Raw genomic sequence first — 243793 nt, forward strand, 5'->3', positions numbered from 1 at the left:
GTATCACTATGACACTACCAGTGAAAAGTTGGAACTCAGCTACTCTGTGGCAGCTATGGAAATTTAAGATGGAGGCCATTCTGAAAAATACAATGCATGGAACATATTTGGAATTTTTTGTTGCAGAAGTCGCCTCTTTTTACCATCATGGCGGCTTTGTTCACTTTTGATGTCATCAGCAAAATGAGATGCTCATTAACATGAGGGAATGATAAGAAAGTGTTTAGCACTTCAGGACTGTTGAAAACCATGCATGATGTCTAACTTAAGAGTGTGAAATGCTACCCTCAAAGCAAAAGCTCCCTGCTTTGGAGAGCTTAAAGTTTTGCCTTATGTGCTATTTTTGTTAATTACATAACCTCATGTGTGATAGTCCTGGCTACTTTTTTTTGTTCTATGATGTAAAAAAATGCAAGACCCACCTCTGCCATAGAGATTAATCTTGAGGGTAAATCCCATCATAACAGGAATAAATGTGTGGAAGTGGCTGGGCAGGCTTGATCTGAAACATACAGGCAGGAGCAGACAGACGTGGTGGGCTGAAGGCGTCTGCGGTGAACCTCCTCTGACATCCATCTGCACTCGTCTGGTCCGTGTCACATTTCCTACTGAGAGTCACGGCCTGCCATATAATGGCAGTCTTCTCAGACTCCATTTACAAATATTTTTTGGTAAATAACATATCATGTTTTAACACAGCGCCCCCCTCGGGGCGGTGGAGGACCCTCCAGGGAGGGATAGGGGTGGCTCTTCAGGCTCTGGGGTGATGCCATATCGAGCTTTACGCATCTGGAGATGAGGGGTGGTGGTAGGGGGAGAACTTCTGAGGGAGAGGGGGGGTATCTGACCCAAAACATTGGAACAGCCCCTAGTGCTGATGGTCCCATGGGATGCCTCCGTCTGTTGCCATCAATGATAACTCGCCCCTCCATCCCCTACACCCCTACCCCTCCCCTTCCCCTTGTTACTCCATAATGGACGACGCATGTCACTGAGACCAAAGGGACTTCCCCAAGGACCCGTCCAGGACTGACCCCTGACTGCCTGTTCCCCTTGACTTCTGGCTCTTAAAACACACTAAATAATCTTTCATTTGACAGTGCATGAATGGAAGTGGGATTTATAACGGGCTCACTTAAGAGCCATAATAGAGTGTTAGTCAATGAAGATGGGACATTTCTGATTTACTCTTTAAGAGTCGCACAGGCCCAACTGAAGTCTGCAGAATTCGAACGTTTCCAATTGGTCCTAAATGTCTTCTATAAATAAAGAAATACAGTGTACAGTATTTGTTGCTGGCTGGCTAAGTGAAACTTATAATGGCAAATTGGTATATCTGGGTGTTTTAATGGACCTAGTGTGCTCTCTGATCTTTTGCCAAAAATATTAGCATTCAATTTTGTCAAAATTATCTGATGTAATGCCTTTCTTCAATTAAGCACTGGACAACTGTGTGAGTGTGAGTGTGTAAGTGTGTGTGTACAATTTGGTCAGCTGCCACCTTGGAGAGAAACCCCAGCATATTTACTTCATCTGCAAAGTCAATTAATCGCCTCACCCTGAAATAAACAAAACAGACATTTCAACCAGTGCCCATATTAAGACCAGCAAGGCAGCTTTTAGTCCCAGCATTTACATGCAATTATCTTCTTATATAATTAAGCGCATTCAGTTAACAAGCTCCTTGCAAACAGACGGGCGTTGCTTACCCAAACGAGCCTGCCCAGAACACTGAGAGAGTAATTAGCCGTCGGCATACCCCCGATAATGGAAGTGATCTAAAAAATTCATCTGCATTTTTGGACGGAGTGGAGAGAAAGGGAGGGAGGGAGGGGGGCAGGAAGAACAGAATGAAAAAAAAGGAATGTAGGAATCGAGGTGTGCTCCATTTTGTGCATAAATACACAATCACAGAGACTGCATATCATACTTAAAGATTCCATAAAGCAGTGTTCATTTTAATATTTTTAACATGTTGTTGTGTTTAATGGGAAAAAAAATTATGTCATGTAAACGACACCTTCAATCTCCAAAATACCGTACAGGACTCCTTTCTCTATGCATAACACTGTAGTGGAACAGCTTTTGTGTTTGACTAAAGGTCAGAACACATCACATTATAACAGTGTGAACTAGTACATATATGCATTTCTTCTGACTCACTACAAATGGATGGACATGCACAGAAAAGATATTTCATATTTTACATAATATTGGGTAAAAACTACAATACACATACAACATTAGTGTAATGTTGAGCAAAATTATGCTTACGGTAATTTTTAAGTACAGTACCCCTTATCATATTTTAGTTGAATTGTACAGGATATAGGTGAATGTGAATGACTTTTGTGATCACAAAAGCTTGGCTTATTAAAAGTACCCTTCCTAAATGCATTGTAGCACTATGTAATATAAAGTTTTTATCAATGTCAATATTACAAAATGGGCTGTTCTGCTAGTTGTATTATTCAGCTCTGTCACTTCCACAACCTAGGTGTGATTATGCTACCTTATGGCTTTTGATAGTGAGGACTTTTGTGGTGTGTGTGTGTGTGTGTGTGTGTGTGTGTGTGTGTGTGTTTATACACACACACATACACACACCTTTGAGGATAGTATATAAATCAAAGTTCTTCTAAACTGTCAGGGTTACCCTCTCCTCCACTTTAACTCATAAGCAAATTGTGTGAAATCAAGACACATACACCACCATGTCTGCCAGAGGGCAGGTTCCCACACTTAGACCTGAAGGCAGTGTGAAGATGAGCTACATGCAAAGGTCAGGGGAAGTCGCAGCCCAAGTTATACCCCCATGTAAATCAGTATCTCGTTTTGCTCTTTGTTCCAACGTGTCATTGTGGTATTTCGGGAGCATTAATCTAATCACATACCTTCCGGGCATCTGGAGAGTGAGCCACACCCTTATATTACACTACTAGATCACTTACGCACCTGTCTGCAGCATTGCAGAAGTCCTCGGTGGTTTACATAAGTTTTGCAAACAGTCTTGGGTAATCAGAAGTGTGTCCAGATATCCCATATCTGAGCTATTTCAGAGATTGGAAATGAATCCTGGTGGAATAGTTCAGGCTTCAGTTACCAGGTGTGTTGCTACTATCCATGCTGAAAAACACAACATCATACATCTTGGCTTATTAAGATGCTGGGAAAGCTAGTTTGACTACATTAAGGTTATTTTCAAATTTGTATTTAGTAATAAACTAGACCAAGTTGAAGCTCTTCTGAAGCCTCAGCTCCCAGCATTAGGCCTTTGTTTTCATCAGGGAGTGGTAATAGGACTTTATTCATATTGTCCTTCACGTGTGCATGTTCTTCATACACATTAGGTTCCCTCTGTTTCTACTTTGCAGAAATTGCTGTCCTTAATACCAACAAACGCATTTACAAATCTGGTTATTATATTTCAGTGAATATTTAGCAGCTGCAGTCAGGAATGGTTGGCTCAGGTGCGGTGTCTCCATTCAACCTGCCTCTAGCCATATCATCAGGCCTTCAATGGCCTACACCCGCACTTGCCATGTAGCGCGTCATGTTGTCACACATCAGGTCTGCCCTGTCCCACTCCCAGACCAAATCCGCCTCTCTTCACCAGCTCTACCCAACAGCATTGTTCCGCTGGTATGGGTCCTTCACTAGACCCCAGGTGTAAAATATAATACAACTGGGGCAAGTAGGTTCAAAGGCTTGACTGTTTGAATGGTTGCCAGATCTCTATCATAGCAGTTGCCATGGCTTGCAGCCTGCTGAAAATGTGATACAAGCTACGCACATCGGTAAGAATATCTGCTATCTTTGTTCCATTGAGTTTGACAAACACTTCACCAACTCTCCAAGGGACTTAGCTTAAGGGGTGACAAAACTTTGTCCCCTGAACATGACACCATCAGCGAACAAAGCCCAACCACCATGTCCTCTGAAGACTAATTGGTGTTTTTCACCTTTAGATTACTCAGAGCCGGGGCAGTCAGAAACAAATGTGCATTTGCCTTGCTTTTGATGGTTGGAAATCTGAGTAACCGGACCACAAAGGGTAGAGGGGGGAAATGGTCTCTTGATGTCTACATCAGAGCAGAATCATTTGCTTATCAATGAATGAGAGTGTAATCTGACTCACAGTAGGGTTTAGTGTACAATCAGCTGAGTCTGTTAATCCATCAACGCTCTTATTCTTTATTGCTCTCTTTATTGCATATTTTACCTTATTGCAAAGTCCAAAAAGAATAGTTATAAAGGAGTATGTGTAAGAAACTAAAAGAGAAAATTCTATTAGCAAACATTGCTAGTGGAATGAATGGACCACACTGAGAACCCTGAGAACTTGGCTACAGTGTCACCTGCTGGTCAATGGAGTTGATGTAAGACTGGATGTGAGCAGTGCTGCCTACACGAACAGCTGGAACTGTTACTATCTGCTGATATGGCCAGATAACAGACTTCCTGTCCTCCAATGCTGATTACTGGCCTTTTAGGCTGCCATTGAATTCAGTATAAAACATCAAACTGCTTGTATTGTCTTTGAAACTGTCAGTAGCTTGATTAAGAATTATGCCTGGACAGTGGCACAAGTCAGTTTACTATATTTAACTATATTTAATGATTGCATTTGATATAAAATGCCAGGTAGAAAATTTACAAAATGCATGGATGACAGCATTCATCAATTGTTTCATTGTCTTAAAAAAATTGTCATTTTGTAATCTAGCATTAGCATTGATTGTGCATCCTTTTTTGGTGTTTCACAGAGAAATGCTTTGGGTTATCCAAGTTTCCAATGAAATGTGAATAAAATATATACACACATTATTTATTTTATGACATTTTAATGGATACTGATACTAAATTAATCTATACCTAAAATTACTATTAGCATATATGATATTATATGACTTGTTTTACTTGTCATGACATAATTTTACATGCTCATTTGTTATGTTGATTATACTAACTGCTTTTAAAAGGCAGTGGGCCTAATAGCGTGATGAAATGCAATATGATAGATACAGCCGCCCATGCCACAGATCAGATGAAACTAGCTTGCACAGAAAACAAAGGCTTAAAACATTCCCCCCCGTCTTTTCATATTTGGTTTCCATCCCCCTTTCCACTATTACCCACAGGGAGGGAAACACTCCAAGGTCTTTCATTTGTTCTTTTATTATTCCCCCCTCACTATATCTGGCTCATTTTTCACCTCCGTTGCATTAAGTATTGATATTGATTTCTTGTAAATGGTGGCAAAATGGATGGCCCGCACTTTTTTGTTATTGTTCTGTGGTACTTGTAGGTAATTTATTTTGGCTGCACTGAGGCCTGCCCTTCAGTGCCAGGTGCCCTGATTAACCGTGCCAACCTCGCCAGTTATACACTCACCTGCACACACACACACACACACACACACATTCACATTCGCTCGCAAACAAATACACGCTTGAGCGCACACACGCCTACACACACTCGGCTTCTTCTCAAATGTCTCTCCCTCCCTCTGCCTGCCATAAAACAGAAATTACACAATGATAAACAATAAGGACAACACCGGCAGAAATGGACTTTCTCTGTCGTTTACGGACTTGTTTTACGGTGATTTTGATTTATTCCCGTCACATTCGTCCTCGGTCCAAGAGCCAGGCCAAACAGAATAAAAGTTTACTCTGATTTATTAACGCTGTGAACTGGCTCCCATACCATTATCTGACAGATTTATCCTATTTCATGCATTCTTATGTAAATAAGATGTGTTATACTGCAAGCTGGGACAAATGCCCATTTTCCAACAAAAGTGATGCAAAATTGCAACGTCTTTGTCTGAGAATAAAAGAACACAAATCAGGAACAGTCAGTGCTGCCACGTTTTGCCAGTAATTTAGCCTCCCGAGGTGTGCATCCACTTTCTGCTCCCTTAATGCACGTAGCCGTGGAGTTCTCTCATCCCTTATGTGTGGTCGCCGGTTACCATAGCTACATGACAGCCCAAGGCAATGCGGGACAGCGTCCCCAATCTTTTCAACCCGGCGCCCGGGATTGGTGCTATGGCTTGGGGTTTAGGGCGCTCCCAATCATTCTTTCTGCCAGTCGTGGCCTTTGATTAGGGGTAAAACCGCTCCACACACCGTCAGATGATTGGGTCGCCTACGTGAGCTGTTTATTCTTTGCTGCCGGATGATACAAAAGAGCTTTTGTCTCTTGCAGAGCATATTTTAGCCTGCATACTTCCTGCTTCCTGAAGTGGTTACTTAAACAGGTGCAACGACTGGTACAACACACCCATCCTGACAGGAAGTTAATTAGTTTTCAACAAAATACATGGGCACAAAGTTAACAAAAGGGGTTTCAGATGTGTCTGGAGTGAGCAATGTTGTGTAAATGATGGCACTTGGAGACTTTCAAATGAGTGCTTGCCTTCAGAATGGGTCGTCCTACTCATGTGGCATGTTGTGCCACGTGCTCTCTGTAGGGTTGCACTTTAAAGTTCTATCCGCGACTCTCACTTCATTTATTTTCGTGGCGTTAATGCTTGTCGGGTCTCTTAGCTTCTAGTGAGCTTGTGTAACCCTGTTGACTATCCAGTCCTCTCCAGCTGACTATGGCAGACTGGATCACACTTCTTGTGACACTTGCTTTTGATGGAGCATATTAGCTTTGTCTGTGACACAGCAGCACTAAGATCTTCCTCTCCAAACCATGTCCTCCCCATCTCCAATTCGTTCCGGCCTCTACCAGAAATTTAGCTTCCGCTCACTAAACAATTAATCTGGGCCCGGGTGTCGCAGCATAAACCCGCCTGGCAGCTGTGTTTGGGCCACTTGTTTTTCCTCGGCTGCCCATAATTACAGCAATCGAGCTGAAGAGCAGCAGTGTGGAGGGTTTGATGAAGCGCAAGCTTCTGCTGTCTCCGTATAGGATCATGTTGCTCTGCAACCCTCGCACGGGCTAATTTAGATCAATCAAAAAAATCTGGGTGGGGGTGGGGGGTGGGGGGGTTTGACGACGAGCTCCGTGCCTCCAATTGCGCTTGCCAAGTTTAAGTCAATGCGGATCGAGTGTGGAGAGAGCAGAGAAATGTATCTCCCTGACGCAAGCTTCATCACACGTGGGACTTGATTTAATTTGCTCAGGTGGGAGAGTGGCGCTCGTACTTTTGGTATGAACATGACTGTTAAACGGCACTACAACGTAAAAGGGCTGTTCAGCTGAGGTGGCCCTGATGATGATGATCTGGTGAAAGACATTCATCATGGAAATGGCGCTGGACCTGGTTCAGGGGGTTGGTGACAAAAGAGGCACCATGTGCGGGTGGGTGGTGGGCGCAAACAACTTCATGCGTACTTATTGGAGGCAGAAAGGTCCAGTTAAATAATGCTACGTTTCCAGAGACGGAAGGCGCATGAGCAGGACTCTTGGGTATGGAGAAGAAGCAGGCGAGTGATGGACAGAAGAACACAGCTCCTTGGGGGGGATGCCTGGTGGCCATGCTGGCCGGGCTCATGGATTGAAGCAGTTCGTGTGACTGCTCTGCAGGAGTGGGAGTTACACACGGTGACTGTGGAATGCTCGTGGCACAAGGGCACAGGCTGAAGAACAGTCAGAAGGCACGGGTTGGCAGCATCAATGGTGGACGTAGGGCGAAGCAGAAGAAGAAACCAACATCGGGTTCAGATTAAAAAGCAGGCAAGGATAGACAGTTGGAAGAAGGCAGTTGGCATGAGGTATGGTCGATCAGAAACAAAGGCTCAGCAGAAATGTTACATTTACATTTACATTTACAGCATTTATCGGACGCCTTATCCAGAGCGACTTACAATCAGTGGTGACAGGGACAGTCTCCCTGGAGCAACTCAGGGTTAAGTGTCTTGCTCAGGGACACAATGGTAGTAAGTGGGATTCGAACCCGGGTCTTCTGGTTCATAGGCGAGTGTGTTACCCACTAGGCTACAACCACCCAGTTAAGATGGCTGCCGGGTCTTTATACTGGACGCCGACCTCGTCTATTTTTGGGTCACCATGCCTGTGGGGGGAAAACATTTCTCACATTTTTGTTTTGTTTTTTTATCAATTACAGACAAAAAAAACTTTCACTAATAAATCATTACTCACTTTAGTATGGCAGTGTTGTTATGATGCTTGACAAATGCTGTTATTTATTCACTGTCCTCTTTTTTGTGCTCTTGGGACCAAAGTTAATATGCAGTATAGTTTCTGTATTATTCTCTGCAGAAAAAAAAGACACACGAATCTTCAAATCACATTTACGCAAACACACCATCCCTCTCACAGAGCTCCTGTGGTATCTCTGACAGGGGCCCTATTCAGTCCCTTTAATGTTTCTGTGTCGTGCTAATGATTGTATTACATAACACATTCGCACCAAATGGCTGGTGAGAACGGCCTATCACGTTCTCTTCAAGCACTTCCCTTCGGCTTGTTCCAAACCTCCCCAAGCTTCCAGAAGCCCCATTTCCGTTCTGAGCTCCTCTACATTTCCTTCACTTGGTCACATTAAACACAGTGGCAAACATGCCCAAGTGAAGACAAAACTTAAGAGTCTCAAAAGTCACAATTCAAAGGCAAAAAATGAAACCAGTTCTTTTGAACTGAACAAACTACGCTCTGCACCCTCACACGCACACACAACATTCAGTAACATTACCCATCAAGAAACAAGGGAGTACAGCAAAAATGTCATTTTGACTTCTTCTTAAGTCCTTTCACACTTACAGCAAAAGAGGAACGATTTCAAGGCCCTTAGAGTTCCTCCATGAGCTGCAAAAAACTGATTAAAAATGCATGAGGTGCTCAGTAAACAACGCCCAGTGGTCTTATTCCTCTTAAATAAAACTATTTCCATGCGATATAAGAGGACTTTAATATTGCCTTAAATATTAAAAGAGAGAACTGGGAGCCTCATCTATTTTTCATTTATAGGGTACAAATCTAAGGAGTCATCAATCTAAAATAAATTACCGACATTTTCATTTCAAATAAAAAAAAAAGGGTACACTTTATCCAGTGGCAAAAAGGATTGCCTTTCTAAGGCTGTACACGGTCAAAGGCAGCTGGGATATTTGGAGAGATTGCAGTCCCCCAGCCCGTCCCTCGTCTTTTTTTTTTTTAAATGAAAACAGGTTATTGTTATTAACCATTTCATTTTCAAGTACAGCGCGATTCCGACGTGCCATTCAGAATGAGCGATCTGGGTGGAAATATCGCGTCAGCTGCGGTGGAGCCCAGCCACGCCGCGTTGTAATCTCATACTTAATGATTTCCTCTAATGGCGCCAAAAAAGGCCAAACATAAAAGTGGACTCTGTTTCATAAATAATCGCTGAAAATAATGGACGTGGTGGGGAATTCATAGTCGTAATTATGCCGCGCTTGAATCGTATATATTTTTCAAAAGGTGACATCGGTCACTGTGTGCCTTTAGGCACCAAGTTTGTAATTACAGTGTGATATACAAATGGTTTCGGTAATGGGGAAACAGAGGAAGCCCCAAAGCCCAAAATGACCCCACTGTAGGATTATCATGGTGGGGTGGGGGCGTTGGTGGAATTGGGGAGGGGTGGCCTGGCACCCCCTTCCCTTCTGTCCCCTTGACGTGGCATCAAAAAAAACAAAACTCACTTTGGGCTCCCTCTCTGGTGGGATCACCACAGTGAATTATTAATTTGCAGATGCCGCTGATATACATCATCGGGGTGGTGCGTACGTAGTGTGCAAAATGAATGTTGCGGTCGGAGCAGGATTTCTAACAAAAGCTTGACATGCGCTGCTAATTCACCTTGACAGAGCTGTCAGGCCCTGCCACATGCATAATTTATACATGCGGCGGGGAAAGGGGGTCGGCCGAAAGTTCAGCTGCAGTTCCTGTCGCGGCCGGCTCCGTGCCGCCTGCCCGCTATAATGGATGAATATTTGTTTACCATTTTCAGCAAGCGGCCTCGTGGCAGCTCCTGCTCCCATAATCCCTCATGTTTCATTTGCATGGGAATATGGAGGCGGAGAGGGCAGCGCACGGTTGGAAGGCTGGGGTTCAGGACTGGTGGAGGGGGGGGCTGATGACTGATCACCTTTTTTTGGGCACTGCACTTCTGTAAATGTTTGATTAGTTTTGAATGGATTACTGTTAGATTATCTGGTTCAGGGTTTTAATATGGGCACCTCGCTGGCCCTGCCCCGGGATTCCCCTTCAAGCTTAACGGGAGCTGTGTGTGAGTGGCGCTTCAGAACGTATGAGTGATTTATGTGGATTAAAAGACTTTCCTTCGTGGAGATTTGGGGTAATTGCAATTCCACTTTTCTCAATACAAAATCATTTCGAGGAATGGCCAGAGGACTTTTTGGGGACTTTGAGGAAATATTTTCTGCACATTCTGGGGACATTTTGGAGGGATTTTAAGGATAAAGGATAATTTAAGGATAATGTTAGACATACTTGTATGACTAGTACTTCTACTAACAATAATGTTTGATACATTTTTGACTAAATGTTATTATTCATGCAAGGCATCAAGAGAAGGGGGAATAATCATAGTGCCTTAAAGTTTTTTGTTTTTTTTAAGGCAGACCACAATAATTTGAGGAGCTACAGATTCACCTGCATGGGTTAAAAGCCCCCAAAACAAATCAACTAATGAAACGCTTTGTATGACTGTGTAACAAATGCACAAACACATTTTGCATCAGGTCATTCCATAAGGCATATAGGGTCTTGATGAACATTATAACTTTATGGTCAGACAAAAATGGGACAAACTAAAGGGTTATCTGGGACCTAATTTAAAGGTGAATGCCATGTTTTGCTCAAATATGTTTAGTTGGGTCCATAGAATTGCATATGATTTCATTTTGTGTCCATGGGATTTAAGCATCATCATTGCAGAAGATGGCAATTGAACAGAAAGGTCCAATCAAACAATCAATATGATCAGCCACAATAAATTTGTGTTCTGTTGCAGTTTTCTCTTTAATTTTAAATACAGCGTCTTACTCACTTTTCCCATAATTAATGGATGGTTTTACTATCAAGCTGAACAGCTCAGAAGCACTTTATGTGCTGAAGGTATGTCTAAAGGGGCAGTGACAGTGACAGCTCTGTTAGCGCCTTGTAAAACTTCATCCCCTCCCACCCCAACCCTTTCCAAACAACAGCCCTTCGATCCTGCCACATTCGCCCCAATCTGTTTGGCTCCCTGTTGTGACCTTTCATACAGTAAAATATATTAGAGTGGTGCAGTCTCATTAGAACAGTGCATTAACCAAAGACTGTTCAGGCTAGTGACAGCCAGAGGAACTGCACTAATGGCCACGGGCGCTCCGAAAACTTAAATCATCAATCAGCACTCCTAATGCTAATACTGCACCCCACCATGCCTTCAGCCATGTGGGTGAATGACAATATGTACCTTTCCCTCTCTGGCTTGTTAGATCCCTCTCTACATCGCTCTCTATGACACAGTGTGAACCCCCTCACCTTCCCTCTCCTTTCCAGTCATTTCCAGATTGTGCCCAGTGTTTATACCCTCTCTGACCATATTATTCCAAAAAGAACAAAAAACGAAAGTATTTAAGTTTCTCTAATATTACATTTGCTCTATTCCCGACTGTCTGTTCCTATGTTCTGCAAAAGGCAAGCGACAGAGTAACAGAGGATGGAGAGAGAGAAGAGGGCAGAAGCTCATTACTTTGGCCCTGATTGGAGAAAATGAGTGAGCAGGGCGATAATAAAACTTGAATTTTTCAATACGGTTAAAAATGGAGTCATGACAGCTCTGCTCCCGACCAGCGGACAGCACAGACGACGCACAGAGAGCCACCGAATTAGCAATACCATACATCATAAAATCTAATTAAATCAAGGAGCAGAATGAAATTAGTTTTCTGTGACTTGGGCGGCTCTATTAAATGAGCTGAAGAGGGGATTAAATTATTCACAGTGAGGGATTTTGCATTTATACAAAAATTGTGCACTTAATTGTCCATGCTATATTACAGATTTGGCCTTATGTTAACAATGAGCCCTAAGCACACTTAGTGGGGCGTATCGCAAGCATATTAAACCTTATGTGTCCAACACGGTTTGAGCTGCAGAGCCATATTAAGTGCTACACAGTTATTACTGCATTGCATAAAAATGGACAAAGAAATGGTTTAAGACCAGATAAATATAACATAAACAAATATTTTTTTTTACATTTATGAATAAATTGTAGCATTCTAAAATAAAAAAAATCTAAAATGTATTTAAATCTAGAAAGTAATTTTTGTTTTTTAGCAACATAGTTTAACCACTATTTAAATTATGTGCCAATGCGTTCTGCTGCCATTCACTTCAATAAAGTCTGGAAGACTAGGTGGACACCACCAGGGGGTGATATCAAATCTTTGGGCCTGTTTATGAAGATGCCTTGCTCACTTGAAACCTATTTGCACATGCAGGCTCCATCCAGTCATTTGCAGGAGACTTTGTCAGTGGCAAATCCATACCACTTGCCCGATAGGTACGGCACATGTGCACACGTGCGCAACGGTTAGGGGTAGGGGCAGGGGTAGAGTTAGGTTTAGGTCACTACCATTCTGGCTTTCGCACGCATGCACGGAACCGATTTGGGCGAGTGGTACGGATTGGGTACTGACATCCGTTGTTGACCGGCTAGCTAGCTAGTCACTTTAGTTGTGGAGAGGCCACTTCCTCATTCAAACAAATTTTGTAGTTAAGCACATGAGTGCGTGAAGGCATAATTAGGTTTTCACCTCATGCACTTGAAGGCCAAGTTAGATGTACTGATGCTCGGCAATGCATATATATTGATAACTGTTAGGGGATTTTTTTTTAAAGACAGCTTCTCCCAGACAGCATGTTCATGTAATTGTCGTTTTCTGTCCAAATAGCAGCAAATCAGATAAAATGTTTTACTGAAACTTGATACACCATTTTCACTGTATAGTGGTTGAAATGTAATGATGTATTAGGCTAATGTGCATGAATTGTTTTCTTCGTAAATATAGATTATATAGCATGAAAGCCTCAGCGTACATGTGTAGGCCTCAGCCCTACTGAGCAGTTGTGCAGCATGTGACTTCCATCCCCAGGCATCAGGACAAAACGTAGCGGGCGTCTCATCCATCACCGCAAATTTTTGTCTTTTTTGTGCTGTAGCATTTTTCAATCAGTAGACTATCCGGTCTGAACACTGCCCCATCTTAGATATTGTTTTTTTACTCCCCTTCACCGCCTCTGTTCCCCGCCTGGCTTCAAAAGAACACAACTTTATTATACCCGCTGTCAATGCAGTCATAATAAACAAACGGGGCGGCCCGAGACTGGCGTATTACACTTTTAACGAGAATACGGCAGATGCACATCCAGTGAATATTGAGTTTTAAAACTCGTCCGTGGCATGATTTGTGGTCTTGTCGGGCTAAATATTTGTCACTGTCAGAGCGGCAGGCCTGCGCTGTCACTTGGACAGTCACTCGAGAGACTAGTAGGCTAAATACACTGATCTGCCATTATGGCCGGCCCAGGCGGCGCGCGTCAGCACCGTGATAGATCGCTGTTTACCGGTGCTGTAATTCAGCTTGGGGACATTATTATAAAACACATGGTTATTTTGTCAGATTTCAATCATGCGGCCGAACATTTGTCACGCTCTCACACTGTCGGACCTGTCGCCACCATGATGTATGGGTGCAACATGGCCTCCTGTGGAGAGAGCCCGCTGTTTTTCTTTCATCTACAGTTTTTCTTTTCTTTTTTCGCCTCCGAGCTTCACTGTCATCATCGGGTTGAGGACGTTCACATTTCCTTTCTACGTGGCTCTTTAATTGGGGGATAGAAAGTGTAGTGCGATTGATGTCTCATTGCGGTGGCTTGCTTTCTGCCATGTGTCACTCCATTTTAGAGCCGTCTCTTATAATCAGAGGTTGGCTCTTTGTCTCTGTCTTTTCTGAGTATCTCTCAGGATATAATTGAAAAACCTCAAATAATCTGTTAATCTGTAAATGTCCCCTGAAATCCTTGTGTGGTGGTGTTAAGAGTGTGTGCAAAGGCAGGCAGTGTCTGATGGTCAAGTACCTCTCCACAACACACACTACAGGGGTGTGGGGTTTAACTCAGTTCAATAAAAAGCATCCAGAGGAGGCCTTTATTCTCAGACCTAAAGATTTGCCTGTATTTGAAGGACATTAATGGTTTGCAAGTTGGTGTGCAATTTCCTTGTTCATTTATTTTCTTCCTGAAATCGTGCTTTATTAGAATTGAAGATGCAACCCTGCAGTGGGATGAAAGTCCTGTTGACCCGTGACCTGGACACACATGGCTTGGACCAGGTAACACATGATGTGGAGCTCAAGAGGATCTTGTTACTCTTTAAATTGGCTTTTCAATTTTATCCAGCAATTGGAAGACCTGACCTTTATACTGGATTAAATAATATCTAATCATTTAAAAAAACAACATTAAACATTTAAAACTAACTTTTAAATGTAATTTCAGTTTTTATTGTTAATAAAGTCTTTCGTCAACTTCACCAATGAAATGGAATAATAATGAGAAAAAAATCAACTGTGTTTCATGGAAAGGTTTGAAGCATTTGAGCATTTGACCATTAAAATAAAAAAAAACATATACTATACCTGCTTACTATGCATAGTACATACTATGCCAGCTTTTATCAGAAAGTAAGAAAATAAGTAATGCAAATAATTAGTCACTGAAAGAGATATGTAGATATTAATCCCTGATTTTTATCTAAAAAAGATCTAATTAGATTCACAACATATGATTAATATAATTAATGATTAATGCAACCCACACATAGGGTAAGCAGTGATCTCCCAGTTATTTATAATTATGAGACATGACACCTCCTCATAATAACGAGATGCAAATTTGATTAAGTGTTCTATTCTCATGTTTCCAGGAGAGCATTGATTTTGGTCATGCATATTTAAAAGATGTGACAGCCTTCTAATAGGACAAACTGCATGTCTCAGGCCAATGATACTGATTTCCCAATGATTTCCCGGCCATCCCCTTAACCCCATATGCAGAAAGAGATCCCCAAGATCATCAAGTTGAACAGGTTACATCCCAGACCACACACTCACAGTTACAGGTCCTTCATTAATCACACATAAGTCTGTATATCTTATCTTGACGTAACGTTTAGGACATGATGACCTCATATTGCATTGTTAACATTGCGGCCAGAGTATCTGCTTTCATTATGCTTAATATCTTTTTTTTTAGGCTTGTCTCAACCTAGTTCACATAATATACACTTTAAAAAACTGCACAATTATTGCAGCCATTATTTGTATGTGGGTAGATAAGTTGTATAGTGTATCTGTTGTTAAAATCTGCTGTTTAAATGGATGGAAAATTGTGAAAGTCATGCATTTCAACACAGCGTTTCATGTTACTGAGGCTTCATTATCGACGTAAGGCCAGGCAGGGAACATTTGGATCAACTGTTATTAATATGAGATTTCATATCTGGAACGTCCTTGTTCTGACAGATCATGAAGATAATGAGACAATTCAGAGGATTTCTTTGAGTGCAAGAAATTCCCCGGGAATTCATTTTTTGTGGGCCTCATTGCCTCAGTGCATTTCAGTGTGTCAAAAAGGCAGTGTGTGCAGATTTATAAATATGGAAGTAGAGATTCTGTTCCCCATACCTGTGCATACCTGTGGTGCAGTGTTGTATTCTCTGCAGTCTAACACTGAGGACTGGTGTGCAATAGGCACCTAGCAATAAAGTAATATAATGCCACTAGGGCTGGTTAGCGTGCATGCATAAAAAGCATTACATTTTTATAGATCGTGAACCTTAATCTATTTCAATGCATGCATGGTTTGCTGTTTTACCGACATTTATATTTGATTAGCATGTAAAATTGGCATCACATGTAATGGCATGCAATCTGTGACAAGATTAATTCAATATGATAAAAGATCTTGTTGTCCACATAATTGATATGGCTAGAGTATTACACCGGATGCCCTTCCTGACATTACCCTCCCTATTTTCATGGGGACTGGCGCAAAGAAATACACTGGACCTTCATGCCAAGTGGCTGGGTTCAATATGGAAACATACAATTATAAAATAAAATAATAAAAAATTTACCTATTTTACTTATTTGCATTGTTGCTTTCCTGTAGCTAGGAAGTCAAAAAAGGGCCTTATTATGAATCACCTGACATTTGAACACACTCACCATTATTTCGTTATACACATTTTTTAGGATTTGCATAAAAAATGTGTCCCTAAAACTGGCTGAATAGGTGACAAGTCCCAAGTGACCTTGTAAACGCCTTTGTCCATAATCGCTGTAAAGTAATCAGGATAACAGGCTTTTATCCATGTTTAGCAGCTAGCTAATGCTTCACATCCCAGTCTGAGCAGTGTCAAAAGTACTGGCATTAATATTCATATGCACCTGTGTTTGAATGACTGTATCCATGCCCCACGGTCTCAGGTTTTCAGAGAGCGGCCATTACTGCCTGCTCCTGCTGCCACAGATCGGGCAGAGAAAATTCACATGGATTCGACAGACGGACAGAGCAGGCAATTGAGTCCTGGTAAAGGTCAAACCCGGACGAGAGATTCTCATGTCCACTCCTGCTAGGTTACATAAAATCATTTCTACATGTAATTTTTTTCCATACAAAAAAACCAACATGAATGTTCTCGTGGTCCATGTGGTAATGTAGTAAATCAAATCAGGCATGTTTTTATGATAATAGGCATTGGAAAATGGTATGTGTAATTTTTGAGAATTAAGGTTGTATGGCTAAAGCTCTCAGCAGGGTTTAATTTGTTTAACAGGTTTAAATGAAGACTCTAAGTTACTGGCACAACTCTTCTTATGGCCTACACTGTTCAATAACCACTCACTTATTTAACATAATCGCTTTGTCCTATTGAGGGTCTTGGAGCCCATCCTGGGACAGGATGCACAGGGTGGGGACTCGCCCAGGACAGTGTGCCAACCCACCACGGGGCACAAATAGACACAAAACCACACGCACCATTCACACACACACACACACACACACACACTCGTGGAGATCACTTTCTCACTTTCCTCCCTTGAGATCCTGGAGGAAACCCATGTCAACACAGGGAGACACATACAAAGTCCAAATCAGGATTCAAGTTCACAACCTTGGAGGTGTGAGGCCACATTACTGACTGCTGTGCAACCGTGCTACCTCTGTGTCACACTACCGCCGCTAATGGAAGGTTTGTATTGTTCGATCAGGAGAGAAATGATCAAAATACTACAGGGTCTTTATAATAACAGGATCTGCTTTTCATGATCATGTAAATATGGATTACAAGCACACCAAAAAATGACTCTTGATGTCTAGCCTATTGCTTATGTTTATAGTGTGAGGGGATAGTCTTGCTAAAATACTGTATTTTAGGGGTTAACCCTGCCAAGAGTGCATGTGCATGCATAGCTGAGGCAATTCTTCAGAATAGCATTTTAGAATATATTAGTATAAATTAATAGTGACTGACTCGTCTAGTTCACATGTGAGTTTGCAACAGATTGGAATTGTTACTTGCCATAGACACTTTGGTATTTTATCTCCAGATTTCATTCTTTTCACCTTTATATTATGCCTAAGCTGTGTTTGAGATCCTGGCCTATTGAATTTATGAATACAACATTGGCCTATGATTTAACCACATTTCTGTGATCAGAAAGCTCAAGGTTTCCATTCCCACGGCAAAAAGATAAAGATCAATGGCAGTTAAATGCCTAAATGAAAGGTTTGAAAGAAACGTAAAAGAAACGTACTAAATTAAAGAAATGTCCTCGGACATTAATTCATCACACTAAGAAGTGGCCGTATCTTTCAAAGAAAGACATTACCCAGAATGTTTATGAGTTGAACAAGATCTTGTGTCAAATAAGCTTTAATAGAGGAAGTGTTACCAATATTTTACATCTAATTTGGGAGAAAAGATGTACCTTTCCCTGACACCTCTCCAGAAATCTGTGATTTGTGTGGCCGCCCTGGCATCAGCCCTCCTGCTCAGGAGATAAAATGTCGCTTAGGATAATGTGATTGCCCTTAAGGTAGAAGTAGGTGAATTATATTCCATGATTTATAATCCGGGAATTAAAGACTCACTCATTTTCTAATTTAATTCCATCTCCAATGGAAAAATGTTCACTCTGAGCTAAATTGGCGAGTAATGTTGCTAATTCAAATGCAGATGAAATTTCAATTCAGGAGCCACTTGGCCTTTGATTGACGAGTCCCGGGTGGATCGTTACCACTCCCCATCTCCCGTCCATCCAATTCCGCACCAGTTGTCATAATAACTGGGGAAATGAAGGGTGGTTATGTATTCCCACTTTTTAATGTGTCATTTAATAGTGTTTTTGTCCTTTCCACCGTCACACTGTGCCGCTGTGTGCAAATAGTGAACACCTCGAAATGGGCCCGGGATCGCAAAAGTTGTATTTACTGGTAGCAGTCAAAAGCTGTGAATCATTTTTGCACAGCGGAGACACTTATTACCATGCATAATTACTGCCGCCCTGCTGCAATACCAAAAGTCAGAGAGATAAATCTGCTGTTAGGGAGTTGATTTAATGTAGGGTAAATGTCAAGGTAATTACAGAGCGTCACAGGTTAAAAGCAACGTTAAATTCTCCTGCAGCACAGTGACATTCACACAATGGAGAGAGCGACAGAGAGAGACTTAATACAGTTTATAAATGTTTCCACCAGAATGTTTCCATGAATCTCATTTCCCGTAATACCCTTGAATTTGAGGGGATGAACTTTTGAGAGGATACGGCCTATGACTACGTACATCAGATTTTTATTTTTTTTTATCACTGATCCCTCCACTGACTCCTGCCACTGACTTAAATACACAAAATGCATACTTTGTGTTTTTTGATCTCATGTGTATATATATATATAAATACACACACACACACACACACACACACAAATATACACACACACATATACACAGACACAGAGTTTCAGTTACTACATAATATTGGATTATGCTCACTGGTACAGATGTTTATGACAGTGTGCAGACACATAAAATGTAATATAATAGGATGTATGGGACGCCGTAATCTAGGCCTAACTGCTCCTGGCTCTGGTTCTTTGTTCAAAATTGAATAAATGAAATGTGCAATCCACAATATCAGTCTGAATGGCATCTTTAAAAAGCAGTATGGTGATGTAAAGCCCAGGGAACTGGTAATCGTAAATCCATCTAATGAAAAAGCACTTGAGGTCTTCGCTCCCCCCCCATACCATTCCTCATCCCTGCCCGATCACTGTATCGTTTACAGCGCCATCTGAAAGCATTCAGTCCGGAGGTATTGTCCATGCTGGTTGGGCGCTGTTGCCCCTTATAATGGGATTAGGGTTGAGTGGATTGAAGGAGGGGTGTTATGTTGGCCTTAATGTCAACACCCCCAACCACACACCTCCTTTAGTACCTAATAATCCATGCGGCCTAATAGTCCCCCGCACACCCAGCCACTCAAGTTCCTTTTTACTCCTTATATACCCAATACTTAAGCAAACCAGGCTTGAAAAAGAGACCTTTACCCACTTTTTTGTTTGGTCCGCTTTCTTTGTGGAGCCTTAACTTAATGTGACAAAAGGCCAATAGTGAGCGTATAGGGGGCCGGGTTAAGACAACAATATGGGAAAGTCCATCAGGTAGTGTGCAACAGTGTACATGTGTGTCTGTCTGTCTCTGCAAAACAGTAGTAATAAGTACATATTAGCTTATCGCTGACATAAATAAGGCATGCTATGCCACAGATCAATTTGCAAATTAAATTTAGTATAATGGAATTATATTAAACAGTAATACAAATTCTTATAATTCTACAAAACTGCATGCGCTGCATACAACCTTGTACATCAATGCATGCTTCTTGTGGTCTTTAATTTGTCTATTTGCTTTGATTAAACTTAACATAACGTAATTATACTACACAAAATTACAACCGACACATTTTATGGACTTTAATGTGTCTATTTGTTTAGATTAAACTTAACATGATAGAATTTTATTATATAATAATGCAAAATCTGATAATTCTGCTAATACAATCTTGTGCATCAATGCATGCGTCTTATGGACTTTACTGTGTCTATTTGCTTAGATTAACCATAACATGATAGAATTGTATTATATAATAATGCAAAATCTGATAATTCTGCTAAATTGCATGCGCTGCATACAATCTTGTGCATCAATGCATGCGTCTTATGGACTTTACTGTGTCTATTTGCTTAGATTTGTTCATGTTCAGGATGTGGTTTTTAAAAGACTGTGGCGCCCGGGAACGAATGGCGGCTCTGGCGCGACAATCTGTGCTTAAGCGAGCCAGAAATGCCACACTTCCCGGTGCTTTGTTTTTAGCCCGACGCGCCCATTTACTACACGTCCGCGGAAATGAATGCGGGACAAACTACGCGGTAACCGAGCCGACTAATTTTTTTGCTCATTCGGTGTGAATTATTAATGCCCGAGAAATATACCATATGCTCCCAGCCGAGCCACACGCATCCATTCCGCGGCGGAATCGCTCCGGTTTGGTGAAAAGCAGGAGCAGCTTTTAACCGGCTCTCCGAGGACATGACTTATACCGGCGCGGTAATCAGGCATAAATCAGAGAAATGTAATTACGCTCACAGCTGCTGCCCGGGACCCCGAGCCGGGCGTCGTGGGCCGAGGCGCCGCTAACCGGAGAGCGGCACTTTTCCCGCCACATATTAACATGAGCGAGAGAGAGAGAGAGAGAGAGAGAGAGAGACGTTGTCATTCTGGAAGATTCAAATTACAGTACAGCACAAAATTCTATGTGTTTTCTTTATTTCCACGACCATTTAGGTCTTGAAGGCATCAAAACTATCAATGAACACACGTGGAGTTATGTACTTAACAAAAAAAGGTGAAATAACTGAAAACATGTTTTATATTCTAGTTTTTTTGCTCTGATTACTGCTTTGTACACTCTTGGCATTCTTTCGATGAGCTTCAAGAGGTCGTCACCTGAAATGCTTTTCCAACAGTCTTGAAGGAGTTCCCAGAGGCGTTTAGTACTTGTTGGCTCCTTTGACTTCACTCTGCGGTCCAGCTCACCCCAAACCATCTCGACTGGGTTCAGGTCCGGTGACTGTGGAGGTCAGGTCTCCACTTTTTGTTAAGTACATAACTCCACATGTGTTCATTCATAGTTTTGATGCCTTCAGTGAGAATCTACCAACGTAAATGGTCATGAAAATAAAGAAAACACACTGAATGAGAAGGTGTGTCCAAACTTTTGGCCTGTACTGTACAGGTACGGGTATTACACACGTTCCACAGGCATTTTGTCACCTGTGTTATAAAGGCCTAATATCTTCCCATCAGATATGGAATGTCTGCCTTGTGTGTGTCACAATTTGTCACCAAAAGGAGGTTGAGCTTCTTCATTGAACATATTAAACACAGCTCAAACTTTTACAACGTTTATTTTTGATTGTGCTGTCACATTTTTTTCTGTAATGCTGTGACATTAATCCTAGTTTTGGTTTCTTGCCTGTGTAATTCTACATGGTTTTGTATGATCTTGTATGATCAATGACTTCATTTTTTTGGAAGTGACATCAATTGTGAATGCAATTATATAGATGAGTATATATAAACATATATATATATATATATATATATGACTTCATTCTCCAGAAGAGGTGGGGCACCACCTAGTGTACAGTCACTGCTCAATGCTTGCCATTTCCAACCCCCGGCCATCGGCCATGAATCTCAATCTGTGTTTCCCTCCAAATGTGGTCGTTTTAACTAAACCTACACAGGGTAAAAAAAAAAAAAAAAATGACAGAACATCACACCCTTCGCTGTCTGTGATTGCTGGACCCATTAGGCCCATGCAGGCAACACAGACTGTGCAGGCAATCACTCGGGTCGCTGACACTACAGTCGCGCTAAAGCATTATGAAAACGCTGTCCTATATATAAACAGCATGGAAATGAGCTGCTTCGCCTCTTGACCACATTCAAAACCGCCGAACTCGCGAAACAATCCTGGATTTGTCCAAACTAAAACAAGTGTCCCTTTTAGCTCTAAAATGCCATTAAGGGGAAAGATTAGTCACGTTTTGAAGGGAAGGGATAGCATGTGCCTTCCTGCTCCCTAGAAACAAGCTTTGCATACATAACTGCATTTGTTTAGTAGGGTCGGGTCTAATGCAAAGCAACACACGGATGTGGGCGATAACATTTAGGTGGAGTGTGACAGTGCTGAATGGCTTTTCATTTCGCTTACTAAGAACTTCTGAAGATCTGATAAGCAGCCGACGGGTATTGATATTGTCGTTTGTCAATGACACCTTGAAAGTATGTTGGTTGTCATTTTGGAGTTTTAAACGGTAGGATGCAACACTTTAAACGCATAAAAGTCACAAATTGCATCAGAGGTTTGTCATAATGTGATCAGGAGTCGAATCACATCATAAATCGGTCATTTAATCATCAACATCAGTGTAGGCCCAACGTTTAGCATATCTGCTAGCTCATGAAAGTTTACCCAAGGTCAATTAAAAAGCATACAGAATACAGAAATGCCTCATTATTACGTTCAGTACTTGGCTGAAGGGTTGAATTTTTGAATTTAATTACAAAACCAAATGACCTTTTCCTTTCTTGTGGTGCTAGTTACGATTCTCTGGTGGCTCTGCGGAGAACACTGCATTAACGGCTGCTGAATTACAGGAAGGGGCGAGAGGCCACTCGTTTTAGCTGCATTTTAATTGGCACATCAAGCCAGCAGCTTTTAATTGACGTGGGTCGTACACTGTTGTGGAGAGGCCCCGCCTTCCGGTGACCCTCTTTGTCTTGTTTGATGAACAGGTCAAACCCTTACAGTAACACAACCATGCCGGCTCCTTTACAACAAGCTGAGCAAAACACACCTGCTGCTTTCAGCGCTGAATTGAGACTCAAATGTGGTCACCATGCAGCTTCGTTGGAACAGTGCTCATGGGGGTTCGAGGGGAGCACAAGGTCAACACACACCGTTGCAGTTCAGTTTGATGTATCATGGGAAGGTTTATTGCAATAATCATCTTAATAATAATCTTTAGACCAGAGTCACACTGCACACATGCACACCCCTACACACACACACACACACACACAAGCGCAGTCGCCACCCCACAGCGTGTTGTAATGCTAATTTACGATAAGCGTTATGGGACGGTGGTGTAATTGTACAAAACTCCTCCCACAGGCCCTCACAAGTAGCATGTTCACACCTAAATCCGAACATTGTGAGGGAAATTATGGATCTGTTCTTTCAATCCATTCATGCATTATTAGAAAAGTATAGTCTTTCAGTTTTGGAAGAAGGAAATGAATTCTTTTTGAATATTTTGTCCCCCCTCTTGTGCCATTGTGATCCAGACCTACCCCAAAAATAATTCAAACATGATAGTGACGTTGAGGGACCATGGTACCAATACCGTCCATCTCTGGAGCAGCTCTTCACCATCACACTGGGCCCCTATTTAGCCACTCTGTGCTTGGCGTAATTTGTGGCGTGGTTTTGTTGTGACTGGAGAGGTAATTACGCTGCTAAAGTTTAATTGTTCAATTACTATTAGGGGTTTGTAAAGGAGCGGCATTGCCCCATTCCTCTCTCTCTCTCTATCGCTCCTCTTCCTTTCTCTTTTTCTGCAGCACATGGACCATATTTGTAATGGTTAGCAATTAGAGGAAGGGCCCTTTCGCTAAGTTGTTCATGGTGCAGGCTGCTCGGCCTTAATGAAAAGCTTTTATTACCAAACCCCATGCAGCAGTTAGCGGGTAAATTATGGGTCATTTCGGGTCTGTGGAGGGGCCAGACTGGCAGGGATACATTTAGATAAATGACTCCTATCAGGCCATGCCAAACACAAGCCAGGGGACGCATCCATCTTTTTCATTTAATAGACAAACCTAAAAACAAAAGCAAAAAAAAAAAGTATATAATAAAATATGAGGTTTTATTTATTTATCATTGTTTTGCTGGATAGATGTAGGTGGCCAGGCAAGATCTTTCAGATTTGCTTTTGCTGAGTGACCGAAGTCAATGAACAGCAACGAGCCCGGCTTTCAGGCTAGATGTGCTCATTTAACTTAAATTTTTTTTTTTTTTTTTTATCTTTCTTTATTATGGAAACGCAGATATTTTTTTTTAACCCCCAAAGCAACAGTGTCAGCTTCCTGTCAGTCAGGTGCTTTTTCTTCTGTGAATCTGTTGTTTTACACATTTTTTCTTTGCTTGTGATGATTTTTTTTCTGTTAATATGACAAAACAAAAAAATTGAAATAAAAACTGTAATGATAGTTTTGCTCACAGTCCCAACGCATTCGAATTGTCACAAATTTTTCGTGAACTTCAGCCGTGGTGTGATTTGCATGCATTGAAAGTGGGGAAAAATGAGAGGAATGTGGTGGGTCAGGTTGTTCCCTCTGGATCCGCTCTCAGATGAGAGCAACAACACTGGATCACAGCACACCATGCGCCTTCATGCAGAAATGATGTCAAGGCAAGGTGAACTTTAAATTCTCCAGAAAAGCACATTGAAAGTATTCAATGAAATGAATGCAAAACAAATCAATAACAAAAAACGACCTAAACTGAATCAGATCTCCACATTTAACAAAAATATGTATGTTGAGGTTTTTCTTATTAAATCTGTATGTCTTAATCATTTGTTTAATTGTATGTGGACCAAATTGTCTGTGTGTGTTAACATTGGGGGCAGTGGTGGCCTAGATTGTAAAGAAGTGGACTTTTAATTGGAAAGTTTGCAGGTTCGATTCCCGAACCAAGGTGCCACTGAGTAATGTACCGTCCCCACACACTGCTGACATACTATACCCCACATACTATAAAATGAATTTAAAAAAAAGCTCCATGCATTTGAAACATTTTAATGTAAGTGACCCATGTGATCATTAACTACAGTGCCCAGCACAAACCAGTTAAAACTACTGTTTATCTAGGCTATTTGGTTAATGTAACAAATACAATATTGCTCTCCATCTGTAGACTTTTGTTTGTAGGAGATCATTCATTTGTTTGCCGAGTTGGGTGAAACGAACCCCCAGTTCTTGAAGCACGTCTTAAGATATAAATTTTTTTACTCGAATCAAATTTAGTCCCTTACTGAACAATTCCACAATTACTGCTCAGAAGATGCAAAACGTTGGACAGTACTGTACTATCTGTACCTTACTTAGGTTGATGGACCGATTAGTCTACTCAGAAGCTGTATTTTGTTTGTACAGAAAATATATTTATACTCGAAAGGACTTTTCTGAAACAGGAGGCCACCAGTGGCACAGGTCATTATGACATTAGTGCCATACAGCAGCCTGGAGCCTGGCTGCTTCTTTAATTAACTCCTGCTGCCATCTGACTGAGCGCAGCACAGCGACGGACCGAGGTGCGGAATGCTTCAACTTCACGGCCTTAAAAAAGAAGAGAACAGAAATGCACACAAAAGGCGAACGGCGATCCTGCCTTCATTACCGCCACCGGTCTCAGGCCTGCCTCGCGGTTAACGGTGATGAGTGTTGTCCCCTCCTCGGATTCATCCGCAGAACAATCGCCCGGCATTTTTTGCTGCACATGAGCCATGGATAATGAGTGATGTTTTCATTCTGTTCTTTTTTTTTTTTTTTTGGTCCGGAAATTCCGGAGGTCACATGGCCGGCGCCAGATTCAGCTTTCTGAGACAAAAGATGAGCGCTTCTTTCACTGGTTTTAGGTGTCAATTAAGAAATACCTGTCATTTCTCCTCCTTTTGTAGGCTTGACATTGCTTGAAATTGTGGAAAAAAAGCTGTGTGCCTTTTATATGATTATTCATTCATTATTTACGTGTCTGTCTTTTCAACACGACAGTTCCACGCCGTTTGGGCCATGAATACAGCTGCCTGCATCATTTGCGTGAGGTGCGTAGGCCTTACGTGGCCCGGACACAGTCGAAGGTTCCAATTTTACTAACTATCTGCTCCTGCGCCGAACACACAGCTGCCTTTCCCTATCGCAACGGGCTTGGGAGATTACGTCCACCACTTGAAGATAAGCAGCAGATACATTGCAAGGGAGGGGACATGGGGATCACGAGAACAATCCCTCACTCACTTGTTTAAATAAGATAACCCTCAACACTGGTGAAAGATTGACAAACTATTGTCACCATTGGAGCTCATGTTCTTATTTACAGTCAAATTTACATTTATTCATGTACCAGACAATGTCATCCAGACTTTTATTCAGGGCACCACAGGGCTGAGTCTTTAGATATACAACACATGTACATACGCACATATATACACACATATATTAGGGGCAGTGGTGGCCTAGCGGTTAAGGAAGCGTCCCTGTAATCAGAAGGTTGTCGGTTCGCATCCCGAGTCACCAAGTTGCCACTGAGGTGCCACCGAGCAAAGCACCGTCCCCACATGCTGCTCCACGGGCGCCGATCACTCACTCAAGGTGATGGGTTACAAGCAGAGGACACTTTTCGTTGTGCCACAGTGTGCTGTGCTGTGTATCACAATGACAATCACTTCACTTTCATATTTGAACCGAAATACATATACACTAGGTATGGAAAGTATTTAGACCCAGTGGAGGATTAATGTATGACCTGATGTATCACGTGTTATTTGACCACAACCTTTGGTCATGAAACAATCAGAAGACAACTGTGTATCTTATGTCTGACCTTGTTGACGCAAAAGCTGAACAAAAGCTGTGCGTCACCCACAGAGGTATAAATGTGCTTGTGTACTTACTAACGGGTGCGAGTTCTTCTTGTGAGTTCCCCCCATGGCCATGTTAAATAAACTTGCTGGGTGGTAGTAGCCTAGTGGGTAACACACTCGCCTATGAACCAGAAGACCCAGGTTCGAATCCCACTTACTACCATTGTGTCTCTGAGCAAGACACCTAACCCTGAGTTGCTCCAGGGGGGGACTGTCCCTGTAACTACTGATTGTAAGTCGCTCTGGATAAGGGCGTCTGATAAATGCTGCAAATGTAAATGTAAACTTAATCAATTCAATTGACTTTCTGCATTTTGCAGCTCCCCAGATGGGAAATTTCCCACCACAACCCCTTTACATTTTTTGCTCTTTGTTACAATGCAGCCATTTGCTAAAATCATTTAAGTATATACCCCATACTGACAGAGAAACACAAAAAATGTTTACATATTTTGCAAATATATTAACAAAGGTAAACTGACTCTTTACTCAGTGTTTAGTAGAAACATCCTTTTGATCTAATATATCCATGGGTCGTTTTGTGAAAGATGCAATGCAAGTTTTTCACACCTGCATTTGGGGATCCTCTGCCATTCCTCCCTGCAGATCCTCTCCAGTTCTGGCAGGTTGGATGGTAAACGTTAGTGGACAGCCATTTTTAGGTCTCTCCAGAGATGCTCAATTGGGTTAAGGTCAGGGCTCTGGTTGGGCCATTCAAGAATAGTCACAGAGTTGTTGTGAAGCCACTCCTTCATTATTTTAGCTGTGTACTTAGGGTCATGGTCTTGTTGGAAGGTAAACCTTTAGCCCAGTCTGAGGTACTGAGCTCTCTGGAGAAGGTTTTTGTCCAGGATATCCTGTCCCTGCAGCTGCAAAACACCCCCTCCCATACTTCATTGTTGGGACTGTATTGGACAGGTTATGTGGAGTGTCTGGTTTTCTCAACACCTACTACTTAGAACAAAGGCCAAAAAGTTCTATCTTGATCTCATCAGAGTCCTTCAGGAGTTTTTTTTTAGCAAACTCCATGCGGGCTTTCATGTGTCTTGCACTGAGGAGAGGCTTCCGTCTGGCCACTCTGCCAAAAAGCCCCAACTCTTTGGCAGCCCCATCTCTTGACGGCATCTCTGGAGCCACAGTGATCTTTGGGTTCTTCTTTACCTCTCTCACCAAGGCTCTTCTCCCCCGACAGCTCAGTTTGGCTGGACGGCCGGCTCTAGGAAAGGTTCTGGCCCAAAAGTCAGTAACCATGGCCAGATCTGTGCTTTGCCACAATTCTGTCTCTAAGCTCAATAGACATTTCCATTGACCTCATGATTCTCATTTGGTGTGACATGCATTGTGAGCTGTAAGGTCTTACATAAACAGGGGTGTGACTTTCCTGATCAAGTCCAATCGGTATAGTCAAACACAGCTGGACTCAAATGAAGGTGTAGAACCATCTCAAGGATGATCAGAAGAAATGTACAGTATCTGAGTTAAATATATGAGTGTCACAGCAAAGGTACTGAATACTTAGGACCTTGTGATATTTCAGTTTTCCTTTGTTAATAAATCTTCAAATTCTGTCAATAAGGCGTGCTGTATGTACATTAATGAGAAAAAAATGATGCAGGGAGTGATTTTTGTGAATCTCCTGCACCGTTTCCATGACAGACTCTTCATGTTGTCATGTTGTCTGGCTCTTAAAATATTATTACAAGAAGATGTAATAAATGTTTTTACTGTGTTCCTCTGGTTGGACATGATGGCCAGTAACATATTCAGGCACAAGCACAGAAATATGAGGAAACTGGAGCATTTGTCGCCATCTAGAGGTGATGGAACAAAACCTGTACACCGCTTGCAGCTGCAGAGGAGAAAACGACGCGTAGTGCAAAGTCCCTCCAAAATTGCACTAATCATATCTGCAAATCCTTGTCGAAATTTATTTTGATTAGAAGCATAGAAAAAATGCAAAAGACTGACTATGGCTGAGGCAATACGGTCAGGGTCACCTCGTGTAAATCAATCATGTATGTGTGTGCCTTCATAAAGGCAAATGGCATTGCAAGAGAATGCTTCCTGCAAAGTTCAGAATCCTCTTTTACTGAATATGACCATGCTGTAGAACTGTAATTTGTTTAACGGACGCTGCACTCGTCTATTGATGCACATGTATTGCATCTCTTCCAACGATGTGCTCATTGTTTTGGGGAGGTTAGGCAAATGTCAGGCAAATGCAGCTTGTTTTTCACTAATATAATTCCTCATATTGGAGTCAACATTAAGATTGTAAAAACACTCTTTTGCATGCATATCTGATGATGGGCAGGGAGGCGTTTCAGTTTAAATGTGTGCATCACATTCAGTAGTGGGGCCATTCAATCATCTAACTGGAGAGAGACTATGGGTCATATATAAAAAAAAACAACAAAGCATCCTTTACTGTTAGCCCTTCTGCAGCTTATTTGCATTTAAACAGTAAAATGATAGAGGATCTGTTATTTTAAAGTGCCTACAGTACACAGTCCAGTCCTCAAAAGCTTGGATGAGAATTGAAATTCAACATCTCATACAACCAGTGCACTGATCAGACAACGCAAATTTTCATGCATTTTATTATTTAAGTGAAAAGGGAAAGTAAAAGTGAAGTGATTGTCACACAACGAGATGTGCCCTCTGCTTTTAACCCATCGCCCTTGGTGAGCAGTGGGCAGCCATGAAAGACGCCCGGTGAGCAGTGTGTTGGCCTACTTCCCTCTTTTTTTGCTTTTTCGTAAAAGCCATTTTTCATTTGCACACAGATCAACTGCATTGTATGCTCCTTTTTCCTAAAAATGCTTTAAGGTTATAATGCATCTAGATATGGAAGTGTTTATGTAATTTATGCATAATGCATAAGTAATAATTGCTGTATGTGATTAGAAAATAAACCAGTTGCGTGAGTCAGTTTTTCTTTCAACTACTGCATGACACAACACTGAATGTCAAACTACGACCAGGCAGCACTACAGGCAGCATGAGAACAGTTAGAAGCCCTGATTGATGCACTCCCCTATTCCTTATACCCCCATGGTCCATCCAGTCACCCATTTCTACCAGCAAAACCCCGCCTCCAATCAAACTCTGACCTGTGTTGCTCCAAAATGCCTGGAAGATGCCGTGACCGCCAGACAAAAGGGCCCTGGCGGGGCCGAGAGGACTTCTCCATGGATCCCCGTTAGCTGCCTATTATGGAACCGTCTCCCAGGGCCTGTTAAATAAAGGACATGTGTTCAGGCAGACATTTATCACACAATTACAGTGTTAGGATCAGTATCTGATGCTGTGTGATGATTACAGATAATTACTGTGCATTTCACGCCTCTTGCCAAGCCCAGATGGGGTTCCAGGGGCCGTCAGACAAAAGGAAGGGGGCACTTTTTTTGTGTTCTTGCTCCATCATCCTTTATAGAAGTACTCATTACCTAAATGAATTGAACCATATGTGTCCAGCAGCTAATTAACTGCTATAGTAAGGAGGTGGCCCTATGGTAAATCCTGTGGGCCAGTGTCTGTCAACAGACGTCCCCTTTCTCATTTATATAATTACACAGGAAGGAATGTATGTGTTAAGTGAGCTAAGAGCTGAGGATAGACTATTTATCCCTGATATTGATTTAGCTCTTGCCAGCATTTCTTTCTCAGATGTTTGCATGCACTTTGACTTGCTAAATACTAAGCACCATTTTATGCAGCGGTCCAGTTTTCTAAATAACAAGGGAAAAGTGTCTTATCTGCAGGCTTCATCTGTGGCCTATGCAAATTAATTCGCAAATCTTTCTATCCATTCGCAGGATGTAATAAATAGCAAGGTGCAGACAAATTCAGATAGAAGTTATTAATATTATACAATAAATCATGGTGTGTGTGACAGGAGCTCATACCACAAAAAATAATCATACTACTCTTTACCTCCCTCACAACCTAAACTTTTTTTATCATATGAGCATTGCAGACTGCAGACAATGCTTTATTACAATGCTTTATGCATTATGTCAATGGGTTCTTAATGCATTACAAAGAAATACAGATTAAAGTTTTGAATTCCAAATTGAATCAAAAATGTAAAATGAGAAGAGCTTTAGAGTTATGTTTATGTTTAGGCTAGTTACATGTTACATGCAAGAGATTACACATGTGTAATACATGTTACATTAATATTAGCCTAGGTATGCATTGTGATTCAAAATAGTTAAACACAAGGAAAAAAATAGAATTGTGTGTGTGTGTGTGTATATAGGTCCTGGTGATTAGCTGTAGGATCAAAAAGCACCATCGTGACCCCTCTGTGAACTGGGGGAGACACAACACCCCGCAGCAGGTGCAGCTGTCCTAACAGACCCCCTCAGAGCCACATTCAGCCTCCCTCTCCCCACCAGTGGGATTGTGTTGTGTGCATGCTTTAAATCCAATACCCCTAAAGGTCTCCCCTCCACATTCTCACAATTACCTGGGCAGAAACACAGCAGGCTATTCGTCTTCTTCTCGTTTTACGGGGGGTCGATGGGAAGCCCCGGCTGGCCGGGGAGCTGAACTGACATGAAAGCCTCTGATGGGCAGAGAGGACAGGGCCGCAGCCAGGACAAAAGGGGTGGGGGACCCAGGACGGTCCTGTTTAATAGAAAACAAATTGCTCTCCACTTCCCAGTGACACAGATAGCGACCCATTTATGTCTGTCTCTCTTTGTTAGTAACAACAGAAAGGAAATGCTCTCATCCCAGGCGAGGGATACGTTCCGGGATCTCGGTTACAGCCCCTCCCCCCATCTCTCTCTGCATCACCTTACCGCCCCCTTTCCTCCTTCTGAACCATCGTTCCTCGCTGAACAAGCTCCTACGGTTAAGTAGTTCAGGTGCGGGCTAAATTTTGTGAGATTAGAGTGCCGTGGTTCTGGCCCAGTTTGATGGTAAGTCAGCCGTGGGGGAGGGGGTCGGCATGAATGGCCCATCTTGTTTGGGCTCAGCGAGCGAGACGTGGCCTCAATCTACACCAGCGACTGAAAGTGGAGAAAGCCAGGTAGGCTTGGCATCCACCCTCCCTCCATCTCTCCTCCCCTTCTCTCGCTCTTTCCCCCTCACTGAAAGCGGGAACATAGAGGTGTGTGTTGTTCCTTGGTTCGCGGGTGGGGGTTTAGGGTCTGATTGGGGGTGGGGTGGGGTGTAAGGGCCGTGTTTCAGCAGTTTGAATCTCAAAGGCATTTTTGACCACAGGAAACACGCAAGCCCTGTAGAACATGGCCCGGTGGGATACGGAGCACCGGGAGGCCGGGGCGTTCCGTGTGACTTTTGCGGAGCGCACACCTGTTACCCTCATCATCACCAGGGCCATTAGGAGCACAGCCCCAGTGCCACCTTACATTGGACGTGGGTCCCAGGCCCAGAAAAAAAATGTAGCCGATTCCAGATAATGCCTGGCACGGGACATTTAACTTTTTTAAAAACCACGTACGATTACTTCCTTACAACATAGACCCGTATCCCAATGTTTGCCCTGAGTCTGACCACTCACCCCTGCCATGAAATATGAACCATGCTGAAGTGAAACTGACAGCAACTGTTAGTATCCAGACAAACAATGAGACTGTCACTTGTCCGCTGCCACCCTGAGCGAGTGAGTGAAGGGAGGACGTGTCAATCCTTCCCGCATTCACAACTCTGACTGACCGTCCCTTCGACTCGACGCAGCCGACTGGCATCACCTCCTAGATGGGCCCTGCCACTTAACAGAGTCAGGGTCAAGTGCAAGGGTTAACCCGCGCTATGACAGATTTGCCAAACTTGCAAAAGTTGAACTGAACAAAGAGGTGTCGTTTAAATGCACGGTGATGTGCTGTGAAGTCTTTTAACAATTTCATTTGTGAAAATTGTTTTTACAAAGAGGTTTCCAGACGTTGTTTAAAAGTTATATGCAACTAATGAGATGTTCTAAAACATAATAATGAACATAAAATCCACAGCCATTGAGTAATTTCTTAAACGGCAGTTGGTGAATTGCACTGTTTTTACAAGTTTAAGTGGTCTGTTTTGCGCCAGGCCGGCAGTGGAGCGGGAGGCGTTCGGTAATCCACGTCTTAATCTCCCTCCGGGCTCTAGACCGGCTTAACGAAACGGATACCCCTGTGACTGCACCGCCAGTTGATTCTGTTACCTCTGCCTGCCTCCTTTACATTCCCTCTCAACCTACCCCTCACTCGGCCTCGCCTCCACTTTCCCTCTTTTCAATGCATCACATACCTTTGCTTTTTCCTCTCTCTCCCTCTCTTTGTCTTTCTTTTTTCTAGTGGAATGTACAGCCGTAGCCAACAGTATGTTGGTTCAGTAGGAGCAACATGACCAGTAGTGTTGTTTTCATCAAGGAAATTTATGATGAAATATCTTCGCCAACAAATCTTTTGACGTGACTGAAATGAGATAAGATGCAACATAAATGCTGGTCATGCAACTAGAATGAAATATATCATGTGGTATTGTTGTTGATGAATAAAAACAAGACTAAAGAACAAAACAAAAATGAAGTAAAAAAGAAGACAGAATATGTGGCTGAAAAACATGGAACAAAATGTATTTCATATCTGGAATGGATGTAGAGTATTATTGAGTCTAGATAACAATAATATAATAATAAGATAGTTATAAAATGGGTGTTACTAAAATATAAATGTTGATTTTCTCTATTGGACTAGGTACTAGTTTTTGTTGACTAAAACTAGACTAAAATAGTCATGGATAATTCTGTCTAAAATAATACTAAAAGGCTAAGTTAGGCTAAACTTTTAACTAGATTAAAATGAGCATGGACTTGACTAAGACTAATAATAACTGATAAATGAATAAATGACAGCTTGACGGCTTCTTTAGACTAAAACTAAAATTAAGACAGGCCACCAAAAACATATAACAAGCAAAGATGTCCATAAATGTAATAGTTTAAATCTTTTTATTTGTCATGATCTCTTAATAGCCCTTCTTAACTGAATCCAGGCCATGCCAAGCGAGAGAAGTGATAGAGAGAGCCAACCTCTAACGTGCTACCTCTAGTACCAGGCAGCTGTTTTGAATAGGGAAGATTGTGAATGATAAAAATTAATGAACACTGACAGCTCTGCAGTCTGGCAGATGGGGGCCATCGATAATAACCTGGCTTTCAAGGAAATAAAGCACCATCAAGTGCACTCAAATCCTCAGCAAGAAACACCTAAAGCTTTAATAGTGTTGTGCTGTATGATTTGTCAATTTTGTGGAATTTTATTCATGATGGAGTGCATTTCACCTTGCTATTGTAAGCAATTGGTAAAATAATAGGAAATCTGAAACATTTTGAAAAGCCAGCGGACATAAGCAGGCATTCCATATTACCTGATTATGTCCTCCGCTGCCGTGTCAGTAAGTTTGTGGTGTAAGCCAGACTCAAACGCAGAGCATTCATGCAAGGAGGCCTCTGGTCAGGGAGGCCAAAGGGGTCAATGGCAACAGGTGTCTAGAGTCATGGCTGAGAATGGAGGATCTCTGCATGGGCAAACAGCAGCCCAACAATGACGGAGGAAGAAGAAAGAAGCCTGTTCAGACCAGCCTGTGGGAGACTCTGACCAGGTGGAGAGTCTGTGATCCGATAAGACTAAAAACCACAACAAAAACCTTGCAATGTTTGTCAAAAGCAAAAAAAGATATTCTGCCTGATTTATTTTAATATTCATTTGAAATGTTACATATAAGGATAGTGAAAGACAATTCAACTCACATCTTAGTTCACCAGATATCTTCACATAATGCATGCTGAATATTTTGTACTGATTATACAGGTTGTGTTCTTACAAGAAATCTTTTATTGACACAAAGCCTTCAGTTATTGATATTGCACAAGAAATATCAGGTGTGTCTTCACATTTCACTTTGCATTTCCAATAATTGCTGGCCAAAAATCTGGCCTTTCAGAAGAGCTACTTCTATTCCCAGAAAGACACAAGAAGTTAATAATAAGTTTTATGTTCTATTTTGATTTTTGTTTATGTAATAAATCATTAAAAGTTTAGGTAATAAATTATCAGGGGTATAGAGTATGACCCTAGATGTTTTGGCTAAACTAAAACTAAATACTGCCACCTAGGCTACATTAAAGGAACTAGAGGAGCAAGAAATTCTGCAGTTACACGGGATTGTGATTTATAAGAGCAAATAAACACAAATGCACATTTTTTACATTATTCCTTCATGTCACCTATAAAATCATCCAAAACTCTAGATGTTGAATGAATTTGTGTTGAAGATCATGCACGGCCCGGCATGGCATGGTTCTGATTGTGTCCGTCTGTCACTCTTCACGCACGGAGGGCCAATTTTTCTGTCATGACTGCCGCTGTACAGCCTCGCTGCGCTCCAGCAGGGCCAATTAGACTGACAGAGGCTCTGCAAGCATCCAGGCCGGTCAGTCGCACAGTGAATGCCATCTCTGTTCCTGCCCCGAGTGGAGCAAGGTTATTTTGCAGTATGTTAATAAATGTATTCTTTATGAGAGCAGATGAGAGAAGAGCCAGTTTGCCATGGGTGCCAGTGTGTTTTTTGGCAGTTGCCAGACTGATAAGTGAACCTGGATTCACTCTCTGTAATTTACATTTTACATTTATGGCATTTATCAGAAGCCCTTGTCCAGAGCTTACCAACTAGGCTACTACCACGCTAATGTATGGAGTGGACTTTCCCTCCGAGTTTTTTTACAACTTGTTTAAACAGTGTTACATACTTGTCCCCACTTGCTGTCACATTTGTGAATGTCATGTTACTGACTGTTGTCTGACACACACACGTAGTGATACGTTTGGCTCCATTTTAGCACCAGCACTGCATCCCAAAGTGAAGTGATTGTCACATGTGATACACAGCAGCACAGCACACGATTCACACAGTGAAATTTGTCCTCTGCATTTAACCCATCACCCTGAGTGAGCAGTGGGCAGCCATGACAGGCGCCCGGGGAGCAGTGTGTGGGGACGGCGCTTTGCTCAGTGGCACCTCAGTGGCACCTTGGCGGATCGGGATTCGAACCGGCAACCTTCTGATTACAGGGCCGCTTCCTTAACCGCTAGGCCAGCACTGCCCCAAGGTGCTGATCTTTCATAGTATATAAAGAACAATAACTGCACTGCATTTAAACACACAGAAGCTGTGAGAAAAAGGTTCTACTGGAATTATCATTGGGTGGAGCAAGAGCAGTCTGAGCTGTTTCCAATGAGCAAAAACAAAGGACGTCTTAGACAGTGAAGACCAACACGTCCTTCTCACAGTGAACACACTTTAACAGATTACCTTGGATAATTAATTAACTCTATGAAGACTAGGGGAGATAGGAGTAATGACTTTAATTCTCTTTCATTAGCCACTTTTCCTCAAACATATGGACCTCAAAATAGACCAAACAATAAATCACGTTTGTCAGCTTTTTCCCCCGTCATTGCATGTACATGCAGGTTCAATTTCTTTCCAACCTTGCATGATGCATTCAAAGGATGTGCAGCACACATGTCCAAGCTGTTCTAACCTCAGTGGGGCTGAAATAATTGGTTCATACTCAATGCAAAAGGCCAATAGTGAAGCAGCTGAATGCAGTTGTAGGATTTTTCTTATACTTTGCCCCCTTTCTTGGGTTTTTCCCCCAAGAGAGAGATGAGAATAAGAAGTAAATACGAAGGGTGCTAATGTGTGTGTGTTTCTGTGTGTGCTGGACCATCTCAAGGTTCACGTTCTGAAACACCATGAAAAAAAAAAAATTCTCTCTTCTTCTCTGCCAAGTTATCTCCATAGCAACATACCTCCTCCAGTGAGGGCAAAAAGGAAATTGAGATTTCTTTTCTGGTTAAAAATTGAAATTTTGCTCCAAGACACAACGTCTTGGAGCCATCACAAAGACATCCATAATCGTCACCATGGGTCGACTGCACTGCACTTCCTTCCATGCACTGTGAAGCTGATTCTGCATTCAAGTCACAATAAAAACCAGGAGGATGTGCATTAAGCTCCTTACTATTACATGACACCCCCCTACCTCCCCCAAAACAACATTGTTGTGGTTTTATATGTGCCCCTCCGTCTGGATGCAACAAGTCCCTGTACAGCAGAACTGCAACTGATACCCCAACCACAAGTCCAACCTTTCTGTCCTGGCATGCGAAGACACTTTGCAGTCTGTGTTGTTTTACAAAGGGGGACTTCAAGTGGAATTCAACTCACAATTTCCTCCTTTCGCCCCCGAAGGAAAGATATCCGCTTGCCCCAGCCTCTGCCTGCCTCCACCTCGAGTGCACAAAAGCGCGCGGCGAGGAATTTCCGATAAGCAAGGCATTAAACTCAATTTCAGATCTAACCTCATGTCTTATCCCTTCCTCTGCCTTCTAATCTTCTTTAAGCGGACAATAATGCTTTATTTACCAGGAGGAAAGGGGTGGTCAAATTGTCCTTAAGCGAGATTCCATACTTCTTTACAGTGTACATTTCCTGGAGAAACTAATCCTGCCAAAAAGGAGACTGGCAGAGAGTGCAGGGAGGGGGCATGAGAAGGATCGTTGAAATAAAAGTACACCCAGTGAGGAATGCTAGGTTAATCTGCTTAGGTTTAATGGTTTTGAAATGCAGCGCAAGATTAGGTAAACAGTGCATTTGATTAATGGCAGAAGGAGTCAATTGGCCATAGAGCCTGCAGTTAAAGCCTCAGTCGCAACAAAAGGCCTTTTTTTATCAATAGCAGGAGATAGAACAGCCCCATGACTCCTCCAAAGCAGATTTGCACACCTTCACATTACATTTACCTTTCAGTGAATGGTTATTAATGAGGAAAGTCATTTTCAGGGGTATCTCGAGGGGGAATTTTGTATATATTGTAAAGCCTGTTTTGAAGAGACGACATGGGAACTTCTAGTTGGAATGCTAAGACTCTTAAATGCTAAAAGCAAGCAATTTCTAGATTGGGCTCCAATGTGTGACCTCCATTTGAACCTTGCTGTCCAGAGCAAGACACAGTTGAGTCTGCACTGACCCGCAGAAAACCACTCATTCAACCAGTCATCCATGCGGGGGAGATCATCCCCCCTTAAGACAGATTATCCAGGACATGGCCAAGATCAGATCAAGGCTGCAGAGTAACTTGGGCCTGGGCCTTTGGAGGCTGAAGACTTGCAATTGATTTTGCATGGATTACAGTGGTTCAAAGGCTATTAAACCAATACTAGCCATGCCATCCACCCAAAACCTATACTAAAACCTACACTAAATGTTTTTTGAGGACTCAAGCCTCGAATGTTCTGGCTGCATGACAGTGTGTAATGTAGTAACAGAATATTGCAATGCAGTGCAACATTACAACATGATGTGGCAATCATCACGTTGTACCACCATGATGAAAGATAACATTAATATTCTGCATTAACTGTATTTACGTTTAGTAACTCAGATAAAAAAATATGTTATTATGTCCATATGTCTTTGAAAGAGGGCAGCATTTTTTTCTGGAATGGACAATGTAAATTGACTTTCCATTAGTTATGGCTCAATAACAACATGTCAGTCAAAATAAAAGCCTTTCTAGAACATTTTCGTGTCATATTCATGTCACCGTGCGCTCACAGCGGACAGGATGCAGAAGAGTTGTCAGAGTCTAATCCTTCGTGTCGCTCCAGGCAGGTAGGCGCTCTCATCTCCTCTCTGCTATCACCTGCTTATTTACTCTTCTACTGATCCCTCATCCCATTCATCCGGCAGCCTCCCCTCCCCTCCTCCTCCAGCACTAATCCTCTTTAAGGACATTACCTGCTAATATATCTCATCATGGGGTAGAAAGCACGGGCGATCTCTTTACTCCCGACGGCAGGGATACTGAAGTGAATTGTATCATTTTGGGGGAAAACCTGAAGACATCAGTTCTTAACTGAACAGAAAAAAAAAAAAAAGTCAGGTGCGGGGCTGTCTCTAGTTTTTTTTTTCAGCATTATTTTGAGGGTTGTAAATTTTCAGGGCCACTGCCATGAGGTTACAGGAATATTTTTATGCCATGATGCCATTTATTATGCCCTTTATACATATAATTGCAAGATAATGCTAGATGCATTAACATAGGTTGATATTAATATGGTGATCCTCACCATTGCTGCCACTTACAGCTCTAATGTTGGGTCCAGCTAATAAAGACACTGGGCACCGGCTGACCTTAAACTTACACAGAGAACAAAAGGCCCCTCTCGGGTTCAGCGTGCAACAGCTTAATCCAGCGTCTGCCCTGCGGGGGCTGCCAGGGACCACTTGTCTCTGTGTCCTTAGGGGATCCACAGCACTAATATGGCCACTAATAATGAGCCACTGATGATGTTTTTATGAAAAGGTCTAATGCGTGCTGAGGGATTGGGTTACTGAACTTTGCCGAGAGACAGGCCTGTCCTGCACAGTGCAAAGGGCGCACTCTGGTGGTCAGATATGTTTTGCCGCATCAGGTTTCGCATTTGGTTTCCTTCTTTTGTCACTTACAGTGACGCATGGAATGGAGTTCCATTGAGCAAAATATTTATTTCTTTGTGTTTTCAATTGAAGTAAAAAGCACTTTGAATATCTGCATATCACTTGGATAGGGTTCAAGTTTCGCAACACTGTATTTGCTGTCCTCATCTTTGCAGTGAACATGTGTGCATATGTACTGGCACCACAGAGCTACATATCCCGGAACTTTGAGAATTCTTGTGATCAAAAGACAGAGACACAGAAAAATACAATTTTTTGGGAGAAGCAGAACATCCACGTGTTGTGTGACAGGTTGTGTTAAATACACTACAGGTCCCTCAGCACGGAGGGCATTGCTCCATTGGATTTTGTCTTTGTAGATGTCACATGCACAGAATAGCAAATCACCCCATAATTTAAGTTCCGATTCTCCTCTCTACTGCTCTGTTCACTCTGTTACCACTACGTGGTGCTACAGGTTAAGGACACAGCTGTCATCGAATTTTGGGTGGTGAAAACCAGCACAAACTTTATTCAATTTTTCAAGGACCTACTACATGGAGGCTATTTATAAAGTCTAATACAGGAAACATGTAACAGAAAAGTATGTTTCATGAATCAATTTCTTCAACACATCTTTACCTTCACGACCACTTTGCCAACTAAAGTCATAAGCTGCTTTATGCGATGATTATTAACATGAGCGAATAAAAGCGTTCAAGACAAGAACTCTTTAAGGGTATTAAAAAATATATATATTTTCTGTAATTGCAGCAAAAGATTGAATAAAATATGAATAAGAGTTCTTTGGTGTTAAGGTCAAATACGACATGGGTTTTATTCCAGAAGAACTGATTGGTTTCTTACTTCATGTCAGATTTAGAAGCATATTTCTTTGAAACCTGGCACTGAAACTACAGGCTTTTCACTTCCTGTTTTGAATACTTGATCATTGTAAACTCAATCAGTGTAAAGGACTCTATTGTAAATTGTGTCTTCCTCAGTAAACACAAGCAGGTTATTGCTGTTTTCCTGAATTTTGCATCCCTTATTATTCCATCACAGAACAAATGACAATGTTTGCAAAGTGCCATGTTCCCATGAAGATGAATTTTCATAACCAAAAGCTCCAAAGATGTGGCTGATCCAGTTTGTTTTATGTGCTGAGCATTTCTGAGATTCAACTTGTATGTCCCAGTTTAAAAATTGTTCCTTTAAAAGTGAAATGAGTGAAATGAGTCCAAAAGTGATGAGTCCAAAAATCACCCACAAGGTCCAGGGGCAGTGGTGGCCTAGCAGTTAAGGGAGCAGACCCGTAATCAGAAGGTTGCCGCTTGAATCCCGATAAAAGGTCTATTAGTTCAGTGGCTGTTGTTGTTTGAGTGTTCCTGTCCAGGAAAAAAAATTAAAAATGCATGGTGAGTGTTCAAGGTTGTTCTTAGGAGCTCTCACATACCATTCATTCTTCACTGCATGACGTACATGTATAAAGTGTGACAAATAAAACCTGAATATGAATCCGATATGCTTGGCATTCCGCTAGATGTCTAATAAAACACCCACTGCCAACTCAGTAAAGGCAAACAGGAGATTCTGCACTTAACCGAGATGTTTAAAGAAGCTTACAATACATACAATAGCTAGCCACCACACAAACCCCTTCACTTTCTAAACACCAATTTAATTGATAAAAATGTAATTTCTTAAGTGGTGCTGATTATTCTCACACTGCAATGTGTCCAAATTAACAGGTAGAAATGGAATGAAATGAAAAATGCTGTTTCAACAATGATTAGCACTACACACATTTATCCCAAATCAAAATTACTGTTCAAATTTTAAATCAATCAATAATTCAGTTGTGAAACTTTTTATTATTTCCCTGACATCCAACAGGACTCGATGCAGTTTAACAAATAACAAACCAAAAATATACATTCTAAAAATTGTGGTTTATTTGGTACCATTTTTAGGGGTGATTAATTTGATTAACTATTAGACCGCTGTAGACTATTTGATAGCCCGAGCCCTTCTGCTGCTACCTCTGTGAGATCTTCAAAGCAAATTTTAGCCTCCACACAAACTACATATCAGTACACAGCAGTCCAGCACACAGTGACATGATGTCCTTGGCACTGATGTAAAAAAACCATTAAAAAAGCCAAAAATTATAAATGTTATTACATCATAAGGAACAAATTGAGTTTAATTTTAGGTGAACTAGCTTATCACTTTTTCTGGTATTTTGATGCTGACATGATTAATATTGACTGTAAATCTTACAACCATTTAAGACTGTCTGCAGGTCCAGATTTCATTCGACATCATTTTCAGGGAGCTGTCTATGGTGCTGATCTTTGCATTTTTCATCTTTACATTTTAAGCTTAAATTATTCTAGTCTACCATCTCAACTCAACTAATCATGTCTAAGTGAGTGTTTGGACTATTTAAGCAATTTTTTATTCTACAGTTTTTAAATCTACAGTTCACCTTCACCCAGGCAAAAGCAGTACATCAATACAGGTAGAATTTGTATGATTTAACATGACAAGAAAGAAGTTTAAGTTACTATTCCAAACTTTTATTTCAGTTTCCATTTATCTGTGGACATTTCAACAGCTGCGTAACTTGAGTAACTAAAATCCCTACACCAGTAGCATTTTTTGCTCCATGTAGTTACTGCATTAGCAAAATGTAATTTTCTTCTAGAGTGAAGAGGATTTCTAGAGGTTTACAATGATCTGTGCATGTTTACTGCTTACTTAATGTCAGGATTGCCTGCAGCTGGGCTCCACACCGGAACCCAATCCTGACGCCCCATAAATGCCGGAAGTTTCCGCCCGTTCGGGGTCGCTGGCAATTTCGTGAACTCGCTGCACGAACTTGACCTAGTTTTGTTTTATGTGTTTTGAGTTCTGGCAATCGCCACACGCCTACGGGTTTGTTTCAGTTCGTGATTTATGTTAAACTGTTTTCGGCCACCGCGCCATTGTTTCTTTGAGTTTATTGTTTGTTTATAAATAAAACCCTTCCCAGTATGTCAGACCTCTGCGCTTCCTTCCCTCGTAAGTCCGTAGTCGTGACAGAATGCCAGAGACCCCCCCCCAAAAGCGCAGAGGTGGAAAGCAGAGGAGAAGAAACGCCGCGAAGGACGCAGCCCGGCGCGGCGAACGCGGACGCCAGGGGAGAGACGCGCCGCCCGTTCTGGTGGAGCGTTTTCTCCCCGAGAAGCCGTGGTACGCGGCGCCGCGTGATGACGTCATCCCCGGGAAACTCCGCGAAACCCGGAAGCGACAACGTCGGCGGGTGAGTGGGCGGAGCGAGGACGTTGGCGTCGGCAGCAGCGAGGAAGTGACGTGGGCAGCGAGCGCAGAAGATGCGACCCCCACGATCTTCGGCATGTCGAGCCAAGAACTCTGCGCTCTGCTGGCAAGGCTCCCCGTGGACTGGGACGACACGGACGACGACGAGAGCACGGGAGACGAGAGTTGGTCTCCGCCCATCGCGCCAGTCTGCGATCGTCGCAAGGTCCGTGGGGACCCACGTCACTTCCAGGGGGGTGAGAAGCGGCAACAACAACGGCGCCGTTCCTCCAGCGAGGAGGTGGGCAGCCTCCAGCCCGAATGGCCAGAGTACTGCCCATGGGAGCTTATCGCGCCATGGGTCCAGGATGTCCGCAGGGTGGACGACCCTCGGAGTCACCGGTGGGAGGACACGGATGACGAAAGCGATGATGACGTGGATTTTCGGTGGGCGGTCGGTGCCTGGATGGCTCCGTCCAGCGTGCGTGTCCGAGATCATCGCGGCGTCCGTGATGACCCATGTGACTTCCGGGGGTACGAGGTTGACACGGACGACGACCAGGATGATTCCGTTTGGGCAGTCGGTGCCGGGATGGCTCCGCCCATTGCGCCCATCCAGGATCGTCACGAGGTCCGTGGAGACCCACGTCCCTCCCAGCAGTGTGAGGAAAGCTGGTGGAAGAGGGCGACGGGAGGTCGCCAGCCAGCAACTGCGCTGCCGGGACTGCCTCGCAGGGAATCCTCCATTCCTGCTCCAGTCGCCGACCCGCTTTCCCTCTGCCCGGACGTTCCCCAGCGAAATGGCAGCGCAGCACCAGCGTCCACACCTGCTGGAGAAGACGTCCACCCCCCTCCACACCACACACCTACCACCATCTCCAGCGACGTGCCCAGCCCCGTGTGGGACAGCCCAATTGTCCCGGGACCCTTCAGTGGGGCAGCAGACACAGATGAGATCACTACCATCCTCACGTGTCTGACTGGATCAGCATGGGGCTGGAGCACAACCCTCTGGCAGCAGGGAGAGACAGACAGGAGTTTTCGGGACTTCCAACAGAGACTGAGGGCGGAGTTTGATCGGCCTGAGCCAGGGATCGAACTCTGCCCCTCCACCACATCCAGTGCCAGTCAGGATCCGGGGCAAGAAGACCCAGCACTGGTGGGCGACGAGAAGGTCGCTCCTCCCGAGATCCTGGCTGTGCCCCCTGAGGAGGTCCCGGAGAGCCCAGAGAGGGAGCCAGACGACCCTCTCTTCTGTCTGTCTCTGTCTGTGTGTGTCTGTGTGGCATATGTGTCCGTATGTCGCCCCCACTTCCCCTCTTTGTGTCCACCAGATGGCGACCCAGCCGCAGAGCCGAACCCCAGGGAGGAGGTTCCTGACCCGAATGTGCTGGTCCAAGGCGAGGTGGACAAGCCCCAAGGTACCCCTAAGTCCAGCCGGGGGGGGTGCTCCCCCAAAGAATTTTTTGGGGGGGTGCAGTTCGGGTTGGGGACTCCTCCTGAGGGGAGGGTAGGTGGGGAAGCGATGGAGCTGGGTCCTCCGGTAGCCAGTGAGGAGGGCGGGCCAGGCATGGGCCTGCGTCTGCCTCCAGAGGGGTGGAGCGCCATAGAGCCCCCGGGTAGGCATGAGGACCCAGCTGGGACAGGCAGGAAGAGGGCCTGCTTGTCCCAACGGACGCAGAAGGGGCTAGCCGGATGGTCTGGCAATGCCCCCCCCTTGGCACCAGGGCTGTGCAGCGAGAGGGGCTGCATAGTCCCAGAAGGCACCAGCCTGGGGTGCCTGGAACAGTCGCCGGAGGCTCTGGGACAATCTCCCTGCGCGGTGCAGGGGGTGACACAAGAAGTGTCAGAGGGGACGTGTGGAGACAGGGCCCACACATACCCAGATGGATCGGCCCTGATTATTGTGTGCAGGTACGAGAGTCCGGGGCCGCCATGCGGGACCCACGCCGGGGAGCCAGGCCGAGGGTCCGGGGCCGCCATGCGGGACCACGCGGGGAGCCAGGCCGAGGGTCCGGGGCCGCCAAGCGGGACCACGCCGGGGAGCCAGGCCGAGGGTCCGGGGCCGCCAAGCGGGACCACGCCGGGGAGCCAGGCCGAGGGTCCGGGGCCGCCAAGCGGGACCACGCCGGGGAGCCAGGCCGAGGGTCCGGGGCCGCCAAGCGGGACCACGCCGGGGAGCCAGGCCGAGGGTCCGGGGCCGCCAAGCGGGACCACGCCGGGGAGCCAGGCCGAGGGTCCGGGGCCGCAAGCGGGACCACGCCTGGGAGCCAGCCCGAGGGGGTCCGGGGCCGCCACGCCTGACCACGGCCGGGGAGCCAGCCCGAGGGACCGGGGGCCGCCACGCCTGACCACGCCGGGGAGCCAGCCCGAGGGACCGGGTCCTCCAAGGGGAGGATACAGCAGGGCAGGAGCCCTTGTGGTTGCCGCCGTCCGCCCCGCCGCCTCCACTGATGTTACTGTTTGGGCTCCGAGGACGTAGCCCTTGGAGGGGGGGCTCTGTCAGGATTGCCTGCAGCTGGGCTCCACACCGGAACCCAATCCTGACGCCCCATAAATGCCGGAAGTTTCCGCCCGTTCGGGGTCGCTGGCAATTTCGTGAACTCGCTGCACGAACTTGACCTAGTTTTGTTTTATGTGTTTTGAGTTCTGGCAATCGCCACACGCCTACGGGTTTGTTTCAGTTCGTGATTTATGTTAAACTGTTTTCGGCCACCGCGCCATTGTTTCTTTGAGTTTATTGTTTGTTTATAAATAAAACCCTTCCCAGTATGTCAGACCTCTGCGCTTCCTTCCCCCGTAAGTCCGTAGTCGTGACACTTAAACTGCCATATTTGAGTCTGCAGGGTTTGTGGTTAAGTGGAGATCTTTTAAGCATAATAATTTACTATCATGCTGAAATCTACAAAATCCAAAATTCAGACTACTTGTTCCTTGTTCCTTTCAAAGTTCTAAAATAAATCAGTTTCCTGCCAAAGTGCCTGTTACAAATGTCATTTCAAAGGGTGCAATCTTCCTTTGATGAACATTGACCGAAGGATTCTAAAAAATCAATTGTAATTAATGAGACGTCTTCAAGGTGTTCCAGTCCTATCTGGAAATCGTTTAATATTAATGCCTGTTCAAATGGGGTGATTAAAATTGCATTTTTCCCATTTAACCTATCCATTTGGTTGTGCTAATTAAAGTTTTCAATTGTACTGAAAACTTGCAAGGGCCTTGCACAATGGCATGCAGTCACATGATGTATGATCTTTGTTCCAGCCTCCTTAAATTAAAGCACAAAGAACAATTCCTCTTCTTGGCTTAATTAAAATTTTGGTTTCCATCCTCCATATGTAGTGTAGTAAAATACCATGCAGGTACAGGATGTGCACATTATTTCTGTCAAGTTCATATGATGTTTAAACATAGAGCTACAAGGAAAATAAAAGAACAAAATATTCTTCTCATCCTTTCCTACCCATTTTTACTTTAACTTGATGGAAAATGTACTGAGATCCAGGACAGATGTGTGCAATTGCAAAATGGGCTCCACAATTATGCAACTTTGAATGATATGGAGGTGTGCTTTAGTAACGGACTAATAAAAGCATATATTAAAGTTGTATGTCCACATGGACAATGTGGTGAAAATATGACTTCATTGCCATGAATTTTTTGCGAATGTTGAAAGGTATGTTTATGACCGGTCCCTGTTTTCCTGCTTTTCTCCTGCCATGGTATGTCCACTTAATGAAATGTCTGTAGATGTGGCAGCCAAGTAACAGTACCTGAATAACAGGACTAAGTGGTTAAACAGTGAATAAAACTGTCTGCAGTTTTAGGAAATGAGACTGAACCGTGAGGAAAAGATGATGCAGCAGGAGTAAATGTTTGTGACAGCCCCGTCACGGCGAAGGTCAGGGGAGGGTACTGTGGTGCCCAGCGGTCTCTGGGTGCTCACAGCCGGTGCCTCGGCACCTAATTAAAGAGTCCTGAGTAATCTCATCTGAAGCTAATTAGGCATGATGGCTCAGGACTCCATAAAAGCAGGTCGACAGCACCCAGTGGGGCTGTGACATTAACGTGGATACTGTGTGTTTGCGTAGTTCCTGTCATTATGGATAGTTTTCCTTTTGTGTCGATGATTTGTGTTTGTCCCGGTTTTCTGGCCCTGGTGTGTGTTTTTGTGTCCTTACCTGAGACAAGGTCCTGCTTCTGCATATCATTGTTTAATGTTTTTTTTTCTCTTTACAGTAATTCAAGTTGAGCTTTAATGTCATTTCAGCTACATACACCTTAGACAGTAGGAATTAGTTTTGTAGAAATTTCATGATTCCTATATTCACCAAAAGGTGCAAGTGTTAATTCCTGTGTGTTTGGGCTTCATTGACTTTGGCAATTATTTTGCATCCAATCAGCATTGAGCTCTTGGGTTTGTCATCAGAACAACATCACCAAGGTCCTGGTCTCATTGTGTCACACTGACCCTCCAACTCTGTCACCATAGTTAACAGAGTCCTGCGCCTCTCAGCAGATGTTGTAAAGCCCTATGGTAACAAAGAACACAATCCTGCACATGAAATAATATTTAAGATAATTAACACAATTTAGTTTATTTATAATTTTTTTGCAAGACTGCAGTAACTGATGAGATAAACATTTTTGTTCCTTATGAGGGTGGGAAGTTCATGTCAATTAATCATAATTTTCTATGTTATGTGTTTTGTGTCATTTAGCAGCAAGTTTATACGGTGAACCGAAACTGCAGTGGTCATGTGCTGAACTTCCCTTGGATGGCCAAGTGGTGGCACTGGTGGTCAGCATGATGGAGAACCCTGGGGAATGCTACCACCACAACTCTGAAGGTAACTCGTAAGGTTTTCTTCTTTCAGGTTTGTTGTTAGACACTTGGCCCATGGTTTCCAGAGTTTTTTTATTATACACAAGACAACATGGACACCTTGACTAGACTGCATTGTACCCAAGACTGTGTTCTGACCCTTTTCTGTGTGTTATGACCCCCCCACCCACCCACCACCACCAACATTGTGTCCCTGAGTGTCTGTAACTACTGAAAGTCGTTCTAGATACAGGCATCTGCTAAATGCCATAAATTTAAATATGTTAAATTGCCTTCTCATCTGTCAGTAGTCATAGTGTCACGGGTGGGCTGGACATGGCATGAAGGAGGACGCATTCGCACGATCACAGGACAGGGGTTTAATACAAACTTCACGAGACAAGGGAACATTAACACGCACAATGACCCGACGGCGAACAGACACGAACAGGATAGTTTTATACAATTATATAAATAGAGACCAGGTGAACACGATCAGGGAACATTGCACAAGACGAACATGAAACTCCGGTCCGGACTCCGGATCCGGAGTAACCCCTGCCGGTCCGGATCATGACACATAGTCTTATGATGTTTGTTTTTGTCATAAAATGGTATGATAAGGATGTTGAATGTTTCATCAGTTTTTACACAATTCGATTTTTTCTTTGTGTGTGCTACAGACATGCAGTGATGATAGAGCTCCAGAATCACTGCCTTGTGGCTGTAGTAAAGCTTGGTCGTGCCCTGTTTGCTGGTTGGTGGTCGGGTCAACGCACTGGTCACTGTGGCACATTGCAGGGATTTCTGATATCTGAGAAATAACTTTTCAGCAGTCTGTTGTCTTTGAACTGGTCTCATGACATGGTGAAGGCCATGTGGCATGACAAGAAGGTCCAGGCATATTTTGTTTATTATGGAAACACCTGTGAACTTCAGCTATCTAAAACCCATGAATCCCAGGCTGCTTAAAAACCCACTCCAGTCTATCCACTGCTGGTTGGCAGGTACTGTCGGTGTGTATGTATCATCAAGTGTGTGTCTGTGTGTGTGAAAAATGCAGAGCCCAAGCCTATAGTAGCATGCTGTGAGAAATTATTTTATTGTTGCATTTTATGTGCAATTCAGAAAATACAGAGGAAAACGCGGATGGGTTTAAATTATTTTGATAATCCAAGTTTTGATAATTCTTCACATGGAAAATCAGAATGTTCAGTTAATCAGACAAGGAGGAGTATTTAATCAGAAAGCCATTTCATGAGGCAGTTGCATATGTTAGTACTTGGTTTCAGTATTTTGTTAAGAAAATAAGCAAAAATATCTGACTTCAGTAATTGTGTATCATATATTTCTATGTGGCATAAATAATTTGGATATTGGCAGTTATTCAATTTAAGATTTTTCTGTTATGTAAAAATGGTACATAGTTATTTATTAACAGACTCAAGATCCCTTTATAGAGTTTAGCGAAGTGATTGTCATTGTGATACAAGCACAGCACACAGTGCACACAATGAAATGTGTCCTCTGCACTTAACCCATCACCCTTAATGAGTAAGTGGTAGTGGTAGTAGCCTAATGGGTAACACACTCGCCTATGAACCAGAAGACCCAGGTTTGAATCCCACTTACTACCACTGTGTCCCTGAGCAAGACACTTAACCCTAAAATTGCTCCAGGGAGACTGTCCCTGTAACTACTGATTGTATAAGGGCATCTGATAAATGCTGTAAATGTAAATGTAATGAAAGGCACCCGGGGAGCAGTGTGTGGGGATGGTGCTTTGCTCGGTGGCACCTTGGTGGCTTGGGATTTGAACCGGCAACCGGCCAATTACCGGCCTTACCCGCTAGGCCCCCACTGCCCCGGTAGAAATACTACTCTGGAATTGTTCGTTATAGCCTGAACACCTATTTTCTTGCATAGATGAGACCCAATTAAAACCGTATTTTATATTAACACATTGCCCAACACTGCACTTAATGTAAACCTACCTTCCATATTCACTCCCATAATCTGATGTGATCTATTAGCTGCAGTATTTAACCTGGACAGGAGGACTCCAGAGCTGCCTCCCAACCTGTCAGTCTTTTGTGTCATGTAGCAGCAAGTTCTCCAGTAAAACAGAAGCTGCAGTCCCTCAGTCGGCCAGGTGGAGGCACTGGTGGTCAGCATGATGGAGCACGCTGGGGAATTTTTTCGGTTGCCTCTACAACTCTGAAGGTAACTCAGAAGGTTTTCTTGTGGACTCCAGAGGTGCCCGCAACGAGTCTTTCAACCCTCACGTTGCCGAAGCCATCAGCCGCATTCTGTTTTACATCATGAACCTTGGCATTGACGAGCCTCACAAAGGGGTGAGTTTTTAAAAGGTTTCAAGTTGTAAAAACGGCACCCAGTCGCCACACAGGCCACCACCGCCTGGGGTGGCCTGCTGGGCGTTCTTCTCAGGAGTGTGTGTGTGTGTGTGTGTGTGTGTGTGTGTGCCCATGACCTTGCCACTTTACTGATCCCCTTATCCCATTTTCTCTCTAGTGCCAATCATGTGGTACAATCACAGCGTAATTTTGATATTGTCTCCAGGGGGATAACCATTGTTAAAATGAATCTCCAATGACCTGCTTTTATAAAATCAGTGATGGTGATATGTTAAAGAGGCAATTTATCAGTTCAGCAGGAGATCAGGAGCGCTCCTGGTTTTAAATGGCGTGTGCTGCGGCATGTCGGTACCAGCGCAGGTGATGGTTAAGAAAAGAATCCAGCTGCTTTAGTTGTGGCATTCCAGCCCCGGCCAGTAATTTCCCATCTGCAGCAGGATAATAACACACTACAGTCAAGAGTGACAGGTTGTTGTGTGTGTGTGGGTGTGTGTGTGTGTTATACACTGCATTCCTGCAGGCAGTATTTCACTATGAACAGCTGAGCTCAGATTCACACAAACCAACACCTGTGGTCAGTGACCCTTAGTGAAAGGTCATCAAACCCTGAATTTGGCAAAGAATTGATTGCGATTAATCATGATTAATCCCTACATGGCAGACTCACTGCTCACAAGCTTTGCTGTATCATAATGCACCGTTTTGAATACAAACTCCATCAAGGTATGGAGGTTTGTTGTTTAAAGTAATTTATTATGACGTTGGCCATAAAGATCCGGAAATATCCAGAAACTCTGTCCCTAGTGACCCGGTACTGTGCCACTGTGGTGAACACCAGCGACATGGACAGTGTTGTATACGCTGACTATGGAAACACGGAAGCAGGCGAGGTGCTCAGGCGTCACAGTAAAAATGCATTTTATTCATCCCCCTTCAGAAAAATACTTATCCGTCCTCAGTACTGTGTGTGTTTTACGACAGCGACAGTCTGCAGACAGAGGGATTAGAGGCCTGTAATTATACTTTCCCACTACTCTGAACATTCCTCTCTCCCCGGGCGCTGAAAGAAAGAAGAAGTTCCCCTCCTCGAGGTCCGACCACGGCCCGGGGTTTAGGCAGCTCCTCCAACCTGCTCAATTTGATGCCGGGGCATGAAGCAGGTGTCCCCTATCCTGCTGGCCAACCTGGAGACCCCCTCGGGAAGCTCAGGCTCTGGCCCCTGACAAAGACAGTCTGCAGCCCACTGCCGTGCTTCCTGATGGAACTCCCACTCGGCCTTCAGATGAAAACTCATCACATTTCCATTCTGGAAAATTCGGACTGTTTATTTCAACATTTCTAAAAACCATTTTAGAACATAATGACATAACAGACTGCTTTCAGTAAAGATTTTGTTGTGTGTTTTTATTATTATTATTATTATAATTATTTTTTTTTCATTATTGTCTTGGCCGGTCAAGCAGCTACATTGTGGTAATAAAGCAGTAAAGTCTGCGTGGGGGGATTTCTCCTCTCCCCTGTGATCTCAGTATAAACACCTCAGCAACATGTTAACAGCTGCTTTATGAGCCATTCATACACTTTATACGCAATGTAGAAATGCGCTCGTGTTTTTTTTTTTTTTGTTTTTTTTTTCCACGTTGGCTCCCGACAACCCAGCAATTTGCGCGATTAGTAATGAGTATTCCTCTACCTGCGCTCGCCTCCGTGTCGCTGGAATTCGGCCGATCCTGAGCTGGTGGGAGGGGTGGAGATGCGGAGGGAGACGGAAGTCTGGAGAAGCGGGACTCCCGCTCCGCCGGGCTACGGGACGGACTCGGTCTCGACGGATAATAATAGGATCCCGAATCTGCTACAGGTACGTCTCTGCGTGGCTTTCGTCTTGTGTAATAATTGGACTGTTTCGTATTGTTCATAACGCACAAAAGTATTCTTAACTGCTCACATTTTTTTTTAACTTTTGTAAGCTGGCAGTGTTTACAGCAGTACTGTCATTTTTTGATACACTTATCATGGCACCATTATAAGTGATCGATTTAATAAAGGTGATATAATAACAGCCACCACGTTGTCAGACTTCTGTCTTCTTAATTCTACTGTAAGAGCTCGCAGTTGTAAACCACTGCAAATTCAAATTTAGGAAGTTTATGATGTGTTCCTCACCTCCATCCCGGTACAACGGCACCTGTTCACTGCCAGAGCACACCTGGCGGGCCTGTAGTATCCGGCATTTTCCTCCAGAATACCGCCATCCATGCTTCTTCAATGCTTTTCTTCTATTGGTGACTTGAGAATGCATCATGGTGCACAAAGGGCAAAGCTCAAATAAATGTATCACAGAATCTCTTATATGCCTATCGTTTTCTCTTTTTCGGGCATCTCTTTACTTTATAAATGCAGACACTGACTAGTAAAAGCTGTCACCTGTAACTTTACTTTATATTGGCAGATACAAACTTCCAGCCAGGGCTGCCCAACCTGTTTTACTGAAAATCTTTTTTTCAAGTTGACTGTGTGCACAGATCTAGCAGTTCAAAAAAAGAATTATTACTCTTTAGATACTACTCTATTATTACTCTAGATATTGCCTTTCTAAATATTTAACATGTACACAGCTGTGTTTTCTTTATTTTCATGACCATTTACGTTGGTAGATTCTCACTGAAGGCATCAAAACTATGAATGAACACGTGTGGAGTTATGTACTTAACAAAAAAAGGTGGAATAACTGAAAACATGTTTTATATTCTAGTTTCTTTGCTCTTATTACTGCTTTGAACACTCTTGGCATTCTCTCGATGAGCTTCAAGAGGTCGTCACCTGAAATGGTTTTCCAACAGTCTTGAAGGAGTTCCCAGAGGTGTTTAGCACTTGTTGGCCCCTTTGACTTCACTCTGCGGTCCAGCTCACCCCAAACCATCTCGACTGGGTTCAGGTCCGGTGACTGTGGAGGCCAGGTCTCCACTTTTTGTTAAGTACATAACTCCACATTTGTTCTTTCATAGTTTTGATGCCTTGAGTGAGAATCTACCAATGTAAATGGTCATGAAAATAAGAAAACACACTGAATGAGAAGATGTGTCCAAACTTTCGGCCTGTACTGTATATCTCTACTGGGAATGCAGCTGGTTTCTCATAGTCAGGGCAGTATAGGTGCTTCTTGCAAATCTTAGACAGGACACTAAATGCTCATCGTCATTGTAGATCTGTATTTTGGCTTGATTGTGTTGACCCAAAAAGTGCTGTCAAGTTCAAGGCACACTTTCTGAGGTTGGGACTTTTATTTCAGCAGTATGTGGCAGAACTTGGATTCATGCCGGGTGTTACCCTGGATTTCATTTCAATGTCATTTTGCAGTGTGACAATCTCTGTCAGGATTGACTGCAGCTGGGCTCAACACTGGTGGCCAATCCTGACGGTGCATAAAACCCCTAGATTTCCGCCACTTCGAAAGGGATGACATTTTCATGGACTTCAGTTTTCTGTGTTGTGTTTTAAGTTCTGGCAATTGCCACACGCCTGCAGGCTTGTTTGAGTTCTCCTCTTTATTTCCCGTTCTTGGCCACGGCGCCTTTGCTTATTTGTAATTGTTTATTTTATAATAAAACCCCGTTCCCAGCATGTCAGACCTCTGCGCTTCCTTCCCCCGTAAGTCCGTAGACGTGACAATCTCATTCTGAACAGCAGAGCTATACACATAGAATGGTGCTACTACTGTGCAACTGATGTGCAATCCACATCAATATTGGCACCAAATGGAAAACACAAGTTGTTGGCAGTAGGTTTGATAGATGCAAAGTCAGTAAATTGCTTGTTAAATTCTGACAATATGCAGAACTTGCTGCTCATAACGTGAACAGTAAAGCTGAACGTGAAGAGTCTTTGCCCTGATGCTGTAGTTCTTCCTGCATGTGAGGAAAGATCTGCAGGTCACAGTGTTGCAGCCTATTAAACGAATAGAGTCTGGCTGCAGATCCACTGAGATGCAAGAAGTTATAATCCAAGACTTTTCAAGTCATTAATGCTCTAATTTACATGCTTGAAAATCTCTGCTGTTGCTCTGCATTTAAACACTTTAAAATTTCCAGTCTTGCTCTGCGTTTACACTCTTTAAGATCACCGGCATTGCTATGCATTGAAATTTTTTAATCTCCATCATTGGTCAAGATTTACACACTTTAAAATCTCCAGCGTTGTTCTGTATTTACATGCCTTAAAATATTCAAGGTTTTCTCTACATTTACACTCTTTAAAATTACCGGCATTGCTCTACATTTAAACCCTTTAACGTATCTTAAAATCTCTGGTGTCTACTTACTTCTGCTCCTGGGTGGCATGCACATGCAGTGGGTTTGTCCTCGAGTCCTGTGCCCTGATGCAGAATGTTTCTTCATCAGGGCACAGTAGAGGTCAATTCTAGACGACCACAAACTGCTGTTGTCCCTCAGTCTGTCTGCACCAGATTGTCCACAATCACCAATTTAGGAATATTCTTTAGACCAGAATTGGATCTGAACACAGAAATTTACAAAAGATTCACTTTTCAAACCTCAGATCTTCAGAGGGCAAGATGACCAAACTCCCCTGAGATGAAAGAAGGGCTTTTTAATGAACGATCTCCCCTGCCCTGCATGGAGGCTTGCAAGAGCTGATCTGCTGTCACAGATAAAACGGAGGGGATTATTTTTAACAGGCCTTGTCTGTCATTTTCTTTGTTGTTCTTGGTTTTTTCCAGAAGGTGGTTGAATGGAAGGGGTCTGTACGGGTTCTGTGATGGGTATCGTGAGACTTGTTAGAGGCAGAGGCTTCAGATGTCTATCGCACACAAAGGAAAAGCGACTCCTGCATGTCTGAAACCCCAGGTTTCCCCCTTTTGCATTTCTTCAGAAGTATGAGTGTGTGTGCGAAACCTTCCAGATCCTCTTCACAAATCTGCCGGCCGTAACATCATCACAAACGCTGCACTCTACACATGGAGCACAGCCAATCAGATACCTCTGACCAGACATAACACACACACACACACACACACAGAAGAGTGGTAAATAAACCATTCTCAGTCTCCAGCACATATTAAACCAACTGCAACGCACATGCCGACACGCTGTGGCACCTGAGGTGTTGCTCTTGGTTCTTTTGATAGACCCGGGGGGTCTTGATTGTGTTTGTAACTGTGTGGTTGGTGTTTTATCTGCTCTCCTGGTCTCTCGGCTGGTTTTTGTACGGAGGCGTGGGAATCACCGCTGGGTTGATGTGTAGCGCTCAGCCGTGACAGGCGGCGCAAATTCCAGCCCTCTGAGTCGGTGGCAGGTTGTTTGTCAGCATGCTGTTAATTTTAATTCAGAAGCTGAGGCCTTGAAGGTGTGACCTTTGACCTGGTGCTTTGACAATGTGCACACACAAACACACACACACACACACACACACTGAACAATGTCATAAACATCAAGCTTACTCTAAGCCTACTTTAACTTTCTTCAATTAACAGCCAGATAAAGTACATTCAAACATGTATTAATGATATGAAGATATTCATGGAATAAAGTTGATTTATTTGAAAATCTGTAGCTGATCATGTTTTCTTTAGATTACTGGATGCATGTCAGAAAATGAGAATAAATGAGAAAAAGCTTTTGATTTAATAATTTTATTTTTAGAAAAAATTTATAAATTAATTATTCAGTTCCAGGACCAGTTATTCTGATGGTCTCCTTTCTTCATGCAGACATTTGATTCACTATGAACGTTATGGAGGCCGTTCTAGCTCGGCTTCATTCCATGTGTAGTGGACATGGCACCGGCCCTATTTTCAGCCCGCCTGGACCCTCTTGAACAGGTAGTTGTCATTCCAACCAGCAGGGCCACCAACCAGATTGGCATTGTCCATTATGGCTCTGAAAGGTCCATGCGGTTTCAAACGGTCACATCCTCCTGCTCCATTTTTCCCACTGGAGCTACTTGTCCTTCAAAAAGCCTTGATAAAGTTCATAAAGAAATTTTTTTCCTGCCCATTCCAGCTCTTGAAGATGAAGTCCACACGTCAGCTTTCTCTGCTTTTTCTGCTGCCTCTGCTCCTTCAAGGTAAGGGACAGGTGGGAGATTCTTTCAAATGGTTAGTTCCAGCTATTCTGTTATATTATTCTGCTATGGCATTTTATACCATGGAGATAAATATGTTCTAGGCCAGTGAGAAATTAAGATCAAAACAAGACATGCTCTTCTGGGCAGATTTTTATTCTGCTGTAAGGTGAAGGTGCATCTACTGTTGGGTCAGTTTTAACTCGGTCCTGGAATGTGAATAAATTAACACAGGTCTGGGTTAAAGTCATGGTTTATGAACCTTAACATTGTAGACTCTGTGCTCCACTGGCAAGCACTTGGCTGGAGGTACAGAGGAGGTTCCCAGACAATCCTAAACAAAATTCCCCTGAGTTTCCCAGAGTATTTAACCTCCACGGATGCACCTACCAAATAATTTTAGCACCAAGGGAGATGCTCTGGTTTCTTTTCATGATGACTGTTTTAGCTGTATGCTCAGCATTTACAGTCTATCACCAAAACACTGAACTTCTTCACAATAAAGAAAATCACCGCAGCAACACATTTCACATCACATTTTTTGCTTGTGATCACTCGTGACCACAGGAATAAATTTTCAGTAGAACTATTCCACATTATTCACTCCCAAATTTATGTCACAGACAGACCTGTGGGGCAGTAAATATGTCAGAGGGTCTTGCCCCCCCTGCATTTAACAGCTGTGCTAATACTAGCCGATTCTCCACATGCTGTTAATCTGCAGTGAGCACGGGGAGGTGCAGGTCGCCTCTGAGAGCACAACACTGCATGACAGCAGCATGCCCAGGCTATTCCAGGTTTCAGCCATGACCATGCATGATGTTTCCACTAACCAGGACCAACGCCTTGGGCCACATTCATGGAGAGTTACGAGGCGGCGTCTCCAGGAATTGGTGTCAGAAAGATCTGTTAAGATCTTCCCCGTTTCCTCCAGTCCCTCTGTCACTTGTAGACACATTCATTATTCTGTTGAGGATAATCTGCCCTGAGTTTTAATATCATTTTTCATTTGTCATTTGTATATTCACATAAAACTTAAATTATGTGTATTTAAAATGTACCTTAAATCAGATTACAGCAGAAACCTGAAGCTCCACAGACAGCAGGTAACAGTTATTACCAGTGGGGGTCACACAGGGGTCAACATCAGACAAACGTCAAGCCCTTGTTCATGCTCTTAAGCAGTTTGTAAATGTTAAGCGGCAGCAGGACTGGTGTGAAGAGGTCAGAGCCATAATGAAAGGCCATCCTGCCTGAGCTTTATGAGGTGAAAGTTTAGGAGCTCGACTGGGCTGTTAGTTTGGGTTTACAGATGTCTCACTTACAGTGTGTGTGTGTGTGTGTGTGTGTGTGCATGTGTCACAAGAGGAAAGAACTGATGAACAAAAGATCAATAATTTGATTTAGACTTCAACTGTTGTGACTTTCATTCTGTATGAGCTAGCGTGCGTGTGTGTATTTTTTTTTATTTTGATAATAAATTAGCTTTTGCATGTTGAGGTTATGGATTGGTCAGGTATTTGAAAGGTATTTATAGATGTATTATAAGAAATGATATAAGAAACATTATTTCATCATGTCTGGAGTTGTGTGTTGGCATTAGGAGTACTGCATGTGATTGGTTCAGGTCTTATTGATTAATCTCAGTATTCCTCAACAGAGTCAGGTGTGGAGTGTCTAGGGGTTCTGTTTTAGGTCCCATTATATGTATATATATTTTTTTGCCACTAGGATAACAATTCAGGAAAAACAATATGTCCTTTCACTTTTTCCAGATGATATACAGATCTATTCAATTTGATAGCTCTTACTTAGTTCAAACACTGCAGAACTGTCTTAAAGTGATTCTTGGAGGGAGATCATTTTTTTCAACATAAACAAAAATAAATGATTGTATTTGGTAATGTGTCAGTCCTTAATGGCCGTGACCGTGCCATTGGCCCAATAGCTTCTTTTTGCCATCAAACAGCCATAACCCTGGGCTTCATCTTGATAGACCAGATCGGTGGTAGAGACAAGCTTTGTTTAACTGTCCGAGGTAAATGCTTACTTATACAAAGGGACTTTGGGGATTAGTCTTTGGTTCAGATGCTCACCTTCTAACCAGACCAAAAGAAATGTTACTCCAGTTCCAGCTTCCCTGTGCTGGCTTCCTGTCAATATTAGTATTGATTTTAAGGTTATTGGTTTATAAAAGTCTTAATGGAGAAGTACCAACATGTCTTGTAGATCTTTAATCTTTCACAGCCATCTAGGAAATTAAAGTTTTTAAAATTAAGTCAAGGCTGAAAAATTAAGGAAAAAATAGGGAGATATGGCAATACTATGATGGTTTTAAAACTGCTTAAAACCTATTTTTAAGTTCAGGATAATACACTGATTTTAATGTGTTTCTGCATATTGTTCATTAAATCATAAATTGTTGCTATGTTTATTGCTTATATATTTTTTATTTTTCTGTTCTTTTAACTTATGTCATGTATTATTCACTATAAGGTCATGTATTCACTAAGGTCACTTAAATATGCTCTACAAATACATTAAATCAATAGAAACAAGATATACAAGGAATTACAATCTTAATAAGCTGATCCAACCAGACCGGTTGACTGAAGGTCGAATTTTAAAATGTATTTATTTTTTAAAGCATGAGTCCAATTTATTCATTTTAGCTCAGTAGTCATTGTTACCCAGACCCAACTTCCCAACATGCCCCTCAAACTTCTGGAGGGTTTCTCTCTGGAGCGAGTCTCCATGAAGCTCAGGTGCGAGGTAGTCTGAACATGAACGTGTCCTGAACGTGTCCTGATGACTTGTTGGTTGTTACACAATGTCTTAGAGGAAGAATGGAAGCCGCGAAATTGTTTGACAGACAGTTAAAGTGTGTGTAGCGGGTGAGAGTCATGCTTCATTTTGATTCTGCCTCTGTTGTAGCAGCGGGTCTGGAAAATGTCTCTCAGGGGTGGTAGGGGCACACTGATGACCTTCTTGGCTGCTCTCACCATCAACTGTAGTGTATGAAACATTACAGTTTCAGTCTCCTCAGTGCAGAGTAGACGCTGACGAGCCTTCTTGACTATGGGGGTGGAGCTGAGGGACCAAGAGAGGTCCTCCGTGATGTGGAACCAGCCCACTCATCTTAGGGGACTGTCTCTGAGGGATGATGGTGTTAAAGGCTGAGCTCACATCGATGAACAGCATCCTCGATGAGTCACCTGTCTGTCATATTTACATTTACAGCATTTGGAAGATGGTCTTATCCAGAGCCACTTAAGTGCGACATATGTGTTTTAGTGCTTGACCACTTATGGTGCTCCATGAACAGAGACTCTCTCTCCCATCCTGTCTCTTACTCTCAGTGCGCCCCAGCCTGTTGGTGCAGGAGATCCTGGTCGACCACGATACCATCCTGAAAATCAAAGCTGCAGCAGAGAGTGAGTCCCTCCACGGCAAAGTGTGTGTGTGTGTGTGTGTGTGTGTCAAAGTTTAATAACCCCTAAAAACTGAGGCCAGGTTCTAACATGACAGCTACATGGATTATCATTTTCCTAGACGAGTGGAAACATGCTGCTGTTATTAGGGGTTAAATCTGCCTGAAGCAGAACCTCTGCACCTGCACTGACTCTAAATGTCTATAAATGTTTTCTGTGCGTGTGTTTAGTGATGCAGTGCTCTGCTGCTGTGGACGTTTTGTTCTTGCTGGATGGCTCCTACAGTGTGGGAAAGGGCAGCTTCGAAAGATCCAAGCACCTGACTCTTACACTGTGTGATGCGCTGGACATCCGACCTGATAAGGTTAGACACATCAAAAGATCTTAACTTATTCTCTCTCTCTCTCTCTCTCTCTCTCTCTCTGTCTCTCTCACACACACACAAATCATATTCTGTAGTCACTATATAGTATATACTGTGTTCCTTAATGCTTATCAAATGAATGGTGTGTGTGTGTGTTATGTGGTCAGGTGAGAGTGGGGGTCATTCAGTTCAGCTCCACAGTCAGAACGGAAATCTCTCTGAACTCGTACAGCTCTAGAGACAAACTGAAGAAACATCTGAAGAAAATAACCTACAGGTACACACTTTGTGTGTGTGTGTGTGTGTGTGTGTGTGTTATAATACATGCTCTAAAGATTGTGTTTGACTGCCACACACACACTTCTTAGTGGATGCTGCAGTTGTTGGTGAGGTTGGCATGTGCTGATTTCACAGCTGTTAGTGCTACAACTTCCAGCACAGCTGCAGGCCAGGAGTGTAAATCTACACACACACACACACACACACACACACACACACACACAGAACAGTTCCTCGTGGTCTACTCTGGAGTACGAATAAATTCTCTCTTTTTCAGGGGAGGCAGTACTCAGACAGGTCTGGCCCTGAAGTATGTTCTGAAGAAGGGATTTTCAGCTGACAGGAACTCCAGCATTCCACGCGTCCTCCTCCTCCTCTCTGATGGGAGATCCCAGGGGGCCGTGCAGCAGGCGGCCACTGAGCTCAAGCAGTCTGGGGTCACAGTGTACACCGTGGGCATCCGCTACCCACGGTAACATAGTTCATTCTTCTGCAGATCCTAAAGTGTTCTAAAGTGTTCCCACTGGTTGGGATTTCTGAAGCAGATCCGGTTCAATTGCATTTTAGTCTCAAGCATATCATGTCATAGCATATCATGGAAAAGCTAAGGCTTTCTCAATTAAATGGTAAACCTTACAATTAAGTTGAAGTAATCAGTTTTCGGTTCAGATTATGAATGAACCTTTATTCTTTTAATTCTGAAAGTAAATGACCTCTTTCATCAGATTCTGAGATGCACCGGCGGAGTGCTTTTATCTAAACATGCAAACCGAACTTCACCGCGGAATACTGAAATGGAGGTTAAAGCAACTCTTACTGTGATTGGCAGGTTCTTGTTTTGCCTGGTTGTAAGTGTAAGTGTGTAATGATGCATTAAAAGGATTAAAAAGGAAGGTTCCACATCTCAGTCATGGGAAGAGTGGGAATAGGTCAGGGTTCAGCGTGAATCCAGAAGCTGTGAATGGAGCGTCACACTCGGCCGCATAATAACTCAGTTTCAGTGTGTGAGTTATTGTCATGGTAGCGAGTTGATGCATATAGGCAGGTGCTGACGGAGTGTATGGAGCTCTTGGCAAGTGTAGAGATTGGATCTGATCTGTGCATGTTTATGGTTATTATGCATATGACTCACTAGGAGAGTCTGTGTGTATAGTTTATGGTTATTATGTGCTCTGCTGAGAGTTATGGTTCTGTTTATTGGCTGATCCTCAGGGTCAGTAGATCATATTTGGACACAGTTGTTCTGAATGGGAAGCTCTGGAACTCTGACTGCTTCTTGACTGTTTTATTCAGGTCACGCCTGTCCTGATTGCCATAATTTACGCAGAAGTGCATATTGGGATGAGACAGATGGCTACATTAGCCCGATCTCGAACAAATTTCATCTGCCTGTCTGCGCCTGTGTCTGTGTGTGTCTCTCAGGTGGGAGGAGCTCCACGCCTTGGCCAGCGCCCCTGTGGAGCAGCATGTATTTTTTGCGGAGCATTACTCCGATGCGGTGAATGGCCTCTGCACAGCTCTAAGCACATCTGCTGTGTGTAAAGCCGTGCCACCAGGTAACCACGTCATAACACAGACTACATATTTGCCTATTTAAATTGGGTTGATGTTTATCATATTCCTTCATATGGTGCACCTCTTATATCTTTCTTCATGTAACCTAATTTAACTGTTTCCATTCATTTAATCATGTATTGTTATTCAGAAGCCCTTGATATACTTTGTTCAGATACTGACCTGTAGTTCCAGACTGCCTATTTACCCTATATCTCATCATGTTCTGTACACATCAAGTCACTGTCTTCCGTCCCCTCGCAGGTTGTAAGGTCCAGTCCTTCTCCTGCGAGAGGAAGACACTGGAGACGGTGAAGGAGCTGCAGGGAAACTTTGTGTGTTGGAAGGGATCTAGAGGCTCCTCCCCCTACACCTCGCTCTGCCCCTTCTACAGGCAGGTGCTCTCCACCTCTCGGCCTTCATGTGAGCACGTGGCTCTCTCCATGTCTGCCCAGCGGTTCTACACATTGCACTGTCCTGTCGGTCTCATCATGCATGTTATCCTGGCAGAACTAGTATGTTTGTTGTTGTGTTACAGCTACAGCAAAAAGTACAAGATACACCCTGCTGCATGCCACAGGACTGTGTGTTACGGTAAGATGTTTCTCATGCTGTTCAGCATCTGCTTCAGCATGTGCACAGAGGTCACAGTAAAATTAAAACGTGTTCTGTTGGAGAAGCCACATTTCCACCCAGAATGAACTTTCTGTTGTCTGCAGATCCGTGTGATTCTCAGCCATGTCAGAATTTGGGGACGTGTGTGTCTGAGGGTCTGGAGAAATTCCACTGTGTGTGTCCACCTGGCTACGGCAGTGACCCCCACTGTGGTCAGTTCCACCAACCTTCCAAGAGCCCTTAGCTCTGACCCGTTTTCTTTTCTTTTTCTTTTTTTGCATGAACCGTTCAAGCTTAGAATTCCAGAACCTAGAACTCCTGGTCTAGATACTGATCTGTATCTGCTGAACAGTATCTACGTCTCTCTCTCATTGGTGGCCTTTTCCAGGCTTAAGTTGTCATGGTCAACATCTAGAGTCAGGTTACAGAGAGGTCAGATTTCATTCAGGGTTGTGGCCTACAGGGGAACCTCTCAGAATGTCTGCAGATAAAAAAAAAACAGTGTTGCTTAAAACTGACAGTAATTCTGTCAGGCTAGAAAAAGGAATTGGAAAAGCGCGAGGGACATGGACAATTAGACAGTGACCTCTGACCCCCTCTTGAGCAAGTCAATATTTGTGCATACCTGAGTGACGTAACATGGGTCTGGGTCTTTTTGTCCTGACCTCTGACATCCCCTGACCTCACCTCGCCATCGGCTCTGAGTGCTTTATAAACAGTTCAGAAGCAGAGTGATGAGGTGGAACAGCCAACAGGGCCACTCCCCTCCACTCCCCTGTTATAAGAGTTAATGGCATTTACCCACGGCCCTCATGGTTTATGTAGCCTAACCCTCACATCTGTACAACTAGCTGCCAAATTCAGCTGTTACGTCTGTAGAGGTAAAACGCGTCTCAGGTTGTTCGCTACATGGCCCTCTGTTCCAGCTCCGGCCCTGAATCTGGACTGCTCCGTGGATGTGCTTTTCTTGGTGGAGGGTTCCACAGCACTGTCCCTGGAAGGATTCATGCGTTTCAAGTCCTTCCTGAAGCGCTTCCTGCAGACAGTGGTGGGTGCTGACACTCCCACCAAGATCGGCCTGGCCCAGTATGGTGACGATGTGAAGCTGGAGGCAAAGGTTGGGAAACACCGTGATGTCACGGCCCTGTTGCGCATGGTGGATGCCCTCCAGCCCCGTGGAGGGAAGGCCATGACGGGCAAAGCTCTGCAGTACATCACACGCCATGGTTTCCAAAGCTCACCCATCTTCGCCGACGTCCACGATGACCTGCCACGAGTGGTGGTGCTTCTGACTGCCACGCCCTCAACTGACCATGTGGTGGAACCAGCCAAATACGCACGCGACCGCGAGGTGTTCATCATTGCTGTGGGACCTGAAGACCTCAAGGCTCAGCTGAACAACATCACAGGAAACCCCCAGCGCTCTCTAACCTACTCCTCACCAGACCGACTCGGCACCAAGATCCCAGAGCTTCGAGCCAAGATCTGCGCCGTGGACAACCAGGGTACCATCTTGACTGTTCTCACAATCATGTTCCGTTTTTCACTTAATCTTTTCAGGCGAAGATCATGATTTACATTGGTGCTCTGTTTTGTTTATCCTATATCTCAGGATGTCTTGGTCAGCCACTGGACCTCATCTTTGTTCTGGATGGTTCCAGTGGTGTGGGACGGGACAACTTCATCCAGCTGAAAGACTTTGTCCGCAGCGTCTCTGTGCAGTTTGACATTAATCGCGACGTGGCGCAGGTGGAACCACTTTCTACCCTTCAACCAAGTTTACTCAAATACACTGAGTCAGTAACTTCACAAAGCTGCATGTTCACTAGTTCACTCATCAGAGCGTTTGAATTAAAGTGCTGAGAATCTGCATGTTGGTGTTGGTAGTGGGCGTGGTCACGTTTGTGGCATCCACTGACATACCCTATTTTCAAGCGGTACGTGGATTGTAGAAAACGGAGGGAAATGGAGGAGATGGACACTGTGCTACACCTGGCCATGTGACAGGTTTAAATGAATTGGCCTCAGAAATAATTACACGCTGACAGAAAGGGCTGGGTGGGTAGTTAGTTCCTCCTCTCCAACATGCAGGTAACTGTCAGATGTATTCTGTGGAGTTGTAAAAGCATGATTTTCTTTATTTTCTTGCTCCACTAGATGGGGCTGGTGGTGTTTGGCAGGCGCCCTGTGACCGTCTTTGATCTGGATACTCACAACTCCGGCTCCGACATTCTCAAAGCTGTGGCCGAAGCCTCCTTCCTGGGCGGGGCTGCCTCAACAGGCTCCGCCCTGCTACATGTTCACACTTACAGCCTGACTGTGGGCAAAGGGGCTCGGCCTGGCGTGAACAAAGCCGTGGTGGTCCTGACGGACGGCACAGGGGCAGAAGATGCGGTGGTACCCGCCCAGAAGCTTCGTGACAACGGTGTGTTTGTGTTTGTAGTCGGCATCGGGGACCTGCAGCAGGAGAGCCTGCTACGGATTGCTGGACGAGCCGATCACATGATCACCGTGCCCTTCTATGAGGACCTGAAGTACTTTGATGATGTTTTGGTGCAGATGGTTTGTGTAGGTGAGAGAGGAGAGACTTTTCTCATGTTTTTTCTGTGATCCTAAGTTACAGACGGTGTCCGTCTCTCTCTTTCTCTGCAGAGGCGAAGAGGCCGGTGGACCTGTGTCGGCCGAACCCCTGCATGAATGATGGCATGTGTGTGCTGTGGGACAGCAGCTACCGCTGCCAGTGCCGTGGGTGGGAAGGGCCACACTGCGAGACACGTAAGCGCTGCCCCATACCTACCCCAACACAACCACAACTAAACAGTCCAGTTCATCTGTTTGTGTGTGTGTGTCACAGGCAGCACTAAGAACCCCTCCAGAGGAGACCTACCCCGGGTGGCGGCACCGAGGCGCACAGGCAGGAAGGGCCACAGAGACCTGAACCGCCGACACACAACGACGAAACACTGACGGAGACAAAACACACACAAACAGTCTCGACAGAATGATCACACACACACCAGTCATAGTGAGGATACACATATGATACACTCGTCATCACACATGATATCATGGACACAGAATGACACACAAAAACACACATTCACATCCAGCACTTGCTGTATGGAGACTTTGGAAACTGTCATGAAGAATCTAATGCAGGAACCATATTTAGTTTTTTTGATAAGGCTGGTTATGGACACGCTGAAGCTCCCAGGAACAGTGTAAAGTTCTTCACATGCTGGATGGAACACGGGCCGGAACGTGTGTTCTGCAGAAAAAGGGAAATGCTTAAAACTGAGATTAGCTACAGCTTAGTCCAGGAAGCTGCTGTAAATGCCACCTCCTCTCCCACTGATCACGCTGACAGATGCTCGATTAGACCAGGAGCCAAGCTCCTCTCCACCAGTGTGGTCCTCAGGAAACTCATGTGGTCCTACATACTTCATATGTTCTTTATTCCAGTTAAATATCTTTCATGCTAGTGCACCTAAAAAATAAAAAATCTATATGGTGGAAATTTGTTTATCTGTTTTCATATTTTAATAAATATTAACAGATTTTATTTTAAGAATCTTAATCCATTCAGTCCCATGTATTGAGTGAAGATCCTTTACAGAAGTTGGGCAGAAGTTCAGCCATAATCAACAAATGAATGCAGCATTTCTGAAGATTTAGCTGTATGAAATTATGAAAGCAAATAGCCCTTTTTCACAATATTCACATGTTTTTGAGATGCACTGCATCAACTTTTTTTTTCTGCTGCTCGCACATGTGACTGTGCAGTATTTATTATAGATTTTCTCTGGTGAATGTTCTATAAAAACATTAAATGTAGTGTTTTAGTTTTTAGGCCTTCACTGTAAATCTTACCAGAGGCCAACGTTTGTTTGATGGCTGCACATCGCCACCTAGTGGAAAAGAGAATTTCTCTCTCGGGAAAAAAAGTGCCCGCAACAATGTACTGTTAATAATGCACTAAGGTTTTTATTTGAATAAAAAGTGCATATTTTGTATAGAATAAAACATTTTTAAAAATCTGTAATATGTATTTCCATTCATTATTGTGCTTTTTGCAAAATTACAACATAAAAAATTGTAACTAAATTAAAAACCTCCCTTTTTCCATATGAAATGTCAAAAACTTAAATACATATTTTAAACATTTTTTGAGTCACTGTCCAGTGGCATTGGTCCTTGTGGGAGACTAACAGGATGTCTCAGGCTCTGCCTGCGCTGCTCAACACTGTCAGTGTCTCTGATTGGGCCTGTGGCCGTTGAGGGGGGTGTGTCCATAGGATATGAGTGGAAATAAAACATGTTGCGATCTTCCCGGGCCTCTTCGCATAGGCTGCTATTCATCCCCTTGCTAAGTGGTCGTCTTTTTCTCCCATTCCTGAAAAAGAAAGTCCTGCAATTTATTTCGGCCAAAAACATGAAACAAGAGAGCAGCACCGCACCAAACATTCCCATCTAGAAACATGACAAAGTCTACATGACTCCTCCCTCTGCAGGACGTGCAGTTGCCACCTCTCACCTTCGCCTTCTGAAGCACGTTGCCTTTGCTGGCCATGATGGACAAGGGCCTGTTCTTCAGGGCGGTTGCCGAGTTCACGGGGGAAGCGTCGCCGTTGCTAGTGGGAGGTGTGACTGATACATGCTTGGGCTGGAAAAATAAGCAGCAGACAGAAAGAAGGCATTAGCATTGTTCCATTTTACTCTGGTCTACAGATTGCATTCCAGGATCCAGTAGAATTGGACCCTTTGACTCAAGCAAGAAAAGCAGGCCATGGGACAGGGGAAACCATGAGGTGTCCCACTGTCTTACAGCATCAATCTCAAATTCAACATAAGGACCCTAGGCACGATCACCAGGGAAACCTCAGTAGTCAGCGAGAAAATGAAACGTTAGCTCTGTTACTATCCCCAGTAATGCATCATCTCCAGCTGGAAAGCGTGTCTGAAACATAGACCGCATTTCCAAAACCATCAGTGGACAGACAGATGACAGCTGGGCCTAGGATCACACTGTCCCCTCAGTGCAAATCCCTGGAGCTGCACCAAGAAAGGATATTCACAGCAATTCAGATTAGTGCCAACAGTGATTTGAAATTAAATGTACATTTTAACACAACATACAATGAGGGCAGCACGTTGGCAGAATGGTTAGCGATGTGACCTCACACCTCCAAGTGTATGGAACATGCAAGCATCGTGTGCCTAGTGTCCCAGGACGCCACGACCCTGAGTAACAGCACTAAGCATTTATGGAGAGTGAAGTGAGAATACACAATGAAGACTTTATATTTCCTTAAATATTATTAGATAAAATCACAGCGGGTAAGGAAATGGACCCCATAATTGGGAGGTTTCCGGTTGGAAACCCTGAACCACCAAGGAGCAAAGCACCGTCCCCACACACTGCTCCCAAGGTGCGTCATGGCTGCCCACTGCTCACCAGGGGTGATGGTTAAATGCAGAGGACACATTTTGTGGCACCGTGTGCTGTGCTGTGGTGTTTCACAATGACAATCACGTAACTTTCACTTCATGGGAAAAGCTAATTTTTAGCTAGAGCAGGCCAGGTAGCGATATATCTGTTACATTATATAAAGATATTAAAGTGAATATTCCAAAATGTTCGTACATTCACCATGAAGATAAATTCAAGACACACCAAACACAGTGTACCGTATGTGGTGTTGCGTTTTGCACCACTGAAAAAGATGATCATGCCATTATCACACGCATTGTGGACCAGAAGCTGTATTTATGAATGTAAATGAAATGGATATTCAGCTTGCAGTGCTCTGTGTTCTTGTTTATTTTTTTGCACTGACCGTGGGAGGTTCCAGCAGGCTGGAGTCCACTGTGGTTCCGAGGGTGAAGGGGCCGGCCTCTACCTTCCTCAGATTCTCCTTCACCTCCACCAGCTGAAGCTCCACCTCCACACGGCGATGTTCCGCTTCTCGACACGCCTCCTCATTCTGTTTTAGAGACACCTCCAGACAGGCCTGCTTGCTGTCTTCTAAGGACACATGTAGAGATGTTGGGAGGACGAAGGGACAAAAACAAGAACAGAATGAATTAAACAGCTTTAAAAGGATATAGGACTATATGCAGAAGTGATGGTGCAAATGCCACCAGTTCCTAGACATTTTGTTCCTGTAAACACCTCATTAACATTCATCCATCTAGTGAAATTGCAAGAATGATGTTAAAAACTGTTATTTTTTTTTGTTTAACAAAAATATAACTTTTTATTATTATTATTATTTAAAAATTTCCAGTCATACCCTGGCAGTTTTTCAGCTCCTCTTTGAGCTGGCGCCGTTCCTTCCTGAACTTGGCCAGGCAACTCTTCACCTCTTCCTTCTCCTTCTCCAGTCGTGCATGTTCATCTGTGTAGCGACGAAGATCTGCCTCCGTCCGGTTCTTCCCCAGCTTCACCTCGATAGACCCTGTACACGCTACAGAGAGAGAGAGAGAGATGCAGGAGACTTTAATGGTGGCTATGGGGGACATATATCTCAATCAGATAAGTGGTATTTCCTGATGAGATAATTAATGTTTGTCTATTTAATTATGCTTATTAATTTTTAAAGGTGTTTTAATACAAACTAAACTACAAACTACCATTAACACAGTAAGTACCCATAGTTGATCCAGATAAAAGTGGGGCGTCTCTCACACACACACACCTACCAACATGGGCAGAGAATGTAAAGGCCAGAGGCAGGACTCGAACTTTGAGCTGATTACCTGCCGCTTGGGATTTGTTCTTGTCTGTGCAGCCGCTGGTCGCTGGACTCTGGGATCTGGGGGAGTTTGTGTGGGGGGTCTGGGAGGCGCTGGGTGGGCTCAGTGCCGCTGTAGCACTGTGTAAGAAGGCCTTCCTGTACATCTCCAGACTGGGCACAGCGACGTTCTGTGAGGAGCTCCGGGTTGCAGAGTTACTGGCTGCTGGCGGGTCTGGGCTGGGTCTGTGGTTGGTGAAATCGGTGGGCATACTGGACTCATACTGGGACTCGGCAGGCAGGACATCCTGAAAGAGACAGAGGTCAGTAATGTGTTGACATCCTTACAGACATTACATGAGTTAGTGGGATACAAACATGAGAGCATGGGAAATCTTTAAATAAACATCAGAACCCTTCTGTTTACACACACCCTGGTAAAGTGTCATGTAAATCTCATCGGTTCACATAGCTAACGTTGTAAAAACCCCAGTCACAGATGTAAGAGGCTTCTGTCAACAGGTGGGGGGGTCAAGAGGTCTCTGTGAGCAGGCAGACACTCCCAGAAATGAGAGTATTTCAAACAAACATCGGACCCAGGAAAGTGTACCTGCATATACAATATATTCCACAGCTGTAGCAGAAAATGTACACGCTACTGGTAAATATTAGCCCGCTAACATTCATTTGTTCAGAACATTTCAGCAGATGTTCTGCAGTGTTAACATTGTATTCATAGACAGATATGGACTGAAGCAAGGCCGCTAGTACCTGGTAAGTACTATCCTGATTGGATGGGCTGGCCTCTCTGGGTGGGGGCTGTGGGGCGGCCAGGGTTGACCCCGGTCCAGTGGAGGTGTGGAGGAATGAGCGAAGTGGGATGACGTCCACGTACAGTTGGTCTTTCGAGTCCTGCTCACCAGCAGGAACGTCCCCAGCATTCTCCTGAGCCTCCTGTGGCAAGAACAGAACAACATGCACCTCAAGGAAAACATCTAATCATCTAACAGCGTGACAGTGTTCCAGTGTCTTATGTGAGCTGATCATTTCCTAGCCAAAGCACATTTCATGTTTAGTATTTTTATAGATCATCTGATAATTCACTCATGAAAAACAGGACTTGAGTCTGAAAACAATCAGCAGAGTTGTGATCTGTCCTGCAGAAACCATCAGGTCCATCCAGCCTCCCATTGAACCCAGTGGAGTCCATGCTGACGTGTGGTTCCCACAACCAGAGCCTCTGAAAGGTTGAAAGCGGTACAGGCGTGTTGCACGTGTTCCCTGTACCTCTTGCTCATTTTCGGGGGATGGCACGTCATCGTAGATGTCATCAGGGCACTGGAGATCGGATGGTGGGCTATCGGTGTACGTGTTTGGCTCTGAATACCTCCTCTGCATCAGGCTGAGAAGAAAAACACAAACATACATAACATCTTTATTTTTTTCTCTAATCACTTATCTATTATGTGTGATAAGGGATATGTGAAGGCCTGACACGCTCGTGAACGTCACTTTATCCACATCAGATCTCAGAGACGAGGTGATGCAACAGGCCCTTCACAATAGCAACCCTGTTCTCAACTGCCCTTTCTTTGTATTTCAGCTAAAACTGCAGGATGCGGTTTTCTTATTAAAAGGGTTCCGGCCGAGTTGTGCTAATAACAATGGCCGAGCAAACATCTTCAGGTCAGAGCATGACTGATGGGGTGGGGCAGGAACTCACTATAAGGAGGTCTTGGCCGCATTCACGATGCTGGATATCCTCTCGGCGCTAATGTAGTCGTACACCAGCTCCTCGGGGTCCATCTTGCTCCCTGTCTGAGAGAGCAGCAGTCCCAGCCAGTGTCCCATCTCATTTGAGGACTTGGCCTGGAATTAATCAGCATTTAGCAATATTTATTATTTACACTTAGAATTACACACATTAGAACACTCGCTCGAACCAAACAAATGATTCAATGGAAGAGTCTAATATAAACATTGCAATACCAGGATGGTTAAAAAAAAATCTCATGTGAAAATTTCATAATGCACATTCAAACGCTGACATAATAATTCCCTTTCCAATTACAATAAAAATGTGACATTTTCAGTCCTTCTGTGCATGATAATATCTGTATGATGGACAGATAAATCTGTATTTTATTAGTTCATAGGCATTAACACATTCAAATATTGAACGAATATACAAAAAATGACAAAAATGATCTACAGAAAGTGCCCAGTCAGATTTAAGATATAGCTCCATGCTGTTACACCAGGAAAAAGAAAGAACAGAGGCCACACACTGAGAAGGGTGGTCTGTTCAAAAGACCAAAGAAGAAATTACACCTCCTCCCTGGACCCTATCTCCATGTTTGGCCAAAAGATGGCAGCCTCATCCAACCAGCCAATCTGCCCAGGCCTCAAACCAGGAGAGCTATGGAACGCTGGGCAGGAAATGGGCTGTTACTCCTCGAATGCTAATGACTTTAAATAAGCACCTGGTTAGAATTACTGAGGATAAATAAACAAATGAATAAAACTAACATTGCACCAGACTCCTGAACTTGACAAGAGCTGAAGGATTGGTTACACCAACAGAGTTAAGGGTCTTCAGACAGGGGCTTTCCAGGCTCTCTGTGTGTGTTTCTCCTCCCCGACTCTCACGTTTACACTAAAAAAGATTTAATGTCAAATACTTACAAGAACCAAATCATTCTTGCCAGCTGCTAATGTAAGGAGTAGAGCTGGGATCAGGATTAGTCTTGACGAATTTAAGTCAGATTAATTTCCTGAATTGCGACCTTTGATCTTGTATTGTGCATACATATATACAGGAGTTAATGCACAATCCAGTCACATGACCATAAACCCCTCAGCAAACATCTTAAAGAGCCTGAGAACAGTCCATTACATCACAGTGTAGCTGTAGGGGAAAGGAAGATCAAACGTAGAGGTAAAAATAAAGGTCTCACCTCCAGCGTGGCCAGCTCTTCTCCCTCCATCTGAATGCGGAAGGAGTAGAGGTGCTCAGGGCTGGGGTCAGGCAGAACCATGCAGCCTTCCAGCAAAACTGGCTGCTGTGCCATCTTAGTCTTCCCCTTGTCCTGGAAGAACCAGAGCTGCCCGTTCTTGATGTTGCACCAGCGGGTTCGCCACTGGCTGTTCACCAGGACATTTAGGTAGCCTGTGTGTGTTCGTTCGTGAAAATAATAAATTTGAAAATATATAATATATAAAATATAAAAATAATATTTTTTAATTAGATAATCAATTACAGACGTGTCCTGACATCATGGATTCAATACCTGAAGTGTCTACACATTTCTCGGGACTTTCCAGAGCAGAGATCTTCTTTTTGCCGATGTTCATCAGATTACTGAACTTCAGGCCCGGCCCAGACTTCTTCTTGACTGAAAGACGCAGACGCTACGTGAGACACTCGAGCAAGCCCTGATTCAGCTCCGAAGCATGCAGATTTAAAGAGATCTTTTTCTCCAGAGAAGCTATCAGCCCTCACCGTCTTTGGCTTCCAGGGTCTCAGCGTGGCTGTCTGTGCTGCTGCCACTTTCCGAGGCCACGGAGTAGCGCTCGTTCGTTTCCACCTGCAGAAAAAACACACCACAGTAAAGCATTCTTCCAGAATTTAACACCCCCATCAGAACTACATTTAGCTCTCCATTTCAGCTGATACGAATATTTACGACCTGATGATGTTAGCCCATGGTGTGATACATTTTCAATATAATCAATAAAAGTCAGGTTATACCAACACAAACATCAAACATTTTCCATATCAATATCACAACACATCTGAAATTTTCCAAAAATGGGCACGTTACTATACATTAATGTACGTTGAGAAAGCTACGTAATGAACTTGAGAAAGGTACTAAATGAAAAAAAAGTGATTGTCACATGTGATACACAGCAGCACAGCACACGATGCACACAGTGAAATTTGTCCTCTGCATTTAACCCATCACCCTGAGTGAGCAGTGTGTAGGGACGGTGCTTTGCTCAGTGGCACCTCAGTGGCACCTTGGCGGATCGGGATTCGAACCGGCAACCTTCTGATTACGGGGCTGCTTCCTTAACCGCTAGGCCACCACTGCCCTATTTCCCCTAATGAAGTGGACAGTACGGAAACCCCTTCTCTAATTTAAATGTCAGCTAATTTCATTAAGCAACATCTCAAAAACATTCAAATAAATTAACATGTCAGTCAGTAATTGATCCATTTGGATCTTAATTTCAATGTCCAGTAGACTTTGCGCAAAAGGCCTTTAAAAATTCTGTTTAAGATTTACCTTGGTGCAGGCGAGGCGAGAAGAGTCCGACACCTCAGACCCCTCTGTGGATTTGGGACTGATGTCTTGGATCACCTGGTTAAATGAGGGGAAAAGCCAAGTAATGATCATAGCTGGAAACGCAGAATTAAACTGAAACAAAGTGGCGGCGTAACGACAGGCGTAATAAAGCTAAGCGCTGCATTTAGTCTGGAGGCCAACAGAACGTAAACATTTCCCCGAAACATTTCACTTCATTACAACACAGCTGGTGCTGCTGCAGGTCAGCTGCTACCAGACGCATCTCCAGCACGCTCCCCTGTTCCAGCACACAAGACATTAGAAGCTGGACCAAGTCAAGCCAAGCCAGAAACCTGCAGGAGCTTTTCCCAGGTCTGCGTGGTCAGACTGACCCACAGTGCTTCAGGCGGGTTCACGACCTCTTCAGCTAATAATGGAATCAAATGATGAAATGTTCTCCCCAGAACCCAGTTCTACATACGACAAGTGTTTGGCTGAGTGGTATTAAATACATCATATGCTTTTAATAAACTCATCCCATGCATGGATTAAATCCCATGGCATGGATTTAAGTAGGACCACCAGTCTTCCAGCTGAGTTCCACGACACCCTGGGATTTTCCAAGTCTGAGGAGTTTACCTTAAGCCACTGTTCTGTCTGCTCCTTGCTCTGCAGACCCAGAACAATGGTCTCCCCGCCTTGAGGGATAATTTTCAGTTTGTGCTCCTTCCTTTTGAGCTGCTTCTCCTTGTAGACCACACTGCAGCCAACCAGGCTTACATCCAGCAGGGGAATCTGGTCCTTGGAGCTCTTGTAGCACTGCGGGTTAGAGAAGGAGGTCCTCCAGATGTTAGTACAGGAGTTTACACAGGACAGTTTATAGTCATGAAATGAGCGTGCAATAATTCTCATCGGATGAACATGAGCAGACGGGAATAATCCTATCATTCGGTTATAGCCTCTTAGAAGCACAGCTGTGTATCCATGGTGACTGAGAAGACGACAACTCTCTTCTCTAACATTGTCCTAATTTTGGGTCTGATTCTAAAACACATAAGTGCTTAGAGGTGTTTTGGTGCAGAATGAGCAGCACAATGATTAGCAATTTTTGCCACACACCTCCAAGATCATGAAATACAATTTTGAACCTTGTGCATGTAAAGTTTTCATGCTCTTCCTCTGTTGAAGCAGGTTTCATCCGGGTCCTCCAGTTTCATTCCCAGTGTCCAAAGGCATGTACGCCAGGTGAATTGGTGCACGTGTGGTTGTACACCCTGGGTGAGTGTCCTGGGATGAACTGTGGCAGCCGCGGCCTTGAGTAGGACCAAGCGGTTATGGAAAATGAGGGATTTGACTAAGTGATGCAGGATTTGGTTTTACCCACCAGCAGTCTGTTTTCACGGATGACGCACAGCTGTTTGGCCCACTGGCCCAGCCACTTCTTCCTCCAGAGGAACGCACAGATGCGCGCGTCCTTCATGAGTTCGATGGACGCCTCAGTGGACGGCCACTGATGCTGCGCAGCCGACTTGCCCTTGGACACCTCCTCCTCATCGTACGACTCGTAGGAGCTGCTAACAGCATCGGCGTCGTCTACAGAGACACACAGGAGAGAACTTCAGAAATGGGCCTGGATCGACACCACAAGAGGATCGGGGAGGAACGCCAGGGATGATGGGAGACCTTCTGTCTGCATTCCGCTGGCTGATCCTGGAGCCAAGCTAGTGCTGCAGCACAATAGAGGGGGAGACAAATGGGGAGATAGAAAGCTGGACACGAAGAAAGGAAATGTTCGCACATCACCCAACGTGCAGCACACAGACCGTACGGCGTTATACCATGGTCAGACAAAATGATGGCTTCAGATATAAAACAACATAAAAAAGCATGCAAACACATAATTCATCTAAACAGGGATACAGTTACCAAAACCATGAATCAAGTGGCTCATGAGAGTTTTGGAAAATGCACCCCCACCCCACAGGCCGTAACGTTAGTGAACTTTAATGGTAAAAAACGATAATCCACTTCATATCATCCAGGATTATCTCAAACTTCATGCTAATAACAGCCAACAAAAAACAAGCTACTGATCGATTCCTGCTGTTCACGTCACCAGAGTGGAAATCATAATTTCATCCAATCTGATTCCAATCTGTAGTATATTCAAATGGATCTAATCGATCAGAGCGTCCCGGATTTCATGCTTTGGGATTCAACAAGCTGCAGCCAGGCACGTCTCAGGCAGATGGTCAATGTGAAATATATAGATACCACGCATGATCACAGCATAGACCACATTCTCAGTCGCCTCTACACAACTCCGGGCTCCAGAAACGAGGCCAAAACAACCCAAATCTACAGGGGGAAAAAAGAAGTAGGAGAGCTGACAGTTAGGAAGGATGCCGATCACACCTAGTTCGGGGGTTCTGCAGGTCTCAACAAATTACATTTGAGACTTTTATGAATTAAATTTCAGATCAATTTACAGCATTACCAGAGGCAGTAGTTACAGGCACAGTCCCTCTGGAGCAACTCAGGCTTAAGTGTCTTGCTCAGGGACACAATGTGGGGTTTGAACCTGTGACTGTAATTTATTTAAGGTGAGTCAATTAATCAGGATTATTTCTTTGCAAAGTACATTTTTTAAATTCAATATATTGACAGCCCCAATTCATTCGTATTTAGAAAACTGGAAGAGTTTTCATGTGATCATTGATGTTTAAGGACTGGTGTTTTGTGAGAGTGTCCAGAGTACCACTCATCTTAATATTAATTCATGTTGTTCCAAACACCATCCAGAGTATCACACTTTTCTGGAGACTTTCATCTGCAATGTTTTCTGATTTCGTATGTAACACTAGTGCCTTCATGCACACTGTGTAAACAATACAGCTCAGCGTGCTCAGATAAATTCTGAGTGTCTTGAAAAGTTCACGTTAGCTATCAGTTTCACCCTGGGCTCATTTGTAGGTTTACCACAAGCGTTACAACATTACAGCACTCTTCTCATTCGTTTTCTAGTATTTTACCTTGAAACCTGGTATAATCTGTATAAACTAACCCAATTTCAGATAAACTCCATGCCTATACTGTAGCTGGCCAGTGGCCAGACCTTGACCTTAGATCACCAGCATCTAATCGGTACCCTCTGATTCTGACAGTGACCTTGACCTCTGATATATGACCCTCACATTCTAATAAGTTTATTTGAATCAAATTTCAAGATGTGCCTTCAAGGTGGTCTTGAGATATTGCTCTGACATGACCTTTGCCAGACAAAGTCTAGTCAGTCAATATTTGACCCCCAAGTATATGAGACAAGACGAGATGCGATTCAGAGTGAAATCCCTTGAGGCGAGATATCATGTTCACAACAATGAGAAACATGTTCTGTTGAGGACCACCATGCAGCTTCCTGTTTGCTTTTGTGGAGTGTGATGCTTTGTGCAGGTGAGAAGATCGGGTTTCCATAAATGAAAACCACAATCTGAAAGTTCTACTGAACAGCATGGAGAACAGAAACGCGGCCATCACTGTTAGCTCTGTGATTGCAGCTTTTGGCACAAGACGACCAAAACGAAGTCCCCATCGGGGTCACCCACACCCCTCAACAGCCAACGCCAGGTTGGCCCCTAGCTGACTGCTGGGGTTTTCTGGGCGTGAGATCAATGCTACTTCAGTGTGTGTCTGTCTGGTGCCAGATGACCGGTCAGCAAACAAAGGAGAGCACTGTTCACCCCTCCCCCCACCACAGCCAGTTGGACGAGGGTCTCAGAGTCAATGGGGGCACAGCACTGACCCCAATCTACTCTGCACCCCACCACAAAAACTGGTCTATTCTGTGCAACTGTCATGAAGACCATGACATATTTTTCCACTAGAAATGCTGGGTTCTTGATTAGAAATATATATTATGGCTCCTCGTCACAATTTACAGACTTTTAAGATAAGATAAGACTACACATCAGAAAACATGAAAAAAATCTCAAAATATAATTTTTAGAATATTTGTGATTGACATTCTAGTGCACTTGGTTCGATTTACAGTTTCATTCTTGTTTCTGCTGCTGAATATTGATGTCATACGCTGTGCTTCTGAGTATTATAGTTGCCTGCTGTCAGCACCGTATTAGTACTGATGATATGGGGAAGGCGGTCTGCCTATCGGCAGGTTCTTCGATCGGCGAAGGGTGGGACCTGAAGACACTCTTTTCACTCACCGTTGTTGCTGGTGTTGTAAGGTTGGGCCTCCTCATAATATCCTTCCGGGCACTCAACTGGCACTGGGGGCAACGGGAACGGCTCCCGTCCAATAATGCACTAAGGGAGGAGAAAGAGAACATAATGTCACTGAACCACACACATGCACACACAAACCCCTCCTGCCTCAAAACCTTGCGACGCTTTGGGCTCTTGCACCTGTACATAGTACTTCTATTACAGACTGAAGGGGGGAATTCCTCACGAAAAACAATCCCCCGGACCCCGACGGAACTCTATTCACCTCGGAATTCCACACGTGTTTGCCCGCAGGAGGGGTTTCACCCATGACTAAGTGCACAAAGAGGTCCTGAGAACATGATTCTAATCAAGTCAACTCTGATCGGATAGTCAACGCTGTAGAATTAGACCACATCTAATGCAGGGTGAAGGCAAATGCACTATTTATCATGATTTAACAGTAAAAAGATGTCTCATTTCTAACAAATACAGCTTTACTCCCACAGCTTGCTAAAGTAGTGGGGGGAGTAGTTAAGGAAGTGGACCCGTAATCAGAAGGTTGCTGGGCCGCCAAGGTGCCACTGAGCAAAGCACCCCCCCCCACACACACACACACACACGCACAACGTTCCACAGGCTCATTTCATGGCTGCCCACTGCTCATTAACGTTGATGGTTAAATGCAGATGACACATTTGGTTGTGTCACCATGTGCTGTACTGCAATGTTTCACATGACAGTACATACGCCCTCTTCTGTGACCAGCAGTGGTAGAATTGGCTACTTTCCTATTAGACAGACCTTTTAGTTTAAAACTGAAGCAGGCGTGCTGACATCCTCAGTCGACACACATAGTCATTGCAGATTCTCAGACGTGTGTGTTCCGTGTAGCCATGAAAGACGATCTCATAATGGCTTAATTAACAACATGTCCCACGACTGGCCAAGTGTTTGCCTGGCGTTACTTAATCCAGCGAGCAGTGATGATGTTTATTTAGCTCCAGCTAAAACCTGCGCAGTCTCGCACAAATTTACCGCACTGTTACACCCCCCGGCATTAAATAAACCTTCCCTGTTCACACAGAGACCCCTACATTCGCCTGATCACGCACTTCATCACCACGGAAACCAGTGGTGTGAGGAGGAGGAGGAAGCAGACGAAGAACCGGCCATAAATAACGGCGAAGACGGCGCTCTCAGGAACATGGGAGGGAGGGAAAAAGAAAAGAGGAGAGTGGGAAAGAGCCCAGATGAACACCCAGAACATGGAAAATCCCTCGCTCCCATGCCAAGACTCTAAAGTGGAGAAAACACAGTCCGGCTGGAAAGAGAGAGAGAGAGACAGATTACCACAGACACAGATTAAAATCCCATAATTCGCTGAATCAATAAGGCAAAGGAAGACAAATTAGAGACCATTTTTTGCTCATTTTTACATTCAGAAATCAAAATCATTATTCTGAGTACAAGGACTAAATGGTTTTCTTAAAAGTAAAGGATCCTGTGATACGTGCAAAAATTAAAAATCTCACAAATCCAGACTTTGAGACTACAAAGTCTACTGCGCTGACCCATATGGGGATAAACAAGTAAAACCAACAGACACATAATTCCGGTTATCAGGCCAGGGTCCACGAGTTCAATGGCAGCTGCGCCAGTTTCCAGCTGATGATGATTTACAATGCAACCGGGCCACGTCTGGATACAGACCACAGCAGAAAGGGGTATATCTGAAATTCTTTAAAAACATTTATGATATAACCAGTAAATTAATAACACAACATACAGTGCAACAGTGTTTCAGGGTGGTAGTAGCCTAGTCGCCTATGAACCAAAAGACCCGGGTTCAAATCCCACCTACTACCATTGTGTCCCTGAGCAAGACACTTAACCCTAAATTGCTGTAACTACTGATTGTAAGTCGCTCTGGATAAGGGCGTCCAATAAATGCTGTAAATGTAAAAAATGTACTTGAGGTACTATACCTAGGTACTATACTATCAAGGGGATGGTAAGCAGTATATAGAGTACAACTTCTTGATTACTGCAGCAATAAAGAAACATTAGCTCATCTGGGTGAGCTAATGAAGGTTTATTTTAACTTGGATTCTAGCTCCCAAACACAAAATCATAAAAGAACCACAAAAAGTAGTAGAGAACCCTTTCCAGTTCCTTATGGCTCAGAGTGCTGCTCTTTGTTCTGAACAAGCCCTCCTTATGCATTCTTTCCTTCTATCCTCCCTCTCTGTCTCCTCTCCAAGCCTCCTCCCCCGGTTCGTCCATCTGGCATCTTAACTCTTGAACCTGCCCAGTCAAGACTGGATAAAAAAAAAAACTTGTTGCATATTTGATGCATTCTGCAGTTTACTCTCTCTTTAGCAACAAAGTCATGCAATAGAGCCACATTACAGTATTGAAGGAACGCTGACAGGTCAGACAAATACCGTATTTCCAACAGGTTGGCAATTCAACCCCAAAATGGTGTGTTGGTGTGGTGTGTTGCAGTCGACCCGACTTCCAGCCCATCTGTCTTGTTCAGGGTGTGTGTTGTTACACACAGTTGTCTAACCATCTGACCCCCATGGGTGACTATCTTTAGGCTGTTTCTATTTCCAGCCCACCAGCGCAGGAGTGTGACGCTCTTTTTTACCGCCGACCATGGAGGAGCGGCGAGATGTGCGGAAAGAGCCGTGAAGGGACGTTTTAAGGTTCTCTCTCGAATGGAGAAGCACTCAGGAAGCCCGGGGCTCGAGGACTCCGGTGTGGGCGACAGCGGACAGGCAGCGGGCCTGTTGAAGGTTCGCGTGGAGGACAGCACCTTCGTGGTGGAACGGTCGCTGCTGGCCCGCAGCTGCGAGTACTTCCGGGCGCTCTTCCGCTCTGGCATGCGCGAGAGCCAGCAGGACGAGCTGCACCTCCGCGGGGGTCTGAGACCGAGGGGCTTCCTCGTGGCGCTGGCGGCAGCTCAAGGAGAACGGCCCGTCATCCTAGACCCAGAGGAGCTGCTGGAGGCGGCGGAATGCGCCGCGTTTCTACAGGTGGAGGCGCTGGCGAGTCACCTGGCCGACATCCTGGACACCGACAACTGCCTGCTGCTGTACCACGCGGCGGCCATTTTCGGGTTGTGGGGACTTTACCACAGCGCTGCAGCGTTCCTCCGCGATTCCTATCGGGATCTACGGGATGTAGCAGAGCAGACCCTGCCCGAGGACATGCTCCAGTACGTCCAGTCCCTCTCGTCCGCCTCCTTCGTGGCCCTGGGCACCCACACGCCCTCCATGAAGATCCTGCAGGACTCCTTCCGCAACGTGTGCTACCTGGACGAGGAGGAAAAGGCCTGGAGGCACCTGACCGACCTGCCCATCGACGCCAGCACCTCAATGGCCGGGGTGGCAGTGATGGACAACCGGCTGTACGTAATCGGTGGCGTCCGGGGGGTCAGCAAGGTTGCGGTTGACCGCAGCTTCTGTTTCGACCCCGTGCTCGGTGAGTGGAGCGAGTTTGACGGTCCGCAGCAGCCGCGCTACAACTACACGCTGGTGGGCCACGAGGGGAGACTGTATGCAGTCGGGGGGGAGTACGAAAAGCAGGTGATGTCGTCTGTTGAGGCTTTCGACGTCTCAAAGGCGGAGTGGGCGTTCGTGAAACACACTCCGCGGCCGGTGGCGTCACCAGCTAGCGCTGTGTGCCGTCGCCGCATGTTCTTGTGCTTCTGGAAGCCTCCGGAAACTACAGACATCTATGAATACGAGGCGGACAACGACGACTGGACGCTGGCTACAAAGCTGGTGCGCTCACAGAGCTATGGCCACTGCATGGTGGCACACAGGGACAATCTGTACGTTATGCGTAATGGACCGTGTGACGACTTCCTCCGCTGCCTGATGGACTGCTACAACATCACCACGCGGCAGTGGACCGCACTGCCTGGCCACTATATCAACAGCAAGGGGGCGCTGTTCACTGCCGTGGTGAGGGGGGACTCGGCGTTCACAGTGAACCGCGCTGTCACGCTGGAGTTCCAGATCTGCAGGGAGCGGTGGAAACCTCGGAAGGAGATGACCGGTTTCCCCAAGAGTGGCTCGCTGTGGACATGTCTGCTCAGGCTGCCCGGTCGACTGAAAAACGAGGATAGGAACGGCCAGGAGAATGACCAGGAGGCAGCAGGAGAAGGCGTGGTCAATGATCAGCCATCTTAGCTCTAGCTCATCACACAAAACAAAATCAAGGCACAATGATGGAAATGCATGAATGTCAGCCTAGAATTCAACAGCCCTCATATTCCTGGTGCAGGGGTCTCTCCCAGAGTAAAAGTTCCTGAGTATGAATGGTGGGAGGAACATGACCAGTGACTTCAGCTTTGAGAAACAGTGCTCCATCATTGCCAGAAAGCTGCAACTAATAATGGACTTTATCCATGGACTTTTAAAAATCTGAATATTGTGCAAAAGGTCATTTGTTTTCAGTAGTTTAATTCTAATTCTATTCTATATTCATTAAATGTAAAGCAACATTGGTTTCATGATTTTGACTGCTCAAGAAAAATACAGCATCTCAAATTATATTCAAAATTAAATCCAACTTCTGAAAATGATCTTTATGAACATATGAACAAATGAACAATGAATTCTCAATTGAGGGTTTTGAAAAAACAAATGACTTTTACTTTTTTTTTATAGATTAACTAGTATGTGGACATTACCATATGTGTATTTGTCCTGTGGGTTTAGGATGCTGTCACCCCTAAAAAGTCCAGGCCCAGAATAATAAAAATACTATTCACACTGTTACTCTGGAAGAGACCCCTGAAGCAGGAAAGAGGTGCTGATCCATGGAATAAAGAGGACTATGGATATTTTGGGGATGACAGCATTTGAAATTTGAGGGAAAACCCACTGCAATGTTTTACTTTAATGATTAGACCACAACCAAATCACAAAACCAGGAGTCATCAGCCAATAGCATTCTGTGCAACACATATATTTCCACCTACAACAGGGATATTTACACATGGGGCAGTGGTGGCCTAGCAGGTAATCAGAAGGTTGCCAGGTCGAATCCTGAGCCACCAAGGTGCCACTGAGCAGAGGACACGTTTCGTTGTGTCACCGTGTGCCGCAGTGTTTCCCAATGACAAGCACTTCACTTTCACAGAGACGGTTAAAATATTGTATTTTTCATCTTTTGCGCCCTGTATTATGACTTCATACCAAACAACACAGAGTAAATATGTGACTGCGCACACTCATGGCAGCACTTTTGTGGCCAAAACAACAAACCACAGCAAACTGCAGTGGCCCCCACCATGCATTCTAACCCCCCACGCGCACACTTCCTCCACATAAGTCCCTCTCTCTTTTCATCGCCTCAGCCGCAGGATAAATACCTCCACCTCAGAGAGTGATTACAGTGAATATTAAAGACAGGATTTACTGGCCGGCGGCGGGACGCAGGGAGTTTTCTGTGATTTGCAACACCCATAAAAGAGGAGCATGAGAAGCAGAGCCCACAACCCCCCACCCCCCCAGAGAATAAGACATACGAGTCACACTAGATAATGGCAGATGCTGAGCGCGTCCGATTACAACATTGCGCATGCGGTAAATCAACACAACTTCTGTTACGTCTGCAGCTGTGAGCTCAAACTGTCAGAGGTAAAAATGAGTGCTTGGCTCTTACAGGGCCATGACACCATGATGAATGACAATCAGGATGACAGTGAGGACAGGAAAAAAAAAAAAAAAAGGTCTGAGTCGAGACGCAGCCAGAAGTGCCACACAAAATGGAAAGTTACAGTCATATGACACCTCAGCGTCTCTGGAGTGTCCAAAACGAACAGATTCTGAGAAAGAGAGCAGAGCGCCAATGACATTTCATGGCCCTGATGGTGCACGGTGACTAGATCAGTGAGCACTCACCGATCTGGGTGGGGGCAGCTCAGGAAGGGTCTTCTGTGGGCCGGATACAAGGTCTGATTCAAGTCTGAGATCTAAAAGGGGAGACAGACAAAGAGATTTTAGTCATTTTGAAACAACCGCTGCGCATCTCATGACCCTGGGATCTAAAAGAGAAAGCCACACATTCTAAACTCAGCCAACAAGTGAACGCTGTTCGAGCTTCTAACCATGTCTGACCACCAGCTAGGTTTTTGACGTTGTCTAACTTTACCCATGGGCCTTTTCTGGAGCCTAATGATATAAATTATCCCTCCCATTAGACACTGCAAACAAAATCTACACACACACCAGAATACACACCAAGCCTTAAGCATGGGATTCAAGGAGCATTCAAGGTGACAATGTGACGAATTCATGGTCAAACCTATAGGGGATCTTTGCAAAATATTACATATATTACATTGCAAAGATTCCTGAAATAATTAAATTATAAAGAATCTATTGTGTTCCATTTTGTGAAAAACTCACTGTGCCCATAAATAAATATTTCTCTCATAAATGGGTGGCTCTTTTTAGCTACTTCTTCATTATTGCCATTTTACTAGCTACTCTCATTACTTTAAAAAGATATTTAGGTCCAAATTTCCATTGTGGCAGAAAAAGATAGAAAATACTGAAATCTAAAAAGACATCACAGGTAAAGCTAAGCGATATGGTATAAAATTCACCATACTATAGACAGTTTATATCACAGTATATAATTTCATCTGTAAATTTAAATGTATTGGTTTTGAAAGGGTAACATGCATCCATAGCAAAGGCACTGCTGCAGAAAGCTGTATAATAAACTTTCCCAGATACATCAATATATAGCAAAACCGTATACCAGATAAAAAAAATATCTGGGCAGTTCTATATATAAGATTTTTGGATTTTCTGTATTTAGATATTCAGTTTACATAAAAAAATATTGTCAGAAAATATTTAAATAACACTATGCTTCTTCATATTTAATCATGCAGTCCCTCCAGGATTCAAATATTTTATTTTGTGATTTTTACAATCAAAATAAATTTTTTAGTTGTGGACTTTTTTTAGGCCTCGCACAGGGCACCAAACAGGCTTGTTTACATTTACATTTACAGCATTTACCAGACGCCCTTACCCAGAGCGACTTACAATCAGTAGGGTTACAGGGACAGTCCCCCTGGAGCAGCTTAGGGTTAAGTGTCTTGCTCAGAGACACAATAATAATAAGTGGGATTTGAACCTGGGTCTTCTGGTTCATAGGCGAGTGTGTTACCCGCTAGGCTACTACTTGTTATTTACATGCAAGCGAAACACAGAAGTGCATTGACGGGCAGATTACTTACAGGTTGTTTCATTTAATTTATTGGGATTGAAGTATTTTAAAGACATTTAAACTCTGGAACTAGTCATTTAGTCATAATATTTAAGGCCTTGATTTTGTAAAATTGAATTTATAATCAAAATTCATATCGCATACCGTTTATCCTGCACAGGACTAATCACAGGTCATACAAACAGCATATCTCAGAGTGTACAACTGTAGCCTGGTTACTCAACAAATTATAATAGAACAGGTTCACTGCTGAATACATTTACATTTACATAATTTATCTGACGCCCTTATCCAGAGCGACTTACAATCAGTAGTTACAGGGACAGTCTCCCCTGGAGCAACTTAAGGTTAAGTGTCTTGCTCAGGGACACAATGGTAGTAAGTGGGATTTGAACCTGGGTCTTCTGGTTCATAGGCCAGGTTCATACTACCACCCTTTTTTTCCTTAGATGGCGAAAATAAAACAATAGATGGACTCAAGTGCATATGTTATGTATTCATTTTTGCTCAAGTTTGCAGTTCGATTCACAGATCTATGATTCGGCATTTACCCAGTAGACCCCACTTCCTCAATCCGCCGGCTCACGGGCCTGCACATCTGATCAGATAACAGCTCTACATGTGAGAGAACACAGAACAGATGCTGAAAGGCAGGTGTGTCTCCTAACCCCTGTTATGTTCTACAGCATTAAAGCGAAAGGAACAAATCTCGGCAGTGTTTTGAAAAAGGACAAGGGGTCGGGTTTGGACCTTTGAAGTGTCTGATCAAAGCAGCAAGCAACAGTTCTCACCAAGGTCCTCTGGAGCCCTGGTGATCTGAAATACGGGTGTTAAGACTAAGACTGGTTGTGTCTTTCATCTGATGCAATCTCAATTCAACAGCATTGCCTCTAGCAGGAGCAGAAGGGAGTAGATGATTCGACAGACAGGAAATAGGGAGTGTGGGAAATGAGGAGAGGGGGTCTATGTTACTTTCCACACCATGACTGTTGCTGTTCTCCAAAAAACTCCAGACTCTGCCTTTTTATATATGAAAGAGTTTGGGAATTGGACACGTGGGTAAAATGCCCTTGGGGCTCTCACCTCTGTCTGTCGTGGCATGGCTCAGGTTGGTGACAATGACTTTGTTCATGTAGATGTACTCTTCATCTCCACCTGCAAAACAGTAGAAAACCAAAAAGACATTAGGAACTCAGTAGAACCTGAGACCTGCTCAGCACTCGGCCAGAGGTCCTTACAACTATCAATAATGCTCACATAAAAAGTTTGAGTTCTGTGACTATGGAAGAATGGAATCATTGTTTACATTCATGAATTAATAATCCTTTCTCCTTGCTGGCCCACATCATGTTTGCTTCAAACTCAAATTTTACATAATTTTTTACAAATTTTACATGACAGCAGCATACATATGCAGTGAAATGCTTTAGCGACTGCTACAGACCACAGTATTGCAAATTTTGCAAGTATACAATTAACCAATATGCAAATATTGCAAACATAATATTACACTTTTACGTCTTTAACATAAAACATAAAATATGTGTAACAGGTAGGAAATTGTGCAAGAGTAAAAAGTTTGTGCAAGGATTCTGGGGGGATTGAGTCCAGAAGTGACTGAAATTGAAAGTGTTGGAGTGTATTAGAGTTCAGTGAAGTGTTCTGCCAGTTGTTGTTGGTCATGTGGTGTGATGAGAATGAATTTCCAATCTTAAACTACTTTTTCAAATTGGAACCAAAACCAGTTCTGAATTGAACTGCACGTATGAACAAGGCCTGTATATGACTCCACAAAATTCGAATTAAGATACAACAAGTCATCTGATTCTCCTCCCTTACTAGCCTTCTTTTCTTCTTTTATTATTCAAGACCCTTCTCCACTTCTCTACCAAAAAGTTGTGCCTAGAGGCCCACTCCCATTGTTCTTCACTGGTTCTAAACTCCCTAGATCTCTCTTTCTACCTCTCTTTCCTCATTATCTCTCCATGCTTTCTTCTTCAGGCTTCCCTGCAGATGTGCGGTTTTCAGTTCTGACTGCGACATTCTCACTCTCCCTTCTCTAGAGTTCCACTCCCAGGCCTGCAGATGAAAGACACTGCAAGATCAGAAATTGAGAGGGATCCTGTCACAATAGAGCCCTCCGGATTAATTACAACAACAGGGCAGAACACTGCATTTCGGGCTCCGCCCATCAGGCATACTGGCAAAAACCAACGCTGCCAACACTGCAACGGCACACCTCCCCTTTCAGGTAGAGGCAGAGGGTGTCCGATGGGCCCGGGCGGGGTCTTTGATATGGAAGCACTGGAGGGAGGGCTGGGCTCCACTGCTGCACTGAAAACAGATTGGGGTTTAGAGGATGGAAATGAGGAATATTTATAAACTGCCCCTCTCAGGAAGTGAGTGTCCCTGGAGGATAAAAACAGGCCTGGAAAATGACATAGTCCGGAGCCAGAGGAGGAAGCCGAGAGAGCGTTAGACCAGACCGTGGAAACCCACAGCAAGGAAAGTGAGAAAAGGGACCAATATAGACTGATCTCTGTGGAGCGGGGCTTAAAGGAAGGGGTTAAAAGAAGATGGCTGTCTGACAAACGAGATGATGTTGAGTGTGAAGCACAGGTCAAGCCACTGACCTTTCTGAGAAACCCATAAGGTATTTGTGTACGCATGCACAAACACTCACTCTTGCGTCAGGAACACACGCATGCACCCCGCGGGCAGAAACACAGAAGCACTGCCAGCAGCATGAGGGTGCCAGGGCTGCCATGTTTTGTGTTTAGTTGGCAAACAGTGACACACACACACGCACACACACACACATACACACAAATCAGTCACAGCTGGTGAGTGCTTCTGTGCTTGTTACTGCTGTAATATGTGATAATTCAATGGACAGTTTGACTGTGACCTTTGACCCCTGTGTCATTTCCTTCAGAGTGATTGTTTTGTAAAATGATTTGCAGGTAATGTTTACAGCAGAGGGCGTGTTACCTGTAAAGAGGTTTGTGTTGCAATAGAGATCAGTGGGTGAGGTGTGTGTCTGTGTGTATACTTTTGGCTCTGAATAATAAGTGCATCAGGTTGGTTTTTTGTGAGTACCAGTGCGCTGTAGGAGTGCAGGTCAGAGTGTGTGTGTGTCTTTGTGTGCGAGCGTGTGTGTGTGTGTACCGTTGGCTCTGAATGAGTGCATCAGGTTGGTATTTTGTGTACAATTGGTTCTGCAGGAGAGCAGCAGGTCAGAGTGTGTGTGTGTGTGTGTGTGTGTGTGTGTGTGTGTGTGTGTGTGTTTACCGTTGGCTCTGAATAAGTGCATCAGGTTGGCATTTTGTGTACCATTCATTCTGTAGGAGAGCAACAGGTCAGAGTGTGCGTGTGTGTGTGTGTGTGTGTACCATTAGCTCTGTAGGAGTGCAGCAGGTCAGTGATGACATCTTTCTGCACTGTTGCATTCCCACTCAGCTTCTCAGCATCTAACAACTTCAGGAATCTCTGCAATTCCTCCAACAACCGCTCCAGCACTAAGAAAAAAAAACATACACACAAAGGTATCACATTAGAACCTCATTAGACTCATGACTGCATTATTAAGGTCTGTTGGACATCACCTCAGCACTTCAGAAATGAACTTAACCCAGTAAAAAATCCTGTGAAGTGAGATGTCTGGATGCTTGATGCTTTTTGCCATATTGAAGAACCAAGTTGGGCCAAATACTGCCCTCCCTCCCTCATAAAGGCACACAAATCAGCTCAAATAATATTCTTCAGTCATTAGTGCTTTTGTTCTGTAAAATAGTGGATTTAACTATTGCCGTGTATGTGTGTGTTTGGGTGTGTGTTGAGAAGGTCAGGTCGGGCCAGGCAGTGTGAGGGAGTTCGGGGATAAGGGGGTGGGGTCAGGGTGAATGGGTGCGCTTTGTCTCTCTGCCCAGTAGGCTCTGCCCACTCGGCTCCTCCAGGAGTCAAAGATGAGACCCTCCCGCCCTCCACCGCCTGCCTGATGATCATGTAGGAGCTCTTTGTGTTCACACACACACACACACACACACACACACACACACTCCTTCACAAGATGAAAGAGCGTAAGAGGTACAATATTCTGGAGACACTGCGAAAGTGGAGGAGAGAGATGAAGGGCGACTGAGGGGGCGTCTCGGTGGGAATCACATGAGTGGGCGTGGCACATCCAACATTCACCACTGTACAGCATATCAACCATGAGCGTTTTAGGCAACTATTTTTTTTCAAGGTCAATTCAAATCGTCCTGTACATAAGAACCACAATGTCATTGTTGCACTCTTCTGAACGCATCATGGGAAGAAGCGTCAGCTTGTGTCTGAGTACACCGCTGTGGTCTTGCAGCATTCTTGCAGCCTTCTAACTGAACACTTTACTGTTCCTTAGTTTAATATCGATTAGATGAACACTTCCATTCACATTCTGATCTCTGAATCTGTGCATCTCTTTTGGCATCATATTTGACTAAAACAGACCAGAGTGGAAAAATGGTTCCTGCTGTATCAGAACAAGAAGATAAAGGAGAAGATGTATTTGCACCAATAATTCAATACAAACCTTAAATATTAGAGTAAAAAAAAAAAACTTTTGCCATTAATTTGACTTTGACTTCTAAAGAAACAAATAAATGTCAGCATTTCACCCTGATCACAAAATGACCATTTATAAAAGACAAAATGGTTCCCCGCTTACCTTATTTTGCACACACTTCGAAAGCTATTTGGCCAAAAGAGTTCACTTTGCATGATTGAATAATGGTGCTTTTTTTCTTGTCAGCCAGAGGGGACGTATGTGACAGTGTGTTTCTTGCTGCTGGTCCCAAGCTCGGGTAAATGGGGACATACGGTGGCATCAAGAAGGCAAAAAAACTTTTGCCAGGTCAATTAAGCAGACAACCAGACGGGCTGATCCACTGTCTGATGCAAGAGACAGTGTTTGAAATGACACTAGACTGTCGCATCTCCTGCTTCATACTCACTTTCCATCAACTTTCCATGTCATTATTTATAAAACTGTAAGCACATGTAGCAGTTCAGGTTCTCTCAAACTTTCCACAACCCAGAGGCGTTTACGGCAAGCTCGAAAAAAAAATGACAGCAGACAGTCAGGTCACTGTGGCCATAAATAACAAACCATGAGGCCTCTTCTGCATTCAGTGCGGCCTAGAAATCCAACGTGATGCCACACTGATAATACCAAAAATGTAGAGCATAACAAGATCTCACAGCAGCACATTACAGCCAGTGTAGACCAGCCATCCCAAAACCACAGCTGGACTGGTCTCTCGACCATCCCACACCTCATCAAACCCTAACGCTGTCTGCTTTTCAGACCAGTCCTCAAAATCTGTGCACAGATGTGAGCCTCCTGGTCTGCTCCACGGATCCCAATTTATTTACGTTGCCACATGCAACCAGGATTAACCCAATAGCTGCGGGGGAGGGAAACGGGCGCTGAAAATCCAATTTCCCACAATGCAAATGATCCAGAGATCCTGTAATGTTTTCTTTGACTCTGCCATGTGGAATTGGTGGGGAAAAAAAAAACACTGAGCGCTGACCGCAGTGGATCTCGGATTGCAGCCTCTTCACTGTGTAATAATGTCCTCACCCGGCTGAAGTGCTGGTTAGTTACAACTTACATCTCAGAATCAAGAATGCACCATCAGGACCATTACATCAGGAGGACAGAAATCCCAAAAAGATGGGATTTGATTCGTTGTGTGTCCTCTAGAAAACAGAACGTTGAGTCCTTTACACTATACACCATACCGCCTAGCGGTTAAGGAAGTGGCCCCGTAATCAGAAGGTTGCCGGTTCGAATCCCAATCTGCCAATGTGCCTTTGAGGTGCCACTGAGCAAAGTACTGTCCCCACACACTGCACCCCTCTGCTCACTCAGGGTGATGGTTAAAAGCAGAGGACAAATTGTGCTGCTGTGTGTCACAATGACAACCACTTCACGTCACTTCATGGTACATAAGAAGATGTACATTTATTCACATCTGGGCATGTAATGTACTGAGAGGAAGGAGGATAAATAGTCCAGCATTAGGAAGCAGGCTGCTCAAAGGTTTTTGATAGACTGAAAAATTATTATTGTAATGCTACATGTTTCACAGCTCTGTCAACAGCCAAAATGCTTCTAGATATAAAACCACAGCTTCCTGTTCATCATCTATCTAATGAAACACACATCATCCATCCTGTGTGTGCAACACCTGCAGTAGCCTACATCCTGGGCCCAGTGTGAACTGTTAAAAGACAGAGGGGGGTGGGGGGACAGGATGTCCGTCAGGGTGCCATATCTCGTGCCATCTCCGCACCCGGGCGTGCCGTCAAGCGACCTCTCTGCGAGAGTTATGCGGCGCGGCCGTGCGCAGGTGCGATTCGGTAGCTCCGGTCTGGAGAGAGAGAGGGGGGGGAGTGGGGGGCTGCTTCTCTCTGAAGCCCCTCCAGGCTCCGGGCTCCGTCTGGAAAACAGCAACAGATGCTGGCCTCTGCACGGCCCTCCAGCAACAACCAGCAGCCGTCGTCCAGACTCTTCCCCCAGCTCCGAGCTGTCCAAACGTTACGCAGAAGCAGAACAAGGATTTCGCGATTCGGCCTTTTTCTCTGAATCCCAGTTCGGTTTATTTTTATTTATGTATTTTGGACAGATCTGCCGCGGCTCATTTTAGACCAGGCCTTGTTGCTGTCGTGGCGATGGCGTGTCGGCCCGCCAGCTGACATTTGCAGCACAGATGATAATTATGAGTAATCGCCCTGGCGCATTGGAGATTGTTTTGGACGCTGTGTTTTAAAAGGGAAACTGAGTTCATCTGTTTGTGTGTGTGTGTGTGTGTGTGTGTGTGTGAGCAAGCAGATGCTGACTTCACAAAAGCAATGCACCACTGTAGTACATCCAGTCCACGTAAACTACCACACCGGGCAACAGCCAGACACCCACATCTACATCAGGGTCACCTCTGGAAAAGAAAATGAAGACGCACTTAACAATCACTTGTCACGTTTAAGCAAATTGGTCACAGCGATCATGTGAAGTGCTCAGCACAAAAGGTCAGAATGCCGAGCATTCGGCACCATCACTCTTTCTCAGACTTGGTCTTGCAAGAGCTGATGCAGGACAAAACCACACACTGATAAACTTTGTTCTACTTTGCTAAAGACTATATCAAGTTAGCAGAGGACGCAAAAGAATGCTCCGCGTAGACTTCCATGTGAGCCGGACCACAGATTAGAACCCACGGAAGGCTTTACTGAAAAAAATCGTGATAAGCTGAAGCTGTATGAGCAACTGGTGAATTCCGAATGTGAAACATGAAGTCATCTGCATCTGATGGGCTCGCTCCATTTGCAAGCGCCCTCAAAACAAAGCCCACATCGACAGAACTGGATTAATCAAGTTTGGATCATCAGCAGAACGTATGAGGTTCTCTAGGGTCAGGCTGAGGTCGTTACAGCATGAAAACAGGCATCGAGGTATGACAGAAAGACCGCTGGGATTCATTAAAATAAAATAGCCAATCAAACTATAAACTTGTTGAGTATTATTAACGGTATTTCCTTATTTAAAGCGAATGAACACATGAACTTTCCAAGCTGAAAGTTAAAGGAACTGACGGAAGGGCCAGCAGCTTAATTTGACTCAACAAGGGAAAAGGTCGGAAAGGATTGACAGATACAAACACTAAACCACATCCGAGTTCATCAAACCAAACACCTGACCCTGACCAGGCCGAGAATCAACCGATGTCCGGGACCAAACCAGCTACAGAGTTGAGCGCTGGTTCCCATGAAGCCAGTCCTGCAGGCTCTCTGCACTACGCCGACATTATTATTCGCGGTTTTGCAGTATGCGAGATGTTCGTATCTGGTGGTTTTTCATTTTAACACGCCGTTTTAAAAAAAATGCAGATTTATGCTTTGTTCTCGTTCACTTTTACGGTCTGAATCTCCCTCTCAGCCACCGGCCCCTGCTCCTCTCCATTAACATGCAGAGGGAGTCCGCCAGACTGCAACCCCTCAGCGCCCCAAACTTGCTGTTTCGGGGAAAGGGCTGAGCCGCAGCCTCAGCGCTGGAGAGGAAGCGCGGTGGTATCGGACCGGGCCTCTCTGGGGTGAGATCTGGTTGCACGGGTCTCCTTTGAAGCGCGAGGCGAAGGCGGAAGAGCAGGAAGTCATCGGGGGAAGAGGAGGATGGATTTAGAGTCCGCAGGCTCCTTCAAACACAAGACACACCTCGGCAAGAGACCTCGCCCTGGACAACCCACGGTTCTGTGGTCTTAGATGTGTAAGCTGGTGGAATCCCACTGTCTGCAAAGCCTTTGTTACTACATTTACATTTACTGCATTTACCAGACGCACTTATCCAGAGCAGCTTACAATCAGTGGTTACAGGGACAGTCTCCCTGGAGCAACTTAGGGTTAAGTGTCTTGCTCAGGGACACAATATTAGTAAGTGGGACATGAACACGGGTCTTCTGGTTCATAGGCGAGTGTGTTACCCACTAGGCTACTACCACCCTGTGTTACTTCGCTGCTTGAGGCTGCAAATGAACTCGTTAACCGAGAAAACATGCGATCGCATGCTGAAGAGGAGAATGCATGCTGGGACGCAGCAAAGGTCCTGCAGAAAAGTCCATTCATTTTGCAGATTGTGGCCTGTTCATAAGTTCAGGTCTGAACATCTAATGAATCACTTTCACCTCCCCATCATCACCATTCTCTCCAGGATGCCCTGTCCGCGTTCCCCGGCGCCACCTATCGTCCCACTCTACCGATAAATCCGCCAAGCCATGCCGCGGGGTTCACGGCACGAAATCTTACACATCTGAAGGCCAACAGTTTTACAGCGGCGTCTGCTGTGTTCACCATCGGACGAAAGCGCTTCCTGTTTGATTTATCTGACCTATGGGTCACCGCGGAAAGCGAGAGCGACGTGTCAGTGCTCGTCCCAGCCCGCTTCCCCTTTTCTCCCTCACTGTTACGTCGTCACTGCAACTTGAGTGATGTAAGCAATAACATTTTTTTTTTTTTTTTTTTTTTTTTTTAAAAAAGCTTAACAAATCAACAGGCCTGTTACAAATACCGAGTCCTTCAGCGTGGAGGACTCCCCTGGAGGTAAGCCGGCAGATAAAATCCTCACAGGGGTGGAAAAAGTGCCACTCCCACGCTGTTGACCATGGAACAAGTGAGACAACGCCGCAGCACCACGTCTCCCCTCCTATCTGTCCGTCCCCTCCTTAGGCGCGCTCGCTCGCAAAAACAAAAAGGCCACAAAGGGCGCGGCGAGAGGCGAGGCCTTCCACCGCACTGCGAAGACACCTCAGGGCTGCTGTGCGTTAGCGTGGGGCCTGTTCACTAGTGTCGGGTCAAAGGCGTCCTCGGGACCTTCGGAAACAAACCGATGAAACGAGAAGCGAGCGCAGCCGTTAACGGTGTCTGGGCGTGCGGCGTATTGACGGGAGCGGGTTTAAATCGTCCAGAGGGAGGAAGTAGAGCGCGCCGCACTCATCAGACTCTCTGTTGAACTGTTTAGAGAGACCCAAGCTAAAATGGACGTAAGTTCAAGCTGCAGATACTATAACTACAGAGCGTTTTTTTTTTTTTTTTAATCTATTTTCATAAGTCCTGAGGACAACAAGGAGGACGCCACAACTTCTCCAGTCCAACGACAGCGACAACAGCGTCACATACAACAGAAAACACGACTGGCTACATGCTGACTGCCGCTTATCAGACGGTATTTGCATCTGAAGAGGAGTCCTGTTTTTCCTACTTTTTTAAAAAAAAACTTGATTCACTCCAAATCTGTCCACTCTGTCAATTAAATCTCTTCTGACCAGCAGACTGAGGATTACAGACTTCCTCTTCTCCCCCAAAAATGAGTTCATTTATAATACATCTAATTAACTGAAACATAACCATGCGACTGGTTATTTGTGAACCGTCTTCTTTAAAAAAAAAACAAAAAAACAGTTTGCCGTTGAGATGATGAGCCTGTGATCTTGTGATCTTGTAAACGTCCAGGCCGGCACTTTCATGACACCCCGCTGAAGTTCACGAGGGCTGTAGCTCCCCACTACTTTCACTTGCTTCCCCACACAGATGAAACTGATTCTGAACCCTAATAACTGAGTAATAACCGCTGTGGGCTTCCTGATGGCGGGACCAATCAAAACGAAACGATCATCATCTTCATTGTCGTACGGCGGTTTCAAAGCTGTGGTTTGAGCAAGATTGAGTGTCAGCCGATCAGACTTCAAGGGCGGGGCTAATTGTCCATCTGTGAAGGCCACGATGTCATTCAAACAGCCCTCTTTCTGCAGCCCTTTTCTTTAAAAAAAATCTCGAAAAAATACAAACTTACAGGAAATTACAGAAGAATCGTGAAGAGCGTTTTTTAAAGTCAGTCTTACTGTCAAAAGGTCAAGACGCAAGGGGCTGCGCACACGCATGCGTGGTGACGTCACATCGCCGCTGATAATGGGGTACAGCGCAAGGTTTGGACGGGAGAAGCACTTCCTGCCCCGCGCCGCCACTAACTCCGCATTAACTCCGCGAATTCCACCCAATAAGATCCCGGCCGCAGGAATGCTGGGAATGCCGTAAGAGCATCAGCAGTAAACATGGATTTATTTATTTGAACTGAAACGTCGCACCAGGAAACGAGAGGACAGCGTTCGTGGACGGTGACAGGATGAAGGGGTGAAAAGACCATGTTTAGGAAATTTAATTTTCATCACACACACACACACACACTCCCCCAGTGGAGTTGCTCTTGTTTTTACAGTAATGAAGCCGATCCATATAAAAAGCCATGCTTAAAACCCCGGCCCCAACGTCTTGGTAGCCTAGTGGGTAACACATTCACCTTTAAACCAGACCACAAGGTCCCAGGTTCGAGCCCCACTTACTACCATCGTGTCCCCGAGCAAGACACGTAACCCCGAGTGTCTCCGGGGGGGCTGTTAATGCCTCTTATTAAATTACAGGTAGTGGGTTCTCTGTCAGGTGCTCCTACCCCACCTCGATCGTCCCGCGGCTCACCTGGACGCTCGATTCCGTCCGCGTCGTGATAAATGACCCCGACACGCAGCAAAAGCGCGGAGTTGCGACGCAAAGTTCAAATTGCGCAAAAAAAAAAGGACGCGGATCTTCGGCTGAACAACTGGGTCACCATCGGATCCGCTCTTCCGTTCTTTCCAGTTCTCCGCGCCACTACAAAGTTGCGGCGGGAACAGAACGCCGCCCGCTTTTCACCCCGTCGTCAACTTTTCCCGGCCGCTTCTCTCCTACCTTTGTTTTTGTCCATCTCGCTGAGCGTCGGAGTGCCGGTGCGGCGCGGTGCGCTCCCGCTGCCGCTGCTGTGCGCCAGTGCGCGTCCCCGCCTCCCGCTGACGTCACCCGAGGCCGAGCCCGGTCCGTACCTGCCGGTGACGTCACGCGACACACCTGTTCACCAGGGCTAGTGAGGATGACGCGCTAACCATCACGACCATGCCTGCGGGCCGTGCTAATAAAGTGGGGTTCAGAGTGTCACCCACACCGGCCTGGGCTCGGTCATCATTATCACCCTCATCTGAATGACCAAAGCGGCCCTGTGCGGGTAACTGTTTGGACTGAAGGAGTTCGGGCTGCGCGTTCCCAGAAAGTCCTGGAGAGGGGAAGCGTTTCTCGTCTGCAGCGCGGCCCCCGGGGGCCCCTGGGAGTGGAGTGACCCGGAGAAGGAAGGGCAGGAATGCGGATTCGGTGAGCGGGGAAAATAGGCCTGGAGACAAGAACATGGATGATAGACAACACGCTGACCCCCCCACCCCCCCCAGTTATTTCTTTTAGTAAGAAAAGAACTTTCAATCAGCGACCAGTTAATTAGGTCCACCGTCCATATAGCCACAGGCTCACCAGGTACCCACAGTCCCATTCAACTAATGGTCAGGGTGGTAGTAGCCTAGTGGGTAACACACTCGCCTATGAACCAGAAGACCCGGGTTCGAATCCCACTTACTGCCATTGTGTCCCTGAGCAAGACACTTACAATCAGTAGTTACAGGGACAGTCTCCCTGGAGAAACTTAGGGTTAAGTCGCTCTGGATAAGGGCGTCTGATAAATGCTGTAAATGTAAATGTATGTAAATGGTCAGCCTCAGCAGGACTTTTTTGGATTTTTACACATCAGCGTGGCATTGTCTTCTGACCGATGATGGTAGGGATGAAAGAAGATGAAAGACAAGTCTCTAGGTTTACACAGACAGGACGAGGCTCCAACATCATTGTCTCTTTGTGAGACGCTTTGAGGGTGACACTGGCCGTGGCATTTCACATGACAGGAGTGACATGTCGTGGACGTAATAACAGCAGCTGGGTCTGCCTCGCTTCCATCCTCGTGAATGCTGTTCTTGTCTGGACACGTGAGTGCGTCATAAAGGATGCCGCTGCATGTTTTTCAGGAATCCCTGACGGGTTCAGTTGCGTCGTCGGCCACATCATGTTTTGACTGATCTCCTGAGATCTCCTGAGATAACGGCGAGAGGATTTCTCCACCTGAAAAAAAATAAAAATAAATCCTCTCTGCTGAGAACCGCTTCAGGCAAATAGTGATGGACGGGATTCTGGCAATCTGACAGGGAGAAAAATTATTCCATTTTCCCACTCATAGTGCAGTCCAGGAAAAACAGCACCAACCCTGAGAAACTGGTTCCTTTGTTCTAGGCCTTTGTGGTCGTTACAGCGATACCCAGAGTCTGTGGTCACTCCTTCAACAAGCTACAAGGTCAGCAGGTCCGGCTGCATATCTGTCTGTCTTCAAACCTCACGAAAAAAGAGTGGGTGGGATCTGGTGACCAATTTACACTCACTTTCCATAACCACTTAGTCCTGTTACTCCTGAGACACTGGACGCAGGGCGGGGCAGATACCCATCTCCCCACCCCCCCTCCCACACACACACACACACCTGTAGACAAAGTGAAGTGATTGTCACATGTGATACACAGCAGCACAGCACACGGTGCACACAGTGAAATTTGTCCTCTGCATTTATCCCATCACCCTGAGTGAGCAGTGGGCAGCCATGACAGGCGCCCGGGGAGCAGTGTGTGGGGACGGTGCTTTGCTCAGTGGCACCTTGGCGGATCGGGATTCAAAGTGGCAACCTTCTGTTTACGGGGCTGCTTCCTGAACCGCTAGCGGACCGATAATGGGAAATTTGCCATCCCATAGGTGCCACTAAGGTGCCAAAGAACACACACACACGCACACTGCTACATGGGCGCCTTCCATGGCTGCCCACTGCTCACTAAGGCGATGGGTTCAATGTAGAGGACACATTTCGCTTTGTGCACTGCGTTCTGTGCTGCTGCGACAATCACAATGACAATCTTTCATTGTCACTTTCACTAAAGTTACATTACAGTGAATGGGCTTAAGCGTCTAACGATTTACCCACTGCTTTCAAACACATTCACTATTGTCAGATATTGGCAGAAATGTGAAGTGTCTGCTTGCATGTTAGGCAGGGAGAATTAACTACCCCCCCCCAGCCCGTTTCTAACGCCAAGAAGATGAACTTCTATACACTCCACTTACCCTCATTGTAACAACATTTCCAGTTACGCTTGCATATTTTAACACACACAAACACACACACAGCAGTAACTTTTCATTTGCAGCCTACAAACACAGGAACTGGAACTGGTGGGTTCTAGTTTTGGTTCTTTTTTTTGTTGTTGTTCACTGTGTACAGTGATGACAGTAAAAACTGGTATGGGTGTTTTCTGAAAAACCTTCTGGTTTATTGTAATTCCACTCCGCTTGCTGGGGATCTGTTGAACCTCCCAGGTGAAGGTTATGCATCCGTGTTTGCTTCCCTCATTTTTGACTCAATTTAAGACCGTCCCCGTTTCACAGAATGGCCCAGGTTCTAACAGGAACCATGATGAAACTTTGTATTCTGGACTAGTACTTTGGAAAAGCGTCCATTCTTGGTGAGTGTGAGAACGATGCTTGTCTGAGTCACATGTTCGGAAGAATCCTGACCCCCGGTCCCATGGGGATGCAGAAATTTCCCATCAGAGTTCTGTGCCGGTCTGAGAGAGAAGCGCAGCCGCTGTTTATCTTCTGCACTCCTTCGGCGGGTCAGCTGCTGCTTGTTTTTCGAAGCCACAGTGAGACTCCTGCAACGTTCTGACCACAGCTTCACCGCAGCCTCAGCAGAGGTCAACTGGCACTTTTTATTAAGGTTAAAGCCTTCTTGTGGTTCTAAAGATATCTAAAGATGTCTTACTTTAGAGTGTGGATCACTTTTACTTCATCTTGGAATTACTCTGGTCTGTGGTGCATCCGCTCTTCAATTTCAGCAATTAGCAAGTAACGAAGTAAACGTGTACCTACTGAAGTATTTCCATCCATTTGAAAGGAGGACTAGAGTCAAATTGTGCTTGTTATCTCTCTATCTTTAACTCAAGTGCATAGTTTATGTACTTTATCCACCACTGTGCAATGCAGATTTAGAAGGATGCACCCCCCACCCTGAAAAACAGGTTAAACATAACAACACACATAGGACAGGTCAACACAATGCAACACTGCAAAGGACACTAAAACTAGTTTAGGCCTCGTGGTGAATAGCATTGAAATTGAGATTGGAAATTGATAGGAAATTGAAATTCCTATAATGGCATAGTAGGCCTATTACAGATTAATAATTTTTTTCATGAGCTGGAGGAGGGTAAAACTTAAATAAGATCAAAAATTCATACATTTAGATGAGGTTGTGAAATCATACATTTGCGAGGAAACACTCAGATATTGTGAGGTCATAAATTTGAGAGTATGAAGTCAAATATTTATGAAAATTTAAACAATCAGATTTTTTCCAATTTCCAATAGTGTAAAGTCTCAAATTTGCAAGAAAAATGTTGGATATTCTCTTAGATCATAAAAAGAGTTGAGGGTAGTACGTAAAAAAATCTGTACTGACATTCCAATACTCATATTGCAGAACATTGGGAAATAAGGTTTTTAAGCACTATGTCCATATATTGAGAAGAGCACCATGCAACCCCAGGATGAAATTGAATGATCTCTCCAGAAAAGGTACAATTCGCTTCAGACAGACCTCCTAACCATAGTCTCCTGGCAATGGGACAGAACTGGGACTTTCTCTGGGGCTCCTAACAATGGGACAGCAGTGTATCTGTGGAGGCCTGTGCTCTTCTCCACTTTACAGAAGTACTTCACCCAAAAGATTACTGTACCCTAGTTGCTAATGTCCTAAAACTGGGTAAAAGAACCAGGTTTGGATACAGAATAAGAACTAAAAGAACAAAATGTGAGCTGCTTTACCCGGAAGCCTAATGGTTAGTGAGTCAGTGAGTTTTTTGGGAAGAAGAGATCTTGTTTTGAACGCAGTTGCCTGACTCATGGCTCGCTCCAGCGGATGATGGCGAGCCGGTTGAAGGTGTGGATTAAGGGCTTTTCTCACCACTGCTGTCCTGCTTTTACTCTGGTGAAACAAGGTTTATTTAGGGACGGTCAGGCGAATGGGTTAAACGCATGTAGAAAGACCCCCGACCTTTGGGCTAACGGCGAGTAAAACAAGAGGACGAGGGTGGGAGGGTGGTGACATCATTAGTGACGTTCCTTTAACAGACGGACTAAATAGTTTTGATCTGTGATTAGCACATCATGTGCCTTTCAGAAGGATTCTAAATGGATGCTTTCAGAAAAAATGTGTATCATGTGATGGGGGCGTACAATCCGAGTTTTGACTCGCAGGCTCCTGCAAGGCTTAAGGAATTTCAGGAATTCCTGCCAGCATAAATAAACACATGAAGGGCTTCATATCGAGGTGGTTTTTGCTATCAGGTGAGTTTAATCCAGATAAAGAACTGAAATGGGCAGGTGTGGTACCTTCTTTTCAGCTGACTGTCCGAAGGGGACTTGGACTGGGATCAGCGTTTCCCGACCCTGTTCCCTGAGGACCCCCTGCTATAAAGGGATTTCACTACAACCCACACTGCTTCCTAATGGCCACAGTCCTTATTAGGGTTTTAACAAGCATCTGATCTTAATTAGGAAGGGCTGGAGAGAAATCATTCTGGCAGGAGGCACTGCAGGAGCGAGACCCTGTAAATCCTGGGTGAAACCCAGCCGCCGCTTTCAGAAAATGAAAGCAAAACTGCCAGGTATCAGTGTCAGTGGTCCAGAGCTTGTTGCACAATCAACTTTTTAACAGAGCAGTGACATGGCGGTGTTTTTTACAGGTAATTTCAATGGTAATCTTTATAATTCACAGGCATAAACAATTAGAAGTGACTGTTTGTTAGTTATCTGTATGATGACCCTCCAGGCCCTTTCATATTTCTGACACCCAAACAGTAAATTCTAATGATGTTTTTAGAAACAAAGATTTTAAGTGGGAGGAGCCTGTAGTCATGACTGACATCATCATTCTGGATGATTTTATCCCCTCCTGTCAATACATCACATGCCCAGGTGAAGTGCAGTGTCCATCTCATCCCTTTCTCCTTAATTTCCCTTCATTCTATACTTTCCTACTATCCCTGGTACAAATGTGGCCATGCCCACTAATAGGACCAACATGCAGATTATTCAAGTATTCGGATGAAAGAACAAGTGAACTTGACATTAGTAAACAGAGCCACTTCTTGTAAGGTGGAATCTGATTGGTTACTGAGTTGGTTCCCTGTTTGCTGAGCAGCCTGTGGGAGCTGTGAGGTTCTGCTGTGAAACTCAGTGTCCACATACCTCGTCTGGATGTTAATTAACTGGAACTGGGCTGCGGAGCAGCAGCTCACCGTGTATATTCTCCACCAGCTGATCCGCATCTTGTCTGGGGGAATGTGTGAATGGGTCTCGGACTGCTGGACCGTGTGGTGGGGGTCTACGCACAGGGTGGTCCTCTTACCTCCCCCAAAATCAGTTGTGATGACAGGGTCATATTGTTAGAACTCATGAAGACATGAAGGGGCCATCCGAGCAAAGTCTGCCCCCTGCTGCTGTCTTTGTCATTATCGCTGCTGCGATGCAATGTGGCCGGTCTGTCCTGAACCCCCCATCGAGGAGGGATGAAAAGAGAGGAAGAAAGAGAAGGAGTGGAGACAGTCTTGTCGCCGGCACTGGAAGATACTCGTGCACTGTACCTCGCGGCCGCCGCATGAGCACAAAGAGCATTCCACAGTTGTGACTCAGAGGTCAAAGGTCACCAACTGAGCCACAGTATGAGCACTGGGCCTCAGTAGGAGTCAAGGGACATTTCCCATGTAACACATACACACACGCACACACAGACACTCCTTTACAAAGCCTCTCCTCCGGGCCACCCTGAGGAGAGAAGAAAACGGAAGAAGAGCGAAGATGTGTGGGATGCGAGGGCGGGAACAAACGAGCTTGTTCTGTGTAGGTGAGGACAGGGGCGGAGACTTCTGAAACACTGCAGCACACGCACACGGTGCATCACCATGAAAGCCGCCAGGGAGCAGCCACCTCAGTCATGAGACCGCATGACCACGCCTCACATGAAGGGGTTAATGTTGCAGGTCAAACCACCTGAGGTGTAGCAGTATCACCGACATTGGCCACTTTATTAGGTACACAGAGTGGCACCGAAAGGTCACGGCATATATTTTCTGAAATTCCAAAAGGATAATTGATGCTAATGATGCTCATGGTGCTTGAATTAAAGTGATGACAATCTTCACATTGGGTTTGGTAGCAGACGTCGTCCCAGATGTTCATGTCCCCAACAGGCTTTGGTTAGATGATTCCTGAAGATAGAATAACCCTGTGTATTCTCCAACTGCGCACCGTACACTGCTGAGTCATGAAGGAACATATTTCAGCATCCCAGTCCAAAACGTAATATGATGTGGGAGGGAGTGAAATGAATTCTTCCACACCCATTGTGGGTGGGCGTGTTACAAATTCAAAATACACAAAGCACGTACAGTAAAGACGGGGGTGTTCTTCAGAGCAGCGCCTAAGTGACTGGGGAAAGGAAAATACAGCGGAGGAATGTTTCATTTTTGAAAGTGGATCTGCAAGGCCGACCCCGGCCCAATGTGAGATCATGGTGAACACATGGCGATGAGGCGCGGCGGGACTTCACAAACACTCGCTTTGATGTCCTGCGCATGACAGATGTGTGTGTCAAACACACATACACAAACACGGATAATGTGCTGCTCTTGGGAATTCCCGGGAGTTTCTGAAGAAGAGGATTCAATATTATTCCAGATCTCCCACTGTCCGTACATCATCTCTCCGGAAAACACCCAGACCGGACACTAAATTCTGCTTCCGGGAATCTGGAGGATTTAATAAATAGTTAATAAATAAATGAGATCTTTAATAAAAACCCCTTGTAATCTTTACCATCCGATTTCTGATGGGAGTTTAGGGCTCTGACTACACTGACGGGTGCCATGACAACGGCCCCAGACTAGAGTGAGATTGCAGAGAGCATTGCAACAGTCAGAGGACCCAGAAGGGGAAACACAGAAACGCACAGCTACCAGAATAAATAAAAGCAAGAGAAAGAGAGAGAGCGAGAGTGAGAGATCAGAGCAGCAGGACATAACCACATGTCTGAATACAGAAACGAGGAAGTTTAACAATGATGATTGTCCTCAACGTGGAAACAATGAGGAGATGATAATGAGCTTCTAGAAGTGACATGAATGGGTGTGTGTGTGTGTGTATGTCTGTGTTGTGCATTCCACGTCACAGGCTGCTGCACCCCCAGAATGTGTCTTCTTGCTTCATTGTTGGTGTTAATGGTGCTGTTGGTATGGGTGAATGGCAATAAACACACGCCCCTGCGTTGGCTAAACTCTTTCTGTCTCACAGACACAATCTCACACACCATTAGTTTTAGGGTCTGCAGAATTTGCTGAAGTAACTGTTGCTGTTATCAGAACTTCCAGAGTATCCTGTGGACCAATTCAGTTACAGCGTGTACACGTGACCCACGTTCATTCATTTAACCCAGAGACCTGCTTAGACAAGAAAATTGCACAGGGTATCAGCTATCTACTGGAAGGAGGACATTTAACTTTCTTCACTAGCCAGAGCAGAAAAGGGATTTGGTGTAGAATTCAGTTGAATCGATATTTTAGGAACTGTTCATCTGCTAGGATTCTGTATCCAGCAATGTGCTTTAGAGGAGCTGCAGTTCTGAGACCTCTTGCCTTCAATTCTACTTCTCTGTATTAACTGTATAAAAGTGTTACACCTTTAGTTTTTTTTTTCTTTAATTTGATACGAGCCAAGTGCAATCAGTTCTCAAATTTCAACTTTATTCAAAGTGATATGCTGTCACAATATAATTTCATATTGCAAGATTGGACCAAAACAGAAGTCAAAAAACGTGTATTTTGCGAAAGGATAAAGAAAAAGTGGGGTTAAGACAGACAGAGTGAGAGAGAAAAGGGGGGGAAGACCATCGGAAATAAAAATGAAAGTCGCAGCTCAAGACTGGCCTCTAAAGGCGAAGGCTGGTAGTGTTCGTGGGGCCAAACGAGGACAGGCGTTTTAACAAGCAGAACCTAATCGACTGCTGAAGGTGCGGTGAGACTGAGAGATGGGTGGGAAGGTGTGTTTTGAAGTAACTCTCATAAGACAGCGTGCTATGGCAGCTTCATTAAAGGGTAGGAGCCACAGATGCCACTTTGGTTGTTTCCCGTAATAACGGCTCAGAGAAATAGGCCCGGATGGCCTCATTGAGCCCCCAGAACCCTGTTCTACACACATATACACGGTGGCAACTTCCCCCCATTAATGCACATGAAGGCTCCTCGTTAGGGCCGGCAGCAGCAGGAGCTGGGAGGGGGGGGGTCTGAAGTGGCTCCGCCCGCTGTGCCCTAACTGCCTCTTTAGAGAAGGACCCCCGCCAATACCCCCGGGACCCCCAGGATTAAAGGCATGTTTTACGACAGAAAGATGGGAAGGTGGCAGCTTTGCTTCAAGCCAGAGGTCCCCTGAGTTCCCATCTCTCCTCTGTCCTCTCAAACCCCAGATCCACTGGTTCTTCAACCTAGATTCAAAAAAATTAAATATATATATATATAATCTCATATAAGGGAGGGAAAAGTAATCTTCTTTCTGGGCCAAAAGAAGAGGATGTTGATGTTTTTTCCGTTGTTGTTGTTGTTTACATGTCAGTATGTAAGTGTTAGAAGCGGAAGGAACAGACGAACTTCCATCGTTCCTGGAGTGACTGATAAATTAAACCATGCAGGATGGAGCTTAGAACAGCTTGGCTTTCTTCTTCATGTCGTTGCGTTTCCACAGAGGAAGTCTGTCAAATTCCTGAATCTCCATCCCAAAGATGTCGAAGAAGACCTCAGGGGCCAGGTGGCGCTGCAGAGGGGCGAGAGAAAGAAGAATAAAGAGTAAGAAGTAAGCAAGAGAAATGTGGAGGAACACCAGGAACTTTCACATGCCTGCTCCCAGTGGGAAATTACCTCCAGCCGAGTCCGGTCCACGTCCTTGGGCAGCTTGGCTCTCCCTCTGTTGGTGACAGTGAGCATTTCATATGGGTACACCTTCACAAAGGGAGGGATTGTTGTTGTTATGGAGAGAGCAATGCCAGGCATTCGCCAGTCATAATGAATTTACAGCATCAGCGAGGACTCGGCTCATGTGCAGAGCGATGCATTCACACACACACACACACACACACACAGGGCAGGATGACTGGGGAAAGAGCAGAGGACAGGAAAGGGGACACGCACAGGAATCTGAACATCCATAAGGATGAACCTGATTATAGAATGTGATCACAGTGCTGCACCAGAGGATGGAACTGCTAGTAAAGACAATAAGTTAACAGGAGTCTAAAAAGCTACAGAATTTTCCCTGAATTTTAACTCGTTATCATGACTCAACCAATGTAGCTTTTCTGAGCTGAAAGACCTTGGAATTCCAAAACTCTGATAATCTCAGTGTCCCCCAGTACCCTGCAGGCAGTGTTGAATGAATCCTTCATTCTGCTGCTGACAAATGAATGAAAGAGAAAGACATGCAATAGTTCATAAAAAAAAAAAACAGAGTCTTTCTTTCCACAAGACCTCATAGATCGTGACCATTGAGAGTGCAAATTCTTGAAAATAACTCACTATCTTTGGCCCAATAAGACTATTATTATGGCCCGGTGCTATGAAGCGCTGATAACACACAAACTACAGATCCCACAATGCAGTTCTTCAGTTGCCTTGCTAAACACGAACACTGCACCTGAATCTGTACAGGAGCAGTTTGTAAAAAAAAAATGGTTTGTAAAGCATCTCAAAATTCTTTTTGAGCTTCAAAGTCACCTAAGGGCAGTGTGAACGCAGTGTGTAGGGCACTCAGATTGTCAGCACTGCATTGTGATCTATAATAATAGATCTATAATAAAAAATAAATAAAAAAAAATAGATCTATATACAGTGATCTTGCAGGATAGGGCCAAGTTTGACACATGTAATTTTTGATGTCACTTCTTTCAGTAAACATACAGTATACAAAAAGGATGCTTTCAAAGTTAAGGATCCATCCCAGGCAGAAATACATGTGCAAAACACAGAGCAGTGTGGCCAAAAATGCACAGATTCATCATTGATTGGTATGAAGGACTTGAATCTGCAGGATCCTAGACATCAGAACCTCCCTTCTGGATTTGGTGACATGGCATCCTTGAAGTTAATCCTTTACAGGATCCTTTCTCTTCTTTGAGAAACATCCAAAGAAGGAAATAAAATGATGATGTCACTTCCCTTTCTGATTCAGGGTTTTTGTCTAATGCTCAAGGAGAATAAATGTACTAAGAGCTGAGAAACTGAAATGTGGTTTCTCTACATCTGCATCTCAACGGGGATGAACGGTAAAAACAAAACACATGAACACAAGTAAAAAAATTGAAAAATTATTGCAGAGGTATGAAATACTTGCTTTTGTTTCCAACATATTAGGCATAGACACCCCTCTGTCCATTCTGGTAATGGGAGCCTGGGCATCAGGGTGGGGCTACAGAACACAACAGATACATGCAAAGATGGGGAGCATATAAAAGAAATATAAAAGAATCTGAAAATGAAGAAGGAAAAAATAAGAAACCTGAATCTCCTTCAGCAGGTCTGTGTTTCATCGGTGTATTTGGTGCTGAACCTATACATAAACTCCGCACTTTTCTCAGTCTAGATTTATACGTTCCTAGAATACTGCAGTTTACGAGCATATTGCATACGTAGCAAAAATTTTGTTAATCGATTCTTGCCCTTTTTTGAACGGTGGGTAAATCTGGTGTCCTAATAAGAGAAATTGTGACACACATGTGTGACACATATGTATAATATACAAGCTACAGTAAACTTTTTAGGAATGGTTAAATTCCCCTTTGACTTTAGGCTCTACTCCCTCCCCAGGGTCATTCCAGCTGGGACACAAGCGCAGGGTCAGGGCAGAAGTCGCTCCCAGCTGCTGATATCAGACCAGTACCTCCAGCCCTCAAGCCAAATCTGAACAGTTACAAAATATACATTTGCAGACTGGCTCTGAATCAGCATCCAAGGGCAACCGTTGCCCCACAGACAAGCACAGCAAATGGGGTGTGGTGGGTGTGTGGGGGGTGGGGGGTTCTGTTGCACAGGACACCGGTCACATGGAGCAGGGCAGCACATAACAGCAGGCAGATCTGCTTACGTACCTTAAAATCTACAGACAGAGGAAGAGAAGAGAAGGCAGACAAGTCAGTGCCGAGTACAGATCACAAGTGAGAAAAAGAAACAATTTTTAAATCAGAATGGTCACTTTTCAATCACTTTTCACAAGGAGAAATGTGTAAGTGCTCACCTCTGACCCCTCCACTCACATCTCCATAGCTGTTATAATGTGAGAACTCAGTAGGCTGTGAACACAGGGATAAATAAATACATTTATTGAACATATATATATATAATATTACATACACACACACACTTCTCTTACTCGATGGAGACCATTGCGTCCATATGCAGGCAGTGAAGACGTCTTTGTGGTGGGAGAGTTGGGATCTGTAGATACACACATCAGATGTGTTGTATGAAAGGAGATCCCTTCCATCCCTTGACAAGGATGGAAGAGGCCCTTGTGGCCTTCAACACACATATTGTTAAGGCATTGCCATCTACTTTGTGGCATCTCTAACCAAGTTTTGGGGCAATGGAGGCCTAGCAGGTAAGGAAGCAGACCCGTAATCAGAAAGTTGCCGTTTCGAATCCCAATCCACCAAGGTGCCACTAAGGTGCCCCCTGCTCACTTAAGTTAAAAGCAGAGGACACATTTTGTTGTGTGTACCGTGTGCTATTCTGTGTTTCACAATGACAATCACTTCACTTTCACATTACTTTCAGATTTAGGTAAAGCATTTCTGCTCAGTTCTCTCCTTAAAATGTGGACCTTGAGTCCAGGAAGTGAATTTAAGTAAGATTGGTCATCTCTCACTGGGGATCTGGAAAGACAGAAGGACCCCCCAAACACACACACCCCAGTCTCAACAGCCTTCATTTCTCTTTTTATTATGCCAATACTGTGACGTGTCCAGGAACAGGGAACAGGAATACAGAATATCTTTACTGTCATTGTAACAAGTACAACGAAATTAGGTGCAGTCCCTGAGAGTCGTTGTACTTGAAAGTGCAGCCCCTGTCCTGCAGGTGGAGCTCGTGAGTCTGTCTAATATCCACCTTCACATTTACTCATTCACACATACTGAGAAAGTCAGTGCAGTACTGTACCTGCAGTGCAGTTGGAGTACTGGGGGTCATAGCGCTGGGTGGAGCGTCCATATCTCTCTCTGTTCAGCTCCTTCTCCATTTCCTCTTTCAGGATGAGCTTCCCCAGGCCTGACTGGATCTGAAGCCAGAGAAGAGAGAGATATGGATGTGTAGATGCAGAGTGTGTGTGTGTGTGTGTGTGTGTGTGTGTGTGTGTGTGTGTGTCTGTTTAAAACAGACCTTGCTAAGGTGCTCCTCCTGCAGCTGTCTACGCTTCTGTTGTTCCTCATCTTCCTCGTCCCTCAGACGACTCCGCCCATCTGATCCTGTCAGGGACCATTGACAGGCTATCAGTCAAAAAATGGCCACTAAAATCTATTTAAAATATATCAATCAACAAATTAATTAATAAATATACAACCTTGATAAAAAAAAGTTATTCTTTGATTCATAATATTAATTGTGAATAATTGTGAATTCATTGTGCATACCTAAAATATAACACATAACAAGCATGAAGATACGGTTCAAATGGGAAATCAAACAAATGACCAGTGCTGTGACCACAGTGACCCCGGGAATTCAGTCAGCGTGTGTGCTAGCCTACATCAGCTAGGTGGGCAGTCCCACTGGGCCCATGGGAGGAGCCTACCTAGTGCGGCGAGGGAGGGAGGGCAGGGCCAGTGGTCTGTCTCAATCTTTGGCGTTTCATTCGGCCTGGGCGCGTGAGCAGCGGGGAACTTGGCGGATTTGATGATGTCATCAGCAGACTTGCTTTGGGCTGCCATGGCAGCTGGATCTGGATTGGTGTTGTGAGGGGGGAACTAGGCGATCAGTGATTGGCTGATAAACGGCTACAGGTTCAGGGCTGGCCAGGGAGAAGCGCAACATTTCTGACAGGCCTGACTGACAGATACTGGCTAAAGGTGCTGAATCGAGAGCAGGAGTAACTGCTTCAAAAGAAAAAAACTATTCTGCTCCTTGAAACACCACGGCTCCAGTCCTAAATGAGGTGTACGTTGTTGTGCAGCTTCCCTTGACCAGCACTGTACCGAACGAAAGCAAAGAGAGACTCGGTGTAGTGCGGAGCATATAGAGTCAGGTTTTAGTTGGCGTTAAAGAGGGATTAATACGATTGAATGTTGAACACAAGAGGCCATTTGATGAAACTCCGAGGGTCAGGTAAACTGGTGAAACATGCTACATGCACCGGCAGAAAGCCACAACCCACAATTATTAGACCTAGTTCGAAGTCCAGGCAACAGAGAAGGTGTGAAACGTTATGCTGGAATTTCTGTTATCTCTGTGATTTTTTCGCAGAAGGAAATTCAGGGCCAAAAGAAGGGTCAAAAGTTGACTAAAGAGAGAAGAACTTATAAATATATACTTACACATAAATGTGAGATGGTCACGGGCACATATTAATGAGATCACACACACACACACACAATCAAATCTGATGGTGAGACTGTACACACTGACACAGACATCATGGACCCCACATGAAGGCGTGGTACAATATGCAACATAACAACACACACACAAATTCTATAAACCTTTCAGTTGGCGGTAACATGCCTAATCTGGCAACATGAAGTGCTCACAGCTGCTGCATTCATACTCATTACTTTGTGGTCATTTTACTACCACAGTCAAAAATTACACATGCATGATGTATATGAATATAAAAATAGCAAAAGCTTCATCGCATCGAACTGATCTGTGAATTTAGAGAATCGTTTCACTTTCAGCATTTATTCACAAAGACACCTCTGGGCAGGTAAATGTAAGTGGGTTGAGGCCATGCAGTGGGATGAGGATGTACCCTGCTGTAGTACAGGTGAGGTGTGCAGGAGGGGTTACTGTTACTGTTGGGCGTGTGGGCGGGGCTGAAACCTCCGTACCGTGCTGCCTGTAGATCGGCGGTTTCCTGTACATGTTCATTCCTTGGTCTGAAACACAGTGAAGGGAGACATGAGTTGGGCCGGAGTGGACGCAGGAGTTACCGCCACAGATTATGGAGTGGGAGACACGGCGGTGAGAAAGGAAAAGTTGGGATGAACTTTACTCTCGTGATCGCACCAGTGACAGGGCAGAATGATGTAAATAACTAGATGATGGGCTGAACAGCACTTAAGAGCCCGTGGAAACCCAGAAATACAGAAATACAAAAAACCATGATGATAATGAGGAGGAAGATCTGTGGAGAAGGAGGAGAAGGGAGGGAGGGAGGGAAATGTACATGAAGAGAGGGAGGGGAAGAGAGAGAGAAAGAGAGAAAGAGGCGGGGAGGGGGGGGCTTTCGGCCGCTCCAGCTCCTACCTGGGATGTGAAAATGTTTGGGGATCAGAGAGAGAGTCGGAGTGGTCGGCCGGGAGGAGAGAGGGGAGCTCCTCCCACTGGACGGCTCAGTGCCTCCACAAAAGAAGAGGAGGAAAGGTAGAACAGAAGGAGGGAAAAAGAAACAGAGAAAAATGCTGGAATAAATCTTGGTTAAAGGTCAACAAAAGACATGGCTGAAGATGGACAGATGGGACTTCCAGGGCTCGGCCCCTTGACAGACAAAGACAGGAAGACGGAAGAGGGTGGGCGTGGCATGAAGGTAACATGTAAAATATTGTGTGCGTGTCTGTGTGTATGTGTTTTTGGGATGGTCATACGACACAGAGAAGTGAATTTAGCGTCATGCTGATTCCTTTTTAGACATTCCCACTGGAGCCAAATGTTGTATTTTTTTTAAGGTTTGTAAAGCAAATTGATGAATTAGTGATAATTCATTTGTTTACGTCCAACTGCTGCCAATCCCAGAACCCTTCACTTCACTCCAGTGGAGATGCACCGTCATAAACACAAAAAAAGTTCCACCACTAAACACATCAACACACACACATATATACACACACCCAGAGGATATGGCTGTTACATAGGATCCTGGCCCAAATGAGCACATGCAGGATTTGGGGACATTTTTGGGAGGTAGCTGGAGCCTTGCCACTGAACGTATATGAATGGGCCCAGACACACACACACATTCAGAGCCTGGTGGCCAGCATGCACATGTACAGTATGAACAAGAGACAGTAGAGGGGCAGCTGCGGAGCCAAGACGTACCAATGTAGAACGAGTCTGTAAGAGGAGACAAGAGGGAAGAAAAGGTGAATGGAGCAGCAGCCATTTTCAGCAAGCACCACAGTTCAGAGAACGTCTGTGAGGGGAGGGCGGGGCCAGACTGTGATAGGAGGGGTCTTACCTCTGATATGAGGGAGGAAGTGATGTCGGAAAGGGGAGGTGGGGCGGGTGTCATTGGGGCCCGAGCGCAAAGAAGAAGAGAGCTTCAGCATTCCTGCCAGCAGCTCAGAGGAAGAGGACGGAGGAGAAGGAGGAGAGGAAGGCAGGATAGAGGAGGAGACAGGGGAAGGAGAATGTTAGTGGACGAGGAAAAAGAAGCTTGGTGAAGCCAGAGAAGAGGGGGGATTTTCCAGACACACCCACTTATAGGTCAGAGGTCACAGACTCACCTGGTCTGTGGAAGTGTTGTGGGGATCGGGACAGGCTAGGTGTGTAGCTGTGGCGGCTGTATACCGGTGACCCGATGGAGCCCTGACTGGTGGATCTCTGTATGATGCGATCCCTCATATCATAGCAACCCTGCGATGGACAGACCACTGTTAGAACATTGACCAGTGAAAACTGGGAAGCAATTTTCAAATGAATTGGTCACTATTTACTGCCAATATAAAATTTGTGTGTAAATGAAGTTTGTCTAAGTGGGGCTCGTGAAGCCTAGAACAAGCGCTAACCTCAGCCGAAGGGGTGGGAGACAGGGTCCTTGGAGACTAGGGGGGAAAAAAACAAAAATGCATGAAACCTCCAGTATGAAGACAGGGTATTTAAGGAGGCAGTAGGTATGTGAAGTGATGAATAGCAGAGTCTGGCAGGAATACACAGGATGTTAGGGAGGGGTTATGTTGTATGTCCCTCAGGCTGGACATACAACACTCCAGGACGGAGATACCAGCAACCTATGACCTGAAGCAAACCAGCTTTACACCAGAAGGTCTATAGTTATGAAAGGAGTCAAGCAAAGATAACAGAAGGACTTGATTAAAAAATTTTTTTTTTTTCTGTTAGGGTCTAATGACGGTAAAATCCATGATGCTTTGAGCCATAAGGACCCATGGAGAGACAGATGTCACCAACTTATTCATGCAGTATTATGCAGTTTTAAGTCCCTAAGTGATGTATACTGAACTTCCCGGTGCATTCATGTGGCAAATGGGTTTGAGTTTTCAACCCATTAAATTGTGGTTTAACATGAAGTCTTACAGAACTGTTCCTATCATACATTCTGCTATGGAACCACACAGTAAAGAATGACTCCTCCCTAAGACAACTAGAAGGTCAAACCACAGACACATACACACACACACCCAAGTGCACAGACAGCACATGGCCCTATCTTTAGATAGGTTAGCTACAGCTAAGGTTTCACACAGCTGGACTGCAGAGAGAGAAAGAGAGGGAGCAAGAGAATAGGCAGAACACAGGCCATCGCCTACTTACTGTCTCTGCTGGTGACGGCTGCTGTGCTGGCGTCTGAGGACAGTGACAGAAAATCTGACTATCCAAAATCTGTCTACAGCGCCACTTTAAAAGATCAAATACATCCCTCAACCCCCAGTTGTGAGTTATCAACATTACTCTTATGCAATTAAAACACCTACATAGCAGAGATGCACTTCAATTTAACTTGAACGGGAAAGGAGAGAACTTCAGCACATAACTTCAAACATGGATAAATTATGCTAAAATTGGGCCAATCCTGGATCACATGAGATCTCTTTTGCTGAATGAAAGACTCAGATCATTGGTTCTCTGTTTTAAAGGACTTTCAGGTAATGTCGTATATGTGCATATTTTTTCATGCTTATTTGAAAAGCCAAAAATTGATAATAAGCTAACAGACTTCTGGTATTTTAGATTTAAATATATGCTGAAAAAATACTTAGATATGTTAGTTAACGGACTCAGAACAGAAGTGTTAGGAAGAGATGCAGATAAAGTTGTATGCACGGCGATCAAGGGGTATGCCGACTTACACTCTCTTGGACCGGCGGGGAGGTGTCACCTCCAGATCTCACTTGCTGTAGGTGGAGGAGATGTGGTCTTAATTAGCTACCTGACATGTTTTACTGCAAAATGACCATTAATTTCATATTTGTAGTCAGCCATCTATTGAGTCACTCTCATCCATGTGAGAAGTATTTTATCTTCTGACAAAAAGTAGGGTTTTAGGAGCAAATCTGTAATAGCACCAGCCTTTCATTTAAAATGTGTATCTCAAATGGCATAACCTGCCTTACATTTATGGCATTTATCAGACGCCCTTATCCAGAGCGACTTACAATCAGTAGTTACAGGGACAGTCCCCCCTGGAGCAATTTAGGGTTAAGTGTCTTGCTCAGGGACACAATTTGAACCTGGGTTCATAGGCGAGTGTGTTACCCACTATGCTACTACACCCTTAATAACTGGTGTGATAAAAGAAGCCTAGGAATGCAGGGCACCATTTTAAGGCGCATGTGTGGGGGCAGGCAGGGTCAAACAAGTCTTCTCCTGTCCACTAGAGGGTGCTACACTACAGATACTGCAGTCAGAAGCTGGTACAGCATGACAATGTTTAATGAGGGTGATGCATTACCAGTCATCAGACAGATTCCATAGAAAAGTGTTTACATGTCTATGGTCAAGAACAGTGCATGTGATGAAACACACAGGGTCTGTCTCTATACAGAGTGGTCAACAGAAAAAGCTGACAGATGCCATCTCAGATGTCAGACAGCATAAACGTTTCTGATTCTGACCACTTTTTAAAAATAACACCAATAGAAACAGAATAATGCAATGCATGATTTAGTTTAAAATGTTTAAACAAAGATAGCAAAGCAATATTTTGCCTTCATTTGTGGTGTAGGTCTTTTTATTTGACATGCTAGACAGCTACGTCTCACCAAGCCAAGGATATGGTTATAGTAGTGAAAATTACTAATATGAAAAAGGGGCTTAAATGGAAAACAAATTTCATATTTGATTAGTAATGCAATATCCTAAAAACTATCACATCTATCTGAAATGTATGTCAGCACAGGTAGGAGCAAGGCAGCAGAGTGAGTATTGAGACAGCTCCATTTACAGAAAAATACACATCATATAATAAATACAAATGAAAGACATACAGAGTGACAAAGTGGACACATCCAAAACAAATGACGTCCTTGCAGGACGGGCGGGGTGTTCCTAAAAGCAGTGCGGATCGTGAAGCAGTGAGAAAGTGTGTTTTATCATCAGCGGGGAATGGGCAGTGAAGGGCGAGGCATGGCGATTACAGCGGTTTGGACTTGGAGGGTGGGGTGGGCCTCTAGCAGGGGAGGGCCAAAGCCCACTTACGCGCATCTCCAGCAGGGGCGAGCACACCCGTCTGGCTGACACAAGCTGTCGACAGAGGGGTCTGAGGATTATAATCTGCTGCTCTGTGCTTATTCTGACCGACAGGATAGTTTGACAGGTGCAGAGTAACATCCTCAAATTAGAATTCAGCACAGACGTATTGAATGGGCACTAATCTCTATATAAACTATGGGTAAAATTTACTAACAGGAAAAAGAGGAGGAGGATTTACACAAAGCTTGAGAAAGCTACACACAACCTATAACCACATGCAATCCCCTAACTCTTCCAAAGAAGTATGAAAAATCACATAAAGGCCGCCGTTCTTCCAATCAACTCATCCAGAGTTAGAGTGACAAGAATATTTTCCCATAGTGCACTGTAGTCTAAGACAGAGGTGAGGCGAGTGTTTCAGGCAAATGGCAGGTTTAAGCGCCGAGTCACGTGGGCAGTGGGGGCAGAATGCGAGTGGGTTACCTCTCCTGGGCTCTGCCTGCCCTGTCTGTGGTCCAGGGTGGAGGTGTTGGAGTGGAACGACTCGTAGGAGATCATGTCTGGACGCTCTATGTCATAAATAGCCTTGACCCTGGGGATGGCGGCTAGATCCTTGTAATCAATGATCTCATTGTCTACTTTTGCCTGAAGGAGATGGGGGGGTCGGACACAGATGAAAGGGAAGGGAAGGGACGAGGATCAGGAAGAGGAAAAGGAGAAAAGAGGAGTACATTAGGGCTGAGCTGGGGTCAGTGTTCACCCACACATTCAGGAGCAATTCACAGCACAAGGTCACAAGGTCAAACAGCTGGGATGTGGTGGGATGGAAATTAGTTTTAAACACCAGAGGTTATGATGCAGGACAACAGCAGTTTGCATGTTTGCACAAAAGCGATAGAAGAAGTGTGTTTATGTCTGCATGAGTTTAAATGACAATATTCTGGCTACTAGAGAAGCTGGTTTTGTGAGGTCAAGGAGTCACAGTGGTCCAGGGAGGGCCGCATGGTGCCTCTACATATCCAGCTGAGGGGCATTGGTCCATTGGTCCATTGGCCATTGCTGTACTGTATTTGTCGAGCAGCTCAGGCAGGCTGAGGGGGCGGCGGTGAATGGGACTCACATAGATGGTGTGACCAGGGGACCCTGCAATGCTGGAGCCTGGTCGTGAGCAGATGCTCTCAGATGACGACCGGGTGGTCTGCAGGTAGAGGAGAAGGTGCCGTTAGACTGGATGATTCTGGAGAAAGCGAACTTCGGACTAATATACTAGTAGAGTGGTATTTTATCACGATGCAGTGTGTGTGGCAATGCAAAGCGTGCTCAGAACGCATCTTGTTCTTAATGCTACTGCGCTTTTGACTCATAAGGCTCAATATGTATCTGAGTTTGAGTTTGCTACAGATACTGAGCAAGAGCTGATCACCCACTGAGGAGCCTCCACCCTCATACACACCAGATGACAGAGTCCCGTAACTGAGACCGCATACCCACAGCAGAGCAATTATAAGCGCATTAAACCCAAAACCCATCAACCCAAAAACTGTCCACATAAATAAAGTCCATCACACAACTCTATATGCCCAGCAGACAGAGCGTGCAGCATGAGATTCTGGTTCCACCTTAACTGCTGCTCTGGGACCAGTTCCCTCCCATTCTCTCCCAGTCATTATCATTGCTGACAGAAAGGCACAAGCTCCAGACTCCAGGTCAGCAGTTAAAGGCAACGTGTGTGCACAGACAGACTGTGCACAAGCCCCCTGCTGGTGTGATCATGTAACAGCGGCCATGACGACAGTAGCAGAATACAGTACCTGCCTTTCTGATTGTTGCAGGGAGGTGACAGAAGGGGGAAGGAGCTGTGAAGGGGAGGAGAAGGGGGAAGGGCACAGGATATGACATCACATGTGCACATATAATGCCTCGCAACAGAGAAATCAGATCTGTAATGCCCTTCCCAGTATGAATTCATCTGCAGAGCCAATCCGTCTAAAACATGTCTAGATGGAAAAAGATAATCTATAAAGGTTCATAAATAAACTATTTCCTAAAAAGCAAGTGCATGTTACTCAACAGCCTAATCTGTTGTACATTCACTGGGAAAAGGACATCCTTTAGTTCTATGCTTTCACTGATCAGGACAAAAGGAACAGTTCCCGAGCCTCCACCAACTTTCGTAATCAGACAAATCTATTATAGATGACGGTATTGTTAATGTCTCATCTGAAAGTATCCCATTTCTCAGAAACCATGTGAATGAAGCAGGTCTTTAGCAGCCAGGTGCTCACTAATAATTTCAAATTGAGCAAATCTAATGAAACACAATCATTTTGTGTCTTGTTTTTGTTTGTTTGTTTGTTTAAAGTGAAGTGATTGTCACTTGTGAAACACAGCAGCAGAGCACACGGTGCACACAGTGAAATTTTTGAATAGTGAAATGTTTGAACAAAGTATAATAAAAGCATAGAACTGAAAGAGGTCAAGCCTTCTCTTTCATTGCAATTTCTGTGACTATAAAGAAAACGGACTAGTATTGAAGATCTGAGGTGAGATCTGAGAGGCATCCAGTGGTGAGTTTGTGATGGGTGCTGCTCTTGTGCATGATGTGGGTGTCAGTGAAACAAATCTTCACACACAGAATAAATCCCAGAATATCAATGCCTTCAGACTTCTGCATGAAACAAGCATGCTAGCTAGCTATAAGTTTGCGTGTTTGTGTATATGTGTGACAGAGAAATAACTGCATGGGTCTGCAAACCTCTGTTCTACTCTGAGGGTGTCGGCCCTTCAGACTGGGGTTCTTTATCTTAGACGAGGGGTAAAACATTTCAAACGGATTGGGCTTCCGTTTAGGCCGCTGCCATGCCTAGTGAGGACCACAAGAGAGAAAATACAGGAACTACAAAACACACCAACACACACACAAAACACTGAGAAGTACAGAGACAAAAGCTTGAAAGAGAATCAGACCGAAGAGACATGCATCAGAGAGCAGCGTGGCAGGGGCCGTAAATGCTGCCATCGCTAATTTAAAGAAAGGGCTGGGTTTGGCCCTCATTGGTGCGCCCAGACTGCTCTCCGCTGCAGGGAGGGAAACATAAGACAAAAGCGGACAGAAAAAAGGAAGAACCGGTGGTGGGGTTCTCACCCTGTACTTCTCTTCTGCTCTGCTACTGTTCTTACAGTCTGGATGCCACACTGTAGATCCTGCAGGGAGGGGGAGAAAAAAAAAACATCAGTGCACTGGGACTTGAGCTGTCTCGAACAGCTCAGGTGCAAGAAACTTCAAGACATGAGAAGTGTGGGTTGGCCTTGTGGATAACACAGTTGCCTCTGAACCAGAAGACCACAAAGTCAAGGTTCAAACCCCACTTACTACCACTTTGTCCCTTGCAACAACTGATTGTAAGTCGCTCTGGATAAGGGCATCTTATAAATGGCATATTCAAAGCAGCCTTATTTAATGTCAACTGCAACTTAACCTCTCTAGCTGTGAAAGTGAAGTGATTGTCATTGTGCAGCACTGCAGCACAGCACACTTTGACACAACGAAATGTGTCCTCTGCTTTTGACCCATCGCCCTTGGTGAGCAGTGGACAGCCGTGAAAGACGCCCGGGGAGCAGTGTGTGGGGACGGTACTTTGCTCAGTGGCACCTTGGCAGTTTGGGATTTGAACCGGGAACCTTCTGATTGTGGGTCCACTAGGCCACAACCACAGCATAACTGACCCCTTCAGGAAGCAAAAAGCTCCTTAATTTTGTACACCAATATTCTAATCCAGAGTGCATTCCAGAGTTGTGACTGGTTGGGAAGAGGGCTTTGGTCAATCATCGATGCAGTTAATCAAGTAAAGTGAAAGTGAAGTGATTGTCACATGTGATACACAGCAGCACAGCACACAGTGCACACAGTGAAATGTGTAATCTGCATTTATCCCATCACCCTGAGTGAGCAGTGGGCAGCCATGACAGGCGCCCGGGGAGCAGTGTGTGGGGACAGTGCTTTGCTCAGTGGCACCTCAGTGGCACCTTGGCAGATCAGGATTCGAACCGGCAACCTTCTGATTACGGGGCCGCTTCCTTAACCGCTAGGCTAACACTCTTCAAGCAAGTTTCTATAACTGTAATTCTATAATTAAGGACAGTCATCCACTATCATAATTACTTTACTTTTACTTTACTTTACTTTATTTGGCAGACACTTTTATCCAAAGCGACTTACAATGGGAAGACACCAGCAATTCTCGTTCGATTTCTATAGAATATCGAGTATACAAACTAAGAGCACTGATAAGGCTTAGACTTGTCATTGAAGAGCATGCTCGGAGAGTGTTGGGTGCTAGACTAAGAAAAATTATAATGTATTTATACATTTTGTATTTGTTTGTTCAATGTGTATGCATGTGTATGTGTTAAATTTGTCTGTAATATTTTTGGAATAAGAGGGTTTTCACCTTCTTCTTAAAAGTGGTGATAGTCTCGGCTAGTCGTGTGGAGGAGGGCAGGTTGTTCCACCAGAGGTTAAAAAGTCTAAAATTGCTAATGCATGAAAATCCTTTTTAAGGAATTGAATTGTCTTTACTATTTTAGAACTTGTATAGAATATGGTATAAATCAGTTTCTCTGACATGCATTTCATTACATGCAACTGAATCTTAACAACGTAATGAAAAGTGGGCTAGTGGGGCGCAGGGCTCTCTGTGGTGCTCACCTTGCAGGTACATCTCCTCCCCCTCTGTGAACATCTGGTTGCATCGGCTGCATCGTGCACAGCTAGGGTGGTAGTGCTTATCACCTGCCTATGGAACAGGTCAAAGGGTAAGGGTCAATACACATATAAGCCTAAACAAAATCAACCTGTGAAGGAAGACTATGGCTGAAAGAGACCGTGGAAAAGCCGGGCAGGTGTTCAGTCCTGCCCTGCTCTTTCTCCTGTTTCATGGCTTCCTGTTCTCCCATGACCTTGTGTGTGTATCTGTGTGAATGCAATTGTGTATGAATATGTGTGTTTTCTGTGAAAGACTCTTTGTGTTTTTGGCCAATCTCTGCTCAGAGATCCGTCTCCTCTGCATCAAATTTCACTGTTGGAGAAACCTATGGTATCCACACCCACACACACACACACACACACACACACACACAGAGCACTCTGCAGGCTGTGTTGAATGAAGCACATACAGACAGAGGAATGCGGCAGTGAATGTTTCCATTGCTCTCTCCATGCTCTGAACAGAAACAGAAAAACGTCTGGAATCCATTCAGAACTGTCATATGGGGCCTGCAAAGCATCCTGTGAGATTAGAGCGGTGACATTCTCTCATGTGTCTCTCCTGTTCTCATCGTTCTACATATGTGCAGGTACCGGGTCGTATGTTCAGATTCACAGCCTCATGCAGTGATCCTTCATGCCGTACTCAGGGGCGGGGGCTTCGCTCACTGGCCCCTTCCTCTGTATCCCATTATCCTCCTCTGCTATGACGCACTGACCGAGAAACGCATGACTTCATAAAGACATGACCTCCAACCAGCACACAAGTCCCCGTGTCTGTAGCAACCAGACTCAGTAACATCATATCTGTAAACAACAGACCCCTCAAAAAAAGTGGGAACCTTTGTTTCCACCCTTATGTTCTCTCTCCCGCAGCATGGCGATCTGTCTTAGTCTGATTGCATCATTTTCCCCTGGCATTTCATCCAGAGAAACTCCCAGAAAAACAACAAGGGAATGTAGAGCAGCTTCAGACCAGATGGAAGGGTGTGGAAGAGAAAAGAAACGGGGGAAAGAGAGGAGAACCACAATAAAAGGGGGAAATACTGGAGACAACAAGACTCAGCATTGGGATGTAAAAGAATCCAAGCCTGAACACGTACATTTGGACAATAGTCATGCTCCTTGTTTTCAGTTATGTGTCACAGAAACGGGGAATTCAGCAAACACACACACACACAAGATTAATACAAGACAAAATCCATCAGTAGAACCTTGCTGGTCACAACTAAGGGCTGGACCACATGTTTCCAAAGGGATATCAGAAGATCTTAACATACGACTAGACCTATTCTAATTATGATGACCAAAATATTTTGCAATTTTTTTAAAATTCATATTCAACATGTAATAATGTAACCAACGATAGATTTTAAACTAAAAAAAGTAGTTTTGTTGGTGTTGAAAGCATCTGTATCTGTACATGAAGGTTTCTGCTCACAGATACAACATCATAACAAAGACCCCAGGCCACCTTCACAAGGCTCAAATAATGAATGCAGCAAGAATATCCCACAGTAACAGGACTGGAAGATGCTGTCCTACACGGTACAAACACACACCAGTTCCATGCTGCAACCAATGGATCACCACAATATGTACACTGACACACCCGATATTAGCATTGGAGAACATATACTAATGAATACTGCACTAAATTGTCCAATAACCAACCGTTCCACAGGTTACAGGAGTGAATCTGGCCTGAATATTATATCATAATCCAGTATCATATATCATTTGAGGCTATAATCTGTGATACAAAATATGACCTCCAACTACAATTACCATATTATCTCAGTTTTGAAAGTATGAGGCATTGCAACAAAATTATGAGTTAACGTCGCCTGTACCCTGCGCTGTAAACCGTGAGGTTTAATGTGCAATCTGCAAATTGAGAGGTTGTAATTCTATAAGATTCAGAATATGCAATCTGCAAAGTGAAACCACAGCCAGTGGGGACATGAGGTCCGAGACGCAGGTGACTCTTACCTGAGGCGGTCTGCTGGCGTGGACCCCCATGCCTGTGCAGTGCTAACAAAACGTCCTTCTGTTCTCCCTCCGCTTGTCTCCGCTATCCCCCCTCTATCCCTCTCAAACATTCCTGAGAACTTTTCCCATCTCCATCCTGCTCCCCTCCTCCTCCCTTGCTCCTTCTGGGCTACAGCCAATAAGAGGGGCACATGTGCAAAGGGGGGGGCGTGTCCTGGGAGTGTGTGTAAGTGTGCACTGATCTCTGGAGACGTGCATTAACGTCAGAACTCTCGGCACACAGGGTCATCAACTCAGAGCGCAGTTAAGGGTTTAGAGTCCAGTGTGTGTGTGTGTATGTGTGTGTATGTGTGTAACAGGGTGGACCCCCACCCTTCCCCAGTGACTCTTGGCTGCAGATGTTCATTTAAGAGATGGAGCGAGCCCATGAGCACACAGCAGCACCATCATCGGCACGCCTAGGAAATAGTTCTAGACAGAGCAGTACAGCAGCCCAACACAGAACCTCACAAATGAAGAACCACGAGTGCTACAGACTTACTCCACCACCTCACCTACACCAGCAGCCAATACTCAGTTACTCAGCTACCAGCAGTCAACTTGGTAGAACAAGGTCAAAGGTCATTCAATAAGGTCATTCTGTGCAAGGCAGAACCATAATGGACTACTCACCTCAAGGACTTTCCCAGTGATGAACTGGTGGCAGGCCTCACATTGAACCCCGAAATGGATCTGATAATCTTTCTCACAGTAGGGGGCGCCGTCCCTGCAGCAGACACATAAGGGAGGGTGAAGTAATGAAAAAAAAAACAGGATACCAGCAGGATGTGACTGACAGGAGACTGATAAGCAGCGTGTCCGAAAGGGAAGAGAAATGAACTCACTTGCTGATGTACTCCCCGCTCAGAACTTTCCCACAGGCTTTGCACTTGAAGCAGCCCAGATGCCACTGCCTGTCCAGCGCCAGCAGGGCCTGACCGTTCTTAATGTCCCTACCACAGCCTATGCAATCTGAAACAAACACAAACACACACACAGTGAAGAGATAATTCATCAGAATACCTCCAGACCTCCACCAAGCACGATTTGCTCTTCAGGGTTCAAATCTGTCCAGATTGAGGGCTTTTAATGGCTAGTATACTGGGAGTTCTGCATCCCAAAACAAAGGTCCAGTTCCAAGTTCTAGATATCTTCATCACTTGTCATCCTACTCTGAGAACAATGCATGTAGATGACTGACCATATGTCTGCTCTTATCTTCAAGCTCATCAATAAACACACCATCATGTGTGAGCACAGATCCATCATGCCTCTGGCCATCCTTCACCCAGTGTGGTTCCACAGAAGGAGCACAATAAGCTTTGTATAAATAGCAGCAAATACTGTCTAGTATCATTTCAACCAGATCCAGCTGTAATCCTGCTCTGACAAACAGATCTAAAGGGGGGGAATCTTTTTAGGGAACCAACACAGAACTTAAGTACCAACCCGACGCTGCCACTAGGGGGGGGCCGTGACCCTGTGCTCATTAAGCATGGTTATAAGCGGTGTAATCATTATTTAGCCTCCAGGGCAGTCAGAGGCTATTCTGACACTCGCTAAGCTGTACCTGAACCATGTGCATGAGTCACTGGTCATGGGAATCGCTGTTCATTCAACTTGCATGGTTGGTTCCAAATACAAGATTCAGCTGGCCAAAAGCATTAGATTACACACACATACACAAAGAGGCTTGAGCGGTGATAAAAGGGGTAATGTCTGGAATGTGTGCAAAGGTTGTTCTGCTTAAAATAAACCTGGACTGTCATGTTCAATTGCTGAAAGTCGAATGAAATCTCTAAAAGATTGTGTGTGTGTGTGTGTGTGTGTGTGTGTGTATATAATAGCAGTTTTATGATAATTACCATAATTCTAGGTGTAAAAAGGCATAACATAAGGCATAAGGCAATAGACAAATATATTACTGGCTACAGTTACTGGTCCAAATGAGTGTTTAAGGCTTCTAAGATAACCCCCTCCTCAGATTTATCCAATCCAATTATCCATCATCGATGGTAGAGTTTGATAGAGTCCTGTTCCTAGGGGAACCCCAGCAGAACCCAAACAGATGTCCACCTGCACTGGACAATTTTATCAGCTTATACAGTTCACTGATTATATAAGTTTCTGATCAGCTACACACTTTTTAATTAAAAAAAAAAAAGTTGTGGTTTATCGGTATATAGGCTTTATCGTCATTTCTAAAGGCTAATGAGAGTAATTAATCACTCTTCCAAATAAGTATTTATCTTACAGTATTCAATCATATGTTGAGATATTTTTTTATATTGCCTGACTTTAATCAAAGCTGATGTATGCCAGGAACCAATAAGAGACCACCATTCATGTGAACATTTTCTGGGACCCCATCCCATTGCCAGATCTGTGCTCTTCTCACACTGCGGACCTTCATCAGTGACCGATCATTTCCTGTAGAGGAAAGATGGCCCATAACAAAAAGCTGTTTTCAGAGAGTGAGAGTGTGTGAGTATGTGTGTGTGTGTGTGTGTGTGTGTTACACAATGGGCCTCTGTGCTCATGTCAATCTCTGAAATGAGAATCGCTTGACTGCGCCGAGACAGGCGGTTGTCATGTAGGTATCCGGACCCTCCGCCTTCTCGCACTCCTGTTTATTAATGACTTCAATCAACTTAATTACTGCAGAGGCTCTACGCTAATCCCAGCTGGGTGGATTCATTCACTAAGAAACACGCTGTCCACATCCCAGAGCCCCGAATGGCTCCATCACGGCATTACCTACAGCTGACTTTTCCATTTCCATTATTCTGCATTGACCCCACCAACTTTCAAGTCCTCTCGCCTCAGCCAATCACAAGACAGAACAGGGAAGGTAAATGAAGGTAGACAGGAGCCAACTGTTTATGCAGAAGGTGAGGGTGAGCCTGCAGGGAGCTGAGGAAGATGAAGGGAGACGAAGAATAGAGGACCGAAGGGGCTCAAAGGGGGATAAACTCCTAGCTGGCTGACAGCACCATTGGGTCTGCTGAGTGAGTTTGTTTCCCGTCAGCACTAAAAAAGGCTTTGAAGAGAAAACAGGAACGGCGGGAGAATGTTCAGAGAACGCTGACAGAACAGTTTTTTGCTGCTCTGTTTGGACAACTGACTTTAGCATGTTTTTCCCGAGCATATGCATGGTTCAGCCAAACACAACAGTCAGAGGAGGCAGCCTGGCTACAGGGAAATTTCCTTCCAAACTTCTGATTTCACTTATGGAATTGCTCATCCAAACTCAGTCTGTACTTAATGTATCTACAACAGACACCTATAGAAATATCAGAACTGCCCACAAAATGAACTGAGCTGTACACTTCTCTTAGCAAAAGCAGTTATTGCTGTTTTAATCAAGAAGGTGATCCTTTTAAAATGATACAGCAGCGCTAACATGGGGTTTGCATGGATGAAGTGTTCAGACTGCTACATGTGCTGATAATATTCATCTTTAAGACATATGAATAAATGTAATAAAATAATGATGACTGTACCTCTTTGCTGTTATTGATGACTTGCATGTTCTGTCTGTTTCGGGATTTGGGATGCAGGGTGTGACTCCGCTCTGGTTCGCCTATTTCTGCACTCAGCTTTTCACAGCCTAGAACATTCCTCTCATGCCTACTTAAACCCATCGTCTGAGGGCAGCCAGTAGTCAGACTGTTAATGTAAAGGCTAATGGTTCTGCAAGTTGTTTGCAAGTTGTTTGCAGAACCTTTCATTATCCTAAAGTCTGAATCCTCAAGTGTGAAATGTAGTGATATCCCATAAACATGACCTGTGCACTGACCACAAGTTAAGCTGGTCAGAAACCAGTCATTATAACAGACCAGCTATAAATAGAGACCTGCATGGAACTTTAAACTGCTGTCCATCCATGAAAAGCTTTGATATAAGGAGAGGTAATGGCCTCACCTATGAATCAGGAGACCAGAAGGTCCTCAAAGTCCCAGGTTCAAACCCCACTTACAACCATTGTGTCACTGAGCGAGGCAATTAACCCTGAGTTGCTCCATGGTGACTGTCCCTGTAACTACTGATTGTAAGTCGCTCTGGATAAGGGTGTCTGCTAAATGCCATAAATGTAAACGCTAAATGCCATAAATGTGTAATATAAGGCCAGCGTCATACAGACACTCACTGCTGGACATGCTGATGTCTTTAGGTGTGGGACACATAGGCTGGACACAGTGCTGGCACAGGCAGTCCTTCCCATTAAATGTCACCCGGTCCCCAGCAGGAAATGGCCGTCTGCAGGAAAGGAGACAGACACGTTATTGAAAGGCAGTCCACTTGTGATAGAGAAGGACTCTGATAAAAGTCAAATTGTCTAATCTTTACTGAAGTGAAAAAGACGACTAGAAGAAGCTCTCACTTGCAGATGGTGCAGACGAAGCAGGTGGGGTGGTAGGTCTTGCCCAGAGCCGTCACCACCTCACCCTCCACAAAGTCACCACAGCCGTTGCATCGAGTGCCGTGGAGCCGCTGGTAGTCCAGAGCGCACAGATACTCCCCGTTCTTCATGAAGAAGCCGCCCTGTGCCAGATCGCAGCCACACACTTCACAAACACAAACACGCGCACACACATAAATATTTTATTATATAAGAGGTTCTTATGGGGAGTGCCTCATTCACAAGCTCACCTCTCAGGCCCGGGGTGGTAGTAGCCTAGTGATTAACACACCTGCTCATGCACCAGAAGATCACAAAGTCAGGCTCAAACGCCACTTACTGTCATTGTGTCCCTGAGCAAGACACTTCAGGGGGACTGTCCCTGTAACTGCTGATTGTAAAACACTATGGATAATGGTGTTCAATGTATTGAATTAAACCGCTGATAAGGGTGTTGGTATATGTCTACTGACACATCCTTTGTACAAGGGTTATTAGGGTTTTTAAATCGTCCAGAAAGACATAATGTATGAGAGACCTGTCAATCATGACTACATTCTTTGTTTATAAAGCATCATTAAAGATGGAGCCATCTCCTGGGAAATAATTGCACATCAACAAAATGGGATGAGTGGGTCATAATGCCAATTACCTTTGCTTTTTTCACTCTGTCTGACCATTGTTCCTGAGGCAGATGTTGGTTTATTGTCTCGAGTTCACTAGACCAGCCAGTCAGCAGACACACACACACTCACACTGTGAGTGTGTGTGAGTGTGTATGAGTGAGAGAGCTCATGTCCCACAGTGCTGGAACCCTGACCGACTGCCAGCGGGCAAAAGGTCAAACTGCTAGTGCCTCCTACACTCCTTGAGCTCCTGCTCTGCCAAAAAACACACCCCATACGGTGGCAGAGACACACGCTGTTCTGATAGATATTTCCTGAGAGAGAGACATCATTTCCTTTATCCCCTCCGGTCTGTCTGAGTGAGTCCCTAAGTCCCTGAAGGTAAAGAGTGTTTGGGTTTGTGTGTGTGTGTGTGTGTGTGTGTGTGTGTGTGTGTGTGTGTGTTGTTTGGGGGTTACATGGGTGCAGAGCCATGTCCTGACAGATCTTTGGCACCCAGGATGAGAATATCTCACAGCTTGTTTAGGGGACACCTGACACCAAACCCTGACCACACACACTTCATCGCCCACCCCACCCTGGGCCTTTAGACACATCCCGCCGTTCTGCTGCACTGAGGGGAAGCGCGACAGCCAACTGTGAAGTCATGAGGGACACACCCCGCTGAATGTCTCAACTGAGTCTGAATAGAAAAAAATGCAAGACGGCCTGCACATTTGAGCCCAGAAATGAACTTCAGGTGCAGGATCGCTGCTCAGCAGGAAGCAGAATGCGTTCTGGTGACGCAAATACAGCAACAATCAAATATAAGCCTCACATCACAAATCATATCACCCTCTTTTCCACCTGTTTATTATAGCCTGATGTAGTTTTTTTACGTTGCTCCATGCTGAGTTTATTTTAGTTTATTTCTATTTTTTCCCTATCTATAATATGAAGCAGAAATCTGTTCATGTAAATACAAGGACAGTACAAGTCAAGTACAGTTCATGTTCTAAATGTGATATTTATTTTATTGTTTTATATGAGAGCATGTGTTTTTTTGCATATATGCTTCTATTTGTGAGCAGCTCATGAGCTTTATATGACCTTGGTGGATGTGGCCCCTGCACTAAGACTTATTAGCTCCATGCATATGGCTCTTATTCATTTATCTAATGCTCTTACGCAGAGCAATGCCCTTCCACTAATCACAGGTAGCAGCGCAGTAGAGGGCTAAGCATGTTGATCTGGTTGAAGAGGGTAGGAGGATTTGTTGCGGTTCCCACTCAATGTTTTTGTGGATAAGCTCATTCATAGCAGGCAGAGAGCCGCCGCCAATAATACTGATAGGAGATCAAGAACAATGATCTGATCACAGTTACTCTGGCCACTGCCTGCTACCAGCATCTCAGGGTCCAAAACAGGTGAAAGAGTATCCTGCCTGTAATGCTCCTTTACCTTAAGAAAAATATTTGATTGATTGGATAATTTTATACATATCTTATTCAGACATTTATTGAAATTAACCTTAATCAACCTGTCATCACTTTGTGTACACTTATGCATGTCTGTGTATTATATAAAGTATTGTATACACCTTCTCATTCAATGTATTTTCATGACCATTTACATTGGTAGATTCTCACTGAATGCATCAATGAACACATGTGGAGTTATGTACTCGAGATGGTTTGGGGTGAGCTGGACCGCAGAGTGAAGGCAAAGGGGCCAACAAGTGCTAAACACCTCTGGGAACTCCTTCAAGACTGTTGGAAAACCATTTCAGGTGACGACCTCTTGAAGCTCATCGAGAGAATGCCAAGAGTGTGCAAAGCAGTAATCAGAGCAAAGGGCGGCTATTTTGAAGACACTAGAATATAAAAAGTTTTCAGTTATTTCACATTTTTTTGTTAAGTACATAACTCCACATGTGTTCATTCATAGTTTTGAGAATCTTAAGTGAGAATCTACCAACGTAAAGGGTCATGAATGGTCAATGAGAAGGTGTGTCCAAACTTTTGGCCAGTACTGTATGTATATGTGTGTGTGTGTGTGTGTGTGTGTGTGTGTGTGTGTGTGTGTGTGTACACAAAGGGACATATATAACTGCATGAAACATGTCCGAAATATGAAATAAATTTAATGAACGAACAGAATGTAACACTAAGCAACAAGAAAATAAAACAGGAAAATAAATGATTGATAATCAAAAGCAGGCAAATTTCTAAAAAGGCAGACGAGAACCACCAGACCCAACCATCATTGTTCTTACATCTCTGTACAGCAAGATCACCGTGGCGACAGACAAATGTGACAAGCAGGTGTCCATGGTGACGGCGGCTGCCAGCGATGCAGGCAGAGACGATTGCGTAAGCAGGTGGTGGACTGGGGAGACTGTGCCATCCCTGTGTCTGGCATTTGTTTAACCTTCACTGCAGCCTGGGGTGACAGCTGGGAAAATGTCAGAGCCATTAGAGATGTGTCACACCGCAGAGTGAAGGGGACAATGTCACACACAACACACGCTGCAGAGTGGCCCGCACGGAGGGAACAGTCTCTTCACAGAGACATGTGATGACATTAAATTAAGGTCTTAACCATCTCCTCAAACTACAACTTTACTCACACAGGATCTATATATGTGTGGAGATCCTGCCGATCCTACATGTGCTAAAAAGAGCATTATAACTAGGTTCCAGGATGACCTCCTTACATTGCTTCTGGCAGGTGGGATGTAGAAGCCTTGCTAGCAGATTAGAACGTAACAGCCGACGTGCGTTTAGGCAGCGAGGACAGCCTGTCACTGCTGTTTTGGAATACGCTCTTCACCAGCATTCAGTGAGTTAGAATACTGCCAGCTTGGTAGTGCGAAGGGGTTTTACAGACACGCGCAGTGTGTACGACTCTATATTTTAACTGTACAGTTAAATCCATGGCAGGGGAATGGAGTGAGCATGAGAACAAAATCCTCCTCTCTCCCTCCGTTAGCACCTCCTGCTGATGCACACATTAATATTTTACTCCGTTGGCCCAGCAAGGCCTTCAGTAAAACCTGGGATTAGTGCTGATTCTGTGTACGTGTGTGTGTAACTTGTGTGTTAAGGTCACCTTGGGAGTGTGTAAGTGTGTATTAATCTCTACATGTGTGTGTAAATTCAGACTCTGTGATGTGATGTGAGCTGTGCTGGTGAGATGGGGTGGAGGATGGGGTGCTTTCTGTTTAATTATTCGATCTGTGTCCGCCACAGGATCTGATGACAAACATTATTTCGTCACTTTCCCTCGCCGTGCCGCTCAGCAGAGACCCACCCACGTTCATTCCTGTCCCAGCCTCAAATGCTGCAGCGGGCGAATTAATATGAGAACATGAGAGCTGTACCTGAATTCATCATTCACCACAATCATGAGAACCAGCATCACCACAGTGACTATACAGCCTCTTCTGCAGTAAATAACTGGGACAGTTATTTGATTTTTCACTGTGTCTCACAAACACACATATACTCCCTAATAACGGTACACGTGTGAGTGTGTTTGTGTTATAAGTGTGATTAAAGTCAGTAATAAGTAATAGGCACAACCTAAATATAGACTAAGGGTGTGTGTGTGATATATAGATACAGACATAATGTACAAGCTTGCAAGATTAAAATAAACAGCTTTTAATGATGATGCATGAACCATGAGCTTGTTTGTGTGTGTGTGTGTGTGTGTGTGTGTGTGTGTGTGTGTGTGTGTGTGTGTGTGTGTGTGTGTGTGTGTGTGTGTAGGCACAATGACAAGCACAGCACAGCACATTCCCTGTGACCTCTGTTGACTTCAACTTTGAAGGAGCACAGTGATTACATCAATGCATCAGACTGGTTCCCCCTCAGCTGCTTGTCTGTTCTTGATCAGTATTGGCAGGTAGAACAGGACGTATAACAGAACAGAACGCGGCACACACAACCAGGACCAGGTTCGTAGGCCCTCAAAAACAAACCCTTGATACAAGATAAACTGTGGTGGGATGGCCCCTTGCCCAGGGTTCGATGTGTGGATTAGTGTGGATTAGGCGGTTATTGAAGGCGAGTGGCGGTGAGGCGAGGGAGTTGGTACTGGACCTGGAACTCTGATGCTGTTGAAGCAATCCTTGAATGAATGTGTCAGAAAGACGGTCACAACATGCATCTACATAACATTTAATTAAAAAAAGTCATAGATGTGCCTTTGTGAACACACTTTACTGAGTGTTGGTGTTTAACCTCTAGATGACACCCAGCCCTCTTCTCTGTCCTGACCCCATGATACTGCAGATGAATCATAGACCCAGCATGCGTTGCCATGATGACCTGCTGAGGCACAGATCAGTGACAGGCTCGACACAGGTGGAGCAGTGCATTGTGGGCCACGTTTACATAAACTCTGAGTGACGCATACTATAATTTCTACACTGTTCCCCCTGCTCCCTACTGCTCATCCCTGCCTTCAGAAAATCTGGAAGAGGGGGGTGGAAGAGTTGAATGAATGAGAAGGAGCTGTTCAGCCATTTTAATGCCACCAAATTCCACTGAGATTTTTCCACTCCACATTTTGTAACAAAATTACATAAACAATTGAAATGAACAAATATAAATTGCTTACTAATTTAAGTTTGATAACACTTTGTGAAACACTGCAGCATGGTACGCACATCAAAATGTGAAAAATGAAAAGTGAAAGTGAAGTGATTGTGAAACACTGCAGCACAGCACACAGTGACACAACAAAATGTGTCCTCTGCTTTTAACCATTATGTGAAGTGCACATAATTGAAGCAGACAAGTGTGAGGCTAATGAGCAAGCAGGCTGATTAATAGCACAATTGTGAGCATAAATGGAAACATGGCTGCCGATGGCAGACAGCTGCACCGTCCACCGTTTCCGGGTGCTGAATAGAGCCGGACACTCGGATTTCATGTAGCGGGTTATATTCGGCAACGGAGCCAGACGCCCTGTTAGCGGCGGCAACTGGTTTGAAGGGTCAGGGTCCATATCAAGGGCGACAGAGGGAGGGACGCAGGGGTCTCTGACAGCTGCCAGACACCCCACTCCACTATTTTAATCCAGGAATGTTGAGCCTATCTCCAAGAATTTTAACTCTGTACACACATCCCAGAATGTTCAGTGAACCCTTGTGCACACGCCCAACACAACACAACACGTCCCAACACACACAGGAAGGCGCAAACAAGGGGGCTACTTATAGCACTGGGCAACTGCACTGACTTTACCCATGTTTAATGACTGGTTTTACACAATTACACATACATAGTGCAATTATCTAAATCTAAATAAAAAGGAGAAAGGAGGAGGATACTGTGTAAACTTGTGAAATGCCAGGTCTTTAAAACATTTTCAGAAGGTCCCGATTTGGTTCACCAGTACCTAAACAGGAAGCCACTGGGCACGAACTTCCTGCTGATATGCCTTGAAATACGCAGGCGCGATGAGGCAACCACTCCAGAGTTTCCTACAATTCACCTGACCCTTTCACTGAGCTCCTTTCACTGAAACATCCTGTCATTTACTGAAGTAAAGCAAGAGCATCAAACCCCACACAGCTCCAAAGCTCACTCCAATCACAATCACTATTGTGTAGTATAGAAACAAAGGCGGAATACCATCACTTCCTGGCTGCAGGGTGGAAAAAGCAGTATGGCAGCCTAGAATTTGCTCAAAGTGCTGTGACCTTTGACCTTCTGAGAAGTCTACCCTCTACCCTCATCAAGTGTTGCATGATGGTGCTTCCCGACTCTCTTTCTCTGATGTGTATGTCTGGTGCCCTTGAGATAGCCACCCACTATGTGTTCATAGGTGCCTTCAGAGTAGATGCGCTGATCTGGTATCTGGTCTACAACAGTTGATGTCATGAATTTCTGTTTAAGGTGATTTTAAATCACTATAAACATCTGAACTCTGACTCTGGTATACTTTGTGAAATCAGCAATCTTAAAACCTCAGTTGATTTCCGCATCACGTTTCTGCAGTTTATACTGTTCATTGACACAGAAACCCATGCCATCATCCTCATCTCTCACTGTTGGACCTCCTGGATTTTTTGTGGAATACATGACTCCTATGTGATGGCTATGGAACACCGTAAAAAATCTGTGTGGCTGGACAAAAAAAAAACAGAACTTGGGTTCTGTTCATCTTCTGTTGTTCAAGTGCTTGTTTTTTGCAATAGAACACACTGAGCCATCTGACTGTGCATGTGTGTCACTGGCTCCTCCTTTGGCATGACCATCTCACGGGTAAATCAACAAAAGTACCCAGACATACACTCACTGTTAAATCAAGGTTACAAATTCAGCCACATAAAGTTCACAGATTTCACACAAGAGCAGAGGTCTTCTTGTCTTCCATGGTTCCAACTTGCATCGATCTGATAGTGACCACCTGCACCCCATCAGACAGGCTACTCAGAATATCCAAGAGCTCCCCCCGCAGAAGCGAATGTCTCCTGGCAACAGCTGGCCTTTATCTGTGCTGCTAGAGTCCCTCTAGGCAGGCGGAAACAATGCAGCCGGCGATCATGGCGCCATCACGGCTCTGTCCGCTGAAATTCGTCATGAGGCGGAATTCATAAAGGTGGCTGGAAGCTTGGGATCAAAAGTAGTCCTCACATAAGTTGCATGGAATATCACTGATGAACACCTCACAGCCTGGTCATGGTGGTGGTGTAGTCCAGCCTGTGCAAAGGTACAGAAGGACCAGTCCAGGATTACATGAGTGAATAAGTAACCCCACCATGATATGCAAAAGTATGGGCTCTTGTGCCTACTATAATTAGGCAAGAGCAAAAAATATATATATATTGTGAATTTTGAAACTGAACTATCTGTGTCAGGATGGGCTGCACCTGGAGACACACCTGGCACATATTGGCAGGGCGGTTAAAAGGCGCTGTGGAGCAGCCCCTCGTCGGCTGCGACATTTTTGTGGACCGTGCAACCTATGTGTTCAGCATTCGGTTCTGGCAATCTCCACACGCATGCAGATTTTGTTTAAGTTCTCCCTTTTATTTCCCCTGTTTTTGGCCCTTGTGCCATTTTTCCTTTATTGTTTAATAAATCATTGTTTCCCAGAATGTCCTGCCTTCAGCTCGCGGACGTGGCAATCTCCATATATCAAAGGTGCAGTAATAATTATAATGGTGCAGGCCTCCTTTACAGTTTTGTCATGACCCGAACGGTTCCTGGCACTCCGGGCAAGGTTTTCCAGAAGTTTATGTGTCTATCGTGTGCCTGGTTTTCCTGTCTGTGAGAACCAGTGTATCCTGAATGTTTCCAGTCATGCCTGCATTAATCCTGTCACCCGGTGAGGATTTATGTCCTCCTTGCTCTGATGCTGAAGTTTAACACACCAGTAAAGATGCTAATCTGTTCACAATGTGTATTGGGAGTGTACTGTTGTCGTGTACAAATGTCGATGATGTATTGGGAGATTTCCAGTCCAGGGCTTTAAATAAAGATATCTTGGTGAAATCATGTGACCATTGTCTGATGCCTGTGTTGTCACCTATGTATAATGCTTTACTTTAAGTCATTCATGTAATACATTTAAAAAATAACTAATCTCGCTACATGAAGTGCAACTTACCTGGCGGAGGGTCCATATTTTGACTGGCAATTAACTTTGGTAAGTCTGACATTTGTGTTCTTCAGCCAGTCTTTGAGAGCCTTCACCCTTTCATTAAAGATCTGCTGCAGAATTTTTGTCCATTAAAATATGAATAACATGATTCATCATAAATAATGTAATGTAATAGTAATAGCACATTTAAATCAAATGACAAGCAATTAACATCCAATACAACAATCAAATCAAGTCTGAATGTTTGAAAATACTTAATACTTACCAATATCTGCTCACAGCAGTTCCCCTCCATTATAACGTCTCTCATCCAGATCACTGACACGAGCAAATTAAGTGGCCTGGTGCTCGAGGTCATGACCCCTACCCCTTCCAGGTGATTGGAGGAAGGTGCTGGCAGCACGCAGCAAAAATGTTACTGACGCATAGCACCACATCTACTAGATATACGCTAATAATATATGTTTTTAAAACTTTATGCATATTTTCGATGTTGTGTAAAACATAAAACATGTTTAAAGTTAAAATAATAAAAGATTATATGTTTGTCTTTTTAACTGTGTTCTGTTTGGTCAGTCTCTTCTAGTCCTGAAATGTCACTACTGTGAACATGAAACCACTGTTTAATGAGCAACACCAAATCAGAGCAAAACTGATCTGATCAGCCAAGCAGAAGAGCAGAAGTAGATTAAAGTGGTACTGACATGGACTTGATGGCAACCATACGTTTACTGTATCGGTGGGGTTTGTTTTGTTTCTTTTTTGCATTAGAATAAATTCTACTTTCTTTGTGAAATGTGTTGTTAAAGTCAAAGGGAATTTTCTTTTTAAATCAGACCATACAATGAACAGTCAAATGAAATGACTGTGTTTTGAGAGCCTATAGGCATCCAACGAGATGCTTAAACAAACTAAAAGAATATTACTGGGCCCTGGACATATTGGGCACAGGTTAAATGACTGTTCTGATTCTCCAGCCCTGATTAACAGCTGCTTTTATAAATTGTGTCAAACTAGCATGAAAAATTGCTCAATATAAAGTTGTTCCAGTCAGTCTTGCCCTCTTTAACATACACTGGTACAAGTGGTACACTGGTTATGGTCTCATTCTTGGAGGCTTTTCATCAATATTCAAAAGGCATATAGTAATAAATCCAGCAGATGTATAGTTGCTGTCAATTATAAAAATGTACGTGTAAAATGAAATAAATATTAATTTTTCTTTTTTTTCATGTTTGAAAAAACATACTTTCCAGAAATTTTGGGCACAGCTCCAGCTGATTTTTGCTGCTCATAGAGCCTTGAAATGTCAGCCGTGATATTCCAACTCTATGACAATGACAGACTTTAAACTAGTCATCTACTGCTAGAATCTGTAGTGGCAGTCACCCTCAACAAGACTTGTCCCTTTGTCATAGATGCAGTTAGCATTCAATTAGACATTTTCCTCTGAGCGGAGGGCTCTGACTGGCAGAATTTTGTTTACCAAGGCTGTAGAAACTTGCCTCCAGACAGTTGAAACTGAGGGGGCTTGGCAGCGAAACGTCAGATGGTGGATTTACATCCTCAGCACTTGATTTCTCTTTATTCCACATGTGACACACATTTACTTATTGGACATTCAATAATGGTTTGAGAGTGCTGAGTGTGTGTGTGTGTGTGTGTGTGTGTGTGTGTGTGTGTGTGTGTGTGTGTGTGTGTGTGTGAGCGTGCAGCTGATCTATTTCTGGCTCTTTCAGCTCTCTTTAAGACAGAGCCAAAAATACCTACAACAGCACTGACTGACACAACAGGAATGGAGAGAGGGAGGGGGGAGCAGGGAGGTGAATGGAAGGATGGAGAGACCAGAGAAGATGGTAGGAATGGAGAGAGTGGAAGGAGGAGATGAATATGAAAAGTCTTCACACTCTTTCCATTACAAGAAGCTGCACTAACTCCTGTCTGCGAGTTCCTGGGTCCTATAAGGTAAGGGTTCCTCACTACACTCCTGAACATCACATCCCTACCACATTATCATCAGTCACACCTCCACTCAGCACATCTCTTCCACACCTCCACCCACCACATCTCTCACACAGCACTTCTAACACACCTTTACTGACCACACCCATGGACATCTCATCTCTACCACATTATAATCAGTCACACCCCAACATACCAAAACCCCACCCAGCACACACCATGCGTACTTAGCAGAGCTCTGAACATGGCATATCACCAAACAAATCCCACCGAAGCTCAATCCAGCATTCTCCAAGCACACCTCTGACCATCATGTTTTCCAAACCCCCACCCTCTGCCTCTCAACACGTCCACCTTCAACACTAAAGGTGTTGAAATCATTGATTTGATTCAATTATGATTCAATTACAATGCCTCAATATTGATGCATCCCATACATTTTCTACATTGTCACATGAAAATGTCAGTGTTCACCTTGTAACAGTTGTATATACAGTACAGGCCAAAAGTTTGGACACACTTTCTCATTCAATGTTTTCTTCAACAAAATCCAACTTTGACCATGTTCCCAAGAACAAGGCCGCCGAGTGCCACGCCACGCAGTGAGAAACTCCTGCTTGGAGCGGCGCTGTACTCAGATCAGGCAGCCACACCTTAACTGTATCCATCGCACCCTGACCCAGGCCCTGATCCAGACAATTCCTGTAACAATTATTATATCTTATGTAAACTCAAACATCCCACTTTCCAAGAAATCCTCACTCAGGATTAAGTATTCACCCGCCCCGACCCACACCAACCACCCACACCCTTCCCAAACCAGGGCCGAATTCACAAGCGCGTAGCTTAAACCTTGTTGCGTCTATTAATACCAGTGGCTATAAAAAGCCAGTGCCGTCACTTAATGCTAACCTGCCGGCCACTCACGACTCTATGGGAATTCTGGGAGCCTGGATCGGCGGTGAAATCGTTTCTTTCCTAACATCCACTGCACTTCTGCTAAAGTTGCTACCCTGAATGGTTAATTCTGTGGCCTGGTGTAAGTGGGACAGGAGGTGTTTAATTACTAAAGAGTCTCTTCACTTTAATCCTCCGGAGCCGTAGTGGCAACCAGAGTACTGTGCGGAACTTTATTTACAGTCGCTGGAGCACACCCTGCCTTAATCACTGCATATGAAATAGGTTTCATGAGTGTGTGTTTGCTGAACTGCATGAGCACCATATGACAAGAGGCTGGAGCATCTTCAGCAGTCCATCGCCTTTGGCCTAATTCAATTTGGGGATCTGTTCAACTGTTGGCATTTGATTAAAACGCAGATCTAGAGTCGCGGGGTTCCCCTGTGACTCCCTGCACTCTACAACATGTCATTATTTATCACCAGGCACTACTGCTGAACGTGACACACTCTTATCAGTGAAGTGGCACTTCACAAGTGGTGGAATAACGCATACACCAAGAAAGAAAGAGGCAAACTGAAATAATGTGCTTTTGTCAGCAAGTCTAATGCAAATTGCTTAGTTTTGACAGTTCATTTGTTTGTACAGATCATAGCATTTAGAAAAATGCTTACATGGATTTGATTGGCAGGCACATGAAAAAAATCTACATTTTTTTAGATTTCTGCCACAAGTACTGCAAAGTGACAGACCAATGACTTAGTGCAATTATTGCTAAATGTGCGATTAATGTGTGAAGAAATCAGTTAAACAACTGACAGCAATATTTGGAAAATTATTTTCGAACAGATTGTTTTAGAAGACTCGTGTCTTCACCTGTTATAACTCTTATTTTACTCAGTACATTCAAACTGCTGATAACATGGACACTAAAATTATTCCCACTATAATCAACTGTCAGAAATACATGGACACACCCCAGCATGGGTGGTGCTATATTGTCATCTACACTTAATGCACTCTGGACACCAGATGCCAATATCCTTATCAATGTCATCCCAGCCACTCTCGGCTGTCACACAGAGGCAGGAGTGTCTGCAAGGACGTCAGGGTCCGCCTCTCTGATGGGCAGATTTTTCTCGCCTTGATACCATAGTGCATGTCATTTGTAAGAGTGCTGCTTTATTCTCCTGAAAACCCTCGCCACCCAAGTGTTTCAATCCAAGAATTTAAATATATATAAATAAATAAACGTGACCTTCGGTGTAATCGGTACATAAGGAGCGATAAAAGACGTTGTGGACCTTAAGAGAAAGATTATCCATGCTCAGCTAGGTTAATTGACCAAGCGAATGCAGAACTCACCACTGCTGGAAGGTTGCGTTCTCCTTTACCGAATGACTCGCCAGCACACAGCATGGAACCCTACAAGCACTGGATAATTCAATTTGGGTCCAGTAATGTGATTTTCAGTAGACTTCACGAACTTCTACAGAACCAGCGGGAAAGCAAATAATCCCAGACATCTCTGAGCAAAAGGTGGAGACATATGTAGGGTTCTCTTCTATGGAGGCCCTATGAAGTCCACCATGTGGTGCATCTACGCCATACCTCTAAAGCAGCCAAGAACAGACAAATCAAAAATATGCTCAAGACAGCACCGTTCATGAATTTACACAGAAGTGGAAGCTTGAGTCCACCACAGGTTTGTTTTAAATGCCTGGAGAAGGAGTGGTGAGACAGGAGCTGCTCACCTTTGCAGGTAAAGCACTTGATGTGGAAGTGGCGGGACTGCACACGTAACACCTCGCCTTTGCATGGCTCCCCGCACTTAAAGCACTGGATTATCAGCTTCTCTGGTGGGTGGTGGTGGTCTTCTTGAGGATGGGCCACTGCAGAGAGAACACATACACAGGTCAGGTCCAGCTCGAACCGGTAGCCTTCTGATTACGGAGCCGCTTCCTGAACCGCTGGGCCACCACTGCCACTGTCGTCAGGTGATGCATTTTAATTATCACAAGAGAGATGTGAAAATGGATGCTGAGGATGTGAAATGGAGACTAGCCTCTCAAATTATGTTTTAAAACCACTCATTTGCCCGCACATTTCCTTTCCCTCTTAGTCTAGCGCTCCTAGAGCATGCAAAAAATTGAATTCCAGGGTTGAATCCCAGACTCAACTGACAAATTCAGTCACTTATTGTCTGTGTGAACAACTGGCCCCAGCATACATGTAACATGCATATCATGTAACATACGTGTGTATTTTACACATGTATGATTGCACTATGAAGGGGGTATGTGTGAAACATTATTTTAATACATGGTATATTGTATATACTGTTGTACTGACAATAAACCAATCTTGATTTTCTTGAATCTTTTGAATATTATGTGTAACTATATTAGATTTTGTGATATTCCACTTGGTAAAGACGCATGTAATTAAGGCCCTGAAGTATAAAGTTTCACCCATTACATGTAATGGTGGGTCAAATGTAAAACCACATTCAATGAACGTGGATGTTATGGACAAGCTGTTTTCAAAGACACACACCTACACACTGAACAGCGATGCAACAGTGAGGTAACAGTAAATAAATCAAAAATGTGGAAGCAGTGGACAATCACCCACACACTAATGATGGCCTGAAAAGTTCAACAACACACTTGAAAGTACACATTCGGCTCGTTTGTGTGTGTGTGTGTTTTGAATGATGTGGCAAGAGAGAGAACCAGAAGTATGAGTGTTCATTCTGTGGCACAAACCTCTGTTGTTTGTCATGAAAGGTCATTGTACTGGTTGCATAACTTCAGTTAATGAGCAGGTCGGCCCTGCAGTTTCTCTCTCTCTTACAAACACGCAGACACACACACAGAGAGGTGTAAAATCTTGATAATTGCACTGGCCTCACATGTGGGGGTGGCTGGGAGGATGGTGGAACTATGGCCTTCGTATGGACGGCAGAAATACAGAGATAGTCTGTTCACTCCAGGACGGAAAAGTGCTGAGGTGTGGAATACCATCACTGGGCCTATGGACTGTGTGTGTGGGTTCACGCTCGGGTTAATGCTAAAGGCTGAAAGCGCCACCAGGCCTCCAGTGTGATAACAGGCTTAGACCTGCTGTCAGTTTCCACACATCTGCATACAAACGGCTGATCACAATGGAAAAGCTGTACCTCAACAAAGGTCTACACATGATCATCTTTGTAATTTTGGCTGATGAATACTGATGATTTTTTGACAGCAGGCCCCACTTGCACACCCTTCACAGAGGCTACGGTGCAGAAAATACAAGCAGAGATGTTATGTGGAATTTCCTTGTTTAATCATAATGTAGCACTTTCACTTTCTAAGTCTTAATTTGTGGTTGTATTCCAGTTGTTGCTAACAATTTGTGCAATCATGACATTGTGAAATCCTGAAGGAAATATTTAATTAAATGTCCAAAATGATAAAATAACCATACTGTAACTGTTGCATTTACGACAACAAATTACATTTAAAAATATGAATTGTACTGAATGTACTGGATAAAAGTCATATTTCATGTTTAATATATAATCTAGACACCGATTAAGTTTTCCATTAGGTAATGTTGAACAATGATGTTCATATGACACAAATCTGTTTTATTTGCATGCTGTCATGCAGTGCGGGTGAAGGATTGATGAGGCGCTGAAGCTCGACATTGAAATGAAATTATATTTATTAAACAAGACAGAAAATAGAATGATGGCCAAAACAACAAAGAAACACTCCAAAACCCACTGCCATGTGACTTGCCATCTGACCACCAGTAACGTTGTGACACGTTAACCAGGAGACACGTCAATGCAGGAACCACTCATGTCGCCTGCATACACGTTATAAAGCTGGGGGTGATCAGGACCCAGTGATCAGCCTAACTGGCCCCAGCTGGGTGTCCAGCAGTGCCTGGCCGTGACACATGCATTCTTAATGAAAAGCTAGATGAGACTCATGTAGATGTTCCACAGCTGTGATAGCACGCAACAATTTCTGACAACAAACTGAATAAATGAATGGGTGGACCAGACACGTGATTAGGTGGGCCAGCCCCCCCCTCCTTCAGGCCACATTGGGCATAAAGAATCTCTGAACTCAAAACATTCTCTGGGTTCATTTTGCTAATTACTTTAGGTTCATTTAACTCAGTCAGTCTTTTATCACCAGGCACTTTATCCCTCACTCCATTACCCCATATTTTAAACTGTCCTTGTAGGACAGCACCACCATCCTATCTGTATGATGAGCTATGTGTTCTTCTCCAATCTAATCTGTGGCTGCTCGGCCTAGCCTCGATGAGATTGAGAAGGGAAAGAATTTTCCTGGGTGGAGAGTGTAGGACCATCCCTCCCCAAGGCACGGGGCACAATAGTGCTTCGTCCACTTAAGATGCCAGGAGGGTCCTTCAGACCAGAAATGGCAGAAGAATCTTAAATAACACACACTGCCTGGCAATCTCCTTATCTTATCTTACTTTTGTTGTCAATACACTGCCTGCCATATCGTGCATCATTTGTAACACAGACACACACAATGGCCAGGATTTCAGGAACAGCAGTGTGGAGGCCACCCAGATTTTTGGCAAGGTTGCCATGTGTAATAGGAATAAAGCCTCCCTTCCTGCCTTCCACCAGTCAGACCCCAAAAATTAACGGCAATCAAAAAAAAGTTATATCGGTTTGAATATACCATATCAAGTTTCTTTCTAAAATCCATATATTACTGTACGACAGTAATATATGAAAGACGTTTTTTGTTTGTTTGTTTTTATTTGATGCATAAATAGTTTTACTAATAATAATGAATCAGAACAACATATTACACAAATTAATGATGCAAGAAAACAAGTGTTCAGGCTTTATCAATACTCCTAATTCAAATTAACATTAAATATAAAGTATTTTATTGATAAATAAACCCATGTCTGTAAACACACATACACACTGTTTGGTAGGATTTTTTAACTTGTCAGCAACTTGTAATTCACTGTCATGCATCTGTCATGACCAGTTAGGGAATATTAATGCTGGTGCGGTTCTAGCATATTGAACAACACAAGCGCAAGAGGGGTGTCTGTGTTTCTCATTCCCAAATGACTCTAGGATTTCTCCCAGGAGGTTGGGATCTTCTGCTGGCATCGACACTTGACAGCATCCCCCGGGTTCAGCCTAGATCAGCGATTATCAGCCCTCAACCGCTGCAGGCCCATGTCGTTTAAAAGTGCGGGATTGGGTCATTAGTGCGGTATTCACACGCACCATCCTGCAGAGGCCGACTATGCAGGGAAGGGTAAGCGTACAGTTAGAATGGACAGAAGGCCTCTAATTCGTTATAGAATTTTGTGAAAATGTTTCACTAGAGACTAGTTCATGTTCAGTGTTCTTGTTTTTCTTGCTTTGAACTAAGCTCACAGTTGAAAAAATAAAGCTGTTCATGTTCTTCAAATAGGCTGCTTTTTCACCTCAGTTCATAAATCTGATTCAAATGCTGGTCTCAGCAGGTGCTTCTGTTCACAGTCGGGATGAATATGCATTAACTGCATAAGAGTATTTACTTATAGCACCAGGTCAGCATGTTGGTCAGGAGTTTTTAAGAATAGAATAGGGCCTTAGACAAGCTATTATTAACTAGTGTGTATACGCTGTCCCTGAACTTTGGCCCTCCAACATCGGCCGACCACACAGAAAGGTTAACAAGGTGTTCAATCAATCACCTGACAACAAGGCGTCCATAAAGATAGAGGGTAAGATGTGTCATAATTTTAAGTAGGAAGGAGTTAATCACCAGGCCTTTGGCACTGAGGAGGATCCTTCTTACAAGTCACTGACCCCAAACGTTCCCTAAATAGAAAACATACATACATAAATGCTACAACACACACTCCTTTTACATACCATGCCAGACAGAGCTCAAAACCACAGATCCTGTGCTCCAGTCTCAGCAGGGATCCACATTAACTTCAGGGTTGTGCTTTTGTTTGACTCTGCAGGTGCCCTTCTTTAAATAAAACTACAACTACTAATAAGATAATTCAGAAATCTCTTGGCAGAGATACATGCAGTGCTCATAAAAAACGTGCAACACTTTATGTAATGACTGACAGCTGTCAGGGTTAATCCCATTACATGGAACCAGACTGGCACTCTGAAGGCCACTAAGTGCACTAAAGCATGTGCAAGGCCCCGCCCCCACTTCACACCACCAGTCACGATCAGCGCGCAGTTGGAAGAAGGTGCACCAAAGGTTTACATTACGTAAGAGCTCAGAGTTGTGATCGGTGTGTGTAAAGGATCCTGGGACAGCCTCCCAGCTACTCAAGCTTTTCACGCTCAGGCAAAGACCCATAAGCCGGTCAGTGGTGTTAATGAGGTGGTAATATTACCTAATACTATCCAGACCTTATGCAGTAATATGTGATTTTATAAGGCTGTCAATCATTTTAAAAATGTGTAATATTAAATCCCTGTTAATCATGATTCATTTTAAAGACTGAAGCTTGCTATATCATTTAAACTATAAAAGAGAAAGGTGTGAGAAAGATGGTCAACAAACTCATATGTTCGTGTTAAAGGCATCAACAGAGGTACTTGCCATTCACTTTGAATTGTGAGTCCAATGCGTCACATTGCAAAGCAGTTTATGCAATACTCGCGAACACAAATGCATTGGTGAATCAGTCAGGTTTATTACAAGAAACATTTGGTTGCCGCTCTTGTGCTCCCTACCCTAAAGCACTGATGTGATGCATACATGTAAGCTTACAGTAAGAAAACACAGCTCTGTTACTACCATTCATTCATTTTAAAATGTTCAAATTAATTGCGGCGATTAACACGTAAATTCTGACAGCCCAAGTAATTTTTTTTCATTGATTTTTATTTGTCGATAACAATTTAAATTTCTATAGGTTACAAATTCAGCTCCATTCTCCACATCATCCCACTGCAGGAATGTGTGATACCCATGTTTCTCATTACTGCTGTTCATTCAGGAAGCACAGATACAAAACCTCTGTCCTCATTCTTACATCTGCGTCAGCACAGTCAATATGTAATAATGCATGCTTATCTACTTTGCCACCGTGGCTGTAGTGTGGATTTAAGCATTGGGCTAACAAACCACTGCTCCCTGGGCTCCCATCTGAAGTCAGAAACCTCTAAAAGGGAGATATTAGGAATACAGCAAAACCTCTGAAATCCAATCTGATGCGAAATTAAAAGGAGGAGCCTGCAGTCCATACCTCTGCCGTCACTTCCTGGGTCAGCCCATTGACTTACTGAATAATGTATGGTGACCATCAATTATAGACCACAAGCAAGAGTGAGCAACCAAGCACTGCCTAGAACTTCATTAACATGTACATTACTGACACTGGAGCTGTCTTTAGTGTACAGATGTTGCATCTGGGTTGTATTTAAGAGTTGTTCAATTAGACATGGAGAACATTTGTATCAAGTAGACCTTTCTAGTTGTGAGAAATGGGCTTGTTAATTCTATTTAACTAGGAAGATGTCGCCTGTATACGGGTGATACACTGATAGCCCCTTGACATCGGGTCTTGCTGTCTTTTAACACATTTTTTCATACAGAATAACAGTGTGGTGTTTCACGTTGCTACGGATCTGACTCGGACGACCTGGTCCACAACGTCTGGAGTGTGGCTGAGGTTGAAAAGGTCTAACGCTTACATGGCTTTCCGTGGTGGCACACACCACATCCACTCAACAGTACATGCAAGTTTGAACTTAAAATGTCTGATGTTACACACATACACACACAGAAAGTACCACACAGAAAACAATTGCAGCTTATACAACATAGATGGATATCATGTGGTTGTGTGTGTATGTGTGTGCGTGTGTGTGTGTGTGACAAGATAATGGTTTTGTGTGTGATGTCCTTATGGGCATGTATAGGCACTTGTGTTTGTGAAGTAACACAGAAGTAAGATGGTATGTGCATGAATAAGCGACATTAGCATAGCATTAGCTTCTCCGTGCAGTGCAAAGGGCTGTTAGGTATTCGTGTGGGCCACACAGCGTCAGGCCTTGACTGCGGATCACTTTTTTGCCGGTTACCATGGCTACAGTGATGGGCTAAGTGCGTTATCGAGCCTATTCTCCTTTTCTTGCTCTCTCCCTCTGTCGCTACCTCATCTTCCCACTTTTTGTGACTGCGTTTCTCTCTCCCCCACCCTGATTCTGCGCAGATTTTCTCACGCCGTGATCTACTTTTAAGCACAACACACACAAGGCTCTGCACAACTCTCAGCAAGCTCTCACCCCCCCATCAACTCGTCGTGACTGCGTCTGTCTGCAGCCAAGCAAAGCCGTTGAAAAAGGGGGCATTTCAACAGACATTCTGTTCTACAAACCAACACAGCAACCGTGGCACCCGATGCAGTAAATAATTCAAAGCCACTCAATTCTTAAGCAGTCATACACAATATTCCCCGTCTGAGCAGGAAAGGACTTTCCTTTCAGGAGAACACCAACATTCCTGATGGCAGGTACTTTGGGTAACGCAGGTATAACATAGGGCCCGCTGAGCAGTATAATGCCTAGTCATTTATAGTAGCATGTGTTCAGCTATGGGGTGCCTCAAGGATACATTTCTGGCCCTGTTTCACTTTCAATGAACAAATATATTGGCTGGTGCATTCATACAGAGTCATGTATGTAGACATTATAAAACAGCCGACTGTCTCACTTGATGTGAGATGTACATATTCAATTTAAGTTTTTACAGGCTTCATAAACATCTAATTTCCTCTTATTCTTTTCATACAGGATCAGGACCATTTTTATGCTTCTAACATTGGACTTTAATCGATCAATCGATCGTAGGGTGGTAGTAGCCTAGTGGGTATCACACTCGCCTATGAACCAGAAGACCCAGGTTCAAATCCCACTTACTACCATTGTGTCCCTGAGCAAGACACTTAACCCCGAGTGTCTTGTAAGTCGAGTGATTGTAAGTCGCTCTGGATAAGGGTGTCTGATAAATGCTGTAAATGTAAATGATCAGTGTTTTACATTTCACATTGAAATGCGGTAAATTAGAATGTGAATTAGCATATTGACTGGAGCTCCGATAAGAAGTCTCAACTTCATTCCCACTTAGGTTTCCTCCAAAACCCTTCGTCTCTTGCCCACACCAGCACCAACAAATCATTGCAAAGCAGCAGGAGGAAACACAATAAGACACATCTGGGATCATAAGACACCTCATTAGTATGTAAAAGAATATGCACAAGCACATATTTACATACACACACCAGCACTGGCTGTCACAGCTTACAACAGTCCAAACCCTGACACATGTGTGCTCCTCAAGGCAAGGCAGCATGATCATCACAGTAGCACACACACACACACACACACACACACACAGTCTGCTAGCTCTGCGTTGACAGGTAAAAAAACCCAGCGTTCGCTACCTTTCTCCTTCACCATGACCATAGGCTCCGGTGTGTCTGCGCTGAAGCTCTGACTGGGGGAACGAGAGCGGAGCTGTGCAGCCTCAACGTGCCTCTCTCCGCCTGTGCGTGTGTGTGTGTGTGTGTGTGTGTGTGTGTGAGCGCCTTCCTGATTATTCCAGGGGAGCCCAAAGCAAGAGGGAGACCGATGATGAGAGAGAAAGAGAGGGAGAGGGAGAGAGAGCCAGCCAGTCTATGAGAAGTAGCTCTTACTCTCTTTACTCCAGCCGCCCCCAGCTACCCTCCCTTTCTGTGTGTGTGTGTGTGTGTGTGTGTGGACTTTGCTCTCTCAATACTGAAATAACCAGGCTGCAGCTGCTGCATGTGACAAATGCAGATTCCTCAGCTACAATCCACACCCCTCTCCACCCCGCCACACACACCACCTTACATTCTTCCAAAAGGGATGGAGCGAGGGAACAGGAGAGATGTGGATGGAGGGGTGGCTGAGATCAAGTCTCTAATTAAACCTCACACTCCTCTCTCTCTTTCCCCTACATGTCTCTCCCCCTATTGCCCCCAGTGCTTGTGTGTCTCTCTCTATCCTTCTCCTTTCGTCCCTCTATCTCCTAAATCTCTGTTCTACCCCAATAATCTTCCCTAAAAGCTTCTTTCTCTCTGTCTGTCTGTCTGTCTATCTGTCTATTGTGTCTCTGACCCACAATTGATAAATGACGCCAGGGCCAAAGTTGGCACAATAAAAGAAAAAACTAGAAGGCAGACCCCAGACTCCTTCGCTTGAAATAAAGTCGGCCTCCACAGCTGACTGTGCATTATGGGACATTACCCTCTACAATAAAAGGCTAATGCAGTTTACGCTGTGGCGGCAGAGCATGCCGGTTACACTAGAGGGAGCACTGCTTTTGTGATTGTGGTGGGGGGGTTGTCCTCATTTGCCTGGTGGGGCGTCGCCCCAGCGCTGAGAGAATGGGGTCGCTCTGAGGCATTTCCCAGCAGCGTCATTACGGCCAAAATTGAGTGAAAACGACAACAGAAAGGCGGCAGAGATGCTATTGCCGTTTTGAAATCGTTTTCACTCATTTCAGCCACTTTTTATCTTGCTCGCTCATCTTTCCACGTGAGCTGCAGTCCGAACCTGCTGAAGGGTCTTTAAAACTGGAATCTGTGTACGTGTGTATGTGTGTGTGTCCAGGGGTTTTGGGTTGCACGGCAGGTGCCGGTTGTAAAGCATGTTGGTCTCTCCATGACCGACATACTACAAATGCTGTTTGTCAAAGGCCAGTAGACCCTTTACACCCAACACAGTCCTCCAGACCTGGATTAGAAGCAGCGTTGGGAACTTCTGAAACGTTTGCAGCTGGCAGACAAGAGTGAATGGGAAAAGGTCCACAGAGTGTAAACCCTGTCCCATCTGCTGCTGTAAATGTCCTCAGGAGCTCACATAATCAGCACAAACAAACAAATGCCGTCCGCATTCTGCTCCGCTTCAGCAAGGCCGTTGGCTGGCCACAGAACGTCCCTTTAACCAATCACAGTGCCTGCGGGAACACGGGACACTGGATGTAGTATTGAGCTGAGGATAGCCCTTAGGAACCATAGCACCTGGATTTGGTGGTCAGACTTTGGTTCCAAAGGAGCTGTGCTGCAGTTGACATTCAGAGTTATTTTGGAACACATATAAAATACATATATATACTTATATACAGTTGTCCATTTGATGTAAACAGCTTCAACTTGCTGGTTTCAGACTAAGCCCACTCCAGCTTCCCTGGCTCAACTGAATAGCTGGCCTGTGATTCCCGAGCAAATATTCCAGAGCAAGAAGGAGAAGCTCTGCCCTCCTTCCCTTTTTCTAGTGTTATAAACAGTCACACACACTCCATTTCTCTCAGACATTTTAATAGCCGGACCATCCACCCTCGGATATCTCCACAATTGAAATGGCACACGCAGCAAATTCTTAACCAATAAACCTCAGTCACACGATCGCTCGGCTGTTGTCAGCACAATGGATCCTGTGCAGCCCTGGGAGTGTTTAAAGACCAAATGCAGCAAAATGTGCAACTATATACATACATATACATCATCTGAGCAGAAAACAGTTTAACCTGTCAGTTTCACCATGTTGATCTGAATGGGGGCTCTAGTGCACCACTGGCATGTGGATTTGGATTAAGGCTCATACGGGTGGGGGGGGGTCCCAGAAGTAAATAAGCGAAATCCTCTCTCGTACAATGCGGAATTATTAAAACTACAGAACAGAAAGTCCAGAACAGAATGTTTTAGACCTGTATTATATAATCTGATTTTTGCATTATATGTGGCATGTTAGAATTGGTTGCATAAGACCAAATAATTCATTTGTAGATTGTCCTGAGACTAATCTTTAATAATAATAGTTATGTAGATAAAAACAACTGCAACCTATAACAGAAAGCAACACATTGATTTAATTTACATGGGTTTTGCCAGTGAGTCTTACATGCTATAAAATGAATAGAAAAGAATGCTGCATTCTGGAATAACAAGAATCCAAATGTCAGCTCCTAAAGACAACCATGGTAACATCATCAGAGATATCCAGCAACTCACAATCACTCATATACATACACAAACACACACACACACACTAGATCCTCAGGCTCAGAGGCCAGATGGAGACAACATTTCCCCAATGTGAGCAGAATCTGTATCCATCACGGGCAAGACAGAGTTTCCAGACCAGTAGCTTCCTCTCTCCATGTTTGTTTCCTGTGTTAACAAGCTCCGAGACAAATTATTGACAGGCCAAACGAGGTCAGACAGGACGAGGTCTTCCCTCACCGAGCACGTGTAGCGCATCCTACACCTGGCGAAAAGCATTCTGCAGGCTATATAAATACAACCATACAACCTGAATCCAATATACAGTGTTCTGTCATTACAACAGTACAAATATTGAATATGAGCACAGGAATCAGGAAAAAATAACATCCAGAATTTTGACATCACAGTCTCTAGAGCCATGCTACATAGAACATCACCACAAATTAGGCAAAAGGTGACCCCAGCCAAGGGCCCATCTTCTCCTGAACTTATATTATCCCTGCTTGCTCTTTCTGCACATAAACCTTTAAAGCAAGCAGCATTTTTTGTGTCTCACATTGTTCTGAGCTTGAATAAACACCAAGTTTTTGTTGGAATTCAATCGGTAGCTGTACATTGCCACAGAAATTAATGAGACGTGGTGCCCAGTAAGAAGCCCAGGAAAAGCTCCCTAGGAAGAAAGAACCATCAGAGGAACTCAAGAAGGGGATAACAGATCCCATCCTTACCAGGCGGCAGGTCGGGGGGCATCCCAGACATCCTCTCGCAGATGACATAGTCGTTGGGGTTGATGAAGGGCAGCTGCTCCATCATGGACTGTTTGGGGATGAGGTAGAGCACCTCAGACACGTTCCCATCCTCAATGATGGACATGCGGCGCACAGAGTTCTTGCTCTTGACGCGGTCCACCACCATGGTCTCCTCACTGCGGCCCGAGCCGCATATCTTGCCAAGGCTGCTGAGGTTGGGCAGGTGGGGCATGACCCAGCGTCGGGGACTGCAAGCCGAGGGGGTCTGAGACCCCATCCAGGGTCGCCGGGGGAGATGGGAAGAAACGTGGATCCAAGCAGATCAGAGGGCGGCGGTGGCACTGGTGCTTGTTTCAACTGCGACTTCACCTGCTCAAGATTCTCTACTCTCCTTTAAGCTGATTAGGGGCCGATGTATTTTTAGTGGTCGTCTTTCAAGGCACGCAGAAAAAGTCGAGCTGCGGCTGGAAATGGTCAGAAATAAGGGAGGGAGGCGAGCGAATAAGCAGAAGTATCAGAAGCAGAAGATTAAATAGGAGCTGATCATCACTTCTGATTGGGACAGAGATGTTTAAGAAGATTACGTTATTCATGTCCTTCTGCTTGATGATGAGAAATGCAATTAGGTCAGAGGTCTGATTAAGTCAGATTGGTACAGGAGAAAGGGAGCAGCTACAGTTGAAACAATAATCCAATCTGATGGTCACAAATTTGAGCCTTTGTTAAATTCATGTCCATTTCATGTTCATGTCCAATCTGGGAAAAGGGACTGATGAAAATCATGGCCACCATCCAGAAACTCTGAAGGTCATGGTGAGCTACAGGATGCGGGTCCTATCAGTTTGAACCTGGATGGGTTCAACTTAGGTCAAGACCATGAATTCGGAACTGATGAAGACATGGAATCATCATGGCTAAGATGGTGCCATTTCAGCACAGCTTGGTTTGGGTCCAATCACCAACTTATTCAGAGGTAATGCAACAGCTGAACCCCAGGAGGGGGAGGCAGCGTCCCCATGTGCAACCAAAGGGACTGACCCTGTGTTCGTTTCACAACGAAAACTGGTTCCAACACATCCATCACTCATTATGAGCGCTGCTGATTGGAAATTACCCAGCAGCACTGGGGAGCTCCACATCACTTGACTGATGGACAAGATTTTCTACACAAGCATGAAGAAAGTAGCTTTGATACACCACAATTTTCATGAAATGTGTTATTAGAATATGAGAAACTGTTATGAACACGAAAAATAGCGTTACAGTATCATTCTTTTTCAGTATCATTCTTCTGCTGGAAGCAGATTCCTTTGTTGTCCTACATCCTTGGCCCATAAAACTGATTGTGAATTGAGTCAAAAGAATGTGGTGATGTGAAAGAACACATTACGCTGCTGCCTATAAACTAATTCAGTAAGACATCCCCTTTACACCATTTAAAGGAGAATCGCTGCACTAAGAAGGATTTTTGTGTTCAGTCCAATGACTTGGTCAGGCTAATAGCCAACAGAAGACTTGATTGATTATTTGCCCAATCATTAGCTGGCTGCAGTGGCACTGCTAAGTTTCACAGTCTGGATGATTAAGAGGGAGCAGTTGGGGTCCCACTGGGGTCTTCAGCAAGTTTGGATGTCCCAAAGCAGGGGGGTCCACCCAGTCAACATCATTAAAGCTCATCTTCTGGGCGTTAGAAATAATTACACACCAACAGAAAGGGCTGGCTGGTAGTTAGTGCCTCCTCTCCAACATGCAAGATTTTTCATCTGTCCTGAAGACATTAATCATGTGAAATGAATGAACACGCCCCACATGCAACATCTGGCAAAATATGTTATACTGATCCTATTCTCTGAGCTCAAATCTAATCTGCACAATTCAGATTATAGGCAAAAAAAACTATTGGCATCCCGGCAGATATCCTCAATATTTTTGAAAGCAAATAAATGATCTCTACTCTCAACTTTTTGATCTCTATTTGCATTAAACTGCCCGACAGAGATTCAGTTCACACAGACAGTGCAGTTATTGTTACTGCATCTTTACATAACCACAGAAGACTGCAGCGTCTTCCACAAGGAACAGCAACACAGAGCACAAGGGCGCCACCTGCTGCCCAACACAGGGACGTGCATAACAAAATGACTAAATCCCAGTCCTTGTGAGTCTATCACAGTCATGAGTACATTTAGTCACACTAGACAGCATTAGTCACTTACAACAACTGCTCTTCAACCCCCTTCTTTCTCACATTTTGTAAAATCTTGTATTCATAGGATCCATGTGACCTTCACAGGACCCCTCCACCCCAACCCCCCGTCATCCAGCCCATGGCCCAGCGACCCGCTACCCACAAGCCACATCCTGGCAAGGTCGGCACAGTCGAGCAGCTAATCTGCAGCATGCTCCCAGGGTCTCTTCCTCAGCAACGGGGGCTTCATACCCAGAGCTTCATCCCACTTGTCTCTGCACAGCTGGCACACATGGGAAGGGATTCAGCAAAATGGAATTAAAACTTGATGGGGCACAACAGTTAACAGGGATCCAGGGCTGTATGATACATGCACATGAGTCTTACATTTGCATTTATGGCATTTAGTAGATACTTTGTACTCCATATCTGATCTTCATACCTATAACTAGAATTACATCAACAACTGAGTCTTGAAATAAGGCTGCATTTAAAGTGAATTTAAAAAATAATATTTCCAACTTCCTTGTTTTTCCACCTTCTTACAAATGTCACCGTACAGAATAAACAGCTCAAATCCAGGCTCTCTACTCTTAATGAGACTTATTGTATTACAGTTTATAAAAGCATTTGCTAAGATTTACATCTAGTTGCCGTCTATTGCTTTTTTATGCATTTATATGAAATACCACATTAAACAAGAACAAATGCACAATAGATACATAAATGAAAATGTGAATTTTAGCAACAGATCAAAGCTGGAGACAGTCATGTAACTTTACCACAGAATGCACAGAGGTCGAAAATGACAAATTTGTGTTTTCTGACTTGCCAATTGCAAGGCACAATGAATGCATCATAAGAATTAGCACAGTGCACCACATCAAGTACACACTTCTGAACACATCTGAACAACTTGGAATAATATAGTTTTTAATCATGTGACATAACATGGTCCTAGAGGTCCCACGCCATCATCTTCAGTCCCAAACGCAGCCATGCATCTCACAACAACCCCTCCCCCTTCTATTCAGCACCAGGCCAGATTGCATAACGTGGCTCTTCTCCATTCAGACGTTGTATGGAATGGCTGTATGGAATATTTAGAGCCAGGAGAGTCTCACTCAGCACAGTTCAATGCCCTCAGCAAACTGAGCATAAAGATGGGGAGCGCACTGGAGTTACGTAACCTTCCCGAGCCGGCACACAGGGACTCTGAACTTCTCACTCCATCAAGCTGACACCCATCGCGGCTGATATCGCCGCTTATCAGATCACGATGCAGGAGATGCCTCTGCTTCTCCCTGCAACAGCTCTGGATTCAGGAACAACTAAAACACAGTTTCTGTTTGCACTGTTTTTTCTGAATCCAGACCAAAGTCCACAGTGATCAAAATGCTGCTTTAGCTGCATTTGGTCACCACTGCAATAATGGCAAGTTGGAAATGACAAAAATTATTCCAAAATATTCCAAAATGGAAATATCAGTCCTAAACCAATACTGTGGTGAAGGGAACTCAAGACAGGAGGTTCATGACATGCATTTCCAGTCCCACTGATTTAACACTTTTCTTTTCTGCAACTGGGCCCGTATGACCCCCAGTTAAGGTCCCAGCAGGAGCGTTCCATCCGCAGAACGGCTTTCTTAAAAAAGGAAAACACATGCAGCAGAGAGTCCAGAGAAATTCGGGGTGATAACCTTTTGTCTCGCCAAATCAGACGGCTGCTGCAACATCGGATCCTCCAGCTAAAAAAAACTAGGCTTTTCTTGGAGGAGATGAGGTGACGCATCCCTCACCCCTAGAGCAGCAGCTGGATGCCCGGTCACCCTGTTAGTGAATCTGAATCATTCCGCTTGTAAAGAAGTGTCTGCGTTCTCACACACACACACACACACACACACACACACACACACAGCTCCCTGGTTCATTATCCTAAAGTGAGTTAAATCACAACAAAGCCCTGCTTTAGATCCTCAGAACAGCAGCTAAAGTGGCATTATGTGGAATTCCAGAGTTTCCAGAGGAAACTTTCTTAAAGGAAATTCTTTGTTAATGTCGTAATCCTTTCCAGTTGGATTAAGGTCGAGCACGCTCTCCCCCACTCTTCCTTCCTCCCTCTCTCTCCTCCTGTTCTGTGTTTTAGACAATCCCAGTGAAGTCAAACCTCCCAGTGATCGGAGTCTCAGGCGCTCCACGCTCCCAGCCACGGCCAAGGTGACAACCTCTGCCAAGAAACCATAGCGGGTTGTTTATTCATTCAGACGACCTTTAACGCAAGGGTTATATACCACTGAGGAGTCTCTCTTTAATGCACACAGTCCCAATATACAGGGCAGCAGCAGTTTTTAACGGAATTCAATTGGAGACTTTTTAAAACACTTTTAAAAACATTATAAGGCAAACCTAAAAAGCTCAACATTTCCTAACTTTCTGCCACAAGCAATGTGAAACAACGGACCCACAATTCAATTTGCTGGCACAGGATGGCACTGAGGGCTACAGGTCCGTAACGTTATGGCCTGAATATCTTTTCCACACTTGTCCCTGTAATAGTTTTAATAGAATTTAAATGAACAAAAATTTAACAAGATTCATTTGAACCCATTAATCACATTAGCAACTAATCCTTGGCAGATATTTTTTAATTGATTGAATATCAATATGTCATCTTTTGATAATCATTAGGAACAATTTCTAAATATTACAGATGGATGAATATAGATGCATCAATCCTATTCCTACAATGAGAATGAGATGTATTTTTTTTTTGAGAAGGTCATGTTCATTCAAACATGTTTTATGTGCAAGGTATGGACCTTTCTGAGACAAGTCTCTTTGCTGACTGGGTATGAGGCCTTTGGCTCTCAACTGGGAAAAGGGCCCTCAGTTGGCCATGTCATTACACATCACAGCTCACAGTGATGACCCTGCGGCCCACCTCGGCCCAGAGCCCATCTTGCATTAACAGGACTGGACATTCACACTCACGCATGGCAGCAACAAATGAACTAAAGAGGCCAGATAAATGATTCAAAATGCACTGTGAATATTCTCACCAATTATATTTATATTAATTTCTGAATTCTTAGCACTACTGGCTAAGGTTTCCACAACTAAAACTCAGACAATCACCAGGAATGCACAGAGGTGCAGTCGCTGGTGAACCCGGGCCCCTGTCAGGTCACCCCATCTAATCCCATTTGGACCTCATGGTGTGGCCCAAGTTCCTGCCATCAGCTTTGTAAAGATGTATTGAACGTAGCTGTGACCTCACTGAGATGGAATTATTGTAATTGTGCTGCCGGCGCTTGACAGGCCGCATTTCAGGAGCAGTAATTATGGTGCGACTGGGCTTACGCCGGCTCTCTGTGCGAAAAAAAAAAAAAAAAACTAAATACAACAGTGCGGTCTTTTCCCAGAATAAACTGCAATTACAGAAACAACTGTAGTCTGACTTTCCTTCTCTTTATTCTGAAATTGCCCCGGTTTCCCCTCCACGTTCTACAGATTCCTCAGGAAAACCAACTCTCAAGAGGACTAAGAGGCTAATGATGTTGATGATATTGAGTTGTTAAGTTCAGGTTTCCCCACTAAACACAAGGCCTGCACCATTTACAGTTCACAACCAATTCAGCCATCAAGAACATCACATACGAATGTAGTTACTTTTTGAACAATAAATGTAAATAAATGTTTTTACTAAGAAGAGCATACTTCATTAACCTCATTAACTTTATGCAATACATTTACATCACTTGAGAGTTTTTTTTTTTTTTGGAGCTGTGGAATCTGCCAGATTAATGGAATGGAATGGAAAGACAAACGATGCAGCATTTACAGCTTCACTTGCATGCAAACCCCAGCTGGATGGAGAAGAAAGGCTGTGTGTTGACGTCACAGAAAATTGTTCTAAGAACTAAGAAGCACAGCCAAGAGAGCGGGGTAAAGAGCATAACACACATACACACACACACACACACCTACACACACAGCATAATTCATGTCAGATGTTAAGTGGATGAATCATTATCCAAAACATATTTTTGCTGTTAAAGAAGGTAGTTAGTTCTTCAGCAGTAATGACTGCATTGTTGTTGCTGTGGTTATGTGATTATGTGATTTTCCCATAATAAAAGCTCAGGATGGCACTTGGTTTTGCTTGCAGCCTTGCTTGCCAGGTTCGTTCTGGATTTCTTTGTGGGGTCTGACACTGACGGAACCTCTGTTTTGAGTAGAACCCTGCACCAAATCGTATTATTTGGCTGATTCGGTTCTGACTAGCGTGTTCCTATATCAGATGCACCGAGAAGCACCAGGAGGCCCAAGCAGATGGAATAGAGACACACACACCCAAGCACACACCTCTGGGGATCACAGGAGTGTGTGTCCAGCTAGAGTAAGCAGGTTCACACACCTGCAAAGATACAAATGTGTGTGTAAGTTAATGAGGAGATGCCTGGCAGTCGTTCGATCAAATCAAACTCATGTCCCAGAATCCTTTTTTACAGAATCAATTATGACACTAAATGACATTAAAACATGGCAGGGTGAGAATGTTAACATGCATCCCCACACATTGCTCCCCGGGTGCCTGTCATGGCTGCCCACTCAGGTTAAATGCGGAGACCATATTTCACCATTTCTGTGGTGTGTCATCGTAAACAAAAAGAGAGCTGGAGCTGGACATCCAGAGGAACACACCAAGTCCTTTGTTTGGCAAATATTTCTTACCAGAAAATGAATAAGATTGTGTGTAACAGTGTGTTATCTCACAGTGCTTAGAAGAGTATATATATCATTTTATCATATTAGAACACGGTAAAAAGAATCATTTGTTTCTGTAATTGAATTAAAAATGAAACCTTCAAGCCCAACCAAATACTTACTGTAAAACTGAAGATACGTTTCAAAAGTTGGACATTTTTGGATAACTATGAATCCTTATCTGGTTGATCTTTACTGCTGGTCTGGAGTTCCAGTGGATGCTGTGATCACTAGTGCAGGTGACTTTAAATGGTTAATTGATTATTTGAATTACTACAATGCCCAATGTCTGCAAAGCTATAATTGCTACAAATGGAAGATTATTTGGCCAATAAATAATTTAAATAACTAATTATTATTTGAAAAATAATAATTAAAAAAAACTTCTACACAGGCAAAAAATTGTGTAATATTGTGTGTTATGTAGGTGAAAGTGAATGACATGTCCCCCTTCTCGAGGCCAGGGAGGTGACATTGGATCAGCAGGAATGCACTCGACCGAGGCCTGGTGGCCGCAGCAGAGAGGGGGAACCTGGGGCAGCTTCCTGGTGGGATCAACTCTCATTAGGCCTCGAACAACAGCCAGAGCCCTGCTGCTTTCACTGGGCACAATCTTCCCCATTCAACTAGCTTCTACACATACACGTAATCACACACACACACTGATTTCACCAGCTAATGCTGCACAGTTCCACATAACAGCGTTTACAACAGCAGGTCTACTGAATCCAAATCCAGTGCTGGTTTTCCAGTCTCCTGGGTAGATCATTAAGCAATTACTGGTTTTGTTTGACCACAAAGCATCTCCTGAGTTGCAGGTAAGGGAAGCTGGACCAGCAGAAGCTCTTAGTTCTATTACATTCATAGTCTGTCAGAGAAAGTTCTGTAGATGAACCTCCCCAACAGATGATCTACTTCAGTTTCTTGTTTTATAAACTTTAAGTACTCATCTATTATGTTGACTTTTTCAAATTGAATAATTTCAGTATGCCGTGGGCACATGGTGACTCCCCCGTGGGCACATGGTGACTTGGTACAACCTAATTTAGGTCTCCCAAGGTAAAGCCATGCCTGTCCCCAACCAGGAAGGAACCACCCCCAATTCTCAGAAAAGGTTATTCAGAACACATAACACAAGGCTAGTGACCAACAAACCGACTATTTTACCGCACAGTGTAACTCTATGTAAGAACTGCAGAACTGCAAATACAGTGTAAATCTAGAACATAGTGTGCTATGAATCATTTGATTATGACAGTGACATTGAAAATTATATAATTATGTAGAATGTGGCATGATATTCACATCTAGCATCTCAGTAAATTACAATGCTTTCTTTATATTGTACAATAAACTGCTGATCACATTTTTATTAAAATTCCTATTATTTTCCAAAACCTGTTGTATGATTCTGCTGGATTTACAACACCTGCTTAGGACTTAAGGAGCCTGGGAGAGGAAATAATATGTCTCGCAGTTTAATATTTACTCCAAAACACAGGTGCTGACCCTAAAGTGTCACCCTGTGAGTGTGTGTGAGTGTGTGTGACAAGACTGAAGTGTGTGTGTGTGTGTGTGTGTGTGTGTGTGAGTGTGTGTGTGTTTCCTTATATAGCTGTAACAATGCTACTGGAGTCGGTCTGTCGGACGTTAAACACATACAAACACACACAGTACATATAATTTTCAGAACTGTTGCCATAAAACTGCAATTAAACATTGTCGAACGACAGGGTGAATGAAGCTGAATTTACAGGGGCTGTGTAAATAATCATTGTGTAAATTACTGCTTCCTGTTCAGAAGCCACGCCACACAGGCTCCAATCTGCAGAGTAGGGGTCTCTCTGGCCTGCTCCCTGATAGCACTGACCAGCCGGACAACCTCTTAAAGCAATAAACAGAAATAGCTGGTGACATCCGAAGCAACCTTCACCTGACCGGACATTGCTTAAGAGCACTTGTGCTTGGACGTTAACCTCTGATGGAGCTGCTAATGGAACATTACTCAGCACAATTTTCTCCACCCGAAATCTTCCCAACAGGCCCCACTCTTTTTCTTCCAAGCTGGAAAAATATAATGCCAGCTCCATTATTTGCCTTGTAAAACAAAATCCTTGTAAAATGGTGGGTTTTTTACATGAAAATACATTAGGGGAGGTTTGGCCTGAGCATCCTCACGCTGATCCCATCTGACAGCTCTAACTGGGCTTCCCCAGGGCCAGACAACGATACAGGGGGCAGGGAGAAGAAGAGAGACGAATATGGGAGTGCAGAATTGTGATGCTTCTCTCTTTCTCTCAGATTGGTTTCCCTGGCGTGAAGTCTGCTATTATAACATTAGCCGGTGACCCGTGCATCTGTTTGGAAAGGTGAGTCAGACCTGCGACCCGAGTGGCTGTTTTCTCTCATAGTCACGGGGACTCTTATCCTTTTACGAAACACTTCTATCTCTAGATCGTCTCTGTGTCCCCAAACACCGAACACTATGAGAGGAAATCAAACACATATTTACAGGGAAAACCGTTTCAAAACCCGCAACCAGGTTCTGAGCAGGTCGGGGCTGTCCTCTTCACTGTCAGACATGGACCTTTAATTGGAAGGCATTAAAACTTTCATTTTCAGTTTGGTTTCAAAACATTCTGAGATAATTTTGGTAAGATTTGTGCTTTATTATGTTTTGACGCATTTTTTAAACTAAAAATGTAAGAAATTCTGCAACAAGGAATCTACCAAAATTAAAAGCTCAAAATGATCCAAGAATCTGCATGAAGTGCATGTGGAAGCGGAATAAGGGAAAAAGGAGTTCCCGCTGGCCTGTGTGGTGATTCTATCTTTAGATTTATTCCATGACTCCTTACGCTGGCACTGATGTTTGCCGTATTCCCGCTCCACCCTGAGCAACAGGCCATGGTGGAAGCCCTGGCAGATGATGGTTGCTCAGGTCCAGCCACACACAGGTCTTTACAGTTGCCGATTACACCCCAGTGAAGTCCTGATTCCTGTTCCACTCTGAGGACCAGATAATTCCTGCTGCTTGATGTGGATTCTGCCCTGTCCATTGAAGCAGCTAAAGCAGCACTAAAGGGTTATTGCTTCATGAACCAACAAGCAGGTCATAAATCTGCCCTGAACTCTGTACCACTCAGTGCTCTGTTGCATTTACTGTCAATTTTAAATTCCACACTCTATTTTCCTTGAAAGATCCAGAAATTCTCACATTTCCTTGCCAACCACTCAGTCTTCCACATTACCAGGAAAGTAGCAGTTCAGGCCAGCCACTCCAACCAATTTTTCAAAAGTGTTCATGTCTCGGGCATGCTTCAGCATACACCATCAGACATTTCTATAATAATGATGTATATGTGTGTGTGTGTGTGTGTGTGTGTGTCCTATCTCCACACTGACAATTTCATTATGAATTCATGCGCGCATGCCAATGCGAAATAATAAGTAACAGGCAAACAGAACGATTTCAATCCACAGAACCCGCCACCGTTACCTGCGGTTGACATGACGTGCGGACAGCGCGAAGAGTCCGGTCCGGTCCGGTCCGCTCACTGGAGCTGCTCAGGCTGTCGGACCTGGCGACTGTCGGCGGAGCCGCCACTGAGCCCCGCCCCGTCCCACAGGCTCCGCCCCGTCGCCGCTTGACCGAACTCCGCCGCTTAGCCCCGCCCCGTCGCCGCCTGACCGCACTCCACCGCTGAGCCCCGCCCCGTCCCAAAGGCTCCGCCCCGTCGCCGCTTGACTGCAGTCCTCAGAAGAGCCCCGCCCCGTCTCCGCCTGACCGCACTCCGCCGCTGAGCCCGCCCCACCCCACCAGGACCCGCCCCGACCCAGCTCCGGCGGACTTATGATGCACAACGAAAAAATATATTTTCTAAAAATGATAATTCATTAATTTAAATGCATTATTCAGCTCGTTCGTTATGTGCTCGTGGAACTCTTGTAACATTTTAGGATAATGAATACATTCCAATTCATTTTCCAAATAAAATAGGATTTGTGACCATGCATCCGAGTAAACTATTGTATTCAGCGCCCCCTTGTGGAAGTTTTTGTGTAGTGTAGTGGTGGGAATGAAAGAAAGGTGCTACCATCGTGTGGTTTCATTTTGTCACTGCTGCTTACTGCCGTCACTTCCGCCACTAGACAGAGACGGAAAACGAAAGTAAAACAGGGGCGAGGTGACCTGCAGCAATGGTAGAAAAAATTATTATTATTTCTCGAATAAAAGTTTCCTTCCTCGTATTAAATCATTTCGTCGCTCTTTTGATGCCATATGTAGCTGTTTTGGTTCAGTGTTTCCGCGTAAGCTCCGTTTTAACAGTCATGTCCTGATGTGCTGCAGGTTAAATCATTTCACTGGATGGACCTATGATGACTCGTGGCTCCAGAGATGTTTACTGATGTTCTTAAGGGATGTGTTGTGGTCCTGGGCCTTGATGCCCTTCTGTGGACACTGGCCGGGTTCCTGCTGGTCCAGTCTGAATGCGCCAGCAGCAGTTCACTCCTGGCATGGCTGTGGACCTTTAGGGTGCTGAGCTGGGTGCTGTTGCACAGTGTGGTGCAGGTCGTCTCCCCTGTGAAGGAGTGTCCAGCTCTGAAGCGTTGGGTGGCCACGCTGTGCCTCGTCACTCCAGTCTACGAGAGCTTGAAGGCCATGGTCCCGCTGTCCCAAGCTCACAATGCAGCCGTCCCCGATCCAGGAAAAGTGATCTTGGCCGCACTCGCTTCCTGCCTGGCCTGTCTGCTGTGGGAGTGGGTGTTCACCGGTGACGGAAGGGCGAGGGGTGATGCCACTGCCCGGGCACTGCTGATGAGGGCCATGCGGTACTCGGCACCAGACTACCTACACCTGGGAGCGGCCTTCCTCTTCCTTACTCTGACAGCTGTCTGTAAGTGTGCTGGTCAGCCAGTATTAAGCTAAGTGATGCTGAGAAGCGCTCACTCACTTGTTAACTCTCTTCTCTTTACCGGAGGTGAGACGTACATGCCCTACTACATCGGGAAAGTGGTCGATATTTTAAGCCACAAGTACGAGTACAGCACATTCATGTGGGCTATAGTGTGCATGGGCCTATTCTCGCTGGGAAGGCAAGTGAGATTTTTTTTTTCTGGACCAGTGATCGGTTTTTGCCAAATTTATAATTTCTTGACTGACATGTTTTTAAAGCTCTGATACATGTCATTTGAAATAATTGATTTTATAGATGAATGAGGGGGTGACACAAAATATTTATATGGCACCACCAAATTTGGACATACGATCAGTAATTACAGGGACAGTCCCCCTCGATCAACTTAACTCTTAAGTGTTAGGGGACACAATGGTAGAAAGTGGGGTTTGAACCTGTGACTTTGTTCTCTTCATGTTCAGAGGTCAGTGTCTTACCCACTGATAATACTCAGAAAAAAATTCACATTATCAATGCATGAACCCAGATCTTTGTCTTTAATACACTAGTATCTACATGCAGCGTAGTTTCAGGCATGAGTGGGGTGCGGGTCAGTAATGTTTTTCTGGCCGCCGTGTCACTGGCCACTTGGTAACCCAGTCGTTGAATCTCACAGCTCATTATTTGGCGGCCTGCGTGGGGGAATGTTTATGTGCAGCCTGTGCCGCATGAACAAGAGAGTCCGACACATGCTGTTCCAGAGCCTCATGAAACAGGACATCAGCTTCTTTGAGGAAAACAAACCAGGTGAGAACATTTATTTAACATTTTCAACATTTATCAGACGCCCTTATCAAAAGCAAATTGCTGTCAGTAGTTTTGATGACAGTCCCCCAGGAGACACAATGCTCATATTTACATTTACATTTACATTTTACATTTACAGCATTTATCAGACGCCCTTATCCAGAGCGACTTACAATCAGTATTACAGGGACAGTCCCCCTGGAGCAATTTAGGGTTAAGTGTCTTGCTCAGGGACACAATGGTAGTAAGTGGGATTCGAACCCGGGTCTTCTGGTTCATAGGCGAGTGTGTTACCCACTAGGCTACTACCAACCTGCTCAGGGACACAATGGTTTGAACCTGTGACTTTGTGGTCTTCTGGTTCATAGATGAGTGTGCTACCCCCTAGGCTACTACCACCCTACTTTTTTCCATCCACACACTCTGTGCCTGTGTCTCTGCCCTGGACTGATGCAGGAAGCCTGTCCTCAAGGCTCATCTCGGACACGGATAAGATGGGTCGCTCAGTGGCGATGAACCTGAATGTTCTGCTGCGGAGCGTGGTGAAGACGGTGGGCATGTTGTGGTTTATGCTCGGCCTCTCCTGGCAGCTCACCGGCCTCACCTGCCTGGAGATGCCGCTGCTCGCCCTGCTGCAGAACAGCTACAACTCCTACTCCCAGGTAACACCACCCAGATGTCTGCACATCCAGAAAGTAAGCATTACGTTTAACACATCATGGTGCCATCTGAAGGCTAATTCTTATATCTTGATGCATGGTGGTAAATATCACTTTTGCAAAATCTGAAAACAATGTATAATAACGTTCATATTTATTTGTCAGGACCTTTCCAAGAAGCTGCAGGACAGTCAGGCTGAAACCAAAGAGCTTGCAAGCGAGATCATCTTTACGATGAAGACGGTGCGGAGCTTCAACGCAGAGGAGAATGAGTGGAGGAGGTACCAGGGGTCTCTGGAAAAGACCCGCCAGATCCGGCACCGAAAAGGCATCTACAGTGCCACCCACCTCCTGCTGCGTAGGGTAAGTGCAGTACCGAAGGAGATTTATGTTATATACACATTATTAAAATGACAAACATCTCTGTCTCTGTCCAGATGGTGACGTTGGGGCTGAAGGTGTTGATGCTCCTGCAGGGTCGACAGCTCATTGCTTCCAACCTGCTCAGCATGGGCAACCTGCTGTCCTTCATACTCTATCAGAAGGACATGGTCACCAACATGAGGGTAGGCTTCTTGAGAGCTGTCAGTCATGCCTATTGTCTTGTCCCCTTAAAAGCTTTGTTTATATAAAACATCATCAGAGTTCATCTTCTGGGTGTCAGAAATAATTACACTCTGACAAAAAGGGCTGCGTGGGTAGTTAGCCCCTCCTCTCCAAAATACAGATAAATAGCAAGAAGCAACTACCTGTTTCTGTCTGTTTAATTCTTTAAATCCTGAAGACTTCAAAGTTTATGATGTTGTTCAAACTCTAACTTTGACTTATTCTTGTGATCTCAGCAACTAGTCTACATCTACGGGGACATGCTGAACACCGTCACTGCCTCTGTGAAGGTTTTCCAGTTGCTTGACCGCAAACCCAAAATGAAGGAGGTGGGGCATCTGGCCCCCCCAAATCTGGAGGGCAAAATAAACTTCTGCAATGTCAGCTTCTTCTACCCCTCCCGCCCGGACATACTTGCCCTGAAGGTACCAAAGCATGGCAAATCAGATTTTTTTTATTCAATACACCCTGCACTGGTGAATATAGAAAAAGAAAGTGAAGTGATTGTCATTGTGAAACACTGCAGCACAGCACATGGTGACACAACAAAATGTCTCCTCTGCTTTTAACCCGTTGGCGGATCGGGATTCGAACCAGCAACCTTCTGATTACAGGGCCGCTTCTTTAACCGCTAGGCCACCACTGCCCCCAAAATCTATTTCTGTAGAAGAAACAGATTCAGTGTCACAAATCATTAAAGTTTAGCATCTTGCTACCGAATTTTTGGGGGAATTTTGCTCTTGTTAATTTTTAAAGAACAGTAAATCTGTCCATCACAGCTGAAATGTATTTCTAATCACCAACATATTTCTTTCCAATTTACCAGTTAAGGCTCATCCTAGATGTTGCCACATGAGTCTTATTATTGTATCCCTGATCATTGGTTAAAACAGGGAGTGACCTTTGAGGTGCATGCTGGGAAGATGACTGCACTGGTCGGGCCTTCTGGCGGTGGGAAGAGTTCCTGTGTCAACCTGCTGGAGCGCTTCTACGAGGCCAGCGAGGGGGAGGTGCTGCTGGACGGGGAGCCAATTCATCAGTACCAGCACCAGTACCTGCACAGGAAGGTCCAGATGGCTAAGCTCAGGCATTTCTAAAGTCCTTCGGCAGAGATATCGCAAATAATTTAGCCTTAATTCCATTCTGAAAACGGTGCTGATCTACTGCTCTGAGTAACATTCCACACATAAAGTAACATGGAGAACCAGTGTGGAGAACCATGTAGCTCCAGTGGCGCAACCAGTTAGCGCACGTTACTTATAAAGCAGTGTTTGATGAGCTGTGCCGAGGTTGTGAGCCTCACCTGGTGCAACGTATATTTAAGAACTTTAATCTTAGATCATCTCATTGGTTCTGAAGAACACCGAGTTCCCTTTAGCAGTTGCCATGGCACACCTGACAATTTCCCACATTTGGATGGTAGTAGCCTAGTGGGTAACACACTCGCCTGTGAACCAGAAGACCCAGGGGGACTGTCCCTTTAAATACTGATTATAAGTCGCTCTGGATAAGGGTGTCTGATAAATGCTGTAAATGTAAATGTACATTTGGGCACAGTCATCCTTTAATATATACAGTTATCATGTTTGTCATACCACATTGTGCACATGCTTGACAGCTTCAGAAGTGGGAATTGTAATAAACCAAAAAAAAGGTGTGGATGCCAAGGTGCCAGGGGTGGTTGCAGTTTGTACCAAACTCATGCTAAACAATATGTAAGCAACACTTGAAATAGCTCAATTTGTTGGCCTAATTAGATTTACCTTATTTTGAGATTCCACAAAAATTTCTTCTGAGAGTGTATCTAAAAATGCATTCTTTCATTATTATCATATAATACCATCATGTTCATGAACACACTTTGTTCTTATGGTTCTAATACATGCCAAATCAAATCTATGCAGCACATGAATAAAGAATATAGACCTGATGTTGGGCCGAATTGTAAGTCGGCATCATTATTTACAGATTTTATGTTGTACCTATGTTCACGTCACAGATGGCCATGGTTTCCCAGGACCCCGTGCTTTTCTCTGGTTCTGTAAGACACAACATCGAATATGGCCAACCAGGGTGCAGCATGGACATGGTGGAGGACGCAGCAAGGAGAGCCAATGCCCACAACTTCATCTGTAAACTGGAGCAGGGCTATGCCACGGGTAGATAGATGCACACGAAAAATGACCAACATTTACAGCAACAATACTGCCATAACATTTAGCATTAAACACTTAAAATGGGACCCAATGTATTTAAAGATACACCACGGTGTGAGTGATTTCTGTTATGGAACAGAAACAGTTCATTGTTGTGTGTGTGCCAGTGGTCTGGCTGCAGTTTTCTTTTTGGCATCTTGGTAGATGTTGGCGAGTGTGGTGGTCAGCTGTCAGCTGGTGAGAAGCAGTGCATCGCCATTGCCCGAGCCCTGGTGTGCCAACCCCTGATCCTCATCCTGGATGAGGCGACCAGCAGCATGGACATCAACACACAGCATGCTGTATGCAATCTTATAAAAACTCAGTTAACAGGCCTTATCTACAGTAGGTTCAGCATAAAATAAATCCTTCCTGCCAATCTTGTCAGGTTCAAGACGTTCTGGCTGGGAAAGAGGGCCAGACAGTGCTGGTGGTGGCTCATCGGCTTCAAACTGTGGAGAAGGCAGACCACATCATCTTCCTGCAGGACGGCGAGGTGGTGGAGCAGGGCACACACCAGCAGCTTATGGAGAGTAGGGGGCAGTACCACCGTCTCAGAGAGGAGCTGTTTGTAGTGGACTAACAGTGTGTGTGGTCATTCATTTTTTAGCGAAACCGGACCCCAGACCATCATGGGAACTTATTTCATTGCTAAACACTGCTGAGAAAGGGGAATAATGGAATATGCAGATATAGAGAATCTTTCTCATGTGATGGCCTAACAGGATGACCACATAGTCACAGGTTCAAAACTCACTTACTACTATTGTGTCCCTGAGCAAGGCACTTAACCCTGAGTTGCTCCAGGGTTAAGTCACTGTGTCCACTGATTGCAAGTCACTCTGGAATATGGGCACTTTGCATTTCGAATTAACATGCTCACTGTTCTCATTTTATTTGTGTATTTGTATTGCATTGTCCATTGATTGTAAGATGTAAACATGACCGACTGCTGTATACAGTGGAGGAAATAATTATTTGACCCCTCGCTGATTTTGTAAGTTTGTCCAATGACAAAGAAATGAAAAGTCTCAGAACAGTATCATTTTAATGGTAGGTTTATTTTAACAGTGACAGATAGCACATCAAAAGGAAAATTGAAAAAAATAACTTGAAATAAAAGATAGAAACTGATTTGCATTTCATTGAGTGAAATAAGTATTTGAACCCCTACCAACCATTAAGAGTTCTGGCTCCCACAGAGTGGTTAGACACGCCTACTCAATTAGTCCCCCTCATTAATGACACCTGTCTTAACTAGTCACCTGTATAAAAGACACCTGTCCACAGAATCAATCAATCAGGCAGACTCCAAACTCTCCAACATGGGAAAGACCAAAGAGCTGTCCAAGGATGTCAGAGACAAAATTGTAGATCTGCACAAGGCTGGAATGGGATACAAAACCATATGCAAAAAGCTGGGAGAGAAGGTGACAACTGTTGCTGCAATTGTTCGAAAATGGAAGGAGCACAAAATGACCATCAATCGACCTCGGTCTGGGCTCCACGCAAGATCTCACCTCGTGGGGTCTCAATGATTCTGAGAAAGGTCAGAAAACATCCTAGAACTACACGGGAAGAGTTAGTTAATGACCTCAAAGTAGCTGGGACCAAAGTCACCAAGAAAACCATTGGAAACACATTACACCGCAATGGATTAAAATCCTGCAGTGCTCGCAAGGTCCCCCTGCTCAAGAAGGCACATGTGGAGGCCCGTCTGAAGTTTGCCAATGAACACCTGAATGATTCAGAGAGTGACTGGGAGAAGGTGCTGTGGTCAGATGAGACCAAAATTGAGCTCCTTTGCATTAACTCGTTGTGTTTGGAGGAAGAAAAATGCTGCCTATGACCCCCAAAACACCATCCCCACTGTCAAGCATGGAGGTGGAAACATTTTGCTTTGGGGGTGTTTTTCTGCTAAGGGCACAGGACAGCTTCACCGCATCAATGGGAAAATGAACGGAGCCATGTATCGTAAAATCCTGAGCGACAACCTCCTTCCTTCTGCCAGGAAATTGAAAATGGGTCGTGGATGGGTGTTCCAGCACGACAATAACCCAAAACATACAGCAAAGGCAACAAAGGAGTGGCTCAAGAACAAGCACATTAAGGTCATTGAGTGGCCTAGTCAGTCTCCTGACCTTAATCCAATAGAAAACCTATGGAGGGAGCTGAAACTCAAAGTTGCACAGAGACAGCCTCGAAACCTTAGTGATTTAGAGATGATCTGCAAAGAGGAGTGGACCAAAATTCCTCCTAAAATGTGTGCAAACTTGGTCATCAACTACAAGAAACGTTTGACCTCTGTGCTTGCAAACAAGAGTTTTTCCACTAAGTATTAAGTCTTTTTTGTTAGAGGGTTCAAATACTTATTTCACTCAATTAAATGCAAATCAGTCTCTATCTTTTATTTAAAGTTATTTTTTTCAATTTTCCTTTTGATGTGCTATCTGTCACTGTTACAATAAACCTACCATTAAAATGATACTGTTCTGAGACTACAAAATCAGCGAGGGGTCAAATAATTATTTCCTCCACTGTATATCAAGATGGTCTGTGCATGGAAACAAAAAATCCTTTTATCATCCTGGAATCTATCATCTATCATCCTGGAAATAGATTCTCTCCAGATCAAACAGGATTCTATACCTCCTCTTGTGCTGTGTTGACGTTTTAGGCCGCTGCCCTGCTAGAAGATTGGGTGACCACCCAGGCTTAGTTTCTTAGTACATGCAGCCACATATATTTTATAAATGTCCATAATAAGGTCTCCAGAGCAACTAGAGGAAAACCTTCCCCAGACTTAAGGCTGAAACCTGAGTCTGGCAAGCCACAAACGTTAAGTGGATAGTACATCATGAGCACAGGAAGTGTTGTAGCAGTCGCTGCTTAAACTGAAATGCAAATCAGGTAGAGCAAGCCCACCCCAGGCCCACGGCATAGGGTGAACATAACCACAACCATCTCTATAGCTGAGCTCCAGTAGATGGAAGAGAAGCCAATATAGGGTATTTGAGAGAAGCATGGGGGATTTTTGCTGCCATTTTCTAGTTCATGAGGAGAGTTCACTTGACTGAGTCCAATTTTTATCTCTGTATGATTTGTGTGAAATGAGGAAATTAAATCTGATCTTGGCCGAATTTAATAATCACAAGTATCATGATTTGCATTTCAGGCTAGGGTGATAATACTCAAGTTTCATCATCTCAGAATTTTTGTAAACTCCACCCACCAATAGTTATTTCTGAAAGATCTAAAAGAAAAATGGGTATTCCTTCATGCATCAGGCACTGTCCCATCCCACCTATCCAGGATGCAACCATGGTCCTTTTCCATGAACCACACCCTCTCAGGCACCATGCATGTATGGATGTATGGATTTTCCAAAATCACTCCATTTATTTGTATTTTGATATTTCATATATCTGGTAAATGTGGGCAGCTGTTGCTGAAAATCCCCATTACTAAAGATTTACAATAAATCCAGCATGTTTCTTTTTTTTTTTTTTTTGGTCTCTGGCTCCAGTGAAAATTCTAGTGAGGATTTGCCGTTACTTTATGGAGACCATTAATCCCAGTGTTGAAGTAATGTTGATGATTCAGTTTATGCAAGAGTCTGGATGGCCGCCTGGTCACGATTACATGGTCAGTTTTTGGTCAAAATATCTGTCACAGCTGTCCACCGCATCAAATCACACTATTTCATGCTACAGATATCTCATGTGGCAAACCTTAAATCCAAAGTCGGCCACGTGATGGTCCTTAAGTTTCACAAACTCCTATTCTGCCTTCAGTGCAATCAGAGCGCACACAGCTGAACAAAAAAGACGCATTCTCACATTTCAGCAGCCTTTCTGTTGGGGAGGAGTCGAGGCTTTTTAACCCTCTCTCGCGTGGGTCAGGAGTTTCACTGATCAAGTTAAGGCAGTTTGGGACCTGGAATGTCACACACTGAACAGAGCCTCATGTTGTGCCAGGACATCCTGATATGGTTCTTCTGCGTGGTGCTGATCATCACTGGGTCGATCAACTTCATTCGGTTTTGGAAAACCCCAGCCACCTATGGCCGCTATACTGCTCTTTCGCCCGGCGAAAAGCTGGTACCCGCCAAGGTGGCCTGGTTCTTCCAGGAGCTGCCTTCCTTTGTGGTACCCCTGCTCCTGCTGATGACATCTGACAGACATTCGACGCTGGGGATGTATCTGCTGCTCGGGACCTTCTGCCTGCACTATTTCCAGAGGTAGGTCCGAAAATTGTTTGCATTGGAGAACTTAATGCACAGAGGTGAAATGTCTGCATTTCATTAAAAAAAAATTTGTCTTATTTCTATGAATCACCCTGTGGGTGAACAGGCTTTAATGAGATTTAAACGTTTTTAAACTAAGCTAGATTTGGGCAGTTCCAGTAAGCTGCTTATCTGCTGAAAAATTGCTGAGAACAATTGAAAACTGTGAAAAAGCTCTGTGAAAGATTTGTCATTATCGCACAAAACTGACACATCAACAAGAAAAAAGGGAATTTGTGATAACAGGCTCTTATGGTAAATGAAATGACACAAAATAAAAAAAAAAAAGAAGGGACATTATCATAACAGGGTTGTTGCCCTGTTTGACTTCAGCCCAACCTGTGATTTTATTCATAAGCACCCTCTTGGGTGTCACAATGTATCAGGAATTTATCATGAGGCCAGGAATGATTACTCATACACACACACACACACACACACACACACGTAGACCTGCTGTGTCATTATTCGTTTATCTTTATTGTGGTGTTTTTTTGATTCCCAGAACGTTTATCTACTCGCTGCGGACACGGGGCCAACCATTTCCCATCAACATCATGGCCACCGCCTTCGCCTTCTGCACGCTCAATGGTTTCCTGCAGGGACACTACCTGCTGCACTGCGCCACATACGAAGCCACATGGCTGTCAGACGGACGTCTTGTGACTGGTGAGGAGAGCGTAATGTAATACTTCTTTACCCCAGGGATGAAAGCATGTGTTATTTTTCATAATCACATCTGTTTTTCCATCTGAAATGTATCGTTAAGGAGGAAAGAGTTAAAACGCAGACGTGCCGATTGCCATGGGGAATATTTTTCTCCTGTGTTGACCATTGCCATGATTAGAGCTTTTCACTTTCATGTTTTAAAGCAGGCTGCATGAATCTTGAGTGTGGGAATGGCTATTCTGCAGATGTGTAATTGGCCACTTATTATATAAAATCCCCCAAAATAACCCTACAAACTAGTCCCATCAGATATGTTGCTGGATTCTTGTCCAGGATTAATGTTGTTCTTCCTGGGAATGGCCATCAATATCCACAGTGACTGCATCCTTCGCAACCTGAGAAAGCCTGGAGGAACCAAGTATAAGATCCCCAGAGGTAACAGTTGCACACTTTCACAGCCGTTGATGGCTGAAGAAAGAAGACCGTCATCTAAAATTGTGCCTGTCTGTCTGCAGGAGGCCTGTTTGAATACGTGTCTGCTGCAAACTTTTTGGGGGAGATAATGGAGTGGTTTGGTTACACCATAGCGACCTGGTCCTTTCCGGCACTCTGCTTCGCCTTTTTCAGCTGCTGCTTCATTGTGACACGAGCCTGTCATCACCACAGGTGCCACCACACCACCGAAGTCTGCACTCAGGTCTTCCGACTTCACAAAACCTTTACGAGAAAACTTATTTTTTTCCTGTTCTTGAACTGTTACAGATACTACCTGGAGAATTTTAAGGATTACCCCAGAAAAAGATGTCGTCTCATCCCCTTCGTCTTTTAGTCAGACCACAATCTTGTGATTTCTGCAAGACAACCAGAAAATGGGGCAGATTAATCAAGGGAAGGAAGACTCATCACCATCTATCATGGGCTATAAATATAAAAGGATGATAGTGCAGGACATTTCAACATCCTGCTCCTTTCCTATATTAATTTATTTTCTTTCCTTTCGCGGTCTCTGTGTGTCCTGTTGCAACTGTTGCTCAGACGGATTAAATTGTGAGTCTGGGAAGCTGAGTGGCTTCAGACCACACGTTTTTTTTTTAAGAATAAGAACCCAGACTGCAGATTTCACTAATCCCGGAGTGACACAGTGGCAATAAAAGCAGCATTAATACACTTCCTCGGGTGAGAGGACAGCGAACACACAGGAGGAATGCGGGGAAAACATGACCTCCCAACCACGCACACCTGCAAACATACATTTCACAGTTTAGAAGTGAGGACGTGGCACTGAGGACACAAGAAAAATTCGTTTTCAGGGAGTGCTTTCACAAAAAATGAACGTGAACACACAGCGCAGAAGGTCGTCTGAAGGAGACCTGTGGCCCTTATCGGTTTGGGAGAATTCTCAAAACAATGAAGTAAGCATTAAGACTTATCTCCTGGGTTTTGTTTCAACAGTTTCATAAATTTCCTTTTTATAGATTGTATGACACAAACTCTGTCTGCCAAAATCTGATGACCTGAAGAAAAACTACATACCAAAATAGCTTGCAATAGGATAAAAGACCAGAACAAGAGGCACCGATAAATCACAAAAAAATTCCGCAAAGAAATGCCACCCCACATCATTACTTGCCCACTGCCAAACTGGTCATGCAGGAAGACGTTGCAGTCAGCAGAATGTTCTCCACGGCGTCGCCACCCTCATGGAGTTTGAGCAGATACATGCGCATTTGTGGCCTCATGGAGGTCAGCGCACCTCATGTTCCTCCTCCGGACGTAGAGGTCCTGCGGTTGGGTTTTTGGCCTCCTACAGCCTCCTCCACGTCACCTTAAAGTGAAGTGATTGTCACATGTGATACACAGCAGCACAGCACACGGTGCACACAGTGAAATTTGTCCTCTGCATTTAACCCATCACCTTGAGTGAGCAGTGGGCAGCCATGACAGGCGCCCGGGGAGCAGTGTGTGGGGACGGTGCTTTGCTCAGTGGCACCTTGGCGGATCGGGATTCGAACCGGCAACCTTCTGATTACGGGGCCGCTTCCTTAACCGCTAGGCCACCTGGTAGTGCCGCCATGCTCTGGACACTACGCTGACACAGCAAACCTTCTTGCCACAGCTCGCATTGATGTGTCATCCTGGATGAGCTGCACTACCTGAGCCACTTGTGTGGGTTGTAGACTCCGCCTCATGCTACCACTAGAGAGAAAGCTCCGCCAGCATTCAAATGTGACCAAAACATAGGAACTGATACGTGGTCTGTGGTCACCACCTGCAGAACCGCGCCTTTATTGGGGACGTCTTGCTAATTGCCTGTAATTTCCACCTGTTGTAGAACATTTGTAGAAATGTATTGTCAATCAGTGTGGCTTCCTAAGTGGACCAGTGTGATTGTGTTGTTTAAGTGTTCCCTTTATTATTTTGAGCAGTGTATATTCAGCGTTTAACATTTCATTTGATTTTTTTTCTTAACAAGTATCTATAATCCTCAACCTGAGTGAAGAACATGTGGAGTTCTGCGACCTCTGATATAATAATAACCATATTGGGGGGTTAAGGGGGAGAGAATTTATTACCAAAATACAAATGGTAATAAACCTAAAAGTTTGACTGATAGTTGAGAAAATAAAAGAAGTTCCATTACTCATTACAACAATCACAGTCGGCCCTAAATTCATGAAGATAAAACATTAAGTGCATTCCTTTATACTGCTGGGTCCACAAATTATCATGCAGGACACACTTCACAGCCAGATACATTTTCATCCTTGATGCAAGGTGACAATTTAATGTTCCGATCTGCATCCGTCTCCATTCCTCATGGCCCTGATTTAATTCAGATCCCTGATGACATACTTCACATCCAGAATGAGACTGGCTATCTCCACAGCCACGTTCAGGGCATTGCGCTTTGCCGGGAAAGAGTCCAGCACGCAAGCCCGAGCAGTGGAGTCACCAGGGGGAGGACGAGGGCAGAAATCAGGGTGTGTGCTACCAAGGGTGGTCCACTCCATGCCAGCGCTGCTGTTTATCAGGCCACAGCTGCAGGAGAGGAGTGTGCTGGTATCCAGCTCCTCATCTGCGGGACACACCCAGCAGTGCCCATAGTTCAGGTCCATCAGGACAAGGCCGCCGTCATGCTCCAGAGCCTGAGCTGCAGCCTCCAGCGATCTGCAGAACCCGTCCGCCGCCAGGAGGAACTCCTGAGGAGAGCAGTCCAGATCGGACGCCATTTCAGCCGCATCCCTCCGACTCTGCAATAAAGGATGGAAACGTTAAGAGTTCTATTCTGGTCAAAAGAGCATGAGACGGGAAGCGGCAGAGGAGCGAACCAAGTGTCTGATGTATGCCGAAAGGTGGGTTTCCATGCATCCACCTCCCAACAAAGCCACAGGGTCCTTCAGGGCCAGCTGCAGCACATGCTGCACTCTCTTACAGGTCACCTGCTCACAACAGAGAGAAAGAGGTCACACTTCTTTTTGATGAAACTGAACTCTAGAAGAAGTGGTGCAACTGAGTGAGTTCGCTGGAAAGCGAAATCTAATCCGCTTCAAAGCAGTAGCATAAAAAAAAAACAAAAAAAAAACGGGTGTTTACTGGGAGTTCACATATAAATAAAAAATGCTGACAAATCAATTAGAGTTTGTTTAAAGGGCTCAATATCTGACTGGAAAAGTCATGACGGTTCGTACTGTAAATTTAACCCTTAAAATCACTAAAAATGTCCCATTCCTGCTGTAATGGGTCCCATAGGCCTGAACACCACAAACGGGTTAAGTCCAGGGGCATTCCAACTGTGAGTTTGTAAGTCCAGCATCCCAAAATCTCACAAACCCAAATCACCTTTCATCCTGAAGTAACCTCAATCCCATGAAGAATTTGAGGCGTGCTACAAATCCTGTCTGCCAGCAGAGTTTGGCATATTCGAGAGCAGGTTTACCTTCAGCTCGTCCAACATGCTCTCGTTCCTGTGGCAAAGCACCAAGGTGCAAACTGCCGGATTAGCAGTGGGCTGGAGGTGCAGCATCTTTCTGGTCCCACACAGTTGGATAGAAAGCGCCTCCACCCACCCGAAGGCCTCAGCAGGGACAGGCGTGTGGGACGTCGCCGCGGCTTGAGCCCCTGAGATGGTAAAAATAGTGAGTCTGTTTCTACGCTGTGGTCAACCTCGTGTTATAAGCACCGCGTATGCAGCAACCAGGGTCTTCACTCAACCGGTCATGCTGGTGACCTGTTCCAGCATGGCAATGCCCAGCCTCTCCACAACCACCACGCCACGTTCTCTCAGGTACTGCTGCAGGACCGGGTGTATGACCTTCTGACACAGGAACAAAGTGGCACAGTCCCGGACCACCTGCTCGCCCACTTTCAGGAGCTTCTCCAGGAGAGCGGCCTCGGGGTCGGTGCCAGTGTGGATCTCCATGTTGCCACGTTCGGAGAGGTCGCCGGAGAGAGACGCGCTAAAAAGCGCCAACTTGTACGGGCCCGGACCGAGTCTTTCTAAATCTCCCGAGTGGAGCATTTCGGGCACGTCCAGGAGGAGTCCCGGGAAAACCGCGGAGTTCTCCACGGCCTCGCCCTCCACGCCGACCACCACCGTCTCGCCCAGGCGCACCGTGTCTGTGGACCCGCAGGGGATGGTTTGCAGGAAGGCCTTCAGAAGCAGCGCGCTGACCTGCTGCGTTTCGGCAGGGTCCAGGCCGCAGGCTGGCTTGCTGCTCACGCCGCTGTGGGCCAGGGCCAGAAGGCTTCGGCAGGAGCCGAGGTCAACCTCCACCTTGGCGCAGCAGTCCGCTGAGGTCAGGTAGAGGTCGCACAGCTCCAGAAGACGCTGGTGGACGCGCACCGCCGTGCTGCTGTCCGAGCCCCGCCTCGTCACCTGGTCGACCAGCGACAGACCGAGGACGGCCGCGAAGAGCCCGGCGTCGCCGAAGCGCTGGACGTGCTGCAGGACGCAGGCGGTCAGCAGCTTCAGCAGCGGCTCGGACGGCGGCACCGCGGCCAGCAGCACCGAGCAGGTGGAGGTGGTCGACACGCGGCCCCCGACGCCGTTGCGGACCTGCTTCAGGCGGGCCCGCGGTCCGAGACACGAGGCCACGACGTGGCGCCACGCGTCGAACTTGGCGCGAACGGCGCGGTCGGACAGCGGCCGGTCGGTGCACGCAGGGCCGCTCCTCTTACAAACGCGGGACATCTCCCCTGCAGTATATTACCGACCACCGTGGCGCGTGCTAGACAGATGAGGACGAAGCACAGCCTACATTGTTTAGGACACAATCATTCACCGGAAGCGTGCGCTTCTATCTGCGCAACTGGACAACGTACTGTATTACACTAAAGTCATCCACCTTGTCTATTGTGTTGACCAGATAAACTGATCAGTTCCCGCACAACGGGTCGAAGACACCGGAGATTGCAGACAAGTGGCAACCGGTCCTCGCTTTTAGGCACTTCTGCATTTGCCAGATAAGCCTCATACATTAACCACACAGTTTGGGCAAGGAGGTATGTATGCGCAAAATATAATTCGAATGGATTTTAGAGCTATTGTATACGTTTTGTACGTTTGTATGTTAAAATGTTCAAGGTTTACACGGTCTGGCAGTGCATTAGCTACCATAATTGGTTCCCATGGCAGCCCAGTACGCTGTGGGGTCCTTCTCCACACGTGATGTAAACAAACAGAACATATTTGTCTTTGATGCAGCATAAAACATTAAATATCATGTTAATGTCATATTACAGATATTCATGAAGCTGTAATCGTTTTCTTTATTTAAGCCGATTTCAACGGGGCCGCAGAAATTGGCGTGAAATGAACACGCCCTGTCCGGGATGCGTCATCTCTTTCCAGAGCACGTGACCCGTCATGGCCGCCTACTGTAAACCCGACGGGAGAGTGTCAATGCACCACATGCCGCGGACATATTGACGCTTTTCAGACATGAGACTTCTGCTTGTCGTCGGCTCCGCATTGAACCGCGTGAGCGTGCGACGCTGCCACCGGAGTGCGTGGAGTAGACACGGGGTCGCGGGCAAAGTGGGGGTCAGTCTAGGGGAGAGGTGCGTAACCAGGTTGCCGCTTTCTTTTTCATGTTTTGCGCACCAGACCAGACTCGTTTCTCTCGGAACTGCTCGTGGACATTTTGATTGTTCATTAATTGAATAGCATCTATCAAAAAACTGCAGCCTCTTAATCGCGCCGTTTCTCGTTCTAAAGGAAACTAGAAATTTCCACAGGAAAACTCGCCAGGTTTGCTGATGGATGTGCGGTTGTTCAGGTAAGGAATTCACACTGGTTGCAAGTTTGGCTAGCAACGTTTGTTCTATTCATGTCTGTCTATCGTTCAAGCTGGGGGACACATCAGTGATGGTCACAGCGGTCAGCAAAACAAAGCCGTCCCCCTCCCTCTTCATGCCCCTTGTAGTAAGTACAAGCCTCCAAGGTATTCTACTATTCTACTATATGACCATTATTTTTATTTTATTTTTTATTGGGGGCAGTGGTTGGCCTAGCGGGTAAGGAAATGGGCCCGTAATCAGAAGGTTGCTGGTTTGAATCTCAAAGGTGCCATTGATCAAGGCACCGTCCCCACACACTGCTCCCTGGGCAGCAGCTGTGACATCTGTCTAGCTGTCATGGCTGCCCACTGCTCCCATCAGGGAATGGGCTAAATGCAGAAGGCACATTTTGTTGTGTTCACTGTGTGCTGTGCTGTGTTTCACCATCACTTCACTTTCACATTTTCACTTTCAAAATTCTTTGAGGTCACATACTCACATAAATGTGAATGAGGAATACCAGCTGGAACACTGGTGACCTATAACCTTTCTATCATCTCCTGGTGTAGTAAACCTACTATCATATTAAAAACTGCAAAGACTGTGAAAATGGCCGTGTTGTGAGCAGTACCTTGCTCAAGTGGACTTCAGTGGGACCTTGATGCTTCAGTATTTGAACCTTTAACCCTTTAGTTATCAGTCCTCTTCCTTAACTGCTGCATGTACTTTCCTGTGACTGTTTTTGTGGATTACCAGGTGGACTATCGTCAGAAAGCAGCTGCTGCTGGAAGAATACCCACCAATTACCTACGCAGGGAGCTAGGCACAACCGATGCTGAGATTCTCACCAGCAGACTTATAGGTTTGAAATAATTATTTTCCATGTGTTTTCCATTATAAATTGCAATGATTCAAAAGAAGATCCGTTTAAACTTGCTTTAAGGCCACCATACCCATTTTCTCTCCTCAGACCGGTCCATTAGACCTCTGTTTCCAGCAGGATATTTCTATGATACGCAGGTGAGCCATTGATCAATATAACGATTCATGGTTTTGTTTAAAATGATATAATTATATACATTTATTTTCCTTCCCAAGGTTCTTTGTAACCTGTTGGCTGTTGACGGTGTCAATAATCCAGATGTTCTTGCCATTAATGGAGGTGAGGATATTAATGTATATGTGGAGGGTTCTGACAGTTTTCTGAAAGATTATTTGTCAATGCTTAATGATCAGTTACCGATATATGTCTACAGCTTCTGCTGCACTTGCCCTCTCTGACATTCCATGGAGTGGGCCTATTGGTGAGCAAACTGTTGGTGTGCTGCTTCTTGACTTAATGTATAAAGCTTGCTGTGTTGAGTAATATTCATGGTTCCTGTCCTTCCTTCAGGTGCGGTCCGCATCGGTCTGGTGGATGGAGAGTTTCTTGTGAACCCGACGCGGAAAGAGATGGCTGTGAGCACTTTGAATCTGGTGCTGGCTGGAGCACCTCATAGTCAAGTGGGTGCGTGTGGTTCACTTGTATTGGCGTTTCAGAAGAGTGTAGTAGACATGTGTTGACATCTCCTCTTTATCGCATCTTCATCTGTAGTGATGATTGAGGCATCTGCTGACAACGTCCTTCAGCAGGACTTCTGTCATGCCATAAAACTAGGAGTCAAACACACACAGCAGATCATCCTGGGTATTCAGCAGCTGGCCAGGGAGCAGAAAATCGTGAAGAGGACACCTCAGAAGCTCTTTAGTGCCCCAGTAGACATGGTGGAATATGTACAACAGTAAGATTGTGAAAGAGAGAGAGAGCGCTTTCCCTGAAACGTTTATATTAAAATAATATTTGTGAAACATTTTCTGTTTCAGATTGTCAAGTGCACAGATATATGCTGTGTTTACCGACTTTTCCCTTGATAAAGTAAGGATCCATTCTTGAGATTCTCATGAATAGATAATAGTCACCAATGGACTGTCATCTGTGCTTTCAGATTTCCAGAGATGAGGCCATTAACAAAATAAGGCTAGAAACAGAAGAACAATTAAAAGGTAAGGTGTAGTAAGATGCAATATATTTTAGAATTTAATTAATGTTTGCTCTGAGCATTTGCGTCTCTTCTTCACTTTCAGATAAATACCAAAATGCAGACTCTTTTGAAATAATAGAAGCGTTCAATGTAGTTTCTAAAGAAATCTTCAGAAACTTGGCGCTTAATGAGTATAGAAGGTAGGTTTTTTTGGATTATTGAATTTTAAGAGTGGAGTTAAACATCACAGATATGTAATATGGGTTCATCAAGTAACTGGTCTTGCTTTAAATTAGTCAAATTTATGTTACATGACAAGAAATTTTCATCCACAGTCAGCCATTATTCAGTTAATCTTTGTACAGGTGTGATGGCAGAGATCTGACGTCACTGAGGAACATCTCCTGTGAGGTGGATGTTTTTAAGCCCTTGCATGGTTCAGCACTTTTTCAAAGGGGGCAGACCCAAGTAAGAGTTTTTTTGTCTGATCCAGTTTCAGGTTCTTACAGTCTTTAAAAACCTGGAAAAGTTATGGAATTTAAAAAGAGAATTTGCAGGCCTTGAAAAGTTTTAAAATACAAAAAAAAAACATATAACGTCTTGGAAAAGTTATTGAAATTGGATTGACACATGAATGTAAGACATGTCCGTAAGATAACCACAACGTTTAAAACTACAGAGAACGTATGGTCATGAAAATTTGAGTAATTGAAAAGAAATTTTCTGGAAATAATTTAGTGAAAATGTGTAAGAACCCTGATTTGTGATGATAACTTATCTCATATTTTTCTGTTCAGGTTCTCTGCACTGTAACATTTGATTCCATAGAGTCCAGCATCAAGACAGACCTCATCACTACAGCTTTGAGGTGAGAATCTCTTGGAAAGTTGATGTGTATGAAGGTGTTTGTGTTTACATTAATAGAACATCTTCAATGTTTTTTCGACAGTGGGATCAAAGACAAGAACTTCATGCTTCACTATGATGTGAGTATCATTGGTTCCAAAAATGACCTCGTTCATGGAAAGAAGGTCATAATAACAGTAATTCCAGCTCTTTACCAGGAACCAAAGGCACAAATTTTTGCATTATTGAATCACAGCACTACAAACAATAATAAATAGAGGTGAAATCAATAGCTTCCAAAAATTATAGGAAGAGTTTGTTTGGTGAATAAAGATTTATTTAGTTATCTGCAAGTCAGGAACTTCTTTGAAAAATGCATCAAGCCAAACAGTCCTCAGAAGCAATCCATTGTGCCTGTAATACTGTGCAAAGCATATTAAAATGTCATTATTATTTTTTCTCTTGTTTGGCAAGTGTTTGTTGTAAATGGGTTTAATAAGTAAAATAAAAAAATAGTTAATGCCTACAATTTTACTTGATGATACATGATCTGCCTTTCACAGTTTCCTCCCTATGCAACGAACGAGATTGGGAAGACTGGTGGAATGAACAGACGAGAGCTTGGCCATGGTCAGTGTGGGTTGATCTTTTCGAACTGTCAAAGTCCTGATCTTACAGTCCCATTAACCCCAGTTTCTGTGATGACAGGAGCACTTGCAGAGAAGGCCTTAAGACCAGTCATCCCCGGGGATTTTCCGTTTACCATTCGTGTCACTTCTGAAGTGCTAGAGTCCAATGGTATATTTTTCAAACGTTGGACTTTTGTGCTTTTGTATTAATATGATCCTCTTGATCTCATGGCTGTTCTGTTGTAGGGTCCTCTTCCATGGCATCGGCGTGTGGAGGCAGTTTGGCTCTAATGGATGCAGGTATCTGCTGCCAGACGTTGTCCATAGTCCCATACCTGTCTCTGGTTGCCCTGACCTTTGATCTCTTTGGATCCTCAGGTGTACCAATCTCAGCAGCAGTGGCTGGTGTAGCAATTGGCTTGGTATCCAAGCCGGATCCCGAAAAACCATCTGAAATACAGGATTACAGATTATTGACAGATATTCTGGTATGTGCCATATTGCCAGTAGCCCATACCATTTTACTTATTCCTGATGACATATTTACTTGAATTTATGCCCTTACATTTCCCCTCTGTAGAGGTGGTTTAATAAATTACCTGTTTCATTTAAGGGAATTGAAGACTACAATGGAGACATGGATTTTAAAATGGCTGGCACAAATAAGGGAATCACTGCATTACAGGTGCTCTATCTCTCTCATATATATATATATATATAATTGGTTTTGTTTAGAACACTATTTCAGAACTGTTTTCTGTCTGTCTGTTTTAACAGGCTGATATCAAGATTCCAGGACTGCCTCTGAAAATTGTTATGGAAGCTATTCAACAGGCCACAGGTGACGGACAATAGAATGTTGGCCTCAATATGTTTTTCTTTCTAAATTAATTATATATTTAATTGGTGTGGATAATATGGAATGTCTTTCAGTTGCCAAAAGAGAAATTCTAGGTATCATGAATAAAACCCTGTCCAAGCCTAGGCCTTCCAGAAAAGAAAATGGACCTGTCATTGGTATGGCTGGTGTTACTCATTCACTTTCTGGATGCATGTATGTTGTGCATAAAATGCAAATATGGTTTCATATGATTTACAGAGAATGTTCGTGTGCCCATGTCAAAAAGAACCAGATTTGTGGGTCCAGGTGGTTACAACATTCGCCGTCTACAGGCACAAACAGGTGAAAAATAATTAAACCCTACCTCATCGTGGATAATTTAAACCCCTCCTGTCAACTTGTCACATCTCCAGGTGTAATCCATTGTCCATCTCCTCCCTTCCTCCTCCATTTCCCTCTGTTCTCTACACTATAATATTCATTGTACACAGGGTATGTCAATGGGGAGGTAGGTAGTATAGTGGGTAATACGCATTACATTTACATTTACAGCATTTATCAGACGCCCTTATCTAGAGCGATTTACAATCAGTAGTTACAGGGACAGTCTCCCTGGAGCAACTTAGGGTTAAGTGTCTTGCTCAGGAACACAATGGTAGTAAGCAGGGTTTGAACCTGGGTCTTTTGGTTCATAGGCGAGTGTGTTACCCACTAGGCTACTACCACCCATCAATAGTGGGTAACACACATCAAACCACATTGTCCCCTAACTGTCCCTGTAACCACTGATTGTAATATGTTCTGGACAAGGGAGTCTGCTAAATGCTGTGTGTGTGTGTGTGTGTGTGTGTGTGTGTGTGTGTGTGTGTGTGTGTGTGTGTGTGTGTGTGTGTGTGTGTGTATGAACATGACCACCCTCTACTACAAACTACACTTCTATTAAAGAGTTCTGATGGGTGAAAGGCTGACAGTCCTATATAATTCAAGTAAAACATCTGCTTTTGAAGCCATAATAAATCCCTAAATATCCAATGATATCATTTTCCTTACAGGTGTGACCATAAGTCAAGTGGACGAGGAGAATTTCTCTTTATTTGCGCCAACACCCAGTGCCATGAATGAAGCACAGGAGTTCATTGCAGAGATCTGTAAAGATGATGTACGTTCTTCTTTGTTTTTATCTATTGCATCATATTGATATCCATAAAGTTTTTTGTTTGTTTTTTGTCTTAGCAAGAGCATCAACTAGAATTTGGTGCTGTATACACAGCAACAATCACTGAAATACGGTATGTGCTCGATATACCAATCCTCTGGTCTTTGAAAAGATTAGATTCACATTCATGCTTTCTTTTTACCTCATGCAGGGACGTAGGTGTCATGGTAAAGCTATACCCAAATATGAGTGCAGTATTATTACATAACTCACAGCTGGACCATAAGCGTGTAAGTGTCAAGACCCCTGCTGTAAATAAAATAGTCTCCATAAAATTTTTAACAGGCTGATTCACCTAATCTTTCATGTTTAGATCAAACACCCTAGTGCCCTGGGTTTTGAAGTTGGACAGCAAATACAGGTTGGTTATGCATTTTGTAGCTTTCCTGTAGATATGGTCCGCCCTCTCTCGCTCTCTCTCTCTCTCTCACACACACACACACACACACACACGAACACCACTCTGCTTTACAAAGACAGTATAGGTTGGTCCAGGTAGTGGCGTCTTTCAAATAGGCTCACTTTTCAGAGTGTGAACAGGAATGTATTATATAAACAGTTGTATATTGCGCCCCATGGTGGCTTAATGGTGAAGTGCACCCACACTCATGAGGGAATTTGATGTGTAGCTGTTTTTGGAACTCCTTTTAGTCCATGTAACTGTAAATGTAAAATGCCCATGGAACACATCTATGCACATTACTTGTGGATAAAAAAGACTGGCCATCTGAATATATCACAAACATGTACAACATTTGGCTGCATTATCATATATTCGGTTTTCAGGTCAAGTATTTTGGACGAGACCCTACAGATGGCAGAATGAGGCTTTCACGTAAAGTGCTCCAGTCCCCTGTGGCATCGCTGGTAAAAAGTCTGAGTGACAAGCAGAGCATAACCCTTGGAACGGCAAATGGAGAAACCCCAAGTGCCTCTTGATTTTGGAGCCTTTACTTCTTTTTTGTTGTCACTGTGACAGTAAAGGAGACATTTTATTTTAAATATTTGCTGCCAATATATTTTGCCCACAGCTGAAATAAATCAACTTTAGTGTCTGTACATTGTTGGATAATTAACATTTGCTTTTTTTAACTGAAATGCCATTGAAATAAAGTTGAATGTTGTTTTATATGTAAATAAATGTTGTCAATAAGTAGGGTTTTTTTTATGAAAACGCGTTGTTCATCGACCCTCTCGGTTCCCGTAGCCCCTCCGAGGAGACCCCGCGGCGGGAGCCGTTCTGATTGACGTCGGGGAAGAAAAGGACACAAGATCGGATTACAAGATGGCGGACTGGCGGATAGAGCAACGACTGTCATAGCTCTACACGGCGAGCTGTTGTGCTTGTGACCGCGGTAGGGGCCACTTGGCCCAAAAAAGAAACGTGTGATTACATTTTAACGAGCCGCCATTGTACCGCTGTGTTAATTTCAGTCGCTCTCCGACGGAAAGTGGACCGGTGTTCGCGCTGGAACATGCGGTTAGTTAGAAAGTTCGCTGCTCGGCGTTAAAGGCGGAAAAATACGACTGGGGGTTTCGTTGTTTTTATTTCTTTCGAACGCCCTGAACGCGGTGTGCGACGTAGGAGAGCCATGTCGGACACTCGGCGGCGTGTGAAGGTCTACACGCTGAACGAAGACCGGCAGTGGGACGATCGGGGAACGGGACACGTCTCGTCCGCGTACGTCGAGCGGCTGAAGGGGATATCCCTGCTAGTGCGGGCCGAGTCCGATGGTAAGAGATCCCCGGGCACCGGCACCATTGACTGCCTTTCATACCCACTCCCGGTACCATAAAAGCTCATTTTACAGCCTATTTATTCCTCCTTGACCTGTACATTATGTACGTACCGAAGTCGTGGTGCGAAAACGCGCAATAATGAGTTCCCGAGTAACATTATTTACTAACCTATTTGTCTCACGAGACTGGTGGTTGCATTATTATCATGTATTATAGTTGTTGAAGTGTCCCAGTTTTCGTTGCGCGTGGGGCAAAGCTAATATTTACGGGCCGAGTGGTGTGTTTTTTTTTTTTTTTTTTTTTCTTTTCTTGATTCCTCGGTTAGCAAGAACGCTAGCGGCATCAATTTAGCTCCAGTTGCTTCAAAATAATTAGGACGCAGTGCAAAGCTTTTTTTCCCCCAAGCACGCTTGCGCTTTACTGCATATCTCTTTTGTGTTTTATGTACTAGGGCGTGTTTTGTGAACTTGGAAATAGCGTTATGACTATGTGTTCTAGCCTAGCGGGCTAAAGCTAGCTAAAGCACTGGCAGTTAGCCAGCGGGGTTCATTAGCTCCATTAGCTTAGTTGTGTACGTTTTAGCTTATCTGGGATAAATATCACTCTACATCGTCGTGAATTATTTAGCTTTCGCCCTTCCTAACATTACAAACATACCACTAAATGTACTTTTTAGCACATTTGTTTTAAGCAAGCATATCACGTGAACGTTTGTGTTTAATGTTGACTTGTTTTTTCCCCCCATTTGCTGCAGGATCACTGTTACTGGAGTCGAAAATTAGCCCAAACACAGCGTATCAGAAGCAGCAAGTGAGTTATTGGCCTGTGTTTATAGCTATACATGTCCGTTTACGTGGGTGTTTTTTGTTTTGTTGTAGTACTGTATCTGAATAGCTAGATTATTTCCACTGTAGTTTGGTATACTTTGTGAATATAGCATCAATGCAGGACATACATTAATCATTTTTGTCAATACTATTCAGGACACACTTATTGTTTGGTCTGAAGCGGAGAACTACGATCTCGCATTAAGTTTTCAGGAAAAGGCTGGCTGTGATGAAATCTGGGAGAAGATTTGTCAGGTACTTATTTTTTTTGTCTCTCTGTTTGGCTGTTATTGTGTTGTCCTGAATACTAAGTGTTTAGTTCTTCCTATATAAATTCTGTCTTCTTGTATAATCTTAATGTAATAAATTCCTTCCATTTTGTCATTTGAACAAGAGTAAACTGTAAAAAGTTTGTGTGGTGTCAGTGCATAGGAGTAGTCCGAATTTGCCTATCATCTTTATGTAAATATGGCCTACAGGTGCAAGGTAAGGATCCAGCACTGGAAATCACCCAGGACCCCATCGATGAGTCCGAAGAGGAGCGTTTTGATGAGATGCCCGAGACCAGCCATCTGGCTGAGCTGCCTCCCTGTGAACTCGCTCGACTGGAGGAGATTGCGGACCTGGTGACATCCGTTCTCTCCTCGCCCATCCGGCGTGAGAAGCTTGCTTTGGCGTTGATGAGCGAGGGCTACATCAAGAAGCTGCTGCAGCTTTTCAGGGCATGCGAGGATCTGGACAACCGTGAAGGCCTTCATCATCTCTATGAGATTGTGCGAGGAGTGCTTTTCCTCAACAAGGCAGCACTGTTTGAGGTCATGTTCTCTGATGATTGCATCATGGACGTTGTGGGTTGCTTGGAGTATGATCCGGCCCTTGTGCAACCTAAGAGGCACCGGGAGTTTCTCACCAAGACAGCAAAGTTCAAGGAGGTGATCCCAATCACGGACTCTGAACTGAGGCAGAAGATCCATCAGACGTATCGTGTGCAGTACATTCAAGATATCATCCTGCCCACACCATCCGTCTTTGAGGAGAACTTCCTCTCCACCCTTACGTCTTTCATATTTTTCAATAAGGTGGAGATAGTTAGCATGTTGCAGGTGAGTTAAGTGGTCCCTCTTTCTGTGGTATGTAGAAATATTATTTCTTCCTGTTGAAGTAACAAAATTTGAAAAATAAGATTGTTGACCCAAAACAGCTTCTAGTTTGTATTACATCTTAGTTACATACCTAACCCTAACTGGAACAAAGGTTAAGGTTCCTCCAAGGTTCACTGCTGTAACTGGGATGCTCTGTATCCAAATCCTTGTTTTGAAAGACCTAGTTTCAAGCTGTTTTAAACAAGTATAACTTGAGAAATTATGTGCTTTTATTCTTCAGGAAGATGAGAAGTTCCTCACTGAAGTGTTTGCCCAGTTAACTGATGAAGCTACAGAAGACAGTAAAAGGAGAGAATTGGTAAAAACCTTGTTGCATGTACAAATCAAATTAGTTAAAGGTTCCATGACATGAAAATTTTACTTTGTGAGATTATTTAACATTAGTACTAGTTCCCCTAGCCTGTCAATGCAATGGTCCTAAAGTGGCTAGAAATGGCGGCAGCTGTAAAGCGTGCTTTGGTAATTCTCCTTTGCCGTTCAGAGAGCAGCAGCTCACACGGCCGGATCTGGAATTTGTACCCATATGATGTCATACGGGAAAAGGTTACCTCCCTTTTCTCATGCTTTGTCTGCCCAGAGAATTTGACACTAGATCCATTGACTGTCATAGCTTCCAAACATGCAAAGCATTGCAGTTGCTCAGTGATTGAAAGTGAAGTGGTTGTCATTGTGATACACAGCACACGATGCACACAACGAAATGTGTCTTCTGCATTTAACCCATCACCCTTAGTGTGCAATGGGCAGCCATGAAAGGTACTTTGCTCAGTGGCAGGACCAGTATTCGAACCGGCAACCTTTGATTATGGGGCCGCTTGCTTAACTGCTAGGTCACCACTGCCCCCATAATTTTTTTTTTTTGTGGCAGACATTGACTCAGTGCCGGCTACTGGACTCGAACCTGCAGCCTTCTGCTTATGAGTTCGTCACATTAACCATTAGGCAATCACCCCCGCGATTGATGAAATCTGAGCATGAATGTATTTTAGATTTTTTTTTTTTTTTTTAGTTCAGTCCTTTTTTTTTTCCCCAGGAAAAACACCAACAGGACTTTAAAAATATGTATAGGTGTGCAAACATTGCAGTTGGTGAATGGTGATGCCATTTTCATGAACTCCCCTTCACTTCTATTGGCTGCTCTCTTTCTCATCACGCCTCTCTCCACCTCATTAGCCTTTTAACCTACAGACACAGAAACGCTGCGTTCTGGGGGAAATCTCATTATGTGACTGGCTAAATGTGGCTGTAATTCTGCACTATGGCTGAATTTTGGAAAGAGACTTAATATAGTATTAGTGGGACCTATATAAAAGCAAAAAAAAAATGTCATGGGACCTTTAAGATGTGCCGTACTTGCGAGTTTGGTCTAAAATGTTACGATTTTTTCACACACACAGGTCAACTTCTTCAAAGAGTTTTGTGCTTTCTCACAAACGTTGCAACCGCAAAATAGAGATGCTTTTTTCAAGACTCTTGCCAATTTAGGTATTCTTCCTGCACTGGAAATTGTCATGGTGGGTTAACATAGTCACTTTTATATTTCTAGGAGCCAAAGCTAGAGCTCTGAGTGGTGTTTTACTTGCTTATACAGGGTATGGATGATCTCCAAGTGAGGGCTGCTGCCACCGATATCTTTTCCTATCTGGTGGAGTTCAGTCCATCTCTGGTGCGTGAGTTTGTTATGCAGGAACCTCAGCAGGCTGATGATGTAAGTATGAGGTCTTAAGGCTGTGTTAAGTAAATAGAATTGTGGATTTTTACATGATTTTATGATATTTTGGCCAGGCCTTTAATCACGACTTTGCTCATTTACATTTAGAGCATTTATCAGACCCCCTTATCCAGAGCGACTTACAATCAGTAGTTACAGGGACAGTGTCCCCCTGGAGCAACTTAGGGTTAAGTGTCTTTCTCAGGGACACAATGGTAGTAAGTGGGATTTGAACCTGTGTTTTCTGGTTCATAGGCGAGTGTGTTACCCACTAGGCTACTACCACCCACCTTTGCTCACAACACTTTCAGTATGAAAGCTGGATTTTATTAGTGTCAGTCTTTGGCTAATTGCACACTATATGTCCTGTTATTACAGTGTGTAATTTTCAGTAATATTTGCCACTGTTTTGCAAAGGTGGCAAAAGATCATTACTATTCTACATCAGTCATCTGCATTAGCATTATTGCTAACCTCTTTTTTTGAATTGAATTCTGGTTCTGGAAATTCAGACATGTTTGTACCGGACCAGTACAGATCTTTTTTTCTTTTTTTAGCTTGTGGATTGCCACTTCAGTAACAGAAACTATTAACACAATGTGCCTGTGTGTTCTGCAGGATGTGCTGCTGATAAATGTAGTGATAAAACAAATGATCTGTGACTCTGACCCCGAGCTGGGTGGGGCTGTACAGTTGATGGGGCTGCTGCGGACCCTGATTGACCCTGAGAACATGCTGGCCCCCACCAATGTAAGAATTAATGTCTTTTCTACATGAACAAACTTGCCACCATCATTTTATGAATACCACCCCCTGTGACATGGTGGGGAATCAGATTTGGCATCAGTTGGGGCAAATATTACTTGAAATAGATATTTTTCATGATTGATATAAATACAGTACACCTAAGTCTAAGAGCATGATTTTTGTAAGAAACCCAACATTTTCTGTTTGTGTAATTATTTATGACACCCACATGACTTGTTTTGAATTGTTTTTATAAACAATTTTTAAAGGCAAATTAACCTGTAAGCATGATTGGCAGTTCTCATACTTTCTCATTCTGAACTACTTAAACCCCTTCTGCCAATATGTCACTTGCCCAAGTGTAGCTCAGCATCCGTCTCCCCCTTATACACACGATATGTCAGTAGATGTTACAAACATGACCGCGCCCACTACCCACACAAACATGTAGATTATCAGTGCTTTAAATTCAAGCTTTTTGATTGGTGAACTAGTGAATGTGAAATTAGCAGATATGTGTTCTCCTTGCACTGCTTCTTATGACTGGATTATATCTTTAAATGTCTGATTTTTAATATTGCATTTCATTGTGTATTTATAAAGAAAACTGAGAAGACTGAGTTCCTGAGCTTCTTCTACAAGTACTGCATGCATGTCCTCACAGCTCCACTACTTGCTAATACTGCTGAGGAGCCAAATGAAAGAGGTGAGTCCTTGGCTCTTAGTTTGACTATACATGTATAAATAAACAATAAATATTAATTCTTAAGTTGCATGTTTTCTACTTGGGTGGAGGTATTTTAACAGGATGTGCAAATGCTTCAGAAGTTAGGTGAAAGTTGCAGTTTGCATCAATTCTAGCAGTCCAGAAATCACTGTAATATAATCTCTCATCTAAACTTTGTTACTACTCATCTAAATTCTTATAGACTCTTGAATTGGTAATCTTAGTCGTGTTGATAAAAAAAATATTAATTCATTAAACTCTGAATCTAATGATTTAAGTCTTTTTGAGATGCAGTTCTGATCAGCATATAAACGAATGGTTACAATTTTATTTAAACCCCCCCTGTATTGAATTGCCTGTTTCCATGTTTGTTTCACTCTTACCTTTTTGTTAGATTCACCAGAGGGATCTGTTAAAATCAACCCAGTATGTCCTGGTATGTCAATCTTGTTAACCTATTTGTTTTTATTGTACTGTCTGACCTGACCTGTGGGAAATAAAAATATGACTGTCTTCAACAGATAACTTTCAGACAGCTCAACTTCTGTCTTTAATACTGGAGCTGCTCACCTTTTGTGTTGAACATCATACGTACCACATAAAAAATTACATCATGAATAAAGATCTGCTGCGGAGGGTCCTGGTCCTCATGAACTCCAAACACACTTTCTTGGCACTTTGTGAGTGTTTTGACCAGCTATTATCAGACCCATTTCTGTTTCTGCAGTTTGCCTTTGTTCATCTGATCTATTGTTTTGTTGTTTGTGTGCAGGTGCTTTGAGGTTTATGAGGAGGATAATCGGACTAAAGGACGAATACTACAACCGCTACATAATCAAGGGGAACCTGTTTGAGCCAGTCATTAATGCACTGCTGGACAATGGAACAAGATATAATCTTTTAAATTCTGCAATCATTGAGCTTTTTGAGTTCATTAAAGTGGTAAGTTGAGGCAAAACAGCAAAGCTCTACTTTTGTGGTGATGTGGTGTTACATGGTTTTCCTTTTTCTTAGGAGGACATCAAATCCCTCATAGCTCACATTGTTGACAATTTCTACAAAGCACTTGAATCCATTGAGTATGTCCAGACGTTCAAAGGGCTGAAGGGTCGATATGAGCAGGAGAAAGACAGACAGACTCAAAGACTCAGCAGGTCTGCAAGCTCTTGTTTTATTATTATTAATGTAAATGTATAAATGCTTGTTGAATTTTTTGCTTTAATATGATTCCTCTTTTGTGTCATAGGATGCGATTAAATGCCAGCCGGTATCGTAGAGATGCCCGGTCGCTGGAGGATGAAGAAGAAATGTGGTTCAATGAAGATGAGGATGAAGAGGATGAGGGTACAGTGGAAAAGGGCAGGTCTGATGAAGACTTTCCAGAGAACTATGGGAAGTACATGGAGGATAAAAAAGGTACTTGATTCCAGTAGTTGACCAATGCAAAAAGTTTACCCCTGAGGCTGTGGAACATTCAGTTCCTCATACCACCTTTTCATCTCTTTGCAGTTAAAGAAAGTGACGACAAAGAAAACCTGCCAAAGCGGACTCCGACTGGCAGCTTTAAGTTTACCTTCTCTCATTCTGCAGGGGCCGCCAATGGAAGCAGCGGCGCCAACAGCAAACCAGCCACCTCTACCTCCACCACTGGTCCTAATGGATCCACAACCAAGGCAGCTACGCTCCCTGCCACACCAGTGGTGAAGGTGAGAAGCTTTGCTTGCACTGTATTGTTTTGAAATGTTAGGTGTATGTAACAGGAGATTCTATCCATTATCAGACTGGGTTGGTCGGCCTAGTGGACTATCCTGATGATGAAGAAGAAGAAGAGGATGAAGAGGAGGAGGATGAGGATGAACAGTCAGCTCGGAAGCGGCCCCGTTTAGGCTCATAGAAAACTAACGCTGTCTGATGTCCCATGTTGCCACGGTCCACTGGACAGACACCCAGCACCCACTCTGAAATCTGCTCCCACCCTCAACATCTAGTCTGTGGACCACAAGAGCTCCCTGCCTTCCTCCCCCTGCACAGGACCCAGACACACCAGCCGGGCTGCAGCACTTCCACACAGCCATCGGCTTTCTATGAAGGGAGCAGGGGGTGAAGCGCCAGTCAGGCTAGCAGGACTAGCCACTTAGTAATGGAAGCTTGATTGGCTGACCCTGAAGAGTGGCCCTAAATATTACTACTTTCAAATTTTTTTTTTTTTTTTTTTTTTTTTTTTTTTTTTTCAGGGTCTGGGTAAAATGAGCCAATAGAAGCAGATAAAAATAAAAAAATAACCCAACAAAATAAAAAGGCTTGATAGGAGCAAAGCCAGCCAGGAGTCCTGTATTCATGAATCAATTAAAAGTGCTGTACAGTTTTTGTTTTTCCTTTTTTTTTTTTTTTTAATTGTTTGCCCCATTTGTCATTTTTGTAAGGGGTGTTATATATTCCTGCCAGTGTAAAAAAAAAAAAAAAATTTTTTTGCACAAAAAGGTGGGACCACTGTTTACCCTTTTAATCAGATTATTTGATATTATTGTAGAAAACAGTTGCAATGCTGATTTTAATGATGTGTGTTAAACTGCAGTAAAGTCATTTTGCAGCTGAGTGGAGGATGTCTGAGGTATGTCTGTTAATGTTGCTTAACTTAACTGAAAACATTGACCCTTTTAATTTCACCTTTTTAAGAGTTGTTTACGTTCGATTGTCTGTGCATCAGTTGGTGGTTCACGTATTTCTGAACACAGGCTCTTCCTGTAGTCGTGCACGAGAATTCTATATGATCGGTCAACCTGTAGCCAGCAGAGCGTTTGCACTGGTGACTTTTAAACCAGCTATCGCCAAAATGTACACATTCCTGTTGACAAGTACGGCATAAAGCGTCTCAGATTGAGTTTGTTCGAGCTCACATTGGAAATTGTGAGTGCTGAAATGTAGCAGTGTCAGAAATGTTTTGAACATTCTGTAGGGTTTTTTTTTTTTTTTTTTCCCCATTTTACTCCCCATTTTTTCTTTTTTTTTTTTTTTGTAAAGTGCATTTACTACCGCTCTCTCCACTTTAAACAATTTGTTATACATTTGATATTTTTCAGATTAAATGTGAGCCTGGCATTAAACCTCGGAACCAATTTTTTTAATGTCCACTTTAACAAGGATGTTCACTTCTGCAGCTGTGTTTGTGCTTAATTGAATTTTTATTTTTATATACATACATACATACACACCGTTGAGGCCAAAGTTAATTTCCATGGAATTATGGCACATTCCTGAACTTCTTCCTAATGTTGCATTGATTAAACTTATCAAAACGTTCAACAGTTCCATTTGGTAGCTTTTGGTACATTTTGTAATACACATTTTTAGCAATGCTTTATATCAAATATTTTTTACAGATTAAAAAAAATATTAGTCCAATCTGAATGGTTAATTACAGTTTTGAGAGAAAACAATCAGCTTTGAATCCACATCTGTGCAGTCAATTGCTTCCTAACAACATTCAGTCAGCATAAAAAGACAAAGACCAAGGAAATCAGTTCGGAGCTCAGAAAGAAGACAGCAGAGGCTCATGCTTATATTAAATTGAGTAGCATGGTCCTCTTCCTCGTGTTCCTCTACTTAGCTGGGTTGTGGGGGCAGCATCCCAAGTAGGGAATCCCAGACAGCCCTCTCCCAAGCCACTTCCAGCAGGACCCCAAGGCATTCCCAGACTAGACTGGAGATATAATTTCTCCAGTGTGTCCTGGGTCAACCCCTGGGCCTCCTGGCGGCAGGACATGCCCAAAACACCTCCCCATGGACTAGTCCAGGAGGCATCCTGACCAGATGCCCAAATCACCTCAACTGGCTCCTGTCAATGTGGTGGAGCAGCGGTTCTACTCTTGAATGTCCGAGCTCCTCACCCTATCTCCAAGGCTGCGCCCGGCCGCCCTATGGAGGAAAATCATTTTGTCCGCGATCTCGTTCTTTCGGTCCTGGTCTTCATCCCTTCACACTCAGCTGTGAACCTACCCAACAAAGGCTTTACTTTACGTAGCAGATGGTTTTATCCAAAGTGACTTACAAGAGGAAGACACCAGCAATTCTCATTCGGTTTCTATAGATTTTGAGTTGCAAAACTAAGAGCCCTGATAAGGCCTAACTTGTCAGGAAAAGAACATGCTAGGGAATTGTTAAGAGCTAGATGATTTTTTACATTTTTGTGCGTGTGTTAGTGTTAGACTCGTCTGAAATACTTTTTAGTGGGTTTTCATCTGCTTCTTAAAGGTTTTAGTAGTCTCGGCTAGTCAAAGAGCTGCAGGTCAGAGCTTGATGAAGCTAGGAGGACCACATCTTCTGCAAAAAGCAGAGACGAGCTTCTCCTGCCACCAAACTCAACACGCTCCACACCATGGCTGTGCCTGGAAATTCTGTCCATATAGGTTATGAACTGGACTCCGCCAGGGCTGCCCTTTGTCACCGGAGAAGCATGGTGCCATCAGCGAATGATTCACAGTGTCTAGAACTGCTGTACGTTTATGATTTCTAAGTACAAGGAGACAACTTCTGATAAAAACAATCCTGAATTGGGCCGAAAGCGCAGGATTTCAAGAACTCTGGAGAGGAAAATAGTCAGAGATGTCAGCAAGGAGCGCCAGACATCTGCCAAGATGATTGTTGCCTCTTCTAGAGTCAATGTTTCAGTTTTGATGGTTCTTTGTCCTTTTACTCAAAGACTGGCACATCAGAGGGAGGGGGCGGCAGGAGATTCTCCGACTGGCTGGACCGGCATCTAATAACCAGCTCACAAAGTAAAACATGACAGAAGTAAGCTCCATACTCGAACTGTCAGTTTCACCTCAAAATACTGCTCAGCAGGCTGCAATACCCGTATTGCACCTGTAGGGGGCCTAGTTCAGTGAAAGTGAAGTAATTGCCATTGTGATACACAGTGCACACAACAATCTGTGTCCGCTGCTTTTAACAACAACAACATTTATTTCTTATATAGCCCAAAATCACATACAGTATGTCTCAATGGGCTTTGACAAGCCCTACAGTTGACACCCCCCACACTTGACCCTTCTGCACACAAGAAAAAAACTCTAGGAGAGAGAAAAAAAAGAAAGGAGGAAACCTTGGGAAGGAGTGATACAGAGAGGGACCCCCTTCCAGGGTAGAGTGAGCCTGCAAATGGTGTCAGTGCAGGACTGGTGATGATTTGTACAATAGGAAAGAAAGAACGAAAACATAATATTAAGTCCTACAGTTGTAGGGTTGGAGAAGTCCAGGATGTAGTCCATTTACAGCATTTATCAGACGCCCTTATCCAGAGCGCCCTTAGTCCAGTGTCATGGTCTACATGACATGTCCATTATTGTGTTATCGGTCCACTTATCGGTCCACCGTAACAACTGTAGTTGTTACGGTGGTGGTGGCTGTGGTGACCCTCTGGTTCGTTTATGTCCTTGTTTAGCAGTTGTCAGGAACCAGGGTTTATCTGCTGGTCTCTGCACTGGAGTCTGCCAGTAGTCTGGGCGCTTGATTCCGTGTCTCGGAGAAAAAAAACAGAGGTGGCACTGTACGACCGATACTGAAATATGTGGTGATAGTAGTATATTGGTGCTACATTGGCCCGGTACCCTAACTAGGACAGCCTAACTAGGGTGAATTTAACTTTGTCTGTGTCTAACAGGGGGCAGTGGGCAGGCATCCGGGGAGCAGTGTGGGGGGGGGGCGGTGCTTTAATCAGGGGCACCTTGGCAGAACGGGATTCGAAATAGAGCTCCTTCCTTAACCACTGGACTTACAGACAGTAAATCTTTCTGAAATGAAGATAGATGGAATGTCTAAATATAACAACTTATACCTTCCTGGCCCAAAACATGTTTTACTGTAAAATTGACCTGGAAACTTGACCTTCTCATGTGCACATAGACTTCTGATGAATATGGACATTTGCAGCTTGCTGTGCAGTATTTAAGGTTGTACAGACAATTTGCATAAGGAGCTAACTTCAGCATCTTTGTGTACTCTAAATTCTATGACACCCATATGACATCCCACGCTCGGGATGTGAGCGTGAGGTTCCTCGGTTCCTCACACCTGTCTACAGGGGAGGGAGGCAGGATGCTTCCAAATTAAGCCAATTTCATTCATAATATTGTAAATCCAAGCTTTTTATGTTATAATTAATTTTGTCCTGAGTTGTGCGAAATTGCAGAAAAAACGAATCTGCTCGCTAAAGTCTCTAATAATTTACATTGTGGTGATCCTCAGTTTGGAGGATGGGTGTTGATACTGGAGTGCTAAATTAACACAGATGAAAGATGGACAAGAACAGCTCAAAACCCCATATATGTTTATCTGGTTAAATTCAGTATTGTCACGACAACTTTGCCCTGGGCACCAACTGGGCTAGGACTTCCCCTGACTATAGGAGCACATTTCCCACAGTTAAATATGGTGGTGGGGGCATCATGCTGTGGGGCTGTTCTGCCGCCTCAGTTACAGTGAGTCTTGTTTGAGTTGCATGGCTTCATGTAAAAATAAAAGAAAAAATTGAAATTAGTCCAACGGTTCCTCAAGAATACCACAACCAAGATTATGGAGTGGCTCGCACTTCCTGTAGCAATGCACAAGTATTCTGTTTGATTGGTCATTCTCGAGACCTCAGCCCTATTCAGAATCTGTGGTGGGTGCTCAGAGTGAATGTCCATGCTCAGAAACCATGCAATTTGGACCAGCTATAACAATCAGCAATGAAAGAGTGGACCAAAATCCCTCAGGAGACCTGTGCCAACCTAGTAAAGAACTACTCTAAGAGATTAATGTCAATTGTGGCTCAGAAAGTGTATACTATTGACTATTAATGGCCAGGGGGCTAATCATTTTGTATTGCTCATTTTCACCTTTTCTTGTTTCAACTCGATCAATAAAATATCCTAAATTAAACTTAGTGGACTTTGTCATGTATAGATGATTTGTTTCCAAAATTTCAAACACTTATAGATTTGGCCTCAACTGTATACATTTTCGGCAAATCAATGGAGCTGTAAGAGCTGCTATTTAAACACATTTACATGTGAATTTCTATTTGCGCCACACATGCAAGCTTTATCCATTGGCTCTTTGTAAATAATAATGAACATAATTTCTCCTGTCATCCTACATTTGGCTTCTTTAAAATTCAGTTTTGATTCCTTTTGTCCTTGTTTGCTCTGTAGGGAGGCAGTTTAGACTGGGTCATCAAGTGTGTCTGATTATAGAGACACTTTGTAATAAATTAATTTACACATAAAAAGTACAAAAGTACAACAAAAACAGTTAACAAAAAAGTAAACAGAAACTTCAACAGTATGAATGCAATTGTCCTAACTACGTTTCTAAAATAGTCCACATTTTTCAGCCTATAGTCGGTAAATTATAAGCTTTTCCTTTCAAATCAGCTTGCAATTAAATGATCAAATCCTGCATTCAGGAGCATCCCTCTGGAGGTTCCTGTAGGAAAGAGTGTTTAGATAGGAGACTGATCATGGATCTTTGTAGGTTGTAGGTCTGTTTGGAGCGTATTTCTGAGCTGAAATCAGGTTACAGTTGTGCCAATCCATATACATGGATTTTCTATATCAGCTCCACAGGACACCGGAAAATGTTCTGGTTCCACACAGGTCAGTGTCACTTTAAAGTTAAAACGTGAAAAAAGGTCTTAATCATAGAATAAGTATCTTTTATAAGCATTAGGTTGTTATAAGAAATGTACACAGTATCTCACATTTTAAAGAGACATACAGTCATAATAACAACCTTTCTACCCTTATACATAATGGGTCAAGTAGTGCAGCCCACACTATAAAACTAATTTTATTGTCCAACACGTCACCCATGACAGCGTGATATTCTTCACATCCACCAGATGTCCCTATTTCTCATGAAAAGCTGTCTCCAGGAGGACACATGGCCAACTGTCATCCCCGTTATCACTTTTACGTGAAACTGTTCTCTCCTTTTTTCAATACTGAAATACAAATACAATCCTTAATATTCTAAATATTAAAAAATGGCCAAATGTTTATCTATTATAATACATTTTATATAAAAACTGTAGCAATTACTTTCATATGATCGCGTTCATATATAAAATGTGTTAACGGACATATTGCATAGTTTAGTACATGAGAAAATGTTGCATGAGAAAATGTTTTTTATAATGCTTTTGATTTTAGCATACCATGTGTGGCATTTGTCATGTGTTTAAATCTGTAGGGTGATCGTACTACCCCCATTCTACCCCCTGGCTTTTTTAATCGGATCTACTTACTCTCCGGGTCTCTCTCTGCTGTGGTGCGGCGGAGGGACACGCTTGCGGGAACGAATCTCCGCGGCCGCTGCAGGAGGCGGTGCTTCGACTGCGCATATTCGTCCGCCGCTCGTCGTCTGGAGCGGCACGCGCCGCTGACGGGGAGAAGCGCCGCGCTCTCAGCTAATTATCGCTCCATTATAATCATTCTAATCCCTTTCCGCACTCGCCAAGGATGGAGTGAGAACAAAAGTCGCGCGTTGGACATATTTTTCTGCCATTTCGTTTCCACGGCAGCGGGTCTTCCATTGATTGGTTGTGGATAAAATTCGTTTTTTTTACCTCAGCCGACCCATCCCCGGTACGGCGGCATTTAGCAACTTTTCTTTTTTTCCCGTCTCGACCTAAAGGGCATTTTTCCCTTCAGCTTCTTCAATAAACCTGGACGCCGAATGCGGGATTCGCACGTTGTTGTTTTTTTTTTGTGCAAAAAGAGAGCGAGTTGTTTTAATCAAATTAGCCGCATGGAGGAGCATGTGATTGGGCGGTCGCGCGAGGGAGAAATAAAAGATGAAATGATCCCTCGTCACGTTTAGCTCATTTCAGACACGAGCCTATTGTTCCGTGACATTGTCGAGGATGGAGAGCGAGGTGTTCGCCCCGCTGCTGGAGCAGTTCATGGCCACCCCGCTGGTCGCCTGGGTGAGTCCCCGTCTCCTGCCTTTATTGTGCTTCAATGCGACCCACGAGCCGCTGTGTGTAGCGAACTTTGTTGCTTTTGCCAGGCGAGGACGGCGGGCCGGTGGCCTCGCGGCGACGGAGGCGGACTGGCGGAGTACGTGGAGCTGGTGGACGGCGTGTATCTCAACGAGGTCATGCTTCAGATGTGAGTAACGCTGCGGCGTCATCTGCGGCTCGCAGCGAGGCGCCCCGGCTTCCCCAGCTGTCCTTTCTGCTGCTCTGGTGTTCGTGCATCGCCGCAAACGCGCTCTGGATGTGGTTTACGGAGCAGTGCACGCTGCTGATGGAATATGGGCGTGATTCGGTTTTCGGTGCGCTGGCCCAGATTTCCTGGGTGACTTTAACCCACTGTGGATTTAGCCTAATTAAACTTGCAGAGCTACTAGGACAAACCAAATGCACCGATTGGACGGGACCGGGCTGATTTCACAAGTTGTCAGTGGCCCTTGCTGAAATAATTTGATTTCTGAGAATGTGCCTGGGGTCGCATCCCTTTACTTTATTGGAATGTTTGCCAATGTGAGTTGTTGGCCGTTCTTAGAAGGATGAAGGCGTAGAGGTGATTGAACGGGCACGATTTCCACAAGAGGGCCATTAGATCTTAGAACGGAAAGAACCTCAATGGAATCACAATTTCATTACAATATGGCAGAGAGAAATGAACATCTCTTTTTGTTTTAAGGCAATGTTAATGTTTGCAAGCAGTTCATGTGTTGTGAGCTGTCACACTGAACTGCCTTCGTAGTGATTTGGTGTCCGTGTGTGTGTTTCAGTATATACGGCACTGTGCAGTAGTGTGTCAGTAGTGAAACTAATTCTCCGTCTTCCAGTCAGTACCTCTGAAATTGGTCCGGACGGTAAAACACAAATAATAATGATTACAAAGTGAAAGTGGCAATTTCATGCTTATCTAAAGATGTGGAAGGTGTCTCTCCCAACTCAGAGATTAATGAAAGATCTCCTACAGGCAGAAGTGTACAGATGTAGAACAATATTGTGTTATGGTCTGAGAACAGTAATCTGTAATTTTTTTCTCCTTCATATATAATGCCATTATTTCATGAAAATAAGTACATTCTGCAATAGGTATGCTTTAGGTAAAAGCAACCTATGTTTTGGTTGCTTGCAGTTCAGATAAAGTGGTTTTGTCTTCTGGGGCCGTTTTGGGACCCAAGACTTTGGTGCAGTACATTGCATATATGTAGTTAAGGTTTGGGCTACTTTTAATAGCCTTTATGACGGTCCGTTCACTATCTGATTATGTTAATACAGGACATATGTTGGGGAAACAAAGGGATTTGTTTAGCAGGTTCATGTTGCATAATCCTCATTCCCATAGCATCTTCCAATCAAGGATTTAGGTGGGAATTTTGTTGCTTTGCAAACAAAGTTGTAGACTGTAGACCATTATGGTCTACATTTTACCTCCTGGATTATGAAAGTGAATTGATTTTGATTGTGAAACACATAAATTTACATTTATTGCACTGATCAGACATACAATCAGTAGTTTGCCTGGAGCAATTCAGGGTTAAGTGTCTTGCTCAGGGACACAATGGTAGAACCTGGGTCTTCTGGTTCATAGGCGAGTGTGTTACCCACTAGGCTACCGCCCTGCACCAAGCACAGCACACTTTGACAAAACAAAATGTGTCCTCCGCATTTAACCAATCACCATGAAAATCTCCCAGGGAGCACTGTGTGGGGACGGTGACCACTGGCCCACATACCTGATAAGTCACACAACTCTGTTCTGTCATTTTTGACTAAGAATGAGTCCCAGAATCCCGGCGGTGTGCTTGACCAGTGGACACAGCAGCTGGTGCTGGGGCTGCTCCACTGTCTTTCGCTTTCACTGCACCCACAGTCAGCACATCTTTGTCTGGACACCAAAGCCCTTGTGCTTGGCAGCTCGCTCAGCCGCACGAGCAGACGTGGCCATTTAGCGCGGCAGCGGGGCAGCTCATGAGCCGGGAAGAGCTTTGTTGAATGACAACAGTTTAATTAAGTTAATCCTGACTGGCCTGTCTTCTCCAGCCGCCCAAATTCTCTCCCCATGGTGTCTTTTAGCACCAAAAAGGAGAAATAATAGGATACAGTGGATACCATTGCCAGACATGCCTCTGTTCTTCTCTCTCCCGCCCTGGACGTTCTCACAGTCAGTTTTATACATAGAAGAACATCTCCGGTATAGTGCTGTATGCCATAAAAGGGAATCGTGGTGAGGGTAATGGACAAAGGTGAGCAGCCATGCCTGTCTTCTATCCAGCCTTTGCCACACCCAGCCTGCTTCGTGCACCTCCAACTGCCCTATATTCCGCTCTTTTTATTATGGTCCTAGAATGGAGATGGCGCGATGGATGCATGACCTCGTCCTCACTGTAAACAGTGGGTTTTGAGCACAGCTCTGATGTGCTCTTGAGTCGAGTCACAGGAAGCAGCTGCTCTGACCTTGGAATGGCAATGTTTTAACAAGGTCATGCTGGGCCCCATAGGAGACATTTTGCAGAAACATGGGGGACCTGCCAAAAACACTGGATAAACTTACTACTGCACACTACACTGCTAATTTACAGTAGTGCTTGAAAGTCTGTCAACAGTAGCTTTTGTCACTAATTCCATTGTACCATCACCTTTTTATTGAAAAACCTTAATGGCTGATTAATGTCCATCCGTTCTCTCCTAACACCCCTTGTACACAGGATATGTCACAAATGTGGGTCCTCAGCCACGTTTATCAGAGCTTTATTTCAAGCATTCTGATGCATGAACTAGTCAATGTGACATTAGCAAACATGCCCTATGTCTTATACAGCACTGCAATAATATATCCATACAACTTAAAATCTGTAAGGAAGAATGTGTAATATTGTGAAATAGTTCTTTGCATGAAATTGCCATATAATTTACTCTTTTACAAAAGCAAAGAGTAAGTGCCCAAGCAGTTTCTTGAACAGTTATTAAATGTGATTAGTCATATTGCAGGTTATTTTTTTCCCTTCCCGCTCGATCACATTTAGGTGAATAAATATGTTTGTTTATAACAGAAAACATAGAATTCAGAATAATTTAAATGGAAAAAAACTAATTTAGGAAAAGATCAAATGGATTTCATAGGGCCCTTTTCTAGGTATTAAATAATCGTGGTGCTTCCTTGAGTTTAGCTAAGATGTCCTTGGTGCAGATTGTGTACTTAGTTAACCCATCTAACCGAGACACCTTGACCTTGAAAAGCTAATTTTCTGTCTGTTAAAGACCCTTTGACTTTAGGCATGTTTATGTAGTAATGTGTGGTGTTGATGTAGTCCAGCCGGGTGTTGCTTGTTTTTGCCCATTGTCTGGCTCAGTACGACTCGTGTGGTGTTTGAGCAGAGCGCCGCTCTGGCTCAATACCACACTCGTGCCTCAGCATCCGCCCCGCCTCACTTGAGATTGATGCAGACTGTCAGAAATAGGTTACTCACCAACGCAGCAGTGCCCGGGGGCTCTCGGCTGCACTGCATTGAATATTGACATGAACATTGACTGGTTTACAAAGGCAACACGTAAGCATCATTGCTGTGTGTGTTTCCCTATACTCCACAAAGGACCCCATTCAGACAGGCATGCTAGGTAGTCGTCAGGTTGGAGGTGACGTTTTGTAGACATTGGAGGCTGGATTCATTCAAAGTCCAGCTTCCAAAATGGTGCTTGTTTGGTGGCACAGCGTGTCCATTTCCAGTCTGCCATTGAAATGTTTCCCCCTCCTCAACCAGTACTCGGACTGACAGGATTACAGTTCCCTCTGTGGTATGTAATTAAGAGGTTAAGCTCACCCCCTGTTGTGCCCTTCCAATAGGGCCTTAAATGGCCATGGGGTGGGTCATGTGACTGGTATTCACACTGCCATTAAAAGGGCCCTGTCTAATTTTCAAGACTGAGAGGCGCATGTGTGTGTAAGCAACACACGTTCAACTGGAGATAACTGATTTTATTTTTTATTTCCCCGTTTGTTTTCTGCACAGCACTAATTTGGGTATTTTTATTTAGTGCATTGAGAGTGCCCTGTTAGACCTGGCACTGGAGGTATGTGGGGCAGCGTTAACGCTGAAGCTAGCCATTGTTGCAAGGTTCATTTAAAGTAGGCTCCTGTGCACATGGGGCTCCCAGAGACCCCCAGTGCAAGGAGCATTTGGAAATGGATCACAGATGTAGAAATGTGCCCATGCATGCATGTCCACACACAGACAAATGGTCACATTAGGCCACACACACACACAACACCCCAGAATGCTTCTCTGCTTAATGCTCATAATTGTTGAGCTCTTTGGCATTTTGCAGTGTGGCTTACCAGCGTTGGAGTCACCCACTGTTTTAATTCAACAAGATGCAGCATGTGTCAGAAGAGCCTGAGTGAGAAATGAGGTCAGAGACTTTGCTAAACACGAGCCATCTGTCCAGAGGAGGTAGCCAGTGGCTCTCGCTAGATGTGTGTTAATCTCTGCCACCTCTGAGTGTCATCTGAGCGCTGACCTGAGCAGAATACACGAAATATTGGAAGGAGCACTTTTTGAATTTTTGTACATAAGAATAAAGGATGTTTTCTGTCTGTCTGTACCAGACATGGCCAGACTAATTCTGCTCATTGTAAATGGTCTACAGGGTCTTAAGTGGACATGTTTATATCCCGCTGTGCATAGCTGGATACGTACAAAAGCCATCCTGGACAAACAGGAGGACCTCAGATGTTTTCTAAAGCCACATGATTAGCAGGGTGATTTTGGCAGGATATTCACCCCGTGAGGCAGCTATTTATATACTTGTTGGTACATCTGTATCAGTGGGGGACCCCAGTGACTCCCAGTCTGGACGTTCTTTCCTTCTTACCTCCATGTTGTCCCATGGAAGTGTTTCTTCATTTACCGAGCTTTGTGCTTAAGACCCTCTGTATAATGTGGGTACTTGCTGTGCAGAGCGCTCCTGTCCAATTTATAAATATGGAAACAGCTGTACAGAATTTGTGGCTTTCCTGGGAATTCATTTTGGTAAATTTTTACTTCAGAGTGTACCAACTGTACACTGGACCATTAACTCAGGTGGTGGCACTGTAGTGGTTTATGATCTGTTCACATGCCAATATCATTTGACCAAGGTGGTTGAGAAGGTTGTGTGAAAGGTCATTCACTTATTTGTTTTTTTTTCTTTCCTTTTTTTTATAAATTCATGTCCCCTTTTCTTATTTCTGTTTTTGTTTTCCACAGAAATCCAAAAGCCATTGTCCAAAGGACCAACAAGAAAGTGAACAACGACTCAACATTACGCATACAGAACCTCTCCATCCTGATTCGCCAGATCAAGTCTTACTACCAGGTGAGTTAGCTGGGTTGATGTTTAGGCGTGAATCTGGAGTGTGCGTTGGTAGACTGGGCTAGGCGGATCTGTGGGTTCAACAGAAGCCTTGATAAAAGCAAGACTTAACAGAATTAAAACACACACACCAACATCAGAGACAGAAATGGTACTTATTTCAGTGGTGGCTGTGATGTGGGAGCCTCTATCCAGATGGTGAAAGGGTCTCTAATGAAATCACTTCAGAAATCTGCTGTGCAGCTTTAGCATGGACTACAGATGTGCTGCTTTTTCAGAACCACAACATATTTGGGTCTTGAAATAGTGTGAATGTATGAAGTTTTTTTATTTTTTATTCAGAAACCTTTACATAAGTGTGTTTCTGGTACTTTAGTCAACCAAGCATACATTTCCTTTATAATTTCTTACTTTGGTATGAGTAAGAAGGCATGTAATGGGGGAGTTAATCAGAAAAGGAAGAGGGAAATAAGTGTTCACTTATGATAATGCATTGCTTCTGTTAACTGAGAGAGTTAATTTTGTCTTCACTAGGTGGTCCCTTACTCTGAACAATCAGAAAATATTCACGATTCAAACCACACGGAACGATCTGAACCCCTTACGCTCAGCTCTGGCACTAATGCACCATAGAGTGCAGCATGAAGTATTTTCTTATCTCTTTCAACCACGTCCCCTGTCCCCAGATATCACTGAGCCCACCCGGAAATTGTTCTCACCGCTGCTGGAGATTTGGGTGGCCAGTGATGGCTTATTAGCTCGTGGTTAAAGTATATTGTTTTTTAGATGCATCATTATTTAGTATCCCACACACTTGCATTTTGGGTAATGTATTTATAGTCTGTCATGTATGTCCCCTGAGTGAGGTCAGAATGTTGTGCAGCTTAAAGCCGAAAAAGAGGTCAAACCTGCTGCCTGGGTTGGATGGAAATAGCAGATTATGTCAAAAGCAGGCTTTGGCATGTAGATCTGATCTATGTGCTGGCAACATTATCACGTTGCGTGAAATAATGTGGCCAAACCCAATGATTTTTGCTTTTTTTTTTTAATGTGGAACTCGTACTTACAGGTAAAAATGCAACATTTAATGGTTTGTAGGTCTGGCCACACAATGTGTCGGATGCTTTTCCAGAAGCAGCTGTAGGTAGTCCGATTGGCGTTTACCACGCTCTTGCAAAGCTCTGCTCTGTGCTGCTTTTAAAGACTCCCGGGATGCAGGGGAGTTACTATGGTGCTGACTCAGCACAAACCCCCTCCCAGTTGAGAACTTACTAATTAACCATGCCGGTATCGGGGGCATCAGAAGGACTTCTGGCCTTCTGGGATCCCCCCTCCTGTTCTGTTAGAGCTGCTAAGAACACCGCTTCAACACGCTTGTGGAAAAATGTCCATATAAATTCAACTATAGTGCGCGGACAGTCAGAAATATAGCGAATACATCACAGGAATTGTGCATGTCTGTGGTTATTGCAGTGTTCTCATTTGTTCAATTGAATTTTGAGAAAAGATGTTTGCCTAATGGTTTATTATAATATGAATATAATTGTATGTTTCATAATTTTGGTGTTTACTTAAACTTTTATGAATGCAATATCACAGTTATAAAGAAAAAAATAATTTAAATATTCTGAATACTGTGATAATGCATTCATAAAAGTTTTTTTTATATATATATTTTCCCTCCTAACCACACCCAGCAGTTTGTGTATGTGAAGTGCTCTGTGAATGAAATGTTGGTTCACTCCACACTTTTCATCCCTTGTTGATGTTTAACAGAGACTGTACATTGTTAATGACTGGGGTCAGGGGTGGGCTAATCGCTGGTGGGGACGCAAGTCACCACTCTGTCCCCTGCCGTTTAGAAGAGGGGGAGGCCTTGCCGAACACTCACTCATTCATGGGGCCGGTCTGCCGCTGGGGCTGCCAGGTGATTGATTGCACACAGGGGACGACTGGTTAACTCTGCGCCTCCTGCCGTCATGACCAGCACTGTCCTGTGGGTGAGCCAGCTGCAGGACAAAGGCAATAACAGGAGACAACGTGTGCCCGTTCTGAGACCACCCTGCACTTCTGGGGTTATTGCACCTTTGGGTGTTTTGTATGTTGCGTCTTTGTAAAGCGCTGCTTGCCTATTGAAAAGAAAAGTCTGAATGGAGCGCTTGTTGCTGTCATAAAGCTATTATCACCCTCCCAAACACGGCATATATAGGAGTCACCGGCCTGTAAATGGCACGTTATCGCGACTCATGTCTGCTTGTGCTGGTGAGGTGGGGTCTGGTCCTCAGACTCGCTGCTTGTGTCTCTGTTTTGACTGTTGAACAGAGCCCCTTTCTCAGAGACCCCTAGGCCCCAGGGCTCTGTGCATGAGTTCATGCCAGACCACGTGACCCAGCTTAATGTTTTTATGCTCTCTTTGTATGCGGTAGTGTAGATGTTTGCTATATGCTTGTGCCCACCACCCCCCCACCGTAAGTGGGCCCCTCCTCTGCTGCTCCTCCTGCGTCAGTGAGACCTGATGCAAGTCTGTTTTCTTCGACCCGGTGGCCCAGTTTGTGTTTTAAGTTCCTCAGATCCACAAAGACAGTCTGTTTAGGAGGCTGGGCAGGCTTCCTGTGGCCAGATCTGAAGCTGGGGTTTCTGGGATTTTGTGTGTGTGTGTGTGTGTGTGTGTGTGTGTGTGTGTGTGTGTGTGTGTGTGTGTGTGTGTGTGTGTGTGTCTTGGAATGTTTCATGGAAATATTGAGGAATGCATGCAGCCTGTGTCATTATGGGGAAAGCAGTGAATTTTCCGCAAGGCTCCTCCAGATCCTCAAAGGGAGTCTTGTGCCCCTAAACGTTTATTGGGTTTGGGAAGTCTTAAGTTCTTGGCGATCCAGCGATGTTGCCGTGCATCAGCAAACAAATTCGTTTATTAGAGCGTGCATTTCAATTTCCTTCAGGCAGTCTGGCCTGCTCAGTGCTTCATGGATGCTGGGAAAAACACGGAACACAGTAGTAAACATCGACTGGGAGGCGTTTTGTTTGTTTTCAGCAAGAGGAGCATGAATTGCTGAAAATGAATTGCTGCCCGTGTTTATTTCTTCTTTTTTTTTTTTTTTTTATTGCTTCTCTCTCTTAGTTACCGAATTGGGCTCTTATTAAAAGACTTAAAGTAGAACCAGTATGATCCTGTCAGGGCACAGAATTTATACTTAATTTAGACTGCAGATGTAAACCAGTCTTAATTCAGCACTGGTTCTATAGCTGCACACAGGTGTAATGTGACTTTCTGCGTGGACCGCATCGAACCTAATGTCTTAATATTTTTTTGAGAGACAGAATGAAATGTGCTTTTATTTTATGAGAATGAGATTATTTGTTTGTAAACAAAATTACAGCTAAACTAACTAACACAAAGATGGTTTCATTTTTACTTAATTGAGCAGTGATATTGAAACACAATTTTACATAATTTCAAAATGCTTTTTTTAAATTATATTCTATTACTGAATCAGCAGTATGGGCATGTCATTGATTTCATGGGCAGCATAGCGCAATTATGTCATTGCCATATTTTATACACCCTAAGAATTTGACAATTTTTACTGTATATAAATAAAATTGCACTTAAATGACTTATCCTATTGTTCTGAAAATTGTATTGTAATAAAGTGGAAGTGTACGTAATGCTGTGCTTCCCATTGTTGGTTGGAAGAAACTTCCTCTCTGTTCATTTAAAGCAACATGATAATCACAGCATTTTTAAATTTAGTGTGGCGGAAATATCTGCAGAGGAGAAAGAGATGAGAGCTTCCCTCACGCCCTAACCATGCAGAGGATCAGCATGGCGGGGATGAATAAAATCCGCTAGCCGTTTCCATGGAAACATGCTCTCAGTCTGCAGAATGGGTGTGATTCAGGGCCATCAATGTTCTCGGCGCGCACCTCCCCCCGCCCCCCTTTTTTTTTTTTTTTTTTTAAGATTTTAACCAGTGCCTGCACAATCAGCCTCCTTGTGTCAGGTCTTCAACCCAGAGCGGAACCTGGTGTAAAGGAACACAGGAACCTCACATCCCCCAGCCTCACTGCCATACAGCTGCATATACGGACTCACACACACAGAACTACTGTGGCTCACAATGAAGTGTGCTACTGGATCCAGACCCCCCCCCCCTTTTTTTTTTCTGTCGCTTATGTTCTCCTCTGCTGGAGAGGTGTGACCTAGACATTAAGGACATGAAATTCTGAGTGCATCAATAATGCAGATTTTGAGTCATTGTGTGAACCGAAGGGAATCCATCATCATTCAAGCTAAAGCCTCCAACAGAAACCCCTTTCAAGAGCTTTTTTTGGCTTTCTCATATTTTTGTCTTTCTGAGATTTGGATGTCTGATCTGAGGGAGGTGCAGCAGTTCTGTGATGGAGGATAGATGCACTTCAAAGTGGAACCAGTGTCTGGAATCCTGGATCAGCATGACGTGCCTCAGCATGGCCCTGCCTCCTGCAGCTTGGCCATGTTTTATACATGAGATGTTACTCATAATCTCCTCTGAATGTAGTCACGCCCCTAAAAACTGTTCAGTCTGAAATGAGACTGGTATCACACTGAATTTGTTTTATGTTCACCCTGGAAGTGAGGTACAGTGAGGAAATGGCAAAGCTCAGTCCCCAATGAGTTACACTCCTGCCGTTGCCATGGAAAGGAAAGAGTCTCTTCACACGGGTAAGAAGAAAGGTGAAAATGCTGCCTGGTGTAGAGCATAATCATGACAATCATGCAGCAGTGAGCATGTTGGCTGGGGGAAGGAAACGCTGAAAGCTCACAATGGGACTCTTGTCATGGTGTTTACTCGAGTGGACAACACATGTTGTATTGAGGTGACAGGTGTGTGTGCTGTTTTGACAGGGACAGGTGTGTGTGTTAGTTTCATGGCTTCAGTTGCTGCTTTCTCTGCTGACCGAGCACCTCGTGCATATCCAAGTCCTGACCATAAGAAATACGGTTGTTTACTCCAAAATGCCCTTAACTTTCAGTCAGTCAAATCAATCGTGAAATTTAAGAGGCATGGAAGAGAGGAGAGGAAAAAAATAAGTCCTTCTACATAATCATTATCCAGGATTAAACGCATCCATGTTTTTATGGGTTAGAAGGGGTGAATAAGTTTCAGATCAATTATTTTTTTAAATGGTCTCATTGGGGGATCAAAAGGATTCCTCACCCATTTATTTATTACATTATCACCTCAAGAATTTATATACAGGGAGTGCAGAATTATTAGGCAAGTTGTATTTTTGAGGAATAATTTTATTATTGAACAACCATGTTCTCAATGAACCCAAAAAACTCATTAATATCAAAGCTGAAGGTTTTTGGAAGTAGTTTTTAGTTTTTATTTTTAGCTATTTTAGGGGGATATCTGTGTGTGCAGGTGACTATTACTGTGTATAATTATTAGGCAACTTAACAAATATATACCCATTTCAATTAATTATTTTTACCAGTGAAACAAATATAACATCTCCACATTCACAAATATACATTTCTGACATTCAAAAACAAAAACAAATCAGCGACCAATATAGCCACCTTTCTTTGCAAGGACACTCAAAAGTCTGCCATCCATGGATTCTGTCAGTGTTTTGATCTGTTCACCATCAACATTGCGTGCAGCAGCAACCACAGCCTTCCAGACACTGTTCAGAGAGGTGTACTGTTTTCCCTCCTTGTAAATCTCACATTTGATGATGGACCACAGGTTCTCAATGGGGTTCAGATCAGGTGAACAAGGAGGCCATGTCATTAGTTTTTCTTCTTTTATACCCTTTCTTGCCAGCCACGCTGTGGAGTACTTGGACGCGTGTGATGGAGCATTGTCCTGCATGAAAATCATGTTTTTCTTGAAGGATGCAGACTTCCTGTACAACTGCTTGAAGAAGGTGTCTTCCAGAAACTGGCAGTAGGACTGGGAGTTGAGCTTGACTCTATTCTCAACCCGAAAAGGCCCCACGAGCTCATCTTTGATGATACCAGCCCAAACCAGTACTCCACCTCCACCTTGCTGGCGTCTGAGTCGGACTGGAGCTCTCTGCCCTTTACCAATCCGGGCCCATCCATCTGGCCCATCAAGACTCACTCTCATTTCATCAGTCCCTAAAACCTTAGAAAAATCAGTCTTGAGATATTTCTTGGCCCAGTCTTGACGTTTCAGCTTGTGTGTCTTGTTCAGTGGTGGTCGTCTTTCAGCCTTTCTTTCCTTGGCCATGTCTCTGAGTATTGAACACCTTGTGCTTTTGGGGACTCCAGTGATGTTGCAGCTCTGAAATATGGCCAAACTGGTGGCAAGTGGCATCTTGGCAGCTGCACGCTTGACTTTTCTCAGCTCATGGGCAGTTATTTTGCGCCTTGGTTTTTCCACACGCTTCTTGCGACCCTGTTGACTATTTTGAATGAAACGCTTAATTGTTCGATGATCACGCTTCAGAAGCTTTGCTGCATCCCTCTGCAAGATATCTCACTATTTTTTACTTTTCTGAGCCTGTCAAGTCCTTCTTTTGACCCATTTTTCCAAAGGAAAGGAAGTTGCCTAATAATTATGCACACCTGATATAGGGTGTTGATGTGCATCTCTGTAGGGGTGTGGTCTAATGACATCACCTAATATGCTTAATTTGTAGTAGGCTTTCGAGCCTATACAGCTTGGAGTAAGACAACATGCATGAAGAGGATGATGTGGACAAAATACTCATTTGCCTAATAATTCTGCACTCCCTGTATGTATATTTAGTTTTCATATCTTGTGCAATAGGGCCTGTCTGCATGAATATTGACAATACCAGCAGCTTCACTTAACACGGTTAGCATTAGTTTCCATTCATTTTTTTCATCCCATGAGCTATACAGAGTACAATATGAGTGTAAATTTAGGTCACACATGTTCAATATAATGCTGCACTCGTGTTCAAAATGGTACTTTGATTCTGTCCTTTTCTGTCTCCAGCATGCCATCTGAAGGCATATCCAGATGTTTAAAGGCATCGGTGGCCAGATGTGAGAACCTGTGGTTGTAGTGCCTTAACTATAGCTGTAGATATTAGATGATTAGTGCAGGCTGAAAATTGAGGGGGTAGGGGCGAATTTAAAGCTCCGTAAAAGACAGATGGTGAAAAGCTCATGTTCACTAAGCCTCTTTCTTTTTTTTTTTTTTGATGACCTCAGCCTAATGAAACTGGTTGAAATATCTAGACTATAAGTTCAAGTTCAAGGATATACACAATTTGAACCATATACACAATGAAACAAGACAACGTTCCACCAGGTCCAATAACACAACACAAGGTGCTGACAGGACATAATAATTTACAGAGCCTTTTCATTGTTTTAAATGCTCTGGCTTAACTCGTTTTCATGATTCTTTTGTGCACCGACTGTAAGAGCTTACATGGACGACTGAAGCAGTGACAGAGTGTGTACCACAGTACCATTTTATTGCATTAATTACACACTCTGGCATGAGCCCTTTGACTCCAACTCTAATCCAGCCAGTCATATTTGGGAAACGCTTGCAAATCACTGTTTGGTCATGCTCCAACACAGCAGGTCTCACACACACACACACACACACACACACACACACACACACTCTCTCACTCGGGCAGTAGACCAGGCCAGCACTAGGCAGTTACACCAGATCCATGCTGGAACTGAACCAAAACTCTGGTTCCCAGGGCTTTCCGTTACATTTTTACTGGTGCAGGTTAATATCAGCATTTCAGGTGGATGAAGATGTTAGCTAGTATATCAGCACTTTTTTTGCAAAGCACAGTGACAGACAGTAATCAGCTTTGAGTGTCTCGTCTGCCGGAGACGTCGCTGCTCTGTATGCAAATTTGTTTACATTGATTCTTTACCAGGCTTATTAAATGAGAAATGTTGAAATATTATTGTGAGTTTGCACTGTCATAAATGATTTAAAGCAAAATCACTCATGTTTACTGTATTTGTAAGTGTGTGTTTTTTTTTTTTTTTTTTTTTTTTTTTTTTTTTTTTTTTTTTTTTTTTTTTTTTAATGTTGCAGGAGAGTCTTCAGCAGCTGGTAATGATGGCTTTGCCCGACTTGCTGGTGCTGGGCAGGAACCCCCTCAGTGGTACGTTTCTCACCCTTCCACACTGTTTCCACTCATTCATGGAAAATCGATCATTTTCTCCTTTTTAAAACTTTATTTTTTCAAGTTCTTAAATCCTGATCTGCCTCTATTTATAATCTATTTATTCCCCTGACATTTTCCCAAAGCCTACGACTTCAGTTAGCATTTTTAGTATTTTTAAAATTTTTTATAGTATTATTGATAGATTGGTGACTAGACATTAGCACTCACTCGTCGCTACGCTCCTGAACTTCTGACCTCTGCCGAGCAAAGCCAAAAGCTCTGAAAGTGGTATGACATCTGTGTTTTATTAAAGACTCATTACAGCATGGTGGGGGATGGGTGCTTTATCAGAACCCCAGGTTTCTTTTTCAATCTCTTTATACTAAACAAGCTTCAGAGCTTGCCCTTAAGAGGCACTCCGGTCAGATGTTTCATAGCTGTGTTGTGGGGATTTTCTTGTGCTTCCTAACAGCTGTCTGCATGCTTGCCATTCTAGATGAAGGCTAACATCTGCTGGTGAACAGCAAACCGCTTAATGACAGGTGGAGTCTGGCCTGAGACACAAGGAGGTCTAATGTGAAAGGTCAGCAACCTTTCAAGGGGTTGGTCTGAGGAAGGAGAGCCTCTGACTCTACAGAAAATGTCAGATGGCTAGCTGCAAAATGTGCATATTCTGCCAATAAAATGTGGTCCATGACAACAGAAATCCCAAACTTACGGATTACTTTTATTTTATATATATATTACGTTTTCTAGGAGCAATGTTACATCAAGTAAGGTTTGAGCATGTTTAAAATTGATTGATCCAGAAACTGTGACTGTTTGAGGTTAATCTGTACTGATGTCATCCTCCAGATGACCCTGCGATTCTGGAAATGTTCTGGCCACTGCTGACTTACTGGCATTGTGCTGGTTCTACCAGATACACTTTACTGACTGCATTCAGCCAGCCAGTGGGGTAGTGCTCTCCTCTCCTCCTGACTGTATCGCATCTTTTACATCATGGGTGTTTTAAGGACAACAAAAAAGTTCTGCTTCTGAAACGCTGCTGTTTTCATTCGGGTCATGTGAGGGGAACTACAGGAAGTACTAACCCGGTACTATAGCATTACTCAGACTCCGGGGTCTGTGAGTTCATCAGAGGAACCTTTTCCTTTTTCCTGTGAACAATGGCCAAGGCGGAAAAGGGCGCACTGCCCACAGGAATCAGTCGGTGTCCATGCCACTCATGTGCTTCCTGGCAGGAAGTGAGTAGAGCAATGGAGAAGTTCCCATAATGCTGAGCAGCGGTAACACTTGAGCATGGATCTAAGTGTGTGTAGAAAGGAACATCTTTACCCTCCTCCACTTCCTCAGCCCTCCTCAGTGAGGCTTTTCTAAATTATTCATTCCCTGTTCCTGACTTCTGCTTATCTTCACCACTAGCAGATATTTGCCTTCATGAATATCTGTACAGTCTCTCCTCCGGTGCAGATGTGCAGGTGGCGTCAAGCAGCTAATTTCAGAGCCACCTCCTTCACAGCTCCTTTAGCCACCCTCACAAAGAGCCTTCTTCCAGTGCCTCTTAATATGAGGAGTCTTTTTCTAAGAGCTTGGGTGATTTATGTACAGTATTGTTCACCCCAGTCACCCACTGGGTCATTTCCTCAGTTTTCTGGTAAATGCAGAGGGTGAACAATGGCCTTTCTGTCTCCCCGTCGTTCTGGAAGCAGAAAGCCATGCACGTTTTATTGACTCTTCCCCCCTCTTCAAGCGACCACTTTGCTCCAGTATGAGGGAGATAATGATGGCGATAAGGCGGGTGCAGTGCCGCGTTCATGGAAAATGTGACTGCGTTTGCTGCTTTTAACTGCCAGTGTAGACAATAGGATATAAAAAAATCAATATGTTATGATGATGGTGCATTATGGATATGCCGGTATACACTATGGATGCAAAGATTAAATTTGTGTTTATACTTGACAGCAACGGCAACATTTTTCTTAATTTGTTAATGATTGTCAATTAGTGTTTTAAATTTCAAAATAGATTTTGCCCTCTTGTTTTACAGACAGGCTAGTCTCCAGTCCCCTGGTGACCAGGGCGACTTAAATATAGGTCATTGGTTATTTTCCAGATGGGGGAATGCTGTTTATGCTCCAGAGTGTCTCAGCACATCCTGTTGGTTTAGCTGAGGTTTCACGTCTCGTCTTCTGAGCAGCATCCTGTGTGCATTTGCTGTTAACCCTGCTCTGGCGCTCCAGGTTTATTTGTTTCTGTGTTTTCATCATAAATGTCTTCAGGATATCTGGTACAGTGTCCAATTAGCCTTCCTTTTGAGATGTTTGTACAGTCTCTTTCAGGCTTTTGGATTGATCTGAAGCTCTCTTTTAGCATGTGGTCAGCAGTTAGTCATATGGATGACACTGTCAGTGTGATTTAGTAATTCTGGTAACTTTTATAATGGTTTGCAGAGCAAGGACTGGACGAAATGAGAAAGATGCTGTTGCTTTTGCTGGGATGTGCCGTCCAGGTAAGTTGCGATCTTGTTTGAGTTCCTCTGTGGGTCATTCTGGCATTTAGAATATTTATTATAATTACAGCTCACAAAGCACACTTTAATCATAAATCACTACTTATTTTCTTCTAGTCATCAGTAACGTAAATCTTGCCTTGCCAACACATTAGGTGCAAGAGGATCAAATCATTCTTGGCAGATTGTAGCATGTGGTTACCTGGGTAACGGAGCGTGAGAATATTAAAGCAGACGTCTCCATGGCACACCCAATCAGAACACGGACTTAGCCCCCCGTTTGTAAAAACAGATTGAGCTCTTGAAGACCTCCTGGGTTATCCAAACTGTTTCCTGCCCATTACGTGATCTGCCGGTTTGCTTTGATTTTAGTGTGAGAAAAAAGAAGAGTACATAGAGAGGATCCAGACTTTGGACTTTGATACCAAAGCAGCCATTGCTTCTCACATACAAGAGGTATATTCTTCTTCTTCTTCTTATAATGATTCCTCTTATACCTGTTAAGCAGTTAATACTGACACCTGCTCACCATGCACCAACTTCTTTTATTCACTTAATCTGCCTATTTTGTTGGTCAGAAAAGATGTCCATGTTCTGGGTCAAACTGTAACCTTTACATGACCTTGACTACAGTACACAGTACATTTAGCTTGGTGTGTCATGGTCATGGCAACGTGTGTGCTGTTGTCACCACGCGTCCTTGGTGTGGCTTTAATGGAGCTGATTTTTTTGTGTGTGTGTGTCTGTTTTGAAGGTGACCCACAATCAGTCAAATGTCCTGGACCTGCAGTGGTTGGAGAGTGGTGAGTCCCCTCCAGATGATCTGGATTCCTTCTCCAGGAACATGGCCCTTCACCTCAAACGTCTAGTGGACGAGCGAGACGATCAGCAGGAGGTACGAGAATACAATAGATCAGTTACCTGGACCTGATAAAGTACTCCCAGCATGCTTAGCATGTCTGGTTAGATCAGGCCTCAGGTTCCTGAAACTGTTGAAACCATTTCCTTGCTTCTGAGCCTGTGTGCACACAGAAGTGGGGGAGGAGGGAAATTACTGATGAGGAAGATGTGCTTAAATGTTCCCTTCTGTTCTTCCTCGTCTGCTCATTAGTCTTTCCAGTTACAACCTCAGTCTTGGGCTCAATAACAGCAGCATTTGGGTATAATCTTTGCAATATCTGATATCTGTGAGTGGACAAGACTCTCAGGAACAGGTTATTCTGCCCCAGTTATGGATTGTCATAACACTGGTCTGCGTTATCAAAACATAAACAAAGCAGACTGCTGGAAGAGATGTTCTGCTTAATTTACATTGTTTAGTGGGACACAGCCTCATGCATTGCTGAAGAGAACTGTGGCTCTGTTGCTGATAATTAAGAATACAATTCAAGGGCCAGCCTATCAAACCTGTTTATGTAAATGTCCATGTTATCAGTCACATGCAATAAAATCGTACTGCTTTAATATTATATCATTATTTTTAAAAAAGTGTTGCATCATACCAGGGGATGGCCAAACATGAGACTCGTTCAAGAACGCAATGTCTCAGTGGCAAGGGTTTGTCTATCATTGTGTTGATATTAAATACGTACTAGTTGAATTTCTAAATGTTCAAACTGTCTGTTTAGACCTTTTTTGAGCTGTAACTGAAGAAAAAACATTTACACAGATCTGGGGTCCCTGAATTTTAAAGTGCCTTTCTCCCCCCTTTCCAGACCATTGTGGAGCTGACTCAGGAGAGGGACTGCGTCCAGTACTCCCCTCCGGCCCCCTCTGCTCAGTCACCCAACGGCTCCCCCAGCATCCGTCGCACAGAGAGCCGCCAGCATCTTTCTGTGGAGCTGGCGGATGCCAAGGCCAAAATCAGACGCATCAGACAAGAGCTGTGAGTTCTGCATTCCATGGAGGAGGAAATCCTGTTGTGAATGTGCTCCTGGGTGTATACGTGTCCTGTCTTGTCATGAAGGAGAGGTCTCACTTTCTTCATGTACTTCATGTACAAGGACAACTTTTCTCCAATTATCGTCAAGCTTTGATTCAGGGCATTGGGAAATAATGATGTGCACCTTTTGATGCTGTCATTGCAGGATTGATAAAAGGATTGCATTCAAAAAATCTAAATCAGTTACCTTTGTGCAGCGTCTGACAGAAACCAGTCTCTGTTTTGGCTTTAAGGCCAAACATTTAGATTAATGCTTAAGTACAGTGGCCTTTACCTTCATAAATAATTCAGCTTCCTTTTTAGAGTGCCTCAAATGCGAAGTTGCATTCTGCCTACTATCCCATCAGCAAACGAGAACCATTTCTGAGTCTAAGGGAAGTAACCTGTGCAGCAGCTTCCATTATGTGAGCATGGCATCATGTGACCTTGTCTGCAGCAGCTGTAGATGTTTTTTGGTCCGTGGGTAGCCAAAAATGCCAGCAGACTGACTGGCAAGCTGAAAATGAGATTTTACAAAAAATGACCCAGCAATATTAAATGCTATTGTTTGATTTTGTTCAACCAGTACATTTCATGGGGATTTATTTCTGAACTAAAATGGTTCTGGTGCTACTTACTATTTATATGAGGGCGGTTAGAATTTTCTTATGCATTGTGGGAGCCTGTAGAGTTTTGTGAAGAATCTCATCACAGCTTTATTGGCAAAGAGTTGAGGGACTGGTAATGACTGCAGTTTCTCCCAACATTCTAAATGTGGGTTACAACCCTGGAATCTTGGGAATGCTGTACTTTTTGTAGGCGTTTGTCTGGATCGTGTGGAAGGGCCATCAGTTAAAGCCTGAAGGAACATAGGAGTGTGTTTGCTTGATTACAGCCCAGTTTGCACAGGATCAGGGCTTTCTTTTATGGGTTATGAGGTAATCTAATAGAACCATTGTAGTCTGGTCGAAATTGATCATGCCAGAAACCTTTACTGGCTTTTACCAGTGCTAACCTGTTGATTTCTCTTAAATCTCGGTAAAAATGGCAGTTGGAAGATTTTGGATTAGTGATTAAGTTTAATTCCAGTTAGATAATCAAAGTTCTGAATTCTTATCCTGACCTAAGAAAATCTAAGAAGAAATCTGCCTCATATTCTTGCAATTCTTTATGAGGTTGCGCTCACATAATGGTAGTCATGTTGATGTAGGAACCAAAGATTTTTCCCTTTTTATTAAGGTTTTAGTGGTTCATTTAGACTGAACAGTGGTGTTTGTGTGGTGGTCTTCTCATTCCTCTAGTTTTTTTTTTTTTTTTTTTTTTTTTTTTTTTTTTTTTTTTTTTTTTGGCAGCAGACGTTCAGGGAGCTTGATTTGTGATTAGGTGACTGGAGATTTGGCCCAGATCAGACGATGCCATGATTTTTCTTTTTGTGTCTTTGACCTACTTACTGAGTCCCTGAATAGGGACATTTCTTTTTATTTATTTATTTTTTTAACGTTCCTGTATGTAAAGGTGAGAAGCAGACTGTCTAAAACACATTAAAGATGCATCCAGCATAGCTCTGTCAGTGACTGCGACATTTCCTCCATGCACAGTGAGCGTGTGACTGTCTGCAAACTCTCCTGTATTTTGAATACGTGCTGTTTATGAGCCGCAGTTGAGGGTCATGTTGTCTTTTTATCTGCTGCATACGGGTCTACGTATGTTCAGGCTGAAAGTGGAACCTTGGTGCTGATAGAATGTATTGTTGCTCTTGATGAAGCAGCTGCACGTTGAGTTGAGTGTGTATGTGTGTTAAACTCATCACCTCAACACAGCTTCAGGCTGTAGAAACTTTTATCATTCCTCTCCCTGCTGCTGTGGAGGTTACATCTTTTGGTGGGATAAAGTCCCATGAGAGGGGGAAAAATGCGTAGCACCCCTCTGATTGTTTCATGAGGCCTTCACATTCTCCCTTCAGTGCTCAGAGGGTCTTAGTCATGACACAAGCCCCAACTTGTCTCTGGAACTTCTGCATCTAAGCAGACATTGTAAAACATCAGCAGGCCAGGTTTTACCAGTTGCTGTCAGACTGTCATTTTGTTTTGAGAGGCTGGTGACTAGGAGACTTTTTGGTAGTGAGGACAGTGAATTGGGTGAAACTGAGTTTCACCAGATGGATTTGCAAATATCACAGTCAGCCTGGAGTCACGGCCTGCTTGTGCCGTTACCCATTTGCATGTGGTTTGCACTCTAGCTCTTGCTCCGGCCTCTACACTGAACTGTCCAACATTTGAAAGAATACAAGAAGTGACATCCTGTCTGGCTGTCCCATATGAGAAAACAAATCTTGTCAAACTGCTTCTGCAGATCTCATGTTTAGATTTTAGTGTAAATATGCATGTTCTCCAAGAAAAGCAGTCCTTCCAAAAAAAGCAAGCTGAAAACATTGCAACAATATCACCAAAAAACAAATAAAATCATGGAGGGACTGTATATAAAGCAAATTGTGAGTGGTTAAAAGACATTGTGATACAGCTGATCTGCAGAACAAAACTTAGTTTTAGTGAGAAGTGGAATGGATCCTGAGAGCACATTCACGTTATTGAGAATATGGCTTAAGTGCACAGTGAAAATAAATTATTAATGGATGCCCATCACAAGGTAAAATGCTTCTGCTTAATGAAACAAAATAACTTCTGTTTTTTTTATATACTGTTTCTGTGTGTGTGTGTGTGTGTGTGTGTGTGTGTGTGTGTGTGTGTAAGAGAGGAGAAGAGTGAACAGTTGTTAGACTGCAGGCAAGAGCTGGAGAACATGGAGACGGAGCTGAAGAGGATTCAGCAGGAGGTAAACCGTTGATCTGTAATGTAAACAGATTCATATCCCATTATCTCACTGACACACTCAGGCTTGGCTGCACACTTCACACCTCCCTTCTCACCTCCCTTCTCCTCTCTGGAGAGCTCCCGGTACCACAGCTCTCCTCAATTTCTCTGTAGTCTTGTATAAGACGGTGCACTCTCTTTAACACACTATTTTCACCCAGGATCATTATGGTAAGGCACTTAACCAATTATTGGCTGAACTATTTCTGGTATGCTCAGGTGTAATCAAAGATGTGGTGCTATTTTTAGCTTTTGATTTTAAGTACTGTTGATAAGGTTCATTCATGCCATCCACACAGAGCTGATTAGAGCTAAACAAACCCACAGATTGATAGATGTAGAACATCTGCATGCCATGTAAGATCAATATTAGTTTTTTTGTTCACCAGAACCTCCAGCTGCTGGCTGACGCTCGCTCTGCTAGGGCCTATCGGGATGAGCTGGATGCTCTGAGGGAGAAGGCCTTCAGGGTGGACAAGCTGGAAAGTGAAGTTTCCCGCTTTAAAGAGTGCCTTCATGACATAGAGTTCTACAAAGCCAGAGTAGAGGTACAAAACATGTTCCTCTGATCTCATTATGAACATCTTTACCACACTGCAGTTGTGATCCTGGTTGTGTGCAGTAGGCGAGTGAGTGTGTGTTTGGCCGTCTTGCACAGGAACTGAAGGAGGACAATCAGGTGCTGCTCGAGACCAAGAGCATGCTGGAGGACCAGCTGGACGGCACCAGAGCCCGCTCTGATAAACTTCATGAGCTGGAGAAGGAGAGCCTGCAGCTGAAGGCCAAGTTGCATGACATGGAAATGGTGTGCATTTGTGTTAAATTTGGCTTTTGTGGGGGGGGATCAAATGCGTTTTTTACAGCTTTGTTTTCCTCAGGAGCGGGACATGGACCGCAAGCGCATCGAGGAGCTCCTGGAGGAAAACCTGACCCTGGAGATGGCCCAGAAACAGAGCATGGATGAGTCGCTGCACTTGGGCTGGGAGCTGGAGCAGCTCTCCAAAACGCCAGAGCTGAGTGAGGGTAAGATGCCTGACACACTGCCCCCAGCCCCATGCCCTGGCTACCACTCAGTCAACAGATTGGCCAGAGTTTATTTACACATGACTGATTCATGTAATTAATATTAAACGACCCAAAGACCCAGATTAGCTCCAGACCTGCTTTTGACTGTGCTAAATCAGGATAAGCTCTATTGTTTTTGCAGCTATAAAGACGGTAATTTGCACATGGCCACCTCACGCCCGCTGGATTTGAATTGTTTTAATTATGAATTGCATGACCTGCATGTGTCTGGTGCACAGCTCCAAAGATGACCATGGGTTGGTTCTTGTGTCCACAGTGCCTCAGAAGAGTCTGGGTCACGAGGTGAGTGAACTGACCTCCAGTCGACTCTTGAAGCTGGAGAAGGAGAACCAGATGCTGCTGAAAATGGTGGAAGAGCTAAAAGCTTCCTCTGATCCTTCTGGGGAGGTCAGCGCACGCCTCCTTAAGGCTGATAAGGAGACTCAGAGACTGACGCAGAGGGTAAAATTGCTTCCTGTGAAGACTTTTGTTCTGTCATTGCATGCTAGCAGCAGTGAATCTAAGACTTTGATTGGAAGGTTTGTAAAAATTGTTTGAGGACTGTTTCGGTGGCTATTATTATTATTTCCTATCCCAGAATTAATTCCTGGAGCTGTTGAGCTATTTTTGACTTAATCTTAAGCCATAAGCTCAGAAGAAAAGGCATGAAAATGCTGAATGTGAAACTTAGTGAAACTGGAATGGCAGGTTAGAGAATTAAAGTCCTCTACAGAAACTAGAAATGTGTGTGGTTTTATTTAGCCTCGGAAGGAGATTCTGCTTTAGGAGTGCTTCATTTTGCATGTGTGGAAACAGTTATTTATCTTGGCTTATTAGAGATATGTATGAGAGTATGTTAAACAGTGGCAACTTGCTACAACTGCAAGGTAACACAGACCCTGAAAATAATGAATGTAAATCACAATAGATAAGAAGGCCAGTTGCACAAAGGAATATATTTTAGATAGAGAAGCAGGTCTGGTATGGTTGTAATGTCGTATTTTTTGTTTGTGTTTGTGTGTGTGTGCACTACAGATGGAACAGCTGGAGACTGAACTAAACGTGGACCGGGACAGCCTCCGTAGTGCAGAGACACTGAGCTCTGACTTGATGAAGGAGAAGGGCCAGCTGGAGAAAACCCTGGAGACCCTGAGAGAGAATTCAGAGAGACAGGTACAACACGTCTGTGCCCTCGGTGCCAGTATGCCGTCTTTATTAGGATTTGGATTATCTGAAATATTCAGGAAAGAGAGTGGTCTTTGTGCTGCAACTTAATTCCGGAGGATCTTGGTAAAGGCAAAGAAAATGAGAACCAGACAGATTTGCTTCAAGCGTGTTTTCCTTCGATTAGAATGCGTTTTCCTCTTATCCGCGTGGACTGATAAGCTTTGCCATATTTACATTGAAAGCAAAAACTGTTTAGCTTGCCTCACTGCTTTTTTTTTCGGCACTGCTGTGCATCAAGGTAGATTATGGCTTTGTTTTTTGTATTGCAATTTCTTGGTTGCGCTTGTTTTGTGTGTCTGTGGATGTGATTTTGACTGCTTTTGGAAGTCTGGTAGTATTCAAGTAGCGACTTTGGTTTCCTGTTACCCAGGTAAAATGCTTGGAGCAGGAGAATGAGCACCTGAACCAGACCATCTCATCCCTGCGCCAGCGCTCCCAGATTAGTGCAGAGGCACGAGTGAAAGATGTGGAGAAGGAGAACCGGGTCCTGCATGAGTCCATCAAAGAGACCAGTGCCAAGCTCACAAAGCTGGAGTTCGAACGCAAGCAATTACGGAAGGACCTAGAGCATTACAAGGAAAAGGGTGAACGGGCAGAGGACATGGAGCTTGAAGTCCAGCGTCTGGAGAAGGACAATGAGAGCCTTCTGAAGCGTGTGGCCAGCCTGGGAATCACCTGTGAGAAGGTGGAAGCTCTGGAGAAGGAGAATGCTGAACTGGAAGCAGAGAGCCGGAGGCTAAAGAAAAAGGTGGAGGCACTGCGTAGTATATCCTTCCAGCTGGAGGCTCTGGAGAAAGAGAATACACAGCTGGACGAGGAGAACCTGGAGCTGAGGCGTCAGGCCGAAAACCTTCGCTTGACTGGAGCAAAGGCTGCCCAGCTGGAGCTGGAAAACCGTGATCTTGGGAGCGAGATAAGCCAACTGAAACGAAGCCTAGAGCTTCTCAAGGCCTCTTCCAAGAAGACCGAGCGGCTAGAGATGAGCTATCAAGGTCTGGACACAGAAAACCAGAGGCTCCAGAAGGCCCTGGAGAACAGCAGCAGAAAAATCCAGCAGCTGGAAGGAGAGCTTCAGGACATGGAAACAGAGAACCAGACCCTGCAGCGCAGCCTGGAGGAACTGAAGATCTCCAGCAAGCGCCTAGAGCAACTAGAACAGGAGAATAAGGTTCTGGAGATAGAGAGCTCTCAGCTGGAGAAGGACAAGAAACAGCTGGAAAAGGAGAACAAGCGTCTGAAGCAGCAGGCTGAGATCAGGGACTCGAAGTTAGATGACTCTAACCTGCAGATCACTCACCTTGAGAAGGAGAACCGCACTCTTGGCAAAGAGGTGAACACGTTAAAAGAGTCATGTAGCAAAGTTAAGGAGCTGGAAAAGGACAAACAGGAGTTGGTGAAGCAGGCTACAATTGATAAGAAGACTTTAGTCACATTGAGAGAGGTAATTATGTTCTTTATTTAGTATGTTTATATTTAGATGTGATATTCTTGCTGTATTGGCTCATTAGCTTGATTGAGTCTTGTGTACTGATATCTTTTCTGCGAGCCAAGCACAGATTTAGATTTGAAATGGGGTATAAATGATCTCTTAATGGATTATCATTACTGTGAGGACCTCAGTGTGGGGTCAGTTATTTGTGGGGATTTGTCTTGCAGGAACTTGTGAGCGAAAAACTGAAAACGCAGCAGATGAACAATGACCTGGAAAAACTGACCCATGAATTAGAGAAAATAGGCCTGAATAAGGAGGGGCTTTTGAAAGATGAGCAGAGCTCTGATGACCGGTAACACGTTCTTAATATAACTATGAGACTGGCCAACCAATGTTAGCTGCATATAGTTGGATGACCTTGGAAATTATATTTTAATGCATTGCTGCAGGTTCAGACTGCTTGAGTCTAAATTGGAGTCCACCTTGAAGTCATCGTTGGAGATTAAAGAGGAGAAAATTGCTGCTCTGGAGGCCAGATTGCAGGAGTCTTCCAATCTCAATCAGCAGCTGCGCCAAGAGCTCAAAACAGTCAGTGATTTTTTTTATTTTTATTATTATTTTTTTTTAAATGTCTTAGCATGTTTGTGGCTGTCCCTGCTGAAATCTCTTGACTATCATTAATATTCACAGCAGCTAATACATGCTGTGTGACTGCAGGGTTGACAGTGGATTACAGTTATTAATACATAACATTCATATTAGGAATAAAATATATACTTGTCTGCCTAGGTAAAGAAGAACTACGAGGCCCTGCGTCAGAGAGAGGAGGAGGAGCGCATGGTCCACAGCTCACCTCCTAAAGGTGGAGAGGACTCCCAAATGGTAAACAAGTGGGAGAAGGAGAGCCACGAGGCCACACGAGAGTTGCTCAAGGTCAAAGATCGCCTCATTGAGGTGGAGCGTAATGTGAGTAAAGCCAGAACCACAGATATGAAGTGATTACCACTGACTCTATATTGAAGCATATAATTTAGTTTAGATCGCATTCTCAGTAGTATTCGTTTGTCTGCAGAATGCCACTCTGCAGGCTGAGAAGCAGGCCCTGCGGTCACAGCTGAAGCAGATAGAGACTCAGAGCAGTAACCTGCAGGCCCAGATCCTGGCCCTGCAGAGACAGACGGCCTCTCTACAGGAGAACAACACTATGCTCCAGACCCAGAATGCCAAAATACAGGTCCAGAGTCCCACACACAATCACAACACATCCTCTCAAGTCCTAAATCTTCCCCTGGCTCAGTCCTTTCTTCAGCAGGAAGTGGTAATCCTCCTACCACATGGGCTTAGTTCATCCCAGTCAAACATCTTCTGTAGATGAAGCCAGATTTGAAGTGCAAGGCTTTATTTCCCTAAGTTTCTAATTACAAGCTTTTGTGATGTATGTACATGAAAATGATTTCATCAGCAGCATTTAGTCTGAAACTAATCTTTATACTTACTGACCTAATCTCAAAGTGGGCTTTTTGGTCTAAATCCTGCCCAGCACTTTCTCTGAGCAGCATTACAGTAGAATATATGTGCTTTCTGACCAAGCAGATGGATCTTCTGCTCTACATCTATCCACAGGTGGAAAATTCGACTCTGAGCTCCCAGAGTGCATCTCTGATGGCCCAAAATGCTCAGCTGCAAAGCCAGCAGTCGAGCACAGAGAACGAGCGCGAGGGCGCGATGCGTGAGCGGGAAGAGCTGCGTGGGACATACGAGCAGCTGTTGCGTGACCACGAGAAGCTGGCTGCTCTGCACGAGCGGCAGGCTGCAGAGTACGAGGGCTTGATTGGCAAACACGGTGGCCTGAAGAGCGCACACAAGAACCTGGAGCTGCAGCACCGTGAGCTGGAGGACCGGTGAGCCGCTCTTCTTTTCCCTTTCAGGCATATTATGGCAATAAAATCTCATAATGAATGCTGCAGCTTTATTAACTAAATACTTGCATAATTATTTGTTTCTATTTCTCTTTGTCTAATTCTCAGTTACAACCAGCTGCTGAAGCAGAAGTCCCAGCTAGAGGAGCTGGAGGAGGCACTAAAGGTGGAGCAGGAGAAGATGCTGCAGGAGAACAAGAAGCACGAGGCCACAGCCGCAGAGTACAACAAACTAAAAGAAGATAACAACAAGTAAGATATGGAAAGCTGTTGGAAGCTTTTAACTCTGAGAGCTGTTAATTCTGCATTTTTTTTTTTTTTTTTTTTCATCGAGCTGTCATTTTACTTTTGTAGTCCATACTCATTATACAGTTGAGTATTTTAGTTTGATTTTAATCAAATAAGCATGACTAATTTAGTCTAGATTTAGTAAGTGAAAATATTTTTTTAAGTCACTTTTTTTTGTTGTAAAGCAATTCTATTTAACCTAGTCAACTATAGTACAAGTACCTGTCAACCCATGTCAATGTTATCTTATTATTATATTATTGTTACCTTATAGACTCAAAATACTCTACATACTATCCAATTGACGAGGAAATATCAGATCTTCTTGTTTTTGACAATGAAAATGAAGAATTTTTATTTTGTTTTGTAAACCACATTTAGTTTTTATTAGTCATCAATATTAGATATTTTGTTATAGTTATAGTCACATGACCAGCATTTACGTTGAATCTTGTCTCATTTCAATCACATCATAAAGGTTCTTTGACACGGACATTTAGTCATAAACTAAACACTACTGGCATGAGAAGACTTCATATGAAGGACATTCACCTTCAAATGAATATCTATACCACATAGGCACCTTTGAATAGAGGATAAAAGAGAGAATAAAAAAACAAAAACATTGAATCAATAGATGTTACACTATGCAGGTGAATGGTCTGCTAATTCATAGAGTGTGCATGTTTTTATCATGTACATTTATAACATTTTCTGTGTTAGACTGAATCAGACGTACAGCCAGCTGCTGAAAGAGAATGAGGGCCTGCAGGCTGACCACAAAAGCCTGAAGAGCCAGCTTAACTCTGCCAAACTGGAGCAGACGCGACTCGAGGCTGAGTTCTCCAAGCTGAAGGAGCAGTACCAGCAGCTGGACATCACCTCCACCAAATTGACGAACCAGTGTGAGGTACTGACCTCCTCACAAACATGCTTGAATGTACACAGCAATTGGCAGCAAATACAGTGTAGTTTTTATGCTGACATTTTTTTTAACGTGCTGTATAAATGTGGGTTATTATGCAGTCAAAAGGCTGATTTACAGACCCTGTCATTATAATACCTGTAAACAGGTCACATCCAGGTCACCAGAGGCTAAATTCCTATGTTTGACTGCATGGTGGCTTGTGCATTATTCTCTCTGTGTTTCTCCTCAGCTACTGAGTCAGCTGAAGGGGAACCTTGAGGAGGAGAACCGGCACCTTTTGGATCAGATCCAGACACTGATGTTGCAGAACCGGACCCTGCTGGAGCAGACCATGGAGAGCAAGGACCTCTTCCATGTTGAGCAAAGACAGTACATGTGTGTAGCCATTGCAGCCAGTTAAACCATAAGTTATATTTTGTTCTCCATTAAGGGTTTCAATGGGGAATTATTTGTGGACAACATCTTGGAGCCTCTTAGGGGTATTTGTGTTGTATTATTAAATAAGTTAATATTGTACAGCATGAATTGCTGTGATTCTGATTAACATGATTGTAACAATCGCTGTTTGTAGCTTTTGAGTGTGTGTGTCTGTTATTAAATCGCTGTCTCTGGCACAGAGACAAGTTGAATGAGCTGAGGCGGCAGAAGGAGAAACTGGAGGAGAAAATCATGGACCAGTATAAATTCTATGACCCCTCACCCCCGCGCAGGTGAGCATATAGGCACAGTTAGCCCCTGTGTGTGTCTGTGCCGCATCCCTCCCTTCATTTGAATTGCAAATACAGCAGATGGTTGCACTTGTACATGCCTACGGGCTTAAAATCTTTCATATTCAGACTGAAGTATGAACCTTTTTTTTTCTTTGTTTTTGTGTTTCTATGAACCCATTTGAGTAATTTTTTTTGTTTCAGAGCCTGGATTAGCAGGTATATATTTGATATTGCGTGTGCATGTCTCTGCATGTAAACATATTTAATCACACAAACAATTATTAGTGGCTGTTTTCTTGTTCATTTCTGTCTGTGACTGCATGAGTGTGCTGCTGTAGGCTCTACGCTCACGCTGCTGTTTTAAGGAGAGTTCCTCTCATAATGATACCCAAAAATGCTCTCCCTCTCTCCACCTCCTCAGACGGGGCAACTGGATCACGCTGAAGATGAAAAAGCTGATGAAGCCCAAGACTCGGGATCGCATGCGCTCGCTGACGCTGACACCAACGCGCTCCGAATCCAGCGACTTTTTCCCAGGGCTGCCGCTTCCTGACAGCCAGGACAACTCATCTGTTGGCTCCGGTTCCAACTCACTGGATGACTCTCTGTGGCACAAGAGGAGCAGCAGTGAGTATCATTCCCCAGCATTTCTTGGAAGGCCTTTTGGCCTATCAAACCTAGGCAGGAAAACTGGCACCTCATTCATAAACCATGTCTTATTAGAAATAAGGCTCTTTTTATTTTGTCCGTACTTGTATAGTTCGAAAATGGTCCGGTGTGTGAGGTATGCAGTTGTCGGGGCTACGGTCTAACACTCTGTCTGCTTGTTTTTCCTTTCTCTTTGTGAAAGGGAAGAGAGTGCAGCAGAGCCATACACAGGGTTCCTCCAATGGTATGAGAACAGGGAGGGGTGGGTGGTCCTAATTATCATCGGTGTTCTACTATTCAGGATATGGGAGTCCTCGTTTATTGTTCATTTCTATTAAATGGTGCAATGCAATCCAGCAATGTTGAATCAGTGTAAATAAAAAAAATACAGCGGTCTTTGTTTTCTCCATTTAAGATTGTGTATAAATGTAAGTCAGCGATTTACACCCCTGTACATGTCATCTCACTGCTTCCAGTATGGAGAGAATAGGCATTACTACACAGAAGAGGCGTGAAGAATATGAGGCTCTTATCATAGCCTTCCACAAACTGCTCCTGCTTTTGTCTTCTCTCCCTCAATTGCACCCTTTAATAAAACATCACCTTGTGAGTCTGGTCCTGTATGTTGTCGTCTGGCAGCATTTCATTCCAGATCTGATCACCTTATTCATAGTCCTTTGTGTGTTTGCTTTCATTTTTTTTCGTGTGTGTGTATGAACAAAGGATAGTAACTTTTTGAAGTCAAGACTACTTTTTGCATAAAACCCTTTTAAAGTGCCATTTGTCTTGATTTGAACCTTTTGGATATTACATTACACCTTAAACCTGTGAGATCTACTGATGCCTGTGTAAATGGGCCTGAGAGAGAGACTGTGTCCTCACCATTCACAGAGGTGCTTTTGGTTTGGTTTGGCTCCCTCCCCCTTGTTCTCAACATTGTTAACCTCCATCTGTTCTCTCCCTCTACCCTTTTTTTCTTTACCTCCATCTACCACACCCTCCCTGCCGCTCGGTCCATCTCTCCTCTTCCTTGGCTGTCCTGTGGCAGCACTGAAACGCTTGCCTTTTATGAGGAACAGACCCAAGGAGAAAGACAAAGAGAAGGCCATCTACCGACGGTCCATGTGTAAGATCTCTGGCAGTCCAGCTGTTCTCCACCCCACTTCCCTTCTCTGCACCTGCTTTTTTTCCTCTTAGCTGTTTTGTGCTGACCTGTGTTTGATTTAGTTCACCTCCGATTAACTTGCTCATTGCTTTTCTGTAGTGAGCACATGCAGAAAATCATCTCCAGACACATCCTTTAAGTAGATCATGTTCTTTGACACTAACAGAAGATAGTTTTGTAAGGGCAATATGCTACATGCAGTATTGATATTTACATGGAATAGATTCACATGGTTATAACTAATAGATTAAATTAAGCATGGAGTTAGTGATCAGATCAGACCTCATCCCACAATTTATGCAAATGACTAAATATTACCAGAATTCTTCAAATCTTTGTATATTAACACAGATTGCAAGTACTGATCATTTGAAGTGTTGAGACAGGGACATTTACGACCCTCTGTTGTCTGTGATAGTTAATGTGGTTGAGCTATAGTTAAAGGGTGTAGTGTGTAGGCAGGTGCCGGTGTTGTGTGGCCTGCAGCATCGTGCTTGTGGTGTGGATTTGAACCCCATTGCTCACCCTCACTTCTGCACTGCAGGCATGGCTACACTGCTAACGCCCACCATGATGGGAATGAAAAGGAGCATGTGGTCTCTGTCCTATCTTTCTCTGCTCTTCTATTCTTATTCTTTCTCCTCTGTTTTTAATTTTTCGTTCTTTATTTCTTTCTCATCATCTCGCTCCTCTTCTCTCTCGCTCTCTCTTATTGCTCACTTGCTCTCTCTCGGATTTGCCGTCTCCATTTTGTGCCCGTAACTCTGTGCATGCCCTGCTGACGTGGGCGTGGTCTCAGGCTGCGGCGTGAGAGAGCTCTGCATGTGCACTGGCCCTAGAGGGCGGCCTCTCACTGCCCCCTGCCTCACGACCCCATGCCCAGCACGCCGTCCAACTCAGGAGGCATTAATAATAGTTCTCTGCCCATCTTAGCTATGAACGACTTGCTGCAGACCATGGCGCTGGCTGGAGGGCAGTGGGCCAGCAGCACCGACAACCTGGATCAGCCTGAGGAGGCACCAGCCGGCAGCCAGCGAATGAAGGAGATGGGATCCCTGGCCTACTCAACCAATGCCATCAACTATGCCACCCTCAGTCTCCCTGCTGGCCGCCAGGCCAAGCTGAAGCACAAGAACAAAGGTACAGCTGGCCGTACCGGTAAAACAGGCATGTTATTGCAGTATGTAAGAAACACACTTTAATGGTAGAGTTTATTAGAGGGGCAGTGGTGGCCTAGCGGTTAGGGAAGCGGCCCCATAATCAGAAGGTTTCCGTTTCGAATCCTGATTTGCCACTGAGCAAATCACCGTCCCCACACACTGCTCCCAGGTCGGGCATGGCTGTCCACTGCTCACTAAGGGTGATTGTTAAAAGCAAAGGACTCATTTTATTGTGTGCACCATGTGCTGAGCTGCAGTGTTTCACCATGATGATCACTTCACTTTCACTTTTTTTTTTTTTTTTTTATTATATTGTTGCTGAAGTTGACATTTGTATAATATCATCTTCAGACAACACTTCTTGTGAAGACGTCACACCTGTGTCTTTAAGTGATGATCCGAGCAGGACAGGAGGTCAAGGTGAGGCATCTGTTTACACTTGTGATCATCTCTCTTTGCCAGTCTCATTGTTTTTGTTTAATCTCATTGTCACCTCATAAAATACCCATTCATATTTCTAAATTGGAAAATCTAGAGTAAGTTTCTATAGTTTCACCCAACAGCTGTTTGTGTTGAATTGGACAGGGCTGCAGTTTTGCAGCAGCGCTGAGGCGCTCTCCCCCTCTGCTCTCGGCTCCTCTGCCTTGTGCAGAGTCCCTTGTAACATCTGTAGTAAGTGATCCAGTCCACATGCATGTAACTTTACAGCTCTGGGAATTGGAGACCACTGAAGTGACACCTTGTATTCACCATGTAACAGTAACAGTGTTTTCAAATGAACTCACCCCCTTTCCTCACCTAACTGTCTCTGTGGAGGCTTTCTGAAGAGATCTTATTAGCCCAGAGCAGCAGTTGCTACCATATTGTCATTATCCATCTGTGACCATGTCCTTTACTGGTACGTTTGTTGGCCCCTCCACCCTTTTCCCCATTTTCTGTGTGTGGCTTTGGGCATTTCTCCATAAGGGCTCCACCTCCTCTTGGTGACTGTCTGCTACTGGGCACGCTAATTCAAACATGGCTCCGTGCCCTTGCAGTCTGCATGTACCATCTGCTGCCCTGCGTGACGTGTTCTCATACCGTGTGCCCTCTCGTCCCCATCCAGCCTCCAGAACGGCCAGCCTCCGTAGTAGCCGGACCACCAGTAGCCTTAACAGTAATGTCACCTGCTCCTCACCCTTCAGCACTAAAGGTCCTGCTCACGCACTGCTCTCTCCCCACCACACACACTTTTATCTCCCATCCACCCGTCTTACTAAGCTACATATACAGCATGTCCCCATATGTGAAGGTACCAGGTGAGTAAGGAATGTAACCTTACAGAACACTTTCACCGTTACCATCTTTTACCCTGAGCCTACCAGAATGTTCCAGCATTCAGGAGATAAGGACAATCAGTAATAGTGTAAAACGTGCATTGTTACTCAGTGTACCTGCTTAAAGTGTTTGTGGATGTCCTGGTGCTGACACTGCAGTGACGGGCCACCGTAACTCTCGACACAGGTGCAGTGAATGGCAGTCTCAGTCGGCCCCAGAGTGAGAGCAGTGGGGAGTTCAGCCTCAGCCTGGACGCGGAGGTGTGGTCCAGCGGCAGTAGCCCAGTACAGCAGCCCTCCTCCCTGAGATCCTCCCATCAAAGCCCCCTGCAACTCCGCAAGGCCCTGGAGCCCACAGCAACTCAGTCTAAGAAGAAGGGTGGCTCCTCGAGCAGCGAGGTGGTCTCACTGCAGCAGTTCCTGGATGAGAGTGTAGACCCCGCTGAGGTAAACAAACCACATTCTCGTGCGCGTTGTGTTGGGACCATGGCACAGAACGATTAATAAATCACATTGTTTCCCTCTTGCAGTCTGGCAGTCAGGAGAATCTGACCGTGGATTCCCCACGTCTGTCTGGTGCAACGGAGCATGTGCAAAAGGAGCGTGTTAAGGGGCGGGGCATCCTGCGCTCCTCCAGCGGACGAGCTTCAGCTGCGGACACCGGGACGTCTCAGTCGCGTTCTGGTGTCACCGTCCGCCCCACCCTGAGAAAAGCGGAAAGCACACGAGTGAAGGGCACAGTGCAGCCACGCCAAAGTCTCTCCACCCAGGGCAAAGCTATGTCCGTATCCGAGCGTCTGGACTCCTCCTCTGGCCTGCCCCGAGCCAGCAGCGTCATCTCCACCGCTGAGGGCACCACTCGCCGGACAAGCATCCATGACCTGCTGTCCAAAGACAGCCGGCAGCCAGTGTCAGTGGACCCGTCTCCTTCCAAGACCAAGTCCCGCCCCCAGGCTGCTTCCAGTGAGTACCCCACAGCGCCCCGCCCACACTCCCACGCGCCGCCCCAGACCGATTCCCCCGTGTCTCTGACCAAGTCTGCCAGCATGCCCTGCAGTAGCCATGTCCCCGGGATCGAGGAGCCTGAGCTCTCTAGCCTGGAGGCGTTCCTGGGGCCCTCGTTCACTGTCGATTCGGTCTTTATGGACTCCATCTTTAGCGAGCCCATTTTCATGGGCAGCGGTAAGAACCAGGCCATTCTCGCACTCAACACCTCACTGGTGAGTAATATCAGTGGGCCACCTCCCAAACCCACCCCTAAACCCCACCAGAGCAAACAAAATGGGGTGCAGAACTCCGGTCTGCCCGGTCACACAGAGGGCGAGACCAAAGGCCCCGACCAGTCCTCTTCCATGAGCTCAGACGACAGCCAGTCTCTGTGGTACGAGTACGGCTGCATTTAAAGCTCGGGTGACTCTCCACATGAAGGCTCCGCTTTGTGTCTGCATGAACGCTTATCCCTCTTGTGTTTTCTGTTTTTATTTATTTCCCTCTTGCCTGGCTGTGTTCAGATGGACAGCTGCTGTGTGGACTCTCATCTGAAGCGCCCCCCCGTCCAGCCACGTGCTGAAAAACGTTACCTGTCTGCATGATTCCACTCTTATTACTTGATCATTAAGGATCAGATGATCAGTGTTCATGTGTTTTGTCTTTGTCCTCTTTCACTTAACTTTTTTTAAAATTTATATTTATATATTTTTCTTTTCTTTCTTTTTTTTTTTTTAATAAAATACATGGGTGAAATATATAGAAATGCCACTCCCCTTTTGTAAAGTGTTTGCTCAGAATTCCAAAGGAGCTGTGCTACTTCTATTACAGTTTTATATTAAGTAATTAGGCTTGTAGAGCAAACCTCCCAATGGCACAGCATACCAGGGGCTATTAACGAGAGTGTTTAACGAGCAAACAGCCAATCATCTTTTTATACACAAAGTTACATACACGAACCACAGCCCAGGGTAAGTCTCTCCCCTTCCCTTGCTCTCTTGGCTGCTGGGAAATGCACCGGTTTTGAATTTGGGTTTTTTGGTTTTCTGTTGCATATTGTTCCATGTTGTACTGGGTCACGGGCCACCTATTCACTGCTCTGCATGGCTTTATGTTCTCATGATGTTCTTCAACCTGCATTTCTGATTTCTGAATTTGTCATCCAGATGTTTGCATATTTTGTTTTGTTGATCAGATGTAATTCATTTTGAGTGGATTCTCTCTGGAGTTGGATACCTGATTTAGTTTTTTTGCAATGAAATTTTTTTTTCTGAAATCTATGATTGTCCATTTTTATTCACACTGAGCTGTTTGTATATTTGCCAAATATGTGGAGATGTGTATCACAAATATATACACGGTCTTAGACAACATGAGGCAGAAAGTAGAAGGATGATCCTGTGATCGTTTTAACAGTGTAAATATAATCTATTTAATCTCGTTATCATTTGACCTGCCTTTGTTCTGCAGATGTGGATGTGTTACAAGATCGCAGAAAATCAAAAAGCAAAACTGGAGAGCAACAAAGCTCCTAAACGTAAGCCAAGGGCTACTTCCTGTTTTAATGATCTGGAGTGGTGAGTTTGGGGGGGGGTGTTTTTCCATGGCAACCCTGAGGTGCCGTACAGCGCTCGCCTGTGCTGTATGTGCTTGCTTCTGTAACCATTCCCCATCTCTGGTGATCTGTAACAGCATGTGGACCCTTGGGGAGGGGGGTGTGCTTTGCACTTTCCCCACCCACAACTACTGACACCACGCCCCTTTTGTGTGTGTGTCTATTAACTTATTGGTGGTGAATTTGTCCTTTACAGCTGCAATATGGGCTTGGGGAAAGAAGAAACGGGGGTAACCGGTCAGAGTTGTGGTCCTTCCTGGGCGTGGCCCGACTCCTGCATGGCATTGGTGTCCAGCAGCTGAAACTCCTTCCCCCTCCAGTGCATGCTGGCTGCTCCAGTCTGTCCTGTAAATGTCTGTCTGTCTTTCTGTCTGTCAGACCAGTTCTTTCATGCCTCTAATGTTCTCCTGCTTTTCTCTTTACCTTCTTCTGTCTGTTTTTCCACATCAGTGAGAAAAGTGACCTTCAAGCTGTCAATTTGAAGACAACAGTAGTTGACCTAAGATGGTCATCAGCAGGAGTACGATTGTATATCTGTTGTTTTTTGTTTTCAACGGGGGAGAAAAGTCAAGGACCCTTCTCCTTAAGAAACCTGGAATTCCTTCCCTTTTTCCTTGAATCAAGGAAACCAAGAAACTTTTAAAATAAAGAAATTTCCCACCGCGTCCGAATTGCACTGATTGCGTTTTAACAGAACTGAACTCTCTTGATGTGGACCAGTGCCATTGTGAACGCATGACCCTAAGGAGCCTGCGGTCCTCTGTGTGACCCTTGGTGAGCTTTACCTGTCACCTGCCACAGACTCAGCATGCACACGTGACCTCCATCTCATGTAGAAACAAGCCCACCATCAGACAAGTCACAGATGCACAGCGAGTAGAGACTTTTCTCTTTTCTGAAATGACAAATTAATTATACCATTTGCTCAAGGTACTGTAAACTCTGGCCCCTGGGTAGTCTGTGTGTGTGACTATGAGTACTGTGACTGAAGCTCTTGCATTTGTGTTCTTTTTCCACTTTTACATAAATTCATTTGATGTGATAAAAAATAAACACGAGTAGTGGCTCTTCTTTGTTCATCACTGATCAATGCTTTCTGAAAAGAAATAGTCCTTGTTTGTATCCGTTAAATCAACATGCATATAAGAGACAAAGTATGAATTTATATTTAATAAAAGGGCACAAATTGAGTAACGTGCCAGAGAGTGTTTGAGATATTTATTTTATAAGATGTAGAATGCCTGAAAATCCTGCCAACAAAGGTTCGTGGAAGGCCATGGCCGTCTCCTGACGCCACCAGGGCACGTCAAGTGTAATGTCTCAGATCGAAACGTGCATATATTTTACTCAAAGTTGTGCAGGATGGGCTCATGTCCTGTTTCTTTCAGAAATTCCAACAGGTCACCTGGTTTCAGTCCCATTGTGGCAGCATTGGTCATGGGGTGGAAATAGACCCACTTGTGGCCCCCAGTCACCAGGTCGCTGTCCAGGACCGACTGGATGCTCTGGTCCTTATCGCAGAAGAGTGCGAGGGCAGTGGCACAGCCCTGGCCCACCTTCAGCTTCTCCACCATTACAGACTCATCAGCGAAGCGCAGGTTCCCGCTGCCCACGCCCAGCTTCTTGGCCAGGTCGTTCAGGTTGACCTGGCGGTCATGGCGGGTGGACACCAGATAGAGGCCTTTCTTCTTCTTGTCCTTCAGGAAGAGGTTTTTGGTGATGGCTCCATCAAGGTGCTGCACATGAGGCATCATTTCCTCCACTGTGAATACCTGTAGATAATTATTTACAACTGGCCTTTACATTTCATCATAGGTTTTCTTGCCTAATGAGACTGGGTAGTAGTAATTTGGTGGGTAACACTAAACCACAAAGTCAAAGGTTCAAACCCTGCTTAAGGGTGTCTGATAAATACTGTACATGTAACAGCTGATTGGCTAATTTCTCATTAAAAAGGTCACAGTGTTGAATTGGGCCAAGATGTCACACGCCACCATCACACCTGAAAACAGGCTTTTGTTGCACATACAGGACAATTATCCTTTTGGTTTAAAGCATAATTATGAATAAATCATAATTATTTTAACTTTGTCCCCAAATGCATTGACGTTTATTTTTTTTTATTTAATATTACTATATTGGTGGTGGTAAACATTATTATTCGATATAATGTTGATTATTGTATTAGCCCATTTAGGGAATATATGTATAATTCTTGGTGTAAATATAATACACATTAAACTGAATGTAGTCACTTGGGAATATAGAGTTAAACTATTTTAAACAGTCGCAGTCCGCAGTCGTCCTGACCGTAACCCGGAAGTACAATAAAACATCCAAAGCAAATTTGAACGGCGGCAGCACGACAACAGCGCCGCTCTCGGCCACTTGCCTGCGGGTGGTCAACAGTCACCGTCTCCAGGCCGAGACTCCGCAGATACTCCTGCAGCGCTTCCCTGGGCTCCGCGGACCCCATCACAACTCCGTCCGATACGCTCGCCAACAAAACCAGCCGGCGGGATTCAGTAGTGCTGTGCGATTCCTGGCTCACCCGGATGCATGAAATAACTAACGGGTCACGAAACGGGAAAAGAAAAACAATACAAGTTGTGTAGCTCACAGTTATCTTCGCACCATCCGAATTCGAATCGCTCACTTACCCGAGTCGGTTCGTCTGGCCAGAAATAGTGACTCAAGTGACTCGCGCACCCGGATCAGTTTGCCGAGCGACTCGGGAGAGATTCGAATCCTACAAAGGATCCGAGTTCCCCGCCCCACGCGTCACAGTGGCTGCAGCCAGATGCTCGTGGTGGATCCTGTTCCCTTCAAAAAGCGGCACGAAATCGCAACAAAAATGCACTTTTACAAAGCAGGTTGGTTTCTTTTCCACAAACAGCAGGTCGCTATGCGGTGGGACGCGCACCCAGCTAGACGCCGAACTACTCTTAACACATGGAAAGGGGCTTCCTCGGAGAAAATGACTTTAGCCCAGTCCTCAGTTTTCAAATACCTGTACTTTTTGCAGAATTTCAGTCTGTCCTTAATGTTTTTCTCAGAGAGTTGTGGCTTCTTGACAGCAGGACATCCTCCAAAAGTCTTCGCCTCACACCTGCCTGCAGCCATTCCTGAGCAAGCTCTGCTCTGGTGGCATTTTTAGGAGACGGTCCCAGCACATTTTGGGCCTTCTTGCTAACTCTGATGCCTTCTTTACTGGAACGTCTCTTGTGACGTTTTTGATGATCTGATAAATGGCAGATGTGGTGGAATCTTAGCAGCAGCAATACCCTTCCACGTGAAGCCCTTTTTATGCAACACAATGACATTGGAACGTGTTCTTGCAGGTAACACCGGAAGAACAATGATATCAAGCATTCAGTCTGCTGTTCTAACTCAGTCAGCATGACAGAATGATACCCAGCCTTGATCTCAGCAGGTTTTGTGGCAGGGGAAGTTTTTTTGGGGATTGATTAACTTTCTATGGCAAAGGAGGACTTTTCATAAAAATATGGTAATTAAGACATGACCGCAATTGAAAGTGATACGCAGCACAGCACACACAACTATTTGTCCCATCACCATTGGTAAGCACAGGGCAGTAACAAAAGGCATTTTGAGATTTCGCAATGCACAGTTGCAACTATAATTTAAAAAAAATAAAAATAATAATCCACACAAGCAGAGAACAGGATGTGAAGGCTTTATTATTCAGTCCATCTGCTCACTTATCCTCAGGCTTGTTGAAGCAGTAAGTCAGGCAACACTTGCCGCAATAGTGCCGGTCAAAGTGACTGGCCATGAACACGCCAGCGCCGCACTCGTCGGCTGGGCACTCACGACGGAGGCGGTGGATTTTGCCATTTTCATCAACCTGTCAGGACAGAAATAGGCAAAAATCAAACCCACCTCATGCAGACCACAATCTGCTCAGCCTGAGATCTACAGAAGCAATAGTGATTATATGCATTAAAATTTATAAAGATGCAGTACAGAATAGAATACATTCATGGTATGGGAACACTTGCCAAATTGTAGAATACTATTACTTTTACATTTTATACTTATTCCATGCCAATAACTATTTATTTGTTTACTATTTAAGTGGAAAGAATTCAATTACAAAAATATGCACAAGTCCTCAAACAGCAGGAATAAAAGATGCTTGTAAACCACGGATCTACATTATTACGGAGTAATGGGTAGCAGCAGAGTAGATAACCGTTTACTACCACTAGAGTTGCTCTGGGTGGATTGTCCCTGGTCCCACGGGCTCTTATCCAGTCCCTCTGGTAGGTTATAACCACAGCGGTCATCTCTACCTGAACGCTACTGAGCCCTTGGGCATACAACCAACACAGACTGATACCTTGTAGTACTTCAGCACAGCGAGCTTGACCTTCTTCCTCTTGTGCTTGTTCTTTTTGGGAGTGGTGTAAGACTTCTTCTTCCTTTTCTTGGCTCCACCACGCAACCTCAGCACCAGGTGAAGCGTGGACTCCTGTAGCAGAAAAAGCTGAGTGAAACCAGCACTTGAAGTTAAGCAGAAACACATTTACAACGAGATAAAGACCTTCTGGATGTTGTAGTCGGACAGTGTGCGCCCGTCCTCCAGCTGTTTCCCAGCAAAGATCAGCCTCTGCTGGTCGGGGGGGATGCCTGTGAGGAGATAGACAAATTGACCATAAGATTAACTACACACACACACACAAACCCACACCAGCAACTGTCATTACCTTCTTTGTCTTGGATCTTGGCCTTGACATTTTCAATGGTATCAGAAGGCTCAACCTGCAAATCAGAATCAAAACTTTATAAATGAGCTCTATAACCAACAAAGCACTGAGAAACAAAACATTTCAGACATAATATTCTCGCACACAGGACAAAACTGACACTGCAGATATGACCCACAGTGAAACAGGTGCAATTAAGTTAAGTTACGACGTTAAAAGAATAATCTGTTCAGAATATTATGCACAAAGCCAATAAAAGTGAACTCTTCTACTTCACACCAAGTAGAAGAGTGTCATTCGCAGGGAAACTGCACTGAAATGAGAAATTAATTTCTAGTTTCAGAGAGTCTGGTGACTGTCGTACGGTATTAAAATAAAACTCGCTACACATACAGTACAGGTCAAACGTTTGGACACCTTCTCATTCAATGTGTTTTCTTTATTTTCATGACCATTTACATTGGTAGATTCTCACTGAAGGCATCAGAACTTTGAATGAACAAAAAATGGTGAAATAACTGAAAACATGTTTTATATTCTAGTTTCTTTGCTCTTGTTACTGCTTTGCACACTCTTGGCATTCTCTCGATGAACTTCAAGATGTCGTCACCTGAAATGCTTTTCCAACAGTCTTGAAGGAGTTCCCAGAGGTGTTTAGTACTTGTTGGCCCCTTTGCCTTCACTCTGCGGTCCAGCTCACCCCAAACCATCTTGATTGGGTTCAGGTCCGGTGACTGTGGAGGTCAGGTCTCCATTTTTTATTAAGTACATAACTCCACATGTGTTCATTCACAGTTATGATGCCTTCAGCGAGAATCTACCAATGTAAATGGTCATGAAAATAAAGAAAACACACTGAATGAGAAAGTGTTCAAACTTTTGGCCTGTACTGTAAGTGGAGGGACCGGCGGTGTTCAAACACGTGCTCTACTCGCGTCTTACTTCCACGCCGACATTCGTCGCGCAGAGGAAACACGGTCGCCGTTAGTTATAATAAAGTAAAGACGCCTGCTTTTTTGTGGTTTACATTAAGTTGGTTTCGGTAAACGTGCTCCGTCCGGGAAGGACCCGCCGTCACCGCGCCGCTCCCGAACAGACACCCACCTCGAGGGTTATCGTCTTCCCCGTGAGGGTTTTCACGAAAATCTGCATTTTGGCGACCGATCCACCTGCACACAAGGACAGTGGTGTGGTGAGCAACTTCAAGGTGCCCTGCGGTGCGCAGTGCGGCGTTTATAACGCACACCTGGGTACTTTATTTCGGAGTAGGAACTCACCACAGGCTGCGCGGTGATGGCGGACGACGAGAAGAGGTCCTGCAGGCCGTGCGACGGGGTTTTCTGAGGGCCGGTGCACGGGCGGGCTCCCCAAAAATATGCCTGTACAAAACAATGAATCACATCTAATCTCATTTTCTCTTTAAACACGGTTTGTTTACATGTGCGTTGCGTGTGCAAGAGTACAATATTTAAACATTAAGAAAGGAACAAGAACGCCTCAACACATTTAAAATATCTTCACGAAGAGCTGCGTTGCCTTGTCAACGCGGACCACACTTCGACTCTAGAAAGTTTATTATAACAATCATAAGGTCTCCACATAAGAGAGACCGTGTCGAGGAATCGTGACGTTCTTCAGTCATGTCGGATATAGATATAGAAGTTTTGAATACTGTATGTGAATATATTAAACGCGAAACCGCGCGTCTGTCCGGACGTGAGGAGCAACGCTTCACAATATACACTTCAGCTTTTGATATGGTAATAACAATAACAACAATAATAATAATAATATTAGTAATTGACATTTTTATGAAAATGTTTTGTTTTTTTTTTCAGCTCAGTCAGCATTCATTTGCTTACAAGTCAGTTCTCACTGCCATAAAGAAAGAATATGATGAATTTATAAGTGCTTTAAGAAGGAAGAGGGATGATGCGGCATGCGTCTACAGAAAGATGAAGGCTATACAGGCATCTTGCACCTTAAACTATGATCTAAGGGCTGCTCAGCTTCAAGACAGGTAATATAGACAGTAACACACTAACTTAGAACACAACAAGATCTCATTAAAGCCAAACACAAAATTTATCTGTACATGTCCTAGTTCAATCTATGTCATTTCCATGTGACCAAAAAGAAGTAATTTGAAAGGTTCTCCATTAGTGTCTGGTGTAACAAATAACCCTGACCTAAACCCTCTCTAAAGGATTGCAGTTATCCGGAGAGACACAGCTGAGATGCAGTCAGAGCTGAAGCGGCATCGTCAAGGCGACCATGAGAGAGGCTGTGCCCAGCGGCAGAAGACATGTCCTTTCAGACATATACCAGGCATGAACATGGGTCCTCACCAGAGGACCAGCAGACATCTTCTGATGTTCTGTTATTTGGCAGGCTCTAAATTTGGCACGACCTGTCTAAAGTTTGGACACACACGCTATTTGGGCTTTGAAGTATCTAAAAAAATTATAAAGTGGCTTCTCTTTGCCTTCATGACTGCTCCATTCCATGAGATGATGATAAACATGTTGGAAAACCATCCCCATTGTCTGATTTAAGATGGTTGACAGAAGCCAAGAGTGAAGGATGTTGTTGAAATTTACAGCTCCTTTTCTTTACATCTTTATTTATTTATTTACTACATTGCTTCACATGTGTCACTTGTGTAACAATGTAGTAATAATCAGAAGAAGAAAGATCCATTAAACAGTTGGTGACATTACGTTATTCACCCTCAGGTCTGACGTTTGATGAATCAATGGACCCAGATGCCCTGATCAGGTACATGAAATGTCTGGAAAAAGCAAGAGACAACTTGCTGAGCAGGAAACAGAGGATGTACAGGCCAGGCCAAGTCCAAGCTGAGCTAGATGGCAAAATGGTGGTTGCACTGGATCACAGGGACAGCCTAATGCTAGAGAACGACAGACTCCAACTCCGGTGATCTTCTTGTTCATGTTCTAACGTCTCATCAAGAGTTAACAAGAGTCGAGGAAAGTTAAAAAGCAAAAATTCATTTTGTTTTTCTCTAGTTACACACGGCTGAAATTCGTGAATGATGCAGTTTATTCTTGGGAAAGAGCTGGAAGCAACATTCCTCTGATGGAGTTCCTGTCCAAGGAACTGGAGAACATCACTGCACTACAAGGTGCTTTTAAAAAATTATTTCTTTATTGTACATTTCTTTTTATATTCACATTAAAGTTGTCGATTCCATTATCATTTTTATTCCCAGTGTGTGAGGCAGATTATAATCATTTCAGTGGAGGAGCATCTGAAGATGATGACCCTGGTAAAGCCAATGAATCCAAACTTATTGATAATTATATAAAGAGGTATAAAATAATAAATAATATGTCATTATATTATTATTCTATTAGAATTCTACTTAGTGCAAGTTTGGTGTAAATAAGCAGCTGCTAAATCTGTTTTTGTATGTCTGTCTTCTCCTGTAGGTTGACTGATTTGTTTGAAGGAGGCGAATATGAAGCTGCTGCGTTCCATGCAGCAAAGTCACCGCACGGAGTCCTGAGGAACATGGAAACCGTGGAGAGATTCAAAGGTGCTTCGTTCACTGTAGATCACTAAATCAGTATCTCCTGAAGGCCCCCTGCTGAAGTTCTGCTGCATCTTTTTCAGCTGTTGCAGTGGATGAGGATGGGGTTCCTCCTCTCCTGCTCTTCTTTAAAGCCCTCACCACCTGTGCTCATGCTGGGAAGCCATTGCTTGCTGAAGATTTGTCTGTGGAAGCTGCTCAGTGTGCCCTGCAGCACAGTTTGGTGGATCTGGTCACTCATTGGATCTACCAGCACCGGTAGTGACAAGTAACTTACATAACTGCAGTTATTCTTTTTTTATTTTTCTGAGTACTTTGAGCTGCATTTCATTTGTAAAATAAAGCTTCTTCTTCTCAGTCTGACCCTCAGCGAGGCACTAGGTGACGTGATCTTCCTCCACCAGGACAGAAATGTACATGTTAAAGACACCTGCCTGGTTCTGGCCCAGCTGGTCTATGCTGGTTGTGGTTCTCTCCAGAAGGCAGTGCTCTGCATGTGCAAAAGAGGCCTGTTCTGTGGATCAGTGGAGTTCATCCAGCAGCATGAAGCCATCACTTTGGGTGAGGAACACATCTTGACCTCACCATCCCCCCAGACAAATGAGTCCCTCTGTGCTTTAAACCAGCACTTCTGGTTCTGTTCAGATGACTGCATGTGGGTGATCAGGACATGTCCTGATGTGGATCTGCTTCAAGCCTGGACCCAGAGTCACGAGGGCAGGCCAGCACTTCTGTCTGTAGGCTACGTGAGCCATGCCCTTTTGAATCATGATCTGGAAGATGTGGCGCTGCTACTCTTGAAGAGGATCCAGTTGAGTGGGGAGGGTAGGCGCCCACAGCTACAGACATACTTCGTTAATTTGTGCAAAATACTAATACGCTGTACTGCTCCTACAGGCCGTCTGCAGAAGGCAGTCCTGGAGGATGAAGGCTGCAGCGTGGAGGACTGGGGTCAGATTGCCACGTGCTGCCGCAAGAAGGGCCAGCAGAATTTGGCTGAGGAGGTCATGTCCGCCCTGTCTCAGGGTGGAGCCATATGTCTCTCTCCCGGCACAGAGGGGCTCCGCCTGATGGAGCATGTGTTTATGTAGAGCCATGGCCACCAGAGGGCACCAGTGAGGTGCCAACAACCTCGTTCAAAAACTACTAGTGCATCTCCAAGAATGGAAACATGATGAACATTTTTCTTAATTAAAAAAATGCTACTTTCAGGAAATTTTAAACCTATTATCAATAATATTTTCACAATACAGCATTCCATTGCTACATTTGCTAAAAACCTTTTCAATTTTCTTGATAATTTGACTATGTTTGATTAAAAATCTAATTCTTAAATATTCTTAAATCAAACTGGCTATATGTAATCTGCGATATAATCTATACCTAATAAAACTTTGAAGTGGTCAACTGGTGTCAATCCTGCAAGAGGGAAAAGATGGTGACTTCCTTCCTCCTCTTT

General features: G+C 44.2%; 13 protein-coding genes, 1 long non-coding RNA gene and 1 other non-coding gene across 80 annotated transcripts; 9 read left to right on the plus strand and 6 right to left on the minus strand.

The window, feature by feature from the left end:
- The first annotated feature begins 51632 nt into the window (after window positions 1–51632).
- vwa2 (von Willebrand factor A domain containing 2) lies at window positions 51633–66071 on the plus strand. 2 transcript variants are annotated; one of them, XM_028989579.1, is made up of 16 exons: window positions 51668–51718; window positions 55586–55696; window positions 55878–55941; window positions 59298–59372; window positions 59600–59733; window positions 59901–60010; window positions 60290–60484; window positions 61435–61568; window positions 61831–61960; window positions 62105–62160; window positions 62286–62393; window positions 63108–63686; window positions 63794–63930; window positions 64339–64753; window positions 64834–64956; window positions 65036–66071. In XM_028989579.1, the coding sequence occupies exons 2-16, from the start codon at window positions 55652–55654 to the stop codon at window positions 65146–65148; spliced, it is 2418 nt and encodes an 805-aa protein (XP_028845412.1). In that variant the 5' UTR covers window positions 51668–51718; window positions 55586–55651; the 3' UTR covers window positions 65149–66071. The 2 variants fall into 2 exon arrangements, with proteins under 2 accessions (XP_028845414.1, XP_028845412.1); XM_028989581.1 differs by lacking the exon at window positions 55586–55696 and having other exon boundaries at window positions 51633–51718.
- A 72-nt stretch (window positions 66072–66143) lies between these two features.
- On the minus strand, window positions 66144–96316 carry afap1l2 (actin filament associated protein 1-like 2). Of its 4 annotated transcripts, none has more exons than XM_028989196.1 (20): window positions 96008–96316; window positions 88084–88209; window positions 85775–85846; window positions 83350–83420; window positions 77431–77530; window positions 75482–75565; window positions 74592–74800; window positions 73847–74026; window positions 73208–73282; window positions 72418–72502; window positions 72206–72310; window positions 71873–72084; window positions 70639–70784; window positions 70203–70317; window positions 69687–69869; window positions 68941–69223; window positions 68475–68648; window positions 68019–68203; window positions 66716–66844; window positions 66144–66574 (listed from the first exon to the last, which is right to left on the minus strand). In XM_028989196.1, exons 1-20 carry the CDS (start codon window positions 96021–96023, stop codon window positions 66548–66550), a joined length of 2577 nt encoding a protein of 858 aa, XP_028845029.1. In that variant the 5' UTR covers window positions 96024–96316; the 3' UTR covers window positions 66144–66547. The 4 variants fall into 4 exon arrangements, with proteins under 4 accessions (XP_028845029.1, XP_028845027.1, XP_028845031.1 ...); XM_028989194.1 differs by having other exon boundaries at window positions 68019–68206; XM_028989198.1 differs by lacking the exon at window positions 96008–96316 and adding an exon at window positions 95759–95962 and having other exon boundaries at window positions 68019–68206.
- LOC114795666 (kelch repeat and BTB domain-containing protein 13) lies at window positions 80066–82982 on the plus strand. The gene has a single exon (XM_028989199.1). The coding sequence runs from the start codon at window positions 80152–80154 to the stop codon at window positions 81628–81630; it is 1479 nt and encodes a 492-aa protein (XP_028845032.1). The 5' UTR covers window positions 80066–80151; the 3' UTR covers window positions 81631–82982.
- A 7691-nt stretch (window positions 96317–104007) lies between the features above and the next one.
- ablim1b (actin binding LIM protein 1b) lies at window positions 104008–160595 on the minus strand. 46 transcript variants are annotated; one of them, XM_028989832.1, is made up of 30 exons: window positions 160445–160595; window positions 138943–139080; window positions 126087–126270; window positions 125853–125962; window positions 122548–122674; window positions 122336–122429; window positions 119615–119702; window positions 118052–118110; window positions 117662–117769; window positions 116718–116762; window positions 116027–116104; window positions 115390–115551; window positions 114913–114957; window positions 113565–113609; window positions 113029–113061; window positions 112266–112301; window positions 111984–112113; window positions 111716–111808; window positions 111577–111591; window positions 110788–110880; window positions 110370–110417; window positions 109118–109264; window positions 108706–108791; window positions 108487–108604; window positions 107699–107763; window positions 107564–107618; window positions 107418–107425; window positions 106664–106738; window positions 105196–105276; window positions 104008–105091 (listed from the first exon to the last, which is right to left on the minus strand). In XM_028989832.1, exons 1-30 carry the CDS (start codon window positions 160455–160457, stop codon window positions 104978–104980), a joined length of 2493 nt encoding a protein of 830 aa, XP_028845665.1. In that variant the 5' UTR covers window positions 160458–160595; the 3' UTR covers window positions 104008–104977. The 46 variants fall into 46 exon arrangements, 45 of the variants coding, with proteins under 45 accessions (XP_028845665.1, XP_028845649.1, XP_028845635.1 ...); XM_028989816.1 differs by lacking the exon at window positions 160445–160595 and adding an exon at window positions 149971–150358 and having other exon boundaries at window positions 105196–105241; XM_028989802.1 differs by lacking the exon at window positions 160445–160595 and adding an exon at window positions 149971–150355 and having other exon boundaries at window positions 109118–109258.
- Window positions 107785–107905, plus strand: LOC114796272 (U6atac minor spliceosomal RNA). The gene has a single exon (XR_003750663.1). It is a non-coding gene; the product is annotated as a U6atac minor spliceosomal RNA (small nuclear RNA).
- Window positions 128833–133055, minus strand: LOC114796024 (uncharacterized). The gene is made up of 2 exons (XR_003750587.1): window positions 130934–133055; window positions 128833–130843 (listed from the first exon to the last, which is right to left on the minus strand). It is a non-coding gene; the product is annotated as an uncharacterized LOC114796024 (long non-coding RNA).
- A 482-nt stretch (window positions 160596–161077) lies between the features above and the next one.
- tap2t (transporter associated with antigen processing, subunit type t, teleost specific) lies at window positions 161078–167092 on the plus strand. The gene is made up of 12 exons (XM_028988951.1): window positions 161078–161148; window positions 161297–161843; window positions 161928–162042; window positions 162520–162650; window positions 163107–163312; window positions 163475–163672; window positions 163747–163875; window positions 164152–164340; window positions 164809–164982; window positions 165915–166074; window positions 166276–166412; window positions 166499–167092. Exons 2-12 carry the CDS (start codon window positions 161345–161347, stop codon window positions 166691–166693), a joined length of 2133 nt encoding a protein of 710 aa, XP_028844784.1. The 5' UTR covers window positions 161078–161148; window positions 161297–161344; the 3' UTR covers window positions 166694–167092.
- Window positions 167093–169738: 2646 nt separating this feature from the next.
- On the plus strand, window positions 169739–172129 carry LOC114795886 (3-oxo-5-alpha-steroid 4-dehydrogenase 2-like). Its single transcript, XM_028989593.1, has 5 exons — window positions 169739–170350; window positions 170901–171064; window positions 171398–171499; window positions 171580–171730; window positions 171827–172129. Exons 1-5 carry the CDS (start codon window positions 170052–170054, stop codon window positions 171891–171893), a joined length of 783 nt encoding a protein of 260 aa, XP_028845426.1. The 5' UTR covers window positions 169739–170051; the 3' UTR covers window positions 171894–172129.
- A 1485-nt stretch (window positions 172130–173614) lies between these two features.
- Window positions 173615–176499, minus strand: mkks (MKKS centrosomal shuttling protein). Its single transcript, XM_028989531.1, has 4 exons — window positions 175277–176499; window positions 175002–175183; window positions 174394–174504; window positions 173615–174315 (listed from the first exon to the last, which is right to left on the minus strand). The coding sequence occupies exons 1-4, from the start codon at window positions 176253–176255 to the stop codon at window positions 173893–173895; spliced, it is 1695 nt and encodes a 564-aa protein (XP_028845364.1). The 5' UTR covers window positions 176256–176499; the 3' UTR covers window positions 173615–173892.
- A 423-nt stretch (window positions 176500–176922) lies between these two features.
- On the plus strand, window positions 176923–184037 carry pnpt1 (polyribonucleotide nucleotidyltransferase 1). The gene is made up of 28 exons (XM_028989454.1): window positions 176923–177124; window positions 177282–177342; window positions 177414–177488; window positions 178100–178205; window positions 178314–178363; window positions 178442–178505; window positions 178600–178647; window positions 178737–178850; window positions 178938–179124; window positions 179207–179258; window positions 179329–179386; window positions 179468–179564; window positions 179730–179832; window positions 180162–180232; window positions 180314–180350; window positions 180774–180840; window positions 180919–181008; window positions 181086–181139; window positions 181218–181327; window positions 181453–181524; window positions 181617–181680; window positions 181773–181856; window positions 181939–182022; window positions 182733–182839; window positions 182914–182969; window positions 183048–183126; window positions 183210–183257; window positions 183683–184037. The coding sequence occupies exons 1-28, from the start codon at window positions 177006–177008 to the stop codon at window positions 183833–183835; spliced, it is 2310 nt and encodes a 769-aa protein (XP_028845287.1). The 5' UTR covers window positions 176923–177005; the 3' UTR covers window positions 183836–184037.
- A 117-nt stretch (window positions 184038–184154) lies between these two features.
- On the plus strand, window positions 184155–192001 carry ppp4r3b (protein phosphatase 4, regulatory subunit 3B). Of its 2 annotated transcripts, none has more exons than XM_028989453.1 (16): window positions 184155–184630; window positions 185391–185446; window positions 185620–185718; window positions 185943–186566; window positions 186847–186924; window positions 188024–188140; window positions 188218–188334; window positions 188956–189087; window positions 189688–189790; window positions 190206–190247; window positions 190333–190491; window positions 190584–190753; window positions 190826–190965; window positions 191058–191227; window positions 191402–191517; window positions 191592–192001. In XM_028989453.1, the coding sequence occupies exons 1-16, from the start codon at window positions 184489–184491 to the stop codon at window positions 191703–191705; spliced, it is 2379 nt and encodes a 792-aa protein (XP_028845286.1). In that variant the 5' UTR covers window positions 184155–184488; the 3' UTR covers window positions 191706–192001. The 2 variants fall into 2 exon arrangements, with proteins under 2 accessions (XP_028845286.1, XP_028845285.1); XM_028989452.1 differs by having other exon boundaries at window positions 184156–184630; window positions 191321–191517.
- A 6208-nt stretch (window positions 192002–198209) lies between these two features.
- ccdc88ab (coiled-coil domain containing 88Ab) lies at window positions 198210–235109 on the plus strand. Of its 14 annotated transcripts, none has more exons than XM_028988437.1 (35): window positions 198714–198776; window positions 198860–198960; window positions 204056–204164; window positions 212216–212285; window positions 214742–214800; window positions 215173–215256; window positions 215555–215695; window positions 216516–216685; window positions 219472–219553; window positions 219981–220139; window positions 220250–220396; window positions 220470–220614; window positions 220934–221118; window positions 221692–221829; window positions 222254–223324; window positions 223540–223667; window positions 223765–223903; window positions 224105–224281; window positions 224388–224549; window positions 224939–225216; window positions 225343–225486; window positions 226246–226432; window positions 226680–226825; window positions 227068–227160; window positions 227362–227376; window positions 227582–227787; window positions 228011–228070; window positions 228857–228934; window positions 229907–230113; window positions 230485–230553; window positions 231239–231325; window positions 231637–231896; window positions 231980–232412; window positions 233907–234013; window positions 234502–235109. In XM_028988437.1, exons 1-34 carry the CDS (start codon window positions 198714–198716, stop codon window positions 233969–233971), a joined length of 5658 nt encoding a protein of 1885 aa, XP_028844270.1. In that variant the 3' UTR covers window positions 233972–234013; window positions 234502–235109. The 14 variants fall into 14 exon arrangements, with proteins under 14 accessions (XP_028844260.1, XP_028844274.1, XP_028844270.1 ...); XM_028988435.1 differs by having other exon boundaries at window positions 233907–233973; XM_028988436.1 differs by having other exon boundaries at window positions 233907–235109.
- A 145-nt stretch (window positions 235110–235254) lies between these two features.
- Window positions 235255–237679, minus strand: prorsd1 (prolyl-tRNA synthetase domain containing 1). Its single transcript, XM_028988456.1, has 3 exons — window positions 236712–237679; window positions 236444–236619; window positions 235255–235823 (listed from the first exon to the last, which is right to left on the minus strand). The coding sequence occupies exons 2-3, from the start codon at window positions 236525–236527 to the stop codon at window positions 235395–235397; spliced, it is 513 nt and encodes a 170-aa protein (XP_028844289.1). The 5' UTR covers window positions 236528–236619; window positions 236712–237679; the 3' UTR covers window positions 235255–235394.
- Window positions 237680–237732: 53 nt separating this feature from the next.
- LOC114795326 (ubiquitin-40S ribosomal protein S27a) lies at window positions 237733–240118 on the minus strand. Its single transcript, XM_028988458.1, has 6 exons — window positions 240059–240118; window positions 239886–239950; window positions 238782–238836; window positions 238619–238704; window positions 238415–238546; window positions 237733–237919 (listed from the first exon to the last, which is right to left on the minus strand). Exons 2-6 carry the CDS (start codon window positions 239931–239933, stop codon window positions 237770–237772), a joined length of 471 nt encoding a protein of 156 aa, XP_028844291.1. The 5' UTR covers window positions 239934–239950; window positions 240059–240118; the 3' UTR covers window positions 237733–237769.
- A 208-nt stretch (window positions 240119–240326) lies between these two features.
- LOC114795323 (clathrin heavy chain linker domain-containing protein 1-like) lies at window positions 240327–243565 on the plus strand. Of its 3 annotated transcripts, none has more exons than XM_028988454.1 (11): window positions 240327–240541; window positions 240620–240801; window positions 240988–241109; window positions 241517–241718; window positions 241811–241926; window positions 242014–242113; window positions 242234–242340; window positions 242418–242592; window positions 242693–242895; window positions 242980–243159; window positions 243232–243565. In XM_028988454.1, exons 1-11 carry the CDS (start codon window positions 240422–240424, stop codon window positions 243423–243425), a joined length of 1701 nt encoding a protein of 566 aa, XP_028844287.1. In that variant the 5' UTR covers window positions 240327–240421; the 3' UTR covers window positions 243426–243565. The 3 variants fall into 3 exon arrangements, with proteins under 3 accessions (XP_028844287.1, XP_028844288.1, XP_028844286.1); XM_028988455.1 differs by having other exon boundaries at window positions 242980–243145; window positions 243232–243390; XM_028988453.1 differs by having other exon boundaries at window positions 241811–242113.
- Window positions 243566–243793: the final 228 nt, after the last annotated feature.

This window comes from Denticeps clupeoides, chromosome 8, assembly GCF_900700375.1.
Source record: "Denticeps clupeoides chromosome 8, fDenClu1.1, whole genome shotgun sequence".
NCBI classification, from domain to species: Eukaryota; Metazoa; Chordata; class Actinopteri; order Clupeiformes; family Denticipitidae; genus Denticeps; species Denticeps clupeoides.

Coding starts and splice junctions, on each gene's coding strand:
- afap1l2 (XM_028989194.1), bottom strand. Junction 68,207..68,474: donor GGAGCTGAAAAACTGCCAGG/GTATGACTGGAA, acceptor ATGTGTCCTTAG/AAGACAGCAAGCAGGCCTGT. Junction 66,845..68,018: donor GCCTGCTGGAACCTCCCACG/GTCAGTGCAAAA, acceptor TTATTTTTCCAG/CCCAAGCATGTATCAGTCAC.
- LOC114795323 (XM_028988453.1), top strand. CDS start 240,422: ATGTCGGATATAGATATAGAAGTTTTGAATACTGTATGTGAATATATT. Junction 240,542..240,619: donor ACACTTCAGCTTTTGATATG/GTAATAACAATA, acceptor TTTTTTTTTCAG/CTCAGTCAGCATTCATTTGC. Junction 242,896..242,979: donor GCATGAAGCCATCACTTTGG/GTGAGGAACACA, acceptor GGTTCTGTTCAG/ATGACTGCATGTGGGTGATC.
- LOC114795326 (XM_028988458.1), bottom strand. CDS start 239,933: ATGCAGATTTTCGTGAAAACCCTCACGGGGAAGACGATAACCCTCGAG. Junction 238,837..239,885: donor GGAAGACGATAACCCTCGAG/GTGGGTGTCTGT, acceptor TCTGATTTGCAG/GTTGAGCCTTCTGATACCAT. Junction 238,705..238,781: donor CAAGATCCAAGACAAAGAAG/GTAATGACAGTT, acceptor ATCTCCTCACAG/GCATCCCCCCCGACCAGCAG.
- prorsd1 (XM_028988456.1), bottom strand. CDS start 236,527: ATGGGGTCCGCGGAGCCCAGGGAAGCGCTGCAGGAGTATCTGCGGAGT. Junction 235,824..236,443: donor TGACTGTTGACCACCCGCAG/GCAAGTGGCCGA, acceptor AATTATCTACAG/GTATTCACAGTGGAGGAAAT.
- vwa2 (XM_028989579.1), top strand. CDS start 55,652: ATGGCACCGGCCCTATTTTCAGCCCGCCTGGACCCTCTTGAACAG. Junction 55,697..55,877: donor GCCTGGACCCTCTTGAACAG/GTAGTTGTCATT, acceptor TGCCCATTCCAG/CTCTTGAAGATGAAGTCCAC. Junction 62,161..62,285: donor CCACAGGACTGTGTGTTACG/GTAAGATGTTTC, acceptor TGTTGTCTGCAG/ATCCGTGTGATTCTCAGCCA.
- ppp4r3b (XM_028989452.1), top strand. CDS start 184,489: ATGTCGGACACTCGGCGGCGTGTGAAGGTCTACACGCTGAACGAAGAC. Junction 189,088..189,687: donor ACATGCTGGCCCCCACCAAT/GTAAGAATTAAT, acceptor GTATTTATAAAG/AAAACTGAGAAGACTGAGTT. Junction 190,966..191,057: donor CAGACTCAAAGACTCAGCAG/GTCTGCAAGCTC, acceptor TTTGTGTCATAG/GATGCGATTAAATGCCAGCC.
- tap2t (XM_028988951.1), top strand. CDS start 161,345: ATGTTTACTGATGTTCTTAAGGGATGTGTTGTGGTCCTGGGCCTTGAT. Junction 161,844..161,927: donor CCTTACTCTGACAGCTGTCT/GTAAGTGTGCTG, acceptor TCTTTACCGGAG/GTGAGACGTACATGCCCTAC. Junction 166,075..166,275: donor GGAGCAGGGCTATGCCACGG/GTAGATAGATGC, acceptor GCATCTTGGTAG/ATGTTGGCGAGTGTGGTGGT.
- ccdc88ab (XM_028988441.1), top strand. CDS start 198,714: ATGGAGAGCGAGGTGTTCGCCCCGCTGCTGGAGCAGTTCATGGCCACC. Junction 227,161..227,581: donor GACCCCTCACCCCCGCGCAG/GTGAGCATATAG, acceptor CCACCTCCTCAG/ACGGGGCAACTGGATCACGC. Junction 230,806..231,238: donor AGTCCCTTGTAACATCTGTA/GTAAGTGATCCA, acceptor GTCCCCATCCAG/CCTCCAGAACGGCCAGCCTC.
- LOC114795886 (XM_028989593.1), top strand. CDS start 170,052: ATGTCACACACTGAACAGAGCCTCATGTTGTGCCAGGACATCCTGATA. Junction 170,351..170,900: donor TGCCTGCACTATTTCCAGAG/GTAGGTCCGAAA, acceptor TTTGATTCCCAG/AACGTTTATCTACTCGCTGC. Junction 171,065..171,397: donor AGACGGACGTCTTGTGACTG/GTGAGGAGAGCG, acceptor ATTCTTGTCCAG/GATTAATGTTGTTCTTCCTG.
- ablim1b (XM_028989801.1), bottom strand. CDS start 150,268: ATGGGGTCTCAGACCCCCTCGGCTTGCAGTCCCCGACGCTGGGTCATG. Junction 116,763..117,661: donor ACCCTCAGAGTAGAACAGAG/GTTTGCAGACCC, acceptor TCCCCTTCACAG/CTCCTTCCCCCTTCTGTCAC. Junction 105,092..105,195: donor TGGACCGGACTCGGCTGGAG/GTAATTTCCCAC, acceptor GCCCCTCTGCAG/CGCCACCTGGCCCCTGAGGT.
- mkks (XM_028989531.1), bottom strand. CDS start 176,255: ATGTCCCGCGTTTGTAAGAGGAGCGGCCCTGCGTGCACCGACCGGCCG. Junction 174,505..175,001: donor GCATGTTGGACGAGCTGAAG/GTAAACCTGCTC, acceptor TGTTGTGAGCAG/GTGACCTGTAAGAGAGTGCA. Junction 174,316..174,393: donor CGGCATACATCAGACACTTG/GTTCGCTCCTCT, acceptor CCTTTATTGCAG/AGTCGGAGGGATGCGGCTGA.
- pnpt1 (XM_028989454.1), top strand. CDS start 177,006: ATGAGACTTCTGCTTGTCGTCGGCTCCGCATTGAACCGCGTGAGCGTG. Junction 177,343..177,413: donor ATGGATGTGCGGTTGTTCAG/GTAAGGAATTCA, acceptor CTATCGTTCAAG/CTGGGGGACACATCAGTGAT. Junction 180,233..180,313: donor CTCATCACTACAGCTTTGAG/GTGAGAATCTCT, acceptor TTTTTTCGACAG/TGGGATCAAAGACAAGAACT.
- LOC114795666 (XM_028989199.1), top strand. CDS start 80,152: ATGGAGAAGCACTCAGGAAGCCCGGGGCTCGAGGACTCCGGTGTGGGC.